The sequence below is a fragment of the Ochotona curzoniae genome, unplaced genomic scaffold (genome assembly GCF_017591425.1).
Source record: "Ochotona curzoniae isolate NIBS_2020 unplaced genomic scaffold, NIBS_Ocur_1.0 scaffold_1037, whole genome shotgun sequence".
Classification (NCBI taxonomy): Eukaryota; Metazoa; Chordata; class Mammalia; order Lagomorpha; family Ochotonidae; genus Ochotona; species Ochotona curzoniae.
The window spans coordinates 28,244,778-28,518,241 of NW_024467083.1; the positions used below are offsets into that span (position 1 = coordinate 28,244,778).

Sequence of the window (273,464 nt, forward strand, 5' to 3'; positions counted from 1 at the left end):
CCAGGGTCCAGATGGAGATCAATGTTTTACAGCAGGGCAAGGAGATGGGTGGGAAGAGGGTACACATCACAGCCGCACCTGACTGCTGAGAGGAACTCAGGTGTCCTGGACAGGGAGGGCCCCTGGAGAGCTGGGAATGATCAACACCAGCAAGTTCTCTCACTCTCCCCGCACACCTCTCCCCCCCACACCTCTCCCCCCACACCTCTCCCCCCACACCTCTCCCCCCACCCCTCTCCCCCATCCCTCTCCCCCCATCCCTCTCCCCCCACCCCTCTCCCCGCACACCTCTCCCCCATCCCTCTCCCCCATCCCTCTCCCCCCACCCCTCTCCCCCCACCCCTCTCCCCCCACACCTCTCCCCTCATCCCTCTCCCCCCACCCCTCTCCCCCCATCCCTCTCCCCGCACACCTCTCCTTCTCCCTTCTCTCTCTCTCTCCCCCCACACCTCTCCCCCCACCCCTCTCCCCCATCCCTCTCCCCCCATCCCTCTCCCCCCATCCCTCTCCCCCCACACCTCTCCCCCATCCCTCTCCCCCATCCCTCTCCCTCCACACCTCTCCTTCTCCCTTCTCTCTCTCTCTCTCCCCCCACACCTCTCCCCCCACACCTCTCCCCCATCCCTCTCCCTCCACACCTCTCCCCCCATCCCTCTCCCCCCACACCTCTCCCCCATCCCTCTCCCTCCACACCTCTCCCCCCACACCTCTCCCCGCACACCTCTCCTTCTCCCTTCTCTCTCTCTCTCTCCCCCCTCTCTCTCCTTCCACACCTTTCCCTTCTTCTCTCCCTCTCCCTACACCTCTCCCTCTCCCTTCCTTTCTCTCTTGTTCTTCAGCCAAGGACTCAAAATGCATAACCCCTTCCTACCAGAAGAAAAACAGAGAGGAAGAACATGCCATGTTCTTGGTCCTACATGCCCCCAGGTCTGGGAACACTTGGGGTTCCACTCACCCCTTTCTGAGAGCTACAAAGACTTTGGGAAGTTTGACTCTGGGGGGCTGGCTTCTCAAGGTCCCCCAGAGGGACAGGCTAGAGGACTGGGGAATAGCCATTGCCTGCCCCCTCACCTCAAGAGACAGTGGGGACTACTCCTGCATGAGAAAGGACCAGCAACAAAGAATCAGGAATCAGGAGCAGCCTACTGGGCCAAGATGGTGGCTTGATGGATTGATGAACTGATTGATTTTGAGAGGCAGGGAGATAAACAGAGAGAGCTGAGAAAGAAAGAGTAATGGCTGGGGGTGGGATATCAGAGAGAGAGAGAGAGAGAGAACTGGTTCATTTCCCAAATGCGTGCAACATTTGGGCTGGGTCAAAGCCAGGAGCAAGAAACTCAGTCTCCTAGGTGGGTGGCAGCAACCTAATTAGTTGAGCCATCACCTGCCATATGCATTAGCAGGGAGCTGGAGCAGTCAACATGGGACATGCATGTCCTAACCTCTGGGCCCAACCCCCACCCTCTGGCATGATTTTGAACGTGCCCCTGCCTTAAAGCTTTGCTCCATCAGAGTGTTCCCACTTGCTGTGGACTTTCCTGCTAGGCCTGCAAACTTAGCTGTGCCCACACTGTGTTCTCATTGCTTAGAATGTTTTTGTTTTTTTAAAGATGTATTTTATTTGAAAAGTAGAGTAACAGAGAGAGAGATCTTCCATCTACTGTTTCACTCTAAAAATGCTCAAAAAGCCAGAGTTGGGCCAGGCCAAAGCAAGGAAGCCAAGATTCCATTTAGACCTTCCATGTAGGTGACAGGGGCCCAAGTACTGGACTCATCACCTCTGCTGTCCCCCGGGATGTGCGTGAGCAGGGAGCCTCATCAGGGAACAGTGGGACTCGAACCATACACTCTGATGTGTGGTGTGGGCCTCCCAAGCAGCAGCTTAACCTGGTGTGCCACAGCACATGCCTCCCCCATGCCAGCACCCTGCACTCTCTCTGCTTATTCACAGGAAGTGGGCTTGTTATGGCATGGGCACTGCCATGACGCTGAAGTGCCCTGGAAAATCTCGGGAATCTACAGAAATCCATTTGCAGAGCAGGTGGCCTGATTGTCCTTCTGTGGGAGGCCTGGCTGGCACTCAAGGTGGTGTCCTCTGTGATCGTGGAGGGACACGATGGGCTCTCTAGGATGCCTCAGTCACTTGGCTTGACAGATTTTCTCCTCCTTGTACTATAAAACAGACAGAACTTGAGGCCCCAATTCCAGGTGAGCCATTCATCACAGGCTGGAAATCAGAACTGAGGCAAGGGAGATGTCCCTCCCAGCGCCTGCTCCAGTGTCCAGAACCTGGACGCCCACAACCTCCACCCCCGGTGTCCTCTCTCCCTCCTCAGGGGACACCACAAGGACTCTGGGCTAAAGGCCAGCCGTGACAGCGCAAGGGGTGGGGGACGAAATGCCTACGCAGCTTCGTGCCGAGTGCCCTCTGGCCCTGAGGCTTGGGTCCCTTCCAGAAAGCTGCTGGCTGTGCCAGCATGTCAGGTCGCCAAATCTCCATGGGAGAAGCTGCACCTGGCACCAGCAGGGGCTTCAACATGCCTCTCCGTCAGCCTCGGTTATGCTTGCAAACAGCCCTTGCATGCTGCTGACCCAGCGTCATGGCATCACAAAGCAGATGGGAGCCCCAGACTGCACCAAGGGGCAAAGGTGCCACCCACTGCCTAGACTTCCACACACAAACAACCTCAGGTGGATGCAACCACCGCAGCCACCAGGGCATTGTGGCTGAACTGTGCTTGCAGTTACAAGGTCTCAAAGCTCTGTGGTCTAGAAGCCCCAGAGGGTGCAGCTGAACTTGGAATCAGTCACAAGGGCTAAAGTGATCTAGAGTCTAGCCTTTGTGGTTCAAGTCCTGGCTGTTCCACTTGCAATTCAGCTCCCTGCTACTGCATTTGGAAAGGCAGGGGGTGGTGACTCAAACACGTGGGTTCCTGCCACCCACCTGGGGAACTCAGAATTCTTGAGTCCTGGCTTGGGCCTAGCCTAGCTCTAGCCACTGGTAGTGATTTTGGGGGTGAGCCAGCAGATAGAAGATACCTCTGTTTCTCTCTCTGTTTTTCTACCTGTCAAGTAAATAAATAAATCTCAAAAACAAATAAACAAGCAAACAACAACAAGAATGCTAAAGTGTGGGCACAGCACTATAGCCTAGTGGCAAACTAGGCTATATGGCCTTGCATGTGCCAGGATCCCCATATGGGCGACAGCTGATGTCCTGGCTGCCCCACTTCCCATCCAACTCCCTGCTTGTGGCCTGGGAAAGCAAGGAGCTGGATGAGCCCAAAGCCATGGGATCCTGCACCCATGTGGGGGACCCAAAAGAGGCTCCTGGCTCCTGGCTTCAGATTGGCTCAGCTCCTGCCATTGTGGCTATTTGGGGAGTAAACCAGCAAATGGAAGATCTCTCTCTCTCTCCTCTCTATAAATCAATCTGCCGTTCCAATAAAAATAAATCAATCTTTTAAAAAATGCTACAGTGATCTTTGGCTCTAAGCTGAAGCAGGTGGCAGGTCAGCCCCACAGCTGGTGGAGAAACTTGATAACATGGACTCTGCCTGGAGAAGAGCGACACAAAGGAAGGAGACCTGGAAGGAGCTGGGCTGTGCAGCCTCAAAAGGAGACACATTGAGGGGACGATTAACTGTCCCCAGAGACTTGATGCTCAGCCCCTGCCCGAGCAAAGAAGGAAAACAGGCTGATAATACCCGTCGCCACCTGCCGAGTGCCCACCAGTGCCAAGCACCATGCTTGCTGTTTTACACACTTTTCTTCATCCAACCTAAATATTGATCCTATGATGTAAGTGCTATTATGTCATCACCTGGCAGCGACACTAAAAAGATGAGGCACACTCTTGAGGGTCTGGGAAAAGCTGGAACCACAACCGGACCCCTCACTGCCAAAAGCAGCCGTGTTTGCTGCCGCTTTCCCCATTGGCCTTAGCTTTCCTCTGCCACTTCTCCAGCCCTCTCTCCACCACCCTTCTTTGTTCTTGTCCCGTTTTCTGCTGCATTTCTCTGCTCTTGTCCCCGAACTTAGGTTTTACTACTTCTCTACTGCTTTTTCCAGCCCTCTCTCCGCCACCCTTCTTCCCGCCCATTGCTCTTCTCCCCGTCCCGTCTTTCTCTGTTGTAGTCTCTCCGTCTTTCTCATGGTCTTTCTAATGGTCATCGTGGTCTGTCTCAGCTTTTACAACAGCTACTTTTATATCGTTCTCCACCAATCACTTCTCCCCGTGGGTCCACTTGGCGCTACGTGATAGGCCAGTAACAATGACATAATCGCAGCGAGGGCATTAGCCTATCCCTGTGACTTCCTGTTTATCTGCTGGTGAGACCAACTCTGCCTTCTGGCCCTGGACCAGCCGCCATCTTACAACGGCCCTTCCCAATCCCAGGAGCGGCTTTAGCACCCTGCTCCCCACACTATTACTATTCCCATTCCATAGGTGAGGAAAACTCAGTGAAGTGGAATGCCTTGCTCACAGGCACACAGTAAATTGGTAAAAGCAGGATTTGAGCCCAGGCAGCTGGCTCCTCTGCCAGGCACAGACACATTCTTTGTGGAGCCCTTTGCAGAATTAGGATCAGCGGTTGGGAGTTAAAAGAGGTGGGTGTGAGGACAGTGCTGTGGTGTAGCCGCTACCTGCAGGACCAGCATCCCATACGGGGGATGAGTCCCGGCCTGGCTGCTCTGCTTCCAATGCAGCTCTAATGCCCCTGTGAGGGCAGCAGACATGGCTCAGTCCTTGCACTAATGCGCCAGGGGGGAGAGCTGCAGGAAGCTCCTGCCTTCAGACTAGTCTAACTCCAAGCATTGCAGTCATTTGGGGCGTGAACTAGCAAATGAAAAAATGTGCGGGTGTGTATTCTGTCTCTGCAAATCTGTTTCAAATAAAAATAAATAAATCTTTTTTTTTTTTTTTAAAGAAGCAGGTCTGAAGACAACAGGAGATGACTTTATAAATAACCAGGAGTGCTCCACAAAGGATATCAGGTGGGTTCTTGGCGTAATGCTAAGTTATGTATCACCAGAGTCAAGCAAAGGATGCAAGAGGAGTTACCCAGGAGTAGCACAGGACAACGGCAGGGAGGACAACGTCAGGCAGAACCACACCAACAGAGCCAGAACCGCAGGGCCTTGAATGAGCCCTCCTGGAGAGTCTGAGGTATGAGAGCCACAGTTGGGGAAGATGCTGCACCCTGGCCTGGACAGCAGGAGACACACAATTCTACACCAGTCAGATCAAAATGGGGATGAGCAGCCACCCAGTTTTTCTTTTAATGTTGACCTGCCTTCAACATCTTGAAACCAGTATGTTATTGGCTAAATTGCATCACTGCATCCTAGGTACTTTAGATACTCAAAAACTCACACGATAAATATTTGGGGTCCTGTGGGTGGAGGGGCTGTTGCAGGGACAGCCTATATTGGAACCACTTCAGTTTGCAGACCACTTGTTTGGTTCTAGCCACTTGTTTCCAAACAAGATCTGGCTCATCTTACACCTGAGTCACCTCACATACACACACCCAGCCCTTCTTTAGAAGCTTAACTGCACTGTCACTTTTCTTCCTGCACTGTCTAACTATCACTGCACCCAGGAAGTCTCCCTTCCACCCCTGCTTCCTCGGTGCCCTCTCACCTACAGGTGCCCACAGTACGTGGTGCATTCTGCCAGTCTTATGCAGGTACCCGAGCAGACATCATGCCCAGAGAGGAGCAAGCCTGCACAGCCCCATGAAAAAAGCCACCCGTGTAGCTGCCTGTGGTTTGGACAGACACCGCATAGAGGGGGCCGACAGGAAGCCCGCTGTGAATCATTTTCCAGCTCAGAGGTCTCTTCAGAAGAAAGTCAAGGTGTTGATATTCACTAGCTCACGAGTGCGCACATCTGCACATGCTGGAGGGGCCCCGCCCCACCCAGCCACAGCCCTGTGGTCATCCTCAAGCACGTTCCTGAGTGATCATGGTTTTCCAGGCCCTGGCTGGCGGCATGCAGAGCGACCTTCCAGCCACCCTTCCAGGGAGCCTCCAAGATAAGAAGGAGCAGGTCTCCTTTGTAGGAAACAGAGCTAGTGCATGCTTTGAAGAACCTAGATGCTTTCTGCTTTTGTGATTCTGTCTTAATTGCTTGGCTGGGAGCTATCTGAACTCTAGGCCTGACAGTCTGATAGTCTACGTAAGTGACACCCGGCAGGACGCCTGGCAGGTCACTAGGCAGACCACCCCTCAGGAAGGAGGTACCTGCTGTTTGACAAGATCTACTGCCCTATAGCTCATCAATCTGTACCTTTTGAAAGTTGCTTGCTTCAAACCCACCAATAGAAGCCTGCTAAATCATGACTGTATAATTAATAGCCTGAAATGTATAAGAACCCTGTGCTAGTCTCTCACTCTCTTTTTCCTGCCCTGCTGTTCCTGCAGCAGCCTCAGCTGCGGCGGCCCCTCACCCTCCAGCCCTGCTAGGCTGGGAGGCGGGTGGCTGGGAGACCTCAGCTAACCTGAATAAACCATCTTTATGCCTTAGCACCGACTTCAGACTTGATGATTTTCTGGGGATTTCAAAATCCGGCACAACACCACACAACAGCTTAACCACTATCACAGAAAGAGCAAATTAGGATCAAGGGACAGCGGTTCCCAGGCTCTCGCTAACAGCTATGTCTGCGGGGCCGAGCTTCAAGGTTCTGTGACCAGGCTGGTAATGAGGGGACACACCAGTGGTGTGAGAGACCCCTTCCCAACAAGAGTTGCCTGCTGTCCTTGCAGTCTGCCAGTGGCTAGGGAGGCACATCTGATGTCAGACCCCAGGGCACGCCGCTGAGCAGCAGGACGGAAGAGCAACTGCAGGGGTGAGTTCCCAGCACCACCACTCACCCAACCCCCCAGCCCCCACCCCTGCTCCCATCCCAGGAGCTGCTGTGGCAGTCCACTGCTCCTCGGCCCTGAGCCTTGTGCTAAGGCCCTCCAAGTGCAAGGCCCTGCAGTGTGCAAGCAGGCATGGTGGTCCCTCCAGCCAGCAGGGACTACCAGGCCCAGGAGAAGGGGAGAGCAGAAACAGCTGGGAACATGAGGTCAGCCACCCTCTCCCCTCCACATAGGACCCCTGAGTGTGTCCCCAGCTCGCCCTCACTCCTGCCTCTTTCATGGGCCCCTGGGTGGCTTCCCTCCTCGGCTCTTTTAGGCCCTAGTTACTCTATTAGCGGTCCTCATGTATTTGGGATTATCAAGAGGAAACTCTCCATGCCTCAAGGTACAAAAGGTAAGTTCAAGGGGTGCTTCTTCTCAGAACCACTTGGAGAACCGGGCAGAGCCAGAGGTAATAGGAGTGTCCTCTGTGGGGGTGGAGGAAAAAGAGGAAGGAAGGCCACTGAGTGATAAAACCCCTCTCTGTGGTTTTCAGAGGCTAAAGGTGACAAGAATGAAGGCCTGGGTGATGGCGGAAGTGGGGAGACAGGGGTTTAAAAGACCAAAGCATAGTCGATGGGCCAGAGCTCATCCAGCGTGGGGGCCCGGCTGAGAAGAGGAGGAGGAAGACTCCCTTCTGAGGTAAAGAGGTCTGGGGTGGGGGACCTGAGGTCTGGGCTGAGGGGTGGCCTCTGTGAGTTCCTGAGAAATGCTCTCGGCCCCCCTGGGAAGAGGAGTGCCACTTGTGCTGGGTAGCAACACGTGGTGAGCTCTTTGCCCGGGTTCAGACCCATCCTAAGGCTCCCCAGAAGTAAAGAGGCAGGCTGTGTTCAGGGGAGAGAAGCAGGTGTGTTCTACCTCCTCCAGGAGTAGGGTGGGTGGATGACCAAGGCTCAGCTCTGTAACAAAGGAGATCAACAGTAAAGGACAGCTGAGGGCAGGTGCCAAGATCTGACCCACCCCTCGGCTGGAGCACTCAAGATCTGAGCTAGGCCAGGCCTTGGCGGAATGCTCCCCCAAAGTTTGGGGCTGTCCCGTGGAGCCCCTAAGCAAAGCTCATGTCTCAGCTCCCGGGCTCTGTGGCTACAGCAAAGGCGGCCCCAGCTACTGCCAGCTATCTGGCAGTATAAATCTAGGAAACCCCAGGGCAGAGAAAATGCATTTGCTCAACAATAATTCCCCCCGACCCCGTGCTGCAAAGTGGGGAGACCTTCCCTCCATGAAGCAGGAGAACTGCTTGCCCCCTTCCCCCCCCCCCCCCCCCCCCCCCGGCCAGTTGCCACCTAAGGGGCCTGGTCCGCAGGGTTCATGACAGGGAATAATTCACTCATTGTTCCTCATGAATGTATTCATTCGTGGGCTTCGTGAAGAGGGGAACAGAATGGAGAAATACATCTGTACTTTTACCTGTCTCTACTAGAGAGGCAGCAGTGGCCAGAAACCAGAGTGGGATGTGCCATGGAGAAAAATCAGCGAGATTGTCAAACCTCCTTCGAGCAGAGGTGGCCTGGCATCGTCAGCCCTGTGATCCCACAGTGGTCACGGGCTAACAAGGGGCCTCAGGCACTCTCCGGAGTCTCCTACGGTGGCTTCTTCTGCTGCCCCACATGTTTCAGCTCGTTGAGCTTCAGATGGTATTTGGACAAGGGACTCTACAGGTTTCAACAGATCACTCAAGGGGGCTTCCGACGAGCAAGCCTGGCTCCAGTTTCTGAGAGGGGCCGGGACCAACGCTGTTTGACTCACAAATCTGGTTCCGCTTGAGTTGTGCAGGTTGGGAAATGTGGAGATGGGGTGCACCCCTTCACAGCCCCAAATAAGATTTCTCCAGACCTGGGGCATGGAATCTGGGTGCAGAGGTCTTAGAGCTGGGCACTGACCCCCAACTTCTCCAAGAGGCTCTCTCCAAGTCATCAGACAGTCCACACACTGCACAAATTTCAGTATGTCATTTCACTGTAACCATCCCAGCAGGTCCCCAAGGGAGCTTCCAACACAAGAGGAGCACCATGCTGGGCAATGGTTAAGTACCCTGGGCAAGGTCACAGAAGCCAGGGAGTCTACAACCAGAGCTGCCTCACCCCCTACCTAATTAAGAGAGTGGGTGCTGCCTCCCGGTTCTGAGTCCACAGCTCCTTCACCCTACCCCCATGCAACTAAGCAGTTTAAGAGCCCCAGGGAAGACTGCAAGAAAGGAGCCCGCACCTTGAACTGCACCCTTATCCTGGACCGCCCCTGGGAGGAGAAAGGGAAGCAGACACGCCTCTGACCTGCAGCAGGCCCAGAAAGTTCCCAGACTCCTTACCCTTTTCCCACTTTAGGAAGCTGGTTCCCTCCCTAGTACAGGCTGCATCCCCTGTACTAATCCAATCTTGCATGCGCGCGCACACACACACACACACACACTCACTCATTCACTCACCCACCCACCCACTCACTCGCTCCCGATGCGCCCCGCGGCTCTGGGAGGCAAAGACCTGGCGGACCCGGCGCCAAGCACCTGCTGGGCCGTCCCGGCTGCAGCTGGAAGGCAGCGCCCTCTAGCGGTCAGGGTGCAGAAGCCGCGGCCCGCCCCACTCCGAGGTGTGCTCACCATCCCGGGCACCAAGGTCACTTCTTCCCAGCGCATCCCGGCCCCGCACAGAGAGGGACCCACGGCCACTTACACTCTCTCCACTCCTATTGCGCCCCGCCGAGGGTCCTGCCGCCTTGGAGCCTGCGAGCCAGCTCCCGCGAGTGCTTGGAAACAGTTCCCAGCCCGCGCCCCTCCCAGCCCTCTGCACCAGTCTCTCGGGAAGCTTGCCTGGAGGAGGGACTTGACCTTTTAATTGACTCACAGCTAACCAGAGCCCAGCCAAGCCTGGAAGCCAGATGTCCCATTCCCCGCCTTACTTTACCCACCGAACCCCTGCAAGGCAGCAGCTCCTGGCAGCCTTGCCACACCCCTCCACCAAGAATCCCCCCCCTTCCGGGTCTTTGGGTTTGTGCTCTGCGACCTTACTCTGTTTTATTGAGTCCTTTCCTGGCAGCTGCAAGGAGAGGCACAAAACTCCGAAATCAAAACTAGCCTAACCTCTCTTAGCATTCAAGCTGCTGTACAGGACAGCCGTGGTTTCTGTAAATCACAAGGTCTCTCCTAGCCTCTTAGTAAGGACGACAGATTAAACAACAACACAGTGTCTCATCAAAACTAAACTCCAGCCCTGGTCCACTACGCAGGGGATCCAGAGGTCAGTGCCCCTGCGTGCCCAGTCCCGCATAGATGCTCACAAAGTGCTGGCAGGATGTGCCCATTTTATCGAAGGTTGAATTTTGCATCTGACCTGGGAGCCAAGTCACATGACTGTTCTTAGGACTAGCATTGGACATAAACAGACTGGGCCTACAATCTGGGCTTTTCAACCATGACCTTGGGCTGAATGAATCACGGCAGTCCTTAGCTTTCTCTTCAAATCAAAGAATGCCTTGTAGCTAGACATGAAACAAGTCACTTAAGATTCAGTGTATGGGTGCAGGAGTTACCAGGACATTTTGTTGGAGAATAGTGCTGCTTGAGGGTGTGACAGCAGAGGACCGGGAGCAGGAGAGGGGGGCTAGGGAAGGCCCTGGGACCTGCTTGGATGTGGTTTGTCCCCCGTGGGCACATGTGTCAGAAGCCTGGTCCCCAATGTGGCAGTATGAAAAGGTGATGGCACATTTAAAAAGTGGAGGTGGGCACAAGGTGAGTAAGGTGCCGCGGCATCATCGGAATGGATTCCTGTGGGACCTTGACATTGTTACACGGCAGCTTTCACTGGCCTGCCGCATCAGAACGCTGATCCGAGTGCTGGCTATTCTGCTTCCAGTCCAGCTCCCTGCTAACATGCCTGGGAATATGCACGGGCCAAGGTGAAGTTCTTGGTTCCTGGCTTCTGCCTGGTGCAGCCCTGGCTGTTGTAGCATTTGTGGGGTTCAACCAGAGCATGAAGGAACTCTCTCCCTCCCTCTTAAACTTCCTCTGTATTTCAAATAAATAAATCTGAAAAAGGGAGAAGATAAGAAGAAAAGAAAGGAAAGAAGTAGAAGAGGTTACTCTGTGGTTATTGCCTTTTTCAGTTTCTTTCTTTGAGTCCATTTTGGTCACTGGTATTCCCATAGAAAGCTGTTTATTTTGGCTAGCTTTTCTAAGTTTTAGCGCTGAATAATACAAAAAAAATAGCTCATAGATTTTTATTATACTTAACTTTATCATTATTTTTTCTTTCTATTCCTGGCTTTCATTTCCTTCCTATTTTATTGTGGTTTTGCCCTCCAGTAGGACAATTGACTAGAGTGTACGGGATGATAGTTTATCTGGCACAGCAAAAATGAAGACACTCAGGAGCAAAGACCGTGGGCAGGTTTGTGCAGTTGCAGAGCAGCTCGTGTTTGGATGACCCGTATCTTCCTTTGGCTGCAGCACAGGGATGGAGCCAGGGTATCAAACAGGTGCGAGAGTATGAAGGAATCCTGCAGGGGGCTGTTTCCACACTGTCCCCTCAGGTTTCACTGTGCCCTCAGAACCGATATTCCCCTGGGAACATCTAACTAGCCCAAGCCCAACTTGCAGACAGTGGGGAGAAGCTGTCTCCGCCCATTTGGGTCTTCCCCCCACCCCTCAAAACAATCAGGACTCTGCCTTCTCTTTGTCTTCCTCTCCCTCTTTTATTTAAAAGGCAGAGTTACAAATAAAGAGAGAAAAAGAGAGAAGGGGCAGTCTTCAACCTGCTGGTTCACTCCCCAAAAGGCTGTAACGGCTGGAGCTGGGCTGATCTGAAACTAGGAGCCAGGAGCTTCTTTCAGCTCTCCCATGAAGGTGCAGGGGCCCAAACACTTGGGTCATGCCCCACTGTCCTCGCAGCCCCTAAGCAGGGGCATCATCAGAAGAAGAGCAGTCAGGGACACAAAGTGGTGCCTATACAAGATGCCTGGGCTGCAGGCAGCGGCTTAGCTCCACTATGTCATGACACCAGCCCCTGCTCTTAACAGAAGAAAGGTGGCAATAAAAGATGGGAGTGGGAGCCAGTGTGATGGCATAGCAGGCTAAGCCTCTGCCCAGCATCTCATATGGGTGCCAGATCTAATCCCGACTACTTCACTTCCTGCCCAGCTTCCTGCTCATGGCCTGGGAGAACACCAGAGGATGACCCAAGCCCTAGCGAACCTGCATGTGCAGACCTGGAAACTTCAAGCTCCTAGCCTAGGATTGGCTCTGCTCCAGCCATTGAGGTCACTGGGAGTGAACCAGCAGATGGAAGATCTCTCTCTCTCTCTCTTTCTCTGCAAATCTGCCTTTTCAATAAAAAAATAATTAAATCTTTTTTTTAAAAAGGAAGATGGGACTGATTTTACTAAGATATGATTTTGAGGGCCTGGCGCGATAGCATAGTGGTTAAAGTCCTCGTCTTGAACATGCTGGGATTCCCATATGGGCGGCGGTTCTAATCCCAGTGACTCCACTTCCCATCCAGCTCCCTGCTTGTGGTCTGGGAAAGCAGTTGAGGACGGTCCAAAGCCTTGGGACCCTGCACCTGCGTGGGAGACCCAGAAGAGGCTCCTGGCTTCAGATTGGCTCAGCTCCAGCTCTTGTGGCCGCTTGGGGAGTGAACCATCGGACAGAAGATCTTCCTCTCTGTCTCTTCCCCTGTCTGTACATCTGCCTTTCCAAACAAAATAATAAATAAATCTTTAAAAAAAAAGATACGATATTGAGTAGTCAGAAGAGTCATACACTGGAGTACAGTGTGCATTAAGTATATAATATGCAGAAGAAATAGACACTGTATCCCCTCACCCCTCCCTCGCACTGCAGGGACCCTCCCATAGCTTGCCACTTTTTTTTTTTAAGATTTATTTATTTTTATTGGAAACACAGATATACAGAGAGGAGCAGAGACAGAGAGGAAGATCTTCTGTCCACTAATTCACTCCCCAAGCGGCCACAAGAGCTGGAGCTGAGCCAATCAGAAGCCAGGAGCCTCTTCCAGGTCTCCCACACGGGTGCAGGATCCTAAGGCTTTGGGCTGTCCTCGACTGCTTTCCCAGGCCACAAGCAGGAAGCTGCATGGGAAAAAGAGAACACACACACCTTTATTGCTTGCTATGATTTTTACAAGTAGGTTCTGCACGATTTTTACTGTCCTCTGAAAACTGGGGAAATCACAATTAGGCTTGTCTCGTCCTGTCCTCAGACTCTAATTCCCTGAACCTTTCCAGGTATGTTTACATTTGTTCATTGTCATGTATTTGTGCTACAACACTATTGAAGTGATCCACGTTATGCCTTTAGCTTTATTCTGTAAGTTGAAAACCAAATAAAAAGGCACCAACAATCTTAAAGTTATGTTAACATAATCTACAATTAAATCTAACAGTATAACTGGCTCTAAAGAAAAAAATGTCAAGTGTCAAACCAATTTCCTTTTCATTTTTTTCCCACTTTCCCGACCTTCTTCAGCAGCTCGCGTGTCTTGTATTTCAATATCATCATCCTTTGGGCTCAGTAGCGCTCCTCGCCCCTTCAATAATTTCTATCAAAGATGGTGGGAGGTGGTAGGTGGTAGCTTTCTCAGATGTATTCTCCACTTGTAGGTGCCCACGTGCTGTCCATGTGGGCACCAAGGAAGTGCAGTCTAACTCATGCGCCCTCCCCTGCACCAGCCGCTGACGAGTGATGGGCAGCGAGGAAGCAGCTTATGGAAAATGGGATTTTGACGTGTCTGTTGTTGGCGTCTAAGCTAACTGCGTAATGGCAGAGAATGGGGCCCTCAGGAACGGGTTCTTTCAGACATGCTTGATTGGCTAGTCCTGATCTAGTTTATAATTTTCCACATTTGTTTGAAAGGAGTCTGTGTTCTCCATACATGTCCGTGTGTTGGTGAGGTTAATTTGTCTGTTCTGTAAGCCTCTCCCCCCTTGTGTGTGCATCTGCTTGATTTGCCAGTAATTGAGAAAGAAGTTATTACTGTGGATTTTCCCGTGGTTTCCGTTCCTTACCACATTTTTTTTTTCAATTTTTGACTTACATAGTTTTTTTTCACTTAACATATACGAGATTATAACTATATTGTCTCGGTTAATTGAATCTTTTATTACTTCTTAGAAATCTTTTCTGCCAAAAAGATGTTTTTCTTTTTGTCTGATATTAACAAAGGTATGCCAGCTTTGTTTTGCTTAATATTAAATTCATCTTTTCCCATTCCTCAATTTTTAACCCTTACATACTAATATTTCAAACATATGTGAGTATGTGCATATGCTGTGTGTATATAGCAGATTTCCTTAAATCCATTCTTACAATTGACTTTCTTTTCTTTTTTTATTTGAAAGGCAGAGGCAGAAACGAAGATCATTCCCTAAATGCCTGCCACAGCCAGAACTGGGCCTGGCCAAAACCAGGAGACTAGAACTCATTCTAGATTTCTCCTGTGGCTGCTGGGATTGAAATTCCTGATGCATAACTTGCCACCTCCCAGGCTGCCCATTAGCAGGAAGCTGGATTCGAACTGGAGGGGGCCCAGTGGCGTGGCCTAGCAGCTAAAGTCTTCACCTTGAACGCGCCAGGCTCTCATATGGGCAACAGTTCTAATCCCAGCAGCCCCACTTCCCATCCATCTCCCTGCTTGTGGCCTGGGAAAGCAGTCCAGGAAAGCCCAAAGCTTTGGGACCCTGCACCCGCATTGGAGACCCAGAAGAAGCTCCTGGATCCTGGCTTCGGATCGGCATGGCACCGGCCGTTGCACTCACTTGGGGAATAAATCATCAGACGGAGGATCTTCCTCTCTGTCTCTCCTCCTCTCTGTATATCTGACTTTGCAATAAAAATAAATAAATCTTAAAAAAAAAAAAGAAGAAGAAGAAGTGGAATAGCCAGGACTTCAACAGGATACTGTGGTATGGGATGCAGGCTTCCCAAGCAGATTTAACCAGTTCCATTTAACAAGGAAGTTCAATCTGTGCTTCCATTGATTAGTTTGGCCTGTTTTGATTTATATATTTGGTTAATATATTTGAATTGGAATTATTTTTTCTTTTAAAATTTCATCTGTCACACAAACTAATGTGATTTATTCTACGATTGGGAATATTTTTAATTATCCAGACATATATCTATTCAATGAAAGCAGTAAACTGAAATTAGAGGTTTTCTAATTTTTTTAATTTGGCAACAAATTAAACTTTGGCAACAAACTTATCAATATTTTAAAACGCACTCTTATTAGCACATGATCGTCCAACAAACTATTTCAGCAGACAATTATTAAACATTATACTTTAACCTTCTGTGCATCCTTAAAGTGATAAATTGCCTTTTAAAAATCTTAATTCTGTAACTGGGTCAATGTACTTTTACTAAAGTTTACAAAGCTTCAATATCAATTATATTTCTATTTTTCAGTAGATATTTGTGTTGACAGACAATGGTCACATAAATAAGGAGATGAGAATGAAAGAAATTTTAACATTTTTTTAAAAAGACTTATCTATTTTATTTATTGCAAAGTCAGATATACAGAGAGAAGGAGAGACAGAGAGGAAGCTCTTCCATGCGCTGATTCACTCCCTAAGGAGCCGCAGCAGAAGGATCTGAGCCAATCTGAAGCCAGGAGTCAGGAGCTTCTTCCGGATCTCCCATGTGGGTGCAGGTGGGACTGCGACAGAACTACGCCAGGAGCCAGGATTTTCACCTGAGTTTCAACCAATCAGTGGCAGGAGCCCGGGTTCCTGAGCCACACCTCTACGGGATGCCAGAGTTGCAGGCAGGGCCTTTACTTATGCCGAGTGCCATGTCAGAAGGTGAGCAGACTGGGTTGGACAGCTCTCCTGGCTGAGCTGTAGCAGCAAGCGTCTGGGCAGTGGTTGCACTAGGGTGGATTCTGCCAGCCAGTGGGCCTTGGAAGGGTTTTCTCAACCTTGGAGCAATGAACTGAACATCATCTCAGAATTCCCAAAACCTTTCAAGCAATATCCTCAGAACATTCTTTTCCACATTGGGTTTCTTTTTTTTTTTTTTAAAGATTTGTTTTTATTTTTATTGAAAAAGCAGATTTACAAAGAGAAGAAGAGACAGTGAGTAAGTTATTCCATCCACTGCTTCACTGAGCTAAGCCAGTCCTAAGCCAAGAGCCAGGTGCTTCTTCTGGGTGTCCCTTGTGGATGCGGGGTCCCCTACTGCTTTCCCAGGCCACAAGCAGGGAGCTGAATGGCCAGTGGAGCAACTGGGACATGAACTGGCACCCATATAGGATCCTGGTGCATGCAAGGTAAGGACTTAGCCACTAGGCCATAGCACCAGGCCCAAATCAGGGTTTCTAATATGATATCAAGCGGACATTCTCATCCCGAGGGTTCTGATGTAGTTTGGCAGCTGGAAAGAGTCCCCTCCCTCTCCACTCCCAACCCTCAGGTACAAGAGAAAAGGAAAATTGGAAGCAATTGCCCCACTCAACTTCCCCCAAACCTTGACTCCCCCTATCCTCCAGTGGTCCTCATGGGCCTGCATTCTTGTCAATTATGTAAACAACATCAAACTAAAATAAAAATTCTTTTAAAAAGTGACAGCTAGGTTACTATCTCTGATTTAGAAAGCTCCTAAGAGTTGATACGTTTTTAAAATGCCAGGGTAGGGCCCAGCGGCCTGGCCTAGTGGCTAAAGTCCTTGCCTTGCATGCACTGGGTTCCCATATGGGTGCCAGTTCTAATCCCAGCAGCCCCACTTTCCATCCAGCTCCCTGCTTGTGGCCCGGGAAAGCAGTCGAGGACGGCCCAAAGCCTTGGGGCCCTGCACCCGTGTGGGAGACCTGGAAGAGGTTCCACGTTCCCAGCTTCGGATCAGCTTGCAGTACTGGCCGTTGTGGCTCACTTGGGGAGTGAATCATCGGACAGAAGATCTTCCTCTCAGTCTCTCCTCCTCTCTGTATATCTGACTTTGTAATAATAATAAGTAAATAAATAAATTTTAACAAACAAACAAAAAAAGCTAGGGTTGGGGTCTGGCATGGTAGCCTAGTGGCTAAAGTCCTCACCTTGCATTTGCTGGGAGCCCATATGGGCACCAGTTCATGACCTGAAGGCCCCGCTTCCCATCCAATTCCCTGCTTGTGGCCTGGGAAAGCAGTCGATGACAGCCCAAAGTCTTGGGACCCTGTACCCGCGTGGGAGTCCCAGAAGAAACTCCTGGCTTCGTATCAACTCAGCACTGGCCATTGCAGCCACTTGGGAGTGAATCAGTGGAAGAAGACCTTTCTCTCTCTCTCCTTCTCTCTGTATATCTGACTTTCCAGTAAAAATAAATTAATTTTAAGGAAATGCAGCGGCAGGTGCTTAGCCTAGTAACTAAGATGCCAATTGGTATGTCACTGCCTGTACTCAATCCCTGCCTCCACTCCAATTCCAGCTTCATGCTGACGTATGTTCTGGGCAGGGGGACAGCAGGTGATGGCTCTATTAATTAGGTTTGTGCCATCCATGAAGGAGACCCGGGTTGTGCTCCTGGCTCCCTGGGTTTAGCAAAGGCTGTTGAAGGCATTTGGAGAGTGAGCCAGCAGATGAGCCCTCTCTCTCTTTCAAAATGCAAACAATATGAACATGCAATGTAGAAGATGAAATACTAATGGCCAATGAACACATGAAAAGATTCTGAATCTCACTAGTGGAAGAAACGCAAAACTAGACAAGTGGGATCTAAATGTTCATCTATCAGGCTGGCAAAAAATGTCAAATCACAGCTCAGATCCAGCACTCACAAGGGCACAAGTGAAGGTGCGTAGCAAGCAATCTTGGTAAGCGTTTGAACGTCAGCAAAACCTTCTCAGAGAGGAAACTGACAATAGTACAGAAATATTTTAATGATCACATTCTGTGATCCAGCAATCCAATTTAAGAAACCGATCACATAAAAACAGAACCTTTCACGGTTTATTATACCTCTTGCTATCGCCTCTTTTCTCCCCAGCACACCTCACCTGATTTGCTGTCAGCTTCCAAGCCAGCTGGACTCTCACACCCAAGTTCTCCTCCAATTCTATCATCCTTTGGCCAACTGAACCAGTGCCTGGAACAGGCAGATGGTCCTGGAGCCTGGCACAGCTTTGTCCAGTGCATCCTGCTGTGCTATCAGGACAGTGAAGTCAAGGACACCAGTGGAGCCAACATTTGCTTCGAGTTCCTTGGGCTACTGACAACGTACAGGATCCCAATGACACCTGGCAAAGCCTGCTACATCCTGGCCATCCTGCTGGCAACTGTGGACATACAGCCCGGAGGTGAGGATGGCACCCAGGGGAGTACCATCAGAGAACATCCCGGGCTCACGGGGAGGGATCCCATGATTTTTTCTCAGTGGGAAGGAAAAGAATCCACTCTTAATGCCGATGAAAGAGTAAAGACTAGCATCCCTTGTTTTTGTTAAAATGACTACCATTGCTCTGACATTCTGCCCCTGCTAGGGGATGCAAAGACCCTGGTAACCCAGACCTCCTCCTAAGATTCCTTCAAGCCTTTACTCTACTGTTTGAAATTCAGGTTCAAGATCCAGGTACTTTAGTCTTTGTCAGCTTTATCAATCCATTTAACCAACTTCTCTGTGCCTCAGTTTATTTATAAAATGTAAGAAGGGATACCTGCCTCTATTGCTAAAATAATAAAAGACCTTCTTTAGAAGTTTCCTTTGGAGAGTAGCAATAAAACGTAAGCTATTTCTGAGTGAATGAATGGCTAGGCCCCCCTCACACAGAGTGTAGGCCACAAGCCACTTGTTCAAGCGGAGGTTGTTTAATGGCTCTGGGAGCCATCCCTGTCTCTGCCGCAAACATTTCCTATGAGTGACCCTAGTGCACTGTGTGTGGCAGACAGAGTCTTTCAAGGGAAAACAAGTCATAGGTTTTCAGCCTGCCTCAACATCCATCTCCTAAGCTTTAAGCAGACAGTCGGATTTAAACAAGGTTGATTAATGGAGTGGAGCTGAGGGAGCCAAGGATGGAGATGAGAGAGGGCATGGCCATGGACCGTAAAATAGGAACTATACAATCAAATGAGGTGGTGGGGATCAATGAACCAGAGTATCAGAAGGGCCAAGGCACCCAGTGGTTAAGCGAACACCACTTCTGCATCTGGCTATGGAATGTTTTCAGACAATGCTAACCGGCACCATCAAAGAGTCCTGGGCTTTGGAGATGAATGGTCCTTCACCAGCCTTTTTCTCCTGTTTCCATACCAGTTCACATTAGCATTTTCAATCTTTTCTGATGTTTGCAAATCCTGTGTCTCACCCTTTTCATTTTTAAAAGAGATTTATTTTTATTATAAAGTCAGATATACAGAGAGGAGACAGAGAGGAAGATCTTCTGTCAGTTAATTCACTCCCCAAGTGTCTGTAACAGCCAGAGCTGAGCCAATCTGAAGCCAGGATCCAGGAGCTTCTTCTGGGTCTCCCACGTGGGTGCAGGGTCCCAAGACTTTGGGCTGTCCTCAGCTGCTTTCCCAGGCCACAAACAGGGAGCTGGATGGGAAGCAGGGTTGCTGGGATTAGAACCTGCACCCATATGGACTCCCAGCATGTGCAAGATGAGGACTTAGCTGCTACGCTACCACACTGGGTCCGCACCCTTTTGACAAATTTTACTCATCTTTCAGGTCTTAACTCCCACAGTAACCTCTCTGTCAAGCTTTCCTGATTCTTCCAGACAGACTAAGCCTTAGGAGTCCTCCACTAATAGTGACTGAAATGGGTTGTAGGTTCATGCCACTCTGTCTTTACACCAGGCTGTAAGCTTTTCGGAAGTGTGGCTCACGGCTTATTCATCATGGTCCCAGCAACATGCTTGATAGAGTGCATGCCTGGAGGTATTTGTTAAATAGATGCAGGAACAAAGAAATCTATGAATGAATCGAAGTTCTAAGCTAAGGATCTTATCTCTCCTTAGCTCTCATTTTCCATGTCAGTCAGTTACTACCAAGGGAATTCACTAACTTGCCTAAGTCACTCAGTCAACAGCAGCCATTATCTGTGTCTCCTGTGGGCCAGTCATTGTCAAGCCTCATGGCAGATGTCTAAGGGACAAGGAGCAGTGATGGTGGGAGCCAGGGAACTCCTCCATGGGTAATTCCTTCCCTCCCCCTTCCAGGATGTGTACATATCATCGCCTCAGCTGAACAGGAAGGAAAGCAGCTGAAGTTAATCTGCACTCTGTGGCACACGAAGGAAGAGGCTGAGGGCATCGTAGTGTTTTTGTGCAAAGACAAGTCATTGCACTGTTCCCCCGAGACTAGCTTGCAGCAGCTAAGACTTCCGCGTGAGCTGGGAATAAGTAATCGCAGTGAAATGCCATCTCAGCTGGTGTTCACCATACACCCGGTCATGCCATCAGACAGTGGGACCTATCAGTGCTGTGCCAGCAGCCAGAATCCAGACAGGAAATTTCAGGGCCATTTCTTCTCTGTTCATGTTTCAGGTAAGTTCCTCAGAGCCCCCGGGGCCACCCCATGGGACAGGGAGAAGGGCGGTTGTCTGGAGACATGAGCAGATGCCTCAGGTCCTGGAGAGATAATCTCCTTCCCTCATGATTCAGTCCTTTTGCAACACTCCTGCTGGCTGATGCCGTCTTGACTCAAAGCATATACGATGAGGTCACCTCCTTTCGGCTTCCACAGGCCCACTCCATTGTTATGGACCAGGAGACAGAGTCAGAGTGGTGCCACTCTCTGAGCAGCCAGCAAGAGCAGAGAAAGGTCTAGCATTCAGGCTTCCTGGTCCCCTATGATTACAGTTCGTTTAACCTTCTCTTGTCCAGGCTGACTTGCATTCTCTCCCTTGCTTCCTGGACTCCTCCTGACTGACTTGCCTACTGCATTCTGCACTCTGACTACTCTGTCATCCAACTCCTGCTTCACAGTCCTCTGGTTCTCTTTGGCTCTCCCTTTCCTATTCTTCTACTTCTTTCTGCCTCCTACTCTGAAACATGAGCACTCTCCAACAGTACTCCTCATCCCTTCAACCTTTTCTACTCTTCAAAGTTCTCATCCATCCTCATGATTTAGACCTGTGCTTTCTTTGCAACTGCTCAGTCAACTTCTCTCAAAGCTAGCTCTAGCTCGAGCCTCTCGCTAGCTCTAGCCTTAACCTCATTCCTAAGTGTAAATATTTTCACTGACAATGAACTCCTAGCTCTTAGATGCTGTCATCCCCCTCAAATTCAACCGGAACTATCCTTTCAACACCCTATTTCTATCCATGATTCAGTTAAACCTTTGGTTTCTTCTTTCCTTACCCCTCATGCAGTTAGTCACTTAGTGCTTCTAGTTCTTTCCCATACATATTCCTTTCAAAGTTATCATCAAGTTATTTATGCCATCACATTGAAAATGTCCCAGTGGTTATCTAACTGGTGAGTCCCTTGCGATCACCAACTGGGTCTCAGATTTTATCTGCTTCATTTACCACAAAGCCTGGTACTGTGCCTAATAAACGGTTCACAGCTGTAAATACTATTTCCAATCCATCTTGAACTGCCATCGGACTCATCTTTCTAAATGCTAATTTATCCATATCACCACCACGCATCAGGCTTACATGGCCTGTGGCCTCAGTTTTTAGGAAACCTGACACTGAAGACTCAGTGTAATTTCATTCTAAATCTTCAATTTCAGCTAAGCCTTGAGTACAACACAGCCCTTGCTCTTTATAATCAGGAATTTATACTCTGACATGTCCTAAAGTTGTCTTGTGATAGTTCCCCCTTTAAAAAAAATCTTTCTTGTCCTCCAGCATACTTGACATTTGGACAACTCCCAAATGTGGAAATCAGGTTCCTTTTAGGCAAGGGAAACTCGTAAGAGCAGACAGGTAACAGGCAATACTAATAAATAATGTCTAGCATTGATTGTTTCCATTCAAGTAATGGGCATTAGATGTTATTACTGTATTTCATGTCTATGGCCTTTTGAGGTAGGAACTGTTATTGTCCTGTGGTAATTCAAGTTTGAGGATAATTTAAGTGTATGTTTAATAAAAATCCATGTCCATTCCAAATTTCAGGATTTTTTAAATTTCAAGATTTTAAAAAAGGAATTATTTTACTTTCATTTTGAAGATAGAGTGACTCAAGAGGAGAAAGAGAGAGAAATCTTCCATCCATTGCTCCCCAAATGGCAGCAATAGCCAGAGTTGGGCTGCTCTGAAGCCAGGAACTTCTGAGTTTTCTATATGTGTGAAGAGACCCAAAGACTTGGGCCATCCTCTGCTGGCACAACAGGCACAACAGCAGGGAGCTGGATGGAAATAGAGCAGCTGGGACTCAAAGCAATGCCCATAGGGGATGCTGGCACCACAAATGGCAGTTTAATGTGCTGCACCATGGCACTGACCTCTAAGTTCCAAGATTTTCACATGCCCAATGGCTTGACCCTCTCCAGAAAATGTCTTGAAGCTGGAATTTAGGTGTACTCATACCCAAAGCGATTAGGCTGTTTCAGTTATCTCTATGGCGGTGCTTTATTCAAGTCTACCTGCAGCCTCAGCGTCTGACACACAGTAGGTGTGCCCTTATTTATTGCTTCTTAAGTTCATCACCACCACCACCCAAAGAGGTTAAAATACCTGCTTGGGCAATCAGTTACGCCAGGAGATATCCTTGGCAATCGCAAAGAGTTGTTCTGAGACAATGCAAAAGGAGGTGGTAATGCTTTCCGAAACCCTCCCTGATCTATTGATTCTCTTTGAACCAGAGACAGGCAACTGGACAGTGACAGGACTGAAACAAAGACAACAGCCTGAGTTTCCCTACAACAAAGGTTCTCTCAGCACAGGCTTTCTGCAAGAAAAGGTCTGGATGCTGCTGCTCACCAGCCTGGCGGTCCCTCCAGGTAGGTCCAGAGGACCTTGAGTGTCCCCAACAGTGGCAGCACTGTACCTATGCCACCTTGACTATGGAAGAGGTGACTTGAAAGGAGTTGGAGGAGGAAATGCCCTTAAACCCTGGCTGTCCACAGGGAAGTTCAAACCTCTATGAGGGTGAGTAAAACCAGCTTACCAACACTTTAAAAATGTCCTAAAATGGCTTCTGGAGGAAGACAGGTGAATCAGACTTTCCACTGGGTAGGAGGTCAGACTTGTTTGGAAAAGCCTGTGGGAGGCAGGTGGATACAGCTGCTTCTACTCACTGTATGAACTCAGGGCTACAACCTGAGGCAACAGGCCTTTGGCAATTACATGAAGGCAAAAAAGGCAACATTCTTGATCTGCAGCTGGGTTTTGAATAATGCCGCTCCCTACAGAGGCCAATGAGTCTATTGAACACTTGCAGCTCAAGCCCCTGAGCCCACATGCCAGTTTCCCCATTGCATAACCAGAAACTGATCGAGTTTTCCCTTTACAGAGCCACAGAGTTAGAACTTGCAATAATCTGCCACTATGTTCTTTCCTGTTACAAGTAACTGATGTAGGTCTTCACCTGCCCTTAGCATTCCTGAAATCGGTAACCACTATTTGAGTGCCACCATAATGCAAGCTCTATAAACTCAGGGGCTTTTATCTTGTCTGACTCAACAGAAAGACAATACATACCAGATTATAGTAGGCCTTTGTTAACTTGTATGAGTCAGGTACTTTACAGATGTAATGCCTAACATACAAACAACCCTTCACCCCATTACTCATTAAGAAACAGGCACCAGGAAGTGAAAACGCTGCCTGCTTCACAAGAATACAGTCCTTCTCACTCTAAAACTTCATATTCCCAGTCACACACTCAGTAGGCCAGGCACCAATACAACCTCTTTCACACCCTCCCCATTCTGAGGTTTCAGAATCTGGACTAGCAAAACACTCTCTGCCCTGACCCCCAACCTGCAAACCATTGAAAACAGCATCCTGATCTGGACCTGTCAAGGTGAAACTATGCTACTTTGTGGGAGAAAACAAGAATATCAAGGTCTCCTCCCCACCCCCCTCACTAAATCTAAACTCCTTTAGATGGTTATGCTACTATGTTTTCAGTAAAATAAATTTTGCTTGGCCATCTCTAGTGAAAACCCTTAACAGAGCAGCCTGGGACTAGCCACACAACCTGCTGGCTACCTGTAACCAAATTTGACTCCCAAGAAATTCTACCAAAAAACAAAACCTGAGTTCTTTCCTCTCTTCCAGTTAGGCCAAAAAAAAAAAAAAAATGAACTTTTGACTCCAATTATTTGTTTTTTCCTGTATTTAAACAAAATCAAAGCTAAGGACTTGATTAAGCAGTTCTCAGGAGGAGCTGCCTTTCTTTTCTTGCAACTCAAGGTTACATAGGTAGTGCTGCCAAGTAGCAATTCCATGTTTCTCAGGCCCAGAAGGAAAATCACATTTTCGCATAAATCAGGGAGTATCCCGGACTGCTACGCTTCCCTCAGCTCCTGGAAGCTGATCTCACAGAACAGGTTGGACTCACTACGCCAATACAGCGTTACAGAGGGAAACCTACCTTGGGCTTTTTGAGCGGCGTGTTTCGTCTTCGTCCAGCCTTGCAGCAAGGAGGCACCTGGGGTTGTCTCCGCTCCCGTCAGTATCTGATGGCCTGGGATTACAACCGCCGCTTCAGCCAGTCAGACACAACACTTATAACCTGTTCCTGCTTTTCCTCTTCCACTCCTCCAGTCCTGTGGGCCTATCACACACACAGCCCGGGAGAGGCCAGCCTCCGTGTGACATCAGGTATTTTGCTGCTTTTCAAATTGTGAAGCCATAACACAAACTTTTTTCTTTTCACAGCTTGGGGGTCTTTTTCTAGCATGATATGAACAGAAGACAGAGAGCATGAGACATTATATATGCCAAGTCTGAAGGGAACACAAAGTGGGGCGACTCCTGGAAATCCGAGACCCTCTCCTTGTGCTGCCAAAGCAAACTCCCCTTCCTTCTGCAAAGAAACACTGCAGCTTCTGTGGCAGTGGCCCCGGGCCAGGGGCCCAAGAACCAAACAAGCGTCTGCAGAACTCTGCCTCTTCCCTATGCCTTTCAATCAAGTAAAATAAGTCAAACACGATGAAAACATTGATTTTTTTTTTTTTGAAATTTTATTAACACTATAAAGAGAGAGGAAACAGGCAGACACAGGGAGGAGATAAAGAGCACCAGAGCCAGTGACTGACTTGGCATGAAAGTGAGGAAATCAAGACGTGGGTGTTCAACAGCACCCACACGCACTGCGGAAAGACCTGTGCAGGCCAGAAGCGGGGCACATTCCCCTTAACTGCTTCAACTCACCAACCCCCTCTGGTCCTTTGTCCTTTTCTTAAATAAATGCTCACATCAGTCTCTACTCCTAAACTCACACAACCTCCTTTCTCTCTATAGATGCCCTCCTGTCATACTAACATGGAGAAGGGACAGGTTATTCACAACAGAGCCCGTTACATGAATCAAGATGCAGGAACACAGGAGCTTTGGGTGCAGCTAACTGGCAGGCCGCCAAAACAAACAGATGTCTTACCTGTGCTCCTTGGCAAGGATTAAATGAAGGAGGCTTAGGTTGTGGAAATTGAGAGAGAGAAGGCTGAACAGATGGACTTCCAATTTTGGTCTGCAATGTACCAGTTTTATGTCCTTGGGAAAACCGCACCTTCAGATGCTACCTGTTCATCAGTGAAGCACACTATCGCCTACTGCTTTGTTTCCACAGGACGGTTCTGAAGGTCAAATGAGATTCTGGGTGGAGAAACCAGAGCCATGTGAATTCTGACCTTAAACTCTCCAAAGCTTTTCTCTGCCTATAGATCGTTTCTAATTAAATCTCACCCAAACATGGTTAGATAGGTCTTGTACATTTTACTTTTCAATATTCTGAAAACATGAAATTTAAATGGATAAAGTATTAAAGAGTTGAACAGGAGGCCAGTATTGTAGCACTACAGGATAAGCTGTTGTCTGCAACATCAGTATCCCATATGGGTGGTGGTTCAAGACCTGGCTCCTCTACTTCCAATCCAGTTCTCCGCTGGTACCCACGGGAAAAAAGAATGGCCCACATGCTTGGGCCCTGTAGCCGCTGGGGAGACACAGAAGCGCCAGGCTCCTGACTTTATCCTGACATTCCTGGCAATGGTGGCCATTTAGGGAATTAAGCCAGTGGATGGGAGACCTGTCTGTCCCTCTCAATAACTCTGTCCTTAAAGTAAGTAAAAAACTAAATATTTAAAGACTTGAATGGGCATAAATCTTAAGAAAAAAATAAATGGGGGGACTGGCAATGTGGCATAAAGTGTCAAGCTGCCACCTGTCATTCTGGCATCCCCTATGGGAGCTGGTTCAAGTCCCAGTTGCTCCGCTTCCAAACCAGCTCCCCGGCAATGCACCTGGGAAGGCAGCAGAAGATGGCCCTAGTGCTTGGGCCCCTGCCACCATGTGGGAGACCCAGATGGACTTCCAGACTCCTGGCTTCAGCCTGTCTCAGATCCAGCCAGCTGGGCAGTGAACTAGCCGATGGAAGACCTCTCTTTCTCTCTGTAACTCTCTGCCTTTGGAAAAAAAATCAATTTTTTAAACAAAGAGGTAAAAGTAGTAGTAGTAGCGAGTTAAGCCTCCTCTTGTGATCCCTGGCTTCCTGCTAGTGCGCCTGGAAAAGCAGTGGAAAATGGCTTAAGTACTTGGGCCTCTGCTACCCAAGCTGGAGACCTGATCATGTTTCTGGCTCTTGCTTCTGCCTAGGCCAGGCTGTGCCACGGTGGCCATTTGGGAGTGAATCAGCAGAGACGGACAGCTAAAACACTGACATTATATACCCCAAGCTAGGATTTACCCCCAAGGTGACACTTTCCTCCAACTCCCTGCATCAGAACATGTGGGCATCTCTTCAGAAACTCAGTGGGAGTTCTCATCTACTAGTCACCACAAATTCCCAAAGGATAGCCTTGTAAGCAGCAAGATCAGAGAGGTCACACAGGCTTTCCCTAACATTCAAATACCTGGAATACCAGGTCTTGCCCCTTTTCTTCCTGAAACTTATCTTCCTTCCGACATCAGCAGCCTGCCTTGACCAGCTGTTTGGTCATTTAGACCGGACACAGGTTATCCTCTGCTGATTTTGTTAAGATTGGTGTATTTCATGAAAACAGAATAGCACCGCATTTAATCAAAGTGAGACTCGCTGGAGAAAAAAGTTCTTCTCCCAGAAGTTTCTTTCTAGTTTGAAAGACCAATTATTAGAGTACAGTACTCCTCAAAGAACATATTCTAAAAGCACACGCTCAACTCCTGTACAGCAATTTTTGACAAACTTTATGATGAACAAAGTTCTTTAATTAACAGCCATTGGACTTGGGCCTGTGGTACAGCACAGTCACATGATGCCTGCGCATATGAGCGCTAGTTTGAGTCCTGGCTGCTCCACTTCCTATCTGGTTCCCTGCCAGCATGCTTGGAAAAGCACTGAAAGATGACTCAAGAGCTCGGGCTGCTGCCACCCATATGGGAGACCTGGATGGAGTGCTAGGCTTCTAGACCCATTGAGGGTATCTGAGGAGTGAACCAGTGGGTAAAAAAATCTCTTTCAACATAAAGCTTAATAAATAAGTAAAAGCCATGTCTATACCCCTTAACTACTTTTAATAAAACAATGTTATAAGAAAAGAGTCAAGGAGCATGGCAAGAGGCAAAACGTCATTTTAGAGTCCCTGCATTTCTTTATGCAGAGAACCTGCGATGAGAACTTCAAGGAAAAACATTTTTTAATGGCAGGATTATTTCTTCTGTGTTCTTCCAACTCATAAGCTCTGAAACTTTTGAAGATGCTGGAGGTACCAGCTATATCTCCACTTCTGTCTTTTCCCCAATTCTGCAGTTCTCTGCAGCTGAACTCCAGTACAGATGGGTTTGGAAAACCTATCTGGGAAGTACCAGAGAAAGACTAGCTATTGGTGTGACAGAAAGGCTCTGGCATAAAGCTTCTCAACTTCCAATTCTACTCATCTCTTAAGAGATCTTTCTTAATTATGCATAACCAAATGATTGTTTTCCTTTGTTTCAAATTGTTATCAGTGTGTGTGTGTGTGTGTGTGTGTGTGTGTGTGTGTGTGTGTGTGTGTGTGCAGGGCAACAAAAAGGAAGACATTTAGAATTAACAATACAGTCTATTCATGCACTTCAAAGCGTATGCCATTTAATATGAATGTAAGGGTCAAAAGTTCACACTAAGGCTTGAAATCACCAGTTCTCCCCTCTAACAATCAGGGAAGGCTAATTTCCCTCTTGTGGCTCTTGCAAAAGCTCAAGATTCCTAAGTAAGCCTATTGGCTGTGAAGGACTGAACACCTCAACAGTTCCAGTTATCTAGCCCTCTGCCTCGAGTACTATATCTAAGCTGTGCTTGAAGCATTTGAGGGTAAAGGATTCCTAAATTCTGAACCCTAGCCATATTCTTGCGCTAGACTACTGAATCTGAAATGTTTCTTCCTAGAAGAGGAGGTGCTTCAGACTTCCAGGCTAAGTTGGGCTAAGGAGAGAAGCAGTTCTGACTGCTGTGCTTCTGATCCAGCTCCTGGCTAATGTGCAGACAGCAGAAAATGGTCCATGTACTTGGGGCCCTGCTACCCTTCTGGGAGACCTGAATGGGACTTCAGGCTCCTAGCTTTGGCCTAGAATCACTGGATGAAAGATCATTCTCTCTTCCCATAATTCCGCCATTCAAATAAATAAACTAATATTTCTTAAAAAGGAGGAAAATCAAACTGCATTGCAGCAAATTGATCCATGACCCACACACATTTCTTCAACCGTTTAAATGCAGTACTGAAACCTCTGAGCCAAGGCAGATATTTTCTACAGGGACACATTGCTAACTTAGCAAAACTTAAGTGGGATGAGGATCACTCTGTGTGCATCAGTTTTGTTTTTCCTCCTTACGATGATCACTTTTATGAGCCAGTTTGAGTCATGGGATGCCCGGTTTTTGGTTAAACATTACTCTGGGTGTGTCCGGGATGACGAATCAGTATGCCTGGATGAAGCAGACTTCCCTAACATGGGTGGCTTTCTCTCATTCAGCTGCAGGCCTGATTAGAACACAAAGCTGGGCCTTCTTTTGGGAGTAAGAGGGACTCCTCCTACCTGATGGTGTGAGTGGAGACGTCCACCTCTCTGCTGCCTTCTGACTGGAAACGTCAGCTCTGCTTGCGTTGCCAGCCTGCTGGCTTGCAGTCTAGAACTTATACGATGGGCCCTGCTGGTGCTCAGACCTTCAGCCTTGGACTGCAACTGTACCAGCAGCTTCGCTGGGTTTCCAGCTGACCCATATAGATCTCAGGATGTCTCAGCCTTCATTACTGTGTGAGTGAATTTCTTCTACATTCTGTTTCTGTGAAAAACACAAACTCCTTAATCTAGAAGTCTAAGATGCTTTTCACTGGAGTAAGAAACCCTGCAGATTCAGTAAGTCTGGGAAACAACAAAATGAAATGTGTCCTTTATCTGCCGTGAGAGCAAAAACAATGGGGAAAATTCCAGATAACTTAAATCTGTTGCTCTTTGCTACACACTGCACTAACAAGGCTGATCCCTATCTAACCTTCTGTTTCTATCCTTTACGAAGTTCTCAGATCCTCTCTAGTTCCCTAGACACTAGTTTGCCCCTTCCTGAGTTTCAACCAAAAAGACAACTGCATGTTCACACATCCCCATAATGTCTCACCTCTCTCTTCTTTTCACCCCTAATTTTGAAACCAGTGTGTATTATCAGGGCACATTTCATGGGCTAGACATATAAACAGATCTCTTTCCCCCCCGAAACTGTCAGAGTTATTGTATGAGAGCAGGTGCACAAGAAAACATCTTTTATTCCCTCTGGGCCCAATCTAAATCACACTCCCACCCCGATACCTTCATTCACTGTCAAAACACAAAGATATCACTAAGCCCCATGTCCCGTTCCCAACCCAGTGTATGACAGTCAACAAAAACCAAGGAGAGTCTCCTGGCCAAGAAACAGACTTGAGAAAAAGTGGCATTCTGGCTTCTATCACTCCAATTCACGTAATGCTGGGCTGACCACACAAATGATGCCCATTTGCGCATTAACAACCCTTTTGGGACATCAGTAGTTGTTACATGTTGCCATCACTTTCTTCGGAGATTCGGGAGGTCCAACAGTATTCTTGATCTTCTTCATTTATTCAACTCCTAACACTCAAATACTTGAAAAAGCATGTGCATGGGACATTGTCAGGCTGAAAAAAATAAAGCCTATCTCCCCCAGGTTAAATTGCTCTGGGCATGATAATATCAATTACTCCAAATACAGCCAGAAGCAAGCAGAACTACAAAGCCTCAGAGATGAAAAATGGGCTTAAAAAAAAATCAAACTAAGGCAATGAAAATGTCAATTTCTAAAGACCATGGAGCAGCCAAAAACAAACAGCTGTAAAAGGAATAATGACAATTCTGTTTTTATAAGCGAAATTATTTTAAGGTCCTTGGAAAAAAAGATAGTAAACAATGACTGGGGATCATTTTCTTTTAAATTTTCAAAACCATGAATTTCAAACATATATATCTTCCTGTACCTATATGCTATCCAACTCAATTCCCAGGTGGAACCAGAATCAGATCCCTACCAACCTAAGACTCCTAAATCATGCCAGTTCCTGGGAAAACTGTATCTCCTGAAAGTCTTTAAAATTTAATATGAGACCCCAAGTGTATGATAATAAGCCACTTTTCCCTTCTTACTGTAATTTTTCTTTGATTTGCTCTCAGAGGATCAAGACAAAATAAAATACCCAGTCTAGATTCCTGAATTAATCTGACCTCACCTTGCATCTAATGTGGTCAAGAATGAATGCTATGTACAATTAAGACAAAAGGACCTTCTATTGGTAGGACTTCAAGGTTCTGATTCCATAAAACACACTAATGGTGGAGCAGAGGTTGGGAAAGAGGAACATCCATTACAAGGCGACATGACAGGCAGCAGGCCCCTAGCTAGGAACTGAATCTATTTAGGAAAGGAAAACCCACATAATTTTCACACTTAGAAAATTATCACTCTGAATTCAGGAATAAGAGGCATTTGGTGTAAACACAATTTCAACTGTAGATACTAACTTTAAATTTAGAGAAGAAAAACACTCATTGCATTAATAGGGGTTGGGGTTTCTTATGTGACTCCTAAATCCATCTATTGTTTTTTTTTGTGATACAATCTGCAGCTATGGTTAAGCAGACCACCACAGCCCCGGCTCAGATGTGTTCCTCAGTTTCAGAAAGTCCATCGGTCATGTAGCTGGCTGTCACTGCTGAACCTGTTGCCTGCAGAAGCCTCAGAGCTCTGGGGTTGTCGAGTAGAGTCTTCACCGTTTAAACTCTTCCTACACACAGGACATGTGTCATGCTGTAACAGAAAGATATCAGTGCTTGTCAACAGTCTGACCTGAGAAGCTAGGGGGTATTGAACACTAAGAAATCACAAGAGTCAGCACATCAAAAACTATAACCTGGCAGCTAGAAAGGCAAAAGAGCATGTTCTTCCACACAGTACACATGGGGCTTCACCGAATGTCAGAAGAGTTCCCAAACAGAACTTCAGGCAGATCTGAATTTTAAGCCAGCAACTTAATCACCAACGAAGACCATCAAACACAGCTCAACAGAAACAACGAATTGAGCTAGGACACGACTTTTTATATGGTCTAAAGCAGGTGATAGCAACCTTCTTCCATTCAAGGGACAGGGGGTCCGGCGGCATGGCCTAGCAGCTAAAGTCCATTCAAGGCACAAGGAGTAAACATATTAGGCTTTGCCAACTACACCACCTCCACATACCTACTCATCTCTGCTGATGTAGCAAAAAGTAGCTACAGACAATTTGTAAACAACTGAGCATAGCCATGTTCCAACAAAATCTTACTGACAGAAACAGCAGGTTACAATGGCCTATAGACTATAGCTGGCTGGTCCTAATCAGGGAAGTCCCAAACAGATGATGCTAGGAGTTAGCCAGGGATTTATGGAACTATACTCTGACCCACCTGGCTCTCCATGAATTACACCTTCCCTCTAGATAACACCCCTCAGAAGATGTGACTCATAGGACTGTCACTAGAGAGGACAGCTGGGAGTACTCACCAGTTCCAACCATGGCACAATACAACAGCTGTGAAAGAAGTGATTGCAGGGTAACTGCCGAACTTCCTCTTTAACTGTGTAATCTTCTTTGCACACTGGACATTCTAAACCCATATCTGTCGGAGGAAGAAACACCTTTTAAAGTAAACAAGCCAGAAGAAGGATGAAAAAAACTAACACAAGGTTTCTAACAACCCAAAGAGTGCATAAAAACGAGATAAAAGAGATGAATTAAAAGCTACATCCAGGTAGGGGGTAGGTAAGGTGAACTGTATTTCAAAATGGGGGATATAGGTGGAAACAGACAGCAACATGAGAACGGGGAATGAAAAATGGAGCTTTCTCCAATAAGGCCTAGATAATAACTAAAAAGGCTCACTTTTCAATGTAGAACTATAGCTCACGCCCCTCTTCGGGGAGCAAATGGTCATAAACTATAGTCTCAGTCTGAGTTCGGCTAACAGATTATACCAGCTAGTCTAGCTCCTTTACTGCTGGTATGTGTTCCATGCCCGAATAGTGATTAAGGGATTTGGAACAGTCCTTCCTTCCTCAGATTCCCACCTTCACCCTAATTGTAGCTTCCGCTTTCTCATGTCTACTCCACTGCAACAATACCTTGAACTCTACACTTTGAACTACTCTTGGCTACCACTTAGCTTGCTTTAAAGCCAGCTTCACAGCAATACCCTGCTCGCGTTCACTTGGATTGTCAGCTGGTACTTCAAAATCAAATAAAAACTATCACATCATCCCCTTACTCAAACCCAGGCCCGTTCACTATTCCGTTCCCTTGATGATGGCAGCACCATTTCCACAATTACAAAGTCACAAAATCTTTGAAGAATCACTGACCCTTTCCCCTCCTTCATCCTATTAGACAACTGGTGAACAAAGCTAACTTTTGGACCTTCCCTTTCCTTTCTGTGAGGACTAGAACCATCTGTTGTTCCAAACTGATGTACCCTAGACTGCTGTAAGAGATTCTTAAATCCTTGTTTCTGCTCCCTCCTCTTCCCAATCTGTTTTACACATTACCTGTGGACTAACCTTCCCTCTAGACCACGTCAATTCTCTCACTCCTTGGCTTGGGGACCTATAAAACTTACCTACCATCTAAACATCTAATCCTAATGTCTCTTGACGTTTTAAGGTCCTCTATGACAAGACCTCACCCTTCCTATCCAGTCATACCCCCTCCTACTCTCCAAAACAGATTCTATTTTCAGGTCTAACAAAATTGTTCTATGTTCACCATAGCTCAAACACCAGGTTTACGCTGATACTATACTAATTCAAACTTTTCCAAAGAAAAGGTGATCTAAGATGGTACATCTCATCTCTAAATCTTCTCTAACTCTAAATTTGAATTTGAAAAAGAAACTCCCAGTCCAAAATAATGTCTCTTAATACTAAACTTTCTTCAGACTTTATATTCCTGATCTATGTCTTATACGCCTAACAGTAGCTGATACAAAGTAGATGTGAACAATCAAATTCCCAGTCTTTCATTTTCCCTCATTCTTCAAAGTCAAAAATCAGTATCCTCTGTTCAATATTATTTTTAAAAGAGATTTACTTATTCTATTGGAGAGACAGATCTACAGAGAGAAGTATCTTCTGTCTGCTGGTTCACTCCCTAAGAGGCCACATCAGCCCAAGCTGAGCCAATCTGAAGCCAGGAGCCAGGAGCTTCTTCTGGGTCTCCCACATAGGTGCTGGGTCCAAAGGCTTTGGGTCATCCTCTATTGCTTTCCAAGGCCACAAGCAGGGAGCTTGTGGAAAGTGAAGTAGCCAAGACATGAACTGGTGCCCATATGGGATCCTGGCACATACAAGGCAAGGATTTAACCACTACACTATTGCGCTGGGTCCTGTCCAATACTATTTTTTGCACTTTTTTAACACTTGTTTTTAAAAGTTGTGCTTCAACTTATTAGAAACAATATTTTTTTAAATCTCTGTAACTCTTTACTCTCAATGACATCCAGAAAAGGGAAAATGTTCAAAAAACCATTGATTAACAAAAAATGGGGTAGACCCTTCCATATTTGGTGTCCATGTAGACATTTCAGGACAAGGTTTTATCTGAAGTTGCTCAGAATAAGAAGGCATTGGGATTTTGATAGAATCAGAAGGTGAAAATACACCTACCGACTTGTTCCTGAGTTACTGTCACTGTTGGAAGAGATGAAATCTTTTCCTTGTCAGCTGGGGGAGGTCCTGTGTTTTCCAGTTGTCCTAAAAGCTATAGAAAAGAAAAACAAAGAGAAAAGAAGTGGAAGACATCTCAACATCCCAGAGAGGGAACTGCTCCAGCTGAGAACAAACAGTGCTGTTATTAGAAATGTTAGTTGCTGACTTCCACGAGGCTCTTGACAATCTTGGGGTCCCCTCTGCCTGCTGCCAGAACACTTACAATTGCTTTGCAATCTCAGAATGACATTAGTATAAGCCTACAGACATGATTATAACATCCATTTTAGGGTATAAAGCAACTTTAGGGCTAGTCAAAAGGTGTGGTATTATAAATAAAACTGCAGCTTAATAAAAGGTAATACTTGTAAGTACCGTGTGCTAACCAATTGTGCCACTGGAGCACCCAGTCAAAAAAAGCAATACTTAACTGGTCCAAAAACTTCATTCTGCTGGAAGGAAAAAATGGGTGAGAGTATAGAAAATAGGATAAAGTAAGCCAAGAAACAGGTGAACCATTACCTAAAAGAAGACTTGGATATAAATGACATGCTTTCTCGTCTCAGCAATCCACAAGGGAAATGAAAAACCAATCAAATTAAAATGAACAAAAACAAGTAGAAGCAATTTTACATAGTATGTATGGGAACACCTTTTTCTCTGCTTCCTTCCCCTACTTTGCTCCACCTAGCAGAAATTCCTGCTTCAACATGTAAAAAGACCATCCTTTTTTTGTGACGTACTTGTTAAAAGGATCCTCCACAAGACTAACAAGAAGCCCAAAATACAATAGATCATTTGTTACATTCAAAGTCTTTGCTTCCTATGGAGGTGAAACCATCTTCTAGAAATCCTCTTGGATTTAGGAGATAAGCGCATGATGCTGAGCTAAACCCATAAACCATTTCTCTTTTTACTAAAATGAGAACCCAAAACTTAACATGTTAGAGAAAGCAGAGTGACTGCCATTTCAGAAAGTAGCAGAAGGAAAGCAGGAAGCCTGTGGAACCATGAGACACACTGAACAGACACCCTCAAAAGGCAGCTCCTCACCTGGGTTACAATGGCATCAAGCCCTGTCTGACCCCAGGCATAGTCCCCAGGGTTGGAGTGCAGCATCCCGCTCCTATACATGAGATGAGACAGACAGCATTAGATGCAGTGACCAGGCTCTGCCTTATACCACAGAAAAAAAACTGGCAGAGATATCCTGCTCTCCCTCTCCAGGCTGGAAAATCACCATACCTATCCAATCAGGAGGCAAAGAATTGCTCTATATTTTCAAGGTCAATCAGATTATTCAGAGATAGCCTCTCATTCTTTAGAGCTTTTACTTAACACAAAATGTGAAGTAACCTGAAGTATCATATGACAGACAAGAGTAAAAAGAGCGACTCATTGCCTATTGGTTACGGGAAGTCTGTATTTTCTGTTCTCTTACACTAAACAGAAATGGAGCTGCTTTTTAAGGAGAGTTTTCTCTTCACGATGGGCCAAAATCTATAGCAAACTTCCCTCGTTCCAAGCAGCTGCCCACAATTGTGGAGTAGGAGCTTTCTGGCAGGGAAGCAGCAGGAGCAGTCTCTCTAATCACAGCCTAAAACATTCCAAAAGCAACCAGATAGCACCACTTTTTGGAGCTGTTGGTGCAATACCTGAAGTGATGGAGGACCGAGCTTAGGTGGGAAAACAGGGTGTGGGGAAGGACTGAGGTCTCTTGGAGCAAGGAAGTCTCCTGGGACAGAGTTTGAGGTGGCAAATAATTGTCCAGACAAGAAGAAATTCCTTCTTTAGGGCCTATCATGCACAAGTGTCACTGACACTAAATTATAGCCACTTGTTTCTTGTGAAAACCCTTACTTTTAAGGAAAACAGATGTTTTCATTTGTAGAAAGCCTTAAGGAATAAAATCTTCAGGTACAGAAGGGAAACACACCAATCAGATACCAAGCTTGGCAGGGATCACTCAACACAACCCTTAGACCAAGAACATAAAAGGCCAAATATCTTGAGAGACCAGGATAGCTCTCCTGAATCTGAACAATAAAGAAATTAAGTTTGAGCTCAGCAGACAATAATAGTCTAGTAGTCTTCCAGGCACATCTACACACTCAACTATGCAGTTCTTCGCTTTGTTCTCGACTGTACAGAAACTACGGCACCTAAAATGATGCTACTCTGTCACAGTAAGATAGAAAGTAATTAGTTACTCACCAGGAAAAAGGGTGTGGGGATCCAGGAATTGCAGAGTTTGCAAGGAATCCTGCAAAGATCTGCTGTATTATTCTGTTAGAGGAGAAAAAAATTGAGATAAGTCAACAGACCAACAAAATACTACAAATATCATGGCTGACTAATCAACTACCTCCCCAAACTACAATGGCTTTTCACTATTACACAGGTAGCACTAAAAAGCAGTTGGCTGGGGCCTGGCGTGGTGGCCTAGCAGCTAAGGTCCTCACTTTGAATGCGCCAGGATTCCCAGGTGGGTGCTGATTCTAATCCCGGCAGCCCCATTTCCCATCCAGCTCCCTGCCTGCAGCCTGGGAAAGCAGTGGAGGATGGCCCAAAGCTTTAGGACCCTGCATCCACATAGGAGACCTGGGGAAAGCTCCAGGCTCCTGGCTTTGGATTGGCTCAACTCCGGCCGTTGTGGCCGCCTGGAGAGTGAATCATTGGATAGATCTCCCCCTCTGTGTCTGCTCCTCTCTGTATATCCACCTTTCCAATAAAAATAAATAGATCTTTAGGAAAGAAATAAAATAAAATAAAATAAAATAAAATAAAATAAAATAAAATAAAATAAAATAAAATAAAATAAAATAAAATAAAATAAAATAAAATAAAATAGAGGGGAGGGCAGGGGAGGGGAGGGGAGGGGAGGGGAGGGGAGGAGAGGAGAGGAGAGGAGAGGAGATATGATGAAAGCCTTAGAGGAAGTTACAGGTAAAAGTTTTAAGATTGTTGGGAAAAATCTTATTAGATCAAGAGATCCTAGTTACACTGGCGAACACTGTTCACTACCATGTGGAAAGTAAAGTTGTAGTTCACACTCTGGATAGTGATCTAGCTAAAGATATGCTCAGTACTGAAGATAGCTTTTGACATGGAAGGCAAGAGGACAGGGATAAAGGAAGTAGGGTTAAACAAGGAGTTAGGAGTATACGCCTGTTACAATTCTGAGAATTCCCACAGTCTCTAGACCATAAAGGACACTAAAATGAAGGACAGGGTTAGATTTCAAGCGAACATTAAATCCAGGGCAAAGTGTTTAGTTTGGTAAGTTTCTACTGAAGGCCCTGAGGAAAAAAAGCTGTTCCATGCCTTTCCTAGGTCTAGTGGTTGTCAATAATCCTTACCATTCCTTGGTCTGTAGACATTATCATCCCAACATCTGTTATCAACTTCATATAACTTTCTTCCCAGTATCTTTGATGTCTTTAAATTCCTCTCTTACAAGGCAGCCAATCACTGATTTAAGCCAGACTCTGTTCCAGTGTGAAATCATTCAGCATAAGGTTGAAATACGTACTAAGAATTAGAACCTGAACTCAAACACAAGCATACCAAGGCACACATTACCCAGAAGAGATTCCTGGGTGTAGCTACTGCCTAATGGCAGGAATCCAAATAATGTTAACAGGATTCTTAAAATTTTAATTTAAAAGAAAATTGTAGGCTTATATTAAAAGGTTCAGAGATAGTACAAAATGAAAGATGCCTTTGGGCCCTCAAATTTCTACTAACAAGCCAACAAGCTGGAAAACCATGCAATAGCATATGTGGATTACTTTTCAGAGAAAAGAAAAAATGATTCATAGGGTAGGCTCAAAACCGAAAAAGAGGAAACAAGAGCCATTCAATGAAGTATAGTTTATGAAGATGAGAAAAGAAAATCTAGGAGTAGGCACTTCACCTAGCAACAAACATGCCTGCCTATGTCCTAAAAAATCAGACTGCCTAGGGTGGATGTGCATGTTCCTGATTCCAGTTTCCTCTTAATACAGATCATGGGAACCAGAGCTGATGGCTCAGCTAAACCAGGTTCCTGCCATCCACATGGGTCACCTAGATTTAGCTCCCAGTCCAAGTTTCGGCCTGACCCAGTCTCAGCCACTGCAGGCAGTAAAGGAGTAAACCAGATGATGTGGCAGCTCTCTTTGTTTCTGTATCTATCGCTTTGCCTTTCAAATAAATTCTATTTTAAAAAGTTTTAATGCACAAGAGTTTATTAAAAACAAGTATTTTGGACCTGGTGCAGTAGCCTAGTGGCTAAAGTCTTCACCTTAAACCTGCAGGGATCCCATATGGTCCCATATGGGTGTCAGTTGTTTTTTTTTTTTTAAAGATTTATTTATTTCCTTGGAAAGGCAGATGTACACAGAGGAGGAGAGACCACAACGGTGGTGCTATGCCAATCCGAAGTCAGGAGCAAGAACTTCTTTCTAGGTCTCTCACACGGGTGCAGGGTCCCAAGGCTTTGGGCCATCCTCAACTACTTTCCCAGGCCACAAGCAGGGAGCTGGATGGGAAGTGGAGCCACCGGGACCAGAACCAGCGCCCACATGGGATCGCAACGCGTTCAAGGTAAGGACCTTAACCATTACTCTATCATGCCAGGCCCGGGCGTCAGTTTTAATCACCTCTTCTATAACTCCCATGTGGATGCAGGGTCCCAAGGCCTTGGGCCATCCTCAACTCTCCCAGGCCACAAGCAGGGAGCTCGATGGGAAGCAGGATTGCCAGGATTAGAACTGGCACCCATATGGGATCCCAGCACATTCAAGGCAAGAACTTCAGCCTCTAGGCTACCATGCTGGGCCCAACGACATGATTTTATGACAGGGACATTAAAAAAAAATTCAACAGGTACACAACATGTGTATGAACATAAGAGCTTGTCACATTTCACATTCCTTGTTTGTCAGGTGGTGTTACAAAATGGCATTACTGGGGATTTGAAGAGCCTGAGAACCCCAATTCCCAATCATTTTTCGCAAATACTTAATTGCCTAAGAAGATTAACAATAACTCTTAAGATTATCCCCTACTGCTCCACTGTCCCTTGGGCAATAACTGAAATCCAATTTAAGATGATCTGTGTTGATAAAATGTAAATTTAAATATAACAGCATGGTTTAGGCCCCCTGCTTCCAATGTGGCGGCTTCAAGGGGCCTAGGGACTCGAGCTGGGGCCTGGCAGGGTACAGCAGGCCTGGGTTTGGGTGTTTGGGTCCGAGGGGAGGGGGGAATTCTAGGGCCCAGGGCTGGCCTAGTGTGCTGGTGGGCTGGCCTTATGGACTCATTAATATGCTTGAGTACAAGCTGGGCAGAGGGGTAGCATCCCAGGCCAGCACATGTGCCAGGGGACTGGCTTAGGGTCCCAGGTGGGCAGGCAGGGCTTCAGGCCAGCACATCGCCCCACCAGCAATCCAGGTTGGGGTGTCCATGCACTCATGGATGTGGGGCTATGGAGTCAGCAGGGAAGAGGATTTGGGCTGTGTGGGAGGGAGGACCACTGAGGGAGTATTTTACAGGTGAGGAATGACTTCTGCTGACAAGGCCACTGTACTTGCAGGTAAGCAAGAGGCTGAGGTTAAGCTTTTTGGAGGAAGGAAGCTAGAGAACTGATGCAACCCCGCACATGGGAGCTGGGTTAGTTAGCACTGACCACCACTAAACATCATCCAATGGCATACAGTAAAGTTAGGGCTGGAGGCCTAACTGGCAGGGTCTGATCACAGCAGTGTCAGAACAAGGAATGGATAACATTAGGCTGGGTCATGACATTAGCCAGCATGTGAGAGAACCAGGTCTGGAGGCAGATTCTGTGGGAGATATGTGGGCTCAGCCTTGCAGAACTGCAATAACTGCTGGTTTGCTCAATAGCTGGTGTTGGTGACAGCCTGACCTAGGCATGACCATGGAACACTCTGACACTCACGGGTACTGGGGTTGGGAACAGCCTGGGTGGGAAGCAGCAACCATAGGTGCACCCAGGAATGGGGTATAGGGCAGGCCTGGCCGCAACAACCATCACCACACACAGAGGACGAGACAGAGAGGGCAGACTGTGTTGGGTAAAAATCTAGCACCCACTGGCACAGGTGAGATCTGAGTCTAGGAATGCCCAGATGGAAGAACTTGGGGAACTTTCCTGGTGGGCTGTAACTCTGGCTACAGAACATGTGAGTCAGGCCTGTGTGTTGGTTAGACAGGGCAAGAAAGCAAAGGTGTGGGCTTGTTCAGGGTTGGATGGGGTGGGGGCTGATGAAATAGGCAGGGCCAAAATCTTAGCAACCTAGCATGTGTAGAAGCCAAGATGGAGTGCAGGCCATGCTGGTCAAGGCTGGGCTGCAACACCCACAAGTGTTGCAGCATGCAATGGCAAAGGCCAAGAAAAGGATAGGCAATGCCAGGCTGGGACAGAGAAACCTCCAGCACATGCAAGACGTATGACTGTGAGCAGGCCTAGTCAGGGAGCTAAGGGAACACCCTGGCTGGGTTGTGGGTTCCAACTGGAGGGCACAAGAGATGAAATGGGGGTGGTGAACTGGGTTGGACATGGCGGCACTGTACCTTGGCATGGGTGTGGACTGAGTCTGGGGTATGCCAGACTGGGTTGGGCTCCAGCACCCAGTGGTGCTCACAAGAGCCAGAGTGGATGTAGGGCAGGTTGAGCTAGGTATTGGCACCCGCTGAACCACATGTGAGCTGGATCTGAGTGTGGACCAGGTGTGACTAGACAGTAGCACCCAACAAAAAGAACCAGGAATGGATGGGGCTGTTTGGGCAAGGCTGCTGTATCTGTTAGGATAGGAGGTAGGCCAAGCCAGACTGGGCCAAGCACCCACTGGTATGTGCAAGATCTGCCAATGGCAGGTGACCTGACAGAGAAACTTGGGAAACTCCTCTGTCAGGATGCAGTCTCTAAAGGTGAGAGCAAGAATCATGACTGGGAGTTGCCAGGTTACAGTACCTGCCAGCATATGTGTGGGTCAGGTCTGGGAACAGGCCCAGTCAATTCATAACACCCTGGGCCAATTCCTAACACCCACTGGCAGATGTGAGAAATCAGAATGGGGAGTAGAACAGGCCAGTTCACATTAGCATCAGGACCAGGGGCTGGCTGGGCTGGGCTAGGCTGCAGCACCCACCAGCATGAACTGAGACTAGAGCAGGCCAGGCCCAGCCAGGCTGCAGCACCCACCAGCATGAACTGAGACTAGAGCAGGCCAGGCCCAGCCAGGCTGCAGCACCTGCCAGCAAATGCCGAGGTGAGGTGGGTCATGCCATACCGGGCCACAGCACTCAAGAGTACACATAAGACCCGGGCTGGGTGGAGCCAGTAGGGGAGCAGCAGGGGCTCTCCTGTTTGGCCATTTCTCCCACTGATGAGCTTGAGAACTGGGAGGGGGACCAAACCAGGCTAGGAAGGGCTACAATGCCTGTTGGTCCACATGTTAGCTGATTGAAAGGGAGTGTCAGGCTCAGCTAAGTGACTATGTCTACTGGCACATGCACGATCCAGAGTAAGTACAGGCTGGTCAGGCTTTGCTGCAGTATCAGCTGGCCAGTGTTCAGAATAGCATCAAGCCAGACTGCAGAACCACATGGAAAGTGCAAGATTTGGGACTAGTAGGAACTTGGAGCTAGCAGGAAATCTCTGATGGGCTGCAGCTCCCACTGGTGAACATGAGAACCAGGACCAGGCATAGACCTAGCTGGACAGGTGGTAGCACCCATCAGCTAAGTGTGGGCTAGATAGTAGGGTTGGTTGGGCTAAACCAGGCTGCAGCACCCAATGGTGCGTACAAAAGCTGAATGGGATGCTGGACAGACCAAATAAGTCTGTACACAACAGCATGTGCAGGAACCAGGGTTGGTGGGGGGTATTTGGGATTTCTCCCACTAGGCCTCAGTTTCCGTTAGTGTACGTGAGAGCCGTTTGTGTGGTGGGCAGGGTTAGGCTGAGTAGCAACATTGGCTGGTTTGTGTAAGAGATAGGGTTGAGATAGAGAGAGAGAGAGAGAGAGAGAGAGAGAGAGAAAGAGAGAAAGAGAGAGTGAGTGAGTTGGAGACAGAACTGGCCCAACAACTGCAACCACCAGCGTGTGTAGGCTGATGTGGGTGACGTACTGAGCTGGACCCTGAACTCACCTCAGATGAGGTTTCTTTGGAGACCGCTGCCCTCCTTCTCCACCAATCCAGTGTCCTTTAATTTGACTGGTAAGGCTGTGAAAGAGCCCAAGTGCTTGGGCCCCAGCTCCCAAGTGGAAGACCTAGAAGAAATTCTAGCTCTTGGCTTTGGTATGGCTCTGCCCTCGTTTTTGTGGCCATTTGGGGAGTTAACTAGTAGATGGAAGATCATTCTATCTCTCACTTTCTCTCTGTAACTCTACCTTTCATATAAATAAAAGCAAACCTCTTAAGAAAAGTATCTTTGATGGTGCTGGTTGAAAATCACCCTGGCTTTGGCCATAGCCAAGGGTGAGATTCAGCGCCTAGAGCCACCAGGAGCCTTAGCTCATCTCTCACTGCCTGTGTGGAAAGGTGAGACCCAGGCCCCAACAGGAACAACACAGGAAATGACAAGCAGGTGTAAAAAGAAACCAAAGAGTCTTCCAGCCACTGCATGGGGGCTGGAAGGCCCCGGGACAAGTAGCGTCCCATGCCTGGATCGCACGTGGCCGCTACCAGGCGCGCATCCAGAGCTGGTATTGGCTTCCGGAGCGCCATGGACTACCCATGGAGCTCTGTGAAGCAGGTATGACTGCTTCACTGCTCCCCTGCGGGCTTGAGCTGGGGGCAGGACTGGGAAGGGGTGGAGCTCGAACCTGGGGAAGTAGTCTTCCAGCCACTGCATGGGGGCTGGAAGGCTCCGGGACAAGTAGCGTCTCACGCCTGGATCGCACGTGGCTGCTACCAGGCACGCGTCCGGAGCCGGTATTGGGTGGCCAGTGCTCCATTTGGCGGTAGGCTGCGCCTGCTGGCCGCCCAGCCAGGGAACTCTGGGATTTGGTTTCTATGATTGCTGCTTAGAAAGCTCCATGATGAACCCGCAGGGCTGTGGGTACATGAATTAACCCTAAAGATTCCCAATGATGTAAATCTCCCCCATGGACCTCTACCTAATATGGTCTCAACCATATTTTAAAATTGTATAACCAAATATATTTTCAAAACATTTTACTACTCAGAAATTGGGTGGGAGAGCAAAGAAACCTTCCATCTCCTATGAACGTGTGAGGAAGCTGTGTAATGTAACTTCTCAGGCACATAACAGGTAACTTGTGGACAATAGATTCAAGACAACATTAGACAACAGTAAAACTACAAAGACATACAGGGGGAATCAAGAGCGACCCTGACAACCTATTAGCAGGAGGTCATGTGCACAGAGCAGTGGGGGCCACAGTGGAGCAGGTGGACAGGAGGAGGCTTGTGTCCCAAACCTGGAGTCTCCTGGATCCCCACCAAGGGCTATCAGTACGGGCACCAGGGACTGCATCCCAACTGCCAAAGAGACCATGGGGGACTGGGGTGCCTTCGGAGGCCGAGAACTCAGAGGACACTCCTCCCCCACCCCCCCGACCTACCACACGGGATGGAAGAAGCTGAATCCTTCATCATAGGATCCAAAGCCATCGGAACAACAACCAGGAAACCTGAGCGGTCTTCAGAAACAGAAGAACAGTAAACTCCCTTCAGGACTAGGAAGACGAGCTATCTCTGGTTCTTACTTAGCTCCAATTTCGGGTCCCCACCCTCTCTGCAATGACCATGAGGGACGCTCCAGAGCCCCCTCCCCAAAACACACACACAAACACACACTCACATATTGGAATGGATAGGCAGAGAACAACAAGGAAGGCTTGGTCAGCATGGACTCACACACACCTTACTAGGTAGGACACGGGGATTAAGTACTCCTCACCAAGGTATGGAAGATTACTCTGCACACCCCTCCTAAAACTGTTTCGCACCTCAATTGTTGAAATGTCATTGAAATAGTCACAGGAAGTTGTTAAGACCATGCACCCAATTTTGACAAATTGGTTGCTCAATGCTTTGTCAATTTATCCCTTAACTTATATATTGTTGCTGATGTTATGTTGGGGCTTTTGATTGACCAGGATTCTACTCTGTTGGCTCTGCCTTCGGACCGGGGAGGGTCTCCCCAAGAAGCCACTGAACTTGACCAGACAATGAGATGCTGGACTCTGTGCTTGGTGTATGCTTGCAATGAAGGAATCTCAACTAAACCTGAACTGTGGTTGCGCAATGGGGAGTGGGGGTGGGGGGGTGGAGGGGGTGGCCGAGCCCACCATGGGGGGAGGGTTGGGAGAGGGGTGGGGGAATCCCAGTGCCTATATAGAACTGTGTCACATAACACAATGTAATTAGAAAAATATATATAATAATAATTAAAAAAAGTGATACAAGTGAAAAGAAAATCTCTTTCAAGCCCAAATAGCACATCTTAGGTAGAAGTTTTCTTAATCTTTGTTGATTTTTTTTTGTTTGTTTGTTTTGGAACCCTATAAAAATACCGTGTAGGTTTTCTCATGTTCATCAAATGTTATTTAGAAGACTATATGTACTTCCTTTGTTTTCTTACCATCTTTATTCAACCTCTCCTTATAATCTTTTTAAAAATGTGTTCATTTATTTATTTGAGAGGCCAAGGTACACACTGACAGATGAAGCTCCGGACTAAGGATTCCCCCCCCCCCCCCCCCCCCCAGTGCTCATAGCAGTGGGGTGTGGGCCAAGCCAGAGCCTGGAGCCGATTCAGGTCTCTCCCGGAGAGGGCAGCAGCCCAGTTTCTGGAACCGTTACCTTTGCCTCCCTATTCTGCAGTAGAAGGAAATTGCACTAAAGAACTGGACCCAAGGGTTCAGATATGAAATGTGGGACATCTTGCCAGTGTTCTTCACCTATAGGCTACATGTCCACCTTTTCCATAATATCTTAGAGTCTCTTGAGTGCTTCATGGTGGTTTTCTAAATATTTTGCTTTTGTAGTACAATCTGTACATAGTTTGTTCTCAGATATTTAAGCTGAAGGGGAACTGTCTTGTTTACTAGCAAGTATGTTCTTTTTGAATGTCAAATTGGAACGTGTCTTGTGTTACAGAAAAAAAAAAAGAAAAGAAAAGTATCTTTGGGCACAGCACAATGGCTAACCATCTGCCTTTAAAGTGCTGGGATCCCAAACGGAATGCCAGCTCATGTCCTAGCTGCTTCACTTCCCATCCAGCTCCCTGCCTGTAGTTTGTGAAAGCAGTGGAAGATGGCCCAAAGCCTTGGGAACCTGTAACAATCAGACATATCCAAATTAATCCTGCAAAAACTACCTATCATGGACTCTTAAAAATTAATGGAGGTCAAATGTGTGTTTTCCAGCTGTCAACATAAACATGATCCTCAGCTACTAATAATCATTAACCATCAAATAGGTGAATGAGTGCAGAAAGGTGTGCACTGTGATGCAGCAAATGAAGCCACTGCTTGGTACTGCTGCATCTCATACTGGAACATCCAGGATCAAGGCCCATCTCCACCAGAGATCCTGATAAACACGCTACAATGTATAGGAGAGCCTTACCTAACAAAGAATTATCTAGTCAAAATGTTAGCAGTCCAGAAGTGAAAAAACTCTACAGTGTTTGACCCAAAGAAACAGAAATAGGGCCTGGCGTGGTAGCCTATTGGCTAAATCCTTACCTTATACTTGCCAGGATCCCATACGGGCACCAGTTATAATCCTGGAGGCCCAACTTCCCATCCAGCTCCCTGCTTGTGGCCTGGGAAAGCAGTCGAGGACGGCCCAAAGCCTTGGGACACTGTACACAAGTGGGAAACCTGCAAGAGGCACCTGGGTCCTGGCTTAGGATTGGCTCAGCTCCACACAGAAGATCTGGAGGAAGCTCTTGGCTCCTAGTTTGGGTCTGGTTTATCCTCAGCCATTGTAGCTATTTGGGAGTGAGTTGGTAGTTGCCTTTCAAATAAAGTTAATCTTTTCTTTCTTCTTCTTTTTTAAAAAACAATTTGTTTATTTTTATTGGAAAGGCAGATTAACAGAGAGAAACAGAGAAAGATCTTGCATCTGCTGCTTTACTACCCCAAATGGTTACAATGGCCAGAGCTGAGTCAATCTGAAGCCAGGAAATTCTTCCAGGTCTAGCACATGAGTCCAGGGTCCCAAGACTTTGGACCACTTTCCACTGCTCCCAGGCCACAAGCAGGGAGCCTAACGGGAAGTGGAGCAGCTGGGACACACACTGGCACCCACACTGATGCTGGAGCTTGAAGACAGAGGATTAGCCATTCAGCCATCATTCCAGGCCTCCCTTTTTTCCTTTATAAAAAGAATTTGATGGGAATTCAAAATATTTTCTCAGTAAATGCAAAACAATAGACTAATTAAAAGTACTGATAGTCTAATGTTGATTAAATGCACAATTTTATTCCAGGGAGCCAACAGGCACATTTATGTGATTTGCCTCACCCACAACTGTGCTGATGCACAGCAGAGACCAGGAAAAGGAGATCACACCACTGATCCAAAATTAACAAGCTGGTGGGTGGAGAGGGAAAAAAACTGCACTGGAGTTAGATGAACTGTAGTTCTCTTGAGAAGCTCAGTAACAGAGTCCCAAAAAGGCAGAGAATGGAAAATAATGTAGAAGCAGCTGAATAGCTATAGGATATAGCAGATTTACCTACGGGCACTATAAACTATCATAATGTTGGGGATTCCATTGATTTTTTTGTCCTAGATAATCTCACTAAAGTAGTTTTTCAATAATAACTTCAAATGCACAAAACATAAGAACCAGACTAATAGGTGGACAGACACATATGATAAAGTGAGTAAAGCAACAGGCTGACAGTAAAATCTAAAAGATGGGAAAGGGAGGATTGTAGGTGCTAGAACACAGCTGAGTAAGACCTTCTGAGATGATAGAAACATTCTGTATCTGTTCTACCAAATATGGAATAGCTAAATGTGACCAGGGAGATTTGCAATGTGACTAGTGAGACTGCAGGACTTTGCATTTTATTAACTGTTAATTACTTTCAAATTGATATGGTCACCTGTGGCTGCTGTTACTAGTGTAGCACTAGGTTCATGCAATTTTGGCTTCATATCCTGCATTCACTATTGGTCTAACTTTATTTCTCTGAGTTTCAATTCTTTCCTATACAAAATGAGAACAAACTTAACATTTATTGATGTAGATTAAATGAGATAAAGCACACAAAGCATAAAGCAAAGCTACGCACATATAGCAAACACTTAAAACCAATGCTTATTATCCCTACTAAATGGCAAAGGTAATTATTTGCTCATCACTGTGTCTCAGTGTCCTAGTACAGTGTCCCTTTCATAAAAGACACTCATTAGACATTTGTGGCATGAACACCATGCCACAAGACTATTTCCTTCTGATAACTTTCATATATAATCCATTGCCCAATCTGCTGAGGTCTTGGAAAGATTTGAAACATGTCTCAAATGTATAACTGATATCACTTTTAGCACCTTATAAGATTCAGAAAAATGACATGTATATGTTAACCAGAGATATTCATAAAAATATCAATTAGACCTATGTCAGTGTTAACCTTTAGTTTAGTTACCATTATTTGAAAGTAGACAACTCCAAAATAATTAAGTATATTTCCACAATTTTATAGAAAAGAGAGGACTTTGAGAGGTACACATATAAGGAAAAATACTTATAAACTGAGAAATAATTTTTTCACCTAGAAACAAGCAAGCCAACATCTAGAACAGTTTCTTAACACTTAGCTCATAGTAGACATTCAACATATTTCATTTTCATTTTGCTCATGTATATCTACTATGTCCACAAAGGTATTAACTATGAGAAACTTGCAAGAACTCAATTATACCAACAACTCCTTGATCGCAAAGTATTCTTAAAAAAAAAAAAAAAAAAAAGCATTAGTGGGAGGGTAGTGTTGTTATGCCAGCATCCCATATGGGCACCAGTTCAAATCCCAGTTGTTCCATTTCCAATCTACCTCTTGCTAATGCGTCTGAGAAAACAGTGAAGTGCTTGGGCTCCTGGACCCACATAGGAGACCAGAAAAATTCCTGGCTTTGCTTTGACCATTGCAGTCATTTAGGGAGTGAACCAAAGGATGAAAGATATATTTCTCTCACTCTCCCTCTGAATCTGCCTTTCACATAAACAAATCTTTTTAAAATGCACAAAATTTGTTCCCTTTATATAAATTTTAAAAATTACTTATTTGGGTGGAAGGCAGGGCAGGGAAATTAAAAGAACTTCCATCCACTGATTGATTCTCCAATAGCCATAACAGCTAGGGCTGCACTGGGCTGAAGCCAGGAGCCAGCTATCTCAGGTGGGTGACAAGGATCCAAGCACTTGGACCATCCTCTTCTGCATCAGCAGGGAACTGGATTGGAAGCAGAGCAGTTAGGATTCAAAGAGCACTCAGACTAAGGAAGCAGCTTAACCTACATCACCAAAGGCCCCCAAAAGTACTCTTATAAATCACTGAAAAACAACTCACCCTTCAATAGCTGGTGATCGGTCAGGACGAGTACTGCCTCGGGATCTAGACCTCCGAGTCACTGGCAGCCGGGGAGGCCGACTGGTTCCCCAGAATTCAGTGTGAGTCTGCTGACCTCTCTCATTGGCTCTATTATCTTGGTCCAGTGGATTGCTACTTAGAAATGGTCTAAACTCTTGCAAAAACATCGGGTGATTCAAATGGTCCCAAAGCTAGTAAAACCAGAAATAAATCATGAGTTAGGAACAAAGAAGAGATAGGGAAAAGACAAAGAAACAACTTTTAATACTCTGCAACTCATCTTCTAAAATAATAAAATATATTCCCCCAATTTCATGGAAAACAGACATTTCTGAAGTACACACACAAAAGAAGATAAGTAGATATACAGCTTATTATTATGTAAGGATAACTTCACCTGTCCATGGCCACCATAAGCACAAACCAGCTCCTCAAACCCAGGGACCTTGCTTCTGCCTCACAGGGTAGTACCAGGAACAATAGGACATGTCAACCTATGACTTGACCTTTTTTTTTCCCAAGATTTATTTAATTTTTACTGGAAAGTCAGATATACAGAGAGGAGGAGAAACAGAGAAGAAGATCTTCCATCCACCAATTCATTCCTCAAGTGGTCGCAATGGCTGGAGCTGCATCAATTCAAAGGAGCCAGGAGTCTCTTCCGAGTCTCCCATGTGGGTGCAGGATCTCAAGGCTTTGGGCCGTCCTCGACTGCTTTCCCAGGCCACAGCAAGGAACTGGATGGGAAGTGGAGCTGCCATGATTAGAACAGGTGCCCATATGGGATCCCTGCACATGCAAGGTGAGGACCTCAGCCACTAGGCTACCATCAGGGCCCTATCACAGACTTCTAAACATAATCAGTCATTCAGATAAACCTTATAATCTTGTATTCTATAAAAATTACATCCAATTCCCACTATAGAATTTAGGCTTTAAACAAAATGTATACTGTTAAAAAAAAAAAGTACTGCCACTTCAAGATGAAAATAGATAGCTGGGGCCGGGCGATAGATATGCATTGCCAGCAGACAGCAGCTTAATCCACTGCACCATATGCTGGCAAGGGATGTAGGCATCTTAACCAGCATCTTAATCCCTGGCCAGCAGCTAAGTCCACATGGGACATCTGCATCTCATGGCAGAGGTCCTGGTCTGAGTCCCAGCTCCACTGATTCCAAGCCAACTTTCTGCTAACAGATAATACAAAAGACAGCAGGTGATGACCCAAATATTTGGGTGCCAGCCATCACGTAGGGTACACTCAATCCCTAGCTAAGTTCTGTGCTCCTGAATTTAGCCTGGCCCAGCAGTGACTTCTGTGGGCATCTGGGCAGTAAACCAACAGATGAAAGATATCTGTTTTTCTACCTTCAAATAAAAAACTAAAATAAAGTAACCACCCTAGTTTTTCATTTTTAATGTACAGAATTACACTGACACATTTTCTATTAACTCAATCTTGCATTATAAATGAACACAATTTGGCTTATGATAGAATTATTACCTTCTATCTGGGAAACTGCTGCATCTACATTTCTGAGTGAACTGGATTGTCAGTTTCCTTTCGTGTACTTGACAGGTTTTGTTATCAGGTTATAACATGATAAAAGTGCGAGAAAAGTATTGTCTTTCACATAAGCATTACATGGCACATAAACAAAATTAGTGGGTATATGTGTTTTAAATTTTGCTAGATGGTAGCAAACCACCCCTCAGAAGTCTCAGCTAACTGATACTTCCACCAGAGTACCAGAGCTTACACACCCCCATGCTTTGGTCAACATCACAAAAAAAGTTTTAAAAACTCTTAGTACCCAATCCAAAGGGCAAAACAATAGTATGACTAGTAAAAACATCAATACACTTTCTCTAAACACTGAGAGGTAAGGCGCTTTCTCATTTTAGCTGGCATCCTTACTTCATATACCAAATTGACTTTGGTTTGCTTTCTAGTGGCAGTCCCCATCCACTATCAGATAGCTCTGGTTTCTAGTCTGAAAAATAATCTACGACACAAGGGTTTTTTTTAAATTCAACATTCCAAAGCAAATCTCACATTTATAATTCCAAAATTACACACGCTTTCAATAAATGAAGGAATAGGAGCTGAGTCTTTCTTGTACTCAATCATCTACTTCACAAAAAGCAACATAAACTATAGAAAGAAATCCACGGTCCCTTATTGACACAGTTTCACATCTGGTCACAAGGAAATAAAGAAAGCCTCTGAAAATTTGAATTGTATTATAATCTACTAACTGACAATACTAGGTCCAAAATGTTTTAAAATTTTGACTAGAAGAAAAGCTATGCACCAAGCTTCTAAAATTAATAATCTGTTTTAAAATCACATTCCTTAGATGACTTTAAATTGTTATTAAGCCCAATGGTACATAATAATTTTGGAGCTTTCAGGATTAGAAGTAGCTTCCATATCAGCATAAAGCATTTGCCATTGGCTCAAGCAGTACATAATGCAGACTAATAGCAACAATCATTGTATCTATAGTGTATTTTCATCCCAAAATGATAGAGTACTCTGGTCACACAACACAGAATAAAAAAAGCTCACTTGACAAATTCACATCAAATCAACACTAAGAATAAAAATAGCTCAGGTCATCTGTTTCTCAGGAGACTCAGACAAGTCTAAGCGAAATAGTTCATAAGACAAAACTGGGTATTCAGGACGTGACTTATGTAAGCAAAAATGGAGAACTCTACCACAGAATATTGGTGAAACATCCAAACTAATCAGAGAGAAAGTTTATTGTGTACATTTTGTCTTGAAAAACCAAATAGTTCCCTAAATAGAGTAAAAAGACTATAGCTCTGTTTTTAATATAAATACTAGAATGGCCAAAATCTCATTTAGCAGAATTTGCTCTGAATCAAACATAATTGCATCTGTTCCTCTTAAAAAGTTTCTCAAAATGTTAAAGTCACCACATAACTGAGCAATTTCACTTCTTTAATATTTATTTTATTTCTATTAGAAAGTCAGATATACAGGGAGGAGGAAACAGAGAGGAAGATCTTTCATCTGTTGATTCACTCCCCAAGCAGCTGCAACGGCCAGAGCTGTGCTGAATCAAACCCAGGAACCTGGTACCCCTTCTGGGTCTCCCACACAGGTGCAGGCTCCCAAGGCTTTGGGCCATCCTCGACTGCTTTCCCAGGCCACAAGCAGGGAGCTGGATGGGAAGTGGGGCCACTGGGACATGAACCAACGCCCACATGGGATCCCAGTGCATGCAAGTAGAGGACTACCGTGCCAGGCCCAGCAATTTCACTTCTAATTATACATTAACAAAAACTGAAACACTGTCAAACCAAAAGTTGTACAAAAATATCCGTACAAATTATATTAACCCAAATATCTATCAACTAATAAAATGTAAAAATAAAATACTGCGCTAAAAGGGAACAATGAATCTCTACACAAGACAACATGTATGAGGCTTGGAACATTGTTAAACAGAAAAAGTTACAAAGGGTCACAAATTGTATGATGTTATTACATCCAATGTCCTATATTAGCAAATCTATAGAGACAGAAAATAAATTAGTGAGCTGCCTTCGGCTGGAGAAATTGTGAAGCAATAAACGGAGGTTATGGGCTCTAGAATTACCGGTAATGTTTATACAACTTTGTAAATATACCAAAACTACTGACCTGTATACTTAAAATAAATTACATAGTATATGAATTATAAGCTCAATTAAAACACACTGTGGTCTACACAAATGAGTCAATAATGTCAAACCAGCCTTCAAAATGCAATTTTAAAAATCCACAAGTCTATGTAAATATTAAATCAAGACAACTGACAAAGCACCACTCTCAAAGTTTCCCTTGTGCCCTTGGTAACTTCTCCGTCATGCTCCTCCCACCTCACACCTCAAATAATCACCCATCCCTGTGGTTTGCAATGGCTGGAACTGGGCCAATCTGAAGTCAGGAGCCAAGAGCTTCTTCCTGGTCTCCCACACGGATGCAGGGTCCCAAGGCTTTGGATGATCCTTGACTGTTTTCCCAGGCCACAAGCAGGGAGCGGGATGGGAAGTGGAGCCGCGGGGACATGAACTGGCACCTATACAGGATTCCGGCACGTGGCAAGGCAAAGATTTAGCCACTGTGCCATCAAACCAGGCCCAGATTTACTTATCTTTATTTAAAAAGCAGATTTACAGTGAGGAGAAATAGGCAGAGAAGGTCTTCAATCTGATGGTTAACTCCCTAAACAGCTGCATCAGTCAAGAGCTGAGCTGATTTCAAGCTGGGACCAGTCTCTTCTGGGTCTCCCACGTGGGTACAGAGGTCCAAGGATTTGGCCCATCCTTCACCGTTTTCCCAGGTCATAAGCAGGGCACTGAATGGGAAGTGGAGCAGCCAGGACGCAAACCAGCAACACAGGGAGGAGGATTAGTCAGCCCTAACTGTGGTTTCAACCTGCATTTCTCTGTTAACTAATGATGCTAACCTTCTCTTTGTACATGTACTTGCCACTTGATCATCTTAACTGTTGAAACAAATCATTTAAATCTATCGTCATTTTTTTAGAAGTTGGTAATTTTCTGGTGAGCCCTTTAACCTAGCATTGAAGATGCTAAAATGCCCATATCCTTCATTAGAGTACCTGGGTACCATTCCCAGCTCTAACTCCTGTCTCCATCTTCCTGCAGAAGTGGACCCTGAGAGGCAACAGTGATGACTTAAGCAAATGGAGTCCTGCCACTCACAGGAAACCTAGATTAACATCTCAGCTCCAATTCTGGTCCCCAGCCTGACACCATCTACTGCAGGTGTAAGAGCTGCACACCAATAACTGGAAGGTCTCCCTCCGTCTCTTTGTATTCCATCTCTCAAATTTTAAAAATTATAAAAATAGGTAGTTTTCTTATTATTGCATTTTAGTTCTTTACTAGATAATAAATAATTCCAATATTCCCTATTCTTTGACTCATCTTGTTTTAATTTATTCATTATTTTGTAACACAAAGAGACAAACAGAGATTGACGATCCACTAGTTTATCCAAAATCAGGCCTGGACAAGGTCAAAAGCCAGGAGCTGGGAGCTCAGTCTGGGTCTCCCATGCAGGAGGCAGAGCCTCACTACCTGAGCCAGGATGTGCATTAGCAATGGGAAAGGGAAAGGGACAGAAACTCAAACCCAAGCACTTCAATATAGGTATGAGTCCCAAGCAATGTCCTTTTTTCCATTTTTTATTACATTTTTGACAATCTTTACATAGTTAATTAGGGTAAAAAGGGTCAAGGGCTACAGGAAAGTGGGTAAGACTATCATTTCCACACATTTTTTCTATATCTGGGGTAAAGCGGGAGGTAAAGGGAGAAGCCCGACCCAGTCTCCCACCCGCCCCAGGTCCCCGATGTAGGGCATGCTCCGAGGGTCTTGCTCAAGTGGTTTTGATAGTTCAACAGTTATAAATTGCTGCCAATCTCGCCATTCCAAGCATGAAGAAATCGCTGCAGAATCCACTGGTTGACATAGTCCATCTTTAGAATCTCCATTTGCTCTATTTTTCACTGCTAACATATGGCTGGGGTAGTTGATTGACTTGTTATGTCCTCTCTCTTTTCATGGATAGGGTTCTGAGTCCAGCAGTTCGATTGAGGGGATCCCTAAAGAAACTTTGTCTGAGGTGAACCTAGACCAGGTTCTTATGTGTACTTGCAAGTACAAGGCCCAGTACAGTCCAATCGCCTCAATCAGCTGGTGGCTGCAATTGCTGGGTCAGTTCTGTTTCCAGCCCTGTCTTTCACTGGAACCAATGGGTGTTGCAGTCCAGCCTGGTTCTGCCCAGCACACACTCAACCCTCACATAAAGCAGTGGGAGCTGCAGCCTAGTCAGAGCTACCAACAATAACCCCCACCAGGCCTGCCCACTACCCTGGTTTGCCAGTATGTGTAGCAGACTAGTCCAGTCTGTCCCACATCCCATTCAGCTCTCATTCATGTCAATGGGCATTGAAGCGTGGTTCAACCCAACCAGCTCCACCATGCAGCCCACACACATGCTGTTGGGTGCCTTTATGTCCAGCCACCCCAGCCCCTGTCCTGGTTTTTGTGCCCTCCAGTGGGAGTGGTAACCCAAGAGAGAGGAACCCAATATTTCCCTCCCAGGCCTCTCCCACTCCCAGATTATGCACTCTCCAGGTGGTTCTGCAGTTAAACTTGACAGAATTAGCCTACAGTGCCTGCCTCTGCCAGCTGATGCTGCAACTAAACCCAAACAACCCTCTATTTTATGATTGTACCAGGAGGAACAATCAGCCCAGCCTGGCTTTTCCCTGATTTGTTCACATGAGGCCCACGGGAGTTGTAGCCCTGCTTAGTCTGGTCTGCCCCCATTCCAATCCATGCTCTCCGGTGTAATTAGCTGACCAGCAGGGCCCCCCCCCCCCCCCCCGTATTTCCCCTTCCCCTCCCTTCCTGGTTCTCACGTGTGCTGGCTGGGCGCTGTGGCCGCATCCAGTACTGGTCACCTCACCTTGGCATTCCATAATGTGCACTGGTTTTTGTCGTGACTGAATCTGGCTCGACTCACACTCTGCTCTGGTGTTCAGATTCACCAGCAGATGATGTGAACTGGTTCAGCCTGGTCTGTCCCCAACCCATGCCAAATGTATGCCAGTGGGTACCTTTCCATAGCCTGTTCTGGGCTGTTTCCTTTCATGCTTCTTGCGCTTACCTGCAGGGTCTGTGTCCTGCCAGAGGAGTTGCTCAGGCTCCTCCATCAGAACCTTTCCCCATGCCAGAATTTGCACATACCAGTGGGTCCATGAGCCAGCCCTACTCAGTTCACCTCCTGTCATAGATAGCAGGAAAAGTGGCTTTTCCTGACTAGCCTCAACCCAATCTGGTTCTTACTGTTGGATGTTTCAGTCCAGCCACGGCTTGTCCATACCCACATACAGCTCACACACGGCTCTGTAGGGGCTGAGACCTTGCCTAGTCCTTCCCATATCTACTCTGGTCCTCCAGAGCATCAGATGGTGTTGGAGTCTAGCCCGGCTTGGTGCCTCCAGTCCCAGTCCACACTTGTGCCAAGGGAGACTGCAACCGTATCCTGATCAGAACACAGCCCCAATTCCAGCCCATGCGCTCCTCAGTGGGAATCTCAACCCAGCTAGGGTGTCCCCTTAGCTCCCCAGCCAGGCCTGTTCCTAGCCATAGATCACTTGCATGCCAGTGGTTGTTCTGACTCAGCTTGGCACAACTCCTCACCTGTCCCAGCCCTAACCTTACACACTGTGGCTTAACATCCCTGGCTCACACAGAGCAGTAGGTGCAACAGCCTAGCTCGGCATGACCTGTGCTCCATCCTGATTTCTAATTTTGCTTGTGGGCTAAGGTTTGCTCAGTCCTGCCCAGTCCACCCTGTTCCATTACCAATCCACACATTAGCCAGTCATTAGAGCTACTTTTCCCAGCTTGTCCAACCCCCAGGTCTGGACCATGTGTTCACCAGCGGAGCTATGACGTGCCAAGGGAGTTTCCCAAGTTCCTCCGCTTAACCTACTCCCTGATCCAGTTCTCATACATGCCAGTGGATTTCAGGCCAGTGTCAGGCATAGTCTGGCCTTACAATTGGCCTTGTATGAGCTGGTGAACGTTGCAGCCCAGACCACCCCACACCCTATTTAGGATGCACATTCAGGTGCTGCTGCTTGACCAGTCCAGACTGTTGTGGGTTCCTTTACCTGTGAGTGATGGCAGGCTCCTTGGTCACACCAACTTAATCCATGACCACCCCAACCCTTGAGCTAACCAGTGGAGCTAGTATTTCCACGGGGTTTGGCCCACAAATCCCCCACAGAATCTATCGCCGGATATGGTTCTCTCCTGTGCTAGTTAATGTCATAGCCCTGCCTAATGTGACCTGTCTCCTGATCCATCATCACAGCAGGTGACACGATATGGTCCTGCTAGACAAGCCACGAGCCTTAGCTTTTGCATGGACTGGTGTTCAGTGAGTAGAAGTTCTACACAAGATTTGAAGGAGTTTGGTATATCAGTCTTATCCATAAGTATCATCTGGTCCCACTGCTCCAACCTACCAGGTCTCAATACACTCGCTTACATTCAAAGGAAAAGTTACTCTGTCATTGGGAATTTTTAGGATTGATTCACATCTCAGAAGCAGAGAGGGCTCTACATGGAGCTACCTAAGCAGCAGTTTCAAAAAACCAAAACCCCAGAGTTGGCCGCCAGGCAGCCAGTAGGCAGAGCCTGGTGCCAAATGGCCTACTGGCCGCCCCAGTGACAACTCACTGCATACACAGTAACTGGAATCAGGGTTCCGAGCATGAAGACAGCCCCGGCCTGGCATCCAGCAGCAGCCAGCAGGCTGCAAGTTTCAACTCCCAGACTCCAAGGTCGCCTCCTCCCCAATCCCATCCACAGAGCAATGATGGCGGCGGGTGGGGCCCAGGCCCACCCAGCTTTCCATACTTCCCTCTTCAGTGTATTCACCATGAAGGGAGCAGCCTCTGGAACTCAGACAGGCCCGGGGACAGCTCACCACATGTACGTGGTGGCTGGAATCAGGGTTCCTAGCATGAAGAAGGCCTCAGCTTGGCACCCACCAGCAGCCAGCAGGCTGCTGGAAGTTTCAACTCCCCCCACCAAGCAATGTCTTAAACCACTGTGCCAAACACTGATTCTTATAGCTTTTCATTTACTATCTCAAAGAACAATTTTTTTTGAATTCTGCTAAAGTTTAATGTATTGACTTTTTATTTTATAGATGCTTCTGGAGTTCTTAAAAACCTTTATTATAAGATTTATTTACTTGAGATTTACAGAGAGTGGAGAAAGCTCTTGCATCCACTTGTTCAATTTCCAAATAGCCACAATAGCCAAGGCTGGACCAAGCCAAAACAAGGAGCCAGGAGCTCCATCTGGGTCTCCAATGTGAGTGACAGGGGCCCCAACAATTGTTTTTCCCAGGCCATTATTAGCAGGCAGATGGATCAAAAGTGCAGCAGGTCTGTCTGCTTTTTTCCTTTCCAATCTGGATGGCACTAAAGTTAGTGTTTGTCTAGCTAGCTAGCTTTATGGCATGGATAAGGACATTCGGTAACATGTGGAACAGAGGGAGCAAGTATAAGCATATTGGTCTTATTCTGATCCGAGGCAAAAAGCAGAATCTTTCACTAGTAGGTATGATATTAGTCATAGCTTTTAGTAGATACACTTTGTGAAATTATTTCTAACTTGCTGGAAATTTTCATCAATAATAGGTGTAGAATTTTGTGACTTATTCATTTGGGAAGTGGTATTATTTGGAAGTCAAAGTTTTTTGGGAGGAGGGGGGATGTTCCATGCTCTTGTTCATGCCCCTACCAAATGGCCACAATGGCCAGAGCCGGGCCAGTCAAGAGCAAAGAGCGTAATTCACAAGGTCTGTGATTTAAAAGGTCCTTAGGAAATAGTTTGTTCAATACATTAAGGAAAATTCTACAGTGTATATTTTTTGTTTGTTTTTAATGAAGCAGCTTAGAATAACTATTAGAACAGGAACAATGGGATACTAAAAGAAAAAATGACAGAGCTCACTCTGAAACCAGCTCTGCAGTTCCTGGAACACAGGTTTAAAAGGTAAACAGAAAACAAAAGGTATATAATACACTGGATTCAGAATAAAGAGCCCTTAAAAACATCCCAAGGGATGGGCACTTGGTTGGAACATGCCCATGTCCCCATCAGGGTGACTGGATTCAAGGCCTGGCTCCTGGCTCCTGGCTCCTGGCTAATGCAGACACTGAGAGGCAGTGGTGGCGGGCCCAGTAATTAGGTTCTCGCTGCCTATGTGGCAGATGCCGATGGAGTTTTGGCTCCCAGCTTTGGCCCCTGTCCAGCCCCTAGCCCTGGTCAGCATTTGGGGAGAGACCCACCAAGGTTCTTCCTGTCTCTCTCTGCTTCTTAAATTTAAAACGAACTCAAGACCATGACTATCACCATGGCACATTTCTAAATTTTGCAAGGACACAAAGTATTCAAATAGTACTAACAAGGAAAGTATGTGATGTACACCTCCACCCTCGGTGTTTATAATGCAAACACTGTGGCATAGGCAGTCCTTTTTAAAGCACATTTTCCTAAATAAGTTTAAATTTATGTATCAGAGGCTTGCGCTATTCTCTGATCGAGCTCTTAGCTAATGTACTTGGGGAAGCAGAAGCTGACCCAAGTACTTGGGGCCCTGCTAACCACAGAAACAGGAATGGAGTTCAAATTTATAACCCAAAGATCCTGGCAACTGACCAGAAAAGTGGCAAAGTAGACTGACACCAAAAGCATTTTCTGTTTTACCTTTCTTCCTTCCCTCTGGCATTTCCGTTAAGGCCAGATTAGCAACAGTATCCTGGTTTGAATTTAATACATGTTGAATTATGAAAACAGTTACTCTTCAAAAGCGCAGGAGTTTCACTTGATATTTCCAAATGGTATGTGAAACAAGTACTGTACTATGTGTCCTTTTAACCTTGTGTAGTCTCCAAGAGTGAGACAGGAAAGATTTGCTTAATTTCATTTAAGCAATGAATCCTAATCTAGCTGTGCTTTTAGGCCGGTCTTCCAGCTGAGACTGAAAAGAATGGCAAACAGGTAAAGAAAAGGAGAGTTTGGGCCTGGCGCTGTGGCCTAGTGGTTAAAGTCCTCGCCCTGAATGCACTGGGGTCCCAAATGGTCACCGGTTCTAATTCCGGCGGCCCTTCTTCCCATCCAGCTCCCTGCTTGTGGCCTGGGAAAGCAGTCGAGGACGGCCCAAAGCCTTGGGACCCTGTACCTGCATGGGAGACCTAGAAGAAGCTCCTGGCTCCTGGCTTCAAATCGGCTCAGCTCCAGACATTGTGGCCATTTAGGTAGTGAACCAGCAGATGGAAGATTTTTCTGTCTATCCTTCTCCCTATAAATCTGCCTCTCTAGTAAGAATAAATGTCAGAAAATTTCCATATTTAAAAAACAGTAAAGAGATCTTGGAAAAAGTAGGAAGTATTATGTCAAAAGAATATATAATAAAGAAATATATGGCAAATTTTTCATTTCCAAATTCTTAGTATTGTTACAACATCTTTCAGTATCTATGACTGAGCAGAGGAGAAAATAATCTGGGAAGAAAATATATGGAGAAAAGGAGTTCTAGAATAGAGAGATTTAAGATATTTTTAACATTCATTTTGTTATAATGCCGCTTAAAAAACTGAAATTTTATTTAAATAAATTCAAATTAGACTGCTCAGAGCATGCTGTCCTATTGTAAATACGTGGATACTCTTTGCCAGAAAATGTCTAATTTTTTGCTAATCTGACCACAGCCATTCTTGTATTGCAGTGATCCTTCACGTAAGGTGAGACCCTTAAGATCAGATGTCTCACTGGCACCAGGTCACATCAGGCAGGCTACAAACACTCACGTAGCTAAGGGCTCAATTCTCCCGGTTAGCGTCAAGAACCTCAGAGGAGCGGTGTCTTCTCTCTTCACACATGACTAGAAATACTTTTAGATTCACTCTCTCCAGACCCTTAACATGATTCACACATTGTTCTTATTTAACTGGCAGCCTTTCTCTCATCTTCCTGCCATTTCACCCACCTTAACCCTCCACCTCACCGCCCCCCTTACTTTAAATCGTTCCATTTATTCTATTTCCCACTCAATCCCACTTTTTAAGAAAAAAAAAAAATTACTGATTTTGTCAGAAATCTTCTTGGACTTAAGCCTCTTTTAATATATGCACTATTTAAAAATTAAGCTATTGGTAAATATTATAGAAAGTGACCTCATCATACAAGCAGCTTTGGTCAAAGTATAGCGTAAGTACAAAGTCTTTACTGGAATTATCAACTAAAATACGGAAACAAAAAATAATTTGTCTTATCACATAACTTTCTAAATGTTTGTTTACTTATTATTTTATCCATTTGCAAAGCAGAGTGACAGAAAGAGGCAGAGACACGTAGAGAAGGAGATCCATCCACCGATTCACTCTCCAAATGTCCACAACAGCCAGGGCTGGGCCAGGGGCCCAGACACTTCAGCCATCACCCACTGTGTCCCGGCATGCTTTTACAGGAACTGGATTGGAAATAGAGGAGAAGGACTCAAACCAGCACTGCACTGTGGGATGCAGGCATCTTAAGCATCACAATGCCCACCTTTTCACATATAATTTTATTTCTAACGGGCTTTTTCCCTCTCCAGGGGTATGAATATAAAATCATACTGATTATGAATACTATTTTGAGATAGATTTCATTTTTTCATTTATCTATATTCTACCTCTTCTTCAATGTAGTTTTTTTATCTTCTTTACAAAATCTGTTAATGACCAAAAATTCTGAGCACTCACTATGATAGGCACATTGAAATCTTTACACCTCGCAAATGCATTTTTAACTTACTTAAATTCTCATAACATCCCTATGAGGTAAGTCTTATTTTCTCCAGACAAGGAAACAGAAAGGCACTGAGAGATTCTAGGCAATTCTCAAGTTACACAGCCAGGTTAGTGCTGGACTCAGGATCTGAACTCAGGTAATTTGATTCGAAAGGTTGTGTTCTTAACCACTATGTTACATGGCCTCTCCCTTCCTGAACACCTCACAGAGTACTTCTTCCTACAGTCCTTGTTACGTACACCACACCGAAAGTTTACTGCTCCGTGTACACGCTTCCTCGTTTTGCCTCATACATGTTTGCACTTGCTCCTCAACTAAATCTTACGATCCTCACAGGCAAGGGAACAGCAGCATTTGCTTAACCCTACTTTCAAGATGGGGATATATATAAAAATGAATTTAAGAGAGTACTTTCAGAAACCTTGTTGAACAAAATAAAGATGTTTGATGCAATTTTTTTGAAACCCATGCATAGCTTTTCAAATTTTCATTGTCTATAAATTTTACATTTATAATTAGTTTTATTTTTACTTATTTGGAAGAGAGACAAAGACAAGCAGAAAGACCTTTCATCTGTTGGCTCAGTCTCCCAAACACCCACAGTAGTCAGGGCTGAGTCAGGCCTGAGCCAAACTGGAGCCAGGAGCCAGGAACCCCACTGTAGCTCCCATATAGGACGAGTTAAACTGAATGACTTGAGCCATCACCTGCTGCCTGGCCGGTGTACATGAGGAGGGAGGTAGAGATGGAAACAGGGTAGGATGTGAGAGTCCCATCAGTGCCAACTGTTGACCCCTCCATGAACTGAAGTATGCTTATATGCTTCCTAATTTTAAAAAAAAATCCCTGGCAATTTCTATATTATTATTTTAAATTTTCAAAATACAAAAATCAGGCCTGGCAAAGTGGCCTAGCAGCTAAAGTCCTCGCCTTGAACGCACCGGGATCCCATATGGGCCCTGGTTCTAATCCCGGCAGCTCTGCTTCCCATCCAGCTCCCTGCTTGTGGCCTGGGAAAGCAGTCAAGGACCGCCCAAAGCCTTGGGACCCTGCACCCATGTGGGATGCCCGGAAGAAGTTCCTGGATCCTGGCTTCGGGCCGGCATAGCATCGGCTGTTACACTCACTTGGGCAGAAGATCTTCCTCTCTGTCTATCCTCTGTATATCTGGCTTTCCAATAAATAAATAAATCTTAAAAAAAAAAAAACTCACTTTAAAAAAAACTCAAGTAAGTAATAATAACGAGGCTCTACAGAGAGAAAACTGGGCATGGTCGTATCCCTGCTAAATGTTCCAGCTAACATGAAGTCACTGGCTATGACTCAGCAAAATCACTTACCACCTGAAGGGCAGCTCATGCCGTCAGTGTCACATCTGGCATTACTAAAGTTAGGAACCTGACTGCACGTATTTGTTTTTCTTCTTACTCAACTCCCCTCCTGGTGAGTCACACCTGTAAAACTGACTTTCTATTTCCTGAGAGAACACTTAAGGAAAACCAAACGAAATTTCTTTTGCATATGCATAACCAGTAACAGACAATCTGTGTTATCCGGAATAGCACTCAGAGTAAAGTGCTGAAATCAGGAAGGCCTCCATGCCTGAAAGCAGAATTTTCAATAGTGATGTTTAATCCATCAAAATGAGGAAACTGGGACCAGCACTGTGGAAATGCTGGTTCAACATTCTACTCAACTTCTGTCCTAACTTCCCAGAGATGCACCCGGGAGGACAGCAAGTGATGGGCAGTGCCTGTGTGGAAGAGCTGAGTGGAGTTCCTCCCTGGATTACGGCTTCAGTGCAGCCCAGACCTGGTCACTGCAGCCATTTGGGGAATGGACTTTCAAATAAATAAATTTGAAACAAACAAGAAAATGGGAGTTTCCAAATGTAACCTGCTGAGAATTACTTTACAGTGAACCCATCTAACAAGTCTATTCAGAGTTAACCAAATGCAAACAAACAAAAACCCTTAATATTAGATATTGATAACTGCCACAAACAATAAGTAAAAAAAAAATTTGTTTAATGAACCATTCATCAAGTTCTTTAATGATAAATCTAATATCACCAAAATCTGACAGGATTACAGATCTTAGGAAAATTTTCAAAGAGCTTTAAAGGAGTTAAATTTGAGAATCCAAGGGCTTATGTTCAAAGCACTGCTAATGGTCTGAATTTACACACAAAACAATAAATAGTAAAATATTTTTGCTAACTCTCCAGGCACTTCATCTATCTCTAGAAAAAGCTAATACAATCCTGAAACACAAAAAAAATTCTGATTAAGGGATTTAACTATTTTTTTTCTTTTGACATCTGTCAGCTTTCTAGAATTTAACAAGCTGATAGCAATAGGTTGTACAAACACAGAAGCAAAAGCCAATCAGTACTTGTTGTAGGCTGAGCTGGTCTGTCCCATTTGAGCTCTCATACAAAAACTACAATGCTGGCACTCCTAAAAATGGTAAGGGGGAGGACTCTAAGATAAAGTGATATTCAAGGGCGAATAGTAATGACCTATTTTCAAATCATAATCAAGATTGGTATTTTTCTCCCAAAATGCAAATAAATAAGTAGAAATTATACAGCTCATTTTGGCATTTGAAAGGCAAGTAAATGTTTTATCCTTTATCGAAGTCAAACTATACCATGTTGACTAGAGGTAAACTTTAAGAAATCAGCCCTGTGCAAGCTTGCGGACAGTACCTCACCGTGATTTTGATGAACACTCTTCTAGCCTGTTCACCTGCCAGGCCGCTAAAGTAGAGTCTGCAACACTGTTATTTTTTAATTATTTTTTTAAGATATATTTATTTTTATTGGAAAGTCAGATAATACAGAAAGGAGGAAAGACAAGATCCTCCGTCTGCTGCTTCATTCCCCAAATGGCAACAATGACCTGAGTGGAGACAATCCGAAGCCAGGAGCCAGGAGAATCCTCTGGGTCTCCCATACCAGCGCAGGTTCCCAAGGCCTTGCGCTGTCCTCAACTGCTTTCCCAGACCACAAGCAGAGAGCCAATGGGAAGGGGGACCGCTGGGACATGAACCAGGGTCCATTTGAGATCCAGCGTGTTCAAAGCAAGGTTTCAGCTACTAGGCTGCCATGCCGGACACAACACTGTCATTTTTAAAACAATACAAGCTTTTTATTCTCATACCATATATACAATGAAGAAGCAGAAAACAGAAATGAAAACACTCTCAAACTCAGAATTGTACAACCTGAGGCTATTACTTTCTCCTAATTAAAAATTTATCAAAGGTAAAATGCCAAAGCCCCAGCTCCTGAAAACGTGAATCTTCCCAGGGGCTACTCTTGTCCACATTTTTCTTATATGTTCAGTTAAAACTTAAATATTCTGCTGCACTGGGAAGTAAACAGCTGCCCTGGTTTTAATACATACTTCCTGAAGAATCCCTTTCAGCCAAAGAAAAACTTACCTCTGCAAAATGTGTGGATGTACTATTGTCTATCCGGCTGCCACCACCACCTAAAAAACTAAACAGAAAGAGGAGTGAGTGCTGATTCTATTCCCAGGAACAAGTTACCCTTCCAGAAGCTAAATATAGAATGGCAGAATGAGAATGCCTAACACGGAAAAGCAACTCATCCCGGCATAACACCCACAAAGGAAACACGAAGGCAGGGCAAGTGAATCAATTCACCAAAAATTACCAGGACAAAACCACAAGCTCAAGAGGTTTTCAGGCAGAACAAGGCTATGTCAAGTGAAAAATCAGAACCGGACCATCACACAGAAGGAAGGAAGACTCACTGCCAGTAATGCAATTCAAATTTGACCTAGCCCAAACAAAACAAAACAAAATTAACCTTTGAAGAGGCTAAGAAAACAAAATAATGTTGCATTAAAAAACATTCCATCATTAAAAGTGTTTAACATTTGAAGTTACAATAATTAGAATTTTGAAGGAACAATTAAATACAGTAATGTAAGGGGTCTGGAACTCTGCATTCAGCACATTTCCAAAGTATTTCGTAGGCCTGATACTGCAGCATAGCACATTAAGTCACTGTGTGCAGTGTGTGCATTTCAAATGGGTGCCAGAGTCCCAGATGTCCCATTTCTGATCCAGTTCCCTGCAAGTAAGCCTGGGAAAAAAGCAGAGGACGGCACAAGGACTTGAGCCCTTGCCACCCAATGTGGAAGACCTGGCTGTGAAGCTCCTGATTGCTGGCTTCAGTCTGGTCCTCTCCTGGCTGGCTGTTCCAGCCACTTGCAGAATGAACTATAAGATGGGAAATCTTTCTTTCCCATGTCAATAACTGACTTCCAATAAATAATTCCTTATTTGAGTTTATCTTACTGATACTTCAGGGCCTGGGTCAAATCCTACTCCTCCATCAAGTCTTTACTGAACTCGCCCAACCAAATGAGACTTGTCCATACCCCTCTGCATGATCACTTTGATTCTATGTTCTCTATATTATCACTATCTCCAGGGTTGGTCTCATCATGTCAACTCCTTTTCTCTTGTGATACAGATTTTAAAGGCAAACAATTTAAACACTCATGTATGTATGGTGTTTTATTACACTACAGAGAGCACCGAAAATCTTACAGTGCGATATCCTATACTAATAACTCCATATCACATATGCAAGCAATAAAATACCTATTCCAAAAGACCCTGAAGAGTGGAAAGATGTATTAAACTCCATCATTCCCATGAAATTCGCAAAGAAAATAAACTGGCAAACACTTTAGGAGAAAGGTGGTGGAAAGAATCACAAGAACTACTGAAGAGCACAGAGAAACATAGGTAAGTACACAAATATAGAAGCAAACACATCCCAGTGATCAAAAGGCCACAGACTACTGCAAGTAACGTTCATTTAGCAGAATTACAATACCAATCCAGGCACTGTGCTGAGTTCACGGGGGATAGAGACACACCTGGTTAGGCAAATCACACACCAAAATGCAAAGCAATGCCATTCCCTGTGCAATCACTCTCACACTTTATTCTCTAATTAGAAGCCATTTAACACATTCGTTTCAGAAGTTAGAAATTCTACCTGTACATTTATGTTAAATAACTATCGAGAATACCATATACCATAAAAACAAAGTTGAATGTGTATCATTTTACAGCTCAAGTCTACATGAGGTTCCCAGGCTCTTTATTTCCCTTACTGACTGGATCCTGGTATTCAAATGTTGCTGACTGAAATCATCAACTCCATCTTTTGGGATTGTACTCTCTGATGCTCCATCAGCCTTTCCTTCCCATAAAATTCCTTTACATTTTAAGAGCTTATCATGAAGAAAAGATAATAAAAACAGCCACACTGTTCTGAGAAATGTTAGAAAACTAATGCAAACTTAGAACGTGCAACTCTAAGATATATGTTTAGTAGTAGAGGGGCTCATTATCCAATATTTGCAAAAATTTCTTACTAATTTCTACCACCAATTACTTATCAGTCTAATTGCTAAGCAATCAGCAAATGTTTATAATATCATGCTGCCTCTAAAACACTGATTTTTAATGTACTCATGTACGATACCGGTGATCTCTTAAACCAAACAATCTTTGCATTTCAGTAGAGGTTACCAACAGCATCTCTGAACTAACAAACACAAATAAAAGAATTATTAATTCAAATGAAAACATAACCCATAGAATTCATATTTCCCTGCTGGACAAAGATTTGTATAAAAATTTTTTGTATAAAAATTTTGTATAAAAGTTGTTTGCCTAACGAAACCAGGATTACTATTTAAAAACTTAAACAAACAAAAACTTGGATTGGTGCTATAACTTTTGGGTAAAGCCACTGCTTGTAGTACTAACATCCCAAATAGGCACAAGTAAGTCTCGGATGCTCCACTTCCCATCCAGTTCCCTGCTAATGAGCTGGGAAAGCAGCAGAAAATACCTCAAGTCCTTAGACCCCTACATTCATTTGGGAGACCGAGAAGACGCTCCAGGCTCCTGGCTTCAGCTTGCCCCAACCCCAGACATTGTGGCCATCTGGGGAGTGAACCAGTACATAGAAGAGCTCTCTCTCTCTGTCTCCTCTCTCTTCTACCTTTCATATAAATAAATTATAATTAAAAAATATCTGCTCTCCGACTGAGACTCTTTAACACATGCAAAGCATACATGCCTGAAAGAAGTATTTGATGCAATTATCACAGCACAAATTAAAAGCTATCCCAAGTTAGCATGCTGTTTACACAAAACTGCTAATTTTGCTGTTGCAAGTTATTTAAAGCTAAAATTATTATATCAACATAAGTGTCTAGGTTCAACTAGATCTCATGCCACATATTGCCTTAAAAGTTACAGCTCACTGACACTTTTAATCGTCAATCATTAATTAAAGTAAAACTAATAGTACATACTGTAAAACGTGTAGTTTTCCCTGGTAGTGGAAAGGACCTTCAATTTTAGAGTCTGCCAACAGCAATGGTAAAGGAATTATCTACTGCCATAACAATCCCAAAGTCACTCCAAGATTAAGACATTCAAGCTACATATTCTCGTAAGCAAGGAGTACTGCTACAACTGTCTAGCAGTGTTTAAACAGTCCCCAAAGACAAATGCCATTACATTTACCAAAAAAGACCAACAGCAATATCAAATACTATTTTATCACTTAGTTCTTTTAGTCATAGTAACCAATAAAGAATACATAATTTTGCCACTTTCCAAAAATATTTTCCCTTTTTATCAGTTTTATACCTTTGGTATGGCCAAGAGAACAAAGTCCAAGCATTACAAACCCAAATATTAATTTTATGGTGACAAATGGAGTAAGTTGGACAGCAATCATATTAATACATACAAAGAATCCAAGACTTCTAAATGTTTCCTGGCAAGACCAGCCTGTTTACCCTACTAGACATCTTTATCAGAAGTCACTCCCCAGCCCACCAAAGAAATGTAATAGCAATATACCTATAGATAAGAATTGTCACTAAAATCAGCCAATAATCTAAGAGAATCCCAAGTCTCAAACTAAAAATGAAAATTTACCAGCTTTGTTCTAACATGGTATAGGGGTATCGAAGGAATGGCACAAATAATCAGGAACACTGAATCGTTTCATCCCTACTATTTTATCACCTTCCAAACTGTTCCACTTTTCCTCCTCCCTCCCATTCTTCTATGTTTTCTTGTGAATACAGCCCCTCCCCTCCCACCTCTTTCCTCTTTCTTCTTTCACTCTCTCCCAGCTGAGAATAAAAGTTATAAAACAAATGTCCATCAACTGAATTATGTTATTAAAACAACATAATGCCTGATTAATTCCTGAGCTTATACAATACCTGGAATCATCAGTCACTTCTTCAATAAAGCCTGATTCACATCTGGGACAAATATATTCCTATAAAAGAAAGAAAAAATTCTCATTAGAAATCGAAGCAGTTTCAATAATACTATTTACAGAGTTTATGCTTTGAAATCTTTTATGCACCTGCTGACTCCAAGCAGTTTTTTCTACTATGCTCTGGCAAATAGAGTCCAGTAAGACATTTGCATAAAGCTTTCATAGCTACCTAAATGATTCCTACTCAGATACTAAAGGGGAAGATCAGGGGCTAATTCAGCTCCCAAGTGGCTGCAACACCCAAGGCTTGGCCAGGGCAGATAAAACCAGGAGTTTCACCTGGGTCTCCCTTGGACCAGCTTCTACTGCTTTCCTAGACACACTAGCAGGCATTTGGATCAGAAGCGGAGCAACAAAGACTTGAAAAAGTACCCATACGCAATGTCAATGTGGCAGCAGTAGCTTTATCTGCTCCACCACCCATTGCTTTATGCCAACAACTCTCCAATGTATATATTCAGCCAGGCTACTCTTCTGAACTCCAGAGTTCAGTGCAAGCACTCACTCTCTGTTAATATAAAACACATGCATTGTTTTAAGAGGTGGCAAACCAATTCACTCTTAGTGGAACCTGGGAGTCATTCCTGCTATCTTTTTCTTCCTCACCCCACCATCAAGTCCTAGCATCACTAACACAGTACTTCTAATCCAGCTCCTTGTTAGTAGCCTGGGAAAATAATCAATAGCAGCTGGGCCAAGTGTCTGAGTCCCTGCCACCTATATGAGACACTCAGAAGAAGCTCCTGGACGCTGCATAGCCCAGCCATTGAGCCAGTAGATGAAAGATAGTTCTCATTCTGCCTCCCCACCTCTGTATTTGAAATAAATCTTTCCAAAAAATTGTACTGGTCTGGAGTGCCTGTCTCAGGACTGGTCCTCTTCAGTTGCTAATGTCCATGCAGTAGAGAATACACCTAGATGCACATGGGGAACATGACAGCCAGCCCATCTAGGCCAGCAGAGTACACACAGGGCCTTGTCAAAGGATGGAAAGCAGAACGAGGAGGAACACTATCCTGCCCAAGCTTTGCAGCAATGGTCTAGGTCTGTGGATGCACTTGGTCAGCCAACAGACCTAGGGAAGATCTTCTCAGCCTTGATGTAACGAAGCTGACATCTCAGATCAAAGCCACTCAAGTAACACCCTCAGAACATTCCTCTCCACATCTCTCTAAGGCATCATTAAATGACTGCTGATGTAGTCTGACAGCAAGGAACAGCCTCCCTGCTTTTCCCTCACAGAGGAGAAAGAAACAGAGAGACACAAAGAACAAGACGAAAAGAGTCTGCACATTCCCATTAACTGGTTCAATTTCCAAATGTTCACAAAGGCCAAAACTGAGACAATCAGAAACCAAGAGCCAGAAACTTAATCCCAGGTTAACCACAAAAGTGGCAGGAGTTCCATCATCTGAGCAATCAATCGGCTCTCAGGGTCCGTACTAGCAGGAAGCTGGAATCAGAAGCCAGTCAGGCCCAGAACTTGGGCACTTTGATATGACACACATTTTACCCTCTAGGTTAAGCACCTATCCCTGTGCATATTTTCTTGAAGAGAGGAAAAGAAAAGGGAGTGCCAGCTTCCTACCAATCAGCCTGAGAAGGTGGCAGCAGATAGCTCCTGGCTTAAGCTTTGGTCCAAAACTAACTATTGAGGCCATTTGGGGGAATAAACCAGCAGAGATCAATCTCTCGCTCTCTCTCTCCATATTTCCTTCTTTGTCACTCTGACTTTCAAACAAAATAAACCTTGAAAACATGCATAAAATTTACCATATTAATCACATTTTATAATTTTTACTTCTTGGGGCTAGCGCCATGGTAAGCCTTTGTCCACAGCACCAGAATCCCGTATGAGTGCCAGCTTGGTTCCTGGTTGCTCCATTCCAATTCAGCTCCCTGTTGATGCGCTTGGGAAAGCAGCAAAAGAAGGTCCAATTCCTTGTGCTCCCATACGCACACAGGAGATCCAGAAAAAACTTCAGGCTCCTGGCTTTGGACTGGCCCAGCGTGGCCTTTGCAGACATTTAGGGAATGAACCAGCAGGTAGAAGATTCCTTTCTGCCTCTCCTTCTCTCTCTGAAAACGTCCCTTTCAAATAAAAACCAATCAATCTTAAAAATTTTTTTTTTTTTTAATTGGAAAAGCGGATACAGAGAGGAGAGAGAGGAAGATCTTCCGTCTGATGGCTCACTCCCTAAGCAGCCGCAATGGCTGGAGCTGCACCAATCCGAAGCCAGGAGACTCCCCCAGGTCTCCCACATGGGTGCAGGGTCCCAAAGCTTCGGGCTGTCCTTAACTGCTTTCCCAGGCCACAGGCAGAGAGCTGGATGGGAAGCAAGGCCGCCGGGATTAGAACCGGCGCCCATATGGGATCCCGGTGCATTCAAGGCGAGGACCTTTATCACTACGCTATCACACTGGGCCCCAATCAATCTTTTTAAGAAATGTTTTTGTTATTTTATTTATTTGAGAAGCAGACAGAGCTCCTATCCACGTTCACTTTCCTGGTGCCCACAATGGCCAAGGCACCAAAACTGGGAGCAAGGAAGACAAACAGGTCTCACTCACAGATGGCAGGAACCCAAACCTGAGCCATCACTGTTGCAGGGTTCACATTATCATGAAACTGGAACAGGAAGCAGAGCCAGGACTTGAACCCAGGCACTCCATAACGGATGCAGCCACTCTTAACTGCTAGGCCAGACACTTACCATCACCATCCCTTTCTAAGAGTACAGAACACGCTCATACTGCTGTTAAAATAATCTCCAAAACCTTTCATATTTAAAGACTGAAACTCTATACCAATTAAATAACACTTATTTCTTCCCCTCCCTGGTAACCACTACTCCACCTTTTTTGTGGATTTGATAGCATTAGCTTCTATATATAATTGGAATTGCGCAGCCTTTTGGTGACAAATCTATCTCACTTAGCATAATCAAAACATGTGAAAGAATTTCCTTCCGTTTTAAGGCTGAATAACATTCCATCTTAAGGAGTCTTGAAGCTTAACTGCTTGATACTGGCTTAGTCTGTACAAGTCACTCCAAGATTCACACAAAGAAAAAAAGCACTGAACAACACGTTTTTCAGAACATATCCCCAGTTGGAGTGGCTTAGTAGATAGTGGGCACCTCCCTCTAGGGGTTACCACTCCTCCTGGAAAGCACGAAAACCAGGACAGGGGCAGGGGTGGCTAGACAGAAAGGCACCCAACATCATGTGTGTGGGCTGGATAGTAGGTCGGTTGGGTTGAACTAGGCTTCAATGCCCACTGACAAGTACGAGAGCTGAATGGGATGTAGGACAGACTGGACTAGTCTGCTGTAAATACTGGCATGCATGGGAATCAGGGCAGGGAGCAGGCCTGGTGGGGATTATGGGGAGTTGCCCCAACTAGGCTGCAGCTCCCACTGGTTTGCGTAAAGATCGAGTATGATGTGTAGGATCGAGCTTGGCTACAATAACCATTAGTTCATGTGGAAGACAGGGCTGGAAACAGAACTGACCCAGCAAATGCAACCACCAGTATGTGCATAAGCTGATTGGGGTGACAGACTGTGCCAGACCCTGTACTGGCAAACTCACACAAGAATCAGGTATAGGATCATCTCAGATGAAATTTCTTTGGAGATCCCTCCAACTGAACTGCTGATCACAGAATTCCAACCATGAAGAGACTATGTCAGCCAATGGATTCTGAATAGGTTTCATTACGATTGGAATAGCGAGATTGGCAGCAATTCAGAACTGTTGAACTATCAAAACTGCTTGAGCAGGATCCTCGGAGCATGTCTCACATCGGGGACCTGGGATGGGTGGGAGGCTGGGTGGGGTTTTTCCCCTTGTTTCTCCCCTGATCCCAGGTACAGGGAAAAAATAATATGAGTGTGGAAACAATGGTATTACCCACTTTCCTGTAGCCCTTGACCCTTTGTACCCTAATAATTAAGATTATTTTAAAAATAATAAATAAATATTTTTAAAAAGAACATATCCCTGTGTTTAAGGAATGAGGTGCCATATATAACACATTTTGCTTATTTATTCAATAAAGGATACTTGAGTTGTTTCCACTTCTTATCTACTGTGAATAGTGCTGCTGTGAATACGTACACAAACACATTTGAGATTATGGTTCAATTCTTTTGGATATATATCCAGAAGTGAGATCAATGGATCATAAGGTATTTATAACAGGAAATACCATACTGTCATTCAACATGGTCACACCATTTTGCCATCCCATCAACAGCACACAAGTGCTTTCATTTCCATACATCTTTATCAGCCTATGTTGGCTTTGCTTTCATTTGCTTTTAATGCAGTCTCATTGTAATTTTGCTTTTTATTTCTCTGATGACAGGTGAACTAAACAAAAATGCTTGTTGTTCATTTAGACAGTATCATTGGATAAATGCCTATTCAAGGCATTTGTCTATTTTATATCCAAATATTTAATTTTCTGTTGAGTTATAATCAGATACATGGTATGCAGATATCTTCCCTTATTCCCATCATAGGCTGTTGTAGGAGGACAATTAATTAGATATCATTTGTTGTAGGAGGACATTGTGACCCTAGAGGGTCAGCAAGCAAGGATTACAGTTGGTTGGATAATATTTGCATGAGAACAACCGAATGGCTACCTTTTGTATAACTGATGGATATAATCTGTATGAGAACAGTCGAGTGGATCACATGTGAATGAGAACACTTGGTAGAATAGACAAAACAAAAGGAGTTCCAAACAAGAGTATGGAAACAGTTGATGGGTTTTGTTGCTAAGTTCAATACCTCCTCTCTTAACCAACATAACCCTCAGTGTATAAAGTATGATGCCACTAATAAACTTCGGCTTTTGACCTTCAGTCAGGGTCCACGCGTGTCATTATCGGCGCCGTGCACCAAGTCTTCACACTGATTACATTCGTGGATGACTAAAAGTTTTAACCTTGGGGACCAGCGCAATGGCGCAGTGGTTGAGGTCCTCGCCTTGCACACCCGGGATCCCATGTGGGCACTGGTTCTGATCCCGGTGGCCCCACTTCCCATCCAGCTCCCTGCTCGTGGCCCAGGAAAGCAGTCAAGGACAGCCCAAAGCTTTGGGACCCTGCACCCTGCGCTCACTTGGGGAGTGAATCATCGGACGGAGGGTCTTCCTTTCTGTCTCTCCTCTCTGTATATCCGCCTTTCCAATAAAAATAAAATGAATCTTTAAAAAATAAATAAATAAATAAAATAAAAGTTTTAACCTTGACATTGCTCTACTTGTCCAGTTTTGTTTTCTCTGAACTTCTGGTGGTGTATTCAAGAAATAACTGCCCAATTCAAAGCCATTAAGCTTTTCCTTCAGGGGTTCTATAGTTTTGTGTCTTTTGTCGAGGTCTTTAATCTTTTTGAGTAAACTTTCGTGTATGATATAGAATAATGATCTAAGCTCACTGCCATGCAGGTAGAGATCAAGTTTTCCCAAGGCCATTTGCTGCAGACTGTCCTTGCCCAACAGAGTGTTCTTGGCACCCTTGTTGAAGATCATCTGACTACATGTGAGGGTTTATTTCAGGGTTCTCTACTCAACTCTGTAGGTCTATGTGTGCCTGCTGCTAGTCCTATTTTATTTCTGTAGTTTTGTAATATATTTTGATTGTGAAGTATGAGCTCTCTATCCTTATTTCTCTTCTTCAAAATTATTCTAGACATCCAGGGACCTTTGAAATTTACATGAATTTTTTAAAATCTTATTTTCACACAAAAAAATTGCTGGGATTCTGATAGGGATTGCATTGAACCTTTAAGTCACTTTGTGTGCGTGTTTTAGATGACTTTTACTTCTTTTTCACGCCCAATTGTATAGGCTAGGACTTCAATACTACATCTAATGGCAAGAGCAGGCATCTTTACTCTGTTCCTTAAGAGGGAAAAGTTCAATATTCTATCATTGGGTACGATATGTACTGTGAGCTTTTCAAATTTGGATTTTATTGTATAGAGGTAGTAGTCTCCTATTACTAGTTTGAGTGTTTTTACCATGAAAAAGGTACTGAACCTTATCAACATATATTCTGCATCAAATGCTATGATCATGTAATTTTCTGTACACCTGTAATGTGGTAGTCTCTCTACTAAGATGTACTTCATATTTTCCATGATGAGGTTTGTTGTCTCATTTTTAAGTTACAAGAATCAGAGAAATACATTCAGGTCAAGAAACTGTTAACCAAACTGCATTAAACTATGACCATTCAAAGTAAAAGTAAAAATAAAAAATAACTTACTGTATTTGAGAATTAAAGGGGGAAACTACTATAGTTACTTAACACGATATACTGGACACTGTAATATTTCTCTTACCTCTGTGTGAGGTGAATGCTATTGCTATTTTACAAGAAAAATTGTCTGTGGCAGATAACTTTTCAAACATTTGCTTCAAACAAATCTTCTAATCCACAGATCCTTTAATGTGTCTTTTGGCTCCTTTTAAGGAACAGTCTATTTCTCCACCCCTTTGAATCTGGGAAGCCCTGGACTCCTTTAACACACAGAGCATTATGCCAGTTCGAGTCCATAACTACCAAGCAGCTTCTGCTTCCTAATTCTTGGAACTCTAAGTAGACACTATAAGCCCAGGTTACTGTGATGCACAGAGAATAGAAATACTGAAGGGCACTAAAACATTAGAAAACAGTGGTGAGCTGGAGCAAGAACCTCAGAGCATACCCTACATCCGGGAACTGGGGAGGGTGGGAAATTGAATGGGCTTTCTCCCTTAATACTCCCCTTTAATCATGAAGGAAACAATATGGGAAAAATAATAGTCTTACCCACTTTCCCGTAGCCCTTCAACCTTTTTACCCTAACTAAATAAAAAATGGAAAAAAAAAAGGAAAATAAAAATAAATTAAAAAAAAGAAAGAAAGAAAGAAAACAGTGGTGAGCCAGTGCAGTGACACCATGAGTTAAGCCACGAGCTACAGAACTGGCAGTCCCACCTGCTCCACTTCCGATCCAGCTTCCCTGCCTGGGAAAGTAGCAGAGGATGGTCCACCCAAGGCCTTGGGCCTCTGACATGGGAGACAGCCCAGCCCAGTCCTGGCCATTGCAGTCACTCAGGGAGTAAACCACCCGATCAAAATGTCTGTCGCTCTCTCTCTCTACCCAGTCCCACCTCCCTCCCTCCCTTCCTAGGTAACTCTGTCTCTTAAATAAACAAAACCTGTAAAACAACAACAACAACAACAAAATCAATAGTCAAAATTTTTTAAATCTAGTTTCAGCCTATTCATTCACATGGCACTATATGCAGACACCACGTGACTATATCCACATGAAAGATCATAAAGTGAGAACCAACCAATCAGACAATATCAACCAACAGAAATATGAAGAGTAACAACAAATCGTTGTTTGAAGCCATTAATTTCTGAGTAATCAGTAAAATGAACTTTAAATATTGGCCTTTTTAAAATTCAAACTCCAGTCACGTCTCGGCCTTTGGCTAAGAACAAGTGTAAAATTCAAACTCCATATCTTTCTTTTTTTTAAAGATTTATTTTTATTATTTTTTAATTGGAAAGGCGGATATACAGAGAGGAGAGACAGAGAGGAAGATCTTCTGTCCAATGATTCACTCCCCAAGTGAGCGCAACGGGCCGATACTATGCCGATCCGAAGCCAGGAGCCTCTTCTGGGTCTCCCACACGGGTGCAGGGTCCCAAAGCTTTGGGCCGTCCTCGACTGCTTTCCCAGGCCACAGGCAGGGAGCTTTCCTTATATTATTATTATATATTATATAGCTTATATATTATAAGCTATAATATATATTTCCTTATATTATTATTATATATTATATAGCTTATATATTATAATTATAATTATATAATTATATATTATATTATATTATATATAATAATAATATATATAATATATATAAATATAAATAATTTATATATATATATAAATTAATATGAAAAGTTGGTTATAAATATATATGAATAACCAACTTTTCATATTAATTCTTTCTCACTTCACTTATTACAAGAAGTAATCAACAGGAGCCAAACGTAATCTTTCTCTCCTCCACATTCCTCCCTACACCCATTCCTTGACTTTTAGTATCATTCAAAAACACTGACACAGCATTCTGAAACAAAAATTTTTTTACATTTACTTATTTTTATTGCAAAGTCAGATATATAGAGGGAGGAGGAGAGACAGAGAAGGGACTCCAGCACATACAAGGTGAGGACTTTTGCTGCTAGGCGTGCAGTATTCTGAAAATTTAAAAAGCAGTATCTGTTGGGGACGCAGTGTAGCATCGTAGTGGCTAAAGTCCTCGCCTTGCACATGCCAGGATCCCATATGGGCGCCAGTTCTAATCCCAGCAGCCCTGTTTCCCATCCAGCTCCCTGCTTGTGGCTTAGAAAAGCAGTCCAGGACGGCCCAAAGCCTTGGGACCTTGCACCCGTGTGGGAGACATGGAGGAGAATCTGGGCTCCTGGCTTCGGATCGGCACAAGATTGGCAGTTACAGTCACTTGGGGTGTAAATCATCGGACAGAAGATTAAAAAGAAAAAATTGTATCCAATATTGATTCTGTTCATCAAATGCAATTTTTAAAATTTCCTAATTCCATAGCTCTGCTTTTCTACATCTACTTTACAATTTTAAATGCTCACTTTTTAATTTATCTAAAACAAAATAAGCCTATTTTCTTCCAAATCTGACAGAGCTACTGTCACATCCTAATGTTTATATCCTATTTGACTGTCGCATGGCAAAACAGTTCAGAAAGCTTTAATTAGGATTAGGAACACAAAATGTTCCCAGTATGCATCATACCCTTAATTTCATTCAACATCAATCTCTATGTCAAAGGCCCTGCCTTCTAGAAACTGATTCCATAATCCCCATCAATATCCCTTCTCCAGTCAAGTTTACACTCCCTCCCTTTTCAGAAGCATCAGATGAACCCCTAAACAAAGAACAACAGAACTCCCGAGTTCTGTCCCTGATACACGCTATCTTTGGAAACCTGTTTCCAGAGCACAAATGCTCTTCTCTATCACTGCTCTCCCTCAACTCTCCTTCAGGAAAACAAGATGCCTCTTGCATCCACATGGTCAGGCTCTAATCTAAAAGGAAGAGAAAACTCTGTGGTTTAAGTATTTTGGAATTAATTTTCCAAGCTCAAGAAGACTTAAGCAATTCTCCACTTACTCCTCAGAAATAAACCCCGTTTACCAAAAAAGACACCATGAGGACAGTTTCGGTTCTACATACAATGCTAACTATACATATAAATTAAACACTGTTGAAAAGATGTGATTCAGTTCCAGGCCAATAAATCTGCCTTGATTTATATCTCTCTAAGAATAGCAACATTTTCAATCCTCATCATCTTGTTCCTTCATTCCAAGCCCTGAATTGAACACTGACATTATCAGGGACTCCAAGAGAGTATAATCATCGACCTTCTTTTAGCTCATTGTGTATGGGGCAGAAAATTAGGTCACAAGACAAAGTGTTAGACGCTATAAGCTTGTTCAGATAGACAAGAAGTCAAATTTTCTAGGTAAAAATCTAACTGCAATAATTTGTTAAGTTTTATTTGTTTTCACATTATTTGAAATGGAGAGAAAGCAGTATCTTCCATTTGCTACTTGGATCCCCAAATGCCTGCCACCGCTGGGGCTGGGTCAAGTTAAAGTCAGGAACCTGAAACTCAATCTGGGGCTCATCTGAGTGGTAGGGACTCACTCAGCCCATCAGCTGCTGCCTCTCAGGAGCAGGAGCAGAAGCAGCACTAGGATTCAAACTCAGGCACTTAATACCAGATGCTGTGTGTCCTAAGCAGCATTCTAACTGCTACACCAAACATCCTACTTCCAGCTAAGAATTATGAGAAAAAAAACCTCAAACAACATACACAGATGGGGAAGATTTATTTAACGCTGCTTTTTTTTTTTTCTTGCACATATTACAAAAGGAAAAAGGAAGCAGAATAACCTGGCAAAGACATAAAATGGCAAGTGATCCATAGCACACCTTCTGCTCTGGTGCGTGTTATAATAGATAATAATAGATGAGAAGTAAAATTCACTTTCCTACTTTCAGGTTAGACTGAAATAAAGGTGCAGTTATTACATGAACTAAAGAACAGAGCATTTTTTAAAAGATTTATTTATTTTTATTACAAAGTCAGATATACAGAGAGGAGGAGAGACAGAGAGGAAGATCTTCCGTCCAATGATTCACTCCCCAAGTGAGCACAACGGCCGGTGCTATGCCGATTTGAAGCCGGGAACCAAGAACCTCTTCCGGGTCTCCCACGCAGGTGCAGGGTCCCAAGGCTTTGGGCCGTTCTTGTCTGCTTTCCCAGGCCACAAGCAGGGAGCTGGATGGGAAGCAGGGCTGCCTGGATTAGAACCAGCGCCCATATGGGATCCTGGCGTGTTCAAGGCGAGGACCTTAGCTACTAGGCCACGCCGCCGGGCCCAAGAACAGAGCTTTATGCCAAACATATTTAGTATTGTCCGCTTTTGCAATCCAGAACCTCTGATATACTCCAGAGTTTCAAATACAAATATCGCTTGGAATTCTAGTATTGATCTGCTATCAAAAGTGACAAGAGAATTTCCCAAGTACCATTCCATCCCCTTCCCAGCAGGGACATTCAGTCAGAAAAATCACATAATAACAGTTGTTCAAAAGTAGCCACTGTTGGTTACTCAATACTATGTCCACTAATTCCAAAATGTTGTGGATTGTTGCTGATGTTATGTTGGGGCTTTGATTGATCAGGATGACACTCTGCAGGCTCTACCTTCAGACCAGAGATGGTCTCCACAAGAAGCGGTTGAACTTATCTGGACATAAGATGCTGGACTCTATGCTTGGTATATGCTTGCAATGAAAGAACCCCAACTGAACTTGAACTGTGGCAATGCAGCAAGTTGGAGGAATCCACCATAGGGGAAGGGTTGGGGGAGGGGAAATCCCAGTGCCTACAACCGTGTCACATAACGCAATGTAACAAAAACAAAACAAAACAAAAAAGTAGCCACTGACTATCTCACAGAGTAAGAAAACATTAAGTCTGGAGCCAGTATGTGGCCCAAGGGTAAGGACACTGCTGGGAACACAGCCATCCCCTATTAGAGTATCGGGCTCAACTTCCTGCTACCCATGCACACCCTAGAAGTCAACAAGTGATGGCTCAAGGTCCTGGATCCCTGCCATCTACATAAAGCTGTGGACTGAGGACTTGGCTCTTGACTTTGACCTGACCCAGCCCAGGCTGTTGTTGGCATCTGGGGAGTGAATCAGTAAACAGATATTTTTTCATCCCTTTGAAGTCTTCTCTGCTTTCATATAAAATACATAAGTAAACAGTATGAGTTAACTGAACAGGATAAAAAGAAAAGCAACCCCAAAGCAAAATATTTACAAAATGGCTCTAAAAAGAAAATTATACCGGGTCAAAGTATCCATTTTAATTTTCAAGTCTTCAAAAGAACAAGAAAGTTAATTTTTTCAGTCAAGCTACCTCTAGCCGTTGTGGCCACTTGGGGATGGAATCAGTGGACGGAAGATTTTTCTGTCTCTCACCCTCTCTGTATATCTGACTTCCCAATAAGAATGCATAAATCTTAAAAAAAAAAAAAGAAAAAAAAAAGACATCTATGTTCCAAGTACGAGCCCCTGGATTGGAGCTCCCTACCAGGTTCCTGACTCCAGCTCTCTGTCAACGAAGACCCTGGGACACAGCAGTAAGGGATCACCCGGTTACTTGATGTGGACTGAGCTCCCCACTCTGAGCTTCAGCCCCAGTCCAAGCCCAGCTGCTACAGGCATCTAGGGAGTGAACCAGAAGATGGGACCTCTGTCTTTGTCTCTCCCTCTCAAATAACTATAAAGAAATAAACGAGGGCACTGTGTCGCAGTGAGGTAAGCCCTGCCTGGGATGCCAACACCCCAGGTAGGAGTCCTGGCTATTCTGTACTTCTGATCTAGCCTCCTGCGAGGCAACAGATGATGGCTGGGATACTTGGGATCTTTGCACCCACAGAGAAGACCCAGATGGAGTCCCCAGTCCTCGGCTTTAGCCTAGCCCAACCGTGGCTGTTGCAAGTGGTTTGGTTTTGGGGAATAAACCAGTGGATGAAAGATTCCCCTTCCATCTCTCCCTCTGTATCATCCTGCCTTTCAAATATTGCTTTTTAAACAAAGCAAAACAAGAACAACATATGAATGTTAATTCCATACTCATTTTTCCCAGCATTTTATCAATTGGTTTACTTCTTCATGAATACAGTCCAAATACTTAGAACAACTCCTGGAATATTAAAGGTACCAATAAAACTGTTGAATGAAGGCAAATGAACTACTATTGTTACTGCATAATCCAGAAGTATTTGTTATTTAATGCTGTAATCAAACACAAAACTATTTCAAAGGGGTACAGTTTACAGATACAGAATGTGTGGGTGGCCTCAAAAACATCCAGTCTCTACCACACTCAGAAACTGAAACAGAAACAGATATACTTTCAGAGCTCAGAGTTTCAGGTTGAGACAGATATGATATACTGCTAACCTTATTAAAAAAAAAATTGGAAATTGTGGATCTATCCATCTAAAACTGGCTATATGTCAAAACTAAATGCCAGTATAGCACTAAAACAAGTTCCCTCATTGAATTTGCCCCTACACTTGAGAGACATTATTTCAGCAATTAGTAGAGACTAAAAAACTCTTGGGCCTAAGCTATGATGTAGCAATGAGCTGAACAGCATAGTCATGATACAAGAGAAGCATGCCTGGTTAAACTCACCAGATCCAACACACTTCAACCTGGCATAAACACATCTACAGACCTCAAACACTGGGGCTGGCCCAGTGGGTAAAGCTACCACCTGCAACACCAACATCTCTAGAATACTGACTTTCAAATAAATCAATCTTAAAAAAAGAGAAACTTTGACATACTAACAGTTCAAAAGGAAGTCTTTTTAAAGAAAAATCCTCAAAAAAAAAAAAAAAAAAGAAAAAAAAGAAAAATCCTCAGCACCTAACTTAAACTCTTCTGTGAAAAATAATAAAATTGGCTTCAGTAGGCTACAGAGCCTATTTCTCCTCATTTCACCTGGCCTCCCCATTCCCCAAGGCAGGACACCTAACTTCAGACTTTGCCTTCCCACTCCCTCTGGGCGGCGGCAGCAATGGACTGGGATTGTCGGAGCCAAGGCTAGGTGATCTGGAGCTCCGAAGGCCCTCCTGGTGGGCCCGCCTTCAGACTTGAGAGTTGGGCCGGGTTTGGAGCTATGGGGGTTTTCTGGTTGACCCCCAGAATTCTACAGAGCCATCAAGCACTGCGTGCTAGAGCTCATCATGACCTTGAGCCTAAAGACGGCCTGGAGGCCTCTCAGCTCCAGGGCGAGGCAGGAGCCGGCACCGGGAGCATCTATCTGCAAGGGGACCTCCCCCAGTGCCATGAAGGTGGAGGAGCAGAAGCTGGAGCAAAACCCTGAGAAGTCTCAGGACATCAAAGATCTCCAAAAAGAACTCGAGCAGTTTGCCAAGCTTCTGAAGCAAAAAAAAAAAAAAAAAAAAGGCTCACTCTTGGTACATTCAGGCTGATGCGGGGTGTGGGGCTCACCCTGGGGTTTCTCTCTGGAACGATGTTCAGCCAATCAACTGCCAATTTGAGCCCCTGCACCTCAGCTTCAAGAACATGTATAAGCTGTGGTCACTGCTGCAGAAGTGGATGGAGGAAACTAAGAGATTTGCAAAGCCTAAGACCCCATTGCAGGCCAGAAAGAGAAAACAAACCAGTATTGGGACCTGAATGAGAGGCGATCTGGAGAACATGTTCCTGCAGTGCCTGAAACCCTTGCTGCAGCAGGTCAGCCACTTCGCCCAGCAGCTGGGGCTTGAGAAGAACCATCAAGCAGCGACTACTCCCAACAAGAGGATCTGAGGGGTTTGAAGCTGCCAGATCGCCCTTCCCAGTGTCTCTCTTCCTCTGGCTCTGGGGGCCTACTTTGTTATCCCAGACTATGGCAGCCCTCACTTCACCACAGGGAGAGCCTTCCCCCCAGAGCCTACTGCTGCTCTGGGCTCCCCTACACATTCAAACTGAGCTGCCGGCCCTTCTCTCCCAGCAATGGGGGGGGGGGGGGGGCAGAGGTCAGGGGAAAGGCTAGGCAAAGTCTGCAACTGGGGCTTTGGGATCAGGTTCGTCATTCACTAAGGCAGGAACTGGAGGGGGTGGGGTAATGAGTTTTTAGGGGGACACGGGTTGGAGGGAAAATGAAGCTAAATGACATTCGTGATTCTAATCCCATGACTTCAATTTAAATAAAGAAGCCTGAAATACACCAACTTACAAAAGACCCTCTTTCTCCTCAGATAAGGATCACTCATTCTTGTCCTGCCTCTAATCAAGAGTATTGGCTTCAAGCATCTGAATGCTCATTCAAGCTTCCAATAAGTACAATTTTACAGTGAGATAAATTAAAGAGGGTAAGATTATTCAGCTCCATGAAGAGTTGATATCAGAACAAGGACTGATGGCTTCAATCCACGCTCCTGACCAAGAGTGCAAAGAACTACAATTTAAGCACAAACTCTCCTTAGAGACCAGAAAATAAAACATGCTAAAGTATACTACAGAAAAACTAAGTCAAGCTTCTTGTCTACTTTTTGTTTTGTTTTCAAACTGGAATTTCCAGCTATCTTAATAAATTACCTTAACTGCTACTACCTCAATTCCCAGTTTGACAAAAAATTCGGATACTTTTCTTTTACAAGTTGACCTACCATGTGTAACTTGAGAGGAGTAAACCAATTTCTCTGGTCTCAGTAACCACAAGGAGAGAAAGTAATCCAGCCACTGCTGTAACAGACTGACAATAGCCACTAACCACTGCAAAGCGCTGGCCTCTACTCTAAACAATCCCTCCCTTTAGAGCTGTGGCTAAAATTATGCAGTCTCAATTATCTTACTGAAAAGTCTCATCATAGTCTCAAAATTAGAAAACAAAACCCTAAGTACCAGTAGTGCAAGAAGACATCGATCTATCCTTTTATGCCTACCAGGGTTTCTCAACGTTAGCATGTTTGGCCTCTTGAGCCCAGTAACTCCTTATCTTGGGAGGGAAGCAGGACCATCATGAGCAAAACAATCTTCAGCAGCATCTCCAGCCTCTACCCACTAGCTACCCACTAGCTGACACGAACTCCATCCTGCATCTGTGACCATCATAAATGTCTACACTGTCAAATGTTCCCTGGAGAAAGAAAAAAACTGCCTCCAACTGAAACCACTGCTCTACATTAGATCTTCCCTATTGTTCATTATATTTTTAATTTGTTTTAATTCATTTGGAAGGTAGATATTCTCTCTCTCTCTCTCTCTCTCTCTCTCTCTCTCACACACACACACACACACACACATACATAAGAAAACAGATTTTCCAACCTCTGGTTCATTGGCTCATTCCTAAAATGCCCACAACAGCCAGTTCTGTGTCAGGTTGAAGCCAGAAGCCAAGAATTCCATCTGATCTGCTAAAGGGTTGATAGGAACCCAAGTATTTGGGATGCATCATCCATTGCATCCCAAGCACATTAGCAGGAAGATGGATTAGAAGTGGACATGGTGGGCCCGGTGGCGTGGCCTGGCGTCTAAGGTTCCTGCCTTGAACGCACTGGGATCCCTTACGGGCGCCAGTTCTGGTCCCGGCGGCTCCACTTCCCATCCGCTCCCTGCTTGTGGCCTGGGAAAGCAGTCGTGGACAGCCCAAGGCCTTGGCACCCTGCACCCATGTGGGATACCCGGAGGAGGTTCCTGGCTCCTGGTTTCGGATCGGCATACCATCATCGGCTGTTGCGCTCACTTGGGGAGTGAATCATTGGACGGAAGATCTTCCTCTCTGTCTCTCCTCCCTGTACATCTAACTTTCCAATAAATAAATAAATCTTAAAAAAAAAAGTGGACATGGCACAGGATCTAGGCAGGCCACACCTTCAGTGCACCAACAAACTGATCTGACAGCAGGCAGGCCAGGAACCCATCAAGTCCTAGGCGAGTCACATCCACAGCACATCAACACATCTGGAAGCGGCAGGCCAGAATTGGACATCAGACTCCTAGGTCAAACCTCTAGCAGACCAATGCATCTGGGAGCAGCAGCCCAAGCTTCTGATGCTGGGGTCCTAGACAGACTGTACCGACCGTGAGCCAAAGCACAGGTCTGGGAGTGGCAAACCAAGGGCCTCACAAGTCCAAGTCAGGCCATACCTGCGGCACACCATGATAGGCCTGGTGCCCAAGGCCAAGGTTTTGAGAGTCGAAAGGGCACTGGCGGCCTTTGGCAGTGCCTGATGGCTTCAGGGCAGACTACATCCAATGTGCAACACTGCTCTGGACTGGGACAGAAGGCCAGGGGCCTAAGGGTTCTATGCCGTCGGACTCACAGCATGCACCCATACTAAGCCAGGGCCGAGGAAGGGCTACCCCCACCTGATGGCCTTTGCTGTCACCAAGAAACTTGGGCTTTCATTTCCAGTTGGTCCAGGCAGGAAAGGATCTCCAATTTCAGGCACTAGAGAGCAGGGTGTCCTGGCATTAGAACACACAGTCTATGTTGAGTCCCCTCCTATGCTAACTCCTGTGAAGGCAGAGGATCACACCCAGCTGTAAATGAAGGATGAGTTGGCCTGTTCTGGACCAGCTGAGGTCCTTGGATGTCACTTTAAAAGACGAAAAAGGCCCTTAACTTCTCAGAGTGGCAATAATGATGCAGGGGACAGAGTCTCTGGTGCTAACGAGACTAGCCTGGTCATGAGATGGAGCCATCAGATCAGACTGGGAGAAGTTTCCAAACCCGGGACAGGCAAGGCCTATACCCCCCTAATCAGCACGAATTCGTTATAGAAGATGAGAAGAATCTATATACTTCAGCAACCCTTAAAAATTGGGGTGGTGGGCCAGTTGAGGTAGCCTAGCAGTTAAAGTCCCTGCCTTGTGCATACCAGGACCCAATATGGGCACTAGTTTGTGTCTCAGCAGCCCTGCTTCCCGTCCAGCTCCCTGCTTGTGGCCTGGGAAAGCAGTCAAGGATGGCCCAAAGCCTTACGAACCTGCACCTGCAAGGGAGACCCATAAAAAGCTCCTGGCTCCTGGCTTTAGATCTGTTCAGCTCCAGCCATTGCGGCCACCTGGGGAGTGAATCAGTGGACAGCAGATCTTCCTCTCTGTCTATCCTCCTATCCATATATCTTACTTTTCAATAAAATATAAAATAAATAATAAAAAAAAAAAACCACTGGAGTGGTATGGGCCTGGTGAGGTAGCCTAGTGGCTAAGTCCTCACTTTGTATATGCTGGGATCCCATGTAGGCACCAGTTCATGTCCTTGTTGTTCCACTTCCCATGCAGTTTCCTGCTTGTCACATGGAAAAGCAGTGGAGGATGGCTCAAAGCCTTGGGACTCAGCACCCATGTGGGAGATTTGGAAGAAGCTCCTGAGCCTGGTTTTAAAGTCTGCTCTGCTCCAGCACTTACAGCCATTCAGGGAATGAATCTGCAGATGGAAGATCTTTCCGTTTCTCCTTTTCTCTGTAAATCTGACTTTCCAATAAAAATTAAATAAATCTTAAAAAAAAAAAAGAATTGGGATGGTAAATCTCTTAGGGAATGATACGGGAAGGCAGGTAGAGCTTAGATTCACCAATTGATAGCCGTACCTACCTAAGTCTGCCTGCTTGCCAATCAAATGTCCCTTTACCCAGGACGTCCCTCCTCTCCTGGGACTTGGGGTGCTTTCAAGTAACTAGTCCCTTTCCAGGCTCACGAGGGGCTCTCTGTCTCTCACTGTAGGCACAAGATCCAAGTGGAATCATTTCTCTCCCACCTTTCCCCTCTCTGCCCATCCTATCCCTCAGTATGTCTGTGACTTCCTCACCTTTTAAATAAACTTTCCAAAAAAAAAAAAAAAACTGGAGGTGGGACTCAATACCAGAAAGACATCTGCGACGTGGGATCCCAAATGCCAGCCTGACTCGCTGCCCCGCACTGCCTGCCCTGTTGCTCACTACCACGGCTGAGGAGACGGACCGCAAGGCAGTGAGCAAAGGCTGCTGCTATGACGTGGCTGCCTCAGACTGCAGGATTCACTTCCTAAACACACGCACAGGTCATCCAGAGCCAACTAAACATAAAGAAACACAAAGCATTTGCATTCAGTTGGAACTTCCCCACAGAAAAATGGGGAATTTCATCTGTAGTGAGTTTATGATTTTTTTTAACTTCCTGATACTGAAAAAGTCCCACAAATGCCCCCAATATAGAAATCTATTTATCAGTAAAATGTCAAGGCTTGGATTACCCTTCTACCATATGAATACCTATTTCTTATGCTAGATCTTGCAGACAGTACAATTACTGATACTTTACTTCTTAAAAAAATTTTTTTTTATTTTAAATTGAGGTTCACTCTCCAAATGGTTGTAACAGTCAGAGCTGAGTCAGTCTGAAGCTGGGAGCCAGGAGCTTCGGGTTCTCTCACGTGGGTGCTGGGGCCTAAGGAATTGGGCGATCCTCTCCTGTTTACCCAGACCATTAACGGAAGCTGGGTCAGAAATGGAGCAGCTGGATTTCAAACCAGCGACCATATGGGACGCTGGTGATGCAGGCGGAGGATTAGCGTGATATGCCACTGCGAAGGCCCTGACACTGTATTTCAAGTTTTATATGGCAACACCTGTATTTTACCACTGTAACCTTTTAGATAAAGAACTCAAACATTGTCACTACTTAAAAACAATTTTAAAAAACTGTTTTATATGCAATTGCTATAATGGAAAGCAATGACAGTTGCTAAACTGTTGCCCCTAGTTCATCAATAATATTGTTACTGTTACTTAAGTACCTCTCTGTGATATTTTGATATTTTGCACTGTGCCTCAGTTCCACCTCAGAAAATCTTTTAGTAAGACAAGGGAATTTCCAAATCCATATTCACTTAGAATAGAGATTCTTAAAGTCAAGCAGATATATTTTTACTTTTAAATCCTCTTCCTGATTTCTCATTTCTTCGTGTGCTCTTATCTGGGAAAATCCAAACAAAGGCTCTCTCTCCTCTGAAGCGAAGACAGGAGGGTCAGGAGGAGCAGTGGGAGTGTTACTGCACCAGAGCCAATGAACTCAGCCCACACAGGGTCTGCCCTTTTTGGCACCAAGCATCATAGCATATCTTCTGGAAGCTAGAAACAAAACTATTCCTTCTGATACCGACATTAGAGTTAGCTGGACCCATGAATCATTCAAAGTAAAAGGACAAGAGAAATGATACACAAAACCTATGGGTAGTTAAGAGTTTGAGCAAATTCTTGTTTACCCAAATGTATCCACAAGTGCTGTAACCCTAGGGCAGGGAGAAGAAATGAGAGAGTAACATGCTGTGCGCTAGGCCCACTGAGCATGTACAGCTCTGCATCAGAGTGAATAAACCGGCAAGGGAAGAAGAGCTCTGAAGCAGTTCTCCCTACTAAGTACATGAAACAAGTACAGCTGATTAAAACACTTTGGCAAGCCTGGCATGATGGTTCAACGGCTAAACCCTCTCCCTACAAATGCTGGGGACTCAAAAAGGTCCTAGTTTGTGTCCTGGCTGCTCCACTTCCCATCCAGCTCCCTGCTTGCGTCCTGGGAAAGCAGGATGGCCCAAAGCCTTGGAACCTTGCACCCACGTGGCAGACCCAGAAGAAGCTCCTGGCCCCTGGCTTCGAATCACCTCAGCTCTGGCCAGCCATTGTGGCCATTTGGGGAGTGAACCAGGGGGTGGAAGATCTTTCTGTCTGTCCCTCTTTCTCTTCATAAATCTGATCTGCCTTTCCAATAAAAATAAATAAATCTTTAAAAAAAAAAAAACCATCCACTTCAGCTCAGCACCACAGTGAAGACACCACAGGCATCCATGACACCCGAGTGCGTGGGTTCGATTCCCGGCTCTAGTTCCTGAATGCAGCTCCGTTACTGCAGATCCCGTGGTGGCCCAGGGACACAGGGAGCTCTCACACGCCTCTCTCTAGCCTTTTCTTCTGTCTCTCCCCTACTGTTTCTCTATCTCTCCCTACTCATTCTTTTTTTTTTCTCTCACTCTCTCCCTTCCTCCATTCATTCTCTTCCCTCTTCCTGTCTCTGATTAAAGTTTTTTTTTTTAATTAAAAAAAGAAAACTCGGGTAAGCACAGCACCCCATCTCTGATGTTTGATGTTTGGTGGGGAAGATTATACTCACGAGTGAGAGCTGCTAATATCTAACTATCACACAAGAATTAGAATCCTCTTCAGACACAAACTAAAATGAGACGAAGAAAACCTTCATTCATGGCAAACTGGGCCTGGCTATCCTGAGAAACACACCCAGATTTTCCATAGCAGTCAACAAATTGGAAAAACGATGCATGCCTGCATCACGCTCTGGGCTTACAGGGAGACCATCTCCCACATCATGCACTATGCACAGCACTTGGAACGCTCAGCCCAGAGCGGGGTACCTAGAGGCACTCCCAGCTTCACTTGTTTTTTTTTTTTAAGATGTATTTATTTTTATTGGAAAGTCAGATTTACAAAGAGAAGGAGAAACAGGGAAGAAGATCTTCCATCTGCTGGTTCACTCCCCAATAACCGCAACAATCAGAACTGAGCAAATCCAAAGCCAGGAGCCAGAAGACTCTTCCAGGTCTCCCACACCTGCTTTCCCAGGTGACAAACAGGGAGCTAGATGGAAAGCGGAGCAGCTAGGATACAAATTGGCATGCAGGGGAAGAACTTTAGCCATTAGGCTACCTCACAGGGCCCCCCAGCTCCACTTCGAATTCTACCTTCCTGGTAAGGTATATCCTGAGAGGCAATAGGTGAGGAGCCAAGTTCTGGGGTCCCTGGCACCCACCTAGCAGACCCACAGAGGATGCCAGATCCCCAGCATTAGTCTGATCCAGTTATGGCAGTTTTGGGCATTTGGGAAATAAATTAGAAGATGGACGATCTCTCCTTGCCCACCCATCTATTATTCCTCTTTCTGCCCCTCTTTCAAATAAAACGAAAATAAACAACAACAAAAAAAAATTGAAATAACATTGGTGTTTGTGTATGCATGTATGTACACAGAGATATTAGTAATTTATCAATGTTAGAACTGGTTTTTCAGTAGCAGAGATAGATTTGCACTGAACCAACCATTTACTAACCTGTTCTTTCTTATGAGATTAAGTATATAACAATGACCATGAAACAAGACCAAACTCACTGACTCACCTAATCCTGACCTCACTGTGCCTTTTCCCTAAAGTGCCTAACAGCAATGATTCACTATTGTACATGACAACCACATATAATAAGATATTGTATTTTTTAATATTGTTAAGACAGTAGAGTTTAAGAGTTCTCATCACACACACAAAAAAACAAAGATGCTCGTGGACCCAGCATGGTAGCCTAGTGGCTGAAGTCCTCACCTTGCAATTGCCAGGATCCCAGGTGGGGGCCGGTTTGTATCCTAGTTGCTCCATTTCTCATCCAGTTCCCTGCCTGTGGCCTGGGAGAGCAGGTTTTGGGATCCTGCACCCAAAATGGAGGCCCAGAAGACGCTTCTGCCTTCTGCCTTGGGATCGGCTCAGCTCTAGCCATTATGGTCACTTGGGGAGTGAACCAGCAGATGGAAGATCCGTCTCTCTGTATGTCCTTCTCTCTGTAAATCTGACTTATCAATAAAAATAAATACATCTGGGCCCAGCAGCGTGGCCTAGCGGCTAAAGTCCTCACCTGGAACACACCAGGATCCCATATGGGCGCCGGTTCTAATCCTGGCCACCCCGCTTCCCATTCAGCTCCCTGCTTGTGGCCTGGGAAAGCAGTCAAGAACGGCCCAAAGCCTTGGGACCCTGCACCCGTGTGGGAGACCCAGAAGAGCTCCTGGCTCCCGGCTTCGGATCGGCGCAATACCAACCATCGACCGTTAGGGTCACTTGGGGAGTGAATCATCGGACGGAAGATCTTCCTTTCTGTCTCTCCTTCTCTCTGTATAACTGACTTTGCAATAAAAACAAATAAATCTTTTAAAAAAATACATCTTTTTAAAAAATGATGCTTATGAGCTAATGGATACATTAAGTAGCTTGATTTAGCCACTCCACAATGTATATATAAATATACAACACAAACATGATATATAGAAGTTCACTTATCTATTAAAAAATTTACTAAATCCTTTTCCCTTCATTTTTCTGCCTCCCAATCTTTGGTATTCTCAGTCTGAATTCTATCTAGACTTCAAGACTCAATTTTTTTAAAAAATCATTTATTTTTATTGGAAAGTCAGATATACAGAGGAGATACAGAGAGAAAGAACTTCCATCCGATGGTGCACTCCCCAAGTGACTGCAAGAGCTGTGCTGATCCAAAGCCAGGAGACCAGAGCCTCTTCCAGGTCTCCCATGCGGGTACGTGATCCCAAGGAATTGGGCCGTCCTCAACTGCTTTCCCAGCCTACAAGCAGAGAGCTGGATGGGAAATGGGGCAGCCGGGACACAAGCCAATGCCAACATAGGATACTGGTGTGTGCAAGGCAAGGATTTTAGCTGCTAGGCTACCTCAGCGGGCCTTAAGACTCAATTTAAATCCCACATTGTCTGCCACACTTTGGATGACCACAATAATACCACCATACCCCTCTCCAACATCTTATTTATTTATTCATTCATTCATTCGTTCATTTAAAATGCAGTGACAGAAAGAGGGAGAGACAGGGAGAAGAGAAATCTTCCATCACCTGATTCATTCCCTAAATGGCCACACCATCCAGGATGAACTAGTCTGAAGTCAGGAATTCCATCTGCGTCTTCCACAGGAGTGGCAAGGGGTAAATACTTGGACCACTTTGTACTGCCTTCTCAGGCACGTTAGCAAGAAGGCTGCTCAGTAGTGGAACGGTAAGTCTCAAACCAACTGTTAGGGCAGGCAGTGGCTTACCCTGCTGCTCCACAACGTGAGTGCCCTCTCTCTGAATTCTCAAGTCACAAGAGCATTGTCCATCCTCAACCACTTGCCAGCCATGCTCCATGTAACAACATTTTAGCGAATAACAGATCATATGCACAATGGTGGTCTCATAACCCTGTCACCCAGCTACACCGTGATTAAATACACCGTGATGCTCACAGGATGACAAAAATCACCTCCTGGTGCCTCATTCCTTACAACAGACCGCTGCAGACTAAGGGGCCACTTCTATGTCTGTTCTTCCCAAAGAAACTCTGAGGCCCTTTAAAGTAACAACTACATATTCCTCCATGTCACCCCTACGACAGCCAGCAGAAAACACCATTTGTGTATAAGAAACACCTGGTTATATTCAATTGTCCCTCAACTGACAAACAAGGCTCAAAAATTAACAAATCAGACTACAAACACTCAGAATTTCTTCCGGCAACTTACTAAAGCCCAGAAAAACATCTAAAAAACCTTTTCAAAGTATCCCTTCCAAGATGGGTAAACAAGAAGAAAAGATATAATAAGCCATGGAAATTAAAACCAAGTCTCCTTGCTTTTGATGGCAAAACAGCGAACAGCCACTTAGAGATAGGCAGAGCTAAGGCTCCGGTTCAATAGGGCACACGGGTGAACCACATGCCACTGGTCACACACACACTGCCTGAGTTCCAGAGTCCCTCTCTGTAGTCGGAGAATCCTGGAGGCTCTGATGTAGCCTGCGGGTGGGGGCGGGGAGGCACCTCCTCTTCCCAACACTGAAATATGCCAAAAACTGCAGAGAAGCACATCAAAATCAACAGGCAACACTAAGCAGTAGGGGAATGATTATGCAGTAGGGGAATGAGGCAACTAGAGGAAAGCAAACGCCGCCGGGAGTCTGGGGCGGGGACTGTTAGGTGAAAGGGCTATCAAACGCGCACTCACTGGAGTCCATAGTGTTTTCCAAGAAAGAAGAGACAGGGACACATGTCAGCAGGACTTCAAGACTGCATGAGATGTTCCACACTGCACCCGGACACTTCCGCAAGCAAGGAAAAGAACCACCACGACTATTTAAAGGCAACTCACCTGCAGGGTCTCCCCGCCGTAATTAGAACCCAACCTAAAAACAGCTTCTGGATCTGGGGCACGGGGGCTGGCTAGGTTGCAGCCGAAGCATTTTCTTTACAAACCATAACACTATTTCTATAGGGGGCTGAGAGTCTGGCAGTAAGTGGCAAAAGCAACCAGTGTGATGTCAGAGGAAGCCATCCCAACATCTGTCCTGGATCTTCCTCTTCAGTAAAGGGGGTGGGGGTGGAGGGCACTCGGCAAGGGTGCACTAAGTTCCAGCAGTACGTCTTGCCTCAATCCCAAAGCCATTTCCAGCGAGAGAGACGCGCTGGTAGTCTGCAAGTCATTAGCACAGAGCTGTTTTCACTTTCACAAACACCCCACGAGGGGGGCAAAACCTCCTCTCCCCAGGTAACTGCCAAACCTGTCTGGTGCTTCCTGTCCCCTCCCCAGGGGCGGCCGAAGAGGGGCCAGCCTCAGCCGTCCGCTATTCTGCTCCACTAAGGTTGAGGGGGGTGGGGGAAGAGGATCTGGTGGGAAAAAAAAAAAGTGGAAAAGGAAAGCAAGAGAAGGCGAGAAGCAGCAGCGGAAAGCGTACTGGGGGAGGGGGTGTCACCGGGAGGAGTAGACAAGGTGAGGAGGGCACACAAGGGGAAAGTTGTCAGGGGAGAACTTGGCTAAGGGACACACACAAAGAGGACGACAGGTAGGCAGGGTTAGGGAATGAGGAGCAGGTGGAGAGGGAACGAGGGCAGGGCTGGAATGCGGGGGGCCAGGGTCGTGACGCTGGGGGGGATGGGAGGCAGGGGTTCGAGGAAGCTTGGGTGCTCGGGTACAGGGCAGGCACTCGGGTGACCGACGTCAGAGGAGGCAGGTGTACACAGGGAGGCTTAGGACCCAATTCCGGAATATCGGGGCCAGGAAGCTGAGCAGGTCCCCGGCGCAGAGGGCTCGGGGCTTCTTACCGGTAGTTTAGGGCTGACCTCGCCCTTGCAAAAGTGGCAGAAAAACCGGTGCGCGGCTACGGTGGCGCCCGCGTCCGCCCCGGCCGCCGAAGCCTCCGCCATGTTTCTCCTCCGCCGCGGCTGTCCGACAGGGCCAAGCCGTCCGTCCCTCACCAGGCCGCTACGTCCCGGACTGCGGTCGCCGCCTCGGCGCGGCCCGCCGTTCCACAGCCCGCCTCGGTCACGTGAGTCCGCCGGGCCCGGAGAGGCGGGCGGCGCGGACGGAGCCCTCGAGTCCCGCCTCCGGCTCCCAGGAGCGCAGGAAGGCGCGTCCGGCCCCCGCGGCCCGCCCGCCAGGCCCGCCCTCCAGCCAGCCGGCTCGTTCCCACAGCCCGCGACCAGTCCTCCGACCTTCCAGCGAGAAGAGGGAGGAAGAGCGTCCCGGAAACCACCGACACGCCGGGGTAGAGCGGCACGCGTTTTTCCCCCCTAGCTGCGTCCTGCTTCGTGGCCATCCTCTTCCGACCAGAGGGCCGTGGGCTCCCCCTCTGCCCCGGCGGCTCCCGCGAACCGCCAGAAGCCGACGAGGGCAACTCGGGGGGCCTTAGGCTTGCAGCCTCGAGATTCACGGACCCTGAGGTTAGTGCGAGGGGCCCTGAATCTGGACACACGCGTGAGACCAGGGCCGGAACGGGAGCCTGCAGGAGGCGAGGAGTGCAGAGCCGGGAGCCGAGCGTCTTGTAAATCCTTTCCCGGGCTGGCGCGGAGTCTGGGCATTGCTTCTGCACAGTGTGTGACGGGATGAAGTATGTCTCTGCGGCAACCCTCAGGCTCTAAGGGGGCAAACACGTGGCTTCTAAGGAATTGCAGGAATAAATGAATTCGGGTAGCAGCAGTGATAAGGGAGGAATCCTAAAACCCACTATGCCCGCGTCTGTGTCTTCTTTGTCCCGGGGTGGAAGTGTCAGAATTAAATACTTCCCGGGCGCGGCGTGGCCTAGCGGCTTAAGTCCTTGCCTTGACGCCCCGGGATCCCATATGGACCCTGGTTCTAATCCCGGCAGCTCCACTTCCCATCCAGCTCCCTGCCTGTGGCCTGGGAAAGCAGTCGAGGACGGCCCAAAGCTTTGGGACCCTGCACCCGCGTGGGAGACCCGGAAGAAGTTCCTGGATCCTGGCTTCGTATCAGCATAGTATCGGCCGTTGTGCTCACTTGGGGAGTGAATCATTGGAGGGAAGATCTTCCTCTCTGTCTCTCCTCCTCTCTGTATATCTGATTTTCCAATAAATAACTAAGTTAAAAAAAATAGAATTAAATACTTCCCTATGATGAAGGGACCTACAAGCAATATCACTTCACTGCCCATTGCAAACACCCTAATTAGGGGCTCTCCTTCATTTCCTAATGTACCCTTCTCAATTGTCTGTTTCTTTGGGGACTGGGAATTGTTGGCCCCCAATGAGCTGTGATGGTGACCGTAATTCTTTCACAATTAAGTAATAAACTGTAAAATCATCTACATTCATCTTTTTAAGAGAAAAATAAAATTACTTATTTATTTCAAAGGCAGAGTTAAAAGTTATCCATCTGCTGACTCACTCCCCACAGGGCCACAACAACCCTGGGCTGACCCAGGCTGAACCCAAGAGCCCCAACAGGGTCTCCCAGTTAAGTACAGGGGCCCAAGTGCTTGGGAAGTCCGTCCTGCTTTCCCAAGTGCACCAGCACTAGCAGGGAGCTGGATTGGAGGTGTAGCAGCCAAGACTGTGCCCACCTGGGATGCCAGTGCCACCAACGGTGGCTTCACCCCCTCAGTCACAGTCCTGGCCCCTGTACCCAACCCTTTCTCTTTTTTTAAGATTTATTTAAACTTTTTTATTAGAAAGACATATTTACAAAGAAACAAAGAGACAGAAAGATCTTCCATCTACTAGTTCGTTCCCCAAATGGTTGCAGCAGCCAAGCTAAGCCAGTTCAAAGCCAGGAGCTAAGAGCTTATCCTGGGTCTCTCAGTCACCTACAATCCCGTCAAGCTGATGTATAATCTTCAGTCCTTTTTATCCTATATATACTTTTTTTAACTGGTCTACTATTTTTTTGCAACGGCTCCTGTCATTTAATACATTATGGATATGTATTATACTGAATCATTTTAATTATGGGCAGAGTATCCTATTGTATGGGTATATCATAATTTATACATTAGATTGAATCCAGGATTCAGCATTATAAAGAGAATTGTGATAGCATTTAATTATGTCTTTGGAACAAAATTTCCAAATAAAATTGTTGGGTAGAAGTTATGCAAGAGTCCAAAACTCTTATTACATATGGTCCAGATGTTTTCCAGAAAGAATGCATCAATTTATAATAACTAGCTGTACCTCAAACATGTAAACTATATGATACAATTTTGTTGTGTTTTTTTTTTTTTTCCCAGCTCTGAGACTCCCTAGGACAATGACTCAAGCCGAAATTAAACTGTGTTCTTTGTTACTGCAAGAGCATTTTGGGGAGATCGTAGAGAAAATTGGAGTCCACCTAATCAGAACTGGCAGCCAGCCTCTCAGAGTAATTGTGCATGACACAGGGACATCTCTAGATCAGGTGTGTGATCCATAACTGAATTAGCTATACAACCCAAATGTCTGTGCTTTTCCTCTTTCATCAGTTTCTTTCACCTGCCTTTGAAAACTGTTATTCCCTTCCCTAGAAAATGAATGGAGAAAGGCTGCCCTAGAATCAGAACTGTATTACCTGGGGGTAAAGAGCGTGGAACTTAGGCCCCATGGTTTTACTTTTCAAGGTATTCCCGGTTCATCATGGCTTCTTAAGTAAATCTTTGCCCTTCCCATTCCATATATTGTTTATTCACATTGTGTAGTAATCTCAGTACTAGCTAAGAAATGAAAAGGTAATCGTCATAAGGCACAGAGCATAGGAGAATGAATGCCCCGATTTCTTCCATTGATGTGTTGCTGTTACCAGCTTCTCCATGGGTGATGGGAATAAGCCCATGCTATTATGTAACCAGCTCCTGATGCTCAGTAAGTGGTTGAACAGAAAAATTGGCAGCAGTGACGAGCTCTGTCTCCAGATCTTTCCTCTCTTTTGAGTCCCATGTAGGTGAAGAAAGCCCTTTGTGTTCTCATCCAACATAACCTGGTGACATACCAAGTGCACAAACGTGGTGTCGTGGAGTATGAAGCCCAGTGCAGCAACATGTTGCGAATGCTCAGGTATCCCCGGTACATCTACACCATCAAAACCCTGTACAGTGATACTGGGGAACTGATTATTGAGGAGCTCCTGTTGAATGGCAAAATGACCATGTCTGCTGTTGTGAAGAAAGTGGCAGATCGGCTCACAGAGACCATGGAGGGTCAGTACCATGTCCACAGGTGCTGTCAAAAAGCACAGATTGGCTACTGGAGTGACTCTTCAGCTATCCTGAGCTATCTCACCTGCCTCTTTCCTCCCATTGTACAGATGGAAAGACAATGGACTATGCGGAGGTATCAAACACGTTTGTGCGACTGGCAGACACGCACTTTGTACAACGCTGCCCGTTGGTGACTGCCACTGCAGATTCAGATTCTGAGCCACCACCACCTGCCCCTACACTTGTTATTAATGAAAAAGACATGTACATGGTTCCTAAACTCAACTTGATAGGTAAGGATTTTTGACCCCTGAAATTATGACTTGCTCTAATTATAAACTCTCCTTGATGTGTTATTTAATGAATGAATCAGTGGAGACTGTGCCACTGTGTGCTAGACATTATGGCCTATAATAATGAAAATTTCATATTCCCTGCCCTCATGGAGCCCAAGTCAGACAGAAGATGCACATAAACCTAAGAATCACCTAGGTACATGGCAAACTGATAAGGACTATTATCGGGGTCTCCCGTCCGGCGGAAGAAATCACCTGACACTGGAGAGAGTCTCAGAGCACTTTATTCAGACCTTCCGTTAAAAACTGTTATGTCTGTTGATTCCGTTATGCTGAAGCCCCTCCCTCGCCAAACCCCCCCCCCCCGCCCCCCACACCCTCCACTCCCGCTTCTATGTCAATCCTGCCCAATCAGCTTAAAGATCACCAAGGCACACCAATCAGGGCAAAGGGCCAATCACAGGGCAGGAAATTGTCAGTGCCCCCAACAGACTAGGAAGGAAGAATAGGAGGCGTTGTAAAACTATGAGATAGAACTGGATTTATTTGGGGATTTAGGGCACATGTTTCTTTGAAAAAGTAACATTTGAGTGGGAGTGGAAGCCAAAGTAGTAGCTACCCAGCAAAGTAATAGGATGAGAATTTTCATGAGATTTTTTTGGGGAGTAGTGATAAAAAAAATTGGCATTTGAAAAGACACAAGGTCAATGTAGCTAAAACAAGGTGAACAAAGAAAAAGGAGAGAAATAAGAGTCACAAGATAGGCAAGGGACTTGATCAAGCAAGACCTTATATACCTCATACACCTTATGTTCTAAAAGTTTGTAGAAGTTGTATTTTATAGAATCTGTACATACATAGTTCAAAATTTTGAATCCAAGTGAACTTAGCTCTTAATTCCATTTTTAAAGATTTATTTAATTTTATTAGATATACAGAGAGGAAGATCTTCCATCTGATGATTCACTCCCCAAGCGGCCACAATGGCCAGAGCTGAGCCCATCCAAGGCCAGGAGCCAGGAGCCCCTTCCAAGTCTCCCACATGGGTGCAGGGTCCCAATGCATTGGGCCGTCCTCCACTGCTTTCCCAGGCCACAAACAGGGAGCTGGACAGGTAGCGGTACTGCCAGGATTAGACCTGGTGCCCACATGAAATCCTGCTGCATGCCACTAGGCTACTATGCCAGACCCTCTTAACTTCATTTTTTACCAAATGTTTGAAGTGCTCAAACAGAACATCTGCTTTTTATCCTAACAGAGCAAAGGAAAAATCAGTAAATGATTTTAAGCAGGGAAGTGACATGGTCTAATTTACATTTTTAAAGGGTTTTTCTGGTTTTAGCAAGAATGGGAGAGGGCTCAGTGCAGTAGCCAGCAGCTAAGGTCCTGGTCTTACACACATCAGTGTCGCTGTCCTGCAGAGATGGACTTGGTGCACGGAGCCGAGCCGATAATAACACACATGAACTACTGACTGATGATCAATAGCCGAAATTTATTAGGGGCAGCAGACTTTATACACTGAGGGTCCTATAGGATTAGGGTGGAGGTATTTAGCTCATCAACAAACCCATCAACTTTCTCTGCTTTTGATTGGAAGTCCTTTCGTCCTGTATATTCCACCAAGTGTTCTCATACACATACTTTCCACTCAACTGTTCTTATACAAATGATATCCCATCGTCTACAAAAAGCCATTCGGTTGTTCTCATGCAAAGGATATGCAGTCACACAAAAGGCTCCCATTCAGTTGTTTATCATACAAATATTGTCCAATCAACTGTAATCCTGTGCTCACTGACCTTCTAGGGTCACAATGTCCTCCTACACACCAGGATCCCATGTGGATGCCAGTTCTAATCCCAGCTCCGGCTGTTGCGGCTACTTGGGGAACAAATCAGCAGACGGAAGCTCTTCCTCTCTGTCTCTCCTCCTCTATTGATATCTGACTTTCCAATAAAAATAAAAGCAAATAAATAAAAAAATATATATTCAAAAAAATAAGACAGGAGGGGAGGATAGACAAAGGTAAATGTAAACAGACTGTTGGAAAATTCAATTCAGAAGGGATGAGGCGGGCAGAGGTGTCCAGAAACATCTGCGTGTCTGACCTGTGCATGTGGGAGGATGATGGTGCCATTCATTATAAAAGGAAGCATTGCAAGAGGACCCAGTGTGAAGGAGAATGATGAGGAATTTTTTCCTAAACTTGCTGAATTTTATGTCACCTCATCATCTACTTGAGTTTCTTATGGTTCCAAAGCCTAGGAAACTCTTAACCTAACAGCAGCTATAGATGTGTTTGAGATGAAGAGAGTCCTTGTCAGGGATGGTCACTTCCTGTCATCATGCAAGATGTCGCCTAACTGTTGAGTTTTTGTATTTGTCAGGAAAAGGGAAAAGGAGGAGGTCGTCTGAGGAAGATGCTACTGGGGAGCCCAAGGCCAAGAAGGCGAAGCACAGCACGGACAGCAAAGAGGTAATAGTACTTGATTAGGGAGTCTTCTCCCTGCAGCAAGCCAGAAAGCACTCAGATAACAATTCCCAAGGTCATGAACTTGGTTCAGTTTTGCCAAGAATACAACAACAAAGAGAGTGAACTCTATTGCTGCCTCCCTTCTGAGACTTAACTTGATTCAGTGGTTGAACCAGAAATAATAGTTACGCAAAAACAGGTCCTTAAAAAAGTAGGTTGTTCTGCATGGCTGGAACATATCGCACCATGAGCCCCAGTGGTGAGAAATGAGTCTATAATGATATACAGAACTGTTTTAAAATACCCTCTCATATAAATCATTTCTATGAAGATATCTAACTGCATCTCAAGATTAGTATGACCAAGGGCCAGGCACAATGTCTCAATGGCTAAATCCTCACCTTGCAGGAGCAAGGATCCCATAAGAGTGCCAGTTTCTGTCCTGGCTGCTCCATTTCTGATCCAACTCCCAGTTTATGGCCTGGGAAAGCAGTAGAGGATGGCCCAAAGCCTTGGGACCCTGCACCTGCATGGGTGGGTAATAGGAACCCAAGGTCTCGAGCCATCAGCTGTTGCCTTCCTAATGCACTGACAGTAAGCTCGGTCAGAAGCAGAATGGCCAGGATTTGCATAAGCACTTGAGTTCATGGTGTGATCATCTCAAACATTAACTTTGCCTTCTATGTCATAACACCCATGCCTGGGTTTATATTTTTGAAAGAGTACCACAGTACACGGTCTTAACTGTGAGACTCTGTATTAGTGAGCTACTAATGAAGGAATGAGATTTATTTTGCCTCACAGTTTTGAGGTTCATAGTCCAAGGTTCCATGGTCACCTTTGGTTCAGCCACCTGTAGAGCGTATGCCAAGGAGCAATCTCATGGTGAACCCGGAAGCAGAGAGAGGCTGCACCCAACTTGCAGGTCTTTACCCAACCTTGTCATGAGAACTACTGTCCCAGAGCCCACCCCCAGGGACTTATGGGCCTCCCAAACCATAAATACATAAAACCCCCACCTTCTTGGTTGCATTGCCTTGTAATTTTGGAAATTAAACATCTGCATGAGTTTGGGAGCCATGTCCTATTTAAACCAGAGCAAATTTTTAATAGTTTTATTTTTCAGCAGAACACTCCATTACTTTGGAGTATCTTCTGGTTTGTTTTTTTGTTGTTGTTGTTGTTTTTAAAGAAAACCAACTAGCAGTCTATTGTAAAAATCAGTTTATAACATAGAGCCTGAAATAAGATAATGGCAGGATAAAGAAAACTATACATCTAACAAATAACAAAAAATAGAAGATTTAATGATGAAATAACAGAAGTGGGAGAGCAAAAAGCTAGGGATGTTACCCAAGATTGTAGCTTAAGAAATTGTTCAAGAGGCCACTGAACTTATCTGGACAATAAGACGCTGGACTTTATGCTAGGTATATGCTTGCAATGAAGGAATCTCAACTGAACTTGAACTGTGGTTATGCAGCAAGGTGGAGGAATCCACTATGGGGGGAGGGGTATGGGAGGGGTGGAGGGAATCCCCAGTGCCTATAAAACTATCACATAATACAATGTTGATAACAATAAAAAAAAAAGAAATTGTTAATAATAGCATAGTTATTAAAAAAAACTTTAAAAATGGAAAAAGAAGTTTAGGGGAACAGGTAGAAGTGTCAGATACAGTTGAATCTGTCCTTTTAGAGCACAGTAGGTTAAAGTAAGAGATTTGGAAAGGTATCCAAATAGTTGAAGCCTGGAACACAGGTGAAATCACACGAAGGACAGCATATGATTTCAAAGAATGGAGGGTTATGGACAGACTTCTGAAGAACCTATATGTCTAAATAATCCGGAAGACGAATCTGTGAAGACTAAGGAAGGTTAGAAGTAAACCTTGGAAAAAATTGTCATAAAATCTAATGGGCACATTATTCCTAAGAGGAGGTAAGTGTTCAACTCAGTTATTTGCTTCAAATAAGATCAGAACTAGAAAATGTATTTTGAATGTAGCAACAAGGATCTCCTTAAGGACAGAGCTGGAATTTGACTGGGATGTTGGTAACAATTGACATTTTAATGCAATGGTAGAAAAGCCAAGGGTTGAACACTTCAAAATGAGTATATAGATAGGATGATCACCACTTTGAGAAGGTTGGCTCTGACCGGAAGGAAGTGGAGGGATGGTATAAGGTTCAGGAAGAATTCTAGAAGACATTGAACAAGGCAAAAGCTCGTCAAAAGAAACAAGTAAAAAAAGAAACTGGGGCCAGTGAGGTGGCTAAAAAGGCTAAGCTTCCACCTATAGCACAAGCATCCAGTATGGGTGCTGGTTTGAGCCCTGGCTGTTTCGTTTCTGATCCAAATCTTTTCCTCTGGGCTGGGAGAGCAGAAAAAGATGGCTCCAGTTCTTGGGATCCTGCACCCACACAGGAGACTTGGAGGAATCTCCTGGCTCCTACTTTAGATCGGCTCAGCTCTGGCCATTGGAGCCATTTGGGTAGTAAACCAGCAGATGAAATTTCTCTATATATATCCTTCTCTCTGTAAAAATCTGCCTTTTTAATATAAATAAATGAATTTTTTTTCGAAAAGTAGAAAAGAAAGAGGAGATGTTAAAAGATTTCGAGAGCAGGATGGAATACAGAGCTGGGTCCCTGAAAATGAACAAACCGTAGGGTGTCATCAGCATGGGCATAAACTGTAAGCAAAAGGAAGAATATTTTCCATGGTGATCAATGTGAGTGAATGTGTGCACAAAGCTGGGTTAAGTCTGACCTAATAACTTCCATTGTCTCTGAAATCAGAGGCAAGGTCATGCTGGAAGTGACAAGAGTAGGCTCAGGTGCAGAAGAGTTGAAATAGGAAGAAAAAAAAAAAAACTGAAGGTGAGCTCAGAGAACCCATTGCAGTTGATATCTGTCAGGGCACGTGAGTGATTGGTGTCCTATCAGTTACCACTGGACAAGAAGAAAAATGGCAAACATTTGCAGAGGGACCCTCACTGGCAACTCAAAGTGCATCCGTTTCTCATCACTGTCTTCTCAGCCTGTTCCGGATGATGGGATTTACTGGCAGGCCAACCTTGACAGGTTCCATCAGCATTTCCGTAATCAAGCCATTGTGAGCGCGATTGCCAACAGGATGGACCAGGTAATATCTGGGGCATTGGCTTGCTTGTAGCCATTGGCCCCGAGCCAGGGCCAGGGCAGCGCAGTGAATTCTGAACTCCATTGTACCCCTCAAACCCAGACAAGCAGCGAGATTGTGCGGACCATGCTCCGGATGAGTGAGATCACCACGCCCTCCAGTGCTCCCTTCACCCAGCCACTATCTTCCAATGAGGTAGGTTTGGGTTCTTGTGCATATTTCTGATAGACTCTTAGGGAGTACACACAGAGCATGGGGTTAGTCGGAAGCCTGAGCTTGAAAGAAAAGGGTTAGTGCTTGATAAGATTAATGATTCTTAAATGGTGCGTGCTAAAAGGTCTGGTCTCTTGGAATCCAGCCTATTTCCTTTCCTTTCCTTCCCTTTTCTTTCCTAACCTCTCCTTTCCTTTCTTTTTTTTTTTTTCTTTTTCCCTTTCTTTTCTTTTCAAGATTTTATTTATTTATTTGATGGAGCTTGTGAGAGGGAGAGATAGGGAGAGCTTTTCCAGCCACTTGTTCACTCCCCAAATGGCCACAAGAGCCAGAGCTCAGCTGATCCAGAGCCAGGACCCGTGGGCTTCTTCCCTGTGGGTGCAGGGGGCAAGCACTTGAACCATCCTCCACTGCTTTCCCAGGCACATTAGTAGGGAGCTGGATCACAAATGGGGCAGCCAGGATTTGAACCAATATCACTGATGGCAGCAGCTTAATCTACTGCATCACAGCACAGACCATGGGATTGAGCTTTTACAAGTTAAGCCATTTTGTTACTCGGAGTACCTACCACTAAGTATAACTTACTCTTGCAGGAAGGACATCTTTTTATTTATTTATTTATTTATTTATTTATGTACTTACTTACTTGAATTGCAAACAGAGGAGGATGCCTTGTATCTATTGGCTCAGCCTTTAACACCTGCAGCACCACGAGTGGGCCAGGCTGAAGCCAGGAGTTCAGCACTCCATCTGACTGTCCTCCATGGGTGGCAGGGAGCCATGGGCTTCAGCTATCTGCCTCCTAGGGTGTGTGTTCACAGGAAGCTGGGATGAGACACAGAGCTGAGACTCCCACACAGACGTTTTAGCGTGGGATACAAGCATTCCAGCTAGCATCTTTTTTTTTTTTTAAGATTTATTTTTATTAGAAAGGTAGTTATAGGGTCCAGCGCGGTGACCTAGCAGCTAGGGTCCTCGCCTTGAACACGCTGGGATCCCATTGCAGCCATCAGAAGAAGGAACAAGAGGGTGGAAGACATATCTTTTTTCTCTCTGTAACTCTACCTTCCAAATAAATAAACCTTTTAAACTTACAGTTTCAGGCCCGGCACGATAGTGTAGTGGTTAAGGTCCTCGCCTTGCATGGGCTGGGATCCCATGTGGGCGCCGGTTCTAGTCCCAGTAGCCCCACTTCCCATCCAGCTCCCTGCTTGTGGCCTGGGAAAGCAGTCGAGGACGACCCAAAGCCTTGGGACGCTGCACCCATGTGGGAGACCCAGAAGAGCTCCTTGCTCCTGGCTTCGGATTGGCACAGTACTGGCTATTGTACTCACTTGGGGAGTGACTCATCGGACGGAAAATCTTTCTCTCTGTCTCTCCTCCTCTCTGTATATCTGCCTTTCCAATAAAAATAAATAAACTTAGAATTTCCCAAACTTTTTTTTTTAAGAAATTTTAGTTCTTTAATAATGAATACATGGTTGATCAGGGTTGGAAAAATTGTAGTTTAGGGAAAACTTCCCAAACTTTCAAGAGTGGTAGAATGATCTGTATCTTGTTGTATGCAATTGTGAACATTCATTAAACTAAACCTGAAAGATTTGTGCTTCTTATTGTTTGATCCTGTTCTCAATCTAAAATGTAATTTTACTAAATCCAAAATCCAGAAACCCTTGTTAATAGTTCAGAGTGTGTATTTATACTTTTTATATGCATAGGCTAGCTATATGTGGATATATGTATTTCTTAATTCCAAAAAAAAGACTATGGATACTGTTGTGTGACTTTTTTTATGACAATATATATATATAAAACTTCTTTTCTTGCCAGTATTTATAAAACTATCTCATGCGTTTTTTTTCTCGCTCGCTGCCCTGCATCGTGTTCCATTTATGGGCCCTGCTGTCCTTGGCTGACATCAGCTTGTATTCCTAGACATTTGGAGTGGCTCTCTGTCTTGCAAACAGATATATTGTGATTGTTTCCAGGCTTTTTTTATACATTTTAAAATCAAAACCTCTCTGTTTCAATAACTCAGAGTCCCAGCCCATTTCTCCTTTCTCCTATATAGATCTTCAGATCCCTACCTGTGGGTTACAACATCTCTAAGCAAGTTCTTGATCAGTATCTCACTCTGCTGGCAGATGACCCTGTAAGTTCATTTTTGCTTCTCCCCCTACCCTTTGTTGTACTCAATTTACAATTTACCAGTACTGTGTATCGTTCTCAGGCCCTATTTTATGCCCAGCCAGCTCGGTTTCCCCAGCGTCATCTGGTAGAAGGTCTACCTGCTGTAGACCATGGGCCAGATTTGCTCCAGTGGGCTCACGATCACTCTACCTCCCACTCAACTCTCTCTCTCTCTCTTTCTCTCTCTCTCTGTTTCCTAGCTAGAGTTTGTTGGGAAGTCTGGCGACAGTGGCGGAGGAGTGTATGTCATCAGTATCCTTACCGATCAGTTCCTTGTGGTCAGGCAGCCTGCACTATGAAGCAGAAAGCATCTTACCAAAACAAAAAAGAAAAAGGATTTAGTAATACAAAATTTTTCTGTGAATTCTCAGTAAACTACATTGATGGTGAAGTAAAAAGTGCTTCTTATAAATTTATTTTATTTGAAACAGAGAGGCAGATCTCCTAACTGCTGATTCATTCCCCAAAGACAACAGTTTGGGCTCGGGCTCATCCAAGCTGAAGCTGGGAGCCCAGAACTCAATCAAGTTCTCATGCATGGAGGCAGGCTCACAGCCATATGAGCCATCACTGCTGTGTTCCAGGGACTGCATCAGCCAGGGGCTAGAATCAGAAATAGAGGTGGGACTCAGAACTCGGGCACTGCCATGTGGGACACAAGCAGCCCAAGCAGCATGCCAACTGCTGCAGCAAATGCTTACCCCTAAAAAGGCTTATCGGCAACCAAACCGTAGTTAAGCCAGCCGTTTACTCCACTCAGTAAACAAAATTTATGAGGCTTACATGCTAATAGCATTTAAATTTTAGTTGTAAGTTAGAAACAGAAACATACAAATAAAACTAAGATCCCAGCAACCAGACCAAGCATTAGTAAGTGACCTTAATCATCCACGTAAAGACCTCCACAAGGCACTGGCATCCCTGGCCACAGCCACTCTGGAATCCGTCGTACAGGAGAGGTAAGAGGTCATTGACTGGGGTTCGGGTGACACCCTCCTTGTCTATACCCCATTTGAACATGTAACTTGATCACTATATAAGCAGCTAATATAAGCCCAGCTTTGTACACTTTGCCCCATTTTCCCACTAGCCTGCCATAGATCCCTGGTGTACTGCTCTGTACCCTGGCAAATCTGTTCAGTTCCCAATGATGCAAATTAGCTAGTATCCCTAAACCTTTGCTTACACAGGCAAGAACTGTGGCACTCAAACAAGTCAGCACTTGGTGGCGTACCTTGCTGTGATTAACAGTACCATCACCAGCCTGTGGAGCTGTGAAAGGAACCTAATCCTGCTCCTCTTGTCTGGCTGCACCCGTGGACTAGGACAACACCATCTGTTGTGATTAGAGCTGAAGCTGATCTTGGTCAGCATTCCCATTTGCTTTCTTTATTCCTTTCCAGGTTTGGGTCTCGCTGTGCCAGAATATTCCGTCTAGTTTTGCAAAAGAAACACTTGGAGCAGAAGCAGGTAGAAGATTTCGCAATGATTCCTGCAAAGGAGGCAAAAGATATGCTATATAAGATGCTCTCCGAAAATTTCGTATCACTCCAGGTAACCAATGGTGTAAAAATCAGCAGTCACCGAGGCTGGCCTAGAGTGAGAAAAACTCTGACACAAAAAAATCTCCAGAACCCTGAAACAAGCTCTAGATCCACCTTAGAGACAGAGGAGATGGCTCACAAGACATCAAAAGAATTTGAAGGTTAATATAGTTTTAGCTGGCCTGGTAGGAAAGAGTAAAACCAAGTTAAAGCACAAGAAGGCTACCTTTTTCCCTGCCACTTCTGCCCTTTCCTCAGGACTTAAATGTGTAGAAAATTAAGTCTGTTAACAGCATTTGCTGGGTCCTTGGACAACTGTGTAGTAGACTCTGTGAAGAAGTAAATAGAACACATTTTGGAGTAGTGGCTTAGCCTCTTACCCAGTTACTGAGCAAGTTACCTACTATCATCTTCACATCTATAAAAGTGATGAAAGGACTAATAAGGATTTCAGTTTGTTAAGATCAGATACTACCAGACACACAGAATTGCTCAGCAAATGTTAGTTGTCTTTCTGTTCTTCCCCACTGGAGATGCTGGTGCTGAAATGGGAGAACAACACAGCTCTCCATGTGCCATGAACGCAGGGCTGAATGACAAGGGTGGAGGAGAGTGTCAGTGAAAGAGAGCGCTGAGTGGCTCCGGGTGGGACCCATGCCAGCTGTGGGAAACACTGTTGGCTCTCTTCTTTTTCCTTCTGTGAGTTATTAGGAAATCCCCAAAACTCCAGATCATGCTCCATCCAGGACCTTCTACTTATATACTGTGAATGTGCTCTCAGCTGCCCGGATGTTACTGCACAGATGCTACAAGGTAAGTCCTCCAAACAGTCTCCCCAGTATCCCACACGTCTTGCCTGTGGTCCTTCATCCCATTCTACGTGAGATACAGAAACAAGATTGTGTGTTTCTCTCCTCTTTCCTCAGAGCATAGCCAACCTGATGGAAAGGAGGCAGTTTGAAACCAAAGAGAACAAGTGAGTAGCATTGTCAGCTGGGTCCTTCACGTTTTTCAAGGTCCAGGACCTGAAGGGAAATTTCTTAACGGAAATGGAAACCAAGAGACAGTAACCAGTGTAATTGCACTAAATCACTGGCTTAAGTTGTCATACATCATGCATTAGTGTACTTTTTTCTAATATACCACCAGGGAGATGCTTTTGAGAAACATACAAACGCACTGACTTTAAGGGAAAATGAGAGACAGTGAAGGTTTCAGGCATTAAGTTACTATATCCAATGGAGTTTGTAGGAAAACATCCTTCAAGGATGACTTTGACCAAGAATGTGGTAAAGGGGGAGTTGTGCCTCAGAGATGAAGGGTAAGGGAATCTCCACTGTTTAAGAACATGCTCAGAGCTCTGTTTGTCTGACAGGCGTCTATTAGAAAAGTCTCAGAGGGTGGAGGCCATCATTGCATCTATGCAGGCCACTGGGGCCGAGGAGGCCCAGTTACAGGAAATAGAGGAGATGATCACAGCCCCTGAACGGCAGCAGCTGGAGACGCTGAAACGCAATGTCAACAAGTGAGTATCGTAACCTTCAGATCCATCCCAACGTGCCTCCCAGAGGAACCAGCATGTGGCATAGCAAGGCAGGCCATTGCCTGTGATGCTGACATGTCTTATGGGCACCAGTTCAAGTCCCAGCTGCTCCACTTTCAATACAGCCCCTTGATAGTGGCCCGGAAAAGCAACAGAAAATGGCCCAAATGTTTAGATTCCTGCCACCCTCATGAAAGACGGAAATGAAGCTCCTGATTCCAGCCTGGCCCAGCACACTGGCTATTGCAGCCATCTAGGAAATGAACCAGCAAATGGGAGAGCTCTCTGGCTCTTTCTCTCTATAACTCTTGGAAGATAAATAAATCAGAAATAGATATGAGCAAACCTAAGCCCACTCTGTCAACAGCTTAAAACACCAACAGTTCTGAAGATACCCTCAGCTTCACTTCTGTCACCATACTTTCTCCTTCTCTCTAAGCACTGTTTCTTTTTTTTTTTTTTAAGATTGATTTATTTTTATTGGAAAAGCATACTTTATAGAGAGGTTCATGAAGAAAGACTGAAAGCTCTTCAAAAGACCAGGAATAAGACCAGGATGTCTGCTTTTCCATTTCTGTTTATCCTTTTTCTGGAGTTTCTAGTCAGGATGATCAGGTAAAAAAAGCTAAAGGCATCCACATTGAGAAAGAAGAAATAAAATTACTCCTATTCACTGAAGACATGGTCCTATAAGACAGGATTTCAAAAACGGGGGCAAGGCTGTGGCCCAGTGGGTAAAGCTTCTGCCTGTGCATTTGATAGGCGTGTTGGTTCGAATTCTGGCAACTCCATTTCCCATTTAACTCTGCCAATTTGCCTGAAAAAGCAGTGGAGGATAATCCAATTGCTTGGATCTCTGCCACCCACATGGGAGACCTGGAGAGAGTTCTACGCTCCTGGTTTTATCCTGGCTGTTCTGGCATTTGGACAGTGAAGCAGCTATTCATTTTCCTTCATACTACCCACAAGCAACTCTCCATGGCCAGAGGCTCCAGTCTCTAATATGCTAATGTGGGGTAGGCGTGTGGCACAGTGATTGATTAAGACACCTGCATCCCATATGGGAATGCCTGAGCTTGAGTGTTAGCTTTGCTGCTCAGTCTGGCTTTTTGCTAAGGCATACCCTGGGAGGCAGCCAGTACATGGCAAGCACTTGGGTCCCTGCCACCATGAGGGAGACCTGGATTGACTTTGGGCTCCTGGCTGCAGCCTGGTCTGCACCATGGAGAGCATTTGGGGAGTGAATCGATAGATGAAAAATCTGTCTCTCTTTCAAATAAATAAGATAAAGTAGGGACCGGCGTTATGGCATATCAGGGTAAGCTACTGCCTATGATACCAGCATCCAAGATGAGTATCATTTCAAGTCCCAGCATCTCCACTTCTGATCCAGCTCCCTGCTGATGCACATGGAAAGCAGCAGAGGCTAGACACGTGCTTGGGCCTCTGCATGCGCTCGGGAGACACAGAAGAAGCTCCTGATTGTTAGCTTCAATAAAACCCAGCCCTGGCCACTGGGGCCAGTAAATCAGCAAAGAGAATATGTCTCTACGGTTTCTTTCCTTTTGCCTCTCAAATACATAAATTGATCTTTTAAAAATTTTTTAAAAACTATAGTAAGATAAGTTAATTTTTAAATATAAATAAAGATGCTAATTAAAATTCAGTCTGGGCAGATGCTTTCGCTTCTTCCCACAGATTGGATGCCAGTGAGATCCAGGTGGATGAAACCATCTTCCTGCTGGAGTCCTACATCGAGAGCACCATGAAGAGACTGTGACCCAGAAGAAGCCACTCTTAGACATTGTGGAGCCGTGGAAAGAAAAGCAAGGAGTTGCCTGGATGCATTCGTTGCAGATTCCTGTGCTAAGACCTGCCACCCCACACCTATCAGCTAGGTGGCAAGAATTTGACCTGTCAAAGTTGACTGATTTGTTTTTTTATCTTATTCTTTCAAACCCTCAACACTGGAAAGAAACTTGGATAAACCAAATTAATCATCTGTCAAATGTCATCAAGATCTCACCAAAGACTTTTGAGCATCTCTGGCAGTAGGGAAGTTTTTCCTAAATAGTTCCATTCTCAAAAGTCAGTGACTTACAAAAAATAAAATAAAAAAGTCAATGGCTGTTCTTTGTTTTGTTGAGCTTTAGTATTTAACACACATAGACATCATGTAAGGGTACAGGGCAGGAAGTGGCAGGACACTAATTTCAGGGCTAGTAGGTGGAATAGTCTAAGCAGGCACACTAACTCAAGTGTGGCTAAAAGCAGTATTTGCCAACCCCAGGCTTCAGTATGTCTGAAGTTACATACATGGAACACTTAGCACATTGCCTGGCTACAGTAAGTTCATGATAAGTTGCCTTTTTCTTCCCCTTGAAAGTGGCAACTCTTGGGCCCGGAGTGATGGTGCAGTGGTTAAGGTCCTCCTCGCCTTGCACGCCCCGGGATCCCATATGGACTCCGGTTCTAATCCCGGCAGCCCCGCTTCCCTTCAAGCTCCCTGCCTGTGGCCCGGGAAGGCAGTCAAGGACGGCCCAAGGCTTTGGGACCCTGCACCCGCGTGGGAGACCCGGAAGAGGTTCCTGGCTTCAGATTGGCATAGCATCGGCCGTTGCGCTCACTTGGGGAGTGAATCATCGGACAGAAGATCTTCCTCTCTGTATATCCGCCTTTCCAATGAAAATAAAATAAATGTTTAAAAAAAAAAAAGAAAGTGGCAACTCTTAAGTTCTTTCTCAGAATCATGGATAAAATTGTCCCCACAGCTTTAACTCATTAAATTTAAAGAAGTTACGGTTTTATAATGTGTTTTCTCTTACCAGTATTTCTACTAATGCTTTAAACATTGAGTGCGGCCCGAGTGGTGGTGGCATCTGCAGCAGCAGCTCCCAACAGCGATGGCACCAGTGCGCACAAGGAGGCCGAGAGTCTGGTATAAACAGTTTCCTTTGGGCTGAAGGACTGCAGGTCGAGTTTCAGAATGTCAAGTTCTGTGTCCTACTGGATGTTAACCTCTGCGAGACAGCATGGCTGCACTGCAAAAGAGCAGCCGTTTGTACTCCAGATATGTCTTGTCCAGCAGTTGATCAAAATGCAAACCCTTTTCGCAAGCACTGTCCGCCCTAAGAGACAAAGCCCCATGGGGTGGCTTGGCACTGCCAAAATCCTGCAGACACATTGACAGGAAAATTTCAACCTGCAACTCAGCCCCCTGCAGGTCAAAGAGGTGCTTTGCGCCGGTGAGCTTGCGTACCAAGCTCTCGGAGGAGCCTCAAATCTGGTGTTATGGTTTGAGAGCAACCAGTTGGCTGCCAGACCCTCGGTGGAGGACTGGTAGGACATGGCCTCCTGTTCCCAGACCAGTGGCATCTTCGACAGACATGGGGTCCCACGTGCATGCAAGCCATGAGCGAGATGCTCTTGTGCCACATGGCAGTGTCCTTGATGTTCCAGCAGACCCTGGAGCAGATGGAGGAGGCCATGGAAAACATGAAGTCCGTGCTGCCCATCCTGCAGTGGCTCGAGCACCCAGGGCAGAGCATCCACGAGGACATCATGCCGGTGCATCTAGACCACTTGTGGGTCTGTTGGCAGGAGCTGCTCGACCTGCACGTGGTGATGGGCCTGAGCACAGAGGCCTTGGTACACTCCTGCCAGAGATTGGACTCTGACGTCTCGCAGGAAGTCCAGGCTCCCCAGGAATATGAGATGGCCATGAACTTGTCGCTGCAGGTGGTGTTTGGAGCAACGGCGTGCATGGCTCACATCCATGGGGTACACCTACACGTGGCAAACGCTGGCAACTTCCGAGCCATCCTGGGAGTGCAGGACAATGGCCTGTGAACTTGTGTGCCCCTTAGCTGTGATCACAATGCCTGGAACCTGGTCAAGCTTTCCCAGCTGAAGAAGGAGCACCCGGCATCAGAAGAAGGACCATCGTCATGGAGGACAGGCTGCTGGGCATCCTGATGCCCTGCAGAGCCTTCAGAGATGTTCAGTTCAAGTGGAGCCAGGAACTGCAGCACGGCGTCCTGGGCAGGAACTTTGACACGGAGGCCCTCAGCATCTACCAGCTCACGCCCCTCCACTACTACACGTCTCCTACCTGACAGCCAGGCCCGAGGTCACCTACCACAAGTTGAGGCCCCAGGATAAGTTTCTGGTGCTGGCCTCTGATGGCCTTTGGGACAGGTTAAGCAATCAGGATGTAGTGAAGCTTGTGGCCGAGGTGGGCGGGCACAACAAGTCCGACCTGGCCCAGGGATGCAGCAACCCGGGGCTCATGCAGAGCCTGCTGCTGCAGAGGAAAGCCCACGGGTCACCCGCCACTGACCACAAAGCCACCACACATCTGATCCGGCATGCCCTTGGGAGCAGTGAGTATGGGGAACTGGAGCCCGAGTGGCTGACAGCCATGCTGACGCTGCCCGAGGACTTGGCAAGGCTGTACAGGGATAACATCACGGTCACCATGGAGTATTTTAATTCTGACACACTCTACGCGTGTCACAAGAGTGGTTAAGGGGTCTCCCAGCCCACGGCCAAGGTGAATGGAACTGCTCTTCCAAGCCTTTTCATGAATTCCTAAGCAAGCTTAGCCAAACCTTACTAGTATAAGGGTTGGCAGATGTAGCTTGCTGCCTAATTGACAAAAATACCAACACAAATAAGAGGATCTCTCTGTCCTCAAGCCTCTGACCATTACATGCTGAGCACCCATTATATGCTAGGTAGTGGGCCAGGCCTTAGGGATACAAAGATGATAACCTTAGGCCCAGTGCCATGGTGCAGTTGGTTGAGGTCCTCGCCTTGCACGCCCCAGGATCCCTTATGGACTCTGGTTCTAATCCTGGCAGCCCCGCTTCCCATCCAGCTCCCTGCCTGTGGCCTGGGAAAGCAGCTGAGGACGGCCCAAAGCTTTGGGACCCTGCACCCACGTGGGAGACCCGGAAGAGGCTCCTGGCTTCAGATCAGCATAGCATCAGCCATTGCGCTCACTTGGGGAGTGAATCATCAAACAGAAGATCTTCCTCTCTGTCTCTCCTCTCTGTATATCTGCCTTTCCAATTTAAAAAAAAAAAAAGATGATAACCTTGAGCCTTGTGGAAGGAAATAAGTGCAAGGAAGTAGGGGTGAGAAGGCATAAGCAACAGTTGAGAAGTACTGTGAGGGCCAGCTCTGTGGCATAACTGGTAAAACTGGCAGCTCCACTTGCCATCCAGCTCCCTGGTAATGACCTGGGAAAGCAGCAGAGGATGGCCCATGAATCAGCACCCCCGCACTGACATGGGAGACCCACAAGAAGCTCCTGGCTTTAGCCAGGCCCACTACCAGCTGTTGCAGCCCTCCCTTTCAAATTGAAAAAGAGAAAAAGAAAACTGAGTTTGAGAGGGTAAAATCTGCAGCAGTTTGTTGTCATGTGAATAATATATCAGGACAGCAGGGAAAGTCAAAAATATTTTTCAGGGGCCCAACATGGTAGCAGAGTGGCTTAAGTCCCCACCTACATGCACCAAGATTCCATATAGGCACCGGTTCGTATCACTGTTCCACTTCCCATCCAGCTCCCTCCTTGTGTCCTGGGAAAGCAGTTGAGAATGGCCCAAAGCCTTGGGACCCTGCACCCGTGTGTGGGAGACCTGGAAGAGCTCCTGGCTCCTGGCCTCGGACGGCTCAGCTCTGGCCATTGTGGCCGCTTGGGGAGTGAATCATCGGACAGATCTTCCTCTCTGTCTCTCCTCCTCTCTGTATATCTGACTTTGAAATAAAAATAAATAAATCTTTTAAAAAATGGTTTTTTCTTACATGTTTGCTTAGAGGCACGGGACTCATTCTGATACCTGCCATAACAGATGTGTAAAGTACTGACTGGGTGCATGTGAACTCGGAAATGTTTGGGTCTGGGGATCTTGTCCTTAAACAGAGAAGAGAGCAACAGGGAGGAAACAGGAACTGAGGATTTAGAGGTTTGTTAACAACGCACCCATGGTCCACTTCCTAAAGCTCAGCCTCGCATTTCCGGGGACTTCGGGGAAAGCCGGCTTCCTCCCGAGCCCGAGAGGCGCCGCGCGGCCGGCAGAGGGCGCCCCGGGGCGGCGAGGCGGGTGCCATGGCCGCGGCTCGCGTGCTGCTGCTCCAGTCCGGGCGTCCGGAGGCCGTAAGCTTCGCGCGCAGTGTGTGTGGCCTCCTGGGCGCCGGGCCGGGGCTGGGGCCGTGGCCCACGTACTGCAGCTTCGAAGGAGGACGGCTCGTCCTCTCGGCAGAGCCTTTCCCAGGCTCCGCGGCTAAGCTTCCGCTCCAGGTCGGGAGGAGGGAGGCCGCCACGGGGGAGGGGAAAGTCCGAACCTGGGACCGGACCGGGCGGAAAACCTCCGGCGAGAGGCGAGGGGTTCCGGCCTCCTTGCTGTTCCGCGTGGTGGCGCCCGAATCTTGAAGAGTCGTGCTCGGCTGCTGAGATGCTAACCCAGGCTCTCTTCCACCAGCGACCCCCTTTCTGCCCTTTCGCTGCCCTGGAACAGCAGCAGCCCAGGTCCCCCGGGGTCGAGCTGCCCACGCATCGAGGTGTGGACCTGGGCGTGGCCATCATCCTGCAGTCCAGTGACCAGACCGTCTTGTTGACCAGGAGGACACGCACCCTCAGAACTTACCCCAACCTCTGGGTGCCGCCAGGTGAGCGCTCAGGGCGCATGTCCCGAAGGCCAAGAAAGAAATTTGCCCTGCCCACCGCCCACCGCCCACCGCACTGTGATTCCCAGTCTCGGGATAGATTAGCAGGCCCAGAAATGTGGGCTGTCCACAGTCAGGAGCCACAGCTGCATTCGGGAGGAACTTTGGAGATGGGGCAGTGTGGAAGCTGCAAGCGGGACTCTTGGTGAAGACAACCACCATTCACCTCTTGGTCTCTACTCCCGTTGCAGGTGGGCACATGGAAGCGGATGAGGAGGTACTGGGCGGCTGGCCCAGCGGGCACCCTTCCCTGAGCTGCGACCTGTGACTGTGGGCTGAGGGGTAGCAGAAGTACCCAGGCACTGGCCACCCTGACTTGTCCTCTCTGACTCCCAGCTGCTGGAGGGAGGACTTCGGGAGCTTCAGGAGGAGACTGGACTACAGCTGCCCCAGGGCCAGTTCTCCTGGGTCCCTCTAGGACTGTGGGAGGTGAGCCTGCCACCACTAACCCCACCACCAAGTCCACAGAGCCTGCCTTAGCCACAGGAGAAAAGGCAGTGTCCCAAAGCCACACCTTCACCCAGGTCCCTCGTGCATCACCTCTCCCATCCAGCATTTTTGATTCACCCTAGAGCTGGATTTACAGGGGTGGAGGTGGGGAGGGTGTGAAACAGGAAGTCCCCAACTTTTGCTTTTTCTTCCTTCAGTCTGCGTATCCCCCTAGGCTGAGCTGGGGTTTCCCCAGATCCCACCACGTCGTTCTCTACCTGCTTGTGGTCTCCCAGGAGTCGCAGCTGCAACTGCAGGTAGGGGTGGCCATGGGGTTTTCAGGGTAGCCAGGAGCATCCCATAGGTTCTCTCCCAGGTCCTGCCCTGGTCTCTGTGCATTCCACCTGCAGACAGGCCTCCTGGGGCAGAGAAGCCATGACCAAGGGATCTTTTTTTTTAAATCTAGGCCAGGATCCAACCAAACCCAAGTGAGGTGAGTGCTTTTACGTGGCTGGGACCAGATGTGGCGGCTGCAGTGGCTGCCACAGAGGATGGTACAGAAACGCCCGGAAGTCTCTCCCAGGACCTGCCACTCTCTGTCAGGTAAGTAGCTTTTCCATGAGCCTCTGACACTCCAACACACACACACACACACACACACACACACACACACACACACACACACACACACACACCCACCCACCCACCCACCCACCCACCCCGTGCAGGGCAGCCCCTGTCCTCTCTGGCACCTTGTACTGATATAGGGAGTGCACTGGTTTGCTGCTCACTTGGACATCACATGCAGTCCACGACACTGATCATCAAAACCACAAGGGTTCTCCCTCCAGCTGTGGTGAGCACAGACATCCTGGGCTGGACTCTGAGCTCTCTCATAGGAGCCTTGTAACCATCCTTGAAGTTGCTTCTTTTTTCTAAAATGAAGTTGCCAGCCAGCCAACCAGCACCCACACACCTACCTGCTGCAAGAGTTGGAGGAGTGGAGGACCTGACACACCAGGGTCTGTCCCAAGCAACAAGGCAGAGCCCAGACAGGAATTGTCCTCCTGCAGTGCTGTGGAACTCACGGAGCAGGGAGGAACGCAGCCTCTGGCCCTGCCGCTGGCCCTGCTGCTGCGCACAACCCCTCCCACGGCAGCGGAGGACCAGGAGAGGGTCAGCAGTGGCACCAAGTTTGCCCTGGGGCTCTGGCTGCAGCATCTGGGCAGGGAACGGTAAGGAGCAGCACTGGGGTGTTGGGTTGGTGTCGGGCCAGGCGTGGGACAGAAAAGAAGGAAAAACGGCTGTTTTTGGAAATCCTCAGTGTGGCACCTCCCACTGCCACGTGAAGGTGGAGCTCATGTGGACCCAGGCTGACACAGGAAGAACGGAACACAGACCTTCCTCCCCAACATCGGGTGTCTAGGGAGCAAAACGCATTATCCCCTCTCTGGCTCACTTCTGTGACACTCACAGGACATTGACAACCTTTATTATGGGTGAGAAATCTGATACAGTTTGGGAAATAAAAAGTAAAATTACAACATATATCCTAAACCCTGGGGAGCCTAAAAAAGGAGGGACAGGGGTCCCCCACTTCCCAGGAAAGGTGCAGAATAAGCCGGGCCCAGCCGCAGGACTGTGGCCTCTGGCAGCTTAGGCCCCAAGCTGGCCAGCATAAGGAACACTGTGAACTTAAATATATAAATAGGAGACCCAGGCAGGAGGCTAGGATCACCCCCACCCCACCCACTCCAAACCCTTCAGGACCATGGCTAAGGCCTTATCTCCTCCTCAGTAACACCAGGAAATAGGTCAGGGAGGTCATCTTTGGAGTATTTTGGCTTTTCTTATTTATATACAAAATATCTACAACCCAAAATAGAGTTCTCTGTGCCTCTCTGAAACCGCCTTTCTCAGTTTCTCCGCCTTGTCTGTGTAACCCAAGAGAATGGAACAGACAAACAATGACTATGAGTTTGGGGACAAGAGACAAGCTCCTCCCCCCCAAATCAAGGCCAAGTGGTCAGTCCTTCCTCCACGCTCATGCCCCATCCCATTTGCCTCCTACTGCCTAGGTACCCAAAGGAATGTGCGGGCCATCCGAAGGACATTTCCAAAAATAGACCTCAGTGTCCTTAAAAAGAGGTTAAATATTAACCCTTTGCATGTTGGCCCTTTCAGGCAATGATGAGGCCAAAAGGAGCTGGTCCACCAAAGTTGGGATCTGACCTTTGACCCAATTGCCTAGAGAGGTCAAGGTGGCAAGCACAAAGCACACCTACTCGGGGCTGGTTGGCAGCGAAGGGTCCGTCATCCAGGAAACTCAGTCCAGGGAAATGATGTCTGACCGACAGCCAGTCAAGGAGGGGCCCGAGGGCAACGCTCCTCCGTGCCCTTCCCTCAGAGCCCCTCCAGGAGCCACGATGCTGCTGACCCGGCCGGGAGGAGTGGCCGGGGTGGAGCTGCGGTGAGAGCTCCCCAGTGAGGGAGCCAGTGGGCCCAGGAAGTGGGAAGGGGTCCCTCGGTACTGGAAGAAGTGGCTGAGGGCATCCTGCTCGTCTAGAGAAGTGATGACGGAGGGGCCATAGTGCTGGGAGGAATCAAGGGCACCACGTCAGACTTGATGAAGCCAGAGCCACCTCCCCATCACTCCTGCCACAGACATGCCATGGGCAAAACCAACCCTGGTGATCCGCAGGGACTGTCCAAGAGGTAAGAAGCCTCTCCGCCTCTTCACCACCACTACCCAATACACCACCCCTCTCCCTGGCCTTGACACAGCCCTTCCGGGGTGTGGGTGTCTGAAATATGTGGACCGTCCAGTCAGGACACGCCGGGTGCTCTGAATACACACGAGTGGGGGAGGGTTAGCAGGCAGGCCCAGAGCTATACTAGGATCTCCAAAGAAGAGCTGTAATGGCATCTGGGAGATGTGAGAATCTGAGAAGTATCAGCAGGGTGGGGCACGGGGAGAAGCTGCCCACGCCCCACTTCCCCTGGAGAAAAGCAGATCCTGTGGCTCTCTGCAGGAAATGGGAGAAGGAGGGGGCCCACCAGTGCTAGCAGGGAAGCGCCAGCAAGCAGATCTTCACGGGAGAGGGCACAGCTTACCTGACTCTCTGTCTGAAGGAAAGAAAACAAACCTAAACCTAGCAGGAAAAGGAACCAAGCGTCAGCCTCCTGTCCAAACCTCAGTGCCAGAAGACAGACCATCTCTAGGACTCCAGTCTGTCTTCTGGCGAGCAGAAAGGGTTGTATTGTGTTTCTAGGGAGGGGGCAGCAGAGTCATACCTTGGATGTCAGCCCCCAGGGGGAAGGCAGGTGGGTACTCATGCAGTGGGAGACTGGACAGGAAATCCCCACCCAGCGTGCCCACAGCAGAACTCCGTAGCACCGAGGATGACTGCTGACCGGATGTCAGGACTCTGAGGAAAGAGAAGGCGCTGGGCAGCTGCTAACCAGATGCCCTCACCCCATTCAGCTTCCCAGTGTCCTCTGCCTTGGCCCAAGGTCTTCCCAGTGACCAGAAAGCACCCCTGATTTTCTTCCCCTGTCAGACTCGGACCATTTTCTCATACCCTTTGCTTCCCTGTAGGGCTGGGATGGCAGCAGAGGTGACGGGACAGTGCTTCTTGGTTGGGGGCAGATCCTCCTCATCTGATGAGCTTTCTATGGTCAAATCAATGACTTCAACTTTCTTCTTATTCTCTGATGGTGTTCCCTCTTGGACTGGGCTGTACTGGAGGCCTGCAGGTGGTGGGAAGACTGTCTCAGAGAAGAGGCCATCCAAGGTGGAGCTCATCTTGGGGACAGGGGGTCACTCACCATCCAGCCCATACCCTGGCGGGGGGCAAACCTCAGATGCCTCCTTCTTTGGCTTCATTGGGCACCAGGAGCCATCTTCCATGAACTGGATCTCATCACAATCCGAACAGGAATTAAGAATCTCCATGAATAAGCTGGGGGAAGGAAGAGATGGGAATTCATGGAGAGGCCTGTCCTCACCTGCCTGTGATAGAAGGAAGAATCCTTATCTGTAGTGTAGGGATCTGTCCAAACGACTGCACCTCCCCGGTCGTTACCATCAAGTAAGACCTTTATAAACTTGAAGTTTCAAAACACCATCTGAGCCCTAATCATGTGTCGTGTAGGAACAAGACAGAAATAGATTCAGAATCCCATGAACCACTTCGCAAAAGGCACTGGGAATGAGAACCATAATGTAGGCTCCGGACAGGGCCAGAGCCGAGCCATATCAGCATGCCCAGGCCCAGAAAGGACCTTACTGTGATGCCCAGGGTGACAGCAGGTAGTTGCTATAAGCGACCCACTGGTTCTGCCCTCACTAACAACACAGCCTTGAGTAAGAATCTCAGCCTGTTTCCTCATCTGTAATGATAGTATCTATCTCAGGGTTATGATTTAGTGAGATAATACATGCAAAGTACTTAACATCATGATGCCTTATCTATATGAAGTCCTTAATGTTCTACATACATATACATGGACTAGCAGAGGGAGAAGGCAAGAGCTGAGGTTCTCCTGGTGAGAGACAAGCTGTATGTATTAAAAGGAGGTTCAGGACAGGTGTTTGGCTGGTGGATAAGAGGCACTTGCCCCCTACCAGAGTGCCTGGGTTCAATTCCTGACTCTGCTTCCCAATTCTAGCTTCCACCACTTCAGACCCTGGAAGGCAACAAGTGATGGCTCAAGGAGTTGGGCTTCCCTTACCAACCTGGGAGACCTACACTGAGTTTCCAACTCCCAACTGCACACCAATCCACCAGACCCAGCTGGCGGGAGCCTTCAGGGGCGTGGACCAGCAAATGGGAGCGCTCTGTCACTGCCTCTCCAAAGATTAAACAAAGTGGGGTAGGGGGGAAGTAAAAGGAAGCAGAATGGCCCTACCCATCAATGATAAGAGATTCATAAGGTGCCTTCTTGTCACACACAGGACATGTCCATGTTGGTTTCTTCTCATTCATCTGCAGATAAAGGGCAGCATCGAAGCTCTGCAGGTGGGCGCAGGTGAGGGCCCGACAAGGAACAGTCAGACGCATCTTCCCTAGCTGAGAGGAGAGGAGTTCTGCAGTCAGAGACCCCAAGGTCCAGAGGATTAGCCCTACCCCCTTCACTCTCCCCTTCTCTAGTACCCACCGGGCACATGAGCGACACCCGTAGACTCGTGGTAGCCACTTCACTGTCAGGGTCAGCGGTCAGTTTCTCCTTGACTGAAACAACAATGGGGGAAGAGTGGTGGGGCCAGCAAGGTGGAAGAAACCCAGGAGCTGGTATGGCCAGCAGCAGATGGCTCTGGCTGAGTTGGGGAACGGGTGGGGAGAACAAGGGGATGTTGCAGGGGTGTGGTGTAGAATGTGCATTATGAAGGCTGGCTGTTGGGGGCATTTCTCCATCCCCAACGCTGTTACACATAGCTAGAGGACCTGCGACCATGTTAGAAATGATCTACGTAGAGCTGGACATCACGTGAAGTGAAAGCAGTTGACCCCTAAGACTTTCCAATCCAGATAATCCAGTCTAGCGGGGCTGGGGTTGGGCTCTGTGTGGTAAAAAGCACATGTGTGATGGAGAATGCACTGGGGTTGGCCAACTGCTCAAACAAGAAGACTGGAGGGAGAAACATTGGGACTCATGAGAGAGGGAAGCTGTCATAGGGTATGGATTTGATTATAAAAGCTAAATGACCAAGAAGGTTTGGATCCAGATCAGAGGGAGAAAGAAGAGAAGGATGCTACTCACTCAGTGCCCGGGAATGGTCTGGGTTCCGGATACCCTTTGCTCTGAGTTTTTGTAGAAGGGTCCCTGCAGTCAACTGCCTCACCAGGTACACAGACAAGGAGTAATTCTACTTGGAGGTGGGAGGGAGACAGTTAGCCTCTACTTCTTATGCCACCATCATCCCCATTTGTCCCAGTAAGATGGGAGATAGCGGGTTCATAGCAGAGGGACCCATAAAAGAAAGATACTTTCCCAATTTTCCCAACCCAGGGCAATAGATGGTTCCCCTTTCTCCCCCTGCAGGCTACATCAGGCACCTGCTTTAGCTCTTGCTCACCCGTCCAAACTCAGATGACCAATTGACCACGATGGTGTTGGGAACAGTGGCTGAGAGTCGAGCCAGGGGTGTGATGTTGATTGGGCGGCTGGGCCTCTTGGGCTCAGCCCCATTTTTGGTCGGGGGAAGGTAACCCTAAGGAAGGGAGGGACTGGTCAGTGGAGAAGGGGCTGTGGGAAGGGGCTCTGCTCTAGCAACAAGAAATATCTTGTCGGGTTACTCACTCCCTGGAGGAAAGGCCAGCCCACTCACTGAGCAAAGGGCTGGGGGCCCATTCACAAAACTGGGGCACTGTCTAGGGTTGTGTGTGGGGTTCACTCCTGGGGAGAAAGAAGAACTTATTTATTGACCAAGGAAACAAGCACCCACTTACTGAGTCCTAGGAGGGGCAGAGGGGACGAGGGGTGCCTCACTTCTTCCAACTCTGAGCTCTGGGGTTATAACTGGTTAGAAATCTTTATGCATGAACTATGTCATGCAGAACCCTCCTCTGGGTTCTGAGAGCTGTGTACTTCAGCCCTCTCTGAATACTCTAGATAATATAGATGCAGCCAACAAACAAAGCACCTACTGTGTGTCTCACACTATGCCAGGCATGTCTTTTTCAAAACAACTCATGATAAACTGACACAGGAAAGGGTTAGTGCCCAAAGACGGGGAAAAATATTTACCGGCAGAGGGCACAGTTTCCCATTGACCTTGACAAAGAGGTTGGGGGGAAAATAATCCTCCTGGGGGCAGCTGGTCTCACAGAGACAAAACCTGGCAAGAGAGGAGAGAGGATGGACGTGTAGGGGACAGTGTCCTGAGGAGTCTGGCAAGGAAATCAGTGTGGATGTCAGTAGCCCTCAGCATTCAGAAGAGGCCTGGGGCCTGCGTGGGCACTGGCAAATCAGCAACAGAACCTAGGAGTTATCTGTCACACCATCCCAGCCTCGGTGGCAGCCCACCCAGCAGAAGAGACGAAGAAGATCAACTAACCTTAGCTGCACCTGGATGGTGTAATCGCACTTGGCTCCTGGCAGAACCTCTCTGTAATAGGGAAGGGGAGGGCAAGATGTCAGCTTGCGACTCCCAGGAGGGTGAGTAGACAGAGATGGAAGCTGAGTATTCAGGGACAGAGAAGGGACACACCACAGAATGGGAAGGAGGGGCAAGGTGTAAGGACAGGTTCAGGGAAGAATGACCCAGCGCTAGGGCAGGAAGATTGAAATGGATGTACCTGGATGTCAGAATCTGCTGCACTTGCTGTGGTGTGAGGGCAAAGGTGAAATGAGCCTCCTCGAACCGCTGGGTGGACGTGGATGCTGAGGACACAAAGGGACGGTTATTCCCACTTCAGATTGCAGGTACCACGAGATGAAAGCCCACCAAATACCAAGGCACAGGGGAGACCATGGTGTTCAGAACACCCAAGAGAACACACAGAGCCGTACCGAGGGTAGTGGGCCGGATGAGCTCGCCATGGACCTCATAGAAAGGCAATGGCTTCATGGTGACGTCAGGGTGCACGGGCTGAGGCAGAAGGGGGTGCATGTCTACCTCACGCTTAGGGCCCAGTAAGGTACCAGGGGTCAAGAGAGCAGGGGGCATGGGAGTCAGAGGAACCGGAGAGCCTACAGGGGGGGTGCCAGGGGGCAGGGAGAGCAGGGAGAGGTCAGAGGGCCCCAGGGTCTTCCGGGGAAAGCGCCGGCGGTAGAGCTCTTTGATCTTCATCTGGACGCTGGGGGCACAGCTCGACTTGAGCAGGTGGAGGGCCTTGGCCAGCAGTTCGTGCTTCCGTCCACTCTTGTTCCGGCCAGCAAAGCCAAGAAGCACCTGGAGCTCAGACACCCGGAAACTCATCACCATGTGCTGTGGAGATGAATGGGGAAGCTTGAGAATCCTCCCCTGCACAGGACACCTGGTCCCAGGTTGACACCAGCACTGAGCTACCGGCCCTGATGGGAAAGATGCTTTGCTGTGACAAACGCACAGCTCAGGCCCCTTGATCAGCCTCACCACCACCCAGGGTTGGAGCAACCCCAGGCTCCCAGCATGGGCAGAGGGGAAGGCACACAACAAGCCCAAGCCCTCCTCAGACACCTCTGAGCCCTGTGCAAAGTTGCCTGCCTTCAGCCTGTCTCTCCTTGATGCTGCTCATCCCCCTTCCTGCTTTCTCAGGCTCTCACACCCATCCCAGCCTCCTGGGAGAAGGACAGCAGTGGAGGAAGGAGGGAGAGGAGAGTGGACTGAGGCCACACAGCCTCCCAGGGAGGACAGGAGCAGGTGGCTGGGGGATTGGGCCTCAGAGTTCATCCCTCCTACCCAGCTCAGCAAGTCTTACCCCCCAAAGTCTTCCAAGCTGCTGTGGCTAGGACCTTCAGCTCAGGGTTCAATGCTCATAACCCAGAAGGGCTTTCCGGCATCTTTTCCATAACCACCCTCCTTCCTTGGTCCTACTTCTCTAAGAGGGAGACAGCACCAAAGCTTGGCTGGGCAGGAGTTACCCATGAATCGCTAGGCATCAACCAAGTCCAGATGTCCCACTGTTTACCTGTGTGCTCCACCTGCCAAGAGTGAAAATCCTGCCTCTGCCCTGGAGAAAAGATGTGTTTCTACCACCCAAATGCACATCTACACAGACATCTGAGGGAATGCAGGAAGGGTGCTGGAGCCAGGGACAGAACTGCCAGCCCCTCTCCAGCCTGGCCTGCAGGGCCAGGAGCAGGAGGATGGAGCCAGTGTTTCCAGACATTCTCTCAGGTGGTCTCCCTCAAGTCTCTGGGTGGCCAACAGGGCTCAGCCCTTACAGGCCTGGTCCCAGCCCTCCAGCCCCCAGGCTTGTCCTGGTCCCGCATCCAGGGTGCCATAACAAACTTTATCCTCCACCTTTCTCCCCATCCTCATCACCCTTCTATCCTGGCTTTACTTTTCCCCACTAACTCCACCCAAGCCCCACACACCTTCCCAGGGTGCCACAGGTTCAGGGTGCCACAAGACCCACCCGGCTCGGCCCCGCCCCTCCACCTCGACCGCGCCCACCAGTGCTTCCCCAGGCTCGGCACCCACCGCGGGCCCAGGGGCGCTCCATCCCGGGGCCAGCGCTCCATCCCGGGCCCTGCGCTCCATCCCGGGCCCTGCGATCCATCCCGGGGCCAGCGCCCAGGAGTCGCCCCTCCGGCTGCCCCGCTCCCACCCGGGCTTCTGCCCCTTTCGCTCACAGCTCCGGGCCCGGATCCCTGCGTTTCCCCCGCACCCGCCCCGGGCCCTACTCCAGCCGCCCCTTGCACCAAACCCCACTGGGACCCCGCGTCCCCGCCCCCTGCACCGCGGCCCCCAACAGCTGCAATTCCCCTCGGCCCCACCCCTGCATCTGCCCCAGCCCCGCCCCCGAGCCCCGCCGCAGCCCTTCCTCGCCCGCAGCCCCGGCAGCCAGGCCCTGCCACGTCTCCTGCGCCCACCCGAGCCCGCGCACCCAGCCTCGCTCGCCTCCCCCGACTCGGCGCGCCGCTGGGCGCAGTCCTGATCGGTGGGGGAGGGGGCCGGTACCTTTAATTCGCCCAGCTCCGCCATCTTGAGACATCGCCGGCGCCCCAGCCCCAGCCCAGGCCCAGGGACCGCCGCGCAACTCTCCACCCCGGCGCCGGCCGCAAATGCCGCCCGCTCCGCCCCGTCCGGCCCCTTCGCCACCCCCGCCCGCCCCGCCCGCCCGCGCGCCGCCGACCAGCCCGGCCGCAGCCTCTCCTTCCCACGGCCCGACCAGCCCCTCAAACGTCCAGGGCCCGCCGGCCACACGGCCAGACCCGGAGGGAGCGCGCGGGCCCGGGGGTCGCGGGCAGGAGGCGCGCCCGCAGTGCCTGCGGGCGGAGGGGAGCGCGGTGCCACGCCACGGCGGGGAGCCGAGGAGTTGTAGGGCGCCCAAGACACTGGAAAGATGGAGGGAAAACTATCGGGAACTGTTCAAAGGAATGGGGGAGGTGGGCGAGTGGCCGCTCACCCCCTCAGCTCCGTCTCCGCGGGTTGAACCCGCCGAGATCGCGAGTGGCACCATCCCGCGCAAGGGGGCAGCCACGGCCTCGACGCCACTTCAGCTCCAGGCGCTGTTCCCGGCCCTGCACCCCCACCCCAACACCTACTGCAAGGCAGCTCTCGGTCCCGCCGCCGAGCTGCGAGGCTGCAGGAACAACAACAACAAAAAGTTTGCTGTGCAGAGTGAGACTTACCAGCAGCGTGGCGGAGGGTGGGGAGGGGGCTCCGGAGGCTCCGAGAGTGGGGCCGAGGGGGCCCGGGCAAGGCGTGCTGCTCGGCGCCGCTCCTGCAGTGTGCACGGCTGGAGGCGCAGCTGGTCCCGGGCCCGGAGCTCCGCCCGGCCGAGCGCACGGCCTGGGGCCGCCCCCTCCGGGGTCAGCGCGCCGGGACGGCGGAGAGAGAGAAGGGGCGGAGCCCGCGGCGGCTGAGGGAGGACCCCGGCGAGGCCGGCGCTGGACAGAGCGACTCCTCTGCGAGTGGAGCGGGGACGCGAGCTTCCCGGGCCTGGGAGACCCCGTGGGGCCGGCACAGACCAGCTGCAGAGGCGCGCTGGCCGCGGGCACGCGTGGAGAGGGTCAGCCTTGGCCGGCCCGGGGACATCCTGGACTGCTGACTGGGAACTGTGTCTAGCCCTGCCCACGTGCCTTCCTCCAGCTCCTACAAGGCCAAACACACATCAGTGGGACTCTGCGCCCTTGGGTGCGGCTGACATAGAGGGTTTTCTGACACACCAAAGGAACCTTCTGCCCTGTCCAAACTACCTGCCCCCCCTGCCTTTGCATCCCACTGGGACCCTCCAGATGCCCTGTGTCTACCATGCTGAGGTCGCACACATACAGACGCTAGAGGAAATCTGCTTTTACAGTGCTGAAAAACACCTGCAAGCATTGTGAATGAACGCACTAGAGAAGCGCTTCCATAATTCATCGGAATGATCCCTTCACTTGGTTGACCCCTTCAGGGTGGTCCATACCAAGAGGCCTCACCCAAGCTGTAAAACAGAAGGTGTCCTAGTACTGACACCCCAGGACCTGCTGGGGGAACTGGACATGGCAGAAACACTCCCTGGGTTTAGTGGGACCATGGCCCCTGTCTTGGCACTCAGGTTCTTTCTGCTTTTGCTGCCTGAATGGTTGAACCTGTCAGGCTAGAGCTAGGTGTTTGGTCCTAAAGCTTAGCTGCTCCTTCCAGCACCTGGCTGTTCATCAGACACTGAACTCATTTGTTGTGTGTGTGTGCCTGTGCCTTCAAAGTCAAAAGTGATTATGGATTAGTTTGTACTTTCTACAATTTCCAGTAGTTGTGAGTGGAGGAACACAGGATGAGGAAATAAAGGTCTCACTGGGGACACATGGCAGTGATGGAGATGTTCACTGTGTTTTTAAAAAAAAAAAAAAAAAAAAACAACTATTTTTAGGATCCAGGACAACGGCTCAATGGCTAAATCCTTGGCATGTAGGAACTGGTGATCCCATGTGAGCACTAGTTCATGTCCTGGCTGCTCCACTTTTCATCCACCTCCCTGCTTGTAGCCTGGAATAGCAGTACAGGGAAGGCCCCAAAGCACGGGACCATGCACTCATGTGGGAGACCCAGAAGAAACTCCTGACCCTTAGCTTAGGATCAGCTCAGCTCTGGCCATATTTGCCACTTGGGGTGTGAACCACCAGATGTAAGATTTTTCTGTCTCTTCTCTCCGTAAATCTGCCTTTCCAATATACAGAAACAAATCTTCAGGAGAGAAGGATCAAGAATGGGCAACTTATTTTTTTAATTATTTGTAAATACAATTATATATATATTCATTTTTCTTTGAAAGATTTACAAAAAGAACATCTCCTGTTCACTGCTTCAGACACCAAGTAGCAGCAAACACCAAGCTTGCCCACTGGAAAGCCAGGTGTCAAGAAATTTCTCTGGGTCTCCCACATGAATGCAGGGTCCCAAGGAATTGGGACATCCTTTGCTGCTTTCCCAGGCCACTAACAGGGACCTGGATTGGAAGTGAAATGCCAGGACACCAACTGGCACCCATATGCGATGCTGCTGCTACAGAAAGAAGGGTTAGCCTGTTGAGCCACCATGCTGCCTCTCATTTCTTTTAAGATTTATTTATTTGTATTTAAGAGTCAGATATACAGAGAGGAGAAGGGACAGACAAGATCTTCCATATGATGATTCACTCCCCAGGTGATCCCAACAGCTGGTACTGAGCTGATCCAAAGCCAGGAACCAGGCACTTTCTCCTGGTCTCTAACATGGGTGCAAGATGCCGAAGGTTTGGGCTGTCCTCCACTGCTTTCCCAGACCACAAGCAGGGAGCTGGATGGGAAGCAGGAATGCCAAAATTAGAAACGGCGCCTGTATGGGATTCTGGCGTGTTCAAGGTGAGGACTTAATCTGCTAGGCGCCTGTGCTAGGGGCCTGCCTCATTGTTTTCATTCTGTAATGTTTTCTTGGCTGTATGCATCATAGCACTTACCAGATTTTGTACTTTAAATATGTCCATTTTTTTGTAAGTCTATTACAGCACGATACAACTAAAAATGTGTAATGATTTCATCAAGGAGGGCTCTTCTTTACAAGTTTACCTGAGGGGGCTATCCACTCTCCAGCCCTAGTGCCTGGCACCTGGTGGCATCCTTAATAAATAAATGTTCCCAAAGGAGGGAAAGTGTGAGTCAGGACCAAGTTCCAGATCAAGGGCATTCAAAGAAAGATGTGGCAGGGCATACCGAGCTTCACCTGCTGTGCCCCACAAAACCCTACACCTAACACAAATCTGTCCTTACCAAAGTCCTATTCTACCAGACAACTTGGGGGGAGGGGAGTGGTACCAGGGACATTTATATAGGGATCAAGGAACACCTCGGGGCTGGGAGCTGTTGGGATAACCGTTTATTGTGTGCACGGAGGGAGACTGGGAAGTGAGAACCTGAAGACGGCTGCTCTCCTGCATTAACACCAGCATCCCTCAGCACTCCCACGGCTCAGCCATCCTGGGATGGGCTTCCAGGAGCTCCAGAGGGAGCCAGAGGTCTGGGATCCATTACTCAAGCTGCTTCCTGACTCATGCCCAAGCTTAGCCAAACATTCTCCCCCTCTCTGGACCCTTCTCAGTGCAGTTTCTTCCTCTTCCCACCCCATGAATAATGAGGAATGTAGCAGTCCTGAAACAGGTTTTGGTAACTTCAGGAGTCAGAAAGGAAACAAGGTTTCTGTTCCTCCAACCCATTAAATGTTCTTTCCTTCTCCATCCATACCCCATATCTCCATGCTTCCCCACTGAAAGAACGCCTGGGCACCTTCCCCGCAATTCCCAGAGCTTAGCCACCTGTTTTCCAGGACAAAGTCTGCACATTTCAGCAGCTCTTTTCGACCTCCTGGCCCCAACCCTGGAACCCAGATGCCATGCCTTGCACAGCAACTCCTCCCCACCCACAGGCCTCTTTACTGCCAACCACTGCTGCCTGGCTGAGCTTATCCCAGCAGAGGGTTGGTGGAGCGAAGGTAGAAGGAGTGAGTAATGTGTCACCATCAGACCGCAATTCTGCAGGTTGGAGGAACTCACTGCCTCATTCTTACCTGGCGGTTTGGACATGGACTTGAAGGAAGGAGAGAAGAGCCAGGAAGTGGCTAAGAGAGATACCACTCTGGGTGTCCTCTTATTCTTTCCTAGGAATCAGACTTGTCATCTTTCTTTGCACTTGGGACAATGAATGGTGACAACATGAGTCCATATGCTTCAAATCTAGACACATCATTCAGTTCATAATACAGAATGTTATACTGTATCTCATGGGGAAAAAAATCCACGTCTCTCAGTCATCCCTTCTTGAGAAAAAGATGATAGATTTTGTAGGTTGGAAAAGAAAATAGAAGAGTAGGAGCAGGCTACCTTTTTTTTTCCTTTATATTTTTGATTATGTTTACATAGTTGAGAAGGCTACATGCCCGTGTGAACCACTGAGTAAGGTGGGAAGCGTTTAGGAATAGTCAAGGTTGGTTGACAATTTGTTTCCAATTTTCTTTTCTTCTTCCTGTAACTGAGGGGAAAGGGGAGAGGAAGGGAGAGCCACAACCAGCATCCCAACTGCATCAGTATTGGGGTGGGTGAATGTCACTCGATGTCATCCCAGGGTCCCTGATGTGGACAATGTGCCCTGAGTTCTGCCTGGGCACTTTTGATAGTTCTGAAATATTTTCAGTTTTGTTGCTCCAATTGTGAGGAAATCTTTCCAAGTCCATTGGCTAACATAGTTCACCCTACAGTCTCCACTTGCCCAGACACTTGATGATAATGCTTGGCTGGGAGAATTGTCCAATTTGTCTGGTCTCCATCCTCTGCTGTGATATTAGATGTCCTTTGCAGGCCCCAATAAACTGCCATATCCCCCTTGTGCATCTGGACATGCATGCACTGCACTGTCTTCAGCTACTGAGGGCGCCCAGTTCTGATACATGCACTCCATGGTCAGTCCACAGATCCTGCAGTTCTCCATGGTTGGAGTTCTGAGTCTGCAGTTCAGTTGAAGAGATCGCCAAGAAACCTCACCTGAGGTGACCTCAGATCTGACTCCTGTGTGTACTAGCCAATACTGGTCTAGCTCAGTGTCATCTAAGCAGCCTACCCACACACTGGGGTTTGGAGTTGCTGGGTCAGTTCTATCTCCAGCCCCCTGTGTCATGCAAATCAGTGGATGCTGTGGCTCAGCCCAACCCTGCCCACCATACACTCAGCCCTCACATACACCAGCGGAACTGCAGCCCAGTCGAGGTGACCCCTGATTTCCACATTAGGCCCTTCCCCAATCCTGGTTCCTGTACATGCCAGCATGTACAGCAGTCTTGTCTGGTCTGTCCAGCATCCCATTCAGCTTTTGTATACACCAAATTTTGTACACAACAATGGGTGCTGCAACCAAGCTCAGCCTATACTTATGCTATTGGGTGCTACCGCCTGTCCAGCCAGGTCTATCCCCAGTCCTGTTTCTCATGCTCACTGGTGGGAGCTGCAGCCCATTGGGGATGTTCCCACAATTTCCCTACAAAGCCCAGTCCCAGATCTTGCACTATCCAGGTGGTTCTGCAGTCTAGCCTGACATGACTTGATGCCATTCCTAGCAAATGCCAGCTGATGCTGCAGCTAACTTCAACCACCCTGCAGTTACTTTGGCTCATGCATGCACCTGTGAATACAGTTGCATAGCCCAGTTGGTTCTCCCCTTCAACCAGCTCACATGCAGGCACTACATCAGTTGTCATAGTCCTGTCCCGCCTGGTCTGCCCCTAGTCCCAATTTTCATGCTCATCAGCAGGAGCAATGGCCTAGTAGAGGTGCCCTTCCCCTACCAGGCTTGCCTCCCCCTGGGTCTCACATGTATTGTGGTCAGTCTGGCATGACCCCTTCACCTTGGCATTTGCTGGTAGAGTAGCCGGGTCTGGCCTATCCCCAGTTTCAGCTCATGCTGGCAGGTGCTGTAGCCTAGCCCAGACAAGCCAGCCCCCAGTCCCAGTCCTAATGTGAACAGTCCTAATGTTGATTGGTGTTGTGGCCCAACCTAACCTGTCCTGCACCCCATCTTGGTTCTCACATCTGCCAGTGGATACTATAAACTGATCTGACCCAGCTGCCCCCAGACCTGACTCACACATATACCAATGGGTACTGTGTTCTGGCCTGCTCTAGGTTATTCCCAGTCATGGTTTTTGCACTGACCTACAGAGACTGCATCCTGACAGAGGAGATCCAGTGGCAGATCTTGTGCACACCAGTGGGTGCTTGGCCTAGTCTGACTTGACCCACCTCCTGTCCTCACAGGTACAGTGGCCTTGCCTCAAGCCCACATCCATTCTGGCTTTTATTATTGGATGCTAGAACCCAATCATACCTGGTCCATGCTCAGATGTTGGGGGCACTAACCATTTCCTGCCCTGTGATTGGCCCTTTGCCCTGATTGGTGTGCCTTGGTTATCTTTAAGTTGATTGGTCAGGTTTGACAGATAAGTGGGGGGCTTGGCGGGGGAGGGGCTGGAGCGTAACGGTCCTAACGGTCATAACGGACACAACGGAGTTAACGGACACAACGAAAGATCGGAATAAAGCGCCTTGGAGACTCTCTCAAGTGTCGGGTGATTTCTTCCGCGGGACGGGAGGACCCCTGATACTCAGATCCAGTTCACACGTGGTTCGGCTGGTGCCAAGACCTCGCCCAGCCTGCCCCATACACACTCTGGCTCTTGTGAGCACCAGTGAATATTGGAGTCCAGTGCAGTCTGGCACACCCCAGGCCCAGTCCACACCCATGCCAAGGTATACTGCAGCCATGTCCAGCCCAGTTCGCCATGTCCAGCCCAGTTCAGCACTCCCATTCTAGATCTCATGCTCACCAGTAGGAACCACACCCCAGCCGGGGTATTTCATTAGCTCCCTGATCAGGTCTGCTCCCAGCCATACCTTTTGTGTGAGCCAGTGATTGCTCTGACCAAGCCTGGCATAGACCATCTCCCTCCTCAACCTTTGTTGTTCCATGGTGCAACCTGGTATTTCCCAGCCCAGTCCTGGTCCCAACTTTCGCTGATGCGTGCTGTATCCTACCCTTGACCAGTCTGCCCTTATCCCTGGCTTTCATGTGAACCAGTAGGTATGATAGCCTAGCCAAGTATAGCCCAAATTTCAGCCTGGTTCCTGTACATGCCAATGTGCTAAGCTTTGGCTGGGCCGGTCCAATCCACTCCCCTCCCACACCGTGCATACCCTGACCAAGTCCACACCCTACTGACAAGCAGAGATCCTTGCCCAGCCTAACTGACACCTAGGCCTGACTCACATGTTCCCAGCGAGTGCCACAGCTGACCTGGAGAGTTCCCCAAGTTCCCCTACCAGGTCCAGTAGGTATGCCAAAAGGTGCTAAGTCCTTACCCAACATAGTCTGTGCCCTCTGTTTCTGCCTCTGTGTGTGCTGCTGGGTGTTGTGGCCCAGTCTGCCCCACACCCTTTAACTGGGTGCACCTGCAGGTGCTGCATTCTGGAACAGCCCAATCTATTCCCAACCCCGGTACACATGATGTCAGGCAATTCCATGATCATGCCTATTCAGCCTGTCACCCACACCAACTCTTGAGCAAACCAGCAGATATTGCAGTTCCACAGGGGTGAGCCCACATATCCCCCACAGAATCTGCTCCCAGACCTGGTTCTCTCGTTTACCGATTTGGGTTATGGCCCATCCTAACATTACCCACCCCCGGTTCTGACACTCACCGGCAGATATGGTGATCTAGCCCTGCTAGGTAGGCCCTCAGCTCTAACTTTAGTGTGCACCAATGGGTGGTAGTCTGTGGTGGTAGATGCTAACTAGGCCAGCTCAGGACTGCTATGTGGGTGGATGCATCAATTTGACCTGGAGAAGTCCTCTAAATTCCCTTTTCCAAACTGTTCGTCCTCAGCTCCCTCACTTATGTGCAAGTACAGTGGCCTTGTCCGCAGAAGTGCCCCGGAAGTCATTCCTCACCTGTAACATACTCAGTGGTCCGCCCTCCCACACATCCTATAGTCCTTTCCCTGATCAAGCCACAGCCCCCATACCCATGAGAACATGGGTTCCCCAGCCTGGAGTTCTGGCAGAGTGGCATGTTGGACTAGAGTCCTGCCCATCTACCCAGGACCCCAGAGTCAGTCTTCTGGCACACATGCTACCCTGGGACCCCACTCCTCCTCCCTGCCAGGACTCAAGCACAGTCCACCAGCGCACCATGCCTGCACGCCAACCTAGGTCCCTAACTCTACCCAACTGCCACTGACCTGGGACTCAAACACATAGGGGAGTTCCCAGGCCCAGAAACAGGCTCCTTTAAGCCACATTTGAGACCTGGTTCCTCTGCTTCTGATCCAGCTTCCTACTGAAGTGCTGAGAAAGCAGCAGATAACAGCCCAAGTACTTGGGCTCCAGCCACCCAGATAGAGTTCAGATGACTGGGTTCAACCTGGCCAAGCCCAGCCCAAGACACTGTGAACGTTTGGGTAGTGAGCCAGCAGAGGAAGATCTCTTCCTCTCTCCCTTCTCCTCGTCTAACTTCTCCCTCTCCCCCGCATACATCCTCACAACCAATAACCAACCTCATAAAACACCAACTCACCCAACTCTTCCTCACCATACCCTTAAAAATACAACATAACAATAATCTCTCACACCCTACCCTCCATACCTGATTCCCATCTTTCCATCATATATCACTACAAAATTGTCTTAAAATCACCTAATACAAAACCATTTACCAAACACCCCTTACTCCCAATCCCTCTCCCAACATCCACACCTCCCCCCCCTAGTTTTCCTCTATATGACTCATCCTCCTCACCATACCCATTCAAAATTACTTCACCTCCACCCCTCTTTCCCAGATACAACCTCCCTGTATTCCAATCAAACAACTCTACCCTTCCTAGAACTCCTTGTTCCTCCTTACCTTCCATCCCCCTCAAATTTCCCCATCCCATATATTTCTCCCATTCCTCTTCACATTCAACTTCATCCACTATCACTTCCCTAATCTCACCAATTTTCTATCCACCATCCTCACTTCCTCACCAACACACTACACACCACACCATCCACACCATCCCTACTAACCCCCACCCCCCACCACCCACCCACTAACACACACCCCCCCCTCCCCCCACATTTCACATTACCACCACCTCAACCCCACTCCTCAACCCAACTCCCAATCTCTCCCTCCCAAACCAAACACCACCCAACCTCCCCCACACCCTCAAAACATCACAACCACCCACACCCCAACCCCCATCCTTAATTAACCCCTCTACCTCACAACCCATCCCCCTCCCACACACTCCTCCCTTTCACCCACATTTCTCCTTAACACCACCTTCCTCCCTCAACCCAACCCTCACCATCCATATTCCTTTCCCTCCTACTCTTCCTTCCCCCCTCAAATTTCCCCATCCCCTCTATTTCTCCCTTCCTCCTACCATTCACCATTCAACTTCACTTCCACTCCACTTCCTAATCTCACCCAATTTTCTATCCACCACCTCTTCCACAACACACACACACACCCCACAACATACACACATCCAAACCCCACCACCCCCCAACACCCCCCCCCCCCCCAATACCCCCCCCATTCCATTCCTTCCACATACCAATATACAAACACCTAACCCCTCCCCTTTTCTTCCAATATTACCCACCATTAACCCCATCCCCACACCCCATAACACCCCCACACACCTGACCGCCCCACCACCCCCCTACTCCCATATCTTATCCATTTTCTTCCTCTCTTCATCCCCCTCCCCCCCCCCCCCTCCTACTTGGGCCCCTGCCTGCCCATGTGGGAGACCTGGTTATAATTTCTGGCTCCTTTCACTTGGCCCAGAACTGGCTGGTGTGGCCATTTGGCGAGTGAACCTGTAAATGAAAGATATCCATCTCTCTCTCCTCCTCCACCCCCAACTTCCATGTGAAAAATAACAATCCTAAAAAAGTTCCCTTCCCCACCACTCCCTGTTTGACAGAAGCAAGGATGACACTCCACAGCATGCTGCCCCCTGCTTTATTTGCCACAGACTTGGTCTCCATCCTGGATTTCATCCTCCTCTGGGCTCATCCATGCTAATCCCGAGATGTACATTTTCAGGCTAGGATCCATGATGTTGGGTGAGGCCTCCTCCCTCCACAACCCCACCTTGATAGAGCCTCCAACAGCCATCAGGAAGGATGCTTTTATTCCCTGAAAAGAAAAATTCAAGGTTGAAACACACATGCTTTTACATTGTGCCTTTTCCCACCCACATCAGTGTACTCAAAGGGACCTCATCTGTCTGGACGGCATCAGAAGACTGAGGGATGTGTGCGTTTCGACTAACTGGAATGGAAGTGAAGGACTGCATCGCGTGCCACCTGGGGAACAACTTACACTGCTATCCTTTCATCCCTCATCTTCACTGGCATCCCCCTACTCTAACAGCTCGGGAATCACCCAGTGCCTCTTTTCAGTCGCCATCCCATAAGACAACTTCTCTGGTTCACCTGCTCATCCACTTCGTCACAGATGCTCATATTTTCCCTTCTTGATGGATTTCACTCAAGTGCTTTGTACCCCACAGGATCTCCAGTGTTCGCCATCACAGTGATAACAAGGGAGGCCAGATCCCCTCTGTGAGCCTCCTTTCCCAAGTCCTTTCTCCCAAGCTCCTTTCTTCCCCTGCCACCTTCAACCCACAACTCACAACACAGAAATCTGTCTCTTGGCTCGCAGGGAGGCCACCTCACTCCTCTTGCATGCTGAGGATTCTTAGTAGGATACTGTAAACATCTTGTTCCATGTAGCCCTGTTGGTGGCAGGAAAGAAATGAAAGGGGATGATAAAACAAAATGAGGAGAGACAGGAGAGAGAGAGAGAGATTGATTGACTGATTGATTGATTCTGTGGTAGAGTGCTATGCTACTATGAACCCTCACCTATGGTATTTAACTTCTCCATGCCTCTTGCCTTATCTTCATAAGGCAGATGATGATGCTACTTTTCAGGGTTACTGTGACAGTTGCAAACTCTGAATATGAAGCAAAGCATGTGGGACACCACAGGTGTTCTGTTCTTTAGAACTAAAAATGGGGCCTGTGCTATGGCATAGTGGGTTAAGCTACGGCCTGTGATGCCAGCTCAAGTCCTAAATGCTCCCTTCCAATCCAGCATCCAGCACAAGAGGGCTCAAGCCCTCGGCCCCTCCTCCACCAAAGTGGAAGACCTAGCAGAAAGCTCTCGGCTTCTGATTTGGGCCATTTGGAGAGCGAACCAGCAATGGAAGATTCTCTTTCTCGCCAACTCTTTCATATAATTAAATACATTTTAAGAAAAACAACTAAAAAGAAATGGCAAACATCTCTTGCCCCACACTCATATTCAAACATAACCTTCCTCAATCTTTCTGGTGAGATCCAGAGATGGGACAGCAGTTCCCACTCTCTCAGAAATGATACTTTACAGACAAGAGAAAGGATCCCTCCAGTACATCACCTCGGCCCCAGGGACTCCAGCATGCTCACCCGAGCAGCATTCAGCAGATGGTTTCTATAGGTTGAGATGATCTCCTCATGGTTCTTCTGGGCATCCTGAATGTGAGAAACCAGTGGGAGGCCACCTGCTCATTCTGCCCACACTCACCCAAGCATGAGGAGCAGCACAGGGAATCGGAACTGACCAGCCTGACCAGGGCTCCTCTGCAACTCTCAGGGCTTTTCCACACAGACATCGCTCCTGCCTCCACCTTCTTCTCCAGCCATGTCCATTCCCCTGGGGACTAAAACCTACCTGCAGCTGCAGGGCAAGGCGAGCGTTTTCTCCCCGGACTGCTAGCACTTCCTCTGAAAGTTGCTCCAGCTTCTTCAATAACTCCTTGATCTGAAGCCAAAAGAGGAAAAAAAAAAAAAAAAAAAAAAAGGGAAACCATTGAAGCCTGAGTCCCTTCTCTCTAAAGGCCAGCCAGGGTCAAGGTCAACTTCCTTTGAGTGGTAATTTAATGGATACTCTCACACATTGTCTCTTATTACTCAGGGCAGCTTTTCTTCTGAGAACACTTCTGAAGGGAGTGTCGTTATTCACATTTTATTTATTTATTTTTTTATTATTCTTTTTATTGGAAAGGCGGATATACAGAGAGGAGAGACAGAGAGGAAGATCTTCCGTCCGATGATTCACTCCCCAAGTGAGTGCAACGGCTGATTCACTCCCCAAGTGAGCGCAACGGCCAATACTATGCCAATCCGAAGCCAGGAGCCTCTTCCGGGTCTCCCACGCGGGTGCAGGCTCCCAAAGCTTTGGGCCGTCCTCGACTGCTTTCCCAGGCCACAGGCAGGGAGCTGGATGGGAAGCGGGGCCGCCGGGATTAGAACAGGCGTCCATATGGGATCCCGGGCGTGCAAGGCGGGGACCTTAACCACTTGCGCCACCGCGCCGGGCCCGTTATTCACATTTATAAATAAGAAGTCTAAGTAATCTATCAAAATCTTGCATTCAAAAAATGATAAAATCCTAATTTGGATCCATATCTCTCCAATTCTACTTGAGTAAGTCCTGGATCCTGACCTCCTTCTGGCTTCCGGCCACCAGAGGGAGATGGGGATGACTCCTCACAGCTGCTCTGAGCGGCACAGAGGCAGTCCTGGCAAACAGCAATGACAGGCACAGTGGTAAGAGGATTATCCGTACCACCTCTCATGGATTACTGACCACGTGCCACAAATTATTCTGAGTACTTTAAATACATATAATATCTATTAAATGTAATCTTCATGACTATCTCATCTCGTATTTGAGAAAACTGGGGCTTAAAGTTGTTAAATAACTTTCCAAAGAACAATCAATAGGTTTCAAAATGGAAATCAAAATCTAGGCAGTCTTGGTTCAAAGACCACATTTTTTTTTTTTTAAGATTTATTTTTGGGCCCAGGAAGATAGAGTAGTGGTTAAGGTCTTCGTGTTGCACACCCGGGATCCCATATGGTCACCAGGTCTTCCCATTCAGCTCCCTGCTTGTGGCCTGGGAAAGCAGTCAAGGACGGCCAAATGCCTTGGGACCCTGCACCCGCGTGGGAGACTCGGAAGAAGTTCCTGGCTCCTGGTTTCAAATTAGCTCAGCTCCAGCCATTGCGGCCACTTGGGGAATGAATCAATGGACAGAAGATCTTCCTCTCTGTCTCTCCTCCTCTCTGTATGTCTGCCTTTCCAATAAAAATAAATCTTTTAAAAAAAAGATTTTTATTAGAAAGGTAGAGTTACAGAGGGAGAGAGACAGAGAAATTCTCCATCTGCTGACTCATTCCCCATATGGGGCCTTAATGATTGGAGCTGAACCGGTCAGAAGGCCAGCCCCAAGGACCCAGGCCATCCTCTACTGCCTTCCCTGACAAACCAGCAAGAAGCTCGGTCAAAATGGAACAGCTGGAGCTCAAACTGCTGCCCTCATGGGTTGCCAATACCGCAGGCAGAGACTTAAACAACTACGCCCTGGCATGGGCCTCAGGGACCAGGTTTTGTTTGTTTGTTTGTTTAATTGGAAAGTCAGATATATTGAGAGGAGGAAAGAAAGAGAGAAACATCTTCTGTCTGTTGATTCACTCCCCAAGCGACCACATAGGTCAGAGAAGCGATGTGAAGTCAGGAACCAGGAGGTCTTGGCTGGCTTGGTCCAGACTGGCTTCTTCCAGGTCCCCCAAACAGGTGCAGGGTCCCAAGGCTTTGGGCTGTCCTTCAATGTTTTCCAGCAGGGAGCTGGATGGGAAGCAGTGCCACCAGGATTAGAACCGGTGCCCATATGGGATCCCAGCATGTACAAGGCAAGGACTTGAGCTGCTAGGCTACCATGCCAAGCCCAGGGACCATGCTCTTAATCACTATACTATTTCCTTTCTTTTGCTCATTTATCTATATATATGCATATATATGACTTGATCATTTTTAATTGGAAAGGCAGATTTACAGAGAGGAGACAGAAAGTTTTCATCCTCTGATTGGCTCCCCAAGTGGCTAAACTGAGCTGATCTGAAGCCAGGAGTCAGGAGCCTCTTCTGAGTCTCCCACATGAGTGCAAGATCCCAAGGCCTTGGGCTGTCTTCGACTGCTTTCCCAGGCCACAAACAGGGAGAGGGATGGGAAGTGGGGCCGCCAGGACACAAACCAGCGCCCATATGGAATCCCGGCACATGCAAGGTGAGGGCTTTCGCCACTAAGCTACTGCGCCAGGCCCTATTAGGAACCTTAACAAAATTTCCATAGCACATTATACTAGTGGGCCTCTTTCCAGGTTAATCCACTATGGAAGTCAAAATACTGACAACCGGTGGTGTTCCCACCTGAGCACAACGCATGTGGACCCTGGCTCTCCACTTTCAGTGCTTCAGTTGGCTTTCCTCTTACACCTTACCTCTCCTCCAACTCCAACCCCTGAGCCTCAGGAGAACGCAGCGTGCTCCCTGCCTACCGCCGATGCTACTTAAGTCAGGGTATTGACCTAACCACGGTTTGCTGGATTCCGTCTACTCACTCGCTCAAACACCCAGACACTCGGCCCCCAGAGCTTGCCCACGGCTCCGCAGTTCCTCACCTTAGCTTCCTTGTCCCGGCAGGCCCCAATAAGGTGTTCCACCTTCTCTTTGAGCAGCTCCGCCGTTTTCTCAAACTGCTCTGAGCGCCCGCGCATCTCCTTGGCCTGGCGCTCCTGCTCAGCTGCGCGGGCCGCCAGGTCCCCGCTCCTGCGGCGCTCCTCTGCCACCGCCTCGCGCAACCGGCCCATCTCGCGGCATGCCATGTTATACTTTTCCAGCAGTGCTTTCAGCTCCTGGCCCCAGGCCTGAGCCTGGGCCACCAGAGAACCCCGGGTTTTCTCGTGCTGTCGCATGCTCGCCGCCTCGCGGGCCCGCAGCTCAGCTACCTCCTCTGTGGCTTGGTAGAGCAGCTGCTTCAGCTTGCCGATCTCCTGGCTCTTGCCGCTCATCGTGGCCTGGACGGCTCGCAGCTCTTCCTCCAACTTCCCCAGGTCTTGCTCCAAAGCAGCCACTTGGGGGGATGCTGCGGCTTTGGAAGAGGGGCCAGGCTCTCCACCTGGGGACAGGGACCCGCGCAGCTGCTGGTTTTCCTTCTCCAGCCGAACCAGCACCTGTTGGGCCTCCCGGTGCCTGTCCACCAGCGTGCTGATGCAGGCCTGCAGCTCCTCCAGGGGCTCAGCGGCCGGGCTCCGCGGACGACCGTTGCCCACGAGGTCTGGGGGCAGGCAATCCCACAGCCCCCGAAGGCCGCTGCTCTGGGAGGCCAGGCGCTTCCGTAGCTTCTCGGTGGCCTCCTTCTCCAAGGCCAGCTCATCCGTCAGCAGTCCCACACTGTGTCGCAGCTGCTGGAGCTGCACCTGTGCCTCTGGCTTGGGCACAAACTCGTGCTGGAGCCGCTGGCTCAGGGACTGCAGCTCTCCCTGCAAGCGCTGCCGCTCGCGCCCCAGCTCCCCCAACTCCTCCAACAAGTTGCTGTTGCTCAGTCTCAGGGCTGACACCTCTTTCTCCAGCTGGCCCTTGGCCACAACTGTCCCTCCAGGAGACAGCTCTTCTCCTACGGCCCCTAGAGGTTCCCCCCGGGGCCCCAAGGCCCTTTTCTCCTCTTCATCTTTTCTGCTCCTCCTTGGAGCTGCCTTTGGATCACCCTGTCTGAACTCTGGCTCAGGGACCTCCGCTTTCACCTGTAGCCCTGCTTTGGCCCTGTCCAACCTCACCAGCACTTGCTCTAACCGGGCCTCCATCTTCTCCCAGGCAGCTGCTGCAGCCTCAGCCCGGGGAGTCCCCAGAGCTCCTTCCAGGACGGGTCTTGACAAAGCTCCCCAAGCTGCATCTTTCTCACGCCACACTGCAGCCAGTTCCTCCCTTAGTTGCAGCAGGAGCTGGGTCAGGGCTGCTGTGCCCTTTGGGCTGGCCACTGTGTCAGCTGGCTCACCTGCTGGGGCTTGGATCAGACCTACTGGCATAGTACCCTGTTGGTTAGGGTGGGCAGGGCCAGGGATCTGTGCTCTGTTGGTGGTCTGTCCCTTAGAATTGAGAGTTTGTTCTGTGGGTTTCCTGATGGTCTCTGGCCTTGGGCTCTGGGGTAACCCCTGTTCTATTGGTGGGGAAGTTCCTTGGACTTGACACTGGATCTCCCTACCCGCTGGAGCTGAATCCTCAGCTCTCTTGGGAGTGAATGCTGTGTTTACTGTGGCTGTGGCCTGGTGCTGCTTCTTTAGCTCTTGTACACACTCGGTCAGCAAGTCCAGAGGACAACCCTGCTCCATGCCTTCTCCTCCAGGCAGGACACAGGAGCTCTGCCCTCCTGGGGCTCCAGGCTCTTGGGCCAGGAGGAGCCCTAGCTCCTGCACCTGCTCTCGAATGTGGTTCTCCAGGCCCAGGTAGGCTGCAGCTTGAGCCTTGCACTCTTCAGTCTTCTGCACGAGCTCCTGCTCCAACTGACAAACTTTCCTCTGCTCCTCTTTGTACTTGTACCTCCACTCTTCCGAGCGTGGGCCTTCATCCTCCTCTTCCTCCTGCTCCTCCTCAGGTTCTGCTCTCCAGGGGCTTTTTGGTGGAGAACCCACCTGAGGCTCTGATGAAGAGGCCTAGGTCAAAAACGCAACAGGGAAGTGAGGCCCTGGAGTTAAGGGGAGGGAAGGGGTCTTTCTTCTCTCAGAATGTCTTTGTGCCCCTAGGGTCACAGGAATGGTCTAGGGTAGGTGAGAAGCATTGGGGGTGGGGGGCACTTAGAGTCTTACCTGGGATACAAGGTCTGGGTGTTGGACTAGTCCCTGACCTACAAGAAAAGAAAAAAAAAATGGGGAAAATGAGACAAGTCAGTGTCCGTGACTTCTAGCCCTCATGCTCAGACCTCTGAATTAGTAGTCATAGCCTTTCACCACTTAGCTTCCTAAGCCAGCCTTCTAGAAGAGGTTTCTAACTACATAGCAACCTTGCTTTCCTGGTCCATCAGAACTTCAGGCCAACCACCATGCTTGGCACTGTCACAGGCACTGGGACCCCAGAGATGAGAAAGACAGAAATAGTTTGTCATTCAAGGGCTTGGTAGCCGGGTAGGAGAGAGAGAGATTGACAAGCAAGGCATACAAATGGATTCACAATGAGAGCTGTAGCACGAGCTAGAGTGGCCTTCAGTGGGAGACGGGACAGCATGAAGCCATTTGGTGGTCACTTTTCACAAAGTTGGACATCTCATTGTAGCAGCAAACCCTCACTGAGGTGCCAACTGTCAGATGGGTTGCTCCCAGGGCAGCAGGTGAAATCCTAGGAAGGGTCACACATTTTCAAGCTTGAAATTGCACATGTGCCTTTACCTCCGCGCCGCCGGCGGTTCAGGGCCTGCCGTAGCAGCTTCCACAGTGCCTTGTCTTGTGTGAGCAGTGCGTAATGCAGAGCATCATGCCCCATGCTGTCCACTGCCCCGGCATCTGCCCCGTGGCTCAGGAGCAGCTCCGCCACCTCGGCGCTACCTTTCTCGCAGGCCAGGATCAGAGCTGACCTGCGGGCGGAGACAAATCTGAGCATAGGCCTCCCCCTCACAGGATTTCTCTGCAGGAATCCTGGTTCCAAAAACTCAGGATAAACTGATCCAATGGGGTTGGGAAAATAACAGACCACACCAGCCTAGGATAGAACATTAGACCAAGCTGGAACTTTTCAAACGTCGTCTGTTGAACCTGCAGCCTCGGAAGCAGTGGGCCAACTGGAAGGGCTTCATTTTTGGTTTCTTTTAGCTTTATGCATTGAAGTTCTGCATAAACTTTGAACCAGAAAAAAATAGGAAGGGGGAAGCACCCTTTTGCTTAGAAAAGCAGTTGAAAACCAGTAGAAACAAACCCAGAGGTATTGATCCTATTTCTGGCTTCATCTATACCAGGCAGATGGTGGTGGCAACAGGCAGCACACGATTGGGAACAAGATTTCCAAGAACAGAGACCAACCTATCCCTTTGCCTGCTACACACACACACACACACACACACACACACACACACACACAACTTTTCCCAATGGATCCTTTCTAGACAAGTCAAAAAGACTGGGGTAGGAAGATGGGGTGAGCTCACTTGTCATCCTTGTCAGTGACGTTGACTCGGGCGCCTCTCTGCAGCAGCTGTGAGCAGATGGCTGCGTGCCCACCAAGTGACGCAATCATTAGAGGTGTTCGTCCATCCTACACAGGTCAGAGAGTGGGGGGTTCCTATGGAGCCAATCCTACCGACTTCCCTCTCCCATACCCCTCCAGAAAAATGCCCAGATCCTGGGGCTAAATTCTTTTTTGGAGGATGGTTGAAAACTCTCCAGAAGAGAAGGGCTAGGCTCTCTGGAAAGGAAAAGAAGACTGGGAGAAGAAGGTACAGAAAGGAGGTGCTGTACAACCCCAGGTCACAGAATTTGGCCGATCATGGTTAGAGAGCAGCAGTCTCCCCTGCATGGGCACTGCCCAGCCACCATCTGACACTCACGTTATCCAACACATCCAGGAAGGCTTCATGGTCACAGAGCAGGAGAACACTTGAAGCACAGCCCGAGGAAGCTGGAGATAAAATCAGGGATGGTGGGGCTTAGGCCTGGCTGATGTTCCCAATGAGTGAGCTCCTCTTCTTCCCTTTCCCACCCTGTGTCCTGTCCCCACCAGGCCCGTGGCACACACCTGCCCAGTGCAGTGGACTACGGTTTTCTGCATCCACAGCGTCTTCATTAGCACCATGCTGCAAACAGCCACAAATGGAAGCAGCATGGAACTTGGTGTTAACATTCCCACCCCACTCCCTCACCAGGTCACCAACTGCCATGGTCACATGGGAGGGCCAGCAGGACTGGGGCTCTGTCAAAGGCTAACGGCAAGGCAAGTCCAGCCTGTTCTTTGCAGAGGAGAGGCAGTCTTGGCTTTCTGCCCTGCTTTCTAAACCCAAGGCCTAAGGGGGGTTGGGAGGGATCAGATAATTAGTAAATAAACATACTAAGGAAAATAACTGAATCCATGGCCAGTACAGCAGGACTGTAATTGCGAAGTTTGAAAACGGTCAGAAAGAACAAAAGCAGGATAGCCAAGTGTCTAATGACTGGTTGAGGTAACTGCCTGTTTTGTTCCTAAAAATCTATTTATAAATTGTCCATATGTCCTTTCTTACATATATTTCTCTTTTGAAAGTTCTTCAAAACAGAAGGGCTGCAGTTTGAGTTGAACACCTCTGCCCTCCTTCCACCTGCCCATCATCATAGCAGTCAGTCTCTGCAGTGGCTCTGCCGATGCAAGAGCTTAACAGTCCCTGGAAACTGCTTTGCAACCTGCCCTCCAGGGCAGTAGTAGGGATGCATATTGTAGGTGTCACGTGAAAGAGCCAATGAGCATCAACATTCTTATTGGGAATGGTAGGAGTACACTTGACTGACTGGTATTTGTAGCTACAAAGTTAAGAGCCTCTGGGTCCACTTCTTCCCTTGGCAGGAATGGGAACTCTCACCTGAAGCAGGACCTTGACACATTGTGGCTGGCAGGAGATGGTGGCTAAGTGCAAGGCAGTGCTTCCTGGAAACAGAAAGAAGGAGTGAGGGAGGGTAGGTGGCCCCAGTGCATGTTCATGACTCACAGGGAGGGAAGGCAAAAGAGACACACAGATAATCAGAGCGAGATTAGCGAAAGAAGTTCTCAGCCACATGCGGCCAGAAATTCCTGTTCCCCCAGTGCCAGGTCCTGTGGTAGAGGTGGCAGAGGACAAGGAGGTGTACCCAGCTGCTCGGAAATGAATCCTCCCAGGACTACACTGGCCAGAACTTCCTGGAGAGAGAAGTAAGGGGCCACAGGGGGATCTTCTAGCAGGGCTCAACACTGGCCCTTCCCCTGCTGCAAGAAAGGGACACACGAATAGCTTGAAAGCCCCATGTTCTAACTCACCATCCTCATTCTTGCTGTTGATGTCAGCCCCATTGGCAAGCAATATTGTCAGACACTCGGTCAGGCCTTTGGAAGCTGCCAGATGAAACCTGCCAGGATGAAGGCCAACAGGATGAAGAAACCAGAAGATGAAGAGAGGGAGAATCTTTTCATTTTTAATTGTTTTTAAGAGTTATTTATTTTTCATATAGCACAGGTCAGGGGTGAACCAGGCAGGCCAGTTCACATCACCCACTGGTGAATCTGAACCCCAGAATGGAATGTAGGTTGGGCCGGGTTCAGTCTCAACACACGCCAGTACACGAGAGTTTGGACTAGGTGCCATCTGGGCTGGGTTTGGTTGTAGCCCCCGCCAGCCTGAGCTGGAATTGGGGGTGAGCCAGGCTGGGAAAGGCTACAGCACCCACTGGAAAAAGCTGAGATGAGGTAGGCCATACCAGACCAGGCCGTGGCACCCAGGCAGCACACTCAAGATCCAAGGGTGGGAAGGGGACAAAACTGGTACGGGGATGTGGAGGGCTCCTCTGCTGTATCATCACTTGCACTCAAGAGTGTGAGTTGAGCTGGGGGCAGACCAGACCGGCAGAGCTATAACTCCTGTTGGCCTCATGTGAGCTGGACCAGGGAAAAGCCAGGCTGGGTTGACTGTTTCTACTGGTACAAACATAAGTCAGAGTGGGTGTGGGCTGGTTTGGCTCTGCTGCAGCATCAGCTAGCAGATGCTAGCACCAAGGACTAATTCTGCCAAGCCAAACTGCAGAACCACCTGGAGAAGACATGATGTGGGAGTGGTCCCAATAGGGAAACACTGGGCATCTCCTTTCTGGGTTGTCACTCTGGTGACAGGCATGGCTAGACAGAGTGGCACCCATTGCCAGATGTGTGGGCTGGACAGTGGGGCTGGTTGGGTTGAACTAGGATTCAGTACCCATTGGCATGTATGTGAGCTAAATGGTATGTTGGACAGACTGGACCAGTCTGCTGTACATACTGGCAAGAATGGGAACCAAGGCAGGAGGAGGGCCTGGTGAGGGTTATTGGGAGTCGCCTCAGCTAGGCTGCAGCTCCTACTGGTTTACGTGGCCAAGTATGTGGTGAGCAGGATTGGAAATGGCTCTAATACCCATTGGTTTGTGCAGAAAATGGGGCCGGAGGCAGAACTGACCCAGCAATTGCAGCCACCAGCATACGCATAGGCTGATGGGGCGATGAACTGTGCCAGACCCTGTACTGGCACGCACACATAAGAATCTGGTCTGGAATCACTTCCAACAACATTTCTTTGGGGATCCCCCCCAATCAAACTGCTGAACTCAGAACCCCAACCCTGGAGAATCACAGGTTCCATGGTCTGACCATGGAGTGCATATGCCAAAGCTAAGCCACTTCAGTGGCTCAGATGGAGCAGTGGATAGCATATCCAAGTGCACATGGAGAATATGGTAGTACATTGGAGCCTGCACAGGACACCTGGTACAACAAGAGAAGACAGAACAGGGCCCGGCGCGGTGGCGCAAGTGGTTAAAGGTCCTCGCCTTGCACGCCCGGGATCCCATACGGGCGCCGGTTCTAATCCCGGCAGCCCCGCTTCCCTTCCAGCTCCCTGCCTGTGGCCCGGGAAAGCAGTGGAGGACAGCCCAAAGCTTTGGGAACCTGCACCCGCGTGGGAGACCCGGAAGAGGCTCCTGGCTTCGGATCGGCATAGTATCGGCCCGTTGCGCTCACTTGGGGAGTGAATCATCGGACGGAAGATCTTCCTCTCTGTCTCTCCTCTCTGTATATCCGCCTTTCCAATGAAAAAATAATAAAAATAAATCTTTAAAAAAAAAAATAAATAAAAAAAAAAAAGAGAAGACAGAACAAATTGATCAACCACCCAGCCAAGTGTTGGCAGCGAAAATCTGGACAAGTGGAGACTCTAAGGTGGACTATGTCACCCAGTGGCTTCTGAAGAGATTTTATGTGCTTGAAATGGCAAGATTGGCAGCAATTCAGAACAGTTGAACTATCGAAACCACTTGAACAGTGCCCTCGGAGCATGCCCCACTTCGGGGACCCTAGGATGATTGGAAGGGTGGGTGTGGCTTCTCCCATTGTCTCTTCCCTTCCCCCAGATACAGGAAGGAAAAAAAGAGAATGTGATAACAATGGTCTTACCCACTTTCCTGTAGCTCTTGACCCTTTGAACCCTACTCGATTATGTAAAGATCATCAAATTTTAAAAAATTTTAAAAAATAAATAAAAATAAAAATAAATAAATGAAAACATAGCATAAGCATTTATAGAAAAAAATCCATTTATTTTTATTAGAGATGCAAACTTAGGAGAGACACAGAGGGAAAAGATCTTCCATCTACTGATTCACTCTCCAAATGGCCACAATGTCCAGAGCTGAACACTCGGGCCATCCTCCAACTGCCTTTCCAGGCCATTAGCAGGGAGCTGGATTCGAAATGGAGCAGCCAGGACATTAACCGGCACCCACATGGAATGCCAGCACTTAAAGGTGGAAGATTAGCCTGTCGAGCCAAGGTATCCAGCCCCAGGAGTGGGAGAATCCTAACAAGCACTGTTTGCAATGCTCCCTACCCTAAAGACAACCCCGACTCAGAGAGGACCATTTCCTCAGGCTGACTTCTGACAAAGGGAAGGCATCATGGCCCACAGCCTTCAGGTCAGAGGAAGCTGGAGAGGGAACTACAGATGCCCAAGAAGGCATCTCAGAGTACTACAGGGGTGTCCAAGCACCGCATAATTACCTGTCTCTGATCACAAAACCTTGACAAGGAAATTTGAAAAGGTCAAAAAGCATCACAGAAAGCAAGAGCAGAGCAGAGCAGAGGGTTGCACATTTCAACACTGATTTACAGACAGAAAGCATAGCAGTTCCCTTGTCCCTCTATCTCTGTGACTCCCAAAACTGCCCTTTCATTTCTAATTTCCCAAGCATACAACACCTTCCTACTTGTGCAATGAAGAAGCACTCCCTTCTGTCTAGGTATTAATCTGCTTGCTGATAGGCTGTATGTGCGTTTTGAACAGCGCCTTCAGTCTGGATTGTGAGACGGATGGAGTTCAGGAATACCTTTTTTTCTCATTTTGTGTTGCACTTGGGATGTAGCAAAAGCGTCTTGACAGGCTTTGCTAACTAGCATGACAAAAAGGACTTGGGTGTTGCAGGTATTCCCCAGTGTGAAGAGAACATCTCATCTTGGACCCGGCGCTACTTCCTGCTTCCCCTTCCCCACAGCTCATGAAATTCACTCTGTTCCAGTTATCCACCAATGAGATGTAACCTCATGTCTTACCTGAGAATCCCAGTCTCCTGGCCACTCATCCTAGTCCCCATCCACCTACCTGTGGCTCAGATAATCTCAGTTACCAATACCTTGGGGCCCGCCCACAGCTCCTACCAACCAATTCTCCATGGCCTCCACAACTGGCAGGCTCACCTGAGTTGTATAAATGAGTGTCCACATGTGCCCCCTTTTGCTTCTCTTTCCCTTTTACCCCTTCCCTTTTTACCTGGCTTTCCCCCATCCTCCATCTTGCTCCTTTCCCCTGCTCTGGCAGCCCCCCATCCTGCCACCATGGCAGGAGACATTTCTCTTCTAGTTTTTTCCCCCTCCATCCCTGCTCCCATTTCTACCCTGTTGGAATAAAGGACTTCCTAAGGACCTCTCTGTGTCTCAGATTTTGGCTTCCAGTAGACTTACTGTGAAAAGAGGACTTGGCTGCAGTAACTAGCTGTGCATAAGAACCTTAACTATGTTTTAAACTAACACCCAGTTCTGCAATTTTTTGGAGTTCAAGATTTTCAAAGGGAGCCATCTAGAAGGGGTGGGGTCAAGAGGACTTACTTACGGGGACTGGCCGTTTGAGTCTAGCTTGGTGGGTCGGGCAGATTTCCTGGAGGCAAGGGCAGCCACGCGTCCCACGTCGCCCCGTTGCACTGCCTCCAGCAACTTCTGGTCACGACGGTTCCATCTCTCCACCTGATCCAAAGCCAGAAGTTGTGTGAATATAACAAATGGGAGTGGTTCAGAAAGAAGAGAGTGAGTTGGTTAGGATGCCAACCAAAGGAAAATGGACATCCTTGACCTCCTTTCAATGTTCCACCTATCACAGTCTCCATCAATTAGACCTTTTTAAGACGGGTCAGCTAAATATTAAACAATTCATACGCTACCAAGTCTTCTTGCTGGTTATTGCCTGCCCAGAACCACAGGGTGTCTGGACCACTGATTTAGAAATAATCTATGAGTACTGAACGGAAAGTATGTGGAATATCTTTTCATGATCATTACGATTATAGTTGCTAGGCACTTAACCTCTAGCAATTCTAGCCACAACTCCTTTCTCTTTTGCTCTCTAGAGCAAACTGAACCAACCTGACTGCTCTTGAGTTCACATTGCCTCCCCCTCTCCTAGGTGCTGTATCTTTTGTCCTGTTATTGAGGATGTAAATGAAGACCCCTGGCTTTAAGTCACAGCTAGGAGTGACTTAGATACTACTCGTACACTCTGGGCTTCAAAATTGGGAAGGGAAACAGTTTCTGTCTTCCTGTATCAATTACATCAGTGCCTTTAGCTAATCTCTTTTTCCCCTTCCATGACAACAACCAAAAGGCAAAGATGGGTTTCTAGTTATGCTTGAGGAAGCTGCCAAAGGCAGCTGACTTCCTGCTCTGACACCTCCCTCCTAGTTTCCCTGGCAGGGAGCAGCTGTCCCAGACAACAGCCACACCTGGGCATGCATTGTTCTTTCACCCAGCTTGAGTTTTGTGGCTGTGTGTGGGGGTAATTATTATAATTAAAGCATTATAGGCTATGAAAGAGAGAGCTGTGAAGAAAACACTCAGGGTAGAAGCAGATACAACCTCGTTTGGCTCAGAGAGGGGAAAGGAATGATGTGAGGATGTGCCATGATAAAGAGGGGCCTAGTAATCTTGTCAACCGGCCTGAGTATCACACCTGGTTCTGCTACATTCTCAGCTATGTGACCTACAGGAGCCTTTGAAACACCTCTAACCTATTTCCTCATCTATAAAATGTGGGTAATAATAACTACCTCATCATGTTGTGAGTATTAAACAAACGTAGCTAAAAATCTCTTTCTAAACTGGCATCCTTGTAAGAAAAACAGGAAGCAGTGGTAGATTGGTAGTGGCTCATTACATTTTATGAGGTATAGTCTCAACAAGAAAGAGGATATGTACAAGGAGGTGAAGAAAAATAGGGTCTATAGAGACCCCATAACTCATTTTTAAATACTGTTTATATAGCCAGGACAAATTATTAATCAACAACAGTAAAGTTTTAAATGCCCAGCCATAAAATTATCTAGGGCAGATGGAGTCTGAGATAATACACCTGTTGGACACCTGTAACCCCTCACAGCCCTTTCAAGTGTTCCTTCACTTACCCTGTCAAGATCCCTGGAAAGTACTTATGTTATTAAGAAGAAGAAATGGAAGCATATTAAAGTTAGTAGAATCACACAAGTGACAAAACTAATATAAAAACCAGGTCACCTGATGCCCAGTTTTAGTTCTCACCACCTCACTGCACCACTACAGAGCAAGGGGAAATTTTTCACTTACTCCCAGGTAAGATAAGCATCTGAGACTGCCTCCAAGGCAAACCCACTCACTTTCAGATGCTAATCTGCTCTGAGATCCTTCATTCTCAAAGGACAAAATAAGCAAAGTGACTCTTCCACATACTGGCTGACTCTGACCTGTAAGAATCACTGATCACTCCCAGGAAAAGCAGAGAACTCGACCCACGCATCCACTGACCTCAGTCTGAAGTTTAAAATCCTGAGGAATGCACATGAAGCAAGTGATGACCTCAGAGGCTAGCTCTATCCATGACAGATCTACAACAAATGTTCATTCTAGTCCCTTCCCTCTTCCTTTTGCTGGGTCCATTTGGACGTTCCTGGGTCCACAATTTTCCAGACAGGGGAGTGGAAAGAAGGGATCTTACTCAAATGAAGAATAATAGCCAGGCTGCATACATGATTTCTTAACAATATGTTTTGTTTTGTTTTGTTTTGTTTGAGTGCCACTGGATAATTCCAATCTACTTTCTGTATGTCATACTAAAAAAGAGTTTAGTTGTGAAGCCTTCAGGACCTAACCCCTGCAGAACTGGAGAAGAGCAGCACAAAGCAACGTTTCTACATTCCAAAACACAGTCCATTTCTCTCCCCAGCTCCTCAGAAAGGAGGCAAATGCATCATGATTGCAATCTCAAGGGGGGCAATCACCAAATTAATCAGTCAACTCAATAAAAAAGACAAGATCAGGGAACCTTGTAAAAGTAATTGTATCCCCTCATTATCTCTCTCCTTCTCTGTGTGAGTATAAGAACCCTATCTAGATAGAAGAATAACAGAATGATTACTGCTGTAGCACAAAATGAATGGATATGGAACAGCTGCCCTGAAGGAATTAGGACAACAGATTAAAAGCATTGAAGAGTCCTCTTAGCTGATCCAGTGCTGATAGTTTAGAGTTATTTTCTAATCTACTTTCTAACCAGGCAGAGGAAGTTCATATGTTTGATATCTTCTAGTTGACCAAAATGTCTTCTAGATAACCAAAATAAAGTGAGATATCTTCTAGTTGACCAAAATAAAATCAGATGACAGGAACTGGGCGTTTTTTGGTGTTGTTGAACTTCCTACATCCTGGATGAGTTTTTCAATTTTAAAATTTAAAAATGATCACTGATATTTCAACTCTTACCCAAGGAGTAAGAGTTTAAGGCTCTGGCCCTCGACCCAGGGCTGTGAATGAGAATGAAAAGAGGCAACCTCTGGTACAACTGGAAAGCCAGGCTTTTGGAGTGATCAAGATGGCTGTCACTACTTCTGACCAGTGGACCCAGAGTGCTTAGCTACCCCAAGGAGTGGAGGGATTTATCACTAGAAGTATGGGGAAGCTTCAGGAGGAAATGATTTACAGTTGAACTAACTTATTTTCAAACTTTCTGCAACCTCAGTCTGGCTGAGGTGATATTTTTCTTTCCTGCTATTTGGAACTATCTATAGTTCTAAACCCATCCAACTTCCTATCGACTCATTAGAATGACTACACCTAGAGTATAGCCGGTATGGCTGGACATTCCTCCTGGCCAAGGCTCTGCCAATCTAGAGTCCAGAAGGGGAGAGGAATGGATCCAGCTTCTCAGGTTCAACCCACTTTTAACTCCAGCATGCTAGAAAAGAACACTTTTCAAGGATTGTAAAGGGATGCCCCATTCTAGGCAGTAGGCAGATTCCACAAACTTGAAAGGGAAGGACAATGTTGAAGATTTTTTAGTAACCAAAGAAAAGTTTTTGTGAATCAGAAAATCATCATGAGTTAAGACAGAGTCCATATAATCTGTTTGTGGCACCTATAATATATCATATTAAATGCCTTTTTGGCTGGCTGATCAGTGTACGGAAAGTGGGTGGAGAAGCCAGTGTATGTGGGACAAGGACAGGCCTCAACAGTTCACACTCTTGCCTCATCGCTTTCTTCCAAGTTTCTATGTCCTGCCCATGCAGAGTAAGCTGAGCATTTCTTGTATTTGCTTACTAACCACCTACTACTTACTAAGTCAAGCTAGCTAAGTACTATTACTACTAGCAGTTGGCTAATTCATTTCTAATTGGGCCACTATCCGAGTGTTCACAGAAAGTTCCATCCCAGGAGATCTCTTTGGAGGAAAAAAGAGATACCCCCCGCCCCCCTTGAGCTACCACCGCCCTTCTCCTTGGGTTTTGTTCTGAGAGGGTGGGGGTGGAGTGACTTTGCTGGGAATTTTCAGAATGAAACCACACTGACTTCTCTCACAATCACTTTTCCCTAATTCAGACTGAAGAAACAGAGAATACAAGCTCTAAACAACCAGAGGAGAATTCGGGGTAAAGACAAATCAAGGGAGAAGCAGGCAGAAGGCCTTGACTGGCCCCAGAACCAGTCTGATGACTGAATGCTGCAGTGAACTGGCTAGGGAGGATTCTGCAGACAACTCACCCAGCCCTTTGGGGAGCAGCCAGGCAACTGTGCGTCCTCTGGCAGTGCCTGTCAGGCTGGCCAGACTGCAAGATTAACCCCCCAGCGAGCAGGCAGAAAAGAAAGCAGGTGGGACTGGGTGATCTCTGGGCAGGGTGAGGCAGGCAGGGACAACAGAAGGCTCCTCTCGCAGGAGCACCAACTAGAAAGTGGCATGGACTGATGTATGAGGGTTGGCAGTGCTGGTGAGAGAATGGAAGTGGCATGGGGCAGGATGGAGGCAAGGCCAGGGAGACTACGAAAAAGGGCCAAGAGAAGGCACTTGGTTCGGAGTGCTTGTTAGGCTGACAGGAAAATGAAAGGATGGGGCTGTATGAGAAGGAAAGATTGAGGGCACAGAATGAGACTGGGAAAATGAGGCTACGGGGCATACTGGTGGGTAGATTGGAGCTTGGGGCTGGGCAGGGGCAAGGAGGGAAGCCTGAGGAATGGCATGGTACTGGAAGACAGAGAAGTCGAAGACGGGGCCCTGAATAAAGTGGGTGGGGTGGGGGGAAGAGCCCGGTTATAGACAACATCCCAGAGGTTGAGGCATCAACACTGGGTGGGTTGGAGGGGGCCAAGGGAAGGATCAAGAGAAGCCAGAGGTTAAGAAGGCAAACCAGAAGCTGGAGAACAGAGTATAGATGTCAGCTGTGGTCAGCTTGAGTGGGGCTACCCTGTGGGAGCGAAAACTCTGACTAGATCCATACAGGAAGGTAGGACTCAGGACTTCTGTCCCCTCAGGGCTTGAACCCCATCCCCATCATCCCACATATTTTGGACACCTACCGCCACTTGTGAACTGGAGCAGGAGAAGAAACGCTTCATGGCCGGGGTCAGGGCCACCGGGGGACGGGGACGCGCGGAGAGCCCGGCTACAGGCTCCCAAACCCACTTGCACCGACGGCTGCGGCGGTGCCAGAAGCAACTGTCAGAAAGCTGAGGCGACCCCGCCCCTGGCCCCGCCCTGCCCAATCAGAGACGCGAGTCCGAGGGCTGGGCTCCAACCCCGCCCCGGCCCCGCCCCCTCGCGCCCCTGCAGAAGCAAAGCGCCCGCCGTCTTCGGCTGCGACTCGGGTAGGTCTCACACCTGGCCCTCCCAAGTCCGCGCCCGCCCCCGGCTCCCGCCCGCCTCCCTGGGAAAGGAGCCGCCGGCGGGCTGCGGCCGAAGCTTCTCCTACGCCCCGCCCCTGTCCCGCCTCGGCCACGCCCCCGGGCACCCTCGCGCAGAACGCGCCTCAGCCACGCTGGGGGCTCGAGCTTAGAGCAACTGTGGCTGGTAACCGCCGTAACCACCTCTGCTTCTTCCCCGACCCCAAACCCAAGCACAAGAGAATCTGAGGAGGGCTCTTTGGGAATAGGAGGAGATTGAAGTGTTAACCGGAGTGACAAAACATGAGGCAAACTTGACACCTATTTGTTAACAGAGAGGAGACGCGATAAATTGTTTTCAAGATTTATTTTTATCGGTAGTCAGATTTACAAAGAGGAGGGGAGACAGAAAGACCTTCCATCTGTTGGTTCACTTCCCAAGTGGTCGCAATGGCCAGAGCTGAGCTGATCCAAAGAAGCCAGGAACCAGCTCCTCCCTCCCGGGAACAGGGTCCAGAGGCTTTGGGCCATCTTCCACTGCATCCCAGGGAGCTGGATGGGAAGTGGAGCAGCCAGGACTTGAAGGGTGAGGATTAGCCAATCGAGACATTGTGCTGGCTCCAGGAGACTGAGCATTTTTAAGATTTCTTCTCAGTAAAACAACTCACTTTTACCCACCACACACACACACCACCACCACCATCAAAGGAACCAGCAGCCATTCCTAGTCCCACTGTTCCTAAATTCAGGTTCCCAGTGATTCTTGAACAGAGTCAGTCAAAGCCGCCTGGGCTATGCAACCAACCTTTGTTCCCTGTGCCTGATGAAGCCCACTAAAATGTGTATGAGAATGCAGAAGATAGGCCCAGTGTGTTGGCCCAACTGGCTAATCCTTCACTTCCAAGTGCAGAATCCCAGGTGGTACTAGTTCGAGTCCTGACTGCTCCAGTTCCCATCCAGCTCCCTCCTTGTGGCCTGGAAAAGCAATAGGGGATGGTTTAAAAGCCTTGGAACCCTGCACCCAAATGGAAGACCCAGAAGAGGCTCCTGGCTCCTAGCTTTGCATCAGGTCAGTTTCAGCCATTATGGCCATTTGGGGAATGAATCAGTGAATGGAAGATCTTTCTGTCTCTCCTCTCTGTAAAACCGCCTTTCCAATAAGTGGATAAACCTTTGGGGTTAAAAAAAAAAAGGAAACTTAAAAAAAGTTAAAAAGAAATGTACAAGATAAAGCCAAAAGTTCTTACCACGTTTACAAGACTTTTTATCTCCCTAAGGAGAAGCTGCGGACTGCCTTATTCCTGTGTCATTTGAAACCATCTCAAACTATTTTAATCTACTAGCATTCCCTTGACCTCTGGGGAGGAATCCTCCCTGAAGTATGGAGTTTCCCACTTCACGCCCCCCAGGCCTTTTTCTTCCGCTCTTGTGAAGTGTTCCCTCCCATCCCTGCCATCCTTGCCCCACAAAGCATGTGTCTTCTGTGTGACTGCCAGCATTCATGCTGCATAGCAGCCAGTTGTATTTGACTCTGGGTGCATGTTTGATTTCCCCACTAGACTGGCCACTGCCTGGCACACATTAGGTGCTTAATGGCAGAGGAAGGAAGGAAGCAAGCAAGGAAGGAAGGAAAGAAGGGAGAGAGGGAGGGAGGGAGGAAAGGAAGGAGGGAGGAAAGAGGGGAAGGAGGGAGGGAGGAAAGAAGGAAGGAAGGAAGAAGGAGGAAGGAATAAGAGGGCAAGGAAGGGAAGGAGGGTGGAAGGCAGATTAGATGAACTGGTCTTTGGGAAAATCCACCTGCATTTGATTTGATGTCTGGCTGGGAGTCAAGAGGTGAGGGAAGTCAGCTAGCCGAAGCATGGCCTCAGGTACACCCCAGGAGCAGTACTCTCTGAAAGCCTAAGCAGTTGTAGCTTCTATGGAGGTTACCGATAGGGCTAGGGATCATATCTTGTTACAAAACAACTCCCCAGCAAACACACAGTGGTGTTCCTGCCTAGAAGGCCAGGCAGGCAGTCACTCTGTCATGCAGCTGCACCAGATCTGTGGCCTCTACAGTGCAGTGGCGTCAAGTACAGATCAGTGGGGGGCTCAGGACCCTGCTGCCCCAAGTCTGGGTAGTGGGAGATCAGACTTGATTTCCACCATTGGAACATTGATCAGCAAAGTATTACCTCAGGGCCTGGAACAATGGTTCAAATGGCTAATCCTTTTCTTACAAGTGCCATGATGCCATATGGGCGCTGGTTCAAGTCCCAGCTGCTCCACTTTCCAACCAGCTTTCTATTAGTGGCCTGAGACAGCATGGGAAAGCAGGAGAGGATGAGCCAAAGCCTTGGATTCTTGCCCGTATGTAGAAGAACTGTGGCATGAGGGCAAAGGTGAAGTGCACCTCCTCAAATCGCTGGGTGGACGTGGATGCTGAGGATACAAAGAGACAAGTTATTTCCACTTCAGATTGCAGGTACCACGAGATGAAAGCCCACCAAATACCAGGGCACAGGGGGAGACCATGGTGTTCAGAACACCCAAGAGAACACACAGAGCCGTACCGAGGGTAGTGGGCCGGATGAGCTCGCCATGGACCTCATAGAAAGGCAATGGCTTCATGGTGACGTCAGGGTGCACGGGCTGAGGCAGAAGGGGGTGCATGTCTACCTCACGCTTAGGGCCCAGTAAGGTACCAGGGGTCAAGAGAGCAGGGGGCATGGGAGTCAGAGGAACCGGAGAGCCTACAGGGGGGGTGCCAGGGGGCAGGGAGAGCAGGGAGAGGTCAGAGGGCCCCAGGGTCTTCCGGGGAAAGCGCCGGCGGTAGAGCTCTTTGATCTTCATCTGGACGCTGGGGGCACAGCTCGACTTGAGCAGGTGGAGGGCCTTGGCCAGCAGTTCGTGCTTCCGTCCACTCTTGTTCCGGCCAGCAAAGCCAAGAAGCACCTGGAGCTCAGACACCCGGAAACTCATCACCATGTGCTGTGGAGATGAATGGGGAAGCTTGAGAATCCTCCCCTGCACAGGACACCTGGTCCCAGGTTGACACCAGCACTGAGCTACCGGCCCTGATGGGAAAGATGCTTTGCTGTGACAAACGCACAGCTCAGGCCCCTTGGTCAGCCTCACCACCACCCAGGGTTGGAGCAACCCCAGGCCCCCAGCATGGGCAGAGGGGAAGGCACACAACAAGCCCACACCCTCCTCAGACACCTCTGAGCCCAGTGCAAAGTTGCCTGCCTTCAGCCTGTCTCTCCTTGATGCTGCTCATTCCCCTTCCTGCTTTCTCAGGCTCTCACACCCATCCCAGCCTCCTGGGAGAAGGACAGCAGTGGAGGGAGGAGGGAGAGGAGAGTGGACTGAGGCCACACAGCCTCCCAGGGAGGACAGGAGCAGGTGGCTGGGGGATTGGGCCTCAGAGTTCATCCCTCCTACCCAGCTCAGCAAGTCTTACCCCCCAAAGTCTTCCAAGCTGCTGTGGCTAGGACCTTCAGCTCAGGGTTCAATGCTCATAACCCAGAAGGGCTTTCCGGCATCTTTTCCATAACCACCCTCCTTCCTTGGTCCTACTTTTCTAAGAGGGAGACAGAACCAAAGCTTGGCTGGGCAGAAGGAGTTACCCATGAATCGCTAGGCATCAACCAAGTCCAGATGTCCCACTGTTTACCTGTGTGCTCCACCTGCCAAGAGTGAAAATCCTGCCTCTGCCCTGGAGAAAAGATGTGTTTCTACCACCCAAATGCACGTCTACACAGACATCTGAGGGAATGTAGGGCCAGGAGCAGGAGGATGGAGCCAGTGTTTCCAGACATTCTCTCAGGTGTTCTCCCTCAAGTCTCTGGGAGACCAACAGGGCTCAGCCCTTACAGGCCTGGTCCCAGCCCTCCAGCCTCCCAGGCTTGTCCTGGTCCCGCATCCAGGGTGCCATAACAAACTTTATCCTCCACCTTTCTCCCCATCCTCATCACCCTTCTATCCTGGCTTTACTTTTCCCCACTAATTCCACCCAAGCCCCACACACCTTCCCAGGGTGCCACAGGTTCAGGGTGCCACAAGACCCACCCCGCTCGGCCCCGCCCCTCCACCTCGACCGCGCCCACCAGTGCTTCCCCAGGCTCGGCACCCACCGCGGGCCCAGGGGCGCTCCATCCCGGGGCCAGCGCTCCATCCCGGGGCCTGCGCTCCATCCCGGGCCCTGCGATCCATCCCGGGGCCAGCGCTCCATCCCGGGGCCAGCGCTCCATCCCGGGCCCTGCGATCCATCCCGGAGCCAGCGCCCAGGAGTCGCCCCTCCGGCTGCCCGGCTCCCACCCGGGCTTCTGCCCCTTTCGCTCACAGCTCCGGGCCCGGATCCCTGCGTTTCCCCCGCACCCGCCCCGGGCCCTACTCCAGCCGCCCCTTGCACCAAACCCCACTGGGACCCCGCGTCCCCGCCCCCTGCACCGCGGCCCCCAACAGCTGCAATTCCCCTCGGCCCCACCCCTGCATCTGCCCCAGCCCCGCCCCCGAGCCCCGCCGCAGCCCTTCCTCGCCCGCAGCCCCGGCAGCCAGGCCCTGCCACGTCTCCTGCGCCCACCCGAGCCCGCGCACCCAGCCTCGCTCGCCTCCCCCGACTCGGCGCGCCGCTGGGCGCAGTCCTGATCGGTGGGGGAGGGGGCCGGTACCTTTAATTCGCCCAGCTCCGCCATCTTGAGACATCGCCGGCGCCCCAGCCCCAGCCCAGGCCCAGGGACCGCCGCGCAACTCTCCACCCCGGCGCCGGCCGCAAATGCCGCCCGCTCCGCCCCGTCCGGCCCCTTCGCCACCCCCGCCCGCCCCGCCCGCCCGCGCGCCGCCGACCAGCCCGGCCGCAGCCTCTCCTTCCCACGGCCCGACCAGCCCCTCAAACGTCCAGGGCCCGCCGGCCACACGGCCAGACCCGGAGGGAGCGCGCGGGCCCGGGGGTCGCGGGCAGGAGGCGCGCCCGCAGTGCCTGCGGGCGGAGGGGAGCGCGGTGCCACGCCACGGCGGGGAGCCGAGGAGTTTTGGGGCGCCCAAGACACTGGAAAGATGGAGGGAAAATGATCGGGAACTGTTCAAAGGAATGGGGGAGGTGGGCGAGTGGCCGCTCACCCCCTCAGCTCCGTCTCCGCGGGTTGAACCCGCCGAGATCGCGAGTGGCACCATCCCGCGCAAGGGGGCAGCCACGGCTTCGACGCCACTTCAGCTCCAGGCGCTGTTCCCGGCCCTGCACCCCCACCCCAACACCTACTGCAAGGCAGCTCTCGGTCCCGCCGCCGAGCTGCGAGGCTGCAGGAACAACAACAACAAAAAGTTTGCTGTGCAGAGTGAGACTTACCAGCAGCGTGGCGGAGGGTGGGGAGGGGGCTCCGGAGGCTCCGAGAGTGGGGCCGAGGGGGCCCGGGCAAGGCGTGCTGCTCGGCGCCGCTCCTGCAGTGTGCACGGCTGGAGGCGCAGCTGGTCCCGGGCCCGGAGCTCCGCCCGGCCGAGCGCACGGCCTGGGGCCGCCCCCTCCGGGGTCAGCGCGCCGGGACGGCGGAGAGAGAGAAGGGGCGGAGCCCGCGGCGGCTGAGGGAGGACCCCGGCGAGGCCGGCGCTGGACAGAGCGAGTGGAGCGGGGACGCGAGCTTCCCGGGCCTGGGAGACCCCGTGGGGCCGGCACAGACCAGCTGCAGAGGCGCGCTGGCCGCGGGCACGCGTGGAGAGGGTCAGCCTCGGCCGGCCCGGGGACATCCTGGACTGCTGACTGGGAACTGTGTCTAGCCCTGCCCACGTGCCTTCCTCCAGCTCCTACAAGGCCAAACACACATCAGTGGGACTCTGCGCCCTTGGGTGCGGCTGACATAGAGGGTTTTCTGACCCACCAAAGGAACCTTCTCCCCTGTCCAAACTACCTGCCCCCCCTGCCTTTGCATCCCACTGGGACCCTCCAGATGCCCTGTGTCTACCATGCTGAGGTCGCACACATACAGACGCTAGAGGAAATCTGCTTTTACAGTGCTGAAAAACACCTGCAAGCATTGTGAATGAACGCACTAGAGAAGCGCTTCCATAATTCATCGGAATGATCCCTTCACTTGGTTGACCCCTTCAGGGTGGTCCATACCAGGAGACCTCACCAAGCTGTAAAACAGAAGGTGTCCTGGTACTGACACCCCAGGACCTGCTGGGGGAACTGGACATGGCAGAAACACTCCCTGGGTTTAGTGGGACCATGGCCCCTGTCTTGGCACTCAGGTTCTTTCTGCTTTTGCTGCCTGAATTGTTGAACCTGTCAGGCTAGAGCTAGGTGTTTGGTCCTAAAGCTTAGCTGCTCCTTCCAGCACCTGTCTGTTCATCAGACACTGAACTCATTTAGTGTGTGTGTGTGTGTGTGTGTGTGTGTGTGTGTGTGTGCCTTCAAAGTCAAAAGTGATTATGGATTAGTTTGTACTTTCCACAATTTCCAGTAGTTGTGAGTGGAGGAACACAGGATGATGAAATAAAGGTCTCACTGGGGACACATGGCAGTGATGGAGATGTTCACTGTGTCTTTAAAAAAAAAAAAATGTTTTTTTAGGACCCAGGACAACAGCTCAATGGCTAAATCCTTGGCATGTATGAACTGGGATCCCATGTGAGCACTGGTTTGTGTCCTGGCTGCTCCACTTTTCATCCACCTCCCTGCTTGTAGCCTGGAATAGCAGTACAGGGAAGGCCCCAAAGCACGGGACCATGCACTCATGTGGGAGACCCAGAAGAAACTCCTGACCCTTAGCTTAGGATCAGCTCAGCTCTGGCCATATTTGCCACTTGGGGTGTGAACCACCAGATGTAAGATTTTTCTGTCTCTTCTCTCAGTAAATCTGCCTTTCCAATATACAGAAACAAATCTTCAGCAGAGAAGGATCAAGAATAGGCAACTTATTTTGTAATTATTTGTAAATACAATTATATATTCATTTTTCTTTGAAAGATTTACAAAAAGAACATCTCCTGTTCACTGCTTCAGACACCAAGTAGCTGCAAAGACCAAGCCTGCCGGCTGGAAAGAAATTTCTCTGGGTCTCCCACATGAATGCAGGGTCCCAAGGAATTGGGACATCCTTTGCTGCTTTCCCAGGCCACTAACAGGGACCTGGATTGGAAGTGAAATGCCAGGACACCAACTGGCACCCATATGCGATGCTGCTGCTACAGAAAGAAGGGTTAGCCTGTTGAGCCACCATGCTGCCCCTCATTTCTTTTAAGATTTATTTATTTGTATTTAAAAGTCAGATATTCAGAGAGGAGAAGGGACAGACAGCATCTTCCATATGATGATTCACTCCCCAGGTGATCCCAACAGCTGGTACGGAGCTGATCCAAAGCCAGGAACCAGGCACTTTCTCCTGGTCTCTAACATGGGTGCAAGATGCCAAAGCTTTGGGCTGTCCTCCACTGCTTTCCCAGACCACAAGCAGGGAGCTGGATGGGAAGCAGGAATGCCGAAATTAGAAACAGCGCCTGTATGGGATTCTGGCGTGTTCAAGGTGAGGACTTAATCTGCTAGGCCCCTGTGCTAGGGGCCTGCCTCATTGTTTTCATTCTGTAATGTTTTCTTGGCTGTATGCATCATAGCACTTACCAGATTTTGTACTTTAAATATGTCAAATTTTTTTGTAAGTCTGTTACAGCACGATACCACTAAAAATGTGTAATGATTTCATCAAGGAGGGCTCTTCTTTACAAGTTTACCTGAGGGGGCTATCCACTCTCCAGCCCTAGTGCCTGGCACCTGGTGGCATCCTTAATAAATAAATGTTCCCAAAGGAGGGAAAGTGTGAGTCAGGACCAAGTTCCAGATCAAGGGCATTCAAAGAAAGATGTGGCAGGGCACACGGAGTTTCACCTGCTGTGCCCCACAAAACCCTACACCTAACACAAATCTGTCCTTACCAAAGTCCTATTCTGGGCCCGGCACAGTGGCACAAGTGTTTAAGGTCCTCGCCTTGCACGCCCGGGATTCCATATGGGCGCCGGTTCTATCCCAGCAGCCCTGCTTCCCTTCCAGCTCCCTGCCTGTGGCCCGGGAAAGCAGTAGGGGACGGCCCAAAGCTTTGGGACCCTGCACCCGTGTGGGAGACCCGGAAGAGGCTCCTGGCTTCGGATCAGCATAGCATTGGCCGTTGCGCTCACTTGGGGAGTGAATCATTGGACGGAACATCTTCCTCTCTGTCTCTCCTCTCTGTATATCCGCCTTTCCAATTAAAAGATAATAAAAATAAATCTTTAAAAAAAAAAAGTCCTATTCTACCAGACAACTTGGGGGGAGGGGAGTGGTACCAGGAACATTTATATAGGGAATCAAGGAACACCTCGGGGCTGGGAGCTGTTGGGATAACCGTTTATTGCGTGCACGGAGGGAGACTGGGAAGTGAGAACCTGAAGAAGGCTGCTCTCCTGCATTAACACCAGCATCCCTCAGCACTCCCACGGCTCAGCCATCCTGGGGTGGGCTTCCAGGAGCTCCAGAGGGAGCAGAGGTCTGGGATCCATTACTCAAGCTGCTTCCTGACTCATGCTCAAGCTTAGCCAAACATCCTCCCCATTGCAAATGTCAGGATCCTGTATGGCTGCCAATTCATGTCTTTGCTGCTCCACTTCCAATCCAGCTCCCTCTTCTGGCCTTGGAAAGCAGTGGAAGATGCCCCAAAGCTTTAGGATCCTTCCTGGGTGTGAGAGATCCTGAAAATGGCTAGCTTTGGATTGGCTCAGCTCTGGCCATTGAGATAGTAAACCAGTAGATAAAAGATATTTCTGTCTCCTTTTCTCTCCTTAAATTGATTTGCCTTTCCCATAAAAAGAAATAAATCTCAATAAATAAACATAAATAAACAAATCTAAAAAAAAGAAAAAGAGGTGTCAGCATTCCATATTAGTGCAGGTTTGATCCCAGCTGCTCCACTTCCAATCCAGCCCCCCACTGCAGTACTTGGGACAGCAGTGGAAGATCACCCAACTTCATAGGCTCCTGGCATCTGCCTGGGAGACTTGACCATTGTGGCCATTTGGGGAGTGAAATAGCAGATCGAAGATCTCTCCCCGCCTTTCTCTCTCTCTTTAAATCTGCCTTTCAAATAAAGTCAGTTAACAGATCAGCACTGTGGCACAGCAGGTAAAGCTGATGCCTACAGCCTTGGCATCCTATATGTGTACCAGTTCAAATCATGACTGTTGTACTTTCAATCCAGCTCCGTTAATGTGCACAGTAAATCAGTGAAGGATAGCCCAAGTCACATGGGAGGCCTGGGAGAAGCTCCTGGCTTCAGGTCATTTCAGTGCTAGCTATTGCAACCATTTGGCAAGTGAAACAGTGACTAGCCAATCTCTGTGACTCTGCTTTCCCAATAAACAAATAAATAAACCTTTTATATCAAAAAATCATTTTAGGGCCTGGCAGCTAAAGTCCTCGCCTTGAATGCACCAGGATCCCATACTGGTGCTGGTTCGTATCCCAGCAGCCCCACTTCCCATCCAGCTCCCTGCTTGTAGCCTGAGAAAGCAGTCAAGGATGGTCCAAAGCCTTGGGACAATGCACCCACATGGGAGACCTGGAAGAGGTTCCTGGCTCCCAGCTTCAGATTGGTGCAGTAATACAGTTGTGGTCACTTGGGGAGTGAATCGTCAGACGGAAGATCTTCCTCTCTGTCTCTCCTCCTCTCTGTATATCTGACTTTCCAATAAAAATAAATCTTTAAAAAAATAATTTTAAAAGATTTATTTTCATTTTAAGGATGACTTATAGAGAGAAGAAGAGACAGAGATCTTCCATCTGCTGGTTTGCTCCCCAAATGGCTTCAGCAGCTGAAGCTGAGCCGACCTGAAGCCACGAGCTTCTTCTGGGTCTCCCACAGCAGTGCAGGGTCTCAAGGGCTTGAGCCATCCTCTGCCATTTTTCCAGGGCATTAAATGGGAAGTGAAGCAACTGGGACAGGAACCAATACCCTCCTAAAACACCAGCACTGGCAGGCAGAAGATTAGCCTGTTGAGCCACTTTGCCAGCCCCCCAAAATCTTTTTTTTAATGGGAAATGGAATTGCAGGAGGCTAAATCACATCTGCAAAGGAGAAGTAACAGCAAACATTTAAAATGTTTCATAGCAGCCTTCAGCTTAGCTGTTCAGGTGCCTGTGTCCCATCTCACTCTAGTTCCTGACTCTAGCTTCCTTATTTGCAAGGCCTGGATTGCATTGTGATGGCTTCCATGATTGAGCTTCTGATCCTCACGTGGAAGGGCTGGATTGCATTCCTAGGTCCCAGATTCAGCTCTGGCTGCTGTAGACACTGGGGTGTACTCAGCAGAGAGGAGCACACACACTCTCTCTGTCTCTCTCTCTCTGCCTCTCTCTCTCTCACACACACACAAACTCATTTCATAATCTTGTCTTTCACTATGATTTGATCTCTCAGGTAGAGCAATACCTCTCACCATTCTGAGCAATTGATAAAGCCTGGTGAACTTGAACAGAGCCAGAAGTCATTTGACACTGAACTTTATTTGCTTTGGCCATCTGATGGACTGTCCACACTGTTGGGGAACCAACAATACCCATGCTGTGAAAGGCCAGAAACATGCCAAAATAAACATTGTAACCAGGCCTCCAGAACAGCCTGGGGCACAGGTTCAGCAGTGGCATCAACTGCCCAGTCGCCTCTCTGCTCTAAGGGTTGTTCTTCAAACGGCTGTCCGAGCTGCCCTTTGGATACCAGATACCGATTCTGGATCCCAAAGACTTGATTCCAAAGAAATGGAAGTTACCTAGTTATCTAAGAGAACCCTATTTCCTTTACCAGCCATGACCAAAATCTGGGGAGAGGCAGGTCACAGATAAAAATTATCTTGGAGACTTCCAGTAAATATCAAGTAAGGGCTGCCAAACGGACTCCTCCAGAGGAATTCTACAAAATGTGAGCATGGTGGTCCAAGAAACATGGTGCTAGGACTGTCTGTGCCACAAGACTAGGACTGAGCAAGTGGGGACTGGCTCCCGGGGAGCCTGCCTCCCAAGTCCCCTTTGCTTTCTCATGCAGACCCCCACTTGTCTGGATCCCACGGGGCTGCTGCTTCCCAAAGCCGATAAAGTGAAAGAGCTGCCCGCCATCAGTCAATAATCGCTTCCCCTCTTTGTGCTTTCCATCACAAAGCCCGCGGATGGGCTCAGGTTGGAGTGAGGCGTAAGCAAAACAGAGACAACACTGGGGCAGGTCCGCAGTCTTCTCTGCTATCCCAGCTCCGGCCACTTGGGGGCTCCCGGCCCCAGAGAAGCGGCGCCAGGCCTGGCTGGCCTCCCGGGAAGGCACGCCCAGCAGGCCTGGGGGCAGCTCCGGGTGACCAGCACCTGAGGGCGGCCCAGGGCGCTGCCAAGGCTCAGGTTTCGGGGAGGGGAGGAGGGAATGGCAGTTGCCCGTCTAAAGGCTTCTCTGTTCCTTGGAATTGTACAGAATGTCTCTTGTGGCTTTTCCTCCTCCCTCCTTTTTTTCCTGTTGACTCTCGCCATCCGGCTCTATGAATCACCAGACTCCACAGGAAAGCAGCAGATGTTGACTTTCCTTCTTTCAAGCCAACGTCAGCTCTCTCCTGTGGAGTAGGTGAGAGAGTGAGGGGAGAGGGGAATGAAGAATAAGCCTCACCCCTTCTCAATGCGAGGGAGGACAAAGAGGGAATCAGGGGAAGGAGTCAGGGATCTCAGGCAAACATTAAAAAAAAAAAAAAGTTTGATTACTGGCAACGGGAAGAAGGGCACCCAAACAAAGACGCCAATGTTGGCGGTGGAATGGGGATGGTGAGGAGCAGGAAGGCACAGGCTGTGAGTTGGGCGGGTCTGGGTGCCAGGCCTTCTCGTCTGAGGTAAAGCCTCATCTCCAGCCAACAGCATCCTCACGCCTCAAAAGTGGAGCGGGCTGCAGGTCTGGGGAGCCGGTCCAAAGGCTGCCGCTTGTCCCACTGAGCCCCCCAACCCTCTGCTCTCATGCCAGTCTCTTGAAGCAGCTGCCAGGAAGGACCTAGCAGGGCCTTATTCTACATTCGTGGCTCCAACTTCTCTTTTTTCTTCCTCAGGGATTTTCTTACGGGCGAAGAAGCCAAGCTGTAGAAGAAGAGATAAGACTCGTCATCGAACGGCCAGACTCGGGGACTTGGCCACCAGCCCTCAGACTTATCTGGTCTTTGCTTTGGTCCTCCTTCCAGAAATAACAGAAAATGTATTTGATCTGGCTGAGTTTAAGTCCGCGGCTATTTGTGGAATATAGTGAGGGGAGAGCCGGGCATCACACCACAGCCCGCCCAGCTGCCCAGCTGCCCAGCGCAGGTCTCGTCTGCTCGGCCTGCCTGGCTCAGGCAGCACTCACCTTCCACAGGCAGAAGACGAGGAGGGCAAGCAGCAGCAGCCCTCCCAGCACACTGCCCACGAGGATCCACAGGGAGATAAGGACCGGCGGGGCCTGGATCACCTCCAGCAGGCTCTGGGGTAGACGGAGTGTTTGTTCACATGTGCCCTTTAACCCAGCTACTTTCCCCACCCCCACCCTCCCATTATGGCAAAAGGCAGCCTCCAAATTGAATAAATAAATAAACCTTCTACTCAAAGGAAAGGGGGGGGGGTATGAAGATGCCTAATAGGTGCAGAGGCATAGTTGCATAGCAGGAATAGCCTTTTACTGTTCTAGTGGCACAGTAGGGCAACTATTGCTGGATGACATTTAACTGAACACATCGGGGCTGGCCATGTGGCACAGGAGGTTAATTTGCCACACACAACTCCAGCATCCCATATGAACAGGGGTTTGAGTCCTGATCATTCCACTTCTGAACCAGCTCCCTGCTCCTAGTTCTGGGAAAGCACCTGAAGATGGATGGTGGGCCTCTGACACCTACACAGGAGACAAAGGTGGGGTTCTAGCATTCTGGCTTTGGTCTGGCCCAGCCCTGGCCATTGTGGCCATAGGGGAGTGAGCCAGTGGGTAGATGATCTCTCTCTCTCTTTTACTCTGCTTTGCAAATAAGTAAATCTGTTTTAAAACTTAATTTTCTTTTTAAAATTTTTAATTTCTTTTTTAAACTTGATTTTCTAAAAAAAAAAAAAAAAAGCAAAATAGTATTTCAGGGCCTGGCACGATAGCATGTGCCAGGATCCCATATGGGTGCCAGTTCTAATCCCGGCAACTTCACTTTCCATCCAGGTCCCTGCTTGTGACCTGGGAAAGCAGTTGAGGACGGCCCAAAGCCTTGGGACCCTGTACCTGCTTGGGAGACCTGGAAGAGCTCCTGGCTCCTGGCTTCGGATTGGCTCAGCTCCAGCTGTTGCGGTCACTTGGGGAGTGAATCATCAGACAGACGGTCTTCCTCTCTGTCTCTCCTCCTCTCTGTATATCTGCCTTTTCAATAAAAATTAAAAAATATTTTCTAAAAAGTATTTCAAAATAGCTAATGCAGAGGATTTTTGAACATTTATGACACAAAGATGATAAAGTTCTGAGGTGAAAGATAGGTAATATCCTGATCTGATCACCATGTGTTTTAAACATGTACTGGAACGTCACGTTGTACCTCATAAACACTTATGATTACTATATCAATTAAAAATATAGGGGCCAATGCAATGGCATATCACACTAATCCTCTACCTTTATTTCTCAGCTGTTCCACTTCTAATAAAAAGATTTATTATTATCTATTAATTTTTAAAATTTTTATTATTTAAAATATTTAAATTGGAAAGTCAGATTTACAGAGAGAAGGAGAGGCAGAGAGGAAGATCTTCTGTCTGCTAAATTCACTCCCCAAGTAGCTGGGATGGCCAGAGCTGCACCCATCTGAAGCCAGGAGCCCAAAGCTTCTTCTGGGTCTCCCATGTGGGTGCAGGGTTCTAAGGCTTTGAGCTGTCCTTCACTGCTTTCCCAGGGCACAAGCAGGAAGCTGGATGAGAAGTGGGACCACCAGGATACAAACCAGTGCCCATATGGGATCCTGGCATGTGCAAGGCAAGGACTTGAGCTGCTAGGCCATTGCACTGGGCCCTGTTCCACTTCTGATACAGGTCCCTGCTAATGGCATGGGAATTGCTGGAGTCCTTGGGTCTTGTACCCCCATGGGAGACCTGGAAGAACCCGGCCCGTGGTTGTTAGATTGGGCCAACCCTGGCCACAGCAGCCATCTGGGAATTAAACCAGTATATGAAAGTTCTCTTTCTCTTCCCTTCCCTCTCTGTAATTCTGATTTTCTTTCACTTTTTTTCCTAAAGATTTATTTATTTTTATTGGAAAGTCAGATATACAGAGAGGAGGAAAGACAGAGAGAGAAAGATCTTCCATCCATTCACTCCCAAGTGATCTAAATGGCTGGTGCTGCGCCGATCCGAAGACAGGAGCCAGGAACTTCCTCCAGCTCTCCCACACGGGTGCAGGGTCCCAAGACTTTGGACCATTCTCAACTGCTTTCCCAGGCCACAAACAGGGAGCTGGATGCAAAGCGGAGCTGCTGGGATTAGAACCGGCGCCCATATGGGATCCTGGTGTTTTCAAGGTGAGGACTTTAAGCTGCTAGGCTACAGCACCGGGCCCTGTAATTCTGATTTTCTTTTCTTTTTCTTTTTTTTTTTTTTTAAAGATTTATTTTATTTTTATTGGAAAGGCAGATATACAGAGAGGAGAGACAGAGAGGAAGATCTTCCGTCCGATGATTCACTCCCCAAGTGAGCGCAACGGTCGATGCTATGCCGATCCGAAGCCAGGAGCCTCTTCCGGGTCTCCCACGTGGGTGCAGGGTCCCAAAGCTTTGGGCCGTCCTCGACTGCTTTCCCAGGCCACAAGCGGGGAGCTGGATGGGAAGCGGGGCTGCCGGGATTAGAACCGGCGCCCATATGGGATCCCGGGCGTGCAAGGCGAGGACCTTAACCACTTGCGCCACCGCACTGGGCCCTGATTTTCAAACAAAATAAAGAAATAATGTTTCTTTGGGTCAGGCAATGTGGCCCAGTGGGTTCAGTATCACGTAGGTACCTATCAGAGTACTGGCTGCTAGTCCATTCTGCGCCCAACCCCCCCTTTTTTTTTTAATTTATTTATTTGAAAGGTAGTTACAGAGTGGGAGATAGGCTGGGTATGAGGGGTGGGAGTCTCTGTTATCCACCGAATAACTCTCCAAATGACCATAGCAGCCGGAAATGGGCAGATCCGAAGCCCAAAGCTTTTTTCAGGTTTTCCACATGAATGATAGAGGGCTGAAGCACATGGGCCATCCTCTGCTGCTTTCCCAGGCCATAAGCAAGGAGCTGGATGGGAAATGGAATAGCCAGGACACTAACCAGCACCATATGGATTACCAGCAACGGAAGGTAGAGGGTTAGCTTGCTAAGCTACCATGCAACCCTTAAATAATACCTTTTTTTTTTTTTTTTAAGGAAGAAATAGCTAGGAGTTGAGGCAATCCTACGTGTATTGATTCATCACATTAAAATAAAACCATATATTTTAATTTCAGTTTCACAAAATTTTCAAAAAGTTTATTTTTATTTATTTGAAATAACAACTGTAAGAGATTGATAAAAGATTTGCTGTCTGCTGGTTCACTCCTAAAATGCCAGGAGCAAACATGACTAGGCCAGGCCACGGCCAAGAGTTAAGAAAGAACTGGACCCACACCTTCCACATGAGTGGTAGGGACTCAATACACGAGGCATTGCCTGCTACTTCCCAGGGTGCACATGAACAGGAAGCTGCATCAGAGGTGCAGATGGAACACTGTTTCAGCTACTGCAATATGGGATTGAGCATCACAAGTAGTGTCATAACCCACGGTGCTATAATGCTTGCCATCATATGTCTTTTAAAGTTATATTTTCGGGCCCGGAGCCATGGCCTAGCGGCTAAAGTCCTCACCTTGAACGCGCCCAGGATCCCATATGGGCTGCCAGTTCTAATCCCGGCAGCTCCATTTCCCATCCAGCTCCCTGTTTGTGACCTGGGAAAGCAGTCGAGGACAGCCCAAAGCTTTGGGACCCTGCACCCATGTGGGAGACCCGGAAGAGGTTCCTGGTTCCCGGCTTTGGATCGGCGCAGCACCAGCTGTTACGGAAGTTATATTTTCTTTTATTTATTTGAAAGGTAGAGCAAATGAAAGAGGGAGGGAAAGAAAGAGAGAGAGAGAGAGAGAATCTTCCATTCACTGACATTCTTGCCAAATGCCTGCAACGACTAGGTCTGGGCCAAAACAAAGCCAGGAGCCAGGAACTGCTTCTGGGTGTTTGATGTGAAGGGCCCGGACCCAAGTAAATGAGCCATCACGCGCTGTTTCCAGGGCGCACACTACAAGGAAGCTGGATTGGAAGTGGAACAAGCACTGGAAGCCAGGCCTTCTGCGATGAGAACGTGGGCGTTCCAAGCATCCTCTTAGCCACTGAACCACCACACCTGTTCCAGCTCATCCTTTTGGACTCACCGACTGCTGCCCGTTGGAGAGGCCTTTATTACCGGCCGGTGCCCTCACCCCACCCCCACTGTGATTGTTCTGACAGCTCTCCAGCCTCACCTCACTCCGACGCGAGGCTTCAGTCAGCTGTAGGACACTGCCCTCTTCAGTTCCCAGTTCAAACGTGCTGACCACTGTCAGGGACTTGAACTTGGCCTGCGGAGTAAGCGAGTTGAAAGGCATTTAAAATGAGCCATCACTAAGTGTGATTCTTTGGAATCCTGAGAGCAAAGTTGAGGCTGCGAGGTACAACTTGCAGGGCCCTGGAGATCAGAAACAAAGGTTACAGACCAAAGGGGAATGAGAGGAAAAGTAACAGACAGGAAGCCTTTGGCCCTTCAGCTATGAGCTTCCCTTCTGGCTGAGTTAGAAGTCATCCTCTCTGAGGATCCAGGAAGTGTTTCTAATTTCCACCAACCCTGGTGTTTAATTCCCCATCACTGTACTAGAAGATGCTTGGGGTCAGAAAGGAGGGTGGAGGGCAGGAAGTTATCAAAGAAAGATAAAGATAAAAGCAGACTTAGAGAAGGATGGCTTTTCCGATCTACCTTCCTTAAAATATCCCAGGGATTTTGTGTTATTCACATTGGACCATCTGCTGTATGTATGGGAAAGCACAGCACAAAGCCCTGGTGCTAGGTAGCGAACTTCCCTGCTCAGGAACTCACCCTGGGTCCTGACTGCCTGTTTTGTTAAGTTCAACCTCATCCCCCGCCCCCCAGCTTCAGAGGTCTTTCATAATCTGGATCCCCTTTGACTGTACAGTCTTATTTCTCATTTACCCTTCAGTGCGAATCTGATATATGATGACGTTTATTTGTTTATTCATTTAAGAAAAAAAACATATTAAGTGACAAATGTGGCAGGATGTTCAGTGTTGAACATATCCTCAGTGTTGATTAACACAGAGCCTTTTACTGATGGGCACTTGACAAATTAGTGACTGATTAGGCATCCTATAAATATTGATTAATGGCAAGTAGAGAGAAACACAAGAATGAAAACAGCTGTTACTGAGTGCTCAACATATGTCCAGCTGACTATTCTTTTGTTCTTTATGACAACCCCATGGAATAGATAGTATCTTTCCTATTTGAGGGATCAGAAAGGAAAGATTACAGAAAGATGAAATAGACTGTTCAGGGTGGAATAGCCTGTAGAAGACAAAATCTGAAACTTAAATGTGGTTCTGTTTACTTCTAAAACCTATGCTAAAGTTCCAAAGAGGAACAGAGGGGAGAGTAGTAAAAAAAAAAAAAAAAGAGGAGAGAGAGAAGGTTTACCCTCCGGAAAAATTCATTGTGAATCAGCCTCAGCAGTCCGATGGAGACCTCCGTCCCCTTGGCCAGCTGCCCAAGGTGGCACCGCACGACCTGACAGTGGGTATTGCTCTCATTCTGTTGGCAGAGAGACAGCTCAGGACCCTGAGCTGGAAGGGTTCCCCTGCACCTCCCTGAGGCCCCATGCCCTGTCACCAGGCACCCATCACGGCTTGCGCGCACACTCCAGTCTCCGTCTTGTGAGCCATACCAGTCTGCTTGTATGCTGAAGTTCTTGTGGATGCACGGGGGGCCCTGGGGCCTCGGTCAGGTTCTGCACCGTGCAGCTTGCCTAGAGGAAGATCTCACTTGAAGAGACTCTCATGAGGGGACACACTACCCACATTCTTGCAGTTTTGTCCTATATAATCTTTTTTTTGCTTTCAAAGGAGCTACCCACGTAAAAGAGCCCTTCCAGGGAACCTGCAGAGCAGTGAGCTGACAGGGACCTTCCTGCTGCTCTGGCCAGCTTCGGTAAGCCCACGAGCTCAGTGGGGCAGGAGTCCACATGCTACCGGTTCAGACTCACGTTGCTAGTGATGACTTGAGACAGTGACAGGAAGTAATTGCCCCCATGAGCCACAGCTGGAAGGAGGGCTGAGACGATGAGGCCTCTAACCATATAGCAGCCAAGGTTCTGAACCTAGATTAGACATGGAAAGAGACGGGAAGCCATAGACCCTCTGTTCCCCTTCACCATAGCCACCCTGAAAATCTAGTCAACTTGTCGCCTCCTTTTCCCACACAGCTATTTCTCTTTCCCTTTTCCACCTCCTCAGCACCCACACTCATGCCAAGATCCCCCCAGCTTCTCACCCTAAGAGTAGTTTTGAATTCAGGGCCAGGATCCACAGGGAGGGTCCCATAGGGATGAACCTCATAGCGGTGCAGGGTGGAGTCACTGCATGGGCATCAAACGGGGGAGTGCAAGGTCATGGCCATGACACAGACACTAAGGCGCACAGTCCACACACAGACATGCATGCGGAGAAGGCAAGGCCAACACTGGGATAAACACATAGGGATACATGGAAAAGGCAGAAACTGAACATGACATGACTTGATATAAACTTTATAGTCGCAGCTCATAAACTGTCATTCCAGACCTATGCCCAGGGCCCAGGAAAGTGCTATGCTAATGGTTCAAAGAAAACATTCAGTGTAAGTTGGGGCTGAAGCCAAAGAGACTGAATAGCTCCAAGGGTTTGGATTCCTATAAATGCCGAATAATTGGAAGGGAAGAGACAAAGAACATGAAGGGTCTGCAGTCAGAATTGGGTCCCAGCTAGGAGCCAGGCCATACCTAGAAAACAGGAGGTGGGGCTCATATTGAACGTAGGCTGAGGTCTGGGCCGTGTTGTCTTGAAGCGTGGTGTTTGTCTCCAGGCTGTTGCTGTAGGGTTGGGGTTTGGTGGAAGGGAAGAGGCTTACATCCCAACCTCTCTTCAGACATCCTTCTCTGCTAATACAGGAGTCCATGCTGCCCTACGCCCCCCGTCCCCAGGCAGGACCCAACAGCAGAGGGCTTGAAGAAACACCTGGTGGCAGTCAGCCTCACGGTGGCCTGGCTCAGGAGGGAGGAGCAGCTAAACTCAAACTCTAACAGAAAGGTGACCTGGGGACACAGAACAGGGGCCAGTGATCGACGCCTCCTCATGGCATGATTCCAAAGGAATGGGAGGCTCATGAGCCTCCCCTGCGGGACACCCAGGCTGCACAGACACCCAGCCCCTACCCTCCCAGAGCAGTTTTCTCATCTGCACCCCTACTCACCTTGGCTCGAGCCTGGAACACAGGATGTCCCACGCTGCAGAGCCGGCTGTGAGCAGAAGGGGCTGTGCATTCCACCTTCACCGGGCTATCCCTCTGAGGGCAGAGGAGTGTGGGTGGGGCTGGAGCGCAGGCTCAAGGCCAAGACCCAAGCTTCTTCCTCTTCCTTTCTCTCTGCCTCCCCCACCCTCTCCTCCAAGGGCACCTGAGGAGCGAGGCTGGTCAGATGGAGGTTTCTGGAGAAGCTGAGAATCAGGCTAGTGTTGTAGGCATTCTCCTTCCTGTTCTCCAGGGTGGCTGACACCACAACTTTGCGCCGGCCACCTCGAACCACAAATGGGGCCTTTCTGTCAGAGGTGGGAAAGGGAGAGGCCAGGACTTGGAGAGCAGTGCCCAAAGCTTCCCTCCTGTCTTGCAGAAAAGACAATCTCCCCACCCAACCCCCAAGGTCTCCTTCAAGTCCCTTCCTCTCTGTCTCAAGTCACCCTGGCTTGCCCAGTTCCTGACCAACCAACCTGGAGCCTCTGATATCCATATGAGCTCGAAGCACCAGGTCTGTGACACATTCATTGTCAGGACCACAGTCCTTTGAGAAGGGGATCTAGAGGAGAGAGGATGGGCTGAGGGGAAGGCCAGCAGAGAATAGAGCTGGGGGAAAGTGGGGAGTAGGGACGATTTGACGAGAGGTCTCCCGGTGAGCTCCCTGAACTCTTGGAAGTCGCTGGGAGGGTGGTGTCGGGACCCAGGACCAGGGCAGGGTGTGGCACTGCTGACCAGCTTGCGGACAGAGGTAGGTGAACCTTCATCCAACACAGGCCCCGGTTTTGTGGTGTTGTCCAAGGCAAAGGTCACAGTCAAAGCCACTGGGCGGAGGTAATCTGATGTATCCTGAGGGAGATCAGGTTGAATGATCATGGGGATCTAGGATTTGGGGAACAACCCAGGCCTCTGGGACAGAGCATGCTAGGGACAGAACATGGTAGCTGTGGTTGTCACTTAAGGAGCACTTTCTGAGCACCGAGAATGAATCTCGTGTCTTATCGAACCTATTACATTTCATTGATTTTTTAAAAGCATCTTATGATATAGTTATTATTGTCATCCCTTTGCAGACAAGGAGTCTGAGGTCTGGAGGTTAAATGACCTTTCAGAATTTACAGGTGGCAGAGCCAGGATCCAAAGCCACATGAACTGTCCCACTTCTACAGCTTTGGCTTCCTTGCTGACTCCGCTGCTCTCAGGCCCCGAGGCAAAGCGGTCCCTGCCCCTCCTCACCAGCATGTGGAAATGCAGCTGCTCACAAGTGACGTTCCCCACGCTGAGCCGGAGCCGCCGAGGGGACAGCCTCTGACCTGAACCGTCGAATGCTGCTCGGGCTCCGGTCGTCCACTCGTCCAGTGATGCTGTGAATCGGATATCTGAGTGGGAGAGGCAAAAAAAAAGAAGATGGAGATGGGCCCAGAGAACATAGCAGGCAAGGGAATGAGAACTGCCTAGAAGGTACTCCAGTCACTCACGGAACCGCCGGTCCCAGCGACCAGGTGTGCGGGATGTCACTCGGAAGCAAAGGGCTGCGCTCAGACAGGCTGCCTTCTGGCCTCGCCGTTTACAGTCCCTGTGCACCACGCTGATGGCCGGAGGGGTCACGTCCAGTGATGGGGCCAAGTGAACAATAGGCCGGGAACTGGGAACAGGGTGGGAAAGGATTTCTAGCGGTGGGGAGTATGACCTCTATGCTGTCAAGGGAGAGAATGCCCGGGTGACTGACAGAAGGGAAAAAGTAGAATCAGTTTTATAAGCATTCCCCTTGCACTAAGCACTGCGCTAAATAAATGCTTAATGGATTATCTCATTTAATCCCTAACATTTATCTGTAAAGAGAGGTGTTATTATTTTGAAGTTTATTTTTATGTGTTTGGAAGGCAAAGTGACAGAGAAAGGTCTTCCATCTGCTGGTCACGCCCTCACCCTCATCCCAAATGTCCACAGAAGCTGGGGCTGGGCCAGGCTGTAGCCAGGAGCCAGGAACTGCATCTGGGACTCCTGTGTGGGTGGTGGGGACCAATGACTTGAGCCATTCATTACCTGATGGCTCCCAGAGCAGAAAAATTAATTGAAAGCAGATGCAAGATTCAAAACCAGGAAATCCGATAAGGAACATGGGCATCCTAACCACTGGCTTAACCTGTACTGCCATAACACCCACTCCTAGATCCTACTATTGTTCCTGTTTATAAACTAGGGATGGAAGTACAGGAGTACAGGCCAAGAAACTCAAATCTACTTGTGTGTCTTCAGAGCTTCACTCTATACTCTGCTGTCTGGGACTACCCATGCTGAGACTCCTCACCTGAGCAGAATGGCTGCACCCTGAGCACCCACAGCCACATCTACCAAGTCATCTCCATCTAGATCGAGCCGGCCATCCACACTTCGGCCAAAGTAGCTGAGGGCCTGTGGCAAGGAGGCAGCAGCAATTCGCTGAGAGGAAGAGAGCGATGACTAAGGAAGGGACCCATAGGCTGGCCTTCTCAAGCTTCCCATCTAGCTCATTCCAGTTCTCTCATTAGGCAGAGAAAGCACCCCAAGTTTAAGAGCCACCACTTCAGCGTAGCATGTGTGTGTGTGTGTACAGACAAAAGCATTTGCTCAGTTTGGCACTCTAGTCAAACAGACTATTAGTAAGCAAGGAGCACATCTCCCTTCCCCACCCTACAGCCATGCCCTGCTTGATGTGGGCACGCCTAACCTGGGCAGGATGTGGCCTGAGTCCACCCTGGCTTCCATGATACAGGTACAAGGCTCCCTGGTGCCCATCCTCCAGGGGTGCCCCCACTGCCACATCAGCAAAGCCATCTTGGTTCAGGTCAGGAAGAGCCCCCATGGCAAAGCCAAACCGAGCATCCTGGGGTGGTTCAGGCTGAAGTGTTCCTTGGAGGTTCAACAAGGACGGCTGGGAGAGTAAAAGAGAAAGTAGAACATTAACCTGGCAGCCCCAACCTCTCAGCAAACTTTCCAATGTATGGTATCTTCTTTCCTCCCTTCAACCCCCACACCCTGCAAGCCTCACCTGGCCTACCAGGTACACATACACACGTCCTGTCTCCTTGTTCTGGGGTCCCAGGAACATGGGGGCAGCCACAAGTAAGACATCAGTTGTTCCATCCCTATCCGTATCCAATGGACAGAGCTCACTGCCAAAGTAGGAGCCAATCTGGGGAGCGAGGCGTGGTGATTACCCCAGGGAAGAGAAATTCAGCGGGACTCAGTGGGAGGCACTCACCCACTTGCCCATCTGGACCTTGGATCCTTCAAAGACTCTGCTAAGCAGAATTCAGCACAGATCTTTTTCAGCTCTGCCTCTCTCTGCCCTGCACGCCCTTCACCCACAGTCTGGAGGTCCCTGAGGATGTAAGGGTCCCACTGTTCTTTGGGTGCCCTACCTGCTCCCCCTGGAGGCTCTGGGCAACCTTCACGGTCCCATCTTTCTTAAGCTGGAAGGCGATGACTTTTCCTCGATGCCTAAATCGAGGAGCCCCTGAGAGAAAGAGGCGACGTCCACCCGGCAAAAGCATAGAGGACACAGAGTAACCTAGAAGTAGGCAGAGCACCAGAGGGAGAAGAGAAAGATGCTGGAATTAGAGCTGGAGGGTTCCCGAAAGCACAGGAGGACATCTCAGGGGAAGCAGGATAAGAGCAGTGAGAAGCTGAGTGAGTTAAGAGTACCTCATCCTGCCCACGAGGGAAGCACTGCCTTTCCCCATTCCCCTAGTGCTCGCAATTGCCTGCTACTCACCTAGATAGGCCGCGTGGTTCTGCAATGCTGAGGGGAACTCATCTTCCAGGGCCGTTCGCGGGGGGAAAAGGCGGTGGCCGTCTTCAAGCCAAAGCACTGAGCCCCCCCAGTCATAGGCTCCCACCATCCCAAAGAGAATCCCATCCTGTGGGGCACAAGCCGATGGGGTCACTGAGAAGACAAGGGAAACAGGGGGAACAATTTCTCTGGGAGTGGGCAGGTCACTGGGGTGAGCTGGAAAGGCACAGGAAAGCCAGGGTGGATGGTGGCTAAAACAGGAACATGGAAGGATGCTGGGACTGGAGCTGTCCAACTCAGAGGCTGGAAGGGGTCAGTAGGGGTCAGAGGTCGGGAGCTACCTTGAAAGGGTTATAATTTGTCCAACCTTTAGCTGATGAGTAGAGAAACCAATCTGAGACATTTCTAAGCCAAAGGAGCTTTCATTTTCTCCACGGGATCCTTAACATGAGGGAATATGGAAGCAAGGTCAGGAGACGGTCATTTCCCCTTTGACTTAAACAACTCACTCGAGGGTCCCATCTTCATTCCAGAATCCCACCATCAGCAGCAGCAGCTCTGTTCTCCATTATGCCAGGATAAGCATTACCCTCAAGACCAAAAATCCGGTCTCCTAGTGCATCCACAATGTCAGTGAGTGCAGCCTCATCAGTGACATTGAAGAAAAATCGCTCATCTGGATCACTGGCAATAGCTCTGATCTCCTTCAGGAAGGAGCTGGGGTCACGCTGCCTCCTCAGATAGTGACCCAGGACCTGAGGTCAGGAAACCAAGACAGAGTCAGTGAGCTGAGGGAATGAAGTGCTAGAGCTGGTGCAGAAAACAGCCTGCCCAGGTGAAGGAAGGCAAATGCCGCTGATGTTTAGAAATAACATCCAGAATGCTCCCTCAGGTTCTTGTTTTTTTAAGGTCATTCCTCCTGGGGTGGATGTTGTGATGCAGTGGGTTAAGCCACCACTTGGTACCCACATTGGATACCCACACTGGACAGAGGAGTGTTGATTTGAGTCCCAGCTATGCTGCATTTCGAATCCAGAATTCCCGATAACGCACTTTGGGAGGCATTAGAAAATGGTCCAAGTGCTTACACTCCCATCATGTGGGAGGCCTAGATGGAATTCTGGGTTCCTGTTTGTCCTGACCCAGCTCTCGCTATACAGCCATTTGGGAAGTGGACCAAAGAATGGATGATCTGTGTGTGTGTGTATGTGACTATGCCTTTCAAAAAATAAATAAAACTTAAAGAAAAAACAACCATCACTCCTCCCTCTCTTATGTTTTCTAGATGCAGAGTTAATTCTCACCGCTATCCCATAGCGTGTCACCCTGCCAGCCTCGCAGGCCTTCAGTGCTGCGGGAAGCTCCTCTCCATCATGCGACTCTCCATCGGTGACTACCACGAGTAATCTGGCAGCCTCTGGTCGGCCTCCACGGCTCTGACTGAACCCTTCTGTGCTGAGAAGAAAAAGAAAGGAGTGAGTATGGACACACACACAGAAGATTTAACATTGTCATCAGTTCAGTGGGGTCAGGCTCCTTGCCTCAGAGGTTACTTCCTATGTGTCTAAAACGGAGTCTGACACAGAATAAGAGCTCAAATCCATGACAGTCTAGAATGCATGGAGTACCCTATGACTAAAGCAAACAAGTGCAAACCTCACTCATTCATGGAGTCATTCAATAAACAGTGCACTTGTAAGAACAAGTTGTAAGAGAATAAACATAGACTAGGGGAGAATGGTCATGTCAGAAGTCTTTCCAGAGATGAGTTTTGAATCATGGCTAGGTCAGGAGTGATGGAGAACCTGAGGGTCAGGGTCAAAGTTGAAGTGGAGGAAAGATGCAGGCACAGAGCCTGTAGAAATGCAATGAGAGCTAAATGCAGTGACAGCTAAACTATTTTCTGTGCCACTAATATGCATAGTCTTCCATCACACACCATTGATATTCATAGAAAAGTAAGCATGTAAGATGATGCTTATAATGTACCCCAAGCCCTCCCCTTCCAAGCCTGCCTCACCCCTCTTTGCAATGCCTCACCAGGCCACCAGGATTGCTTGGGCAGTCTTTGTTTCTCGCCCCTCCCGTCGACTGAGGTTCCTTGCTGCTCTCACCACTTCTTCCTTAGTTCGGAAATCTCCTAGGGACCACTCATGTACAGGGCTTTCCCCATACTGTACCAATCCCACCTGGAAATAAAGTGTGCAATCAAATGGAATGTGGGCACATGGGAGAGGAGGAAAAAGGGAAAAGAAAGTTGTGAGAGAATGGAGTTGACTAGCTAGATACTACTGAAAACACAATTTATATTCATCCCCTCTCTTCCCATCTCTTTGCTGCCATCCATCTTGCTTTCTCTTACCTGTATCTGCTCTGGATCAATAAACAGTCTCCCTACCAGCCTTCTCAGGAAGGTCTGAACTTCAGACCAAGGGTAGATGCTGTTGGAGCCATCCAGAACAATGACAACATCCATGTAGGTGGGGCAGCCTAAGAGTAAGAGTATGGTTAAGGGGAACCAAGAAGTAGAGGGATATTTGGGCTGGGGAGCAACAAGAGGTCATGGGTGGGTACATTTAATTCATACATTTATCAGGCACTCCTCACATGCGCAGGAGGAAATGTACCAAGTGCAGGAATGAATGAAAGAGGAGAAGCACATATTCGCCAAGAAACAAAGAAGAAATAAGTGCTAGGTGGAAACTTAGCACCACCATGTGCTATAGAATGAGTGGGTTAGTTCTGGTGCTGGGAACCACAGGAGACAGCAACCAGGAAGACACTGAAAACTGAAAATATCTCAGGAGAGGGGGAGCAGGTCAAACAAAAGGAAAGGGAGGTATGAAAACAGATGACACATAGGAGCATGGGGAGATGAAGGCATGTGGGCAAGGCACCGAAGGTGTAAAGGGAGAAGGTGTTTTTGATCTGGCTATGTCATAGTATGGAGGCTAGAGGCCTTAGTAAGAAGTTTGCTTATATTCCACTAGAGAATATGAAGCTTTTGCAGGTACATTAGGAAGCAGCAAGGACAGCCCTGCGAGTCCTCTGCTAGGCATGGAATCCCTTTGCCCCAGCTTTTCCCCACCCAGCACCCCCTTCCAAGAATTGAGTCCTTGGGTCCTCCTTCGGGCTCACGTTGGGCAGTGGGTGCCAGGCTTCCCTGAGGCCGAAATGAAGCATCCACATGGGCACATATCCCAGAACTGAAGACAGAGCTGCCGCAAGCACGAGACCAAAGAGGGGCACAGGCCTGGGAAGCAGTGGGAGAAATCATTAGTTTGGTAAGGTACCCTCAGAACAAGTTCCCAGCTAAAGCGAAACTTTGAGACTATTTCTGGAGATGCCCCAACCTTGTTATGCAGTAATTTTTTTAAGCAATTTCTTTTCTCTTACATTGCTTTTTTTTTTTTTTTTTTTTGCTATGCAGTAATTTTAACTCTTTGGCCTCTCCATGTAGACCAGCTTCCCTTACCTCACCACTCTTGCCTCTGCCACCAGCCTTCAGAGACCCTGCTGCCACCTTTCCTTAGCTCACCATAAATCCCCCACTGCCATCCGTCTCCAGTAGAGACATCCCCAGGTGCATATTCACAGCAGGACGAGACGAATTTCCCAGTTGATAATCACCTGGTTGGGATGAGGATGGGGGGAGGGAGGAGAAGGAAGAGTGTGGGTCACAGGTGGAGCTTGAGTTCAGAGTGAGTTTTGGGAGGGATTGGCACCAGAGGAGGATGCAGTGTGAGTTACAAGGGTGAAGAAACATGTATAAGGGATCAAAGTTGCAAAGGTATCAAGGTTAAGAGTCGAGGAGAAGCATCAGACGTCTTACCCAAGTGGCTCTTGGCACATGGGGCACTGTGAGCGCCCCCTATGGGACAACGATAGACATCCCCTCTCCGATCTCCAGAAGGCCCATCCCAGGGGGCACCCACCAGCATCCTAAGAGGAAGATATGAAGATAAAAGCATAGGGTGAACATGACCTTTGACACAAACCCTAGGGACAGTGCACGTAGGTGGCAACTTCAGAGCCCCAGCCACACTGAAAAGTGCAGATAAACACATATTCCCATCCATCTTGCCTCCCCTCCATCAGTACAGTCCCATTCCCATGAAATTCTCATAACCTCACCATCGTCGTCCACCCACAACATGCTGTAAAACACTGTATCCAAATTCAGCCTCTGGTGGCCCTGGGAACATGCGTGGGTGATGCACATCCAGGTTAAAGGAGAAGCAGAGACCTGGGGGCCAGGATCGTAAGGTTAATCTGGAATGTTCAGAGTCAATAAGTCACCAGAGAGAAGTCATGAGGGAATGTCTTGGGATCAGTGTCTCTCCCTGCTTCTTACTGATGAGTTCTCCTGGCCTTTGTCAATGTCATGTATTCCGATGACCATCTTCCTGTTTGGGTCTAGTGGCTCTCTGCCATGCTGAAGCACAGCTGTATTTTTATTCTTGCTCCTGAAATCTCATTCACAGACATATCTGGAAAAGTCAAGTTACGCTCTTGTGCCTCATTCCTCCTACACATCCTCCTCTGTGAGGGCCCAAAAAGGGAGGGGGCCTTTTGCAGACCCAGAACAACATCCCTTCCCAGAACAAGAGGGAGAATGAGAAGAGGTGAAGGAGCACCAAGTGTCTGGGTCCCTCTTCTTTCTAGCTCTTCTTGATTTCCAGGGCTCCTGCCACACTTTCACTCTCTAATGCCTAGGTCCCTCCTCGGTTCCAGCCCTGGCAACCTCAGTGGTAATTAACCGGGTGGGGCCACCCGCCTGCTCACACACAGTTTGCCATCTGCGCTTACCAAGGGTCCCATCACCCCCAAAGTTTCCCACAACCCGCTTCCTTTTAACTCATTCACTCTCCCAACTTTTTATCTGTCCACCACCATGGTTCCAGTCTCCAGACCACAACATAGACCCCCAATCATGTTCTGGTTGATTCATCCCCTTACTCCAATTCCTCTAAATCAGAGCTGGTATTTTAGGAAACAAAGATTACAGAGCACTGGAAAGGAAGAATTTCAGGCCTCTTGCCTCTCCCATGGCTCCTTCCCCAAGTGTGCCTGGCTCTGGATTTTCAAGCAGCCCCCTCTCAGGCTACACATCCCCCTGCTTCCCCAGCACACACACCCCACCACTAAAGGCTATAGCTCTATCCCAGGCCACGTTCATTTTTCAGAAAGGTGCTTTCTATGTGAACCTTTTTATTTTCAGGAAACTGGCAGGGCTGTATGATCTGGAGCTGTACCTCACAGGTTGGGTAAACCCAGAGTTCTGACCACATAGTCAGTTATGCCTCAAGCCTCAAAGACCACCAACGGTAGTAGAGGGAAGGACTCTAATAGGAATCAGACCAGCCACGTGGAAGGTCCCATTATGTTTCTGTCTCCTCAATCCTACAGTGAATTTTTAGAAAATTAAATGTAAATCTAATGCAAAGGCCTGGGTACTTTTAGCCTTTGTCCGTCTTGCTAACGAAGCAGTCATGTTAAAGATGTGAATAATACACACACATGCGCACGCACACACACATAGAATCAATACTAACTTTTTACCCTGCCTCCTAAAGAATTTTACCCCTAATGGTCCCATCTCAAATCTCTCATTCCCAGAAGAAATGAAGAAAACTTCCCTCACCTGTCAGGAACATCAGGGGCAAGAACAGGTGAGGGAAGAGGGCGAGCTTCATGCCTGGTTGTTCTCTGTCCTGTATGCAAAGTCCTCTGTGCCTCTGTCCCTCTCTTTTTCTGTTTTCTTTACTTTCCCTCTCATCCTGCCCCCTCCCACTGGCAGCTAAAAATAAAATTGGAAGGAATGGGAGGAGTGATGGTGGGGAACTGTGGGGAGCCCCAGACTAAGGAAAGGATTGAGCCCTCTTAGTCTCTCCTTCTCTGCCTTGATGCTGCCCCCTGCAGGCCTCACTTCAACATCCAAGGCAAACGGCATTTGGACCATTTGTCCTGTTTGTTCTCCATCTTTTCTTGTTGCCTGTCAATATTCTTCTCAGGCTTAGAAGAGAGAGACTAGGAGTGGAACGCCGATTCCTCTCACTCCCTAACTTTATTGATACCAACCTGGGATAAGGAAATCTAAAGAGCTGACACAAGTGGTATCATTTCCTCACCCTCCCAAGGGAATCCCAACCTGTGAAGACACAGCCCCCAAACCGAGCCTTACCTGCCACACACCATTCAATTTTGTTTGTGGCTTTTGACTTACGCTGCCTTGCAGTGTTACAATTCTTGGTGATATATCTATGATGTAGTATTTTGTGAGGCTAGTATAATCACTTCAGCATTAAATTGCATCTCCTCACTCAAACCTAACTTCTCAACTAGGCTATACACTTCTTGAAGTTTATGATGAGAACCATGGAGCTTCTTAGCTTTTTGTATGTTCACTACCTAGGATCTTGTCCTTCACACTGAATGTACTCAATGAAAATGTATGAATAACGTTAGTATAGAATATAAACCATAGTGATAAGAATAAGGACCTCAAACAAGCAAAACATGAGTGATCAGACCAATTGTTGATGAGTAAATGGATCTTTAATTTGTTGACTTGGAAGAGTTGAGGACACTAGCCATAAATATTTACATGGACTCATTGTACAATATTTACAAGATGCTAGACACAGCATCGTGCTAGACAGGCAAAGAACGGGTAAGAATAGACCAGGCAACAGAGTTCTGAAATAAAAGTGTAAACCAAAATCCAAAGATTCAAGTACAGGAAGGGTCAGGAGCAAATTATGAAGGAGGCTGAGAAAGGAAACATGGGGGGAAAGGAAGCATCAGATAGTCTATTTTACAAAGCTAGCAAGTGAGAGCTCACCAGGACACAAAGTCTCAAAATTATGATTTACAATCCAAAGACTCTGCCACCAGCTACCTCTGTGAGAAAAAATAAGGTAATTAGAATCTTACAGACCACATCTTATACCTTGTCTATCTGATAAAATTCCTGGACAGGAGATTAAAAAGGTAAAAAGAGATGTACAGTGGCAGACCCTTAAACAGACTTGAGGAACAAATTAAAAATTCAAGAGAGACACAGGCAATGAAAAAGAACCAGCACACAAGCTCAGGCATACCTGGGTATTAGGATCGTCCTACCCACTTCACAGGTTACCTTTCCTTATCTCATCTTTTCCAAAGCTCCTCCTCCCGCCTCTAAAATCACTGGATTTTTATCCTAATCCAGGAGAATTAAAATAAGGCCGGTATATGGGGAAGACAGAAGATTCCACCTCCCAGAGTCAGGTCTCTGCCTTATCCTGTACCAGAACGTTAGGGCTTGAGTCGTAGCCAGGGACAGATAAGGGTGAGAATAGACAGGATGGAGGACACAAGGCCACAAAGTCCCACGATCCCAGGGCCACAGCGCCAGAGGCCTAGTTTGTCCAGTGGAATGAAGAGATCACAGGCGTTTCTGATCACATCCAGCAGAAGCGGGGGATGACCTCGAAGGACCCGAGCCAGCAGCAGCACTCGGAGCCGAAGCTTCAGAGCCAGTTGGGGAAGGCTTCCTCCCAGGCTCCCGGGGCTGCTGGGCCCCCCAGTTTCAGTTCCTCCTAGAACACTTCCTCCGGAACCCTTTAGTCGCCGGCTATAAGCTGAAGACTCTTGTTCCATGAGGAGACGAATCTCGTAAGCATCACGGCTCAAATTCATGATGAGGGAAAACAAATAGTACCTGAAACACACAAGAAAGAAGGGCCAGTAAGGGCAGCTGTACTTTCTTATCACTTCCAACGTACCACTTTAACAAAGGGACTGATTATACCTTAAGGGTCTATGTTTGGCCTAGTAATTAAAAAATGACCAATCCCTCATCAGAGCACTTAGCTCAGCACCTCACCTCCAGCTACCAACACCAGCTTTGTGCAAATCCTAGGAGGATGGCTCAAATGACTGGGTTCCTGCCACCCAAGTGGGAAACCTGAGTTTTCAGTTCCTGGCTTTGAACTGGTGCTTGATGTGGCTTTGAGGGTCTGAATCAGTGGACAGGTACACTGCCTCCCTCTGTGTCTCTCAAGTAAACATGTAATTGTATATACTTTTTTTAGATTTATTATTTTTATTTTTATTATAAAGTCAGATACACAGAGAGGAGGAGAGACAGAGAGGAAGATCTTCCATTCATTGATTCACTCCCCAAAATGGCTGCAACGAATAGAGCTGTGCCAATCCGAAGCCAGGAACTAGGAGCCTCTTCTGGGTCTCCCATGTGGGTGCAGGGTCCCAAGGCTTTGGGCCATCTTTGACTTATTTCCCAGGCCACAAGCAGGGAGCTGGATGGGAAAAGGGATATGAACCAGCAACCATATGGTATCCTGGAGCATGCATGGTGAGGACTTTAGCTGCCAGGCTACTGTGCCAAGCTCTATATAAATTTTTTTAAAAAGATTGATTTATTTTTATTGGAAAGGTAGGTTTATGGAGAGGAAAGACAAAGATCTTTAATTTGCTGGTTCACTCTCAAGTGGCCGCAACAGCCAGAGCTGAGCTATTCCAAAACCAGGAGCCAGGAGCTTCTTCTGGGTCTCCCACACAGTTAGTGTCCCAAGACTTTGGGCTGTCCTCTACTGTTTTCCTAGGCCACATGCAGGGAGCTGGATGGGAAGTGGATCAGCTGGGACATGAACCAGCACCCATATGTGCTACTGGCACTTGCAGGCAGAGGGTTGGCCAACTAAACCTTCATGTCAGCCCCAACATATGATTTTTCTCTTTAAAAATGGGGAAGGGGGACTATACACTAGAGCATCAGCAGTGAACACTATCACTCATTAACAGAAATATTAGAGTGGTCCTACTCCAGGTGTAGAGGGGGGAGGGGGCACCCCCATGCTTCTAAATCTGTATCGTGAAAAAGGTGAGATCTTCATGGTTGCCACGGTTACCAGATTTGCTTTGAGCCCAGTCAATCACTCTGACCTCAGACTGAAACCCAGAAAGGACAGAAGAAATCTGGCACGCCCCTGAAATCTGGCCTAACAGAGCCACTGTTGGACCAATGACGGACGCCAGCCAATATCCAACACCAAGTAAGGACCGAAGCTTCCATGTCAAGCGGGGCTTAAACTCCCTGCACACCCTTTCCTCGCCTTTCTTTCTGTACTTTTATGGCTCCTTCTCTATGTCAGTCTGCTGCAAGGGAGAAAGGCCCGTGAACTGGGGTTTCTTTGAATAAAGGCCATCTATATTCTTTTCTATACTTGGCTGATATGTTCCTTCTTGAGTGGTGAGCAAATCTAACATTTCTCATTTTACATAAATTTAAAAAACAAACAATAATTCAAAAAAACAAGAAATGTCCTCCTTTGAGGACAGTATATTAAATAAGTCACACATAAATAGACAAATACAGTGTGATGTCACTTATCTGTGTAATCTAAAATAGTCTAACTCAGAACCACAGATGGAATAGTGCAAGGAATGATAGTTGCAAGGGGTTTAGCAGTGAGGGAAACAGGAAGGTATTGGTCAAGGTACAAAGCTTCAGTATTGCAAGATGGATAGATCTGGAGATCTGATGTCCATCTAATGTAAACCACGGTACCTATAGCTAACAATACTGTACTATCTATTTGAAATTTGCTAAGAGCATAGATCTTAGGTTTTCTTACTGTTTAAAAAATGGTAACTATATTAGGTGATGGATACTTTAATCAGTTTGTGATCATTTAACACGCATATTAAAAAATGGAGCTGTACATCTTAAATGTAATTTCTACTTGTCAATTATGCTCCCAAAATTACAGAAAAAAAATGCCTTCCCACCCTTCTAAAATTAACATGTGCTTAAAATGGATCTCAAGATCCTGATTAAAATTTATGAGCATCAGGGTGAGAACTGGGGCTGGGAGCGGGCCTGGCACATGTTTTATTGGTGTGCAAAGGGTCAAGGGCTACAGGAAAGTGGGCAAAATAATTGTTTTTACATTCTCTTCTGTCCTTCCTGTATCTGGAGAGAGGGGAGACTTAACAAGAGAAGCCACACCCAGTCTTCCTACCAACCCAGGGTCTCCGATGTGGGGCATGCTCCGAGGGTCCTGCTCAAGTGGTTTTGATAGGTCAATAGTTCTGTATTGCTGCCAGTCGCCACTCCAATCATAATGAAATTTCTTCAGACTCCACTAACTGATACAGTCCACCTTAGAGTCTCCATTTGCCCAGGAGACTCACTGCCAACTATTTTCTGGGATAGCTGATCTATCTGTTCTGTCCTCCGTCCTCTGTTATGGTACCAATTGTCCTCTGCATGCTCCAGTGTACTGCCATATCCTCCATATGCATCTGGATATGCTGTCTACTGCTCTGTCTAAGCCATGCCCATGCTTTCCATGGTCAGATCACAGAACCTGCAATTTCCTCCACGGTTGGAGTTCTGAGTCCAGCAGTTCAGTTGGGGGGATTCCCAAAGAAACTTCATCTGAGGTGATCCCAGATCTGATTCTTGTGTGCGCATGCCAATACAGGGTCCAGCACAGTCCGTCACCCAAATCGGCCTTTGTGCACACTGTTAGTCGCAATTGCTGGGTCAGTTCTGTCTCCAGCCCTGTCTTCTATGTAAACTAATGGGTGTTGCAGTCCAGCCCAATCCAGCACACCACACACTCGGCCCTCATGCAAACCAGTGGGAGCTGCAGCCTAGCCAGAGCAACCTGCAATAACCCCCATCAGGCCCACCCCCTGCCCTAGTTCCCATGCTTGCCAGTATGTACAGCAGACTGTTTTGTCTGTCCCACATCCCATTCAGATCTCACACATGTCAATGGGCATTGAAGCCTAGTTCAACCCAACCAGGCCCACTATCCAGCCCACACATGTACTGGCAAGTGCGACTGTCTGTCTAGCCATGCCTGTCCCAGTCCTGATTCTCATTCTCACCAGTCAGAGTGGCAGCATGAGGGGGAAGTGCTCAGTGTTTTCCTACTGGGCCCACTCCCACTGCGGATCTTGTACTTTCCAGGCAGTACTGCAGTTTAGCTTGACAGAGTTTTCCCTTTGTGCCAGAATCTGTTAGCTGATGCTACGGCAAAGTTCAACCAACCCACACCCTCAGGCTTATGCATGGACCAGCAGCAGGTACAGTCCTAGGCTGTAGTACTTCCGAGCGCATGTGAGAGCTGGGGGCTGGGGTGGGCTGGGTGGGTTAGACCACAACACTGATCAGTGTACATAAAAGCCAGGGTGGGTTAGGTTTCACAGTGCTGGGTTCAAGCCTTGGTTACTCGGCTTCTGATCCAGCTTCCTGCTAACGCACCTGGGAGGTAGCAGAGACTAGTTCAAGTATTCGAGCCTCTGTCACCTATGTAGGAGAGCTAGAGCGAGTTTCTGGATCCTGGCTTCAGCCTGGCTCAGCCCTGGCTGGTAAGCAGCAGGCTTTGGAGAAGTAAACCAGTGAATGGAATATTTGTCTCTTTCTCTCTCTGTAACTTTGCCTTTCAATTAAATAAGCAAATCTTCAAAACAAAATTTTCTTAGGTACAAAATTTGTGTGGTTTTTGTTTGGTTTTTTTTTTTTTTAAGATTTATTTAATTTCATTGTAAAGCCAGATATACAGAAAGGAGGAGAGATGGGGAGGAAGATCTTCCATCCATTGATTCACTCCTCAAGTCGCCGCAATGGCCAGAGCTACGCTGATCTGAAGCTAGGAGCCAGGAGCTTCTTTCGGGTCTCCCCCACAGGTGCAGAGTCCCAAGGCTTTGGGCCATCCTCAACTGCCTTCCCAGACCACAAGCAGGGAGCTAGATGGGAAGCAGGGCCTCTGGGATTAGAAATGGCACCCATATGGGATCCCAGTGCATGCAAGACGAGGACTTTAGCTTCTAAGCTATCGTGCTGGGCCCATTTATTTTACTTTCATTAACTTGAAAGGCAGCGCTGAGTGAGAGAGATTGATCTGCCATGTGCAATTTATTTCCCAAATGCTTGCAATATCCAGGGCTGGGCCAAAAGAAGGAGCCCGAATTCTATCTGGGTCTCCCTTGTGTGTGGTAGGGACCCAAGCACCTGAGCCATGATCTACTGCCTTCTACAATGCATTCGCGGGAAACTGGAAAGGAAATGGAAGAGCTAGGTCTTAAACTGATCCTCTGATACAGGACAAGAGCATCCTAAGCAGCAACCTAACTTGTGGTTTTTATTTCATATACTCTGACAAGGGTGGGCTGAACTCAATAAATTGTCCTAAATATAACCGAATATATCCTAAATTCAGCTACATTTAACATACTCCGGTACCACAAGGCAACATGTTATCTATTTTCTCCCTGAACTACGGCTTTAACTTTTTTCTTTTTTTTTCTTTTAATAAAATTTATTTTGACATTCTTTACATAGTTAATTAGGGTAAGAAGGTTCAAGGGCTACAGGAAAGTGGATAATACTAGTATGTTTTCCATATTGTTACCTTCATGTTTAAAGGGGGTATTAAGGGAGAAGGCCCACCCAATTTCTCACCCTCCCAAGGTCCCGGATGTAGGGCATGCTCTGAGGTTCTTGCTTAAGTGGTTTTGATATTGCCACAGTTATGAATCACTGTCAATCTTGCCACTCCAAGCACTATGAGGTCTTTGAAAAATCCACTGATTGACTTAGTCCATCATAGTGTCACTATTTGCCTGGTATTTTGTTGCCAACCTATAGCTGAGGTGGTTGAATAACTTGTTCCATCTTCTCTCCCTTCATGGTTAGGGTTCTGATTTATTTATTTTTATTGGAAAGTCACATTTACAGAGAGAAGGAGACAGAGGAATTTCTTCTGTCCATTGCCTCACTCCCAAGTGGCTGCAATGGCTGGAGCTGAGCCAATCTGAAGCCAGGAGCCAGGAGCTTCTTCCAGGTCTCCCATGCAGGTGCAGAGCCTCAAGGCTTTGGGCTGTCCTCAACTGCTTTCCCAGGCCACAAGCAGGGAGCTGGATGGGAAGTGAGGCAGCCAGGACATGAACCAGGGACACAAGGACACAAACTGGTGTCCATATGAAATCCAAGTGTGTGCAAGGTGAGTTTAGCCACTAGGCTACTGTACCGGGCTCAACTTATTTTTTCATGGTAGCAAGATATTTTTTTTTTAATAAAGATTTATTTTTCTTATTTTTTTATTGGAAAGGCAGATATACAGAGAGGAGAGACAGAGAGGAAGATCTTCCGTCCGATGAGTCACTCCCCAAGTGAGCGCAACAGCCAATGCTATGCCGATCCAAAGCCAGGAGCCTCTTCCAGGTCTCCCACGTGGGTGCAGGGTCCCAAAGCTTTGGGCCGTCCTCGACTGCTTTCCCAGGCCACAGGCAGGGAGCTGGAAGGGAAGCGGGGCCGCTGGGATTAGAACCAGCGCCCATATGGGATCCTGGGCGTGCAAGGCGAGGACCTTAACCACTGCGCCACAGCGCCGGGCCCAAAGAGATGTTTTTTAAACACAATTTGAATTATATCATACCCTGTTCAGAACTTTTCAAATTAAGTCCCAGTGTACTTTAGATAAGATTTAAATGGAAGAAAACATTTTTTTACCATTGCCTAAGTGAATGAATGTTCTGGGGCCCAGCAGCATGGCCTAGCGGCTAAAGTCCTCGCCTTGAGTGCGCCCAGGATCCCATATGGGCTGCCAGTTCTAATCCCGGCAGCTACACTTCCCATCCAGCTCCCTGCTTGTGGCCTGTGAAGGCAGTTGAGGAAGGCCCAATGCTTTGAGACCCTGCACCCGTGTGGGAGACCTGTGGATGGTTCCTGGCTCCTGGCTTTGGATCAGCACAGCACCGGCTGTTGTGCTCACTTGGGAAGTGAATCATCAGATGGAAGATCTTCCTCTCTGTCTCTTCAGCTCTCTGTATATCTGCCTTTCCAATAAAAATAAATACATCTTTAAAAACAAATAGATAGAGAAATAAATTTTTAAAAAATGAATGTTCTGGTCCCTGTCTCAAATTTGAAATTACATTCTTTATTCAGTATTGTTCAAAAAAGTGATATTCTTCCTATTATTCTAATTCCCTGAAGTTTTTCTTGGCTCAAAGCCTTAGAATATGCTATTTTCTTTATTTTGAAAAGTCTTTTCTGCTACTGTTGGTTTTTTAAAATAATATGTGTACTTACTTATTTATTTGAAAGGCAGCACTACAGAGAGAGAAAGACAGACATACAGAAATTTTTCATCTGCTGCTTCACTCCCCAGGTGATCTCAACAGGCCAGGGTTGGGTCAGGCTGAAGCCAGAAACTTTATTCGTAGTCTCCCCCATGGGTGGCAGGGGCCTAAGCATTTGGACCATTCTGTTGCTTTCTCAAGTGCATTAGCATGGGGCTAAACTGGAAATGTAGCAGCCAGGACACGATCTGGCATTCTATTGGATGCTGGCAGTGCAGAGAGAAGCTTAACCCACCGTACCACCATGTCAGCTCCTATGGTTGGTTTATGTATCTCCTAGGCAGATTTCAGGTGTCAACTAAAGTACTAGTGTTTCAGAGTGTTTCCCTTATAGTTTCTACTAGCTCCCCTTGCTATATATGTTAATAATGTTTTACATTTTAAAATCTGTATAAATGTGATTTAATATCTGATTCCCTCGGTAGACTAGATCTCTCTTTGGCACAAACACCATATCTCATTAGCTCTTTGCTTTATTTCCATAGGAAGCACCAAATATTTTTAGGCTGCATGACTGAGTGAGTAGGTGGGAGGGAGAGGTATAACCTGTGGTACAGACAGAAATTAAAGTGATGTAATATCTCGTCCCAGCCAAACTGAAGCCATTTACTGCTATTCCCTCTTTGATTGTTTAAGCTCGAAATGAAGACCGGAAGCCAAGTGATAGACATACACATTCTAGGGCAGTTCTGAGAGAAGATATTTCCTTCATAAATGGGAAGCCATACAGGAGGGAGGCTACAAAAGGTCTTGTAGGATAATAAGAGGATGTCAAACCTGAAAGAACGCTGAGCCCACTTCTCCTGGTCCACACGGGGAGCTAATCCGGACTTTCCTGCCCACAGCACGTTGTCACAGGCGAAGTACAGGGCGCGATTGAGGTGACTAACAGTGATGCAGAACCTCAGGACCACATCTGACAGGTGCACGGCTCTCTTGGCTGACTCCAGAGCATCCGCGGAATTTCCCAGGCGCAGGACTTGTGGAGATTGGTGAGGAAACACAAGGGTTTGGGAGTGGAAAGGCAAATGGGAAGAGGTCAAAGTTGAACAAGAGACAGCAATAAACATTTTTTAAAAAGCAGAAACGGTTCATTCTTGTTTTCTTTTTTAAAATATGTTTGCCCCAGATTAGTTTTCTTAAACTCGTCCCATTCTCTTCCATCTTCTATTACTTCCTTATCCGCTGCTCTTAGCAATTAGAGGGACATGTTCAGAGTCAAATGTGGGAAGACTGGCAGAGGGGATAAAAAAGCAAAAACAAACAAACAAAAAAAAAACCAAAAAAAAAAAAAAAAAGAGAGAGAGAGAGAAGAAAAAGAAAAAGGAGGGTCTGAGGGAGAAAGAACACCGCAGCGGTGGAGGGAGGGCTGGAGATACAAAGAAAGACCGCGGTACTTACGCTTCCTCCCAAGGCTCAGGTGGCCCTCCAGCTGCCGAATCTGCTTCTGTAACTCAGGACTGGCCCCATGTCTCTGCAATGCGTGGCCGAGGAGGGAGCAAGCGTACTGTGCAGCCCTGGAGGAAAGGACAGGCAGGGTAGCACGCGGACCTGCTGAACCCGCCTCTCAGGAATGTCGCCCAAAAACCACCTGCCCTTCTTCCAGTTTGAGGCCATTCTCTTTGCCCCTCTCGAAGCCCACCCCATCCGTTTCTCCTTCAGGCAGGGGGAAAAAGAAAAGCATGAGGGGAAAACGGGGAGCTAGATAGAGGTAGGGAAGTTGTATTTAGAATTGAGAAGAGTTTTGACAAGCAGGGGGCCGGGGAAGGAAGCAGCTGTCCACCGAGGGCGGGGACGAGCACGCCCCAGATGTGTGAGGCAGAGGAGGGTAGCTGGCGGGCAGGTGAACTAAATGTTCTCAAGGCCCTCGGGCTGAATCAAGACCAGAAAGGGGGCAGAAGCAGAGGACCTCCCGGGGTGACCACAGGGCGAGGGCACACAAAGTCCGGGCGCCCAGGGGGACGAAGTTCAGCTCGCCATCCCCCACGGCGTGAACACTTCCACCACCGCCCAGGGAGGAAACTGCTGGGTCTCAGTGAACCCGGTGACCCTGAGCGACCTCTCCACCGGCCCACTCGTGCCTCAGTTTCCCCATCTTTGCCGCGAGCAGAAAAGTATCATCTCTTCGTGGCCGGCTCAGCCCTGCCCGTGGCTGTCCGTCCGAGGCCCCCGTAGTCGGGTGTTGACCCTCTTTGACCCCCGTAGCCCGACCTGCCCTCTCGTCTCCCGAGGCTCTCCCGCTGCCCGCCCTCGCCGCGTGCCTCTTCAGGTCTCACCTGCACAGTCGCTCCCGGGCCTGACTCTGAGCACTGAAGTGGACCCAGGCGTCCATGACAGCGGCAGCCACGGCTCCGCGGCCCCGCTCCCGTCCCCACTTCCCGCCCCTAGTCACGCCTTCCCGGGTGACCCAACGGTGCCGTGCGAGGGACAAACAGCATCGGGAAGGAAAGCGAGTGCAGCCGGCCCTTGCCGCGGAATTTCAGGTCTCGAAGTTCCGGATATCTAGACCTACACCAGCGTGATGTCGTGCGTGTGTCAGATTCCCGTATCAGAAGTTCTCCATTCCCTAAACTCCTCTCCGGAGGCACCTTTTTTTTCTTTAAATATTCTAGTCCTAGGGCGGCGCCCGCAGGCCCGGGGGCGGAGCGAGGAAGCGCCGCAGGGAAATCCTGGCGGCTGGGCTAGATTTCTTCTGAGGGTACAGCCCCGGGTACGCCCAGCACGACACACTCCACGCACGTGCACGCAAGCTATTTTTGTTGCAAAGACAGATTCTGCAGGGAGAGGAGACTGAAAGATCTTCCATCCGCTGGTTTACTTCGCAAATGGCTGCAACAGCCAGAGCTGGGCTAACTTGAAGTCAGGAGCCTCCTCCAAATCTCTCATGCTGTGTAGGGTTCGAAGGACTTGAACCATTCTCTGCTTTCCCAGGCCACAATCAGGGAGTTTGACTGGAAGTGGAGCAGCCAGCACACGAGCCAGCACCCAATATGGGATGCCAGCACTTGGAGGTGTTAGCCTGCTAAGGCATCGCACTGCCCCTAAATGCCATCTGGACTGTCATTACATTTCTCTAATGGCGATGTATGCTGCAGCTTTCTTGCTTGTGGTCATGGAGTGTCACCACCAGGTAATACTCAACCCATTCACCCCTGCTCAGGTAGAAGGAAACTTCTTGAGGCAGCTGGAGAACTTCCTGTCTGCTTTGCCCTAAGTGAGTGACTTGGGATCCTGGGCTGGGTTGGACAGGAGTTTGGCTGTTAGGCTGTGCCTGGCCTCCATTAGCCACTAACCCGCTGGGAGGGTGCCTCTGCCCTCCTCAACAAGTTGAGATCACATGTGTGTTCATTTACAGGTTGAGCGTACCTTCAATAAACTGCTCTGTCCCTTATCCTTCAGGATGGCCACAGTGCTGTGCTGGGCTTCCACCGTTTGGCATCTTCCCAATCCTACCTGCCTCGGGTTCCTGCAAAAAGTCTCTAGGTCAAGGAAGAAACATAATGGGAGCCTATCAGGAAAAATGAAGTCAGGCTTAGGGTAAAACATTGTAGTATGTTCATTCAGACATTTAAAAAGATGTGCAATCCGTATGCAGCAATATCCTGACTTCAACAAGTGAGTGTACTAGCACAGGAGACAAATGAAGCAGTGTTATGCTAAAGTAAAGAGCTACAGAACACAGCCCAGATCTTGCTGTCAGGGGAAGCATTCTAGATATTAAAATTTGATTCCTGAGAAATAGGCGTTGGACACTTTTGGATCAAGCATTTTGGAATGAGGTAGTAGATGGAAGATAGCTGTCCCTCTGTTGCTTTAGCTTCCAAGGACATGAAAATGTGGATGTACAGAGAGGAGGAGAGACAGAGAGGAAGATCTTCCATCCGATGATTCACTCCGCGAGCGCAATGCCCGATGCTGTGCCGATCCGAAGCCAGGAGCCAGGAGCCAGGAACTTCCTCCAGCTCTCGCTCGCACATGCAGGGTCCCAAGGCTTTGGGCCATCCTCGACTGCCTTCCCAGGCCATAAACAGGGAGCTGGATGGGAAGTGGAGCTGCCAGGATTAGAGTTGGTACTCATATGGTATCTTGGCGCATTCAAGGTGAGGAATTTAGCCGCTAGGCCACAGCGCCGGGTCCAAAACTAAACATTTTTTAAGTGTCAAATTTAAAATGTTTTTATAGTGTGGTGTTAGTATGGTGAGAGTATTAGGAGTAGTTAAAAATGCAGTCTCATAGGGACAAGACTCCATGTTATCAATTGTTGAAAGAAAAAAAATATTTGAAAGGCAGTTACAAAATCTTCCATCCATCAGGCCAAAAAAAATATTCAAGAATTGAAAGACACTATTAAGAGGCCTAATATAAGAAAAAATATGAAAAAAAAAATCAATTGACATATAAAGGAATGCCAATTAAACTCACAGGAGATCTCTCACAGCAAACTCTACAGGGAAGAAGAGAATGGATTGACATATTCCATATCCTAAAAGGAAAAAAACTGTCGGCCTAGGATAACACATCTAGGAAAGCTTTCTTTTGTTTTTGAAAATGAAATAAAATTCTCCCACAGTTAAGAAAAGTTAAAAGAATTTGCCTCTTCTATCCCTGCCCTACAAATGACACTTTAGAATGTTCTCTCGACAGAGAAGAGGAATAGCACCAAACAAAACCAAAGGCAAATGTAAAGAACATCCCAGTAAAATGACAACAGGAGACTAAATCAATGAACAAAACCCATTTCTAAAATGACAGGACCAAAGTACCACCCATACATATTAACCTTGAATGTAAATGGCTTAAGATCAATCAAACATCATAGATGAGTAGACTGGATTAAAAAAACAAAACCCATCTATTTGTTGTGTAGAAGAGACACATTTCACCAACAAAAATCAGCAGAAACTATATCACATGGGTTTTGATGTTTCTTGTTAGTTTCATCTTTTTTTTTTGCTTTAAATATTTATTTTTATTACAAAATCAGATATACAGAGAGGAGGAGAGAGAAACATCTTCCATCCAATGATTCACTCCCCAAGTAAGCGCAAAGGCTGGTGCTGTGCCGATCCGAAGCCAGGAGCCAGGAACTTCCTCCAGCTCTCGCTCACACATGCAGGGTCCCAAGGCTTTGGGCCATCCTCGACTGCCTTCCCAGGCCACAAGCAGGGAGCTGGATGGGAAGTGGAGCTGCTGGGATTAGAACCGGCGCCCATGTGGGATCCTGGCGCGTTCAAGGCAAGACTGTAGCTGCTAGGCCACGCCGCCGGGCCCTAGTTTCATCTCTTCAAAACACTTTCTTCTGATTAAATTCTTCAGTGACTCTTAGATCATACAGTAGCATCATTTTCTGCAAGAAGGTTCTTGATTTTCATTTATTCAGCTACACGTTAGTCATTTAGTAGCATGTTATTTAACTTCGTGGTGTTGTTAATTTCTTTTTTCTTCCTGATGTTGATTTTGCTTTGTGGCTTCTCATTTAAGGGGATATATAGTAGCTGTGTAATGGAGACTGTCATATGTAGTAACATGTTATTTAACTTCATGGCATTGCAAATTTCTATTTTTCTTTCTATTGTTGATTTTGTATTATGATTTTCATTTGAGGGGATGTACAGTAGCTGTGAAATGGAGACTAACATCCAGATGTGATGATACAATGTAGTACACATTTCTACTTCCAGACAAGGATGGACTTACAATGAAACTGTTTACTATATCTTGACAGTAGGATGCTGGACTCTCTGCCATTGTCCATGCCTGCAATGATGGACATATGACTGTATATAAAGAACTACACTTTAGTAATGATATAGAGGAACTAGGTGGTGGTGAGACACGGGAAATTGGGGCTGGGATAAGGGAAATACCAGGAGCCTATGGAACTGTATCATAAAATGATAACAATGAGCCCAGCGGCGTGGCCTAGCAGCTAAAGTCTCGCCTTGAACGCGCCAGGATCCCATATGGGTGCCAGTTCTAATCCCAGCAGCTCCACTTCCCATCCAGCTCCCTGCTTGTGGCCTGGGAAGGCAGTCGAGGATGGCCCAAAGCCTTGGGACCCTGCATGTGTGAGCGAGAGCTGGAGGAAGTTCCTGGCTCCTGGCTTCGGATCGGCATAGCACCAGCCTTTGCGCTTACTTGGGAAGTGAATCATCGGATGGAAGATCTTCCTCTCTATCTTTCCTCCTCTCTGTATATCTGATTTTGTAATAAAAATAAATAAATATTTAAAGCAAATGATAATAATAAAATATAAAATGTAGAAATTTTTAAAATTCAAAAAAATAAAGAAGCCAAAGCAAACAAAACAAAATGAAATCTTCCATCCACTGGTTCATTTTCCAAATGCCTGCAGCGGTCAGGGCAGGGCCAGCTGAAAGCAAGATCCGGGAGTTTCATCAGGGCTCTCACATAGATGCAGGGGTTCAACTAGGCCATCTGCTGCTACTTTCCCAAGCGCATTATCAGGAAGCTGCTTTGAAAGTGAAGCAGCCTTCATGCTTGGAGCCCCGATTCCAGTCACCACGTGCATGGGGTGACCTGTCCCTGCGTGTGCCCAAACTCCAGAGGCTGCTCCCTTCATGGTGAGTACACCAGAAGGGGGAAGTCTGGAGAGTTGGGCCAGCCCCGACAACACCTGCCATCATCATTGCACAGTGGATGGGATTGGGGAGGGAGCAAACTTGGGGGTTGAGGATTAAAAATTCCAGCATTCGGTTGGCTGCTGCTGGGTGCCAGGCTTGGATCATCTTCATGCTTGGAGCCCCAATTCCAGTCACTGTGTACACAGTGAGCTGTCCTGAGCTCAGCCTGCTGGCTACCTGGTGGCCAGCACTGGGATATTGGTTCTTTGAATTGCTGCTTAGGTAGCTTAGGTAGCTCCATGTTAAGCCCACTGTGTGTGCTTCTGGGATGTCAAACTCCCAATGACAGAGTAACTTTGCCTTTCAAGGTAAGCGAGGGTAATGAGACCTGGTAGGTTTGAGGAGAGGGACCAGATAATCTTTATAGAAAAGTCTGATATACCAACCTCCTATGAATCCTGCGTAGAATTTGTAATCACTGAACAAAGTTGAGCACCGGACACCAGTCCATGCAAAAGCTAAGGCTCATGGCTTGTCTAGCAGGACCATATCCTATTACCTGACATGATGATGAATCAGGAGACAGGTCACATTAGACAGGGCTATGACATTAACTAGCACAGCAGAGAACCACATCCGGGGGTAGATTCTGTGGGAGATGTGTGGGCCAAACCCCATGGAAATACTAGCCCCGCTGGTTAGCTCTAGAGTTGGGGTGGTCACGGACTAAGTTGGTGTGACCAAGGAGCCTGCCATCACTCACAGGTAAAGGAACCCACAACAGTCTGGACTGGTCAAGCAGCAGCACCTGAATGTGCATCCTAAATAGGGCGTGGGGTGGCCTGGGCTGCAACGTTCACCAGCTCATACAAGGCCAATTGGAAGGCCAGACTATGCCTGACACTGGCCTGAAATCCACTGGCATGTATGAGAACTGGATCAGGGAGTGGGTTAAGCGGAGGAACTTGGGAAACTCCCTTGGCAGGTCATAGCTCCCGCTGGTGAACACATGGTCCAGACCTGGGGGTTGGACAAGCTGGGAAAAGTAGCTCTAATGACTGGCTAATGTGTGGATTGGTAATGGAACAGGGTGGACTGGGCAGGACTGAGCAAATCTTAGCCCACAACAAAATTAGAAATCAGGATGGAGCACAGGTCATGCCAAGCTAGGCTGTTGCACCTACTGGTCTGTGTGAGCCGGGAACGCTAAGCCACAGTGTGTAAGGTTAGGGCCGGGACAGGTGAGGGGTTGTGCCAAGCTGAGTCACAACAACCACTGGCATGCAAGTGATCTATGGCTAGGAACAGGTCTGGCTGGGGAGCTAAGGGGACACCCTAGCTGGGTTGAGATTCCCACTGAGGAGCGCATGGGCTGGAATTGGGGCTGCATTCTGATCTGGATATGTTTCCATTGGCACAAGTGTGGACTGGGACTGGAGGCACCAAGCCAGGCTAGACTCCAACACCATCTGGTGCTCTGGAGAACCAGGGATGGACTAGGCTAGGTCTCAGCCCCTACTGAGCCATGTGTGAGCTGTATGTGGGTATGGACGAGCCGTGGCTGGGCTGAAACGTGCAACAGCAAGATCCGGTTTGGGTAGAAGGCCAGTCAGGAAAAGCCACTGTTCCTGCTAGCACAGGAGGTAAACTGAGTAGGGCTGGCTCATGGACCCACTGGTATGCGCAAAATATGGTATTGGGAGGGGTTCTAATGGAGGAGCCTGAATAACTCCTCTGGCAGGACACAGACCCTGCAGGTAAGCGCGAGAAGCATGAAAGGAAACAGCCCAGAACAGTCTATGGAAAGGTACCCACTGGCATACATTTGGCATGGGTTGGGGACAGACCAGGTTGAACCAGTTCATATCATCTGCTGGTGAATCTGAACACCAGAGCAGAGTGTGGGTCGAGCCAGATTTGGTCATGACAAAAACCAGTGCACATTACGGAATGCCAAGGTGAGGTGACCAGTACTGGATGCGGCCACAGCACCCAAGCAGCACACGTGAGAACCAGGAAGGGAGGGGGAGGAGCCAGCAGGGGGAATATGGAGGTGGGGTTCCCTTGCTGGACAGCCACTCCCACTGGAGAGCATGGATTGGGAAGGAGGCAGACCAGGCCAGGCAGAGCTACAACACTGTGGGCCTCATGTGAACTAGATCAGGGAAAAGCCAGGCTGGGCTGATTGTTCCAACTGGCGCAAGCAAAAATTAGATTGGGTGAGAGTTGATTGGGCTTAGCTGCAGCATCAGCTGGCAGAAGCTGGCACTGTAGGCTAAATCTGTCAAGTTTAATTCCAGAACCACCTGGAGAGTGCATAATCTGGGAGTGGGAGTGGCCTAGAATAGTGGGCTCCTCCCTCTTGGGTTACCACTCCCACCGAAGAGCAGGAAAACCAGGACAGGGGCTGGGGTGGCTAAACAGAAAGGCAACCAGCTGCAAGACTGGCAGCAATTCAGAACTGTAAAGCTCCATGGAGATTACCTACAAGCTCTTTGCTTTCTGCTGCCTCTCTGTGCTGCCACTGGCTGACCTGACCATTTGCTGTAGCCACATCATCCTTAATGTATGCAGTCCCTGGACAAGAGGGGAACCACGGTGTGACTCCAATTCTCAAGGCTTATTCCTGACCCCAAGAATCACGCCCTCTAAACACCTAATAGCTATCTATTCACTAAACCAAAGTGATACCCTAACCATATCCCTATCACCTGATGTAGGACATACTGAATGCTTTCATTCTTAATAGCTTTGCTAAGCTGAATGAGCAAGGTGTGGATTGGGAAGAAAGGGTAATTAGTCTCCTTTTTTCTTAAAGTACACCTGGTGGTTTCACTTTTCACAGCATCACAATCTTTACCTTTTCTACCCAGTGGAAAGGGGTTCTTCCACTCACAGGTTGGCAGCACTCTCCTCCTGGTAGGGAAGAACTCTACATCAGTTCATACTACATTCAGTTCAGAAGTTGACTCGTCATGCACTTGAGTATTTTCTAAATTCTCAACCCCTGCCAATGAATTTGTCTTCTGCCACTCCTCAGATAACTGCCCCCATGTTTGTCTTTGGGCTCTGCAACCGGCCCTGCTTATCTTACTGATTTTCATCCTCTACTGTACAACTTACTACCTACTGGGTCTGAGGTGCCGGTTCCCCCATCCATAAGTGAAATCTTCACCTAAGCTGCATCCTTTTCCTCTTTGGCCTCCTGAATGCGTCCTGGATCCTCTTCTCCATGGGGCCTTCATTCTTGTCTGTCAGAGGGCACCAAGAACTTGACACAAACTCCTCCAGGGAAGCAAGGTCTGGAAGAATGCCCCAACAGGAGATTCAAGCCCTCAAGACAGCTGGAAGTACACACACACAGTATCAGGAACAAAAAAAAAAAAAAAAGAAGCAAGAGACAGTCCTATAACACCCATTTGCTGATGACACAGCACACAGAATAATTATTCCCTAGAATCCTAAGAACATCTCATCTCTACCCCTGCTCTAGCTCCTAAAGAACAAAGGAACAGACAATGTCAAGCCACTCTGAGCCTGAAGACTATGTCCACTCCAGAAAATTCAGTACTAGGAGAAGCACCCTCACAACCACTGTGTCACCTTTCCATAAACAGTGTCTCAAGACTTTCAACGTTAGAACAGTAAAAGTAACTTTACATGTAGAAAACAAAAGCAAAAACAAATTTATTCATAACTCAAACACTAACTGATAGGGTAAGACATTAAATACAAAGAGTGAGATCCAACTAGGTCCTATTTAACCGAGGCTGAACGGCCAAATGGAACCTTGCAGACACCAGCTGCGTCTTCAGCCCGACCTTTCAGCGTCGCCTCCGATCTGGACTCCTGCTGCGTCTTCGGCCACCTCTGGGGTAAAAAAGATAAATTCATCAGAAGGAGAGACCAGAGTATGACCTTGTTCTGCTGTGCTCATATTTCCTCCACCAAGGTTCCCTCTCTACTTTACCTCCTCTTGCCCTTGGGTGGACCTCGCACAAAACACCAGTCCACACTGATTGGCTGTCCCATCAGATCCTGGCCATTGAGTCCCTCCATTGCAGCCTGGGCCTCCTTGTACGTTTCATACTCAACTAGAGTATACCCCTAAGGCAAGAGAAAAGACAGGTATTAACAATACTCTTACTTCACTAAGCCAAATCAAGCATCTTGTTCCACAAATCTAAACTCACACCTGAGGGTAAATTTTAGACAGTGAATGCATACCATGTAGCCTTTCCGTATGACATATTGTTTCTTTCTCTTTGCTGTGTCTAACAAAATCAATTCCTAGTATCGTTTTATTTCAACTTTGCTCTCTGCCAACCACAATCAAATACGGGAGAACTACCAATGATGCTTAAGGGATATACAGCAAGAGGAGTGTCAATCAGGATACCTTTAAGTATCCTGTACGTCTGTCCAGGTTGAGGTGGATATTTTTTATTTCCCCATATTCTGCGAATTTGTCATGAATGTCTTCCTCAGTGGCCTCCTCATGGACTCCAGTAACAAAGAGAATCCAACCTTCAACAGCTGTTGAGGAAGTGGGGAGAAAGTCGGGTAAGCACAAGAAAGACCGTGAGCTGCAGACAGGCTCCAGGGATGTGGTTAAGCTACCTCGAGGATCCTGCTCCCCGGTGCTGGACTGCGTTGCTCTAAACACAGATCTTCCCATTTACTCACAGCGTTGTGGTCCGGGTTCGTCCCCATCTTGCTCCACACTGTCATAATCCTCTCGCATCCGTGCCCGTGACCCCTCTTCTGTAACAGACACACAAGAGATCACCGAACTCTGCCCTCTTTCCTCCACTGTTCCCCACGAGTCAAGGAGACTCTTCAAACCTCCAATTCTCGTTCTTTCCCTTCTTCACTCACTCACCTGAGCCAAAGCCGCGGCCCTTCCGCTTCTTCGCTTTTTCTTTCAGTTTGTGGATGCTCTCTGGAGTACCCCAAAGGAAAACAATCGGCAACAAAAACAAGCATCATTGGTGACTGTCTTTCCGCCCCCTCCCCACAGCCGCAGGCCGAGGTCGCCACCCCCGGTCGTCAGTCCCTTCCCGGTACCGCCCCATTCCTCCCAGAGGGGGTGGAGTCTCCAGCCCAGCCGAGACCCGGCTCCCGGCGGCGTTCCTCCCAGCCGGGAGAACCTCCAGACGCACACGCTACCGCACCTTCCCCGCTTCCCGTAGCCGCCTGTCCTCACCGTCCCCATCCTCATCCATGGCGAAATCTTCGCCCCCGGCCTCGTGAAGATCCAGGACGTCCGCCATGTTGCCGCCCAGCACTCGACTGTGCCGCTCACTTGGGCACCTCGGGAAATTGTCGCGCAGGGGAAAGGGCTTTCCGCCCAGCCGACCAATCAAAGGCTAAGTCTACGCCCCGCCCTCGGCGCTCTGAAAATACGACACCGGAGGCGGGCTTAGTTCGGACAGAAGCCGGAAGCGGCTCCTGCAGCCATCTTGAGCTGTTTGCCGGTTGGAAGCTTCACGTCGGGCGGGAAGCGAAGGTTACAACATTGCTACGCGTTACGGTAGCTAACGAAAAATACCAACCGCGAAGGCCGGCCTAATTGATTCTTTTTAAAAAGATGTATTTATTTTTATTGAAAAGTCAGATATAGAAAGGAGAAAAGACAGCAAGATCTTCATCAGTTGATTCACTCCCTTAGTGACCGCAGCGGCCGGAGCTGAGCCGACAAGAAGCGAGGAGCCAGCAGCCTCCTCTGGGTCTCCCACGTGGGTGCAGGAGTCCAAGGTCTTGAGCCGTCCTCAACTGCTTTCCCAGGCCACAGGCAGGGAGCTGGGTGAGAAGCAGGGCTGCCGGGATTAAAACCAGCGCGCCCATATGGGATCCTAGTGCTTGTAAGGCGAGAACTTTAGCCACCAGGCTAGCACGCCGGGCCGGGACTGATTTATTCTTTAAAGGGTTGCTTTAGCCACTTTAAATCCCAATTATGATTTGGGAATTTATTTTTTTTTTTCCTCTCGAAACTTTTAAAGCCTGTTACCTGTTACTACTCGATGTAGATCAACGGAAACGCGATTTTTTGCTTTGGCTTTTGAATTATTTCAGTGAATACTGCCGGCGGCAGCAGGTGCTTCTGGAACATACTGCATAACCGATTGCTCGTTCAGCGGAGTGAATACAGCTGATTGCCACATAGCAACCGAAATACATCTCCCTGCCTTCTGTGGGAATTAAGTGATCTTCAACAAAATAGGGGTTCTTAACTTCTTTGAAGAAGGCACGGTGTTTGACGTTTAAAAGCCTAGGATGGGGCAGTGCTCTGGCGAAATGAGTTAAGTCACTGCTCTGGCGCTGGGGGTTCATATTGGAACACTGGGTTCCGTGGTTCGGGGTCTGGCTGCTGCATTTCTGATCCAGCTCCTTTCTAAAGGGATGGTCCTGGAGAATCAGCATATGATGAGCTAAGGATTCGGTTCTGAGCCCGAATGGAATTCCAGGCTTCTAGTTTCAGCCTGGTCTAACTCAAGCCATTGAAGCTATTTGGGGAATGAGTGAATGGGAGGATGGAAACTATATCCCTTTTTGTCTCTGCCTTTCAAATATGTCTTTTGAAAATAGATACATTTGTAATGCAGTGTGTTAATTCTGTTAAGCTGTTCGGAGTCCTGGCAATTCTTCCTATCCAGCTCCTTGCTAATACACCTGGGAAAGCAGCAGAAGATGGCTCAAGAATCCTCATGTAAGCCTTCAGCTTACTTGTTAATTCACTTGTTGATTCACTCAGTTGTTAATCAGCCATGAATATCTAAATGTGTATAGAGGTAACACTGTGAATATAGGGACAAATAAATGCACTATCAACTTTCATTACAGCACAGTATGAAAATGGTAATTTTTTGAAAAAATTATTTTTATTTCAAAGTCAGATATACAAAGAGGAAGATCTTCTGTCTGATGATTCACTTCCCCAAGTGATTGCGACAGCCGAAGCTAAGCTGATCCAAAGCCAGAAGCCAGGAACTTCTTCCTGGTCTCCCAAGACTGTACAGGTTCCCAAGGCTTTGCGCTGTCCTCAACTGCTTTCCCAGGCCACAAGCAGGGAGCTGGATGGGAAGCAGGGCTGGGATCAGAACTGCTACTCACATGGGATCCTGGCATGTTCAAGGCAAGGACTTTAGCAGCTAGGTCATCACGCTGGGGCCAGAAGTGGTAATTGTTGTCCTAAAGTCCCACAATAAAGTTTGCAGGACTGAGAGGGCTTGACATTTGAACTGAGTGTCTCCAAGGATGAGTAGTTTTCCAATTGAAGCTACTGTATTGAAACTAGGACACACCTATTCTCTCTTCTCAGTAGATAATGTGATATTTTAAAAAATCAGCTGGCCATTAAGCTTAAGAAATATGTAAAATTCTCTTTATGTTAATAAGCAGGTCTTCCATGTGGGTGCAAGGTCCCAAGAACTTGAGTTGGGCCTGGCGCGGTAGCCTAGCGGCTGAAGTCCTTGGAGGAGGACCCAAAGCTTTAGGACCCTGCACCTGTGTAGGAGACCTGGAAGAGGCTTCTAGCTCCTGGCATTAGATCAGCTCAGCTCTGTCCCTTGAGGCCGCTTGGGGAGTGAGTCTGTGGATGGAAAGTCTTCCTATCTGTTTCTCCTCTCTGTAAATCTGACTTTCCAATAATAATAGTAAATCTTTAAAAAAAAATCAGTTGCTCACATCCTTACTTAAAAGCTTTTCTGCATAGTAAGCTAAGCTCCTGCCTTCAGCATCAACATCCCATATGGGCGATGGTTAGAGTCTGGTCTGCTCCACTTCAGTAGTCCAGCACTATGCTAATGGCCTGGTAAGGCAGCAGAGGATGGCTCAAATCCTGGGATTCCTGCACCCATGCTGGATGGGGGCGGGGAGAGGGCGGTTCCTGGCTTGTGGTTTCAGATCAGCTCAGCTCTGGCCATTTGGGGAGTGAACCAGCCGATGGAGGGCTCTCTGTGCCTCCCCTTCTCTCTATAACTGTCTTTCATGAGTCAAGGTGCGCCATCTATGAGTCAAGGTGGATTTTGGAATTTATAGAAAGTAATTTGTCTATTTAAATATGATTTTGAACATTTGCAAACAGACCCCGCATTATTTTTACTTAGTATTTTTCCTTAAATAAACTGCTTGAAAAGTAAATATAGTGGCAGGTGATTGACACTGTTAAGAAGCTGCTGGGCAGGGTGGGGGTGGGGAGTGTGGTGCATTGGCTCAATTGGCTAATCCTCCCCCTTTAAGTACTGAGATCCCATACAGGCACTGGTTGTGTCCTGGCTGCTCCAGTTCCCATCCAGCTTCCTGCTTGTGGCTTGGGAAAGGAGTAAAGGATGGCCTAAAGTCTTGGGACCCTGTAACTTTGTGAGAGATCTGGAAAAAGCTCCTGGCTCCAGCCTTTGTGGTCACTTGGGAAGTGAACCAGTGAATGGAAGATCTTTCTGTCTTTTCTCTCCTTTCTGGTATAAATAGATAAATAAAATAGTGGCTCTGATCCTAGATGTAGATGTAAGTAGAAGCCACCTCCCAACACAGATCCAAAATGTCTCTGAAATTAAAAAAAAAAAAAAAACTGGTTGGGATAGCTACATCCCATATCAGCATGTGCCCTAAGGCCCAGCTCCTCCTCTTCCAATCAAAAACCACAGAGACAGCAGATAATGGCTCAACCATTTTGGTCCTGTCTCCCAGAATGAATTCTAGGCTCCTGGCTTCAAAATGACTCAACCCTGGCTGTTACAGGCATTTTTGCGCTATAAAAGTATTTGTCTCTCTGCCCTTCAAGTAAAATAAAAATAATGTACAAAAATAAACTGAAAAATGAGGATTATTCTACCAAGATAAAAATTTAAGTATTAAAAATAAAAAATATTTTGGCCAGGGGCCTGGTGTGATAGGCTAGTGGGCTAATTTTTGCCTTATATTCACTGGGATCCCAAGTGTATGCTGGTTCATGTCCTGGCTGCTCCAGTTCCCATCCAGCTCCCTGCTTGTGGCCTGGGAAAACAATAGAGAATGGCCCAAAGCCTTGGGACCCTGCACCTGCTTGGGAGACCAGAAGAAGCTGCTGGCTTCTGGCTTTGGATTAGCTCATCACCAGCCACTGCAGCCACTTAGGAATGAACCATTGGATGGAAGATCTTCCTCTCTATCTCTCCTTCTCTCTGTATATCTGGCTTTCCAATAAAAGTAAATCTTAAAAAATATATATATTGGGGCCAGCATTGTGGAGTGGTTGGTCAAACTACTACTTCCTACATTGACATTCCATGTTAGAGTACTGGTTTGAGTCTCAGCGCGTTTGCTGCCAATCTAGCTTCTTGCTAATGCAGGACAAAGCCTGAGTCCTTGGGTTGTTGGAGACCAGGATGGAGTTCCTGGCCCCTGGCTTCAGCCCCTGACCCAACTCTAGCTGTTGCAGGAATTTGAGGTTTAAGTGGACATATGGAAGATCACTCTGGCTTTCCCTTTCACTCTACTTTTCAAAAAAATATATATTAAAAGAAACCAATATATTTGCCCATCAACACCTAAAATCATCTCAGGTAACACCATATGAAACTCTGGGGTGGGGTCAGCACTGTGGCAAAGCAAGCTGATACCCCATCTTAGGAAATTGGTTTGCAACCTAGCTCATCTCTCCCAATCCAACTCCCTGCTAGTGTCCCTAGGAAAGCAGCAGAGTATGACCCAAATACCCGTGCCCCTGCCACCCACATGGGAGCCTGAATGGAGTTTTAGGCTCCTAGTTTTGTCCTAGACCAGCCCCAGCCAATGCGACCATTTTGGGAATAAACTACAGCTGGAAAATTGGTTGAACATTCTCTTTCCCTCACTCATTCTTCCCTTCAAATAAATCAATCTTTGGGGGCCAGTGCTGCTTAACCCACTTTATACCACAGCACCAGTAGTGTATATGGCTACCAGTTCAAGTCCCAGTTGCTCCATTTCTGATCCAGCTCCATGTTGATGGACTGGAAAAGCAGCGAATTATGCCCCAAGTACTTAGGCCCCTTAACTCATGTGGGAGATAATGGAAGAAATTCTGGGCTTCTGACTTTGGCCTGGCCCAGCCCTGCTATTGCAGCCATTTGAGGGAGTGAACCAGTGGACGGAACAGCTCTCTCATTGCCTCTGTCTCTCCCTCTCTGTAACTCTTTTTTTTTTTTTCCAATAAATCTTAAATAAATAGACAAATATTTGAAAAAATAAACTGGAAAATTCTGCTAAGGTAAAGACAGTTGAGTGATGGTTTAAGCAAAAAAAAAAAATCATAAATATTACAAAAGGAATATGACAGCAGCGTGGGTGTGAAGGATGAAGCTATTGCAGTAGTCTAGTCTAGAGGTCAGAAACAAACTATTGCAGTAAACCTGGACAGAACAGATTAAGGAGTTTACTTAGGAGGTAGACTCTCCAGTAAGTCATTGCCTGATGATAAAGAAAAACTGGAGATGGATTTGAGATTTCTGGCTCAGATAACTGTAAGAATAATTCTTTAGCTAACCTAGGGAGTCAGAGAAACATGAATAGAGAAATGAGTTTCATTTTGTACACATCACTCATAGTATTTCTGTCATGTTCAGTGGTGATGGCCAGTATGTGGCAGTATAGGTGTAATGGCTCAAAACAGGTTGAAATGAAAAAATTAATGTGGGAATGACTTGTGTAGTGGAATTTAAGCCACTCTAATTAGCAAGATAGTCAACGGAATGGGTACATTTTAGGAGAAAGGATCAGGGACAAAATCCAGTCTCCTTAAATGTTTGGATAGGAGGAAAAGCAGGTTGATATCCCCTAGCAAGTTGCCAGGATTGTCATATTTCCACAACTTTAAAAATACTAACAATTGTTTTTTAGTGCAGATATGAAAGTATGGAGCCTCTGTTACAGATCTCAAGAAAGACTCAATCTGGCTCACTAAACCAAAATCTATCTTTAATTTTATAAAATTATACATATAAAATACATAGAAAGTACTATAAAGAGTAAAATCTTTGACAGGAACAGTGACCATATCAGAGAACATTTTTTTTTCTCAGTTCTTTGATAAAAGCATAGACATTTGGTGTAAATATTTATTGCTTACTGGTTGGTACATGAGAGAGAAAACAAATCCAGAAGATGTGATAACAGTTCTTCCCACAGCTCATCCCCTTAACACGTTTTCCCAAAAAAAGTGGCATAGGAGAATGCAGTGTTTCTCATTTCTGGATTATTAACATCAACACCTATTATTCAATGAAGGGATCTCTACTCCGACCCTAAATGTGTTTCATGGAATACGAAGATGGGACTAAGAATACTTCCAGGAAGCCCGTTTGAGCATTAATACAATTGTCTGGTTTCCTAATCTCTAACCCTATACTGTGAAGATGACTTCACAGCAAGAGAGTGGCCTTTCAATATTGCCTCTACATAATACAAGAGTAAACTGGCCTGCTTCCTACTCTATTTCCAAAGCAAAGCCTGTATAACCATGAAATGGAAGTCCAAATACAGGAGCAGTAAACATCACAAGTTCAGTTTAGGGAATGTGCAGAGCAACAATGTACTATACAGGAAATCACAGAGACAAGGGCAAAAAGCATATCTTAGACTTCCAAAAATAGCCACCAGCCAGATTGCTCCTGTCTTTCTTCACCCAGGAGAATGGTACTGAAACCACAAGCAGTTGGTCATTGATTTCTTCTTTCCTTCAGTCTCCCACAGCTCCAGTCAGTTAAAAGTACTGCAATTCTAAAGTCTCATTGGTTTTCCTCATCAATTCATTCTCTAATGATCAATGCAATCAATGTGGAGGAAGAAGAAAAGAGAAAAAATAAACATCAAAACTGTATGCACCTGTGACGGTAAGCAGTAGCAACTGAGGGAATGTGTCAAACTTGGCTCTCATTCACCAAATCAGGCAGGCAGTGCCTCCAGAGGGCAACATGTTGGGAGTTTTGCTCTCCCAAATCTCTCTGGGTGGGAAGGTCTAAATACAAGGCTCTGCTAAGTTGAGTGAGCAAGGAAGAAGTGAAAATGAAATATTGAAAGATAGTCATTTTCAACTTTGACCTCATAGAGTATATCCAGAAATCTGGAGTACTGGTGTAGTAAAGATATGTCCCAGAAGCGCTAAGCAGTAAACGTCCATGGATTGTTTATAATTCTTTTCGTGTTCCTGGACAGTTTCTCAGGAGTGATCTGAAAATAAGAAACCAGATCTCTGCTTTCTTCCTAACAAGGTAAGGAAGTCACAAAGCCGCGTTCGGAGGCAGACAAGAAGTAAGAGGGCGGTGGAGAGGGCAGGAGTGTGTAGCAGGTGCAGCTCGAGATAAACCAAAGTTAAAGGCTTCATGTTCATTTGAATCCAAAAGAAAAGAGGAATGAGGGGAGGGTGGAGCACACATCCAGGCTACCTGTTACTTTGAAAGGAGACAGGAACAAAGTCAATCATTGTGCTATTGAAATGATGACACAGAGTTAACCTGAAGAGCCAAGAAAGCTCCAAAGACAGGCTGCTCTTTCCGATGGAAAAGGAGAGGAAATGTTTCAAATGAAACTATATGCAAAGATGGGAAGTTAAAAAAAGGGGAAGCTCTCAGCAAATAGGAGTCCAGGTGTAGGATTTATACATATACATATATATAATCTATATTTTAAAGTATAAAATTGAGAAAGTATATACAGAAATTGTTCTATGTCTTAGAGACATTAAAAAACAGGGAGTGGCCTTGGAGAGACTGGGGCGTAGGTGGTGGCAGGCCTAACAGTTGGAAGAATGCATATTCCCCAACTGTCCAGCTGCCAGCATGAGGATATCTTTCTTTTCCTTGTGAAAGCGTAGCTCTTTGCCTGCCAGTCGGGCTTCATCCAGCTCCCGCTCAGTGGAGGCCAGCTCTCGGGACAGTGCCCCCGGCACACTCTGCTCTCGGCTCACCCAGTCCAAGGCCATCTGGTGGCGAATATCATCATCGAGGGCCCGGTGCGAATAATGAGCCAATACCTCCTGGTCAGAGAAGGAATGTGAAGATTATGGAGAAAGTGAAAATTTGTGTGATCCCACATTGACCCAAATGGGATTAGGAACTCATGGCTTTGGAGTCATAACTAAAATCAGCACCATAATTTCCCAAGGAAATCTTCCTGGTGGGGGAGATAGGGCAGGCAAACAAATCACAGTCAATACTTAAATAGGAGAGATTGTAGGCGTGAAGAGCGCCTATAAGTAAAGACTTCTATATTCACAGCCTGATAATCATATACCTACTTACATCTATCATAGTAGCCACCACAAAATAGCCCTCCTGTACGACCCTCTTACCTGCCGGGAGCACTGTCTCTCTCTCATGGCCTTGAGGCTGCCGTTCCAGTGCAGCAGCTGAAAGACTGTCATCAGCTCCTGGGGGAGGAAGACATGAAGGACCAAGGCAGTGATTTTTCTATTGGTAAGCTGCATCAGAATTATATGGGGACCCTTTTACAAAATGTATTTCTGGAAGCATCTGTCACCCACAGCTCTGACATACCCTTGGGAGAAGAAAGGTATATTTTGAATAAATATCCTAGCAGGTTAGGAATGAATAGGCATAAGGCATATATACCATAAATATATTAATAGGAGGCATTATATATAATAAATTATGTATATATATCTGATATATAATATATATATCAATCAGGTAAATAAGTGAAACAGTACCTGGAACTCTAACATTGACTTGCCCTTGTTGGATTCCAGCATGAATCGGAAGGCACCGATCCCTGTATTTGGATTGTCAGCTTCTTCCCTGTTTCCCTGGTAACAGAAGGGAATCAAGATTTTCATCTCCAGCAGCACTGTTCAACAGAAATATAAGCTACATATTTAATTTTAAACCTTTTAGTCACCAAACTAATAAAAGGCAAGCAGATAAAATTAATTTCAATAATACACTTTAGTAATTCAATACATTCAAAATAGTACTTATCAACTGTAATCATATAAGCAACAGTGAAATAGATTTTTAAAAATTTATCTTAGCTATTTTAAAGGCAGAAATACAGAGAGAGGAGAGGCAGAAAGAGAGATCTTCCAAATGCTGATTCATTTCCCAGAAGGCTGCAACGGCTCGGTCTAGGTCAGGCTGAAGCCAGGAGCCAGGAGAGTGTCTGGGTCTCCCACATGAGTGGTGTCCAAGGACTTGGGCCATCTGCTGCTCTTCCCAGACCATTAGTAGTGGACTGAACTGGGAGTACAGCTGTCAGGCCATGAACTGGCTCTAACAGTGATGTTGCCATCAAAGCCTGTGACTTTACCTGTCACTCAGCAATGCCAGCCCCCCAAAAGCAATTCAGTTTATACCAGCCACATTTAAGTGCTTAATGGACACACCTGTCTAGTGTCTATTTTTTTTCTCTCTTTTAAAGATTTATTTATTTTTATTGGAAGAGAGATTTAAAGAGAAGATCTTTCATGCACTGGTTCACTCCCCAAAACAGAGCTGAACCAATCTGAAGCCAGCAGCCAGGACCTTCTTCCAGGACTCCACACAGGTGTAGAGTTCCAAGGCTTTGGCTATCTTTCACTGCTTTCCCACAAGCAGGAAGCTGGATGGAAATAGAACAGCTAGAACACCAACTGGTACCTATATAGGATCCCAGCGCTAGAAAGTGGAGGATTTAGCCAGTTGAGCCACTTCACCATGCCCGTGTCTATTTTCATAGCAAAAATCCAAAGGAGCCCAAGGTAATCACATATTTTTTTATTTGTTTTTATTGGAAAGTCAGATGTATAGAGAGGAGAGACAGAGTGGAAGATCTTCCATCCGTTGATTCACTCCCCAAGTGCTACACTGGCCAGAACTGTGCTGATCGGAAGCCAAGAGCCAGAGGCCTTTTCGGGTCTCCCACATGGGTGCAGGGTCCCAGGATTTGGGCTGTCCTTGATTGCTTTCCCAGGCCATAAGCAGGGAATTGGATGGGAAGTGGAGCTGCCGAGATTTGAACTGGCACCCATATGGAAGGTGTGTGCAAGGTGAGGACTTTATCTGCTAAGCCATGGTGCTGGCCCCACATATATATATTTTCAAGGTTTATTTCGTGAGCCTGGCACCATGGCCTAGAGGCTAAAGTCCTCGCCTTGAACACACCGGGATCCCATATGGGTGCCAGTTCTAATCCGGCAGCTCCACTTCCCATCCAGCTCCCTGCTTGTGACCTGGGAAAGCAGTCGAGGATAGGGGTCCTTGGGATCCTGCACCCATGTGGGAGACCTGGAGGAGGTTTCTGGCTCCTGTCTTCAGATCAGCACAGCGCCAGCCATTGCGGCCACTTAGGGAGTAAATCATGGATGGAAGATCTTCCCCTCTGTCCCTCCTCCTCTCTGGACAGCTGCTTTTCCAATAAAAAAAAAAGAGATTGATTTCTTTATATTGAAAAGTCATATTATTATTATTATTATTATTTACAGAGAGAAGGAGAGACAGAAAAAAAGATCTTTAATCTGATGGTTCACTCCCCAAGTGGCTGCAGTGGCTGGAGTGGAGCTAATCTGAAGCCAGGAGCCAGGAACCTCTTCTGGGTCTTTTTTCTGGGTGCAGGATCCCAAGGCTTTGTGCCATCCTCGACTGCCTTCCCAGGCCACAAGCAGGGAGCTGGATGGGAAGTGGGGCAGCTGAGATGTGAACCAGCGCCCATCTGTGATCCTGGCGCATGTAAGATGGAACTTAAGCCACTAGCCTACTGTGCTGGGACCAGTAATCACGCATTTTTTAAAATTCTTTTTTGTTAGGGCTTGCATTGTGACGCAGCAAGTTAAGCCACCATTTGCAACAATGAATCCCATATTGGAGTGCTAGTTTGAGTATATGCTATTTCATTTTCAATCTAGCTCCCTGGTAATACATTTGGGAAAGCAGCAGATGATGGATGGCTCAGGTTCTTAGGCCTCCGCCACCCACAGGAGACCCAGGTGAAGCTCTTGGCTTCTGGCTTTGTCCTAGTCTTCAGATTAGGAAGAGTAAACTAGCTGATGGTCTCTCTTCTCTGTTGCTCTGCCTTTTAAATAAATAAATAGATTTTTTTTAAGATTTTTTTTTTTTCTTTATTGGAACGGCGGATACACAGACAAGAGAGACAGAGAGGAAGATCTTCTGTCCAATGATTTACTCCCCAAGCGGCCGCAACGGCTCTAGCTGAGCCAATCCGAAGCCAGGAGCCAGGAGCTCTTCCAGGTCTCCCACGTGGGTGCAGGGTTCCAAGGCTTTGGCCCATCCTTGACTGCCTTTCCAGGTCACAAGCAGGGAGCTGGATGGGAAGCAGGGCTGCTGGGACTCGAACTGGGATCCCAGCGTGTGCAAGGCGAGGACTTTAACCACTACACTATTGTACCGGGCCCTAGACTTTAAAAAAAAAAAACACAATATGATATAGAAGTTAAGAGTGTGGACTGCATCTACTACTAGTCATAATGAGATTAATCATAGGCTCATATTATGGGATTGTTTTGAGAATTCAATGCATTTTTCTAAATTAAAGAATAAAGACAGAAATACATATGTTCCAAAAATTGCAGTGAGGGGTGGGCACAGTGGTGACACCATCCCTTAAAGCAACCGTACCCCATATCGGAGTAGCTGGGTTCAAGTCTCGGCTCCCCTTTCAACTGCATCTTTCTGCTGATGCTCACTGCAGGAGGCAGCAGGTGAAAGCCCCAGTACTTGGATCCCTGTCATCCATGTGGGAGTCACAGATTGAGTGTTGAATTCTGGCTTTGACCTGACCAAGTCTCTGTTACTATGGGTACCACTGGACAGAAGATCTCTGTGTGTTGTGTGTGTTTCTCTACCTTTCAAATAAAATGAAAATAAGATTTTAAAAGGAGCCAGCACTGTGGTGTAGGGGTTAAAGCTGCCACCTACAATGTCGACAACCCATATGGGTGTTGGTTTGAATCCCAACTGTACCACTTCCAAGCCAGCTCTCTGCTAATGCGCCTGGGAAAGCACTGGATGACAGCTCAAGTGTCTGGGCCCCTGTACCCATGTGGGAGACCCAGCAGACGCTCCTCTGGCTTTCTGATTGTAGCCTGGCCAGCCTTGGCTGGAGTGAACCAGCAAATGGAAGATCCTTCTCCCCCCTCCTCTCCCTCTCCACCTCTCTCTGCCTTGCCCCTCTCCTCAGAATGGAGACAATCAACACGATGCCACACTGGCAACCTATCTGGAGCATGTAAGAGTGGCATGACCTACCACTGGGAAGCCACCAGCTAGGGAGCTCTACCTCACCTAACATGGGTATATTAATTCCATTATTCAACAAGTATTTAATTATAGAATACCTGATAAGTGAAAGGAATTCTAGACTATAATTGGAAATAAATTAGAATAATTTATAATAAATTAGAATTTGATCCAATAATGCCATAAATGTGAAAGCTGAGACACAAATTGAAGCTAGGTAATTTGTCAAAACACAGAGTACAAGACGGTGCCATTCATAACCATTAAGAACAAAGGCTGGGCCTGGTGCAGTAGCCTAGTGGCTAAAGTCCTCGCCTTGTATGCGCCAGGATCCATATGGGTGCCGGTTCATGTCCTGGCTGCTCCACTTCCCATCCAGTTCCCTGCTGATGTGCCTGAGAAAGCAGTAGTAGATGGCCTAAGTGCTTGGCCCTGCCCCATGAGTGGACCAGGATGCAGGTCCTGGATCCTGGTTCCCTCCTAGCTCAACCCTGACCATTGCAGCCGTTTACAGAGTAAGCCAACAGATGGAAGATCTCTCTCTCTTTTGTAACTCTGCCCTTCAGGTAAATAAAACAAATTGAAAAAAGGCTGAAGGCAAAAAATGTGAGCATTACCCTTTATCCATGGCTAAGACCAAGTGAAAATTATTCTGAAGAATGGGAATTCCACCAGGAAACCAATGAGAAATCCACTAATTTTCAGTGGTGGGGGGGTTAATAAAAGAGGAATAGTGGCAAGGGAGAAAGAATAACTCACATTTGTTAAGCACTTTGCAACAACATTGCTTATTAACCTGTAATTTCTTTCCTTTTCCATTACTATACAGCCTTAACCTTGTTTCGTGATCACCCCTCTACAGGTGCCTCGGAGGACATGGACTACATATAGCTCGCATTCAGAAGATAAATATTGATCCTCTTTTCCAGCAATTTATTTAAAACTTTTTTTTATGTATTTGCTCTTATTTATTTGAAACGCGGAAAAAAAAACCAGAGACAGAGATCTCCCATACGCTAGTTTTCTCCCCTATGCTCATTTACTCCCCAATGCCCACAACAGCCAGGGCTGGGCAGGCCGAAGCCGGGGGGCAGGAACTCGGCCTGGTCTCCCAGCAGCACGGCAGTGACCCCAGCACCGGGCCCTGACCGACGCCCTCCCGGCTGTGCACAGCACAAGGCTGGAACTGGAAACAGCCAGGACGCAGAGCTCAGGCACTGCACTGCGGAACGTGGGCATCCTAAGCAGTGTGGTATCTTAAGCTGCTGCATCAAATGCCAGCCCCAGAAACCTGTTTTAAGATGGACATTTTGGCCACTGAGAAGTTGAGTGGAGGCCTTCTGGGGCAGTTTCTGGGAAAGGATCTTTTAATATTAGAGAAATTAGAAAAGATAATCTCTGCCTCTGAATGTAGTCATGTCTCTATGAATCGAAAGCTGTAGCCAACTTGCACCCTGAGGAGACTAAGTTCAAGGATATAGCCAACACCTACAGGAAAGTTAAGTGGAGAGATGGGAAGAATTTGGGCGAGGGGGCCCGGTGCTGTAGCCTAGTAGCTAAAGTTCTCACCTTGCATGTGCCAGGATCCCATATGGGACCTAAACCTGGAGGAGGTTCCCGCCTTCTGGCTTCAGATTGTCTCTGCTCCAGCCATTATGGCTGCTTGGGGAGTGAATTAGCAGATGGAAAATCTTTCCTGTCTGTCTTTCCTTCTCTCTGTAAATCTGACATTCTAATAAACATAAATAAATATTTTTTTTTTCCCAAAGCTTTGGGTTGTCCTCAACTGCTTTCCCAGGTCACAAGCAGGGAGCTGGATGGGAAGCAGGGCTGCCGGGACTAGAACTGGTGCCCATATAGGATCCTGGCACCAATATGGGATCCTGGCGCGTGCAAGGCCAGGACCTTAACCACTATGCTATTGCGCCAGGGACATAAATAAATCTTTAAAAAAAAAAAAGGAATTTTGGCCAGTAGATGTTGACATTCTTGATCCATGGGCTCAACCAGCTCTGAAATTTCCTCTATTTCTGAACTTCCTGTCATTGTAGATGATAAATTTCCTTTCTTTATTAAGTCAATTTGAAGAGATATTTTCTGTTACTTGCATCCAAAGGCATCTAAACAGTCAACAAGTAAGTATACTGTTTATTATATATATTATTCATGAGAGGTATACCTTCTATACCCATTCTGTAGATGAAACAGACAATGCAGTCACTTCTGCAGAATTAAACCGGAACAGAACCATAATTTCAGTACAGTGAATTTAGAGCCAATTCTTCTAAGTGTTACCCACCCTGCTTTTTATTAATCCAAACTGATGTTGTCTTTTATAATACCATGAGATGATTTAAGAGCCACAATATGCTTTCTTAATTTTAATTGACATTGATTAATATAAACGTATTTTTATTATCTACAGATGCTATCAAATGGAAACAAAACAATAGGAGAAAAAAAAAAGGATGGTTCCTAAGTAACAAAGGCCAATAGTCTTTTAAAATTATTAATTCATTTATTCATTTCTATCACAGGGAGACAGAGAAGGAGGGGTCTTCCATCCCCTCATTCACTCCTGAAATGCTTGCACCAATCAGTGGTGGACCAGGCAAAAGCCACGTGTCAGGAACTCCGTTCTGGTCTCCCATATGGGTGACAGGGACCCAAGCGTGTGGATCAGACTCTGCTGCTTTCCCAGGCACATTAGCAGGGAGCTTGACTGGAAGGTTGGACTTAATCCTACATTCTACCATGAGCTGCTAGTGCTAGTTTCTCAAGCAGCAGCTTAACCTACTGTGCCAAAAGGCAGCTAAAATACCCTCTCCATGGGTTAAGAGTAAAATAAACTTTCCTACCCATTCCTAAAAAAAGAACAAGAACAAGCCATTGCATCATAAAGGGGTTCTCTATTAATACCAAAAGTCAGAGTTAGGAGACAAGTGACCACAAAAATATCCATATAAAAACCAGAACAGTAAAAAGCTATTGTTTTGAACCAACATGGAGAAAGCCAAAATTCAAGGTTAATGTTCATTTTGAGAAAGCTCTAAAATTCCATAATTCTTTTTTTTTTTTAAAGATTTATTTTTATTATTTTTCTATTGGAAAGGCGGATATACAGAGAGGAGAGACAGAGAGGAAGATCTTCCGTCCGATGATTCACTCCCCAAGTGAGCGCAACGGGCCGATACTATGCTGGTCCAAAGCCAGGAGCCTCTTCTGGGTCTCCCACGCGGGTGCAGGGTCCCAAAGCTTTGGGCTGTTCTCGACTGCTTTCCCAGGCCACAGGCAGGGAGCTGGATGGGAAGCGGGGCTGCCGGGATTAGAACCGGCGCCCATATGGGATCCCGGGCGTGCAAGGGGAGGACCTTTAACCACTTGCGCCACCACGCCGGGCCCAATTCCATAATTCTTAAACTAAAGTTTTCTAGATATCAAAACTGAACAGAAGGGCCCAGCGCGATGGCCTAGAGGCTAGAAGTCCTCAACTTTAACGCACCGGGATCCCATATGGATGCTGGTTCTAATCCCTGCTGCCCCACTTCCCATCCAGCTCCCTGCTTGTGGCCTGGGAAAGCAGTGGAGGATGACCCAAAGCCTTGGGACACTGCACCCGTGTGGGAGACCGGGAAGAAACTCCTGGCTTCGAATCAGCTCAGCTCTGGCCATTGTGGCCATTTGGAGAATGAATTATCGGATGGAAGATCTTCCTCTCTGTCGCTCCTCCTCTCTGCATATATGATTTTGCAATAAAAATAAATAAATCTTTTTTAAAAACCTGCACAATAAAAGACTAAATAGCAACAAAAACCCCACAAACCCGGATACAGAATTAAATACTGAGACACATGGGCCTTGTGACACGTAAGACCAACAGGGAGGAAACAGAACAGATGGAAACAGATACGATGAATTCATGCCTGATTCCCCAGTTGATTTGAACGATTTCGCAGTCACTTCCCCAATGCTCCCTTCCAACCTCAGGTGACTTACATTGAAAGATGCCAGGGCCTCAGACACACTCTTCTCAATGAACTCGTCAGTGATTCGCCGAGAAGGATGCTCGTTAAACACAGAGTTCATTAACGCAATCTTTGCAGCACTCCGCCGAGCCTCTGCTTTAGTGGGGCAAAACTAGGCAGGGGAGAGAGAGTGAGAACATGTATCTTGTGTGCAATCTCAGAGGGAAAAACAGTGGGAAAGAAACACATTTGACTCTTGGGACATTCTTCAGGGAGGGGGAACCCCTTTTTTTTTCTGCCAAAGATCATATGCATATTTATGACATCATTTGTGGGACATCCAAAATTATCAGCTTAAAAATTAGACTGCCATAAGTTCACGGAATTTTTAGTCCTGCTTTCAGTTGCCTTGGCAGAGCTGGTCCAAATGATTTTGAGGGCCTTATAGGTCCCCAGGACAGGATTCCCCACCTTTGCTTTAGATAAGTCAGTTGCGTTCAACACATTTTCCAAGTGTTTAATTGTAAAGAGGTTGGGATGTTTGGACGTATAATTTTGATTCAACATCCTGAAGTCATTGAAGAACTGGAAACAGCTATAGCTCAGACCAAATTGAATGCAGACTAATGAAGGCTGCTGAAGTCAGCATCTAACCACTGGAGAAGAAAAAAAACACTTCTGCTTAAACTGTCAACAGAATTAATTACTCAAAGGCCAGAATCTGGCCAGCTTGTGAGACATCTGCAACTTGTCCTCTTGGTCTATGGATGGGCAAGGCCATTTGGATTCAACTAGAGAACCCATGATTAAAACAAAGCTGTACTGGCCAGGCTGCTTCTGCAGAGGCCCTTATTCTCTGTTATAAGCACTCATCTGGAATTCTTAGACTTCACTTGAACAAGTTTTTAAACATTTATTTATTTGAAAGGCTGAGTGAGACAGAGAGGAAATTCAGAGATATCTTCCAACCTGATTCTTAAGAGCCAGGGTTGAACCAGGATGAAACCAGGCCCCAGGAGCTCCATCTGTGCCTCCCCCTATGACTTGCAGGAAGCCAAATCCTTGAACAATCATTTGCTGCCTCCAGGTGCTCAACCTGCTGTGCTGTGACAGCAACCCACGGATTTCACTTGAGGTTCTGATGGGGCATTTTTCCCAGGAATGCGTGAGCCAAAGGAGCTATTTCTGAAGAAGGTCTAAATTTGAAGACTAAAGAAAGAATTCATAATTTTTTCTTTTTTCAGTGAAGGCAAGGAGCAGCAGGGCAGTTGGAAGGGAACTAGGGGTGTGGGTCTATACCATGGTGTAGTAGGTTAAGCCTCTGTCTGCCATCCAGCTGGCTTGAGCCCAAGCTGCTTCACTTTTCATCCAGCTCCCTGGTAATGTGCCTGGGAGAGCAGAGGAAGATGGCCCAAGTCCTTTGGCCCCTACTCTCACATGGGAGACCTGGAAGAAGCCAGGAGCCTTGAGCAGAGCTCTGGCCACATCTGAACCAGCAGAAGGAAGATTTCTGGCTCTCTTTGGAAATTTTCCTTCTCTCTCTATGAATCTGCCTCTCAATTAAAAATAAATAAATCTTGAAGGGTCATTATGTAGAAAAAAAAAAAAACCAAGGAAACAAGTTTAAAAAGCAAGGAGAAATTCAAGATGAATTCATTAATTTATAACCAACATAGGTATCATGGAACAAGCCTGATTTTCAGAAGTCTTAAACCATTCAACCTCAGATCCCTATCCACAACAGTATTCCTTTATGACTCATCTTTGTTGGCTGCCCTTTGTCATTTAAGATTAAAATGAGAAGAAAGTGATGTTGCAGTTCAGGGGGGTGGACATGGGTGCAGTGATTAAGGTGTCACGTGGGGCACTCACATTCCATATCTGAGTGCTAGAGTCCTGGCTGAGCTCAGGCCTCTGTATTCCCGCTAGTGAACACTTGAGGATGGAGCAGATCACGGTTCCATGCCACATGGTTCCTGCCATCCACATGGGAAACTAGGATTGAGTTCCAAGCTCTGGGTTACAGCCTGGCCCATCCCTGGCTGTTTAGGGCATTAGAGAAGTGAATCAACAAATAGAAGACTTTTCTGGGCTTATTCTATGTCTATATATATTTCTGCTTTTCAAATAAGCAAAAACTCCACAAGAGAATTAAAAACTAGACCAGGATATATTCACTACTTCACCATTTTTACTGTTCATAATTCTTAATTTCCTATAGCTGCAGGTTTTCTCTGAGACAGCAGATGGAGCTTAAGGCACTAACTCAAAGTTTTCTTGCTTCTGAAGTTTCTCTATTATTTGGCTGCTGCCCACTCCATCATATACTGCTGTTTCTGAAAACCACAAGAGAAATTTCACCTGCCAAAGTGAACATAAAAGAAACAAAGCAGGGCCCGGCGCAGTGGGCTAGAGGCTAAAGTCCTTGCCTTGAATGTGCCAGTTCTAATCCCAGCAGCTTCACTTCCCATCCAGCTCCCTGCTTGTGACCTGGGAAAGCAGTCAAGGACAGCCCAAAGCCTTGGGATCCTGCACCCATGTGGGAAACCTGGAGGAAGTTCCTGGCTCTGGATCGGCACAGCACTGGCCGTTGTGCTCACTTGTGGAGTGAATCATCGGATGGAGGATTTTCCTCTCTGTCTCTCCTCCTCTCTGTATATATGATTTTGCAATAAAAATAAATAAATCTTAAAAAAAAAAAGAAACAAGGGGAAAAAAGGCCACAGTCGATAATTATCTGAGAAAATTACAGAAATTAATTGCTAAAATAGTTCCATTATGGGCATCATAAAATGATCAAATTGTGTGACTACCATCAATATGATAAGATGGGTAGAAGGGAAAGATCTTATTCTCTAAGAAAGAATGAACATTAGTTATCTTGGATATGCATTTTTTAAAAAGACATATTTTATTTTTATTACAAAGTGAGATATACAGAGAGGAGGAGAGACAGAGAGGAAGATTTTCCGTCCAATGATTCACTCCCCAAGTGAGTGCAACAGCCAGTGCTGCGCCAATCCGAAGCCGGGAACCAGGAACTTCTTCCGGGTATCCCACACAGGTGCAGGGTCCCAATGCTTTGGGCCATCCTCGACTGCTTTCCCAGAGCTGAAGAAGTGGCGCCGCCGAGATTAGAACTGGCGCCCATATGGGATCCTGGCGCGTCCAAGGCAAGGACTTTAAGCCGCTAGGCCACACCGCCGGGCCCTGGATATGTATTTTTTTTAAAAGATTTATTTTATTTTTATTGCAAAGTCAGATATACAGAGAGGGGAAGAGACAAAGGAAGATCCTCCATGCATTGATTCACTCCCCAAGCAGCCGCAATGGCTGGAGCTGAGTCGATCCAAAGCCAGGAACCAGGAGCCTCTTCTGGGTTCTGGGTCTCCCACACAGGTACAGGGTCTCAAGGCTTTGGGCCATCCTTGACTGCTTTCCCAGGCCACAAGCACGGAGCTGGATGAGAAGCGGGACAGGCGGGATATGAACCAGTGCCCAAATGGGATCCTTGCCCATGCAAGGCAAGGACTTTAGCTAGGTTACCATGCCAGGCCCATATGTATGTATTTCTGAAATGGCTAAGGTTCTGAGGGAAAATTCTGGTTATCAGTCTCTCTTATGAGGAAGAAAGGCGGTGCCTTAATTGAAAAATAAATGGGTGGGGTCTTAGCTTGCATAAAGCCCTTGGGAATTTTTATGGTGCTCCACATGGAATTTAATATCCACATGGTCATCATGGCATTTCCTCTTCTCATGTATCCTGGGAAGAGGCATATTAGATTGACAGGTGACAGATAAAGTTTTGGTGCTGGGCTGGCAAAAACTCTAGCTCACCTATTTCTGCCTAACTCCCTGCCTGGTTCCCCCATATCAACTTGAAATGAAGCTTCCCTAGAATGCTTCTGTCTGAGACCGGGACTATTCTGCAATGGCTCTCACTCTTACGACAGAGAATACATGAAGTGTTTAATATGGCCTCAGTGTAGAGTTGGGAGGTAGGGATTTCATCCCAAACAAAAAAGAATACAGACACAATCTATAGATACTTTCAGGGAGCACAGTCCACTAAAGAAAGCCAACTATGAAACTGAACAAAGGTGACCATTATCTTCTCTAAATTCTTATTTAGACTCCTAAATTGACATTTCAGATGGCTGCTTTCATGTCTGAAATGTGAAAAGCAAACAAACAAAACCCCCCAAAACAAAAAAATAAGTTTAGGGGCTAGTATTGTGACACAGTGAGTGAAGCTACCACCCATGATGCTGACTTCCCTGATCAGAATACCGGTCCAAATTCCGGCCATTCCACTTGTAATCCAGCTCTCTGTCAATGTGCCAAAGCAGTGGAAGAATCTGGACCCTGCAGCCCATGTGGAAGACTAGGATGGAATTCCAGGCTCCTGGTTTTGGTGTGGCTCATCCCAGGCTATGGTCCCATTCTGCGGACGTGAAGGGGGTGAACCAGGAGATGGGAGATCTCTGTCTCTCTCTGTTACTCTTTCAAATTAAAAAAATAAAAACCTAAATAAATAACAGCCCAGGACAATAACTCATCAACTAAAGTCCTTGTCTTGCATGTGCCAGCATACCATACGGGTGTCGGTTCTAATCCTGGCAGCACTACTTCCCATCCAGCTCCCTGCTTGTGGCCTGGGAAAGTAGCTGAGGACGGCCCCAAGCCTTGGGACCCTGCACCCACTTAGAGACCCAAAAGAGCTCTAGGCTTCTAGCTTTGGATTAGCTCAGCTCTAGCCATTGTGGCTGCTTGGGGAGTGAATCATTGGATTGGAGATCTTTTCTGTCTCTCTTCCTCTCTGTATATCTGACTTTGCAATAAAAATTAAAAAAAAAAAAAAAAGAAAGAAAGAAAGAACGGATAGTTACTATTATGGGATCCCAAGAAATCACTATGGACTACTATGAAGATTTTTAGTAAAAATATGTACTATTATTACTACTAAGCAGAGTTACACAGAGAGAGCAAGAGCTTCCATCTGCTGGTTCACTCCCCAAAAGTCTGTAACAGTTGGAGCTCAGCCAATCCAAAGTCAGAAGCTTTTTCCAGGTCTCTCGCATGGCTGCAAGGATCCAAGGTCTTGAGCCATCCTCTGCTGTTTTCCCATTCCATAAGCAGGGAGGGAATTGGATTGGAAGTGGAGCTGCCGGGACACAAACTAGTACCTATATGGAATGCTGGTGCCGCAGGCAAAGTCTTAGCCCACTATAAAATGACCTGGGGCCTGGCCCCACTACTATGAATATTACAGATAAACTTATCATTTTATTTTATTGTTATTTGAAAGGGTAGACTTCTAGAGAAAGAAGGTGAGATAGAGAGATGTTCCATTTGCTGGTTCACTCTCTAAATGCTACAATGGCTGGAGCTGGGCTGGTTCCTCAGCCAGGAGCCAGGAACTTCCTGTGGGACTCCCAAGTAGGTGCAGGATTCCAAAGACTTGAGTAATCCTTTGCTGCTTTCCCAAGTGCATTAGCAGGTAGTTGGATTGGAAGTAGAGCATCCAGGACTTGAACCTGCACCCACCTCCACAGAAAAAGGCTTAATCCACCATGCCATAGTGCAGGCCCCAAAGATGGATTTTTACAAAAAATGTGTTTTATGTATTTGAAAAGAACAATGACAGAGAAACAGAGAGATCTTTCATATGTTGATTAACTCCCCCAATGCCCCAACATCCAAGGTAGAAACCAAGAGCCTGGAATTCCCATCCCCCCTCCCTTGTAGGTGGCAGGGATCCAAATACTTGGGCCATCTTTTGCTGCCTTTCCATGCACATTAGTAGGAAGCTGGATCAGAAGTGGAGCAGTTAGGACTCAAACTGGCACTCTGACATGAGATGCTAGCATCAGAAGCTGTGACAACCTACTGAGCCAGAATACTGGCTCCAGCAATCATTCTTTTCATCATGTTAGGTCTTTCATATAATTGTAGAATGTCATTAGAAAAAATGTTAGAAATATCTTCATGTTATAGATAGGGAAACCAAGGCCCAGAAAGTTATCTGACAACTCACTGGCAATCAGAGGAAACAAAAATTGAGATTCCTACCCTTGGATTTCTCAGCGAGTTCAAACACTGCTTTCTTTAGCAATCACCTGTATAAGAGTACAAGCAACAAGGTATATGGTTCTTTATCCTTAAGAAGAGATGGTAGAAAGTTGGAATGCCATAGATGAAAGAGCAGAGCATGAACTGGGTGCTGGCAGTGTGATACACTGACCAAGGTATATTCATAACTCTTCAAATCCAAAATGGGTTTGAAGTTTTGCAGGCTCAAAGAAAGCAGCATGATGCTGAGGGTCTTCTAAGGGCCAAAAGAGACTCAGAAACTTGCCTGAAGGATTTTCCTGGAATTGGCTTAAATCCCCAAACATGTGATTGCAGAGAGAGATTTCACGGCCAAAATGATAGAGAAAACTCATGTGGTCTCCTAAAGGGTTCCTCTTTGTAAACGCTACACTGGCAACTCTTACCTGGAAGCTTCCAAAGCAGCTCCCTCCCGGCAGGGTGACGTAGCAGACATAGGGAGGGCTGTTGGAAGGAACCATCTCATAAACCACCAGGGCCCCGTTCTTCAAGTCAGCCCCACGGGACTGCTTCATCTGCCAGAATTCCTGAAGGGCCTCCACCACATTCACTGCAAAAAGAGAAGACATTAGCAATGTTGACACCTGCAAGGGTGCTGAGCTGCAGCACAGCGCGACCATCTGTACTCAGCAAGCTGATCATTACCATGTACAAGCGAGTGAATGATTAAACCCACGCTGTGATGAACTTCATTTGTATACACCAACCAGAATACGCCTGCCCTCCTCTCACCCCTCTCTAGTTGACTTAATTAGGCGTGGACACACAAGGAGAATAAATTAGGTAAATACTGGAGGCAGAGTTTCCAAGATCAACAGACCCTTATCAATACCTGACGAAGTACAGCAGGCCTAGAATAATAACCACCGCAAGTTTTACTGAACATTTACCATATGTCTGGCATTTCCCTAAAGAATTTACCCACATCTTCATAGCAACTTTATGAGGTAGGTGCTTTTCTTATCCCCATTTCACATCTAATAGAAATTAAAGTAGTGAGCAGGAATTTAAACTTGGTCAGTCTTGTTTACGCAGCCCATGATGTTGATCGTTAGGCAATATTGTCAGACAAGAAAATTGAGTCATGTTCAATCCATGCTTCTAGTGAGCAAACCAATGGCTAGATTCTTCTTCCATCTGGAATTCTGTGTGTATACTATGTGAAAGAGAAGAGGCATCCAGATTGCTTTTCTCTAGCGGGCTTACCTGGGTATATGTGCTTTTTGGAGGAACTCTCTGGTGGCAGCTACTCCTCCATCAGTCTCTCAAGCCCTTTCTTGCTAGGTATACTAAGATCACAAGGTCCTGACCGCTCCTACTCAGACCTTCTCATGACTGCGTTTGCAGCAAGAAATCTTAAAGATGAGATGATGCCTCCCTCTGCAACCAAAACCAGACCTGTTTATTGCTTATTACAAAATGGCAGCTTCTTCAAGTTCAGTGTTCCTCCTTGTGACACTGGCCACTGTGCAAGCATCCATGTTGGACTTGGCAAGCAAGGAAAACCAACACAAATAAGACGTTCATGCTGTATGCTGTGCTTTGAGTAATAAAGTCCTTTATCTCTGACTCAGAAGTCTTTGACTTCTGCTAGCATTCATTAGATAGTAACTAATTAGTTGTAAAATCAAACTCCAGACCTGACACTAATCTAAAACCCTTATTCCCATCTCACAATTCTTGGGCCCAGGCACTCCACAGGGGTAGGTGTTCAGTATCTACCCCAGGTTAGATTATGAATTAGATTCTAGGTCACACTAGTGAACACAATCACACATGGTTCCTTTTTTTAATGTTGCCTGCAGTGTGAAGGGGGAGAAGCAAAAATAAAATCAAACAAATGTAAAATTTCAACTAATAAATTCTATAAAGTGATACATTCTAAAAAGGAGTGGTAAACAGAAAAATTATAGGACTATCTGATCTAGTTAAGAAGGTCAAACAAGAGGCCAGCATTGTGGTACAGCAGGTAGACCACCACCTGTGATGTTGATGTATTTCCAGCTCCCTGATAATGGTCTGGAAGAAGCAGAGCAAGACGACCCAAGTATTCCCCTGCCATGCACATGGGAAACCTGAATGAAGCTCCTGGCTTTGGCCTGGCCGTCTGGGGAGTGCATCAGTGGAGAGATCTCTTGCCTCTTTCTCTATCTCTCTCACTAACTCATACTTTCAAATAAATAAGCAATAATCTCTTTAAAAAAGAAGAAGAAGGGCCCAGTGCAAAGATGTTGCAGTGAAAGTCCTTGTCTTTCACACGCCGGGATCCCATATAGGCACCGGTTCTAATCCTGGCAGCTCCACTTCGCATCCACCTCCCTGCCTGTGGCCTGGGTTTTGGGACCCTGCACCCGCACGGGAGACCTGGAAGAGGCTCCTGGCTTCAAATTGGCTCAGCTCCAGCCGTGGTGGTCACTTGGGGAGTGAGTTAGTGGACGGAAGATCTTCCTGTCTGTCTTTCCTCCTCTCTGTATATCTGCCTTTCTAATAAAAATAAATAAATAAATAAAAAGAACAAAAAAGGTTTGAGGAGGTAAATTCAGGTATGAGTAAGAAGTCACTAGGTAACAAGTAACAGAAGAATTTTCTGAACATAAAGAACAGCATAGGGCCCGCTGTGGTAGCCCAGTGGTTAAAGTCCTCACCTTGCCTAAATAAATCTTTAAAAAAAAAAGAATAGCATATACAAAGGCTTTGTGACAGCAGAGAATACAATGAGTTAAGGTAATGAAAGAAGACCGGTTTGCTACAAACGAGAAAAAGTGAGGGAATGCAATGCAGATGAGGTAGTACTCCTTGAAAACAAGATTAGGGCTGTGGAAAGTTTGATTTTATCCTAAGTATTGGGAAGCAACTGAAGGATTTTAAACCAGAGTAATGAGATCCATTTGGTTTTGGAAAGGATCACTTTGATTTGAGGATATTAAACATTTCAAGAACCTTTAACAAAAGCTTCACAAACACAAATTATCTTTTTTTTTTTCCCTAAAGATCCATTTATTTTTATTGGAAAAGTAGATATACAGAGAGCAACATCTTCCATCCACTGATTCATTCCCCAAGTGGCTACAACAGCCAGAGCTGAGCTTATCCAAAGCCATGAGCCAGGAGCTTCTTCTGAGTCTCCCACATGAGTGCAGAGTCCCAAGGCTTTGGGCCATCCTCTACTGCTTTCCCAGGCCACAAGCAGGGAGCTGGATGGGAAGTGGAGCAGCCAGGACAGGAACCAGTACCCATATGGATCCCATGCACTCAAAGCAAGAACTTTAGCCACTAGGCTACCGTGCCAGGCCCAAATACAAATTATCCTGTGTGCTCTCCAGTATCTTGCAGCATGACCACTCTCCTACCCTTAATCACAACAACGACTTACTCCTTCTTTCAGATTGCATTAATTAGTTCAGATCTGTCAAGAAGCCGTCAAGATAGTAAAGCAATGAAAGAGATACACTGCAGAAGTAGGAGAGGGCTGGGGGAGGCTTCGGAGTACAGCGGGAGTCTGACATTGGTAGGAGGAAGGGAAAGAAGGTTTGGATTTGAGAATCTCAGACTGTAATGCAGGTCCCAGAAAGGTTTGGCCAAGCTAGTGGAAGTTCTCAGGCTGAAGGAGTCTAACGTCTCACCAGGATGTGCCTTATTAATCCTCCACTGTGTTCAGTCATTGGCTGGGAGATGCATACAGGAAACGTGACCTCAGTGCGGATGTGGCAATGAATCCAAAAAAGGCAACAGCTGAGGCTGGTTGCGTCAGCTATGCTCCTGGAAGCTGGAGAGCTGAATGGCCTATTTTCATGGTTGCCATGCATACACATTGGCCAAATTGTAAAAACTCAATAGGTGCATGACTCCATTCTAGATCTTAAGGATGAAAATAATACACAATCCTTGACAGCAGGATGCTCAAGATCTACTCAACAGTCACAGCTGCCTTACCTGCTCAGCAGCCACCAGACACCCCATGCGCACAGCCAGAATTTAAAACAATCTTTTCTAATGTCCTACATTTAGCTGACTTTCTAGAATGCTTATTCTCCCATTAAAAGACAGCATGAAAAGGAAACACTCTCTTTCCCACCCTTGGTTTTGGCAAGGGCTCTTAAAAGGTCACTGCTACCCGGAAAGTTTAGCCATCTTTGTTCTTCGCATTGAGATCTTTTCAACCCAGTTCCCTCTTTGAGGCAATTTAGCACAATGCACTGGCTGACAGCTCTCCTCACATGCAAACAATTGGGAAGAATAGTGGAATAAAGAGGAGGGGGAGGAGACCACCATAATTGGGAAAGTCCTGTTAGAAAGCACATGTCTATCCCATATCCACTTAAATATCACTTGGCGCAGAGATCGGCACAGGACTACTTTATTTTTTTTTTATTTTATTATTTTTAGGACTATTTTAAAATGACTGCTAAAAGCCAAAGGAGATGGAGGTGGGGAGGTCTCATTTAGAAAATATGAATATGAAATGAGAAATTGGGAAAATGATCAAGAAAAAAGCAATGAACTGACCTGCGACTGAAAATGCCCATAGATTTATTCATTTTTAGAGTTGGAGGAAGCTTGAAATTATCTGGTTCTATTTAAGCTAAAGAAGGACAAATTATTTGCTCGAGGTCACAGGCTGTAACAGAGTTGGAGTATGGGTATAAATATCCTGGATTCAGTGTTTTCTCCATTTTGCAGATCTTGATCCTAGGTCCAAAATTCAGTCCATGATAGATATCGTGGTTTACAAATGGCTAGAGAAGAATGAGTGGAAGACGTATACATATGATAGCTATGTTTATTTTTTGGGAGTCACTGACAGATGCAGGGCTGGAGGGAAAAGAAAGACCAGAATAATGAGTAATATTTAAGTGTTTATGCCATTATGTGGAACAGTAACAATAATTTGATTTTTATCCTAGGACATAAAAATAATAGATGAATGTTTAAATGGAATGAGGTCATTTATTTACCAGAAGAAAAACACTAAAACAACACATGAAACTATAATTAACACTTTATGTCATAAGAATAAATGCAATTCTGTGGCAAGGGAGCAGGGATAAAGAGATAATAAATAGATGGTGAAATTGAGAGGTGAGTAAAAAACTCCCTGTGATCATAAAGGATGTTGGGAACAGGCTATCTCAGCTTACCTCAAATTTTATGACTGAGATGGAAGCCATTATTATGGCAATATTTCATCTGATTGTTTAAATTCGACTTTTTAGAAGAGTCCCATGAATGGCCCACAGTATACAATCTCTGTGGGAAAGAGGGAGTCCCAGGGACTCTGGGAGAGGAGTGCGGTAGGCTGAACAATACCCTCTGCCAAACTGTCTATATCCTAATCTTCAAGACCTACAAATGTTACCTTATATGGCAAAGACTTTGCAGTGTTTAATTAAGGAATCTGAGATGGGGAGATTATGCTGGATTATCAGGATGGGCTCTAAATGCTTATAAAAGGAAATCAGATGTAACAAGACGGACTAGAAGCAGGCATGAGGCAGAGATCAGAATGAAACAGTCATGTACCAGAGAATGCTAGCAGCCACCAAAAGCTGGAAGAGGCCAGGACTAGGTTCTTTGCTAGAGCTTCAGGGGGGAACATGTGGTGTCAATTTTGCTTTTTTTTTTTTTTTAGAGAGATTTATTTATTTTTATTGGAAAGGCGGATATACAGAGAGGAGAGACAGAGAGGAAGATCTTCTGTCCGATGATTCACTCCCCACGCGGCCGCAACGGCTGGAGCTGAGCCAATCTGAAGTCAGGAGCCTCTTCCAGGTCTCCCATGCGGGTGCAGGGTCCCAAAGCTTTGGGCTGTCCTTGACTGCTTTCCCAGGCCACAGGCAGGGAGCTGGATGGGAAGGAGGGCCCCCGGGGAATAGAACCAGTACCCATATGGGATCCTGGGTGTGCAAGGCGAGGACTTGAACCACTACACTATCGCGCCAGGCCCCGTGGTGTCAATTTTGTACTTCTGATTCCAAAACACGGAGAGAATAAATTTCTGTCATTTCCAGTCACCAATTTTGTGATGGTTTGTTATGGTAGCCACAGGAAATTCACACAGGGATTCATCCGCATTTCCAAAAATCAGAAATATTTTCACTAAGCAGTTTGATTTCAGTCACTTACAAGGAAAAAGCCAGCTATGATTCTGAGGAAAAGAAACTAAACAGAGAACACTATACAAGACTCACTTGTTCAGCCGAGGGGACTAGCTGGGCAAAATCTCATCACGTAGCCATATTATAAAGCAAAGTGGGACTGAAGACTTACAAGCGCAAGGAACATGACTTACTCAACCACACCAGTTCACAAACTGCCAGATGTCATACTGGAGAAGGGGACTGGTTGACAGTGGAAAAAGAGGGCAAAGGAAATGATAATACCAATACCTATTACACATAAGATTCTTAAAGTATTTCAAAATGCATATTAGCAGGTACTCGTTGAGCACTGTCGGCTACAAGCTTTATATTGCTCACCTCACTTAATTCACAAGAAACTATCAAGAGATGTATTATAACACCCGTTTCACAAGGTCAAAGATTTAAGAAACAAACCAGAAGTAGCAGAACTAAGATCTAGAATCATTTACTTGACCTCAGAGCCAGCCTCCCTTCTATTGCATGATCTTCCTTTTTGCGCCATGAATCCTCACACATGTTCTGTAAAAGCGGACTATGAGCTCCATCCAGATGGGGACTAAATGCCTGCCTTGATGACCGCACAACTGGTGACCCATGAATATCTGTTCAATGAACAGAACAGAGGAGGCATGCAAAGATGAAGCAGCTTTGCCAAGATCACACCATTTAACAAGGCTAGGCTCTCTTGATCTCAAATCCTATGCATTATAAACTGATGAAGACCCTATGATGAGTGGGAGTGGGAAGAGATAAAGGACAAATGAGTCAATCAATAGAAGAGTTTTCAACAAAAATACTGAAGTCCTCTATGCATGAAGGTAAATCTAAAGATTATGACTGGGAAAAGTTATTTTTGAGCAGCCAAGAAGATGAAGGATATGAGTTGAAGATAATGCAGTGAAGTCTTACTGAATCTGGGAATGGTTTGGGCAGAGACCAAAGTAAATTGTATCCTCCCGAATACCGTGCCATCAGTCACAAGGGTATGTGGGTATGTGCCAGCAGCAGCTTTGCCTATTAATCAAAGTAGAATAAGTGATTCCATGTGGGGAAGGACTTCCGAGCCAAATCGGCAGAGATTTTTGCTTGCCTGAAGCTGAATTAGCTGCCAAATTCTCCTTAAGTACTGGCGGGGCACTCCAACTGGAAATGAGAAACTCAAGAACAACGAGAAGGACTGCGATGAGAGGTGGAAGGCTGGGGGAGCCTGAATGGTGGCTTTCTGTCAGCACAGCCTGCTCATTCCCCTCTCCTTTCTAAGGAAATCAAGGAGTTTTTGCTGAACGCTCAGTCTGGGAGCAAAGCCAGAGGTGCTCCAGGTAACCCAGACGAGAGGTCCATGTCCAACGGCTAAGCCTTTCTTTGACCTCAACTCGGAGACCTGCAGGAGCAGGCTGGCACCTGGTGGCAGGCAGCTCTGTCACACAGCCTTCTTAAAGCCAGGAATTCAGGTGGAAGAGTAAGTATTTCCCTATGACAGATTTCTGAATCCTCGCCTTTTGCATTCATAGTTTCCCATCCATGGCAAGGATTCAAACTGAAGAATGAGGAGAGGCTGTTGATACATGAATGAATCATTAGGCAACAGAGAAAAGTGGATTTAAAAAACATTTTTGTTAAAATCTTCAGCTTTAGGGCCCGGCGCGATAGTGTAGTGGTTAAGGTCCTCGCCTTGCATGTGCCAGGATCCCATATGGGCGCCGTTCTAATCTGATGGTACTGCCCATCCAGCTCCCTGCTTGTGGCCTGGGAAAGCAGTCGAGGACGGCCCAAAGCCACGGGACCCTGCACCCACGTGGGAGACCTGGAAGAGCTCCTGGCCCCTGGCTTCGGATCGGCTCAGCTCCAGCAGTTGCAGTCACTTGGAGAGTGAACCATCAGACAGAAGATCTTCCTCTCTGTCTCTCCTCCTCTCTGTATATCCGCCTTTCCAATGAAAATAAATAAAACATTTTTATATTAAAAAAAAAACAAGTAAAATCTTTAGTTTTATACCATGTGGATTTAAGAGCAGGAAAAAATACAATGTTGTTCTCCCTAAGGAAATACAGCCCAACAAGTCTGCTATCATAATCATTCAGTAATATCCAGTATGCACCAGTACCAATATCTTAATTAATTCATGTCACAGTTCTTGAGGAAACAAAAGCACAGTGAGGTTGAGTCCCTTCCTCCAAATATATCTAGCTGGCAATAGGGATTTCCAAAGTTTGTGTATGCACTTTTCGCTAGGCCTGCTCAAAAAAAAAAAAAAAAAAAAAAAAGTCACTGTTTATACAGAAAGCCCATTGTTAAAATAGAAAGTTAAAGCTGTAAGTCACTTCCAGGACAAGCAGAACCTGGTTAGACAGACAGAAGAGATGTCTTGCAAATCGCAGATTCACCCCCCCCCCCCCATATCTCCCACCCTTTACCGTCCCTTGCTCCGCAGCACTAAAAATCTGGAACTCCAATTCCAGGAAATTCTATCCTGGTAAAACAGAAACAACAAAGAAAACCCTCGCATCCCCCTTCCCAGAGACAGGCATCTTGAAGAGGACGATTCCTCACTGAAATGGAGTTTCTACCTGGCTCCTTTCCACTGAGTTAACACTGAGACAGCCAAGTCCTGGAATTTATCCTCCGCTTCTGGGCAGCGGCCAGGAAAACAAGGCCAGACAGACAGGGAGACCAGAGCTGTGGGGCTCCCCTAGTAAAAGAGACGCCTGGAGTCAAGTCCTAAGGCACAGGAAGCCGGGGAGGGCCCAGCCGGTCTAGATGTAAAGGCACAATCACTAGCACCCCGTAATTTCTCCCAGCCAATCTGAAGTCACATTCGAAATTTCAGAATGAAGTTAAGCGAGGGATGAAGAACCCAAGGTGAAGGAAACGGAGTCCTGGAATTGCCGAGTTGCAGAAGAAATGTTGAGGAAAGATGGCTAAGAAGTGTCTTGAACATGAGATAAAGGGCAGGATCCCACACAATGGGAACTGGTTTTCAAAGGGCAAGAAATGTTGGGATACTCAGCTGCGGGAAGAATTGCATTTCTGAAGGAGGCAAGTTGGAAAGAAAGGGTTGTTTCCTCTTTCTCCCAAAAAACTGGGGTCCCTTGAAAATCTATTAATAACTCAATAAAGGGGAGGGAGTGGAAGGCTTCAATGCATGTATTGTGTGATTGTGCCTGCGCCTATATGCAGCTGAGAAGGAAATTCCCAAAGGAAACGCATGTTGGGGCTCCACGCCCGGGAAAGGACTGTGAGAGAGCAGGGCCCCTTCACAGGGAGGGGGGTCCCGCAGGAGGCCAGACCCACAGACTCACCTCGGCCATAGCCCTGCGTGTGCTTGGCGAAGCTCCTCACCACCGCCTCCACGGCCTCCCGCAGCACCGCGGGGCTGCCGGTCGCCCCGGGGGGCAGGGGCAGCCCCGGGGCCCCCGACAGAAGCAGCGGCGGCGGGGGCGGTGCGGGGGGCGGCGGGGCCGGCGGGGGGCCCGCCGGGGGTGTGGCGGCGGCGGTGGCGGCAGCCCCGGTCACGCCGGGCCGCAGCGCTCGAAGAGTGCCCCTCCCGCCGGTACCCACTCCAGGCTGCAGCCGCTGAGCTCGCATCGTCTCCATCCCGGCTGCCAGCAGAGTAGTGGCCCGCAGCCTGCCAGGCTGGCGAGCTAACGGTCCCCAGCCACCCCCGTCAGCAGAGCCCGGGGACTGAGGGCGGTGCCGGGGCCCAGCCGCCAGGCAAGTGGGGGCGGGGACGACCCCTGCCTCATGCCAATCACCGGCGAGGGGCGGGAGAGGGTGGGCTTCGGCTCCGCCATAGGCAAGTTGCTGAGGAAGGTGGGGGGACTGAGAACCAATTGCAAAGAGAAAAGGCGATACTTTCTACATAGGAGAAGCCAGCGCGTCTCGGGGAGCTTGGTGGCGGGTACTAGAAAGCCGGCCAGATCCGTGGGCGGGACTTGAGGAAATACAGACCTGGATGCAAGTCCTGGGAAGAACTGCTGACACCAGTGAGGATTCAGAGACCATGTGTCGGACCACTTGGTTTTCAAAATAGACACGACGGTTTTACATGTACATGAGGAAAGTGTGCTTAAAAGAAGTAGTGGAAGCTGTCCAAGATCCCATGCAATTGTTAGTAGAGCTAAAGTGAGCGATGCTATTGGCATGTAACGAGCAAATTCTGTGCAGGGTGCTTTAATGCCTTGTCTTATTCAATAAGCATACTGACTAACTAGATTTTATTATTTTACAGAGAAGAATATTGGTATTAGCGCCTGGAACGATGGCTCAATGGCTGAATCCTCACCTTGCCAGCGCCAGGATCCCATATGGGCACTGGTTCATGTCCTGGCTGCTCCACTTCCCTCCAGTTCCCTGCTTATGACCTGGGAAAGCAGTACAGGATGGTCCAAAATCTTGGGACCCTGCATCCGCGTGGGAGACCCCATTTGGGCCACTTGGGGAGCGAACCAGTGGATGGGAGAGCTTTGTCTCACCTTCTCTCCATATATCTGATCTGCCTTTCCAATAAAAATAATTCTAGAAAAATGATGCTCAAGAAGACTACGTCAGGGCCTGGCGGCGTGGGCTAGCTACTAAAGTCCTCCCCTTGAACACGCCAGGATCTCATATAGTCACTGGTTCTAATCCTGGCTGCTCCACTTCCCATCCAGCTCCCTGCTTGTGGCCTAGAAAAGCAGTCAAGGATGGCCCAAAGCTGTGGGACCCTGTACCCACATGGGAGACTCAGAAGAAGTTCCTGGCTCCTGGCTTTGGATCCCGTTGTGCTCACTTGGGGAGTGAATCATCAGATGGAAGATCTTCCTCTCTGTCTCTCCTCCTCTCTGTATAATCTGACTTTGTAATAAAAATAAATAAATCTTAAAAAAAAAAGAAGAAGACTACGTAAATGTTAGGGTATGGCAAGAGGAGGTTCAAAAGTGTGGGGGGTTTTTTTGTTTGTTTAACTTATATTAATTTAACTGAAAGAGAAGAATGCCCGTGTTTCCACCCATTGGTTCATTTTTCAAATCCTGCAAATGGGCAGGATTGACCAGCTGAAGTGTGAAGCTGACAGCTCACTGCAGGACTTCCAGTGAGAATGGCAGGAACCGGTGTAGTTACCCATCATAGCAGCCTCCCAGGTCCTACACTGGTAGAAAACTGGAGTGAGGAGCCAGAATTAGGTGTCAGGCCTGGGCACTCCAGTGTGGGATGCATGTGTCCCACCTGCAAGTCTGAGCACTGCCCAACACAGGTGCTATGATTTCCCACATTTTCATTTTTTGCTATGCCATATTGTGCAATTTTCTGATTCCACTGAGGGAGTTACAGAGTAGAATGGAATGGATGGCTCACTTTACTTCCCTTTTGAGAGACAGATATAAACAGAAATCCAACAAACTGAGAAATCTACGGAGCCGATTAAGAAAGATTGAGATCCTCAGATCTCTCTGTCTCTGTAACACACACACACACACACACACACACACACACACACACACGTCAGTTGACCACTGTGCCATTTGTGTGTAGTAGGTACCCCCCATCTCTCCTATAGTAGCTTAGAAATCAAGGATAGAGAAATAGGGTCAGAAGTAGAAGAAAATGAATGAAATCTACCTGATGAAACACAACTAGGCCCCAAATAAAAATTATAAATAGTCAAGAAATAGGAAGCTTGAAAAGGAACAGTTCATCTACTGGAACTTGTGTTGATGGTGTAGGGAAGGAACTGTTGGTAGGAATCTTCAAAGAAATTAAAAATGGTTTTGATGGTTCCCAGGGTTACCGGAGGAGGGCGGAGCTTGCTTCCAGCCCAGTAGGACATTCAGACCTAAGGCTACAACCCCGAGGGTTGGAATTCTGGCACCCCTTCAGGCAACGGGGTCACTGCTGCACCAATGAAGGACACAAAACAATATTCCACAGCAAATAAGATCCAAAGCAACCCCCCCCCCCCCCCCCGCTTCAGTTTCCACGTCAAGGAGGGTATAAAACTCCCCAGTACATCTCTTCCAGGCTTTGCTTTCCTCTGTAGTTCCCTGGTTCACACCTGACTTTCTGTTACACGTGGAAGGGAAAGCCTGTGACCAAGGTTCCCTGGAATAAAGCCCATCTAAATCCTTTTCTATATGTGGCTGATGTGTTCCTTCCCTGGTGGCCAGCGGATCTAACAGGTTTGTTGTGGATTGTGAATGTGTTGTGGTTTAGTGGGTCTTTGTGATCATTTAAGGAGTGAATCATGGATGAGTCTCTTTGTAAAGTAAAATAAATAGATCTTTAAAAAATAATAATAAAGAACGGAGACAGGAAAGACTGCAGCAAATGAAAGCCCATCAAGTGCCTTAAGACCTTCAGGACACAGGATATTCTTGCCTTTCCCCCCTACTATCACAGTTAGTTGGACTCCTGGAGAGAAGGTAGCTGAAATCTAGATGATTATAGCTATAAATTAGTATCACCCTCCCTCCCCACTCCTAATTTCCCACTCCTCATTCCCCATGCCTCCAGGCAGAAGTGACAAAACAAAGACTTCCGAACACATTTATTTGATAAGTCAAGTGGAGAGAGGCGTTATTTAGGGTTCCTCCCCACTTCTCTCGGTGGGGGTGTTCATAAGCTCAGACAGAAGAGCAGCTTAGAGCCCATGACCCACCACCCCTGGGAAAATGAGTCAACCTGTTAGTGGTGGCTGTGGGGGAAGGACAGGGTGGGAGTAAAAGCAGGAAGTTGAGAAGTCAAGCTGAGAGTAGGAGGGCAGCAGTAGTACTGAGGGGGCAGGGACTGGCTGCAGGAACCCCCAAGAAGAATGAGAAGATATCCTGTAAGGTGAGTGGGGCTGAAAGCAGGGTGTGAACATAGGGCCAGGTCTGCAGAGGCAGGACCCATAGCACTAAGTGGTGTATTCATGAAGTCCAGTGTGCAAAATCATGAGAGGCTGTGTTGCAGGGCATACATGGAAAGCACGGACTTGCTTCAGCAGGAGGGCAAAAATACAGACGATGACCCACAAAGTCGGGTTCCCCCACTGTTTCTGAACAGATGCTTAGGACCCAGTGGTCCTCTGTGTTTATTAGTTAGTGTGTTGTGTCTGTGGGTGCACAAACAATCCCTTGTGCACGTGAAATGTTCAGGCATGAGCGCATGTGTCTATACATTCGGTAAATAAAGAGTGCTTGTCTTTTCCTGCTAATAAGATTCCTGTGCTTGTGGACACATCATGTTGACCCATATGTGCGTGCACCGTGCTGTGAGCACATGCAAGAGATCGCTATGTCTGTGGTATAAGTGTATCTGTGTGCGTGTGTAAGCCGATCCACCTGTCCCATCGAGGTCCCTGCTGCCCACCCTCCCTTGGCTCCTCTCAGACCTCTCAACGCCCTGGCTCCCCTGGCCCACCTAAACTCTGGAAACCCCCTAGCAGGCGTATCTGCTCAGTCTGCATGGAGTGGCGTCTCACCAACTTGCGCTTGGTCCTGGGAGAGCCTGGCGCCCCGGCTTGGGGAGGAGCAGGTAGGGAAGGCGCCCGGCCCCCGGGTTGGGGACGGATGTCGGGGATGGGAGGGTGGGGGCTGACGTTGAGTGGAGGCAGGAAACCTGGGCGTGTTTGCGAGATGTGGTCCAGGAGCAACGTCCCCGAGCCCCTGCGCTCCAGCAGCCCGGGACTCCGCCTCCGTCCGCTCAGCGGAGAGACGGCTCCCGGCAGACTCTCCTGGGACTGGCGCGGGGAGGGAGCCGAGGCGGCAGGAGGGAAGGCCAGCGGGGAGGCGCTGTACCGGCGACGCTCCAAGGCCAGACGGCTGCACTCAGGCGAGTCGGTGCAAAAGTGTCCGGGGGTGTCGAGCTCCAACGACTCCATACGGCTCAGTTTCTGTCGCAATCCTGAAGGGGGACCAGGCTCCTGAGCCTCGGGCGCAGTGTTTCGGCGGGAGAGAGGACCCCCGCCCGTCACTTTCTCCGCCCAAGGGGGCGGGTCCTCAGGGCCTTCCGTGCTGTGACGTCGGGAAAGACGGGGTCGGCCGCTCAGGGTCAGGCCATTGAATTCGGCGGTCAAGCGTTCGATCCCCGGTCTCCCTTCGGCGGGTGGAACCGGTTGTGGAGGGGCCACGAGCCCCCAGGGCTCGGAGTTGAGCCTCTTTAGTGGTTTCGGGGGGTGACGGGGTGGTTTGGGGAGCGGCTCTGAAGGGGAAGGGTCATCGAGGGGCTTAGGAAGAGGGAATTCAAATACGTCCCGCTTCTCCTCCTCCTCCTGGGCGCGAGGGGATAACGACCCACGCCCTCCTCCTTTTTCTCCTCCTCCTCCAGCAGTCTGAAGCTGTATTTCTGAAGGCGATGTGCAGACCCCGGGGCTGGGTGGGGCGGGAGCAGGATCCTCCACCCCAGGGGACGGTGGAGAATTGAGATATTGACGCGTCTTCTTGGTGCCCGAGGGCGAGGTGTCGGTGGTGATGATGATGACTTCCGTGCCCTTGGCCTTGCAGGCGTCCAACAGCGTGGCAAGGGTCTCCCGGTCCCCACGGTCCAGGGCGTGGACCAGCGCAGAGGCGCCCGCGTGATCTCTGACGGAGGGGTCTGCGCCGTGCGCAAGAAGCAGCGAAGCCACCGCGGCGCCCCCACCTCCTGCGCAAGCATGCATGAGAGCCGTGCGCCCTAGGCGGTCTGCGATGTTGGGGTCCGCGCCTTGCTCCAGGAGGTAGCGTACCATGCGCGCCTTGTTTTGGGGGTCGTCGTAGCGGGCCCGGCAGGCCGCCATTAGCGCAGTCTCCCCCTGGGCATCACCCTCGTTCACGTAGGCGCCCCCTTCCAGAAGCAAACGGGCCAAGCGCAGCTTACCCTGACCCACAGCCCGAAGCAGAGCATGGCCCTCGGTGTGCAGCATAGCTGCGGCTGGAGCGAGAGCACTGATGGAGCCGGGACTGGGACCTGCTGAAGATGGCTAGGGGCCTGGGGGTGGAGGTTGACGGAGGCCTGGGGTCTCAGTGATGAAGCTGAACCCTACAAGAAAGAGATGGGTCTTATGGACAGATTCGGCAAGGAAACGGAGGCAGCGGTGGGGGCATCCGGTGTGAGGCAGTACACGGTCCTTCCTCTAACTCATGCCTTTTAGCTTTCTCTCCCCCCCACCCCCCAGCGCATGCCAGAGGAGGTGGGAAGGGTGCACCCGCACTGAAGGATGAGCGCGCGTGCAAAATGCGTACGTGCACGCGCAAGGAGATCCGTGCCCCCACCCTCACCCCACGGCTTATCAGACCTCTCCAGCACCCCCCTTTTCTTATCCACACTTGGAATTCCCCTTTCTAGAATGCTGAACGCCGCCCACCCACACACATGCTTCCATACAAACATATATCCCCATTCCTAACCTCTTTTAGGTTGCCACAGCCCCCAAAAATGGGTAAGGGGAGGGAAGCAGCTTGCGTTTGGGACCTAAAACGGGTGGAGGGAGAATTGGGGGTTTCTTCTGCTCCTGCTATGCTCCCCATCACTCCTGGCTCTTTCCCCCTCCCAGGCTATGTGCCCTAATAGATACCTGGATATCCGCAGAGTCTCTGCCGGGCCAGGATTGAGGTCGTGTCCACCGGGCAGCCAGGGTGGCGGAGCCAGATTCCCAGGGGCCCACATGGCGTTGGGGTGGGGGGGACCCCGGTTCCCTTGGAGTCAGTATCTGCGCCGGATCCTGGTCCCTCCTCCCGGTGCGCCCCGGGCACAGCGCCGGCTCGGGAGGAGAGAAGCTGGGGGGGGGGGATGGGGGCGGAGCTCTCCTGGGCTATTTTTAGCCCTGTTTCTTCGGGTGGGGGCGTCTGGCACCAAACCGCTCCCCCACTCATGCACGCATAAACCCTGAAAAACCTAGAGGCTCCAATTCTGCCTTCCCTTTCTTAGCTGACCTCCCCAAACCTCAACGAACCTAAGTGTCGCTTTCGGAATGACTGTGAGACCCAGACAGGGACCATCCAAATTCTTGGCGGAATTTCAGCAGATCTCCATCCACCCCCACTCTCCTCTAGTTGGTTTGCTTATGTGCTCTGTGCGCCAGACTTAACCTGTCACACACCGCACACGACGCACTCTGCAGAGGGATGTAGACAGGCGATTGGGATCCGCAGCGGGGGCGTATGTAGGTAGGTAGGTAGTCAGAGCGGAGATAACAGCACCACCTCACCTCTGCCAAAAGGATATCCACTGCACAGAGACATCTGGACCTGAGCTCCTTTAGATGATCTGAGGAAGGTAGTTGCCTGGGGTCTAGGGGCATTCCCAGATGCTTCCTTCCCATAATCCCGGGAGGAGAGAGCTAGGCAGGGAAAGCAGGAACCAAGCAACACATCCTGTCATTGTATTTCTTTACTCTCTTGCTTAGACTCATTAATTTCCCATCTTGCTTGAAGGGATCTGTTCTAATTGCTCCTGGTCTTTTCTGTCTTTCTGTCACTACCCACCCCTCTCTCACTGTCTGCTTCTCCTTGCCACCTGCCCTGTCTCCATGGTTACCATAGCTTCCATCTGCATATTTTAGGAATGAATTTCTGTCCAGCTGGAAGGTACCATGGGGAGTCGGGGGATAAGGGAAGAATGCTAAAGATTTGGGATGTGTACCTAGGATTCTGAGATAATTTAGAGGCTGGAGGCCCCCAGGCCCAGGAATCTAAAAACAACATTCCTGGGGCCCAAGATATGGTCCAGAGGGTTACAGGGAGTTAGGCAAAGGCTGCTGATCCCAGCATCCTGTGTGACCGTTGGTTCAAGTCCTGGCTGCTTCACTGCCATGGGAAAGCAGTGTAAGTCACTCACAGGTGGGACCTGGGTAGAATTCCTGGCTCCTGAGTTCAGTCTAGCCCAGCCCTGGTTGCTATGGCTCTCTCTTTCATATATATATATATATATATAAATGTTTTTAAAGTAACATCTCCAGGCAAGGAGAAGAGAACTATTTGCAGGGAAAGTATCCATGTTTGCCAGTTTTTGGATGCCACGTAATGTGCCAAATTTTACATACATTTTTTCAATCCTCATAGCAATTCCAGAAGATAAGAGCTACTATCATTGCCTATGAGGAAACCAAGAAGGGGGTGGGAGGGGGTTAAGCAAGTTCTCCAAGCTTCACAGATATGTGTTGGTCCTTACCCAAAGACTGGTCACTTTATCTGCTCCTAGTCTAGAGGCCATTTTCTCTGACATCCAGGGTGTTCTTGTTGGCTAACTCCTATATTTCATCTCCCAACCCACAACTCCTTTCTGTTTCTGTTTCTTGAGAAAGTAGCACTCACCCTTCCACCCTGACCCCCTTTACCACGGGGCTTGGGGGACTCCGTGGAAAACGCAGAAACCCTGTTCACCCATGCCCAGTCCTTCCTTCCCCCATACCACTCCCCACTTTTCTCACAGACGTGGCAACAGCCCACAAAGCAACATCAACGGTGCTGGAGGGAGGCAGTGCAGAAGTGAAGGAGTGTTGTAGTAATGGAGAAGTCACCAAAAAGTCTGATCCCTAAGAAGCAGCTTTCATTATTCCTCTCATTGCAGAGGCTCCCCGGTTTTTTGGCCTCTCCTTGGAGGCATCCGCAACAGAGATCTAAGCGTCGTCAGGTTCCACCTGCGAACCTCTTCGCCAGCCAGAGGCTCCTCCATCTGGGGTGAAGTCACAAATAACTGACCCCTGGTGGCGCAGCCAGCCTCCCAAGCCTCAGTGCCCGCCGGTTGCCCAGCTCCCTCCTCTGCAGCCGGGCTTTAAGTGGGCGGACCCCGCTCCTCCGCGTCTGCGTGATTGGCCGGGAGAACCGCCAATGGGGAGCTGCGGGGGGCGGGCCTAGGACGCCACCGGCAGGAGGAAGTAGAGCAAAATTCAAGTTGGCGGCGGCGTGGGCTTCGCCTGGGGGAGGGGCGGCAGGTAAGGCTCTGGCCCGGTGGCTGCGACCCGGTTCGAGTTATCACTCCCTGGCTAGTTGAAGCGGGCCAGGCTACAGGGTGGACAAGGCTTTCCGGCAGCTGTTGGCTGAGCCCCCTCCGGCTTCCTCCCCACCCTTCCCGTTGCTGTATAGAATGTAAAACCAGAGAACCCTAGTTCTCTACTGCGCATCAGCAAGATTCGTATTAAAACAGAAAGTGGGAAGGACTCTGCTGTGACATCAACTGGCCCTAATCTGTTAATATTATCCCACAGCCTGTGAGTTTCCCAGACTACTGCTACCTGCCAGGACCCAGCTGGAATGCTACCGTCTGCCTGTAGCTGTCCTGGACCGCACATCCTGCAGAGTTGAGCATTTTCCATTTGATGCATGCTTCTAGGAGAGCACTTAGCAGACATTCTCGCTTTTAATATTTCTGTCCTCAGGACGTAAGGTTTTGGAGGGCAGTTCTAGTATTTAATACATAGTGCCCAATAAACATTCATTGCTTGTGACTGATTTGCAGGAACCTGCCCTCTGGTGAGAGAGGCAGAATTTAAACTCCTAACTTAATTAAGGATCAGGAAAAGACGATTGTAATTAGAGCTGTTTCATTAGCGGTCTGTAATATGACAGTTTTGTAATTGTCCTCTTGATCCAGAGAAGAAAGTGTGAGAATTGGGATGACAAAGAAGGTCTTAGGAATCGGAATGTCTCTTTTGTCAAGAAATAATGTCTTTATTCGCTTGTTCATTCAAGAAACATGTTGAGCACCTAGAGTGTGACAAACACACTGCTAGACGATGCGGCTTGCAGTAATCAGGAGCCCTAGCCTCGCACCCCTCCTTGAACAGGTCAGCCAATTGTTGCCCAACTTTTCTGCACGTCTTTGGTAAGACAACTCTGTTCATTCCATTTTTTTGGACAATTGTTCAAATGTTCTAAATGAAAAATACGTAACTCAATGAAATGCATTCCAGGCTTTCATTAAAAAACAGATCTGCCCTAGTTGTATTCCTAAAAAAAAAAAAAAAAATCTGATTTTGATTATAGAAGTGGTAGACATTTATTCAAGAAAATATGGAAAAAAATAAAGATTTAAGAAAAGCACCTACAGTTTTTAAAAAAGATTTATTTATTTTTATTGGAAAGTCAGATATACAGAGAGGAGGAGAGACAGAGAGGAAGATCCTCTGTCCGATGATTCACTCCCCAAGTGAGCACAATGGTGGTGCTGCACCAATCCAAAGCCAGGAGCCAGGAACCTCTTCCTGGTCTCCCACACGGGTGCAGCGTCCCAAAGCTTTGGGCCGTCCTCGACTGCTTTCCCAGGCCACAAGCAGGGAACTGGCTGGGAAGCGGGGCCTCTGGATTAGAACTGGTACCCATATGGGATCCTGGTGCGTTCAAGGTGAGGACTTTAGCCGTTAGGCTCCCACACCAGGCCCAACACCTACAGTTTAGTGATTGTGTTATAGTGATAATATTTTGCAGCATGTCATTTCAGATTCTTTTTCTGTGTATATACAAGTGTGTGTGGCAAACATAAGTAAGGCCATAAAATAAATACAATGTTTATTATATCTTCTGCCAATATATATTATAAACATTTTTCTGACTTTAAATATTATTTGAAGTCATAATTTTGTAGCTACAGTATAGGCTAAAATAGATGTTTAATTGTTTTTAGCCATTTATTTGTTCTTGGGCAGATTTTTTCTACTACAGATAACTTTGTGATGAACATATTGTACTTCTTTCTCTGACCATATGGATGATGGTTTCTTGTGAATGTATTTTGAAAATGAGATTATTGGATTAAGCTTCTAAATGTTTAAAAGGTTGTTGATTCTATTGATCAAATTGCTCCTTTTAAAGATTTTATTTATAGTCTTTGTGTGACGCATGAAAAAGCATGTCTGAAAAATAACTCATGATAGGGCCCAGCACAGTAGCCTAGTAGCTAAAGTCCTCACCTTGCATATGCCGAGGTCCCATATGGGCACCAAGATCCCATATGGGCACCTGTTCTAACCCTGCTTCCCATCCAGTTCCCTGCTTGTGGCCTGGGAAAGCAGTCCAAGACAGCCCAAAGCCATGGGACCCTGCATCCGCATGGGAGACCCGGAGGAAGTTCCTGGCTCCTGGCTCTGGATCGGCGCAGTACCAGCCATTGCAGTCACTTGGGGAGTGAATCATCGGACAGAAGATCTTCCTCTCTGTCTCTCCTCCTCTCTGTATATCTGACTTTGTGATAAAAATAAATAAATCTTAAAAAAAAAAACCTCACGATAACCTGATTATTATTTCAGTATTTCTCAACGTGACAGGGTGAAGTGTGGTTGTATTGGTCATTCTTTCATCAACTGCCCCTTCAGGTCCTTTGCCCAGTTTTTTCTATAGCGGTGATGTTTTATAATTTGGGTTTGGGCTGACATGTTGCATAGCGGTTAAAATGGGTGCATTGCCTATCAGAGTGCCTCAGTATGATGCCTAGCTCTGGCATCCTGCTAGTCTGCACCCCGGGAGGCAGCTGCGATAACCATCCATGTGGGAGACCCAGTTGGAGCTCCTGGCTCCTGGCTCTCAGCATCTACCAGTCTCCAGTGATGAGCATCTGAGCAGTGGCCCAACACATGAGAGCTCTTTGCTTCTCAGATAACCAAAATTTTAGCTAATTAACCTTTCAAAGGTGTATTAATTTGAAAGGTAGAGCTATACACAGAGACCGAGAGAGAAGGGGAGAGGGAGAGAAATAGATCTTCCAAGTGCTGGTTGACTCCCCAGATGGCCAGAACAGCCAGAGCTGGGTCAAGCTGGAAGCCGTGAGTCAGGAGCTTCATCCTGGTTTCCCCCTTGGACGGCAAAGGCTCGCTTACTTGGGCCTCGTTGCTCTCCTTTCCCTGGCCGCCTGAGCAGGGAGCTGAATCAGCGCGGAGCAGCTGGCACTTGATATACGCTGTAGCTTTACCTGTGAAGCCACAGCACCAGCCCCTCATAGAAATATATATATATATTTTAAAAACTTTGGATTCCCTAGAGTTCTAAATTGATAAGAATGTTAATTTACTGCCTTTACAAATAAAGCAAATTATAGAGTGCCTCTGGCCTCAGCCCCGGGTCCACCGCTTTAGGGAATCTTTCCCAGTCTATGGTTGAGATGTCATCTGTACACCAATGACTCCCAGAATGTGAGCGCCATCGAAACCCCACAGATGCCACAGTTTTGTCCCTTTTGCTTCCTGTTATGTTGCTAGCACCCAAAACAACGATTTGATGTGTAATAAACATCCAGTAAATATTTGTTGGATGACTTAAGGTAATAATATTATTGTTACTATTATTAATCCCACTTTAAAGATAAGTAAACAGGCTTAAAGATGAATAGTCAGAGGCAATGTGGATAGCAAATGATGGAACTGGGACTCAAATCCATGTTCTTAAGCACCAAAAGTGCTGTTTTCCTTAATGTACTTGCTAGTGTTTTTCTGCATGGTTGATTGAGACCAGCCTCTTAGGAACTTCTTGCACAACCAGAGGCATGCACACTTGGGAAGCGAAGTTCAGGATTTCCCAACCACTAGTTTCATTTATTGCCTGGATTCTATAACAGTTTGTCCTTTTCCTCTGTATCCTTGGGTTACTTATTTTAATATCTGGAAATGAAATTAGAGTTGTCTGACCTCAAACTCCATGGTACATGCCCCCTCTTTTTTTGGCTCCCCATGGCTTTGTAATCAAAGCAGCTCTCATCTCTGCTATTAGAGCAGTGTTTGGGGCCAGGCGTGATTGTCTAACCCTCCACCTTGCAAGTGTCAGACGCAAGGCTTTGGGCCATCCTTTGCTGCTCTTCCACACCAAGCTGGAGCTGGATGGAAAGTGGAGCAGCCGGGGCACAAACTGACACCAAGAAGGGACCCCTGCACTTACAGGGGGAGAATTTAACTATTGAGTCAATGTGCATATAGTTTGCACCCTTCATGAACAACTTTTAAATTTGTATGTATTTTTTTAAATAATTTATCTTCTACATATTATTTTAAAATAAATTTTCCTTTTCTTTTTTAAGATTTATTTATTTTTATTGGAAAGTCAGATATGTACAGAAAGGAAGAGACACAGAGAGGAAGATCTTCCATCCAATGATTCACTCCCCAAGCGGTCACACGGTTGGACTGAACCAATCCAAAGCCAGGAGCCAGGAACTCTTCCAGGTCTCCCATGTGGTGCAGGGTCCCAAGGCTTTGGGCCGTCCTCGACTACTTTCCCAGGCCACAAGCAGGAAGCTGGATGGGAAATGGAACAGCCAGAACATGAACTCGTGCCCATAGGGGATCCCGGCTCATTCAAGACAAGGATTTTAACTACCACGCTATCTCACCAGGCCCTAAAATATTTTTTCTTACAAACTAGTTATTGGTGGATTTTGAATCATGACTCTTTTCTTTTTGTGCAATGTGACATTTACTTGTTTTTAATTTTTCTTTTTTCTTTTTTTTTAAATTGAAAAGTCAAATGTACAGAGAGGAGGAGAGACAGAGAGGAAGATCCTCCATCTGATGATTCATTCCCCAAGTGAGTGCAACGGCTGGTGCTGCACTGACCCAAAGCCAGGATCCAGGAACTTCTTCTAGGTCTCCCACACAGGTGCTGAGTCCCAAGGCTTTGGGCTGTCCTGGACTGCTTTCCCAGGCCACAAGCAGGGAGCTGGATGGGAAGTGGAGTTGCCGGGATTAGAACTCGTGCCCATATAGCATCCCGGCTCATTCAAGGTGAGGACGTTAGCTGCTAGGCCATGCTGCCAGGCCCATATTTGTTTTTAATTTTTCAATTTTTTTTTGTTTACCATGCTTTCAAAATTCTTTTCAGAAATTTTTATTGGGCCTGACACAATGACTAGGTTGGCTAATCCTCCCCTTCAAGCTCAGGATCCTATATAGGCGCTGATTCATCTGGCACCTTGCCTGTGCCCTGGGAAGGTAGAGGAAATGGCCCAAGTGCCTGGGCCCCTGCACCAGATGGGAGATCTGGAGAAGGCTCTTGGCTCCCTACTTTGTGTTGGCTCAGCTCTGGCCACTGGGGTCATTTGAGGAGTGAACCAGCAGATGAAAGATCTTCTCTGTATCTCCTTCTCTCTGTAAATCTGCTTTTCCAATAATAAATAAATAACTCTTTTTAAAAAATTTATTAATTGAGGGCCCGGCAGCGTGACCTAGCGGCTAAAGTCCTCACCTTGACCACGCACCAGGATCCCATATGGGCACCGGTTCTAATCCCGGCAGCTCCATTTGCCATCCAGCTCCCTGCTTGTGGCCTGGGAAAGCAGTCGAGGACGGCCCAAAGCTTTGGGACCCTGCACCCGCGCAGGAGACCTGGAAGAGGCTCTTAGTTCCTGGCTTTGGATCGGCATAGCATCGGCCGTTGTGCTCACTTGGGGAGTGAATCATTGGACGGAAGATCTTCCTCTCTGTCTCTCCTCTCTTTGTGTAGCTGATTTTCTAATAAATAAATAAATCTTTAAAAATTATTAATTGAATATTTACGGAGTACACTGTGACATCTCAGTATGACAATGTATGCTGATCATATCAGAGTAATTATTATTTTTCTCGTCATTTTTGCTTTGTGATTGGCGCCTTAGAGAGTCTTCTGTTTATTCAGAAAACACCTGCTGTGTTGTCGTATACCGTAGTCACCACACTTTGCTGTGCAAGACAGTAACTGATTCCTCTATCTGTGAATTGGTCTCATTTGTTATTCAATCTTCCTCTGTCCCCTCTTCTTCCCAGCCTCTACTAACTACCATTCTTTGTTCAAATTCAAGTTTCTTTTCCTTTATTTATTTATTAAAAAATCTTATTTATTTTTTTCTTCATTTTTTTTTCTTTTTCTTTTTGGAAATTTATTTATTTTTATTGGAAAGTTAGATTTACAGAGAGAAGGAGAGACAGAGAGGAAGATCTTCTATCCAATGATTCACTCCCCAAGTGGCCACAATGGCTGGAGCTGAGCCAATCTGAAGCCAGGAACCTCTTCTGGGTCTCCCACGCGGGTGCAGGGTCTCAAGGCCTCAACTACTTTCCCAGGCCACAAGCAGGGAGCTGGAAGGGAATTGGAGTAGTCAGGATATAAACTGGCGCCTGTATAGGATCCCAGCTTGGGCAAGGTGAGGACTTTAGCCACTAGGCTACTGTGCTGGGCCCTGAAGTTTCTTTTTAAAAATTCACAGATATTATTTTCTGTGAGTGTTAGATTTACAGAAAAATTTGACAGATAGTACTGAGAGTTTCCCTATGCTCCCCCATTTTTAAAGAAGATTTATTTATTTTTACTGGAAAGGCAGATTTTACGTAGAGAGAAGTAGAGACAGAGAGTGTCTTCCATCTGCTGGTTCACTCCCCAAGAGGCCACAGCTTCCAGAGCTGGGCCAATCTGAAATCAGGAGTTAGGAGCTTTTTCCGGGCCTTTCACATGGGTGCAGGGACCCAAGGCTTTGAGCCGTCCTCCACTATTTTCACTGGGAGCTGGATGGGAGGTGGAGCCGCCAGCACGTGAACTGGTGTCCGTATGGAATGTGCCTGGGCTTGCAGGCAGAGGTTTAGCCAGGTGAGCCAGTGTACCTGTCCTTCCTTTTTTTTTTTTTTCCTAGATTTATTTGCAAAGCAGAGAGAGCAAATTTCATATGGGCCTCCTGCTTGGGTGCAGAGGACTAAGTATGTGGGTCGTGTTGCACTGTTTTCCCAGGTGCATTAGCAGGGAGCTGGTTTGGGAGTAGAGCTGTTGGGACTGAGCCAGTATCCATGATGCCAGTGTCGCAGGTGGTGACATAACGTGCAGTGCCACAACATTGACCTTATTTTCTCAATTATATAATATCTTTGTTTAAAATGATATACCAGGGCCTGGCATGGTGGCCTAGTAGCTAAAGTCCTCGCCTGGAACACACCAGGATACCATATGGGCCCCAGTTCTAATCCCAGCAGCTCCACTTCCCTTCCAGCTACCTAATTGTGGCCTGGGAAAGCAGTTTAGGACGGCCCAAAGCTTTGGGACTCTGTACCTGCATAGGAGACCCAGAGAGGCTCCTGGCTTCAGATTGGCTCAGTTCCAGCCGTTGAGTCTGCTTCTGGAGTGAACCATCAGATGGAAGCTCTTCCTCTGTCTCTCCTCCTCTCTGTATATCCGCCTTTCCAATAAAAATAAATATGATGAATTAAAAAAAAAAGATGAACCAGTTGCCACGTTATTATTAACTGAAGTCCATGCTTGACTCAGATGTCTTTAATTTGCAACCTGTCCTTCTTATGTACCAGGGTTCTATCCAGGGTGGTACATTATATTTAAGCTCCTCTTGGCTATGATGGCTTGCTATTTTTCATGGCCTTGAGTGTTGCAGTACAATGGAGGAGACAACTTGGGCTGCCCATCCATTGGAATTTGGTGTTTTTCTTGTGATTAGATAGGGGTTATGAGTTTAGGGGAGGATGATGACAGAGGTAAAGTGCCATGTCACGAATCATGTCCAGGATGTATACCACCAACCTAATTGATGACTTACTGATGTTGACCTTGGTCATCCGGCTGAGGCAGTGTTTGATAACTCCACTACAAAGTTATTGTCCCTCACCCGCAGTTTTCCAAAATTGTGTCGGTCCGTGTTTAAGAAGTGTGGTGTCTATATGATTATTTGAAATTCATTGTTTGCTTCCCTATGTGTTCATTTGTTCAGTTGTTTACATCAAAGTACATGAACAAGTATTTATTTTGTACTTTAGGGCTGCGCTGCTTTAATTTGTGGGGCCCACGCTGTTCTGGCTTTGTCGATCAGGAGCGCCTTCGGTTGGCCCTTTGCCCCTCTGACATGGCCCTGTATGGCTGTGTGGTTTGGATGCCTTACACCATGGTGCCTTAAAATGCTGCACACTCTTGTTGTGTATTTTCTGTGTAGTCCTGGAATCAACTATTTTTCCAAAGATCCCTGGTTCTTTTCTTTTTTTTTTCATTTTTTAAATTATATTTTTGACAATCTTTACATAGTTAATTAGGGTAAAAAGGTTGAAAGGCTATAGGAAAGTGGGTAAGACTATTATTTCCATATTGTTTTCTTCATGTATCTGAGGTAAAGGGGGATATTGAGGGAGAAGCCCCACCCAGTCTCCCACCCACCCCAGGTCCCTGATGTGGGGCATGCTCTGAGGGTCTTGCTCAAGTGGTTTTGATAGCTCAACGGTTATGAATCACTGCCAGTCTCGCCACTCCAAGCACGATGAGGTCATTGAAGAATCCACTGATTGACATAGTCCTTCGTAGAGTCTTCGTTTGCCCAGTTTTTCACTGCCAACATATAGCTGAGGTGGTTGATTGACTTGTTCTGTCTTCCGTCTTTTCTTGGTTAGGGTTCTGAGTCCGGCATTTCGACTGGGGAGATCCCCAAAGAAACTTTGTCTGAGGTGTTCCCAGACCAGATCCCTGGTTCTTTTCATAGGAGAATGGAATTAAACACAAGATCTAGGCGCTCATTGCTATTGGGATGCCATTTCTTTGGGTTTCACTTTCGTTGGGTGATTTTCTTGCTCCTCCTGGCTGGCTCAGATTCCTCAGCATTGAAGACTAGAGACCAAGGTCAGCAGAGATTCATCAGGGCTGACCGGAGTGGTGTGCACGGCCCTGGGGGAGAATGGGCACCTGTTCCTTAGCAAAAGGCCACCAGAAGCAGAATAATGGGCAGTTTACAGAATCTGGTCCTGTCCACTGTTAAGATCCTGAGCTTCTATATAAGTGACATTTAAAAAGATCAATTTGATTGTAATGCGGCTTTCCCCTGAGTGATGGTGAGACGGGTGGCATCTCTGTGTCCCCACAGTGCCTGGGCAGGACAACACCTTTTTGATGGTAGGTACTTAATGTTTCCTGAAGTGCATTGCATTGGATTGGGCTGGAAGGATGGGGAGAAGAATTCCAAGGCAGTATGTGGCAACGCAGGTAGTAACGGCAGCAGACTGTCTTGGGGATGTAGAGAAACTTTGTCCGAGGGTCTACTCACCTGCTCCTTTGTATTATAATCATATTGTATGATAATGATCTGCCCGCTCGGGACCATGTCTCATCCATGTTTGTATTTTCACAAATTCCATGCCTCTCACTGTGGTTCTTTAGCCAAAATTTGTTGAATGGTGTGGGCTTTACAAGTCCCAGGGAGAAAAAGTTGAGTGTCATGTCCCTGCTTTGCTATCTGTCCAATCTACTGTATTTTTTTTTCTCTTTGTTTCTTTATTTGTCAGGTTTTTCTCACAGGATCTCTGAATATCCAGGCCCCCTCCAGCATGGCCGGCCGGGGTGGGGGCCGGGGTCGTGGCCGGGGCCAGCTGACCTTCAACATGGAGGCCGTGGGCATTGGGAAGGGGGATGCTTTGCCCCCGCCTACCCTGCAGCCTTCTCCACTGTTCCCTGTGAGTGCCTCCCTTCCTTCCCCAGGATGACCCCAAATCCTTGGGTTCCTAGAACCTGGCCCATCAAAACACCATCCTTCTCTTCCTCCCCCAGCTCTCTGGTCCCTCCCCCCAAGAGGGGTGTTGCTCCCAGATCCCCTGCTTTCACAGTCACGTCAAACCCCCTCCCAGCTCTCTTCCGGCCCTCTGTTTAGTGGGAGCATTGGATTAAACTGGGAGTGGGGGAGGTTTGTACTCACTCATTTTTTTCCCTGAACTAAACGCTGCCCCTGCCTCCTTAGCCCTTGGAGTTCCGGCCAGTGCCACTGCCCTCAGGCGAGGAAGGGGAGTATGTGCTGGCACTGAAGCAGGAGCTACGAGGGGCCATGAGGCAGCTCCCCTACTTCATCCGGCCAGCTGTCCCCAAGAGAGGTCAGTTGGGGTACCTGTTGTGGCCAGTGTCCGTACTTAACACCACCGAGGGCCAGAGAGACACAGGAAAAGTGCCGAGGAGATCCTAATTACTTCTGTATCTGCGATGCGTGCCAGTATTTCTGGTTTGTTTTTGATTCTCACAAAAGCCTTGGAACAGTGGGAAAAATTAAGTAATAAGATCCCATTTTACATGCATAAAGTGGGGGATACATTAAAAAAAAAACCTAACAATCTGGATATTGCAGATACCAAGTAACAGAAGGAGGCTGGTGCTGGGTCTCCCAGTAGTTAGTGGACAAAAGGGAGCTCAGGGGGACCAGGAGGGCCTGGAGAAGCAGGTGCTGTTGTTGGGACAGTGGGTATTTGTCAGCTGGTGTGAGCTAAGCAGTTCAGTGCAGTGACAACTGGTGCTTTCCTAGATGGGAGACCAGATCTGAACCCCCAAATAAAGAGCTTTACCAAATGCCGGTTTTGTTAGCCAGTATCCTGCCCATGGCACCATACTTCTCAATATAACTGTGGAAGGAAAAAATAAATTGTCAAGAGTTTTGGGTGATGAAATCGCAGATTAGTGCTAAGGTCCCCCCTTGGGCTGATGTCCTAGGCTCTGGGTTTGGGGCAAAGGGACCCTTGGGAACAGCCCTGTTCTAGGGCTTCTGAAGGGATAAAACTTTGACCCTTGGCCCCCCCAGATGTGGAACGTTACTCAGACAAATATCAGATGTCGGGGCCGATTGACAATGCCATTGATTGGAACCCAGGTGGGTGATGGACCCTTTCATTCTATTGCTCTTGTTTCAAACTGTCTCAAGCCAACCCCTAAGCCCCTCCGTCTATTCAGGATTACAAACAAGAACCTTAGCTGGGCTCCCAGATAGTCTTAGAGTCTGCCTGAAAAGCCTCTCAACTAACCCCCATTCCTCGGGAGGTGTCCCCTACCAGCTTTGTGCAGAACAATTTTGGCCCACACTGTCCTCTCCTTTGAAACCAAGTCATTACTCCTCAGAGCCCCCGGCAGGGTCCTGTTAATATTCACGTTCCTACTGTTCCTAGATTGGCGGCGTCTACCCCGGGAGCTAAAGATCCGAGTGCGGAAGCTACAGAAGGAGCGTGAGTGTTTCTGGAAAAAGGAGAGAGAGGTTCTAGCAGCGACTGGAAGGCCTGCTGCCTTCCCCTACCAGTTCTAGCGCTGTTGCTAGATGCTGTGGTGGCCACGTGGGGGCAGCAGAGTGGCATGTTCTCTCCAGGAGGGCAGGCTGAGGGCCAGAGGCAGATTTGCTGTCTGATGGTTCACTTTTTGATCCGTCCACCAGGGGCCCCCATTCTACTCCCTAAGAGACCCCCTAAGACGGCAGAAGAGAAAGAGGAAACCATACAGAAACTGGAGGTGAGGGGGAAGTATGTGCAAAGACCTCCTGCACCCCAGATCCAGTTCCTCTCCCTTGGCCCCTGTGTGCTTCAGTTTTTCTCCCTTCTAAGAGCTGAATTTCAGTCCCTTTTCCTATTCATTTTCACATGAGTCCCTGGAGAAGAAGGAGGAAGAGGTGACTTCAGAGGAAGATGAGGATAAAGAAGAAAAGGAAGAGGAGGAAGAGGAGGAGTATGATGAAGAAGAACATGAAGAGGTGAAGGGGACCTCCTTCTACCTCAGTGCTCCCCAAACTCTGGGATCTTAACTCCTTCTGCCAGGATGTTCTGAGATAGATGGTACCTCGGCAGCAGAGGCTTCCCTCTCTTCCTCTGGTCTCAGGTTCCTTTTCTATATATGTTATTACTGGAGAGTCAGATATACAGAGACAGAAAGGAACATCTTTCCTCTGTTGATTCACTCCCCAAGTGACCGCAATGGCCAGAGCCAAGCCGGTTTGAAGCCAGGAGCCAGGAGCCTCTTCTGGGTCTCCCATGTGGGTGCAGGATCCCAAGAATTTGGGCCATCCTCAACTGCTTTCCCAGGCCACAAGCAGGGAGCTGGATGGGAAGCCGGGCTGCTGGGATTAGAACTGGCACCCATATGAGATCTCGGCGAGTGCAATGCGAGGACTTTAACCATTAGGCCATTGTGCCAGGCCCCTCAGATTCCTTTGCAAAGCAGTAACAGGTGGAAGGGCTGTTCTGGGCTTGGAGTGGGGGAGGAGGGGCCTGGTACACAGGGAACAGGAGGGCTGTCCTGGGTTTGGAGTGGGGGAGGAGGGGCCTGGTACACAGGGAACAGGAGGGCTGTCCCGGGTTTGGAGTGGGGGAGGAGGGGCCCGATGCACAGGGAACAGGAGGGATGCCAAGCCCAAGCCTGACCTCTACATTGTTTTTTTCAGGAAACTGATTACATCATGTCGTACTTTGACAATGGGGAGGATTTTGGGGGTGACAGTGATGACAACATGGATGAGGCTATATACTGAACAACAGTCTGGACCCTCCGATGCTCTGCCTTTGCGGTACAGGCAGTACCTGTGCGTGTGACTTGATTTTGTGCAGACCACTTCTGTCTGCTCCCTGGCGCTGGGAATGGAGAGCAATGCCAGACAGCATTCTTTCCTCGCCTTCCCCTCCTTCTGTGTCTGTATCATCTCTGGTGTCTTGAAGCAGAGGTAGAAGATCCATGTCCTCATTGGATGAAGCATGAGGATACAAGGGAAAGAACTGGGCTGTAGAGAGTTCAGACAGCCGTGCACACATGCCCCCAGCCAAGTTAACTACTCTTTCTGGAGGTAACTTGGAAGGGGAGGTACGGTGGTGGTGGAAGCACTTAGGAGGGTAAACACCTATTTTATATATTTAATAAAGGAGTTTTATCTGTTTCTCTGTCTTGGATGAGGCGTGGTGGGAGAGGCTGAGTTGTATCCAGTGTGGACACAAGATGATGGCCGTCTCGCTTTTGTCCTTTCTTCCTCACTCCCATGAGCGGACACACGCAGCCCAGGCCTCTCAGGGAATTTGTCTGCAGGCTCCTGTGGTGGGAAAATATGGCACCAGCAGCAGACCAGCTGGCTTCGGGGCCTCTGTTTCTCAGGCCACGGGGCCGTGACTGTGTCTGCTCACACATGCTTGCAAGGAACATGCTCTCTCTTTCCCACACTTGACCTTCATCTTGTCCTTATTTACCAAGAATGATTACAGCTATTTTTGTGGAGAGAGCCAAGGAAGCCAGGTGTGGGGAGGGAGGCGGGGAGAGGAGTCGGCTGCCGCTCAGCATACCTACCCCTCTTCCAGCCTGGAGTTCCTCCCCTCTACCCCACTTGGAAAAGTGTTTCTGTGCAGAGGGAACCCAGATGCAGTGTTCTGCCCTTGCAAAAGCAGGTGCGCACGGAGTTGCAGTTTCTTTTTGGCTTCTTACCTCTGCGGAATGAAGTTAGCCTTTGTCACTCCCTTCTTGGGGGAGGGGAGTAGGCGGTTGCTGCTGTACAGGAAGTAAGGCGGGTGGGGAAGTCGAGAGTGATTTAGGGACACTCATAGAACTGCGCCCACGCGGCTCTCCCTTGGCTGAGGTCACTTCCCTGGGCTCTGATTGGCTTCTAAGGAAACCCTCTGTGAGCCGATTGGTTCCACGCACTTGACATGCAGCAGCCACGGGTGAGCTGCGTGTCCAGAGTAGGAACTGAATAAGGAAGCACACACAGACACCTGGCCTGCTATCATGGTAACTCAGCATTTCTGAGTCAGAAGATGGGATGTAGAACAACCTTTGAGAAATGTTCCAACTGCCCCTAGGCAGCCTGACTGAACACCCTGCAGCGCGTCGCGATGGAGGCCAACAATCTGAGGCAAACCCCGCTGTACAGAAGGAAGAGAAACTGGGACTCTGCCTAGGGAAAGTACGTTAGAGCTTGATTTGGATGTGTTGGTAGGTGCTAAGATAGAAGCAGCTAAGAAAACAGAGGAGGAAGCAGGAATAGAAACAGAACATTCCAGAGTGATTGAGCAATTTGTCATGATTGATGTGTTTCCTTTTCTAGCTCTCTAAGATATTGTGTGCATAGAGGCGGGAGGGGCCAGTAGGTCTAATTGGGGTTTCCCATAATTATTTTTCAGCCCGTGGTTGTCGTTAGGGAGTGATGAACACAACACAAGAGTAAAAACACCAAAGTTGAATTTTTGCTTTTATTCCTACATACCTATACTTAACCTGGCCAGCCTTACCTGTTTCTGTGTTTGGGGCATGGCCAGACACTAAATCCCATGTAGTTCCAGTCTGGGAACTAAGAAGAATGAGAACAAAATGTTCTGGATGAGAGGAAGTTACAGGAGGGCTGGAACTCCATTCCCACTGCTGCCGCCACGCACACGCAGCTGGGAAAGGAGGGCAAAGGTTGGAGTGACCACTTTAGGATCCTTTGTCCTGCCTCAAAGTCACTGTGTTGGAAAGCTGGAACCGTTCTTGGACTTTGCCCCAACTGGCAGATGACTTTACTGGATAAAGCCAAAGACACGAGACCCAGCAGCTTTGCCTAAATTCTGGAGCATTGCAGTCAGAAACCAGAATGTTTCCACGAGCCTTGATGGAGACTGAAGGCTGGCGTCTGGTGGTCAGGATTGGGAACGACAGGGTTCCCCACTGAGGGGTTAGGGCTTGGGGCCCTGCTTCCAACCCTTCCAGGGGACTCAGCCTTACACCGGCTCCCTGCCACACCTATTTGCATTGAACAACAGATTACTCCCAAATCCACACCCCGGACCAAGCAGCTTTGGTGCTATGGCAACAGTCCTGTCCTTTTGTACCCTGGGATCTATTCTTGACTCGTAGTCCCACTTCACTTTGGGCAGGCAGTTTGAGAGTGAGACTCTGTAAACTGGCTCTGGGACTCCAGCGGTTTGAGGGCAACCTCCACGGGGGATCCGGATGTATCATGTGATTTAAACTGGGAATGAAAACAAAATGGGGATTCAGAGATCAAGTAGATAGGATGAGGATCGGATTTGGTAAGAAAAAGATGGTTCCTTTCTTTAATTCATTTTTGTTGCTGTTTGGAAGAGAGGAAGAGGGCTCAGCACAATGGCTCAATTGGCTAATCCTCACTTTTCAAGCAGTGGGATCCCATATGGGCACCAATTTGTGTCCTGCCTGCTCCACTTCCCATCCGGTGCCCTGCCTATGGCCTACGACAGCAACAGAGGACAGCCCCAAGTCCTTGGGATGTGGCACCCACATGGGAGACCTGAAGGAGACTCCTGGCTTCTGGCTCTGAATCAGCTCAGCTCCAGCCATTGTGGCCATTTGGGGAGTGAACCAGGAGATGGAAGATCTTTCTCTCTGTCTCTCCTTCTCTCTGTAAGTCTCCCTATCAAATAAAAATGAATAAATCTTAAGAGAGAAAGGAAGAGGGACTGGTGTTGTGGCATAGTATATTAAGCCACCACCTGAAATGCCAGCATCCCGACGGTACCAGACCCAGCTGCTCCACTTTCTTTTTTTTTTTTTTAAGATGTATTTCTTATAATTTTTTAAAGATTTATTTATTTTTTATTGCAAAACCAGATATACAGAGAGGAGGAGAGAGAGAGGAAGATCTTCCGTCCAATGATTCATTCCCCAAGTAAGCGCAACGGCCGGTGCTGCACCAATCCAAAGCCAGGAGCCAGGAACTTCTTCCAGGTATCCCACACAGATGCAGGGTCCCAAGGCTTTGGGCTGTCCTCGACTGCTTCCCCAGGCCACACGCAGGGAACTGGATGGGAAGTGGAGCTGCCGGGATTAGAACCAGAGCCCATGTGGGATCCTGGCGCATTCAAGGTGAGGACTTTAGCCACTAGGCCACACTGCCAGGCCCTTAAGATGTATTTTTATTTTTTATTACAAAGTCAGATATACAGAGAGGAGGAGAGACAGAGAGGAAGATCTTCCATCCGATGATTCACTCCCCAAGTGACTGCATCGGTTTGTGCCGAGCCCCTGCTCCACTTTCTTTCTTTTTTTTGGGGGGGGGGAGGGGGAGGGTGCTTCATATTAAACTTATAGTTTTATTCAGGTTTGATTTTTAACAAATGGGTGGGGGAAGAGAGCGAGCCCGCAGGGAAAGGGTGAAACCCAAGGGGGGCAGGGCCTCCCAGATGCCGGACAAGGGGGCAGGTCCACTCCTCTCCCCTCCCCTTCCCTCCCCCCCCCCCGTTTGAAGGAGCATGGGGAGAGACCCAGGCAAGGGAGGGGACTGGCCCCCAGTCTGGTGGGGAAGTACTTAGGGTGGGGGGATGCTGTGAGGAGCAGACCAGACTAAGGCTGAGAAGAGGAAGGGCACTGGGACCATTTGCCAGAATCCACAGCTTTCCGATTCCAGGTTGAATGAAAAAAAAAAAAGAAAAACTAAACCACGAGCAGCACCCACCTCCTCTCCTCCACCAGGGCTGCAGTGTGAGGGGAGCGGAGGCAGGCAGCTTCACCAAGGCCACTGCTCACCAGCTCATGGCCAAGGGAGCTAGGTGAAGGGCAGGGGCTCCCCGACAGATTGAAGGGGTGGGGGAAGTCAAAATAAAACATCATTGTGTAGGAGTCCAGCCAAGGGCCAGGCCAGAGTGGTTCCTGGCTGGGGGAGGGGCCTCTGCAGGCTGAGGATCACATCGCTAATGCCACCGCTGCCACCACCTGGAGCCAGTTATTTTGCCACGGCCTTGATTGCTACAGCTGCCTCCTCTGTCATGGCCGACAGCACTGTGGGGATCTCTTCTCCACAGTCGTACTGCTCAATCTCCTTCCCGAGGTCTCCCTGAGGCAGGCGGGGATCCTCCCGCACCTGCCTGCTGGCCTGACCCTGCTCCACTTTCAATCCAGCTCCCTGCTAAAGCGCCTGTGAAAGCAGTGGAGGATGACTCAAGTTCTTTTTTTTTTTTTTCTTTTAAAAGACTTATTATTTTTTTATTGGAAAGTCAGATATACAAAGAGGAGAGTCGGAAAGGAAGATCTTTCATTTAATGATTCACTCCCCAAGTGACTGCAACAGTTGGAGCTGAGCCGGTCTGAAGCCAGGAGCCTGGAGCTTCTTCCAGATCTCCCATGTGGGTATCAGGTCCCAAGGCGTTGGACTGTTCTCCACTGCTTTCCCAGGCCACAAGCATGGAGCTGGATGGGAAGCGGGGCTGCCAGGAATAGAACCAGCACTCATATGGGATCCTGGCACATTCAAGGCGAGGACTTGAGCCTTTAGGCCACCACGCAGGGCCCGACTCAAGTTCTGGGTCCATGCACCCATATGGAAGACCTGGAAGAAGTTCCTGGTTTCTGACTTCAGCTGCAGCAATTTAGGGAGTGAACCACTAGATGTAAATTTTCTGTCTCTTTGTAACTGTGCCTTTCAAATAAATAAAATAAATCTTTAACCATGTTTTTTAAGAAAGAAGAATAGCTTGTAGGTGTAGACTTATTAGAAACTAAATTGATGGGCTTAGCACAGTATTCTAGTGGCTAAAGTCTTTGCCTTGCCATGTGCCGGGATCCCATGTGGGCGCTGGTTCATATCCTGGCTGCTCCACTTTCCATCCAGCTCCCTGCCTGTGGCCTGGGAAAGCAGTCAAGGATGGCCCAAAGCTGACCCTGCACCCACATGGGAAACCGGGAAGAATCTCTTGGCCTTGGATCGGCTCAGCTCTGGCCATTGCTGCCACTTGAGGAGTAAACCAGTGGGTGGAAGATCTTCCTCTCTGTCTCTCCTCCTCTCTGTATATTGATTTTAAAATAAAATAAAAGAAAAGAAACAAAATTGATAAAAAGGCTATCATCTCACTTGCGCTCAGTACGTTATTTGGTCTAGCTTCACCACTCCATTGTTACTGTACTTTTGGGAAAATAATGGAAGTCAAGATGCATCAGTTTCCTTATGTATGAAACATGAATTTGGACTAGATGTCCATTAGGAAGCTTTGTAGCTCTTACACAGTAGGCTAATATGGATCTACCTACTGAAATCCAGCAGTTTCTTGAGAACAAAGGGAGGACATAGCCACTTTGGCTGAACTCATACCATCCATTGGATTTCCCAGTCCTATTTTCAGCCCAGGCAGGCTAAAGATACTGCAGGCGTCTTGCCAGTCGTTTCCAAGAACCTGCTTCAGCCAAGTAGCAGGCAGATCAGCAAATGTATCAACTAACAAGAAAAGAGACAACCCCTGAAGCAGAGTTCAAGGTCACCATGTGCAAGCCAGAGCTCCCATCAGGCAGCCCACCAATAGATGCCTGAGGAAGAGGTTAGAACAGCAGGTGCTCTATCTGCTTTTTGTGAAGGTACATCAAAAAGTTCTTGGGAGGGCCCAGTGCAGCGGCTCAATTGGCTGATCCTCCCCTTCAAGTGCCAGGACAAACCGGTTTGTGTCCTGGCCTCTCCTTTTCCCATCCAGCTCTGTTTATGGCCTGGGAAAACAATGGAGTATGGTCCAAAGCCTTGGGACCCTACACTCTCATGGGAGACCTGGAAGAAGTTCCTGGTTCCTGGCTTCAGACTGCCTCAGTTTCGGCCGTTGTGGCCAGTTGGGAAATGAACCAGTGTATGGAAGAGATTTCTCTCTGTCTTTCTTCTCTTTAAATCTGCCTTTCCAGTAAAAGTAAATAATTCTTTTTAAAAAGTTTTGGGAAATGGAGTTTTAAAATATGTCTCTTCTTGGTGCAAAAATCATTGAAACACATATCAGGGTTCTTTAGAAAGATCATGAAGATGCATATTATTATGGGGATAAAAGCTAGGCAGGGGCTGGCATTGTGGTATAGTGCGTTAAGCCAATGCCTGCAATGCTGACATCCTATGGGCACCAGCTTGTGTCCCCACTGCATTACTTCCAATTCAGCTCCTTTATAATGTGACTGGGAAAACAGAAGATGACCCAGACTACTTGGGCCCTTGCACCCACATGGAAGACCTATATGAAGCTCTTGGCTTCAACCTGGCAGAACCCCAACCACTATGGCCATTTGAGGAGTGAACCAGCGGATGGAAGATCTCTCTGTTGCTTCTTCTCTTTCTGTAGATCTGCCTTTCAAAGAAGCGAGTGAATCTTTCTTAAAAAACAAACCAATACATGGGTTTCAATATAAACATCTTTTAATTCTATTTTTCCATGAATTATTTTAAGTACTCCCATATGCCACATCTGGCCAGAACAGAGAAATGGTCTGTGTAGGAATAGCTCAGTGAGCTCATTTGGCCAGCTCAGAGAAGACTTGCACTCCGCTGACCTTTACCCTACTGAGGCCTACCTTCTCCCCAAGGTCAAGTGTGACCACAAAACTGAAAATTGGACATTCTAGTTCCTTGGCATTGCCTCAGAAAATGCTTTGGCTAAACTCGGCAGGCCTTTAATGTGCCTCTTTGCATCCCAGAGGGAAGGGAGAGCACTCCTCGTGGCGGCTCCCAGCACAACCCTGCAGCCCTCATGGGAGTCAGTGGGAAGGCATTGATCCAAGCCTTAATTGCAGGACTGGAGGGGCCAAGTGCTACAACCTCGGGAGACCAAGGCATCAAGGAAAGAATGCTGGGGTTTCTCAGCCCCAATCCTGCTCCACGCAGGGAGAGTTATGTCTCCATGACCTTGGAGTCTTGAGACTGTTCTCCATTCTCAGAATTCCCCTCCTCCCAGGGTCCTCAACTGTGGGATGTGCATCTCAAAAGCTAGACCCCTGTCCCTTCCCAAATGAGCCCCTTCACGTGATTCCGCCTCTTTTAGTGTATGGTTGGGAAAGCGGGAAAATATCCCAAGTTTGTCTCTACCATGTTTTGTTATCCTGAGGGCAGTGCTGGCAGTACTGGAACAGCAGGGCGGCAGTTAGAGCTATCTTTGACTTACCAAAGAGAGGTGGGGCCCGGGGGGGAGCGGGTGCAGATTCCCGGGGAGAATGGTGGCAGCCAGGTTGGACAGGGAAGTAGCCCTGGCACTTATTCCCCTCTTATGTTCTGCTACTGCCAGAGATGCGGGCATTTTGAAGACTCTCCCTTGTGTCAGGAGGTCACCAAGTACATGTGGTTAGCTTGTTTGTCTCAGGCAGAATGACGAGAGGAAGTAAAACAGAAGGGCCTTGTGGGTGAAAGGGTGCGTGCTAAGCAGCCCTTCTGAGTCCTCTGCTTCCTTTCCCCAAGCCTGTTTCCTGGCACCGGACAATCTTTCCTGCCTAACCTTACTTGGCTGCTCATGGCCCCTCACCTCTCCCTTACTTGGCCTAGCTCCTCTTTTGAGTCTTGTTTTCCACCCTGAGCACAATTCTAACACCTGTCCTGAGAGATCAGGGGTGTCTCCAACTTCTCAGGAGCCAGTCTAGGCCAGGCCAGATCTGGCAGTTCAGGACCAGTAGCTGGATTTGTCATTCACACTCATTTAGCAGCAGCAGCAGCAACAACAAAAGCTTACTGGGGCCTGTATTGTAGCATAATGAATTAAGCCACTACCTGTAACACCAGAATCCCATAGGAGCACAGGTTTGAGTTCTGGTTTTTCTATTTCCCATGAAGCTCCCTGTCAATGCACGTGGGAAAGCAGTAGAAGGTGGCGCACGTAGTTGTGTCCCTGTTACCCACGTGGGAGGCCTGGATGAGGTTCTGAGCTCCTGGTTTTGGCCAGGTGAGCCCTAGTCGTTATGACAATTTAGGGAGTGAATTAATAGAGGTTGAATCTCTTTCTGTGCTCTCTCAAAGCAAACAGAGAGATGGAGAGACATGGAATCAAAGCAACAGAGATGGAGAAACATGGGGAAACTGGTTCATTCACCAAATGGCCTCAGGAGTCAGGTCTGGGCCCAGTCGAAGCCAGAAGCCAGAAACTCCAGTCTGGGTCTCTCATGTGACGGAAGGAGCCCACCTACTTGAACCATCTTCTGCTGTCTTCCCACGCACATTAGTAAGAAGCTGGGTGGGAAGCGGAACAGCAGGGAGTCAAAACTGATGCTTGGTCATGGGATATCAGAGTCACAAATAGTACCACAATGCCAACTCATCATCATCTTTCAGATTTTATTTTTGGCTCTGTCTCTATGCCTTTCTCTCCTCTCTTACCATGTCATGCCTTGTATTCATTGTCAGCAATGTATTCATTCATTGCTGCTTAAACTGGATTAGTTAGGGACTGGCGCTGAGTTACAGCATGTAAAGCCACCATCTGTGATGATGGCGTTCAATGTGGGTGCCAGTTTGTGTTCTGACTGCTTCACTTCTGATGCAGTTCCCTACTAAGGTGACTGGGAAAGCAATACAAGCAACAGACCCGTTTTCTGAGCTTGGGCTCTGGAACACAAGTGGGAAATGTAGATGAAGCTGCTAGTTGCTGGTTTTGACCTGACTCAGGTCTGGTTCCAGCAGCCATTTGAGGAGTGAACCAGCATATGGAAGATCTCTGTCTCTTTCTCTCTGTAATTCTGCCTTTCAAGTAAATAAATAAATCTTAATATAAATAAATTGAGCTATTCATTAAGTGATATTATAAGGATCATTTGGCAGGCCCAATGTGATGGCTCCGTGGCTAAAATCCTTGTCTTGCACAGAGTCAGCATCCCATATAGGCACCAGGTCATGTTCCGGCTGCTCCATTTCCCATCCAGCTCCCTGTCTGTGGCCTGGGAAGGCAGTCAAGGATGGCCCAAAGCCTTGGGACCCTGCACCCGCATGGGAGACCCGGAAGAAACTCCTGGCTTCAGATCAGCTCAGCTCTGGCTGTTGCTGCCACTTGAGGCAAGAATCAGTGGACAGAAAAATCTTTGTCTCTGTTTCTCCTTCTCTCTGTAAATCTGACTTTCCAAAAAGGTTTCTTAAGATTTATTTGTTTTTTTTTGGGGGGGGGGGCCCGGCGTGGTAGCCTAGAAGCTCAAGTCCTTGCTTTGAACATGCCAGGATCCCATATGGGCACTGGTTCTAATCCCAGCAGCTCCACTTCCCATCCAGCTCCCTGCTTGTGGCCTGGGAAAGCAGTCCAGGACATCCCAAAGCCTTGGGACCCTGCACCTACTGGGAAACCTGGAGGAAGTTCCTGACTCTTGGCTTCGGATCGGCAGAGCACCGGCTGTTGCGTTCACTCGGGGAGTGAATCATCGGAAGGAAGATCTTCCTCTCTGTCTTTCCTCCTTTCTGTACATCTGACTTTGTAATAAAAGTAAATAAATCTTTAAAAAAAATGTATTTGTTTTTCTTGGATTGCCTGTGCCAGCATCCCATATGGGCGCCAGTTCACATTCTGGCTGCTCTACTTCCCATCTAGCTCCCTCTCTAGAGGTCTGGTAAATCAGGCCAAAATCAATAGACAGAAATATCTTAGGCAGAGTAAGTAAAAATTTGGAGTTTTCATACATAAAATATAAGCATATATTTTTTTTAAGTTTTTTTTACTCTGTTAAAATATAAGCATATCAAAAGACATTTCTAGTTTGTGACATGCTACTTATGAATGTTCTTGCAACCCTAGCGAACATGGTTCACGCTCCTGAATCTTAAAAAAAAAAAAAAATTCTGGAGAAGCCCTGCTTAGGGTACAGGTGGCAACTCAAGAGAAGCCCACGCACCAGAATGGGGTCGTGCAGGAGTAAAGCAGTGAGTGTCCTGCAGTGCAGTGGGAAGCGCCTCACCAGGGCCTACCTGACCCCCCAGCTCCAGCCGGTTGGTGTTAGGGAAGAATGCAGCTCAGTGTTGTCAAATACACTCATTTTGAAAGAGAATCCAGGGAAATCAATTCGTGTGAATTAGATTTTACATGTTTATAACCAACTAATTTTTCTAAAGGGAGGAGCTGTTGGCATTCCTGGATGTATGCAAGCTGACGCCTGCAGGCCCTGGTTGTTGCCTCTGCTTCAGACTTCCGTCCAGCTGTACTTTCGTTCATCCACATCAGCTAAAATCAAGGTCCAGAAAGAGGAAAAGGAACCACATTGTGATCTCTCCCTTCTCCAATTCCATCTCCCGTCCCGCTTTGTTTTAACCTGGGAGCACCTACATCAGGGACCCCCTTCAATGACAGAGCAGGTGGGTAGTGTCAGAAAACATGCTGAGGCACAAGAAAAAATAAAGGGAGGGGAGGAGGTAGTTTTTGGTTATGTTGCGGAGTGTGAGAGAGATCACAATGGATCCAAGTGTAGGATGTTACAAGGATTCTTTGTTGCCAGGCTTGGTGACAAACAGCTCCTGCTACACTCCAGAAGCAGATGTGCAGAGCAGAGAAGTTTTTAAGTTCTCATCCTCCAATCAGATTGAGAGCCACGCAGCACAAAGTTTCCTTGTGCAGAAGGCAGGAAAGGAGTTATCAGAGCCCAAAGTTTTCCTGTAGTTAATTAACCTGATCTAGTACAATAGGAGACAGGACGGGTCAGGTGCTCCTATCTCCGGAGTCTTTTCCGCGCTGTCATTGTCCTGAATGGTGCGGAAGGGGCGGGTGCGCGCCAGGCGCCTCTGAAGCTGGTTTCACGCCTCCGATTAACTTGAATGGTGCCAGAAGAGGTAGGAAGGGTGCGGTGTGGAAACTCTGGTCCACTGTCAATTCACCTGTCAAGCGGATGCTAGCCATCAACCGCTGCACCCCATTACAGTTATAGAAGACAGTATTAGAGGAGGCCAAAGGGAGATGGAGCTTCAAATTGACCTAGAGGGACGTGGAGATGGAAGCACCTGGGAGTTTGGAAAAGAAAGCAATATTTCCACCAAACAGAAGGTAAGGTAAGCGTGAAAGAACAGTAAGATGTGTGTGAACGAGGGACCAATGCATCACTGAGCCTGGACAGGTGAAGGCAGTAGTGGGAAGTAGACATGTGAGGCAGAGAGGGAGAGCTCTTTAATCACAGAATTATACAAGGGGGACACAGTTCTCATGCCCTGGTGCCTCACCCCACCTCAGCGACTGAAATCCTTCCTCTCTTCATCTGTCCTGGAGGCTAAAAATAAACAAACTGGACACTTAACCAGACATTTCCAAGAACTTGTTTACTGACCATTTGGTGGCCATGGAGAGGTCTGGTCAGCAGCTCCATCACCCAACGAGGACAGGGTGGACCTCAGGACACCAGGCACGTGGCATTCATGATACTGTCCTTATGTTCTGCTCGGCTTCCATCTTCTACCATCATTCCGTTGCCTGGAGATGACCAATCAGTTGGTGGCCAGAAAAATCCTGGTTTTCAAAGTCTTTCCATTCTTTCCTTCTTGTGTAACAGGCTCAGCCAAGAGGAGGGAAGGGTCGAGCCAAAGGGGGGTTCAGGAGAGAACAAGCATAACGTAAGCAGGCTGACTTGGGCCTCACGGGTGGACTTACCACCACTGGGCTTTGTGGTTCTCAGTCTAGTTCACCTTGAGGGAAAATATCAAATGAGATGCAAGAGTTTGGAATAAGGACGTTTTGTAGTGTAACATTGCAAATGCAGCGTTCTCTGTTCCTTAGTTTACCATGCCCAGTGGAAGCTTTACCCTGAAGTTACAAAGTTTGGTTTATTCCCAAAAGGTGCTCATCCAAAGGCCTTGAAAAGCACTCTGAGAATGTGAAAGAGAAGACCCTAGTTTCCCCAGATCCACACCATGAGATGTTGAGAGAGAAAGTCTAGAGGGCTCGTTCTGTTCTGGGAAGAGAGGAGAGTCCAGCAGTGAGCTGCTTTCCCATTTCCACATTAACCACAGGCTGAGTCAGCTCCTACACAATGCTCTCTTCCCAGGATTGTTTTGTTTCTCTAACACAGGAAGGAAATCAAGAGAAACAAAGGGAGAATGCCCTGAACTGTGAGAAACAGGGAGAAAACTATGGTTAGGATATGCCTGGAGTAAGTTCTTTAAGGTGGAGACGATGAATATGTCTTTCCATTTAATTAATTAATTAGTTAATTTTTAAAAAGATTTATTTTTACTGCAAAGTCAGATATACAGAGATGAGGAGAGACTGAGAGGAAGATCTTCTGTCCGTTGATTCATTCATTCCCCATGCAGTCACAGCAGTTGGAGCTGAGCCAGTCCGAAGCCAGGAGCCAGGAGCGTCTTCAGGTCTCACATGGGTGCAGGGTCCCAAGGCTTTGGGCTGTTCCCAGGCCACAAGCAGGGAGCTGGATGAGAAATGGAGCTGCTGGGACTAGAACCGGCGTCCATATGGGATCCTGGCACATTCAAGGCGAGGACTTTAGCCCCTAGGCCACTGCGTCAGCTCTCCATGTTAGTTTTTTTTTTATTATTGGTTTATTTGGGGGAGAGAGCGCGAGTGAGAGATATTGTTCACAACAGCTGGTGCAGTCCCCAGACACGCGCAGTGGCTGGGTTGTGGCTAAAGCCAGGAGCTTAATCCTGGTCTCTCATATGGATGGCAGGGACCCAAGTCTTTGAACATTTTCACTGTCTCCCAGGCTGCACATTAGCAGGTATTTGGGATCACGAGTCAGGACTCAGCCACTCTGACGGGGAAATGCAAGTATACAAACCACACGCCTACCCCTCCTTCTCTTCTGTTATAGTTACCAGGCACTTAGTTGCAAAGAGAGAGAGAGATCTTCCATCTCCTGATTCGCTTCCTGAGATGGCTGCAATAGCCTGAGCCAAAGCCAGGAAATTCTCCTACGTCCCCACACAAATGGAAAGGATTCAGTACTTGAGCAGTCATCTACTGCCTCCCAAGGACATTAGAAGCTGGATTGGAAGCTGAGGTGAAGGCACTATTAGATCCCGGGTTCTCTGATAAGGGATGTGAGCATGTCTATTGGTGGCTTAACCTGCTGTACCACACGTGCCTATGTGTGTTTTAATCCTCACAGTCTTCTTGGGTAGGTACTACTCCTATTATTCCCTAGTTTATAAATAAACTGTTGACACAGAGACACTAAGCAAGTTTCTTGTGTAATAGCTCAACTAGCTAATCCCCACCCTCAAGTGCTGACATGCCATATGGGAGCCCACTTGTGTCCCAGCTGTTCCAAAGTTCCCATGCTTATGTCCTGGGAAAGCATCAGAGGAGGGCCCAGCTCCACGGGACCCTACACCCATGTGGATACCTGGAAGAGGCTTCTGGTTCATGACTTCTGGCTTCAGACAGACTCAGCTCCAGCCATTGTGGCCCCTTGGGAAGTGAACCAGCAGATGGAAGATCTTTTTCTGTTTCTCCTCTGTAAACATTCCTTTCCAATACAAATAAATACTAAAAAAAAAAAAAAAAAAAAAAAAAAAAGTTTCCCAGGCCTGGTGCGATAGATAGCCTAATGGCTAAAGCCCTACTTTGTATGCAACAAAATCCCATGTGGGTGCTGGTTTGCATCCCAGCTGCTCCACTTTCCTTCAAGCTCCCTGCTTGTGGCCTGAGAGAGCAGTTGAGGACTGCCCAAAGTCTTGAGATCCTGTATCCATATGGGAGATCTGGAAGAAGCTCCAGGCTCCTGGCTTCAGATCAGCTCAGCTCTGGCTGTTGTGGCCACTTGGGGAATGAACCAGCAGATGGAAGATCTTTTCTTTGTCTTTCCTTCTCTCTGTAAATTTGCCTTTCCAATAAAAATAAATAAATCTTTAAAAAAAAAAAGTTTCCCAAAGTCACACAGTTATTTAAGTAGTAGAAGCAGGTCTTGAATTTAGATGGTTTAACTTCATTCAGGTCCAAGTGCTTAACCATTACGCTTCCCCTGTTCTCCTTAATAGAACAAGAAAATGAATTCCTAAAAATTTTCCAGGTTCTATACCTACTTCTTGGGTTAGGACCTGCAAACTCTGGATGAGTAGCCACTTCTAAAACTTAGGAAATGGAAGTGGATGTGCGGTTAGGACAAAGTAGGAACAAAATCGCCCATCAGGGTGCCTGGGTCAAGTGACTTTAGGGTCAGCAAAATATTGTCATTTTCTACCTTATGCATTCCAAAACCCACAGATGAAAAGAACCCAGGGAAGGATCTGTTGAAAGATCTAAAAAATGGGGGCTGACACTGTGGCATGGCACGCAAAGCCCCTACCTGTGGTGTCAGCGTCCCTTAGGGGCACCAGTGTGAGTCCTGGCTATTCCACTTCCAATCCAGGTCCCTGCTAATGCATCTGGGAAAGCAGTGGAAGATGCCCCAAGTGATTTGGCCCCTGCACCCATATGGAAGACTTGGAAGAAGTTACAGATTTCTTGGCTTTGGACCAGCCCAGCTCTGGCCTTTGCTATTATTTGTAGGTACAAGCCAACAGATGAAAGATCTCTCTCTTCTTTCACTGTAACTCTTTTTTTTTTTTTTAAGATTTATTTTTCATTGGATAACCAGATATACAGAGAAGAGGAGAGACAGAGAGGAAGATCTGTCCGATGATTCACTCCCCAAGCGGCCACAATGGCCAGAGCTGCGCTGATCCGAAACCAGGATCCAAGAACTTCTTCCAGGTCTCCCACACGGGTGCAGGGTCCCAAGGCTTTGGGCCGTCCCTGACTGCTTTCCCACACCACAAGCAGGGAGCTGGATGGGAAGTGGAGCTGCTGAGACTAGAACCAGCACCCATATGGGATCCCAGAGCATTCAAGGTGAAGACTTTAGCCGCTAGGCCACCACGCTGAGCCCTCTCTCTGTAACTCTTAGGGTCCTAAGGCTTTGGACCATCCTCCACTGTTTACCCAGGCCATCAACAAGGAGCTGGATGGGAAGTAGAGCAGCTAGAACATGAACCTGTACCCATATGGGATCCTAGCACTTGCCAAGGGGAGGATTAGCTAATTGAGCCATTATGTGTGTAATCCGGTCTTTAAAGAATTAGGCAAAGATCACTTCTGCTCTGCACTGTATATTCTTAAGTCCCCGTGTGATTGTTTTTTTGGCTAACCATGCGCCTGCTCAGATCCTCTCTATACTTGCCCTCTCAGTGCCTCACCCCAAGGGAAGTCTTTTTTTCAGTCTGTTCAGATATCAGGGTAGCCCAGTCCCAAGTTTGGAATTGTCTGCCTTTTTCGTGTTAATTCATTTTCTTTAGTTGTCTTTCTGCCTTTTCTCAGATGTTCCTAGACCAGACTGGAACCTCATGAAAAAGTGATACCCAGAACTTGATCTCGTCTAATGGCTTTGTATCTATGTAGGGTGCAGCTCTTTAACAATTAAAAGGCATATCGAGAAGAGTGTGAGAAAAGAAGAGCCAGAATCTCCACCCACTCAAGTAGGGACAGAGCTGGCCCAGGATGCAGGGAAGTGCGCTTGAACTAAGTGTATGCCAAAACTGTCCTGGGGCCAAAAAAGGGCCAAAGGAAGCAGTGTGGGGCCTCGCCTGCTCTAACACAGGGATGGGTTTCCTGCAAGAGGAACAGCTCTGGCTGCTGCTTCCTTCCTCAGATTGTGCTGCACTGCTCAATGCCAATGCCACAGCCACTGCTCACATGAACCTATTCTGTCTCTTTTTTTTCATAAGAACCTATTCTTAAAAATTCAGTACGTCGGTGATGGTAGTAATATTTCAATGAAGTAGCCATAGGTGGTTAGCAGCTACTGTTTTGGAAAGACCAGATACAGAACATTTCTACTATCATAGAACGTTCTAGTGGACAGGCCTGTATTAAGGGATTAGGTTGTCAGATGTGTGTGCCCTGGTCCTGTGTTCTGCAAGTTGCTAACGAGGCCCTGGGTGTATGCTGTCTGTCCTCTATCATTCCCTCTTCATATCAGGTACCAGTGGCCAGACTGCGTACATAAACAACTGTGCTCTTGCCTTTCATGGTCTCTGCATCCCTTTGTCCAGCCCTCTAGCCTGCTCCTGTCCTTGCTCTGCCCTTCTACTCCCTGGAAAACAAGCTGCAGAAAAAAAAAAAAAAAACAAACAAACACCAAAACTTTTCCATCAACTTTCACCTAATTTCCCGTTCACAATTTCCAAAGGGGAGGAGCCACGGAGTTATTGAACAGGTGAGAAAGGGGTGAAGCATTTGAGAGTCACCATAGGAACAAGGTGAGCAAATGGTAATGAAAAAATAAAGGCCAGGAGATGATAACAAGAATTTTGGAGCATGACAAATAACAAAAAATGAAGATTCCGTAGAAAAAAAACGAACTCCATTTTGTGCCTCAATTCAGGTGAATTATATATATAGAACTTATTATAGGAGCCTAGTACTTGAAATTAGTATGTGGAAATCCTTTTAAAAAAATCCAACGCCCAAGTAATGGCCAGGACTACACCTGTTTGCTAAGATTTCAAAGAGCCAGAAATCACAAAATATTGTACCTTGACCTCTGCCATCTCAGAATTCACTTTTTTCCTTAGAAGTAAAAATAGGTGCAGAATCATGGATTCAGCCTATTGTGATTACCCCAAAAGGAAGAAATAGGAACAGTCAAGACATATCCCGAGAGTGGGATTGAATATTTAAGAAACATGTGCTCAGTTATGCTGTGAGCTTGGACAGACTGTGCTATAACCTGCATATGGAAAAGAAATCTGTATATCTGTTTCTGAAGATTTCAACATTTAACTCTGTAAGTAAGCTCTTAGAAATCTTGAATAGCTCCTTCTGTCAGGACCTAGACCAGGAAGAAATCCCACCATGGAATCAAGCTATAAAAAATAAACTTTGGGCCTGGTGCGGTGGCACAAGTGGTTAAGGTCCTCACCTTGCACGCCCGGGATCCCATATGGGCGCCAGTTCTATCCCGGCAGCCCCTCTTCCCATCCAGCTCCCTGCCTGTGGCCCGGGAAAGCAGTCGAGGACGGCCCAAAGCTTTGGGACCCTGCACCCGCGTGGGAGACCTAGAAGAGGCTCCTGGCTTCGGATGGATCGGCATAGTATCGACCCGTTGCGCTCACTTGGGGAGTGAATCATCAGACAGAAGATCTTCCTCTCTGTCTCTCCTCTCTGTATATCCGCCTTTCCAATGAAAAATAAAAATAAATCTTTAAAAAAAAAACTTCAAACCTTTGCTTCCAAGTCTCATAAACTTGTTTTACTGTTTTCTAAGAATTCATGAGCTTTCAGAGTAGAGGGACTAATGATTAACTACGAAGATGGAAAACTA

At 47.6% G+C, this 273,464-nt stretch overlaps 13 protein-coding genes, 1 non-coding gene and 2 pseudogenes across 23 annotated transcripts; 7 read left to right on the top strand and 9 right to left on the bottom strand.

Moving 5' to 3' along the window:
• Positions 1-10,579: 10,579 nt before the first annotated feature.
• Positions 10,580-24,950, top strand: CD160 (CD160 molecule). Its single transcript, XM_040999057.1, has 5 exons — positions 10,580-10,633; positions 17,885-18,194; positions 20,055-20,381; positions 22,654-22,791; positions 24,677-24,950. Exons 1-5 carry the CDS (start codon positions 10,580-10,582, stop codon positions 24,703-24,705), a joined length of 858 nt encoding a protein of 285 aa, XP_040854991.1. The 3' UTR covers positions 24,706-24,950.
• A 4,969-nt stretch (positions 24,951-29,919) lies between these two features.
• On the bottom strand, positions 29,920-94,063 carry RNF115 (ring finger protein 115). 2 transcript variants are annotated; one of them, XM_040999175.1, is made up of 9 exons: positions 93,696-94,063; positions 68,550-68,608; positions 64,693-64,750; positions 48,790-49,001; positions 36,431-36,502; positions 35,270-35,342; positions 34,175-34,268; positions 32,021-32,136; positions 29,920-31,286 (listed from the first exon to the last, which is right to left on the bottom strand). In XM_040999175.1, the coding sequence occupies exons 1-9, from the start codon at positions 93,795-93,797 to the stop codon at positions 31,155-31,157; spliced, it is 918 nt and encodes a 305-aa protein (XP_040855109.1). In that variant the 5' UTR covers positions 93,798-94,063; the 3' UTR covers positions 29,920-31,154. The 2 variants fall into 2 exon arrangements, with proteins under 2 accessions (XP_040855109.1, XP_040855110.1); XM_040999176.1 differs by lacking the exon at positions 93,696-94,063 and adding an exon at positions 67,623-67,674 and having other exon boundaries at positions 68,550-68,580.
• Positions 42,668-42,792, top strand: LOC121168920. Its single transcript, XR_005885785.1, has one exon. It is a non-coding gene; the product is annotated as a small nucleolar RNA ACA64 (small nucleolar RNA).
• Positions 74,649-82,759, top strand: LOC121168680 (annotated as a pseudogene).
• A 103-nt stretch (positions 94,064-94,166) lies between the features above and the next one.
• POLR3C (RNA polymerase III subunit C) lies at positions 94,167-110,594 on the top strand. Its single transcript, XM_040998752.1, has 15 exons — positions 94,167-94,313; positions 96,116-96,282; positions 96,802-97,057; positions 97,165-97,350; positions 99,744-99,832; positions 102,872-102,976; positions 103,076-103,168; positions 105,261-105,341; positions 105,580-105,631; positions 106,278-106,338; positions 106,783-106,933; positions 107,635-107,736; positions 107,850-107,899; positions 108,299-108,448; positions 110,165-110,594. Exons 2-15 carry the CDS (start codon positions 96,136-96,138, stop codon positions 110,244-110,246), a joined length of 1,605 nt encoding a protein of 534 aa, XP_040854686.1. The 5' UTR covers positions 94,167-94,313; positions 96,116-96,135; the 3' UTR covers positions 110,247-110,594.
• Positions 110,595-111,452: 858 nt separating this feature from the next.
• Positions 111,453-112,994, top strand: LOC121168522 (annotated as a pseudogene).
• Positions 112,995-114,547: 1,553 nt separating this feature from the next.
• Positions 114,548-117,168, top strand: NUDT17 (nudix hydrolase 17). Of its 2 annotated transcripts, XM_040998581.1 has the most exons (8): positions 114,548-114,773; positions 114,955-115,141; positions 115,390-115,415; positions 115,535-115,627; positions 115,846-115,944; positions 116,094-116,230; positions 116,701-116,862; positions 116,952-117,168. In XM_040998581.1, exons 1-8 carry the CDS (start codon positions 114,582-114,584, stop codon positions 116,974-116,976), a joined length of 921 nt encoding a protein of 306 aa, XP_040854515.1. In that variant the 5' UTR covers positions 114,548-114,581; the 3' UTR covers positions 116,977-117,168. The 2 variants fall into 2 exon arrangements, with proteins under 2 accessions (XP_040854515.1, XP_040854516.1); XM_040998582.1 differs by lacking the exon at positions 115,846-115,944.
• PIAS3 (protein inhibitor of activated STAT 3) lies at positions 117,105-125,352 on the bottom strand. 2 transcript variants are annotated; one of them, XM_040998580.1, is made up of 15 exons: positions 125,238-125,352; positions 123,327-123,560; positions 123,143-123,221; positions 122,929-123,013; positions 122,688-122,738; positions 122,378-122,468; positions 121,707-121,841; positions 121,391-121,496; positions 120,788-120,861; positions 120,539-120,699; positions 119,456-119,589; positions 119,209-119,377; positions 118,922-119,055; positions 118,742-118,779; positions 117,105-118,220 (listed from the first exon to the last, which is right to left on the bottom strand). In XM_040998580.1, the coding sequence occupies exons 1-15, from the start codon at positions 125,259-125,261 to the stop codon at positions 117,954-117,956; spliced, it is 1,782 nt and encodes a 593-aa protein (XP_040854514.1). In that variant the 5' UTR covers positions 125,262-125,352; the 3' UTR covers positions 117,105-117,953. The 2 variants fall into 2 exon arrangements, with proteins under 2 accessions (XP_040854514.1, XP_040854513.1); XM_040998579.1 differs by having other exon boundaries at positions 123,143-123,560.
• A 9,935-nt stretch (positions 125,353-135,287) lies between these two features.
• On the bottom strand, positions 135,288-154,100 carry ANKRD35 (ankyrin repeat domain 35). The gene is made up of 14 exons (XM_040998528.1): positions 154,034-154,100; positions 149,055-149,185; positions 145,190-145,278; positions 144,759-144,823; positions 143,945-144,002; positions 143,757-143,827; positions 143,358-143,464; positions 142,606-142,790; positions 142,030-142,067; positions 139,849-141,876; positions 137,058-137,147; positions 136,793-136,858; positions 135,976-136,077; positions 135,288-135,476 (listed from the first exon to the last, which is right to left on the bottom strand). The coding sequence occupies exons 1-13, from the start codon at positions 154,070-154,072 to the stop codon at positions 136,015-136,017; spliced, it is 3,030 nt and encodes a 1,009-aa protein (XP_040854462.1). The 5' UTR covers positions 154,073-154,100; the 3' UTR covers positions 135,288-135,476; positions 135,976-136,014.
• Positions 154,101-156,332: 2,232 nt separating this feature from the next.
• LOC121168748 (E3 SUMO-protein ligase PIAS3-like) lies at positions 156,333-159,052 on the bottom strand. Its single transcript, XM_040999059.1, has 4 exons — positions 158,989-159,052; positions 156,889-157,306; positions 156,617-156,757; positions 156,333-156,388 (listed from the first exon to the last, which is right to left on the bottom strand). The coding sequence occupies exons 1-4, from the start codon at positions 159,010-159,012 to the stop codon at positions 156,333-156,335; spliced, it is 639 nt and encodes a 212-aa protein (XP_040854993.1). The 5' UTR covers positions 159,013-159,052.
• Positions 159,053-166,049: 6,997 nt separating this feature from the next.
• On the bottom strand, positions 166,050-183,479 carry ITGA10 (integrin subunit alpha 10). 2 transcript variants are annotated; one of them, XM_040998507.1, is made up of 30 exons: positions 183,357-183,479; positions 181,847-181,958; positions 181,545-181,654; positions 181,251-181,342; positions 180,851-180,965; positions 180,075-180,202; positions 179,753-179,901; positions 179,017-179,167; positions 178,302-178,467; positions 178,080-178,153; positions 177,695-177,839; positions 177,342-177,490; positions 176,969-177,112; positions 176,648-176,851; positions 176,249-176,379; positions 175,416-175,582; positions 175,174-175,316; positions 174,673-174,786; positions 174,414-174,499; positions 174,104-174,245; positions 173,902-173,994; positions 173,667-173,743; positions 173,432-173,521; positions 172,945-173,029; positions 172,658-172,771; positions 172,340-172,420; positions 172,093-172,206; positions 170,870-170,965; positions 166,693-166,806; positions 166,050-166,430 (listed from the first exon to the last, which is right to left on the bottom strand). In XM_040998507.1, the coding sequence occupies exons 1-30, from the start codon at positions 183,406-183,408 to the stop codon at positions 166,359-166,361; spliced, it is 3,510 nt and encodes a 1,169-aa protein (XP_040854441.1). In that variant the 5' UTR covers positions 183,409-183,479; the 3' UTR covers positions 166,050-166,358. The 2 variants fall into 2 exon arrangements, with proteins under 2 accessions (XP_040854441.1, XP_040854442.1); XM_040998508.1 differs by lacking the exons at positions 180,851-180,965; positions 181,251-181,342; positions 181,545-181,654; positions 181,847-181,958 and having other exon boundaries at positions 166,115-166,430; positions 183,357-183,453.
• A 775-nt stretch (positions 183,480-184,254) lies between these two features.
• PEX11B (peroxisomal biogenesis factor 11 beta) lies at positions 184,255-194,512 on the bottom strand. 2 transcript variants are annotated; one of them, XM_040998877.1, is made up of 4 exons: positions 194,152-194,512; positions 193,277-193,392; positions 192,653-192,854; positions 184,255-185,417 (listed from the first exon to the last, which is right to left on the bottom strand). In XM_040998877.1, exons 1-4 carry the CDS (start codon positions 194,205-194,207, stop codon positions 185,012-185,014), a joined length of 780 nt encoding a protein of 259 aa, XP_040854811.1. In that variant the 5' UTR covers positions 194,208-194,512; the 3' UTR covers positions 184,255-185,011. The 2 variants fall into 2 exon arrangements, with proteins under 2 accessions (XP_040854811.1, XP_040854812.1); XM_040998878.1 differs by lacking the exon at positions 194,152-194,512 and adding an exon at positions 193,957-193,970.
• A 7,610-nt stretch (positions 194,513-202,122) lies between these two features.
• On the bottom strand, positions 202,123-203,770 carry RBM8A (RNA binding motif protein 8A). Of its 2 annotated transcripts, none has more exons than XM_040998968.1 (6): positions 203,666-203,770; positions 203,342-203,401; positions 203,146-203,220; positions 202,859-202,995; positions 202,430-202,566; positions 202,123-202,329 (listed from the first exon to the last, which is right to left on the bottom strand). In XM_040998968.1, exons 1-6 carry the CDS (start codon positions 203,730-203,732, stop codon positions 202,284-202,286), a joined length of 522 nt encoding a protein of 173 aa, XP_040854902.1. In that variant the 5' UTR covers positions 203,733-203,770; the 3' UTR covers positions 202,123-202,283. The 2 variants fall into 2 exon arrangements, with proteins under 2 accessions (XP_040854902.1, XP_040854901.1); XM_040998967.1 differs by having other exon boundaries at positions 203,146-203,223.
• Positions 203,771-210,888: 7,118 nt separating this feature from the next.
• On the bottom strand, positions 210,889-235,542 carry LIX1L (limb and CNS expressed 1 like). The gene is made up of 6 exons (XM_040999003.1): positions 235,179-235,542; positions 226,126-226,289; positions 219,660-219,800; positions 212,144-212,239; positions 211,766-211,843; positions 210,889-211,450 (listed from the first exon to the last, which is right to left on the bottom strand). The coding sequence occupies exons 1-6, from the start codon at positions 235,471-235,473 to the stop codon at positions 211,208-211,210; spliced, it is 1,017 nt and encodes a 338-aa protein (XP_040854937.1). The 5' UTR covers positions 235,474-235,542; the 3' UTR covers positions 210,889-211,207.
• Positions 235,543-238,390: 2,848 nt separating this feature from the next.
• ANKRD34A (ankyrin repeat domain 34A) lies at positions 238,391-240,885 on the bottom strand. The gene has a single exon (XM_040998771.1). It carries the CDS (start codon positions 240,734-240,736, stop codon positions 239,231-239,233), a length of 1,506 nt encoding a protein of 501 aa, XP_040854705.1. The 5' UTR covers positions 240,737-240,885; the 3' UTR covers positions 238,391-239,230.
• On the top strand, positions 240,348-256,404 carry POLR3GL (RNA polymerase III subunit GL). 4 transcript variants are annotated; one of them, XM_040998774.1, is made up of 8 exons: positions 240,348-240,550; positions 253,025-253,192; positions 253,474-253,603; positions 254,299-254,367; positions 254,660-254,716; positions 254,920-254,993; positions 255,127-255,231; positions 255,919-256,404. In XM_040998774.1, the coding sequence occupies exons 2-8, from the start codon at positions 253,067-253,069 to the stop codon at positions 256,003-256,005; spliced, it is 648 nt and encodes a 215-aa protein (XP_040854708.1). In that variant the 5' UTR covers positions 240,348-240,550; positions 253,025-253,066; the 3' UTR covers positions 256,006-256,404. The 4 variants fall into 4 exon arrangements, with proteins under 4 accessions (XP_040854708.1, XP_040854706.1, XP_040854709.1 ...); XM_040998772.1 differs by lacking the exon at positions 240,348-240,550 and adding an exon at positions 243,646-243,745; XM_040998773.1 differs by lacking the exon at positions 240,348-240,550 and adding an exon at positions 243,791-244,635.
• Positions 256,405-273,464: the final 17,060 nt, after the last annotated feature.

Bases quoted from the DNA above. Each gene is read 5' to 3' on its own strand.
- POLR3GL (XM_040998774.1), top strand. From the start codon at position 253,067: ATGGCCGGCCGGGGTGGGGGCCGGGGTCGTGGCCGGGGCCAGCTGACC. The intron at 254,368-254,659 runs GTGGGTGATGGA...TACTGTTCCTAG, and splicing joins TGCCATTGATTGGAACCCAG to ATTGGCGGCGTCTACCCCGG. The intron at 254,994-255,126 runs GTGAGGGGGAAG...TTTTCACATGAG, and splicing joins AAACCATACAGAAACTGGAG to TCCCTGGAGAAGAAGGAGGA.
- RNF115 (XM_040999175.1), bottom strand. From the start codon at position 93,797: ATGGCGGAGGCTTCGGCGGCCGGGGCGGACGCGGGCGCCACCGTAGCC. The intron at 68,609-93,695 runs GTAAGAAGCCCC...TTTCTTTTATAG, and splicing joins AGGTCAGCCCTAAACTACCG to GAATATATTTGTCCCAGATG. The intron at 49,002-64,692 runs GTAAGTTTTTCT...TGGTTTTACTAG, and splicing joins CATCCACACATTTTGCAGAG to CTTTGGGACCATTTGAATCA.
- PIAS3 (XM_040998579.1), bottom strand. From the start codon at position 125,261: ATGGCGGAGCTGGGCGAATTAAAG. The intron at 123,561-125,237 runs GTACCGGCCCCC...TCATCTCCACAG, and splicing joins CGGAGCTGGGCGAATTAAAG to CACATGGTGATGAGTTTCCG. The intron at 121,842-122,377 runs GTAAATATTTTT...TCCCTTCCTTAG, and splicing joins GGAAACTGTGCCCTCTGCCG to GGTTACCTTCCCCCGACCAA.
- LIX1L (XM_040999003.1), bottom strand. From the start codon at position 235,473: ATGGAGACGATGCGAGCTCAGCGGCTGCAGCCTGGAGTGGGTACCGGC. The intron at 226,290-235,178 runs GTGAGTCTGTGG...CTCTTTTTGCAG, and splicing joins CACGCAGGGCTATGGCCGAG to TGAATGTGGTGGAGGCCCTT. The intron at 211,844-212,143 runs GTACTGTTTCAC...TTCCTCCCCCAG, and splicing joins AGTCAATGTTAGAGTTCCAG to GAGCTGATGACAGTCTTTCA.
- ANKRD35 (XM_040998528.1), bottom strand. From the start codon at position 154,072: ATGAAGCGTTTCTTCTCCTGCTCCAGTTCACAAGTGGCG. The intron at 149,186-154,033 runs GTAGGTGTCCAA...GCTTTGGATCAG, and splicing joins GCTCCAGTTCACAAGTGGCG to GTGGAGAGATGGAACCGTCG. The intron at 143,465-143,756 runs GTGAGTGTCAGA...TGACCTGTGTAG, and splicing joins TCCTGGATGTGTTGGATAAC to GATGGACGAACACCTCTAAT.
- NUDT17 (XM_040998581.1), top strand. From the start codon at position 114,582: ATGGCCGCGGCTCGCGTGCTGCTGCTCCAGTCCGGGCGTCCGGAGGCC. The intron at 115,628-115,845 runs GTGAGCCTGCCA...TTCTTCCTTCAG, and splicing joins TCCCTCTAGGACTGTGGGAG to TCTGCGTATCCCCCTAGGCT. The intron at 116,863-116,951 runs GTAAGGAGCAGC...GGAAATCCTCAG, and splicing joins CAGCATCTGGGCAGGGAACG to TGTGGCACCTCCCACTGCCA.
- PEX11B (XM_040998877.1), bottom strand. From the start codon at position 194,207: ATGGACGCCTGGGTCCACTTCAGTGCTCAGAGTCAGGCCCGGGAGCGA. The intron at 192,855-193,276 runs GTAAGTACCGCG...AATCTCCACAAG, and splicing joins CCTGAGCCTTGGGAGGAAGC to TCCTGCGCCTGGGAAATTCC. The intron at 185,418-192,652 runs GTTTGACATCCT...TGTGTGTTTCAG, and splicing joins TGGGCTCAGCGTTCTTTCAG to GTACTATTTGTTTTCCCTCA.
- RBM8A (XM_040998967.1), bottom strand. From the start codon at position 203,732: ATGGCGGACGTCCTGGATCTTCACGAGGCCGGGGGCGAAGATTTCGCC. The intron at 203,402-203,665 runs GTGAGGACAGGC...GGGGTACTCCAG, and splicing joins CATGGATGAGGATGGGGACG to AGAGCATCCACAAACTGAAA. The intron at 202,330-202,429 runs GTAAAGTAGAGA...TTTTTACCCCAG, and splicing joins CCACCCAAGGGCAAGAGGAG to AGGTGGCCGAAGACGCAGCA.
- LOC121168748 (XM_040999059.1), bottom strand. From the start codon at position 159,012: ATGGCGGAGCTGGGCGAATTAAAG. The intron at 157,307-158,988 runs GTACCGGCCCCC...TCATCTCCACAG, and splicing joins CGGAGCTGGGCGAATTAAAG to CACATGGTGATGAGTTTCCG. The intron at 156,758-156,888 runs GTACGGCTCTGT...TTGTATCCTCAG, and splicing joins CATCCGGCCCACTACCCTCG to CATCCACGTCCACCCAGCGA.
- ANKRD34A (XM_040998771.1), bottom strand. From the start codon at position 240,736: ATGCTGCACACCGAGGGCCATGCTCTGCTTCGGGCTGTGGGTCAGGGT.
- POLR3C (XM_040998752.1), top strand. From the start codon at position 96,136: ATGACTCAAGCCGAAATTAAACTGTGTTCTTTGTTACTGCAAGAGCAT. The intron at 107,737-107,849 runs GTAAGTCCTCCA...CTCTTTCCTCAG, and splicing joins TACTGCACAGATGCTACAAG to AGCATAGCCAACCTGATGGA. The intron at 107,900-108,298 runs GTGAGTAGCATT...TTTGTCTGACAG, and splicing joins TTTGAAACCAAAGAGAACAA to GCGTCTATTAGAAAAGTCTC.
- CD160 (XM_040999057.1), top strand. From the start codon at position 10,580: ATGTGGCAGTATGAAAAGGTGATGGCACATTTAAAAAGTGGAGGTGGG. The intron at 18,195-20,054 runs GTGAGGATGGCA...TCCCCCTTCCAG, and splicing joins TGTGGACATACAGCCCGGAG to GATGTGTACATATCATCGCC. The intron at 22,792-24,676 runs GTAGGTCCAGAG...TTCTTTTCACAG, and splicing joins CAGCCTGGCGGTCCCTCCAG to CTTGGGGGTCTTTTTCTAGC.
- ITGA10 (XM_040998507.1), bottom strand. From the start codon at position 183,408: ATGAAGCTCGCCCTCTTCCCTCACCTGTTCTTGCCCCTGATGTTCCTG. The intron at 180,966-181,250 runs GTGAGCTAAGGA...ACTGCTTCCCAG, and splicing joins ATGGCAGTGGGGGATTTATG to GCCTGTGCCCCTCTTTGGTC. The intron at 173,522-173,666 runs GTGTTTCTTCAA...CCAACCCTACAG, and splicing joins GTGAGGCTGACTGCCACCAG to CAACAGCCTGGAGACAAACA.